This window comes from Haliotis cracherodii, unplaced genomic scaffold, assembly GCF_022045235.1.
Source record: "Haliotis cracherodii isolate W230 unplaced genomic scaffold, xgHalCrac1.p SCAF_8, whole genome shotgun sequence".
In the NCBI taxonomy this organism is placed as follows: Eukaryota; Metazoa; Mollusca; class Gastropoda; order Lepetellida; family Haliotidae; genus Haliotis; species Haliotis cracherodii.
The window spans coordinates 17,527,687-17,767,172 of record NW_027266341.1 but is presented as its reverse complement, the minus strand read 5'-3'; the positions used below and the strand labels follow the sequence as shown (position 1 = coordinate 17,767,172).

General features: G+C 40.8%; 7 protein-coding genes and 2 pseudogenes across 8 annotated transcripts; 5 read left to right on the top strand and 4 right to left on the bottom strand.

Moving 5' to 3' along the window:
- Window positions 1-1,132: 1,132 nt before the first annotated feature.
- On the bottom strand, window positions 1,133-8,259 carry LOC139449790 (carbohydrate sulfotransferase 11-like). The gene is made up of 4 exons (XM_071231319.1): window positions 8,076-8,259; window positions 5,226-5,415; window positions 3,793-3,845; window positions 1,133-3,206 (listed from the first exon to the last, which is right to left on the bottom strand). The coding sequence occupies exons 2-4, from the start codon at window positions 5,353-5,355 to the stop codon at window positions 2,349-2,351; spliced, it is 1,041 nt and encodes a 346-aa protein (XP_071087420.1). The 5' UTR covers window positions 5,356-5,415; window positions 8,076-8,259; the 3' UTR covers window positions 1,133-2,348.
- Window positions 8,260-29,655: 21,396 nt separating this feature from the next.
- LOC139450412 (uncharacterized) lies at window positions 29,656-36,755 on the bottom strand (annotated as a pseudogene).
- An 18,779-nt stretch (window positions 36,756-55,534) lies between these two features.
- LOC139449892 (sushi domain-containing protein 2-like) lies at window positions 55,535-92,681 on the top strand. 2 transcript variants are annotated; one of them, XM_071231480.1, is made up of 18 exons: window positions 55,535-55,658; window positions 65,357-65,499; window positions 66,029-66,376; window positions 72,016-72,114; window positions 72,800-72,959; window positions 73,706-73,966; window positions 75,203-75,369; window positions 76,504-76,673; window positions 77,470-77,772; window positions 80,155-80,426; window positions 81,185-81,322; window positions 82,160-82,345; window positions 84,012-84,160; window positions 84,804-84,930; window positions 85,803-86,048; window positions 87,746-87,931; window positions 89,210-89,345; window positions 90,244-92,681. In XM_071231480.1, exons 1-18 carry the CDS (start codon window positions 55,616-55,618, stop codon window positions 90,332-90,334), a joined length of 3,225 nt encoding a protein of 1,074 aa, XP_071087581.1. In that variant the 5' UTR covers window positions 55,535-55,615; the 3' UTR covers window positions 90,335-92,681. The 2 variants fall into 2 exon arrangements, with proteins under 2 accessions (XP_071087581.1, XP_071087582.1); XM_071231481.1 differs by having other exon boundaries at window positions 90,223-90,308.
- Window positions 92,682-107,836: 15,155 nt separating this feature from the next.
- Window positions 107,837-111,038, top strand: LOC139450103 (acid-sensing ion channel 3-like). The gene is made up of 3 exons (XM_071231750.1): window positions 107,837-107,918; window positions 108,704-108,805; window positions 110,962-111,038. The coding sequence occupies exons 1-3, from the start codon at window positions 107,837-107,839 to the stop codon at window positions 111,036-111,038; spliced, it is 261 nt and encodes an 86-aa protein (XP_071087851.1).
- Window positions 111,039-112,769: 1,731 nt separating this feature from the next.
- On the bottom strand, window positions 112,770-146,874 carry LOC139450113 (uncharacterized). The gene is made up of 33 exons (XM_071231765.1): window positions 146,742-146,874; window positions 143,787-143,905; window positions 142,119-142,454; window positions 141,350-141,448; window positions 140,657-140,816; window positions 140,012-140,275; window positions 139,278-139,441; window positions 137,319-137,488; window positions 135,827-136,117; window positions 133,875-134,146; window positions 133,225-133,362; window positions 132,908-133,090; window positions 132,520-132,668; window positions 132,025-132,151; window positions 131,152-131,388; window positions 130,596-130,784; window positions 129,393-129,514; window positions 128,676-129,008; window positions 128,274-128,372; window positions 125,694-125,853; window positions 125,122-125,379; window positions 124,397-124,572; window positions 123,532-123,701; window positions 122,565-122,852; window positions 121,631-121,902; window positions 120,613-120,750; window positions 120,324-120,506; window positions 119,831-119,979; window positions 117,706-117,832; window positions 117,297-117,542; window positions 116,110-116,328; window positions 114,015-114,158; window positions 112,770-113,705 (listed from the first exon to the last, which is right to left on the bottom strand). The coding sequence occupies exons 1-32, from the start codon at window positions 146,782-146,784 to the stop codon at window positions 114,016-114,018; spliced, it is 6,024 nt and encodes a 2,007-aa protein (XP_071087866.1). The 5' UTR covers window positions 146,785-146,874; the 3' UTR covers window positions 112,770-113,705; window position 114,015.
- An 8,042-nt stretch (window positions 146,875-154,916) lies between these two features.
- LOC139450832 (uncharacterized) lies at window positions 154,917-159,848 on the top strand. The gene is made up of 5 exons (XM_071232667.1): window positions 154,917-154,922; window positions 156,295-156,695; window positions 157,390-157,482; window positions 157,679-157,792; window positions 159,662-159,848. The coding sequence occupies exons 1-5, from the start codon at window positions 154,917-154,919 to the stop codon at window positions 159,846-159,848; spliced, it is 801 nt and encodes a 266-aa protein (XP_071088768.1).
- A 35,118-nt stretch (window positions 159,849-194,966) lies between these two features.
- On the top strand, window positions 194,967-195,751 carry LOC139450301 (uncharacterized). The gene is made up of 2 exons (XM_071231981.1): window positions 194,967-195,103; window positions 195,538-195,751. The coding sequence occupies exons 1-2, from the start codon at window positions 194,967-194,969 to the stop codon at window positions 195,749-195,751; spliced, it is 351 nt and encodes a 116-aa protein (XP_071088082.1).
- Window positions 195,752-199,989: 4,238 nt separating this feature from the next.
- Window positions 199,990-218,020, top strand: LOC139450831 (contactin-like; annotated as a pseudogene).
- An 8,217-nt stretch (window positions 218,021-226,237) lies between these two features.
- On the bottom strand, window positions 226,238-229,249 carry LOC139450030 (uncharacterized). Its single transcript, XM_071231657.1, has 4 exons — window positions 228,885-229,249; window positions 228,521-228,622; window positions 227,298-227,420; window positions 226,238-226,439 (listed from the first exon to the last, which is right to left on the bottom strand). Exons 1-4 carry the CDS (start codon window positions 229,247-229,249, stop codon window positions 226,238-226,240), a joined length of 792 nt encoding a protein of 263 aa, XP_071087758.1.
- Window positions 229,250-239,486: the final 10,237 nt, after the last annotated feature.

The following is a 239,486-nucleotide window of genomic DNA, read 5'->3' as shown; positions in this document are numbered from 1 at the left end:
CGGTGGCTTGCATTTAGGGCGACAAGTGGGAGTTATAGACATGACAACATCGGGTAGAAAAAGCAGGCATTCGATTTAGAAGTAACTATATCACGGTCTAGAATTTTAGCGTCCAAGGCGACGTCAAGGCTTTGTATAGAGATATGGTGATAGAGCTATGATTTACATTCTGAACATTCTATGTGGGAACAACCCATCCCACAGTCGGGTCGTGCTGACATTTACGTGGTGTATACGACTGGAAATAATTTCAGCACCTCTTTCTATGTACTTACATATGGAAATTCATAGTTGTTTTTAAATGGCATCCTTATTTTAACTTTAGGAAAAAACACATTTATTTTGTTCACGTGTGACATATTCATATTGAAATACAGCAACCGAAGTCAATAATCTAAGCTTGTTTTTTAACTGCCCCACAATAGTTTTTTACTTCTATTTTCCTTCTAACTATGATGAGACCTTGTACTTGCGACCATCTAGAGTAACAAAATGGTGATCTTGTACTAATTAATGTATTAAGGTGCATATCTACAAAAGGGGATAAGTCAGAGATGTACCCTTCTATTCGGCTATGAAACACTAGTTCATAACTAGTGATCATATTTGTAAATCGTGTATTTTTTAAATATACATGTAATGGAGTTATCGGCGGTCTGATAATAATCGAGTCTGGACCAGACAATCCAGTGATTGACGCCATGAGCATCGATCTACTCACAGTATAGGAGTCGGCTTCGGCTAAAGTCACCTTGTTTGTGCACGCAGTAATCTTCCATCTATATCATAACGGCCTTGTAATGATTGAATCTGGTCCAGGCAAAGCAGAGGTTGATAGTATGATAGAGTGGACAGCCTTTGGGGAAAAACGACACATAATCAGCCAAATCAGATCTCTACCATCCGATCTTCATTTAACTCGTCTCTTACGATCGCTATCAAGTCTTTAAAACAAACTAATAGACATATCTTACCACTGTGAACAATTTCGAATTAGTATAAAGACTAAATTAGTATACTGTCCACTACCACGAAGACTTTACACTGAGGTATAAAGATCAATGAAACTCAAATTCATTGGCAAAGTTATCAATTTATTACAATTGAAAGTCCCATTGATATTCAGACAAAATGGAATATCGTTGGAATTCAGATCATGTATAATATGATGGAAAAAAACCCGTTCAAATAAAGGTAATTGCAATACACCTTGTGATTGGAATGACCAAACCATGCAAAAGTCGATAATGCAAATAAATATATAACGTCAATGCAAGAGAAAAAACAAGTGATGACACCGGGTGGTCGCGAAAAGGGTTAGTTTGTCCTGCCCTACCGGTAGCACCCGTCACTTAATTTGCATTAAAAAATAAGTCAAAACTGGCATGATCAAATAAGTCCAAATAAGTCCATGGTCGGTTTGATCAAACCTTAACATGAAGTCAATACAACCCACGGCTGTTATGATCGAATTTGACATATCAAGACAGCCATCACATACATGCAAGTAGCGATACTATTTCCCAGACCTGTCCGGGGCCCTGTTGGCATCGGATTTAATATACCTCCATACTATTTAATAATACAGCTCCACCAGTTACTGGTACACCTCCATCGTAATACATCTTCACGAAGGGTATCCACTGTAATACATCTTCACGAACGGTACCCAGTACAATACACTTTCACGAACGGTAGCCATTGAAATATATCTTCACGAAGGGTTGTAGGCCAGTAAGAAGGGCCAGTTGCTTCACGAACGGTACCCCACACCTTCACGAATGGTAACCATCATAATATACGTCCGGGAAGAGTGCCCAATGTAATACATATCCACGAAGGGTATCCACGAAGGGTATCCACTGTAATACACCTTCACGAAGGGTACCCAATGCAATACACCTTCACGAACGGTAGCCATTGAAATACATCTTTAGTTGTAGGCCTGTCAGTTTGAAGAATGGTCAGTTGCTTAGCGAACGGTACCCATTGTAATACACCTCCACGAAGGGTACCCATTGTAATACACCTTCACGAAGGGTACCCATTGTAATAAACCTTCACGTAGTGTACCAACAGCAATACACCTTCACTAACGGTACCATAATCGTAATAGACCTTCACGAACGGTACCCATTATAATGAACCTTCACAAAGAGTACCTTTTGTAATACACCTTCACGAAGTGTATCAACTGCAATACACATTAACGAACGGTACCATAATCGTAATATCCATTGTAATACACCATAAGGAAGGATGTCCATTGCAATACACCATAAGGAAGGATGTCCATTGCAATACACCTTCACGATTGTCAAAGACTGTTGTGACCAGAGTCTATTGTCTCATAGCTTGACTTGCCAGTGTGTGAGATTCCGGAGACTGTTTGGAACCTTGTACCTGAACATGAGAAAGTCTGGATAATACACTTCCATGAGCTGATCCAACATGACTGGTGGGATCTGGCTGTAGTACTGACGGAGAAGCTCCTCAGTTCCTGCGTGCTTGTAGGACGCCGATCGTTTCGGGAATTGAAGGATCCTTGACGCTCCAATCTTATCAAGAAGACGCACCGAGTCCGTCTCTAGGTCATCATAGGAGCTTACAAGGTCATACTTTATAAGGCAAGGATGACAAAGCTCTGTCATTTTCTCCCAGTGTTCATTAAGAGGTTCCCTGCGTGTATAGTCGGTTAGATAATGAACATATTCATTAAATGACACATCTTTACCATCAGGCTTTGTGTTCCAGGAATTCACTCGGTACCTTCTGACGATGTTCTTCCCGTAGCGTTTGTGAAAGAAAGGATTGTTCCCTTTAAACTTGTTCCTGTAAGCTGATAATATTCTCTCAAAGGGTTCACGAGTGAACACAAACTTGTAATAGTTTTTCAGCCTGTATTTGATGTCATTAATTGGGAGGTCACTGAGGTAAGTCAAGTAGTCATCATAAGCGCCGTGGACTTCTGAGGCCTTCAGCTTCATTGGCTCCGTCGTGTTCATCTTCCCCGTGAGGATCAACATGACCCGTCTCCAGTTTGTGCAGGCGACCTTTGGTACTTGGCAATACAAAATCTTATATTTGTCGTTGACAATGATATGTTTAAACATCTCGGGCGTGATGACCGTGTTTCCTTTAGCTGCACAGAATTCTTGGCTATTACGGTACCTCACTGCCCTGCGGTTGTCGTGTTGCCTTGAGTCCTGGAACATATAAAACGCCATATGTCAAACTTACTCATACTTCATTCTCCACATAGCGACTCCAGAAACGTAACGTTACGTCAAAGAAGTAACGTTACGTTGATTGCCACTTGGTACAGTACACGTTATTAAAGTTCCACTTTGGTTATAAAACCGTTAATACAAACGATTAACCTGTCCATGCCGACAGTTGTTTTGATTACTTCCTTAGAAAACACATGCCTGAGTTATGGTTTGAATCGTTCGATCGACAATGCTTTATTGGATATGGAAAACGTTTTGTCGCTTCATTTAGAAAACAGAGTATGTTTCTTGTATTCCGTGTGTGTCACCATACACGCGAGAAACAATAGATTGTTCTGCCCACACCTGGAGGAATATTGCCATGAATCGCATCATCATTTTTGCATAGAAAAATTCCATCTGAAGTAGCAGTATAGGTATATAAATCTGGCTCCAGTGGAAGTGGTCCAGAACCCCCATTACCAATACTACTCCATGTGTATTTCTTCAGACATAGCAGACAATTGGTCCTTACTTTGCATCTTCATAACCATAATATATCAGTGATGCTAATCAAACTTACCGTCTCAGCTACAGATAACAGTTTCTTCAGTCGAGTCGCCTCAACAAAGACCCCTGAAATAAGCAAATATACATTATCATGCTTATCGTTAAGTTTGAGCCATGCAAGCAATATCATGACCACGATCATCATGATCATGACGGTGCAGTAGTATAGAGGATAATGATGAGCACAATGTGTGATATGGCTCGAATAATGCTACAATCGTCTCGAACTTGATCTCCCTTCAACCAAAGAAGTCGCTAAATTACCACAACAAGGCAAGAAGTATACATATGTTTGATAATTTATTATGAATGCAGTAAAATCATGAGATTGTGTGTGTATTTGTACCTCAGGCTATGTTGGAAATAAACATAAACAATATTAATCATTATAGTCGTTATTGACCCCATCTCAATGTCATATTCGCCACAACACATCTTCAACCATTCATTTGTTGATCATCTTACTCATCGGTTTGAGAAATTTCAGTGAAGCTCTTTGACGAATCACATGACATGACGTATGTTCCTATTGTAGGAATCGACATTGTTATTTTCTTGAAGAACACATGACAACTATTTATTACAACTATGGAGAAATTCAAAAGTAAAAAAGTTGTTAATGACCTGCACTGAATACATATATCGCTTAACGTTATATTCAGATCCGAGACGCACAGGTGGCCCAGTCGTCTAGGGAGCCGCAATTCGCTGTGCAGAGTTGCGTCCCTTAGCCGAGCCAGGATTCAATGATCGTAGGTGTGTTGCCCATGTTCACCCTTGTTATGTTTCTAGGTCAGCACCATACCGTGCACGTGGATTTCACCAAAGGGGTGCTAACAAAAATCACTGTTCTGACCGTGCTTCGTAAAATCAATTACAGTAAAATACGTTTATAACGAACACATTTTTAACAAACTTACTGATATTACGAACTTATTTCTTGGTTGCGGCCATTTGCTGCATATATTCTGTATATATATACTTATAACGAACAACGGTTATAACAAATTAAAATTAATGATCCCTTTGAGTTCGTTATAACCGCAGTTTACTGTATATAAACAAATGATTCTTTCAATCAAGCAAGCAGAGTTCATAGCGAGTGCTATCGGTAGAGCAGGACATGCTTACCCTTTGGACACCTGGTGTCACTGATTTTCAGTGATCCATTCATATAATTTTCTCCCCTAGTTCGCATTATGCACAATGGCATCTGTTTCGGCAGATAATCGAAGCGATTGTCTGGCGTTGACGTCTACATTTCCAAAACAACAATCGTGAGAACTTGACCATTTGGATCAGTGACAGACTGACGTTATTATGCATTAAGGTAATATAAGGTGCCAAGCTTACTTCAACAATGTTGACGGATGCATGGCATTATTATGCTTCGTGCAAATTGTCTTAATTATTCTCTCTTGGACCAAATGGGAATAATGATCTTACGTTGTATTGTGTCACTCGAGGTGTCAGCGCGGATGTTGGAGGTGAGGATCAGACTCGTTGGCAGAAGCACAGAGACCACGCCCACTACGATGAGAGCGCTCTTAACCCGGCCCATCAGCCTCGCCTTCATCTTGACAGACAGAACAGAACCTAGACTCAAGATGACAGCTGACCTGTTTGTTATTCCTACCTGTAACAAGACAAAAGAGATGGTTTTAAACGTGTCCATAGAAGGTTATTTGTTTTGACATTGCAGTGAGTAAACCACTGGATTCCATTTGCACGCTGTAGAAACATTACAACTCACATTACAACTCACATTACAACTCACATTACAACTTTATCTCAGCGACTTTACATATTTGTGTCTGGCTGAAGCAAACCAATGATTGATAGCATGAGCAATGACCCCTCGGGTTAATAGGGCACAATTAGCCAGGTCACACATAGCATTTGAACGGTTCATAACACAAACATCTCCATAACAAGTGTGTGTTTGTTGTTTAACGCTGCACTCAGCAATATTCCAGCTATATGACGCTGGTCTGTAAATAATCGAGTCTGGACCAGACAATCCAGTGATTGACATCCTAAGCATCGATCCACGCAATTGGGATCGATGACATGCATCAATCAAGTCAGCGAGTCTGACCACCCTATCCCGTTAGTCGCCTCTTACGACAAGCATAGTCACCTTTTACGGTAAGTATGGGTTCCTGAAAACCAGTTCTACCCCGGATCTTGACGGGTCTCATAAGAAGTGAATACTACTTCACCAACAAGTATAACTATATACTTCTAATCAAATCTTATATATCCTGCTTCATGCAAATTAAATAATATGTGGATAATTAATAAAATTCGGTTTACATCTGCTTTTCTAACATAATACCCTTTTTTCCAAAGGTAGTAATGATTGGTATGATTTAATTTAATAAAAAACGAAAATATTCTGTACATAATTACAACTCGTCGACAATATACGTTTTCCGGTAGACGAGGGTTCGTGTCAACGAGGTGCAGTCAGCATACAGGATGCTATCCAACTGAATAAATGAACTGCTTAAACTACGTGTATTTCCGTCACTTGTCTTTATATCTGATCCTCGAGCTGTCACATATCCTGTTTCAACATTTGCGTCGCGTCCTAATTTAGCCCTAAAGACAGGTTCACTGTGTATCGCTATGTTTACTTTAAGTTGTGAAATGAAGTGTACAGCTCCACATGTTTTGACATCAGTCAACGTCAAGCCAAGCCTAACAAGACAGGCCTTGTCGTCAATCACAACTCGTCTCGTGAACATCTTAGCTCACCTGGATATGTCGTCGTTATTAGTCACATAAATCAATGATTTAATTTAAAAACCACGTTATTGTTCAGAAGCCAGCATGTCCAGTGAACGATGTTGTAAAACATGATACAAAACGTCTTTCAGCATTTTTGGGAACATAATACAACAGCTAAATCCAGCGGAGTGAGCGAGTGTGGTTTTACGTCGCTTTTAGCAATACTCATTTATTAGTATACACATTTATCACGGCGGGCTTCACACATTGTACCCATGTCGGGAATCGAACCCGGGTCTTCGGCATGACGAGCGAACGCTTTAACCACTCGGCTACCCCATTCGAAAATGTACATTATAATAATTACGTACCAACGAAATTATCACGTGTTAAGGAAATATTATTGTTACATATTTGAGGAAAGCTTTCCCTGTTTTAACTAATACACAAATTACATTTTATTAGTTCCCAACAAGAGCTGTGAAAGGCTATGAATAACTCAATCTCTCAAATCTAGTTTTTTTAACATAATGAAATACCGTATTTGACGTAATAAGCGTCCAGGGCGCTCTCAAAATTAGAAATAGGGGGCTCTTATTGGATTATAATTTTGGTGAAAGGGTTGAGAGATCGTAAATTTCGTGGTTTATGCTGACAGCCTGAAATGCTACAAAAGAAACGTCTGTGCGTATTATACACGACAAATATATTTTCCAGAATTTAATTGCCCGTAATTAAGGGTGCATATAACACACGAGTGCGTATTATACACGAATAAGTAAGTCCTGTATACATTGATCAATCGGAAGGGTGCTAATTGGGATTGTGCACTAGCCAATATATTAGCAAATATCGCCGTTGGTGCTTATTACGTCGAATACGGTATTACTGGTAGGTGTTGATATTATACATATGCATAGCACAATATGTCCATGTATTGATAGAGTTGAAGTTACCATGTTGAAAACAACGAACAAAAGCGTGGTGACATAGTTTTGCACCATGGTAAATTATATGTTGTAAAGTCTGAAGCAGATTCGTTTCAGAAGTGGTGTCCTGTTTAAACATGAAAAATATGTCACCTCCAAATACGTGCTTATTGAATTAATATTGCAAAGCAGAAAAACATTTTTCTATGCATGTATCGTAACTTTATATTAGTAGTGCTGTATTATTATTTGTATGCACATTTCCAAGCTCCTCTTTGCACCTGCCGCAGCCGAACCCCATTTTAGACGACTGTTACAAACATGTTAACCCGGGTGCTTTTAACCTGATCTAAATTTGGAATATGTATCGAATGTATACAATAATCAACATTGATAAGGGTTGGCAAAATCAATATAATAACAATCATTGTTACTGTTCTTATTATCATTAATGTGTTCATCACGGTAATTTGAAGCAATAATAACGAAAAGTACGTTTCTCGCCCTACATCTGATGAATGTTGTGTGAACGAGACCTAATTCACAAAATGTCCGATTTGAATTAGAAAGATAAGGATAAATTCAAGGATTCTCAACTAACTATTTTGTATACAAACACAAAACACGAACGTACCTTGATGCTTTCATTCTAACTCTCCCAAATCCACAACATATCGAAATGAATGATCTCTCCTTGTCCAACTCAGGTGCTCGTGATCGCTGTGGCCTCCGCGTTTTAACACACTCGTCTATCAGGTCAAATGCGCCTGGCTTAAACGGGTAGCCGTCGCTACTGGCTGATCACACCCTGCTGTTCACTCTACCCACTCTGTATGGTCGATGGGAGTAACGCGGTCATGTGGTGGCTTGGCTTGCCGTTTAGCATTGTCTGGAAGACAACAGGTGATGTAATGTCAGTGAGGTGTTTTGATTGTGTGAATTGTTGGTTTTACGATTGTAAAACTTTGAGGAAACTGGAGTACAACCTGTCACGTGATTGTGAAACACCGGGAAGAGTAATACCACTAAACAAATACATGGGACTAAACGCACACGCATTAGTCAAAGTGATGGTGTCGTTGTACAAAACAACCTAAGCACTACGACAGTTGTAAGGTGAGCTGAAATGGCGTTTAACGTCGCGTCCAAGATTATTGTGCTAATATAGCGACGTGCATGCACGTGTATGTGTGTGTGTGGCTGCTTGTACTAGTCCGGACTGATGCCGAGTTATAGTGCTAGCACAATGAAATATCATGCAGTTTAACATGGATACCCCACTCAGACACAGTATACTGACTCCGAGCCGACTAGTCCTTGTTTTAGCCCTTTATTGCCGAGCGCCAGACAGGGTAACAACAAGTACCATCTTTCAACGTCTTTTGGTATGACGCGGCCGGGGATCGAACCCCGGACCTTCCACTCTCCGGGCGGACGCTCTACCACTAGACCACGGAGGCGGTCGACAGCCGTAAGTCTATGTTAAGGTATGGGAGTTACGATTACCTTAGCGCTATGATCGCTTTGTGCAACGGAACTCAGGCGTGTTTATTCGTTTTAACAAACTGTGTCTACGGGTAATACACAAGACTTGACCCAACCGTCTGGTGGTTACATGAATGTTATGCATAACGAAAAGCTTTAATACAATGTTGGAACCTGAGGACTTATCTCCGTGTAATCTGAGTAATAACTGCTAAATTGATGCAGAAAATAATGAAACCAAGCGGTGCTATTGAATTACATTTGCTGGGACTGGCAATTAACCCGAAGCTACACTACCTTTAAGAGATTATGGGTCACTGTCGGGTGCCCTGCTCAAGTGTCGACTTTGTAATTAATACCATATGTGAACCAGAGACATTGCGGTCATTGACTGATTTGTATGTACAAATAAGGTGAGGTGAAATGGGGTTTAACGTCGCGTCCAAGATTATTGCACTTATATAGCGACGTGCATGCACGTGTATGTGTGTGTGTGTGTGTGTGTGTGTGTGTGTGTGTGTGTGTGTGTGTGTGTGGCTGCTTGTACTAGTCCGGACTGATGCCGATTTATAGTGCTAGCACACTGAGATACCATGCAGCAGTTTAACATGAATACCCCACTCAGACACAGTATACTGACTCCGAGCCGACCAGTCCTTGTTTTAGCCCCTTAATGCCAAGCGTCAGACAGGTTAACAACAAGTACCATCTTTTAACGTCTTTTGGTATGACGCGGCCGGGGATCGAACCCCGGAGCTTCCGCTCTCCGGGCGGACGCTCTACCATTAGACCACGGTGGCGGTCTGTACAAACAAGGACGAAAAAAAAGACAATATGTCTATTGAGAGGTCACGTGCTGTTCAGGTACAATTGCAGACTTACAGAATATTTCACCCAAGTCTCCCCAAATATATACAGATAATACAATCATCGTACGTCATTAAATACATACAAGTCAATCTTTGGGGCTACGAAAGACTACATGTGCAGTTACAATTCTTGAAAAGTAAATATATATTAAAACCTCAGAGTTAAACATACCCAGTAAAACAGACAGTTTGTTATTCTTAATGGTAAAATAGAAACATACAAACATATATACTCGTTGATGCATAACCCACTTCCTAGTTTTTGAAACACCATTGCAGGTTTTGGCACTAAAAGAACACGTAGCGAGTTGGCTGTGGTAAGACACGTGTGATCCTCGTTGGGGAGAGTAGTACTAGAGAAGGCATAGCATTTGGTTACTGTAAGTCAAGCCACTCTCTGTCACTATAGCACACATCCCGGTCACTGTAAGTCACGCCACTCTCTGTCACTATGGCACACATGATGTTACAGTAAGTCAAGCCACTCTCTGTCACTATAGCACACATCCCGGTCACTGTAAGTCACGCCACTCTCTGTCACTATGACACACATCCCGGTCACTGTAAGTCACGCCACTCTCTGTCACTATGGCACACATGATGTTACAGTAAGTCAAGCCACTCTACTATGACACACGTCCCGGTCACTGTAAGTCACGCCACTCTCTGTCACTATGGCACACATGATGTTACTGTAAGTCATGCCTCTCTCTGTCACTATGGCACACATCCCTGTTACTGTAAGTCATGCCTCTCTCTGTCACTATGGCACACAACCCTGTTACTGTGAGTCATGCCTCTCTCTGTCACTATGACACACATGAAGTTACTGTAAGTCATGCCTCTCTCTGTCACTATGGCACCCATCCCTGTTACTGTAAGTCATGCCTTTCTCTGTCACTATAGCACACATCCCGGACACTGTAAGTCACGCCACTCTCTGTCACTATGGCACACATGATGTTACTGTTAGTCATGCCTCTCTCTGTCACTATGACACACGTCCCGGTCACTGTAAGTCACGTCACTCTCTGTCACTATGGCACACATGATGTTACTGTAAGTCACGCCACTCTCTGTCACTATGGCGCACATGATGTTATTGCAAGTCATGCCTCTCTCTGTCATTATGGCACACATGATGTTACTGTAAGTCATGCCTCTCTCTGTCACTATGGCGCACATCCCTGTTATTGCAAGTCATGCCTCTCTCTGTCACTATGGCGCACATCCCTGTTATTGCAAGTCATGCCTCTCTCTGTCACTATGGCACCCATCCCTGTTATTGCAAGTCATGCCTCTCTCTGTCACTATGGCGCACATCCCTGTTATTGCAAGTCATGCCTCTCTCTGTCACTATGGCGCACATCCCTGTTATTGCAAGTCATGCCTCTCTCTGTCACTATGGCACCCATCCCTGTTATTGCAAGTCATGCCTCTCTCTGTCACTATGGCACACAACCCTGTTACTGTTAGTCATGCCTCTCTCTGTCACTATGGCGCACATCCCTGTTATTGCAAGTCATGCCTCTCTGTCACTATGGCGCACATCCCTGTTATTGCAAGTCACGCCTCTCTATGTCACTATGGCGCACATCCCTTTTATTGCAAGTCATGCCTCTCTCTGTCACTATGACACACAACCCTGTTATTGCAAGTCATGCCTCTCTCTGTCACTATGACACACAACCCTGTTATTGCAAGTCATGCCTCTCTCTGTCACTATGGCGCACATCCCTGTTATTGCAAGTCATGCCTCTCTCTGTCACTATGGCACCCATCCCTGTTATTGCAAGTCATGCCTCTCTCTGTCATTATGGCACACATGATGTTATTGCAAGTCATGCCTCTCTCTGTCACTATGACACACATGATGATACTGCAAGTCATGCCTCTCTCTGTCATTATGGCACACATGATGTTATTGCAAGTCACGCCTCTCTCTGTCACTATGACACACATGATGTTACTGTAAGTCATGCCTCTCTCTGTCACTATGGCACACAACCCTGTTACTGTGAGTCATGCCTCTCTCTGTCACTATGGCACACAACCCTGTTACTGTGAGGCATGCCTCTCTCTGTCACTATGACACACATGATGTTACTGTAAGTCATGCCTCTCTCTGTCACTATGGCGCACATCCCTGTTATTGCAAGTCATGCCTCTCTCTGTCACTATGGCGCACATCCCTGTTATTGCAAGTCATGCCTCTCTCTATCACTATGGCACCCATCCCTGTTATTGCAAGTCATGCCTCTCTCTGTCACTATGGCACACATCCCTGTTACTGTAAGTCATGCCTCTCTCTGTCACTATGGCGCATATCCCTGTTATTGCAAGTCATGCCTCTCTCTGTCACTATGACACACAACCCTGTTATTGCAAGTCATGCCTCTCTCTGTCACTATGGCGCACATCCCTGTTATTGCAAGTCATGCCTCTCTGTCACTATGGCGCACATCCCTGTTATTGCAAGTCATGCCTCTCTCTGTCACTATGGCACACATCCCTGTTACTGTAAGTCATGCCTCTCTCTGTCACTATGGCGCATATCCCTGTTATTGCAAGTCATGCCTCTCTCTGTCACTATGACACACAACCCTGTTATTGCAAGTCATGCCTCTCTCTGTCACTATGGCGCACATCCCTGTTATTGCAAGTCATGCCTCTCTCTGTCACTATGACACACATCCCTGTTACTGTGAGTCATGCCTCTCTCTGTCACTATGGCACCCATCCCTGTTATTGCAAGTCATGCCTCTCTCTGTCACTATGACACACAACCCTGTTATTGCAAGTCATGCCTCTCTCTGTCACTATGGCGCACATCCCTGTTATTGCAAGTCATGCCTCTCTCTGTCACTATGGCTCACAACCCTGTTACTGTGAGTCATGCCTCTCTCTGTCACTATGGCACCCATCCCTGTTATTGCAAGTCATGCCTCTCTCTGTCATTATGGCACACATGATGTTATTGCAAGTCACGCCTCTCTCTGTCACTATGACACACATGATGTTACTGTAAGTCATGCCTCTCTCTGTCACTATGGCACACATCCCTGTTACTGTAAGTCATGCCTCTCTCTGTCACTATGGCACACAACCCTGTTACTGTAAGTCATGCCTCTCTCTGCCACTGTGACACACATGATGTTACTGTAAGTCATGCCTCTCTCTGTCACTATGGCACACAACCCTGTTACTGTGAGTCATGCCTCTCTCTGTCACTATGACACACATGATGTTACTGTAAGTCATGCCTCTCTCTGTCACTATGGCGCACATCCCTGTTATTGCAAGTCACGCCTCTCTCTGTCACTATGGCACACAACCCTGTTACTGTAAGTCATGCCTCTCTCTGTCACTATGGCGCACATCCCTGTTATTGCAAGTCATGCCTCTCTCTGTCACTATGGCACACAACCCTGTTATTGCAAGTCATGCCTCTCTCTGTCACTATGGCATGCATCCCTGTTACCGTAGGTCATGCCGCTCTCTGTCACTATGACACACATCCCTGTTACAGTAAGTCACGCCGCTCTCTGTCACTATGGCACACATCCCTGTTACAGTAAGTGACGCCGCTCTCTGTCACTATGGCATGCATCCCTGTTACCGTAGGTCATGCCGCTCTCTGTCACTATGGCACCCATCCCTGTTACTGTAAGTCATGCCTCTCTCTGTCAATATGGCGCATATCCCTGTTACTGTAAGTCATGCCTCTCTCTGTTACTATGGTACACATCCCTGTAACAGTAAGTGACGCCGCTCTCTGTCACTATGACACCCATCCCTGTTACAGTAAGTGAGGCCACTCTCTGTCACTATGGCATGCATCCCTGTTACCGTAGGTCATGCCGCTCTCTGTCACTATGGCATGCATCCCTGTTACCGTAGGTCATGCCTCTCTCTGTCACTATGACACCCATCCCTGTTACAGTAAGTGAGGCCACTCTCTGTCACTATGGCATGCATCCCTGTTACTGTAAGTCATGCCTCTCTCTGTCACTATGGCACACAGCCCTGTTACTGTACGTCACGCCACTCTCTGTCACTATGGCACACAGCCCTGTTGCTGTAAGTCACGCCACTCTCTGTCACGATTCGTATCAGTGGCCATACTCTATCATTAAACCAAGTTTACAGCCCAAGTTGATCAGTCATTAAAAACCCATGTGCCATTAACGTTATTTCACATCAATGTAGTTATTTCTGTCATTAAACTTTACATAGTCCCCGTTAATCTGGACACCCCGGCTACCGACCACCTACTGCTGGGATAATATGAAGTATATAGCTGAAGCTACATACCATGTTCTTTAGTTCTTTAATCCAAAGTTGGGATGGTACCGTCCGGATTCACGAGGTTTTTCTGTATAAAATGTGCTGCATGGATTTATGTGTCCGTCCTTACTTAATGGGTCATTCAAAAGATTGCCCAACTGACATTGCGGTTCTAATAAAAGCCGAGCTGATCGCAGATCGACCTATTTTTTTGTTATCATACAGAAACTGTCTAGTGTTAACTATATGAGATATATGACCTTATGTCCAGTATAAACATACTATTGGAAGCATCTGATGTCTGTGTACAAAACAGTCGGTATATATATGCCATAGTGACAGAGAGAGGCATGACTTACAGTAACAGGGCTGTGTGCCATAGTGACAGAGAGAGGCATGACTTACAGTAACATCATGTGTGTCATAGTGACAGAGAGAGGCATGACTTACAGTAACATCATGTGTGTCATAGTGACAGAGAGAGGCATAACTTACAGTAACAGGAATGGGTGTCATAGTGACAGAGAGAGGCATGACTTACAGTAACAGGGATGTGTGCCATAGTGACAGAGAGAGGCATGACTTACAGTAACATCATGTGTGTCATAGTGACAGAGAGAGGCATGACTTACAGTAACAGGGTTGTGTGCCATAGTGACAGAGAGTGGCATGACTTACAGTAACAGGGATGTGCGCCATAGTGACAGAGAGTGGCTTGACTTACAGTAACAGGGCTGTGTGCCATAGTGACAGAGAGAGGCATGACTTACAGTAACAGGGATGTGTGCCATATATATGTATATAGTTTACAATAAAATAACTAAATGCCGCAGTGACGGAAAGACTACTGTTACTGCTACTAATTCTATTGGGCGGAGGGGTAGCCGAGTGGATGAGGCGTTCGCTCGTCACCCCGAGGCCCGGGTTTGTTCCCCACAAGAGTACAATGTGTGAAGCCCATTTATGGTGTCCTGTGATATTCAGAGTAGATACAATGTATGGATAACAACTTCTTTACTGCTGCAAAAGCGATGTTTTGGTATAGATCCATATACCGTTGTCAAGCAAGACTGAATGAGGACCATTGCACAGAATATATATAGTAGGTGGAGGATTAACAGTAGAGGATTAACAGTAACAACAATTGCATACATGAGTGGGATACCATGAGTAGGTAATGACAACAGAAGGATGATACCGTCACAACACGATGGACAGAGAACACATAGGTGGAAGCCATAAGACATGAGTGAGTGAGTGAGTATGGTTTTACGCCGCTTTTTAAGCAATATTCCAGCAATATCACGGCGGGGGACACCACAAATGGGCTTCACACATTGTACCCATGTCGGGAATCGAACCCGGGTCTTCGGCGTGACGAGCGAACGCTTTAACCACTAGGCTACCCGACCGCCCCCATAAGACATGAAGCCAGTTAAACAGGATAAGTTCACATAGGTGTGGTGATTATTCCTTAATTAGTTCATAACAGGCGGATGGGATGAAATAGCCTTGGTCTCTGAGGATTGACGGCTTGTGGCGGCGAATGTGGACTGCTTCTGTTAGTTTTATACTATCCTGTATATATATGTGAGACAGGCAGAACAGAACCTTGACACAACATGACAGCTTATTTGATTGTTATTCCAACCTGTAACAAGATGACATTAAACGAGTCCAAGAATAGGTTATTTGTTTTGACATAACTGTGAGCGAACCACTGGATGTCATTTGCACGCCTACTAACATTCCTACTTCGGGAACACCTCACTGTGCCCTCACCTATTGTTATAGGGTACAGGTGTAGTCAGCCGTGGTTAAGTGGGTAACAATAGGGGGATTATCTATAGTCTGTTTCATGTCTATATAGACAGGCTGTAGTCTGGCTTTAGTCAGTCAGTGAAAGTGAAACAGTCTATAGTGTTAATCCCCATTGTTGTAGGGATTATCACGGGCTACTGATTTTAAAACTAGAACAATAGCTGCTGGCAAAGTGAGAACACCCCAAAAATTACTATCTGTCAGATTCATAAAATTTCATATACATTTCAACAGTACATTCACTATACAAAAGCATATTTTTCATAAAATTTCATATATTTCATATTGATAGATTACGTATTGCATAAATAAATATACATTATAAATTCACTTTACAGCTGAAATATTCAGTTCACAATCCAACATATTCAGCCACAGCGTCAGCATATTCAATTGGTGTCAGTCTGCCAGTCAACAAGTTGTCCTTCTCCATCAGGATGTTGTCGTCAATTTGGAGATATTTCCTTTTCTTTGGTGGCAGTCGTCCTCCGGCATGAATTTGCATCAATAATGTCTCTGAACGTGATTGTTCATTCTTGATAATGTCAATAAATTTAAAGATGTTTGGATGACTTGGGCCCGATTTCTTCAGCTTGGAGTGCCAGCCTTCTCAGTGATTGGTTGTCCTGGAACCCAGGGTCCCAAAATGGTTCCACGCGTCTCTCCTGTCGCCGGAACAGTCCTTCCTGCAGCAACGCCAATGTATGGTGGTGTTTCTTCTGTTCTCAATTCGGAATCTGTATTCGGAATGATTGAAAACATGAGCAATGAAACCCACCGCGAAATAATTTAGCACAATTTGCCAGGTCACACATAGCACTGCGAGATAATTTAGCACAATTTGCCAGGTCACACATAGCACTGCGAGATAATATAGCACAATTAGCCAGGTCACACATGGCACTGCGAGATAATATAGCACAATTAGCCAGGTCACACATGGCACTGCGAGATAATATAGCACAATTAGCCAGGTCACACATAGCACTGCGAGTAGACTAACATCTAGTCTCTGAAATGAACATATCGTACATAAAAAAAAAACAGTTGTTCAGTTATCTTAATAAAAATATAATAAAAAGGAACCCAGTGTATCTCTTCATTTTAGACTAACATCTAGTCTCTGAAATGAACGTATCGTACATAAAAAAACAGTTGTTCAGTTATCTTAATAAAAATATAATAAAATGGAGCCCAGTGACTCTCTTCATTTTCAGATACTGCGGTGATCTAGACTTGCCAAACATTATAGACGTTCATGGGCTGTATTTGATATATATTTGTATCAGGGTCTGTAAGACAGACTACACTGCGAGGTTCATAACACAAACATGGGGAACTTTGCCTGTCCTACCATTTCCATCCAACAAGTGAATACTAATTTTTTTTATATAGTATAGCTATATATCTATTTATATACTGCTTTGTGAAAATTAAAGAATATTTGGATAGATATTTAAAAAGATATCAGTTGCTAACATTTGCATTCCGACAGTAGATTGTATTGTTTCTAATGTTTCTAGTGTTATAGAAAAATAAATAATCGATAACTGTTCTTATTCAGTGCTTGTCAAAAACACACAGATTTCCTTAAATTGATTGGTATTTAGGAACTTAAGGTATTTTTTATTTAAGAGATCATATGGTTGTTGGAGAAAATCCGCACACCTAAATAGATAATGAAACTCATTTCCCACTGCAAGTAAATTACAGTGTTGACAGAGCCATCGACCAGTTTCAAAGGGTAATCTATGAGTAGTAGTCCTGAACTTTTGTATAGGACACAACATGGAATAAATGATTAATTTCTCAAATGAAGTTTGATACAATTGTTAAAAGTGTCTTAACTTTCTGTATGCAATGTTGGTATGGATCTCTGTCTGTTCCAAACAAAAACAAACGAAACAAAACAGCAGCAGAACTGTCGTTATGCCTTTTGATAATATTTCATTTGTGTATGATGGACAATGTGTTATCACATGAACAAAATCACCAATGAGCCAAGTCACAGCTTAATTTCAAATTATAAACTTTTACTATCGGGTTTTAAATTCCAAAAGTGACAAACAGAGCCAAAAAAGCCTTTACTCCAACCCGCCTTTCTCTTGTAAATCGTTGTTATAAAATCTGATTCATTGCTATTAATTTTTTTTTGTAAATGCTTGCGACACTGTTCATTTATCAGCGTAAATTAGAAGGTTTTTTCCTTTTAGTATTTTTATTTTACATAGTGCTTTGAAAACAGTTTTATTGCTCAGCATTGCTATGTCTTTGTAATGTTGTGTACTTGTGATTGTTTATATGTGTGTTTGCGCTGTGCGATGATTTGCTGTAATTTTATGTTCCCTGTGATTGTGTTTGTTTGTGTGTGTTTGTTTGTTTGTGTGTGTATGTGTGTGTGTGTGTGTGTGTGTGTGTGTGTGTGTGTGTGTGTGTGTGTGTGTGTGTGTGTGTGTGTGTGTGTGTGTGTGCTACGTATCGCTGTTATTTTATGCACCTGTGAACTGTTTGATGTAAGGGAAATACCCCCTTGGGTAATAAAGAATTATCTATCTATTTAGTTCCTATAATGAATAAAATATTCAATTGTGTTTTAAAGGTTTATTTTCCTAACAGCTGGTCTGCTGCTGTAATGGTACCGGTGATGAACCTGGTGATTGCAATTGTCATTGAATTCGTCTTATCAGTTGTGACATGTTACGAGTATCATTAATAGCAAGCTGCTTTTGACTTGGTCTGTAGAAAACAGTGATATTACAAATTCTCAGTTTGGATTGCACCCACATCTCAGCACTGTCGATGCTATATTCCCTTTACATTCGTTAATCCGTCATACACTACATACTACTATACATTAATAATGTGCATTTGTATACCTCAAATGTGCATTTGACCCCAATGAGGGGTATAAACTGTAGTATAAGTTAGCGGAGATAGGCATAAGAGGAAGTATATCAGAAATATATTCTGTACATCTTAATGTGTGATCATGGCACAAGTCATAAGAAACTTTATAATAAAACTAAATCTCAATCCTTGCAAGATAGAACATACTGCCAAAAAATAACTTTTTTCTTTAAAATGTATAACAACCAATTCCCAAACTATCTTTGTGATTTGATCCCAAACTTTGTCTCCGAAACTACAAACTATAATTTAAGAAACAGTTCTGAAAAACAAGGAATTTATAGCCGTACTTCCTTTTACGCCACAATACACTTATGGAATGCTCTACTAAAGTCCAAAGAGTCAAGTAGTCTGTCAGAATTTAAAAACCTAATTACGAAAACCGACAATAAGACTTATTTTGACCTTAGCTATGGCACTCGATTCTGTCAAATCGTTCACTGACGCCTCTGACTCGGTTGTAGCGACCTAAACGCCGATAAGTATTATAAGAGACATTTTATTGACAGTCCGTGTTGCTCCTGTGGTTATCAGAGTGAAAGGGCCCTACATTAGTTTTTACTTGCTGTAACTTTACTCAGATAAAGACTTAATATGCACTTTTACACTACCGGTTATAACCTGGATACTATTATGAACGGAAACAATGAACTTGCCCACTCTGAAAACCAGAAATTAGTTGAATCCGTCCACGATTTCATCATCAAGACAAAACGTTTCAGCTCTTCACAAATTAATAATTAAATTAACCGGACAATAACCTCATGATTGACTATTACTTTTGTTACAAACGACTTGTTAGACACACACAGGCTGTAACTTTCTATTTATGTTCACTTTGTATTTGTATTTGATATGTACAAACATATTATTTAAATAATGTCTATATCGATGACGTCACATCCTTCATTTCAATATGTAATATATGTTGTATGGGAGCGGTGTTAACATAAGCTGTAAAGCTTGTTCACCAATCCCAACTCATTTCAATGAATAAAAATATGTTTAAACCATGTGTGATCATGTGTGGATGTTAATGTTTTTAACAGCCAATATTTACCTAATCACTTATTACCCCTGTCAATGGACCCCAGTTACATATTTCGAACAAAACTCTCGCCCTTGAAGACTCCACATGTGATGCATGAATTTCAGAGTGGGGCAGGATCGAAGCCTTGAAACTCCAGGAGTCAAGCTGCCGAGAGCATTCAGACATCTATCAACTCTCCGTGATTGACGCTGCTTCACCTGATTTGTGCATTTCTTAATGCAGGAGAAGCCGTTGTCGCCGTATTGTTTTCTCTACATGTAAATGATCTTGAGATGGAGGGGCGGTCGGTTAGCCTTGTGGTTAAAGCGTTCGCTCGTCACGCCGAAGATCTGGGTTCGATTCCCGACATGGGTGTAATGTGTGAAGCCCATTTCTGGTGTCCCCCGCTGGATATTGCTGGAATATTACTAAAAGCGACATAAAACCATACTCACTCACTCACTCTTGAGATGGCATTCTAGGAAGATATTTGCAACCCTTAAAGGGTCTACGTCTCTTTCAGTGTGTTTATTCGTTAATACATGCTGATGACCTTATAATATTTTCTGAAAATGGGCTACACAAAATGCTCCTTATTTCATTACGTGGGGATAAGAAGTTAACATTTCTAAAACAAAACTAGTTGTCTTTAGAAAGGGTGGTTGTTTTTAGAAAGGGTGGTAAAGTCATATCGCGGGGGCAGAGGTATCAGAATGGAGATGTGGAGTGTTGTATATATTTGGAAATTGCCCTGTATCATAGTAATAAGTAAACAAGAGCTGAAATACAGGTGTCCAATCAGGGTAGGAAACGTCGTTTCTTTCTATTCAACAATGGCAGGACTTTCTGCTCAAATCTATTCTTTCCTTATTTGACTCTTATGTTGGTAGAGGGGGCACGGGTGCCCAATCGTCTAAGGCGCCGCGATTCGCTGTGCAGAGTTTCGTCCCTTGGGCACGCCAGAAACCTATGATTGTGGGTTCGAATCCCGGTTCATCCCGATTATGTTTCTAGGTTTGTCAGCACCATACCTGTGCTCGTGGGTTTCACCGAAGTGGTAAACGTCTGAGACCTGCATCAATTCGGGCTTTCCTCCCACATTAAGCTGACACGCAGCGATAAAACTGGAATACTGTTAAAAGCGTCGTTAAACCCAACTCACTCACTTATGCTGGTAGTGTTCTTTATTACGCTTCTGAGGTCTGGGGTTTCCATTGAGGAGATAATGTTGAAAGGCAGCGTTTAGATTTCTGTAAAAAGATAGCAAGAGTACAGAAATTTACTTGTAAATCTTGGTTCATACCCGATATTATATGAGAGACAATTCAATAGGATTACATACTGGGTAAACTGCTTGTGACTTAAATTGTATTTTTACGAGGATATGATCAACAATTGTATGGCGATGTGGAGACCCATGGTATTAAGAATTGGGCATGTCATGATCAGGTAAAGATGTTTTTGTCTAACTTTGGTTTCAATGAAATATGCAGTGACCTTATGTTTTACCTGTGATAAAGCAACAAATGTTGGATCACGCCTTTTAAGATATTAGAAGTCAGTTGTATAATATTGCAGATGTATATTAAACATGATAAATATTATTGATATTTGTACATTACAAAATTATGTACATATACTTATTCCATATATGTTTTGGAAATATTTGTCAAAGTTGCGTTTTAGATCACACAATATATAAATAGAAACTAACAGGTATGTAAATGTTATAGAAAGAAAACGTATAATTTGCAAAGATGTAGAGGAAAAATTCAATTTTATATTATTTATTAAAATATTTATTTCTTTTTCTCAGGACGCCTATGTTGTGAAGTAGGCAAGCGCCAGTCATCTGTCTGTGTCTAGTGTGTTGTGTATACTCAGTGATGCTTTGCTCCACTGAACATGCTGAATACAGCGGCTGTCAAGCAGCCTGGGTGGCTTGCTCATGTCTTCACGCGTACTGGTAAACCTTTCTGCTAATATACTAATATATGAAACTACAGCCTCGTTCACTGTTATGTGAGTGAGTGAGTTTGGTTTTACGCCGCTTTTAGCAATGTCCCAGCAATATCAAGGCGGGGGACACCAGAAATGGGCTTCACACATTGCACCCATGTCGGGAATCGAACCCGGGTCTTCGGCGTGACGAGCGAACGTTTTAACCACAAGGCTACCCGACCGCCCCTCACTGCCGTGTATGCGACATTTGGAATACATGGACCACAAAAGCAAACGGATGAGTTGTAGGGAATTTGGGAAGAGGGTAAGTATGTCTATATACTGCAGACCACACTGGGAACCAACACTGACAGAGCAAACGCGGAGACTGAGATGGCCAAGACGTTCCCGCGATGCCAAATGCTAAACTGGCGCTGGGTCTCTCTTTTCAGTTTAAAGACGATGTTTTGTGTACAGAGAGAATGGCAGACAACGTGTGCATGGTGTGAGTGCATGGCGCGGGAAGTCGAAGGTAAAGGTTGTGGTGTCGTGGTTTAGGGTGGAATATGTGGCCAAGAGAGGACCCACCCTGCTGGTTATTATTAATGGAAACGTGAATGCTAAGAGGTTAAGAGATGTCTCTTGTCCTTTTACCTCCCCCTTCCCATGTACCACAAGACACGTGGTACCCAATGACGCCAGTGAGTGAGTGAGTTGGGTTTAACGCCGCTTTTAACAATATTCCAGTTATATCACGGCGTGTCAGCTTAATGTGGGAGGAAAGCCCGAAGTGATGCATGTCTCAGACGTTTACCACTTCGGTGAAACCCACGAGCACGGGTATGGTGCTGACAAGCCTAGAAACATAATCGGGGTGAACCGGGATTCGAACCCACAATCATTGGTTTCTGGCGTGTCCAGGGGACGCCACTCTGCACAGCGAATCGCGGCGCCTTTGACGACTGGGCCACCCGTGCCCCCAATGACGCCAGAACCAACACATCACGTATTGGACTTTTCTTAACACTAACGACATCACAGTGTTACATTGGCCAGCATGGTCTCAGGTCATGTAGACCATTGAACATATCTGGGGTGATCTTGATCCACGTGCTTTACACAGACCACACCCACCGATCAATGTCTGTTTCAGGCTCTGAACGAAGGATGGCGACTCGTCTCGCCTGACGTTATAAATAGACTGCCAACCTCGATGCGACGTCAATTGAGTGTAATACTATACAATACAGGTCAAACGCTTTTAAGGCCTCATTTCCGTAGCGAGGATGCTCATACACTGTTCACTTACCGTAGCGTGTATGAAAATATGATGTGTGCACCCCAAAAGGTCATGTGCTCGCCCTGGCGTTATCAGTTCTCGGTTTGTTTGTTTTTACCATGGTTTGTATCCGAAATATACCAAGTGTTTTGTCTGATATATGTTTTGAGTTTGTGACATTCATACCTCTAGTAAAGTTTCTTTTTGGTGCAGTCTCATTGCCATCAAACAAAGGAGCTCACCCTGAGGGTATTCCGGGGCAAGCCATGTTGGCAATGCATCATGGGTCAATGTGAATGCGTCAGTGTGGTTCAACGTCTCTTTGGGCAGTATTTCGGTTATATCACGGCGTGTCAGCTTGATATGGGAAGATTCGGATTTCAGCGATATACTGTCAACAACACGGATATGGTGCCGAGAATATACACTTATGACCCATCTGACGCCCCACTCAGCAATATTGTAGCCATATGATGGCTCTCTGTAAATACTCGACCCGTTTGTTGTCTCTTACGACAAGCATGGGTTGCGGAAGACCAATTCTAACCCAAGTGTTCTCGGGTAGCAGTTTGCTGTTTAGAGTTACACCCTTAAGTATTGTCAAGGTCCAATGGTCGTAGGTTCGAATCCTAGATTCGCTCAGATTAGGGGGGCACGGGTGGCCCAGTCGTCCAAGGCGCCGCGATTCGCTGTGCAGAGTTCCGTCCCTTGGGCATGCCAGAAACCTATGATTGTGGGTTCGAATCCCGGTTCGCCCCGATTATGTTTTCGAGGTTTGTCAGCACCATACCCGTGCTCGTGGGTTTCACCGAAGTGGTAAACGTCTTAGACCTGCATCACTTCGGGCTTTCCTCCCACATTAAGCTGACACGCTGTGATATAACTGGAATACTGTTAAAAGCGGCGTTAAACCCAACTCACTCACTCACTCGCTCAGATTATGAGTCTTGGTTTGTCAGCATTTTATATTCGTGGTCGTGGGTTTCACCAAAACGTTCTACACAGGGGTCTTAGCGGTATGACTATAAAAAGGATAAAAATGGGGGATTATCAGAAATCACAATTGTACGATTCCGATCGTATGGTTTTGAATCACTATCGACCAGTGATGGCACTAGGTGTTCGCTGAAAGGTGAGCGTATCCTGCCCCACCGGTTGCAACCGCCCTAAACGCATGCAAAGGGAAGTCAATTGTTCACCTGCGAAAAGACGGGAACACGCATTACAATTCAAAATAGGGAATTGCATCGGACATATTTTTTGTCACTGATGTGTAAAATGTGGAAATGTCCCCCACATGTTTACTGAGGCCTTGAATGTTGCAACCCTGATTTAACAACTTTTGAGCAAGGGTCGTATGACGCTCTTTGAAATTTTCGCAGAAAGAGAACGATCAATTGTACCTTTAAAATGTGGAACGTAGATACCAAAGGGTGGAACTTCTGGAATATTGTTCGAAAGAAAAGGCTAGTTTGTCCTCACTCTGAATCGATATGCATAAACCTGATTATGCAAAAGATAAGGAGGTTTCGCAAGTTTGATTTATTCTAGTTCCAGAGGGTAAATCGGTGGAACGACATTGGCTATTTGATGGTCTTTGGACGATATCAGTTCAAATAATTTGATAGTGTACGAATTTCGATCGTCTCAGCGCTAAGATCTCTTTGTGGAACGGCCCTGGATGCTAAAGGTTTGATTACGTTATCACCTAGTCACGGGTATTCACGTGTATTCGTTTTACGGACCACCCACCTTTATCAGCGGTTCAACACAACGTACTTTAATTAATGTACAGGGTGATTATGGATGTTGTTTGAGAGTTTAATCTCATACCAGAGTTTGGAATAAGAGGAACGCTGTCTGGTTAGGAAGCTACAACATCTGGCCAGAGAGTCCAACAGCCCTGATGTGCGAGGGTTGATTGATGAGTCCTATGCCTCACATGCTCGCAGAAGGAAATGCGTCATAGTGAAATCTCCCATACTTTAACAGTGGTTTGACAGTCGTAGCGCTAAGATTGTTTGTGGGGCCCCGGACTACAAAATATGTCGCATTGGGTTTCAGTTGGGTGATTATAATATGAGTCTTGGTTGTTATAGATATGAGTATTTATAGAAATGTTGAGTCACTAAAGAACAACGATTAAGCTGATGTTATTGTGAGTCTACAGCATGTCTACAATCATTTGGATTGAAAGGCCCTTCTATATAATCACTTTAAGTGGTATTAAAAACCTCTGATGTCGCCACACAACAGTACATGTAACAGGAGGTTCATCTAAATGTCCAAGGTAAACTTCCAAGGTAGGCAATATCAACTATACCCGAGACCTGCTGAATACATTACAATTGTAATACCTAGGTTTTACAATTAACGTTTCGTTAACTTGACTCTTGATGTGAACACAATTGTGTTTGATTATTGGTTAAAAGTCACAGTTTTTTATCATGAAAAGTCCATGACGTGAATCGAACCAACAGCCTCGTGTTAACATGTGTAACCCAAGGTTTGTTTTTTTTGTTTTTGCTTTTTTTGTAACCCAAGGTTATCCCAGTGTTTTTCCACTGTGCGTTAAAGGGTTCGTGCGGCTTAATTTGATGAGATGGAGGTGGCGTTACGCCGCATTTGATACTGATGCTTATCGCGAGTGTCACTAGTGGACAAGCGGATATACGGACAAGTAGAAGGGGTTTGCATGGTCCCTTCCATGTCTGCATAACGAGTACACAGCAGTTTATAACAAAAAATTCAATTCATAATCATATATATGTTGTGTTCACCAAACAGGGATAAACCTGAGCCGCCCCTATACACACGAAAATAGGTAACAGATGTGTCACGCCCGGTTTCTCTATTAAAATTCGAACAATGGCACATTGTATGGAGGTTGATGTAGAGTAAGAATTTGTATGGCGTCACATAATAGGCGTGTCCATAGTAACTCTAATCGTGGAGGCGTACTTGTTGCTGTACTTATTCCGAGCTTTCCTTATCAAGCCCTTCAGTGTGTTTCGGCAGTCTTCACTTGGATCGACTCTGTACGGATTCCACAGAATCGCTATAGAGGCGACCAACGGGACCGGGTGGTCAGGCTCGCTGACTTGGTTGATGCATGTCATAGAATCCCAATTGCGTAGATCGATGCTCATGAATTGCAATGACAGGATTTTATGGTCCAAACTTCTCTCAGTTGGAATATATTCCTATGTAAGGGTATTGGTCTACAGCTCTCTGCCACAAATGTTTGGATCGAAAATGCATAATGGGGACATTGTTGTTATTTATTTTATATCTCAAATCAAAGTGTCGTAATGTACTATCTAAACTCCACCTTCCGCATTTCCCGCGACCGTTGCTGGCATGACATGCCACCGGTAGACACGAACGTGCAGAGCTGCTGGAATATTGCTTGACATACAGGGAAAGTTTGAAGGGGAAGTCATCTCTCTTGTCATACATTCTTTTGTCACATCGAAGAAAGGTTTGCATCTGGGAGAGTTTCGAAAGCCTGCTAGTTTGTCTGATGTTTAACACCACATTCAGTATTCCAGTTATATAACTTCGGTCTGTGTATAATCGAGTCTGGACCAGACAATTCACAAGGGATTTAACTCACTATGAAAGTCCAGTTTCCACCCTTGCCAAGCTAAGCTGGCATTTCTGGCTCGATCGTAGCGCCACCAGTGGTTATTACGAGTTGTGTCCCTCCTATGCCTCTCCTTTTGACCAATCAGATTCTGCCTCTTGTATCACATTTGCTTCAATCAAAATGGCGGCGCCCAGTCAAGATGATCTGATTAATAATCATGATCTATATTGTGATAAAACTGGTTTTACATCGCAAATGCATCAAATTACCAGAGCACATTAAAACATGAAAACATCTGGAAAATATCTGTTGACGCCGGGTTGGCGGTGCACATGCTTTGCAAAGACTGCAATCAACCGCAATCTGCACGATAGTTTACAAACCAGATTTCGATTTCGTTACGCGATTTTGATTGGAATAGGCATTGTCTCGTTAGTCCAGCCAAAATTTATATCCATAATGTCAGTTAACACACTTGCCTCGGGGAGATTGACAATCCAATGCCTGTACGTACACTAATATACATCGAATATGTGGTATAATCAAGATCAAGGGAACATCGAAAACGTCTAAGATCTGCATAACCTCGGGCTTTCACTCTCCCCTCTCATAACCTCGGGCTCTCACTCTCTCCTCTCATCACCTTGGGCTCTGAACCTCCCCTCTCATCACCTCGGGCTCTTACTCTCCCCTCTCATCACCTCGGGCTCTCACTCTCCCCTCTCATCACCTCGGGTTCTCACTCTCTCCTCTCATCACCTCGGGCTCTGAACCTCCCCTCTCATCACCTCGGGCTCTCACTCTCTCCTCTCATCACCTCGGGCTCTGAACCTCCCCTCTCATCACCTCGGGCTCTTACTCTCCCCTCTCATCACCTCGGGCTCTCACTCTCCCCTCTCATCACCTTGGGCTCTTACTCTCCCCTCTCATCACCTCGGGCTCTCACTCTCTCCTCTCATCACCTCGGGCTCTGAACCTCCCCTCTCATCACCTCGGGCTCTCACTCTCCCCTCTCATCACCTCGGGCTCTCACTCTCTCCTCTCATCACCTCGGGCTCTGAACCTCCCCTCTCATCACCTTGGGCTCTCACTCTCTCCTCTCATCACCTCGGGCTCTGAACCTCCCCTCTCATCACCTCGGGCTCTGAACCTCCCCTCTCATCACCTCGGGCTCTCAACCTCCCCTCTCATCACCTCGGGCTCTCACTCTCCCCTCTCATCACCTCGGGCTTTCACTCTCCCCTCTCATCACCTCGGGCTCTCACTCTCTCCTCTCATCACCTCGGGCTCTGAACCTCCCCTCTCATCACCTCCGGCTCTGAACCTCCCCTCTCATCACCTTGGGCTCTGAACCTCCCCTCTCATCACCTCGGGCTCTTACTCTCTCCTCTCATCACCTCGGGCTCTGAACCTCCCCTCTCATCACCTCGGGCTCTCACTCTCCCCTCTCATCACCTCGGGCCCTCACTCTCCCCTCTCATCACCTCGGGCTCTCTATCTCCCCTCTCATCACCTCGGGCTCTCACTCTCCCCTCTCATCACCTCGGGCTCTGAACCTCCCCTCTCATCACCTCGGGGTCTCACTCTCTCCTCTCATCACCTCGGGCTCTCACTCTCTCCTCTCATCACCTCGGGCTCTCTATCTCCCCTCTCATCACCTCGGGCTCTCACTCTCCCCTCTCGTCACCTCGGGCTCTGAACCTCCCCTCTCATCACCTCGGGCTCTCACTCTCCCCTCTCATCACCTTGGGCTCTCACTCTCTCCTCTCGTCACCTCGGGCTCTGAACCTCCCCTCTCATCACCTCGGGCTCTCACTCTCCCCTCTCATCACCTCGGGCTCTGAACCTCCCCTCTCATCACCTCGGGCTCTCACTCTCCCCTCTCATCACCTCGGGCTCTCACTCACTCCTCTCATCACCTCGGGCTCTCACTCTCCCCTCTCATCACCTCGGGCTCTGAACCTCCCCTCTCATCACCTCGGGCTCTGAACCTCCCCTCTCATCACCTCGGGCTCTGAACCTCCCCTCTCATCACCTTGGGCTCCCACTCTCCCCTCTCATCACCTCGGGCTCTCACTCTCCCCTCTCATCACCTCGGGCTCTCACTCTCCCCTCTCATCACCTTGGGCTCTCACTCTTCCTCTCATCACCTCGGGCTCTCACTCTCTCCTCTCATCACCTCGGGCTCTGAACCTCCCCTCTCATCACCTCGGGCTCTCACTCTCCCCTCTCATCACCTCGGGCTCTGAACCTCCCCTCTCATCACCTCGGGCTCTCACTCTCCCCTCTCATCACCTCGGGCTCTCACTCTCTCCTCTCGTCACCTCGGGCTCTCACTCTCCCCTCTCATCACCTCGGGCTCTCACTCTCCCCTCTCATCACCTCGGGCTCTGAACCTCCCCTCTCATCACCTCGGGCTCTCACTCTCCCCTCTCATCACCTCGGGCTCTCACTCTCCCCTCTCATCACCTCGGGCTCTCACTCTCCCCTCTCATCACCTCGGGCCCTCACTCTCCCCTCTCATCACCTCGGGCTCCCACTCTCCCCTCTCATCACCTCGGGCTCTCATTCTCCCCTCTCATCACCTCGGGCCCTCACTCTCCCCTCTCATTACTTAACTGAAATACTTGAACTACTGTTAACGTTCCAGACGGCGTTGATCCCAACTCACTCATGTATTGTATCTGGCGTGTTTGTTAGTATTTTCAAATGAACAATGGTAAAATATGTGTTGGCTTAACAGTCCGTTATTAATTTTAAGTATATATATTCCCCATAACCAAATCGGGCGGTTCCAGTTGTTACAGCGTTGGCGCGTCACGACGATGACGGGTTCGATTCCCCTTATGGGTACAAAACGGACATCCAGCTTCCGCAGTCGTGATGTGGCTGGGATTAGGCTGGGATCGCAAACTCACTCACAATACAAAACCTATCCAGACAGTGGTGTCTGAAGACGTTTTATGTTGAAATGTCATGGCAATAAGTAAACACTGGAATTCCTTTCATATTTTATTAAAAATATCCCACTGTGTAAATAAATACTTTATATTTCCATTTCTGTCCCTCGAACATTGCATAGCATGTCCACAAACACATCAAAACATATCACCACTCATAACAGCCATTTTCACTAATACCAACAGAAGGCAAGTCATTAACTCGAGTGCAAAAAAACATCTTCGACTTAGACTTCCGTCCGCTGTCAAAAAACAATATATACTGAACAAAAAACCGTTATGGATCATGATTTTGTTGAGTGCACTTGTGTGCTATATCATAAAAAACATCACCAAACATATTCAAAATCCCGAACTTATTTTTGTTCAATATGTATTTGATGAGACAATTTCATATCTAATATTCACACGGTTTACTATTACAATCACCATAACGGCCTGGTGCTTTGTTTTACCTATTCTTGTGCAATCTTTTCCTTGCTTCTAATAACTTTGTTTCCGAAAGTGGAAAATAATAATCACAAAAGAAGTCTTTTCCTTTCTTACTGTCCAAATCCTTACCCGCTTTGAAGGGGTGGATATAATGCGAGTCCACGTTTAAACGCTTCCAGGTTATTCGACCTGTTCTCCCTCCACAGGCTTTTCCCCTTGAGGTGAACAGTGTCTTTAAAGTTGACCAGACCAGCCTGCAACATCGGAATTGCGAGTGCAAGCAGGGTATTATGTTTCCTAAACATCTTCCCAAGTCTGATCAATTCTGCATTATACCGAGCAGGCGCATAAAACACATCAATCGATCGATGAACAGCCCTGTTAAGATGCACATTTTTACCATATTCCTTTAAATAATTATTCAAAATTGAATCATTGGGGTTCCTCTTCACGGAATCTTGAACATCATCCATGAACAGATTCACAGCTTTCCTTCCAATGGGTTTATTCCAATAGTACCACCAGTATTTGCTTGTCCGATTCCGTTCGACATAGCTTACAGGCATTGGCATCCAGAAAGTGTCTCGTGGGAGATCGATGACGTTCCAGTGGTTGAGGAGGAGGTCGTCTCCCACGTAGAGATAACCCTTCACATTAAGTCTCATATTCGCGGCATGGACGAGACACTTATATAGAAAGAACCACGAGTCTTTATCCACACCTTCAACGTATGTAATATGTTCCATATTCGTCTCTTTGAGAATTTTGTCAAACCCGGGATAGCTTGGACCACAATATAAAATATGTCTGAAATATCTCCTATGAGAAAATTCTAGGTACGCGAGATTTTTATGAAGGAATTCGTAATTGAATATCACCACTAACATGATGTCCGTTATTGGTGCGTTGAGCCAATCCGAGAGGGTGTTTTTCAGCTTAGGACACGTGTCGTATAGTTTCTTGAAAACGTGCTTTGAAATATGCTTTTGGGTTGAGTCGGTTCCTAACAAAATCTCTGCAGGGATGACCCTTGACGAAGCATATGTTAATTGCGGGTTCCACATGGTAGGATTGGAATCAACATCTGCAATGGTTCTTCTCGTTGGTTCTTTGTAGTTGAACTTCTTCAAGTCTGTGACCCATGCGTCGAACAAGGCTTTGTCTTTATTGGACAAAAACGAATGCTTCGCAAGGTGATCAACAAGGGATTTTGCACACGCAAACGCGCTGAAACTCGGAATGCATTTCCAGTTCTTCAACGAACTGATTAAATTTTCGGTGATCTTATCTGTTGACTGCTTACCAACCACAAATTTGTTGTTGCCGGTAGGGGGCGTTAGAGAATAAGCTGTTGAGGACAGGAAACCAGTGCTACCGCCTATTTCCGCTAAGAGTCTTTGCGCAAAGTATCCTCTCACCGTGCTACATGAACCTTTGCATTTGGTAGGCAGGAACATAGTCAGAAATGATTTGTATAGGAACACGGTGTTCATGGAGCCGATTGGTCCAAACCTATTGCCAGACAGACAGACAGGTGGAGAAGACCGGTCAAATGTGATGTTGTGGTCCTTGGTCAGTTTTAGATAAGAAACGTCTTGTTTTCCTAATATGAAATTCACTTGGCCTTGTTGAATGAGTGGAACCTCTATGTCCACTAAACGGTATCGATGAGGACCCTTGACATACAGCGCGCTCTCGGGGAAACCCCGGGGGAATAACATGGGGTATCCAAAATGACCATATGGATTAAAGATGGGGCCATCAGCGAATGCCAGGCTGGTAGTGTTGCCGGACATTACGAAGTCCACACGGTTGAATTTCGGGACAATGTGACACTCGGTGTCGTAGATGACATTGGCTCCGTTGGAGATGGCGTACAGGTAACCAATCATCTTCATGCTGTCTGAACTTCCCGGGAGGAGTTTGGAGATGGCATAGCCTAGGGATTTCACTTTACCAGAGTTGAGGTATGTACATCGAGAGGTGCTGGACGGCCTGTAATAACAAAATGAACAAAATAATTAATTCTAACGAGTAAAAGGTGGGTTTTGAACAGTATTTCAGCTATATCGCGGCGTATCAGCGTAATGTGGGAGGAAAGCCCAAAGTGTGCATCTCTGACGTTTATCATTTTGATGAAACCCACGAGCACGGGTATGGTGCTGACAAACTTAGAAACATAATCAGGGCGAACCGAGAGTCGAACCACAATCATAGGTTTCTGGCGTACCCAAGGGACGCAACACTGCATTTTTCGCATTCACTTAAAAATGCCATGTATGTCTTGATGACCTTTAGAAACTGCTACTTGTTGAGGTTCAATTGAATTAAATTCTGACAACAAAATCTAAAACAAACATAATAAGTCTTGACTACACACATCGATGTTCATAATTATAGTGTATTCAGGAAAAATAACTGATACTTACTTGCAGCCTTTCGGAGTCTTACCGACGACCACCACTTTCCATTCGGGTATTTTGTTGAAGTGCGTGACGTCACATCCGGTTGAAGAAAGCACAACTATCCAACTCTCAAGTTGTTTTGTCACAGAACTGCAAATGATGTTTTACAATATTGGTTAACAAACAATCTTATATTTTATATAAGATGCAAAACGTCATATATACAAACACACATACAACCTGTATTTATCTAAATTTCAAGAAATACATCCACTGCAATTGCAACTAAATATGTTTATTGTGATATGACTGTAATAGGGGTCTACCTCGTCCTGGGTGGTTGTGATTTAGTGTTGGTTTTGGAATCTTGAATTATTTGCTGTTGCCTGTTCTGCTGTTGTTGCGGATGGTGTTGTTGTGGTTGTACTTGATGTTTATCTGATGCGATAATCGGTTCCATTTGCTGGTAATCGCTGTAATATAGAACATATATATAATACATGTACTATACAAGTCAGCTCAACACGCGCTTACCGGTTTATGAAGAGACGTGAGTGAGTTGGGTTGGTTGTATGCCGCTATGGACAATGTTAAAGACTAAGTGGTGCAAGTATTAGACGTTAACCCGTGTAGTGAAGCCCTAAAGGACGGATCTTGTGCTGACAAACGTAATCGTGGCGAACCGGGAATCGAACCCACGCCTAAGGGACGTAACTCTGCACAGCCAATTGCAGCACCTTAGGCGAGTCAGTCACCTGTGACCCCTTGTTAACCAAAACCCCTAACAAACCAGTTGTGGGAGTTCCATAGAAAACGTATTAGCTTTCTTTCTCTTTTCGGTCTTTAGTCTATTTTCACATGATTTTATCAGTGTTACATTAATTGGTTTATACACATCCACGTTGACTAAATATACTTACATTTCTGCATCTTTTAACTTCTTTTGGTGTTGACTGTCCGAGTGTTGATGGCGCGGGTGTTGATGAGGATTGCTGTGTGGCTTGTGTGGGTGACTCGGGCGGTTCATGTCGGGGAGTGGGGGTGTGAAACAATACCAGGTATCCAGGAAGTAAGTTGCAAATATCATTACTATCAGCAACATCCATACCTTTTTCAAATCTGCAAATATATATCTTCATGTATGCAAGAAATGCGTATGCAAATATGCGTTTTAATATGTCATATACAGAAGAGCATATACATTGGCAAAACAATCAAATGTTCACCGAGGTGAATATGAAAAATAAATGAGAAATGTATTCACATGAGAAACTTAAGAGATAACTTTCATTACATTACGGAAGCATATTTCAATCATAATTGAAACTGAATTTAGAATTATACCGAAACATATTTTAATCACGATTGAAATTGGACCTTAATTTAGAAATTACTTTATTTTTTGGTTTCGTTTGTGTGCACACCTATTTTTATGGTGTCACCTCCATAAACGCAAATGTTATTGAGGTCAGTTAGTATAAACAAATAAAACCTGACGATTTATTTAATTGTTAACATAAAAAGACTGTAGCCAGGACGCCAGCGACAGCGCAATCATGCAACATGACCACGGAAGTAGTCCGCGGACGGACATGACCTATTTTATTAGGTTTATAGAAGTTTTAACGCAAAAAAATGTTTGGTTAAACAATCAAATGCCATGGAAATACTAGCAACTTATTTACATGTTGATAAACATACTCAAGTTCTTTGCTATGTAACAGGTAACCTAGTGGTTGATGGCATGAGCATTCTGTCGGGGTACGCTGACACACAGGACGGTCAGATGTTGACATAAACTTCATTTAAGTCGGTTTTCACGAAAATCATATGGTACTTTGTTTGTTGTTAATGCCCCACTCAACAATGTTACAGTAACATGAACTCGTAACGCATCATGTCTGGACCAGACAACCCAGTGATTGATCATAGGAGCAATGACCCATTTAGAATAATTTCCCGGGTAGCTGTCATACAATGATTGGCAGATGCACAACCCTTGGTGACATCTAGTCACTCCACTGCACACAGCTTACAGGTGGCGGTGACCTTGTGGAAGTCACCGAGGAGATCTGCGCACACAGATGCAATGTGAAACCTCGCCATATCTCATGATCTCATGTTCGGCCATACTTAGTCAGCTATTTGAATAAAAGCATAGGACAATCCAACCTTGAACAAGTGTGAATCTACGAGAACGGTATCCATACCCCATTTAAGGATATTGATATCCAACTACTTCCTCGTCTTGAGTTAGCGTGTGAAAGAAGATATACCGGTGTAATGTCTCTTTTGTGTTGTGGTGAAAATGTCGTCCTGTATTTGTGCCATTGATCAGGGTCCACTCGGTGTAATACCACACGAGGGGCAGTTTATTTTGGTTGCTGGTAGTGAGACGAGGAGGTCGGGGACAGCGTTGTGAGGGGTGGAGTTGCGGTGATTCAGGCTGAGTTCGAATCCTGATTGATGATGGACAGGATGATGGAAGTGGGGTGGTTGGGTGGTGTGTGTGTGTGTGGGGGGGGGGGGGGGGGGGGGGGATAACAGGATACGCCATAGACAGCAGACCTACAAAGATGGAGAAACAGAGAGAAGAAAGAGAGGTTGTAGTGATGATAAGAGGACGAGAATAATGTGTAAGTGTACGTGTTGATTTTTAATACTACATCTGCAACCAACTTGTCACCCTGTTTGATTATTTAGTTTGGGAAACAAGTGCTGAATGATTATTCAAAGCATTTCATCTAAATCCACGACGTATTTGAAGAAGTGTTTATGAATCCTGGTCGTTGTCTTAAGATGCTACACTATAGCGTCCAGGTCTGCCTTGAGATGTGGACATTTCAGACGGTCACCATCCAAGCTGTCCACAACAAGCAGCCATTGTGTCCATACGATCCCTATTGTGATCACATAATACAAGCGCGAAAACACATTATTGCCTAATAACATTCAGCAATTAAGGGCAGATCCCGATTTTTGGCATATGACACATCTATGTCTATCATGTCTATGTTATTCATTTATCTGTTCATGCAAAGCTTATCTAACATGTCTGTTAATTCTACAATTATTAAATGCACAGAATATTTTCTTGTAAACAAGCAAGACCTTTTTTGACTGTCAATGGTATCAAAACATCTGTAAGCTTCACATTTACGGATGCTCCTCAAGATTGTGTGCTCTCTCTTGTTTTATGTATTTTATACACAAATGACTGTATCAGTACTTTTAATAGTTGTTTAACCGTTACGTTTGCAGATGACGTAGCGCTGACCGGATTCATGAAATTGATCATAAGATCGATCTGTTCAATGAAATTAATCTAAAGTCACCTAACACACAATGTACTCGATGGGGCTTTTTGAGTCTAAGGTTAATGCTTATAACCAATCAGTGATGTGATGTCATCGAGAGTGACACCGATTGTATCAAAACAACGCCATGACATCGTTCACTCAATCAGTCAGAGACCAGTCGGTTACGCTATTGGGACCGAGACTACAACACTAACATTTAGGTACATTATGTGTATAAAATGCATTACTATGTATTTCTGATAGTTACATACTTATTCTAAAATACAAAACCGACCGTAGTTCGCTCAAAAATTTTTAGGCGAGTCGGGTCAAAATCTTTTTAGGCGTGTCCGATTTTAGGCGAGTCGGGTGTATCCCGGGGGTAGAGGTTGCCCACCTGCACCCCGTACTCTGAGTCCTTCTCTGACAAGGATAGTAACAACCACAACGATACTTTAAGATAACTGGTATATACGCTTTTGGCGCAATCGCTTCTATTACAAACAGTTACCTCTTTAAGTGAGCTTCAGTGTGCTCAATGCGTCGCGCAACAAATAAATGCCATGATACAAAATGGCGACGAGCATATATACTCACTCCTTCTGCGCATGTCGACAGGCCTGTAGCGCCTCAGACCACGTAAAGTTTTCGTTAACATCCTTATTCCATACATGAAGATTCTCCTCAGTGGTGACACTCGAAACTGGTTTTGTAGAAAATCCACACCGTGTCCCCGTTTCACATCAGCCGTCGTTATAACTGTCTTTTTGGCAATGTACAGTTGTACATTTCTTTACCAGCACATCAGAAATACAGGACTTTGCTATCAATTGTCTATTTCGTATACAGTCGTGGACCCGATGTTTTCCTGGTGTTTGTTTCACCCGGCGGACACACCCAACCTGTACCAGCTGCAAGCGATCTAAGCGACCTATACCACAACGGGTTTACCTTCAATACAGGTGTGTCTTGTGAAAACGGGTGATAATAACTACGCGTTGTCCTTTAACAAAACTGACTTGCTAACAGGGTCGTATTTTTCGTACTGGTATGTTTCGATGCGGATCAAGTACACACTGTTATATAACCGTCTTTGTTTCGTGTCGGCTGTCAGGACATCGAGAACACAAATACAATCAGCTAAGCTTATAACAATGGTTGATCCCACAAATAAGCTCATGTGCACAATAGGAGCGATCTAAGTGGTAAGCTATGATATAGCTTCCTTGTCACAAAACAATGTCAATAATTAGGAATGTCAATGTCAGCCCAATTAATTAGCGCAATCTGTTAGAACAACACGTGCATGTGTGAAATTCTCTTTAAAGACTGTCCCATACAAATTGAAGTTCAAACAATGTCTGCCACTGTAATTCGGTCAGTACACCCAGGGCGGTAGCCTGATTAGTCTACCAAGAAAGTCTTGTTTTAGGGATTTACATAATCTCGTTAACACCTAATAGTTTTTCAGAAGTGGATCTCTGTGTTCGGAAGAACACGCGAGTAATTTTACATGTTCCCGGGTGCTGTTGCTCTAAAAAAAATGATTGACGGAAATATTTTACATTAAAATGATACAATTACACATGCGAACATTAACGTTTATTCCATGAAAACATACTGTATAGACACGTACATTATCATTTCATTAACTCGGTATTTTAAATATTAAATTATATAAAGTTTTTAAAAATAATTACCAGATAGAATGAAACTGAAGTCTACCAGGTCTTGTAAATGAATCTTATCATTGTTTATAGGCATTACTTAGAAATTGATCACCAATTGATTGCCTTTATACCTAATATCTAAATTAGGTAGAAATTTTAATCTCAACGTTTTATATTTTTCACATATAAAAAGAACATGAAATTCGTCTTCATTCTCTTGGTAGTACAGTTAGAACATATACAATTGTCAAAATCACTATCCTTGGTTCTACGATATTTATTGACAAGGAAGTTATGGAGAGATATTCTAAATTCACAAAGAGCTCTCAATTGAGTTTTATCTTGTAATATGCTTAAATATTTTTCTGGTTGTAACAATGATTTAATAACAGCATAATGCTTGAGAAAGTGTGAAGAGGAAACTTGTTGGTCCCACATTTGCTGACATATTTCTAATAATCTTTGTTTAAATTTGAGCAAAAATAGTTTTTCATTACCACTGTCTTGTGAGATCCATACAAAGGAAAATCCAGTATTAAATAATTTGCTTCTAACACCAGCCACCCAATCCGTTTTCCCTTCACCATCTAATTGTTTTAGCATTTTGTAACATTGAAATGGGTACCTGTGAGCTTCCATTTTTAATAATTTTATCCAATATTTCACAACACGCAGCTGGCTATGTACGTATATACTACAGCAACCAGTTTCACCAAGTACTGCCTTATTTGAAGCATATTTACCAATGCATAATCACTGCTTAAAATACAAAGTGTGAACTTTCTTAATGGATTCAAAATATTAAATGCCCCTTAGTTCCGAGCCATATAAAGAAAATGGGTAGAATTTTACTATCAAATATCTAATTTGCTGTTGAAAATGATATATATTTTTTCCCTTGAATAATGTATAAACAGGAAACATTGCCTTAGATGCCTGCAGCGCTAATGTCTTACAAGTCTTGGACCAATTTAATCTTGAGGACATTAATAGTCCTAAATACTTATAATAACTTGCAACTTTTAAATGTTTAACACCATATATCCAATTTTCATGCTTCTATACAATTCCACCATTTCTATAAACAATAACATTGGTTTTCTCAAGGTTTACTTCTAAACAAAAGGACTGCAATACATTAAGCTGTTTCTGCAAGCCTACCACATAGTAGGACACCAGAGCAACATCATCCGCAAACAGCAGTAACATAATATCTATAATATCTTGTGTCACAAACACACCATGATGACATTCTTTGTAAATTTCAGAAACAAGTTCGTTTATAAAAAAAGATGAATAAGACTGGGCTCAAGATGCAACCTTGACGAACACCACTGGAAGTAGTAAAACAAGGAGTTGTACCCGAGTCAGTTTTATTACATGCTTTGACTGAGAAATACATTTTCTTAAGAACTATTGACAGTTTTCCACGACATCCTTTAGTTATCAATAGGTACAGCATTTTCTTTTCTATCAACGTAATCAAAAGCTTTGCGGAAATCAACAAAAGCGCAAAAGAAGTAAGTACTCATGAACAACAGATTGGTGTAATGAGTAGTGGCAATATTAGTATATTCGGGTTTTATAGTCTCATGTTAGTTTAAACCTTTTGGAATGAACTATGTAGGAATGTCCAGATTTCAAAATATCTAACTTCTTAGTCTTTGTCAAATTATTTTTAAAATTCAATATTATGTCAAGATCAACTCCCTCAGAGTAGAAGAATAGATAATTTCTTATATCATTATAAATGGGACAGGGAAATAATTAGTGTCATACATTTTCCTGCATATATTCACAAGAACGAGCTGCAGTACCAGGCATGTGTCTTTCATATCGATGGCAGTAAGATCACTACAACCAAGTCTGAAGTGAGAATGTACAGTCTGACAAAACAGACTTCCAAAATTTAGGTCAATATAGAAATTGGTACTTTTAATAATCTCCAAAATTCACCAACTGTTTCTGCATTAATAACATCATCAGGCAAATGGTTCCAGGGCTACGATTTAGTATATTACTTTGTCCTACATCTCATAATCTGTAAGTTTTGACTCTCATCACAGTCACAGAACATCTGGTATCTTCACTATCTGACAGCGATACATAAACACGTGCTAATGGTAAAGTCGGAATCGTCCAATGGACTGCTTTTAGCATGAAAATGGAAAGGGTTTTGTATTATAATCCTGTTTTCAGTACCAATTGTATTGCCTATCCATTACGCTCCCAATACGAACTCTTGACTAGTGATGCATCTCATGTGCAGGTATTAGGATATATGCATTCATTATCTGTACGAAAAGCAATTAATGAAGTATTTCATTGAATATTTGTGATCGGACCACTACTCTTAACATTATCTTCGTTATATCTTTTTTGCTCTAATTGGTACGTAGTTAGAATCTGTAGCATCAATGAAGACAGGGTTGACTTATAGATTTTAACTTAATTTTTCTTTCAATTCGACAGTTTATGAAGTTACAAGCACATGAAGTCAATCCTGTTTTCGTAGACCCTTGTTATATCAGCATTACCTTTCCGACCCATAAAATAATGTCTGACCTGTTATTACTCCGTAGAGAAGCAAGTGATCATAAATAATGCCTGTCACATATATTAATCACATAATTTTACTTTTTAAAAGCAGAAATAAAAAAATGGTGTTTTGAAATGTGTATAGCTGAATGATATTTTACGGACGCTTTCAACACTTTTCTATTGGGAGTTATTCAATGACGAGTATCCCGAAGTGAACGTGTTCATGAGTTGGTATCTCCATTGTGAGTGAGTGAGTGTGGTTTTACGCCGCTTTTAGCAAAGCCAAGTAAAACTACTCAGGACTTCCTCATCAGTGAAAGAGAGGTCAAGATCATCATATATTTCTGTGTGAGAATACACGCTGGATCCTCATCGTGTATATCTGTAATCATCACATATTTGTGTCAGACAAAGCTCGATCCTCATCATGTACATGTATATCTGTTATCAGCGTGTGAGTGAGTATGGTTTTACGCCACTTTTAGCAATTTTACATAACGGCGGGGGACACATTGTACCATCGTGGGAAACGAACCCGGGCCTTCGGCGTGACTAGCGAACGCTTTAACCACTAGGCTACCCCACCGGCCCTGCATCCCCATGGTATGGGCATGGGTGGATATCCAGTGGTTTAGAGACTGGGAGGTGTCCTCGTGGTAAGTACGATGTGGGTTGCATGTAGTTGTTGAGAGACTGAGTGGGTATTCCCGTGCTAATGGTGGGGATGGTATCCTGTGGTTTAGAGAGTGTGAGTGAGTGAGTATGGTTTTACCCCGCTTTTAGTAATATTTCTGCAATATAACGGCGGGGGACACCAGATATGGCTTCTCATATTGGCGTGACGAGCAAACGCTTTAATCACTAGAATACCCCATCGCTCCTTAGTGGCTGAGAGACTGAATGTGTATCCTGTGGTAAGGATGTGGTGGTATTCAGTGGTGTAGAGACTGAATGTGTATCCTTTGGTAAGGATGTGGTGGTATTCAGCGGTGTAGAGACTGAATGTGTATCCTGTGGTAAGGTTGTGTTGGTATTCAGTGGTGTAGAGACTGAATGTGTATCCTGTGGTAAGGATGTGGAAGTATTCAGTGGTGTAGAGACTGAATGTGTATCCTGTGGTAAGGATGTGGAAGTATTCAGTGGTGTAGAGACTGAATGTGTATCCTGTGGTAAGGATGTGGAAGTATTCAGCGGTGTAGAGACTGAATGTGTATCCTGTGGTAAGGATGTGGAAGTATTCAGTGGTGTAGGGACTGAATGTGTATCCAGTGGTAAGGATGTGGAAGTATTCAGTGGTGTAGAGACTGAATGTGTATCCTGTGGAAAGGATGTGGTGGTATTCAGTGGTGTAGAGACTGAATGTGTATCCTGTGGTAAGGATGTGGTGGTATTCAGTGGTGTAGAGACTGAATGTGTATCCTGTGGTAAGGATGTGGAAGTATTCAGTGGTGTAGAGATTGAAGGTGTATCCTGTGGTAAGGATGTGGTGGTATTCAGTGGTGTAGAGACTGAATGTGTATCCTGTGGTAAGGATGTAGTGGTATTCAGTGGTGTAGAGACTGAATGTGTATCCTGTGGTAAGGATGTGGTGGTATTCAGTGATGTAGAGACTGAATGTGTATCCTGTGGTAAGGATGTGGTGGTATTCAGTGGTGTAGAGACTGAATGTGTATCCTGTGGTAAGGATGTGGAAGTATTCAGTGGTGTAGAGGCTGAATGTGTATCCTGTGGTAAGGATGTGGTGGTATTCAGTGGTGTAGAGACTGAATGTGTATTCTGTGGTAAGGATGTGGAAGTATTCAGTGGTGTAGAGATTGAATGTGTATCCTGTGGTAAGGATGTGGAAGTATTCAGTGGTGTAGAGACTGAATGTGTATCCTGTGGTAAGGATGTGGTGGTATTCAGTGGTGTAGAGACTGAATGTGTATCCTGTGGTAAGGATGTGGAAGTATTCAGTGGTGTAGAGACTGAAAGTGTATCCTGTGGTAAGGATGTGGAAGTATTCAGTGGTTTAGAGGCTGAATGTGTATCCTGTGGTAAGGATGTGGAAGTATTCAGTGGTGTAGAGACTGAATGTGTATCCTGTGGTAAGGATGTGGAAGTATTCAGTGGTGTAGAGACTGAATGTGTATCCTGTGGTAAGGATGTGGAAGTATTCAGTGGTGTAGAGGCTGAATGTGTATCCTGTGGTAAGGATGTGGTGGTATTCAGTGGTGTAGAGACTGAATGTGTATTCTGTGGTAAGGATGTGGAAGTATTCAGTGGTGTAGAGACTGAATGTGTATCCTGTGGTAAGGATGTGGTGGTATTCAGTGGTGTAGAGACTGAATGTGTATCCTGTGGTAAGGATGTGGTGGTATTCAGTGGTGTAGAGACTGAATGTGTATCCTGTGGTAAGGATGTGGTGGTATTCAGTGATGTAGAGACTGAATGTGTATCCTGTGGTAAATGACGCTCTGTTTTTCCGCTCAAGTCGAAGACACGCCGTTCACATATATTTTTACCATTTGCGCAGATAATTCAATGACCACTTCTGATATGAGATACAGTTTCGTGAGTCAATCGGCTTTGAACAGTATTTAAATAATGTGACGGCTTGATGCAGTTAAACCCACTATAAAATCAAGAATCATGACCTGGGATCCCCTCACTCACTAGCGGTTCCTGGCACGACTAAGGCACGCAACTCTGCACAGCGAATTACGGCGCCTTAGAGCACAGCCTTCCTTCCGTACACACCTAGGAGGATACAAAACCTTGCTTTATTTATGGAATTAATTGACATTTTGGTACCCCAATCTGATAACCACCATTACGTAACTCAATATGATGTTAAACGACCCAGTGGCCATTCTGTTAAATATACAGAGCATGTTACACCCGCACCACTTCTACTTAATTCTACTTGCACTATTTCAGTTGTATCACAGCATGTCAGCATGCTGTGGGAGTAAAGTCCACAGCGGATCCTTTTGCAACTAAGGGAAGTAATCTTGGCACAAGAAATGTCAGCAGAATAGACTATTTGCTCATCCGTTTCTAGTTATGCTCTGAAATGTTTTGACCTTTAGTGTAAGGTTTCAAGAGTGACAAAGCCTCTCTCTTTCACATAGTAAATCAGACTAATTATTTTTGCGTCTCATTTCAATATCCTTTCGAGGCATACAGTAAACCCCACGTTGTTTATCGTGAGAGTATACTTTCTCTAACAATATGACAAACCAGCTGCAGTATATCCAAACTACATATAAGTCTGATTTTTCTAACAATATAGCAAACCAGAATGCGACATAAAATACACCTAATTCTGATTTCTCTAACAATATAGTAAACCAGTATACGTCATAAAATACAACTATATTTATATAGCTAATTCTGATTTCTCTAACAATATAGCAAACCAGTATACGATAGAAACTACATATGATTCTGATTCCCCTTACATTATAGCAAACCAATATACGACATAATTTTAGGTCTATCCTTAGAGAGACGAAGCAACCGTTTTCAGAAAGATATTAAGACATTTTCTAATAATTTTTTTTTCGATATTTCCCAAACTTCAACTCCGTAACATAAGATCGGAACGACAACAGACAAATATTGTATTGTTTCTTTTGATAGTGGTTGATGAATCTGATTGATTTGTTTGCTTGAGCTGTTACGGTACTAAAGGTCTTACTCCACGACAACGTAAGGGATGAAAGCTGTTCCTAAATAGTTATAAAAATTCACAACTTCAATTTGTCTCCTTTGAAATACCATCTTTTGTAGCTTTTCAATATTCCACCTCGTCGAAACATAACCATTTTTGTTTTGTTTAGATTTATTACCATTCTAGTGGATACACAGACATTTAAAAATACCCCATTTAATTTCTTTTGTATCTGTAAAGCACGGTCCCCAACAGACGACAATCGTATATCGTATAATATATGCAAATGGAGTGGTATCTCTCTACTAATAAATAAACCTTGACCACCATTTCTTTTCCAACAACACTTTGAGTTCATTAAGATAAGATAGTAAAAGGTTTTGGGTTCAAATCACATTCCTAACGGGAACCGAAATTACAGGTGAAATAGTCAGAAAGACCATCCTTCATTCAAACACATGATGATAGGTTAGAGTACACCGATGCTAGTAATCGTAGAAAGTTTTCTCAACTCTATTAAACTAAAGTTATATCCAAAGAATGTTGTGGTTTACTCTGTCGAAAGCCTTAGAAAATTCAATAAAGATGCAGTAAAATCTACCCTTGGTCTTTGAGATGTATTTGTGTACAGTAGCTTGAATATTTGGACTATGGTGGAGTATCCTGGCCCCACTTGCACAAAACGATCTTAGCGCTTAGACTATTGTATGCCTATGTTAAAGTATGGGAGTTACCACCATCTTAGCGCTAAGATCGCTTTGTGCAAGTGGGTCCTGGTCTAAAAACTGCTTGTGTTTCACTAAGATATTGTTATTGTCACACCAATACTAGGGGCGTCCCTCTAGAATGGAAGTCAATACCTTACTTAAAGTGAGTGAGTGAGTGAGTTGTGTTTAACGCCGCTTTTAACAGTATTCCAGTTATATCACGGCGTGTCAGCTTAATGTGGGAGGAAAGCCCGAAGTGATGCAGGTCTCAGACGTTTACCATTTCGGTGAAACCCACGAGCACGGGTATGGTGCTGACAAACCTAGAAACATAATCGGGGCGAACCGGGATTCGAACCCACAATCATAGGTTACTGGCGTGCCCAAGGGACGCAACCCTGCACAGCGAATCGCGGCGCCTTAGACGACTGGGCCACCCGTGCCCCCGCTTACTTAAAGTATCAATGAGACATATTCCCCTGTAATTATGGTGTTCATTCTTCCTACCTCCCTTGAACGTGGGGCAGATTATGCTCCGTCTCCATTCCTCTGGAAAACCTGCAGTGTGAAGGATTCTGTTGAACAATTATTTATTACAATAGGTGCACTATAATGTCTTGTTGATTCATAAACTCACTTTAGAACCTGCCAGACCCTGGAAATTTATTATTTTTTAAATTGTGCAAACTCCTAAGGACTTCCTTATTCATTGAAAGGCATGTTAAGACCATCACATATTTGTGTCAGACAAAGCTCGATCCTCATCATGTATATCTGTTATCAGCATGTGAGTGAGTATGGTTTTACGCCGCTTTTAGCAATATTACATCACGGCGGGGGACCCCTTTAACCCATGTGGGAATCGAACTCGGGTCTTCTGCGTGACCGAACGCTTTAACCACTAGGCTCCCCCACCGCCCTCTGTTATCAGAGAGTTATTATCACAATCAATGTGTTTCTCAATACTGTGAAGATTTTGAAAATGCGCAATCCACTGGTCTTGGTTAACAACATTCGATATTCCTGGGGCACATCTACATCTTGTAAAGGTTTTCCAAAATATCTTGATTATCGAGCCATCGTCTTGACTTGGCGCCGCCATTTTGTTTGAATCAAATGCAAGTGATATGAGAGATGGAATCTGATTGGTCAATAGGAGGAACATAGAAGGGACATAACTGGTAATAGCCACTGGTGGCGCTACGATCGAGGCCAGAACTTCCAGCCTAGTTCGGCAAGGGTGGAATCTGAATTTTTCTAGCCAGTTAACTCTCTTGCCTCGGAAAGATGGGTATATGACGGTGGTCTGTAAATAATCGAGTCTGGATTAGATGATCTGATTGATGATTGATCTGAACATCGATTTACGTAATTGTTTGTCAGATTTTAAGATATTTTTAATATTGAAAGGCCAATGTTGAATCAATGTCAGCTTTCAACATTTTTTCCAATAACGAAAGGCCAATATTGATACAATGGTTGTGAAGCTAGCAGCGACAGCTCAACCAAACTTGGTGTACGATGACACACAGTAAGACAAATCACAGAGCATTCAGGTTCTAGGCGGCAATTACGACATAGTCAAGCATGGGGTGTTTCTTACCTATACTGATCTGGAATCCACACAGGGTCTGTGGGTTTCTAATTCAGATTAATACTCTACGTGTTACTGCATACAACAAATACATCTTTGACTATTTCTTGACGTCCGTGTAGCTGTTTGTCAGGGAGTGCAGCTCGTGAATATGTTGCTCCAACATATGTTGCTTCATAACAATCTAAGCATTTGTTACATTGAGGTTTATGCACCCAACAGAAATTTTAAATTTTACCACCGCCGTAGAAGTAACATGGACGTGGCAGAGTGAGTGAGTGAGTGAGTGAGTTGGGTTTAACGCCGCTTTTAACAGTATTCCAGTCATATCACGTCGTGTCAGCTTAATGTGGGAGGAAAGCCCGAAGTGATGCAGGTCTCAGACGTTTACCGCTTCGGTGAAACCCACGAGCACGGGTATGGTGCTGACAAACCTAGAAACATAATCGGGGCGAACCGGGATTCGAACCCACAATCATAGGTTTCTGGCGGGCCCAGGGGACGCAACTCTGCACAAGCGAATTGCGGCGCCTTAGACAACTGGGCCACCCGTGCCCCCTAGGCGTGGCAGAGCAAGGGTGGATATAGCCTTTGTTATCTGCTCGTGACAGAAGCGACCCCTGATGGTCGAAAATGCATTGCACGAATGTACTTGAAACCCATGGTGAGATATTGGACATATATTATGTTGTCCGTGAAGATCCGGGGTAGAAAATAGGCCTTCAGCAACCCATGCTTGTCGTAAGAGACGACACACGGGGTCGTTTCAGCAATATTTCACCTGTACATGTTCAGCTGAAAACGGGTATATGTTTGCTTAACCTCTTGTTTTGCACTTTGAATGGTTTTTCGTTCCCCACCACAAACTAGACACACATAACAAACACACACTGTGTATCCCACTGTGTGATTTAATGTCTATAGCGATTACATTGTCTATCGTATTACATGAACCTTCTGGTCTCAATCGACAATGATCGTCTCAGGACACTTGCTCTGACGTCACGGTGACGTTGCATCTTTCTGTAAGATGTTTGGCGAAGAAACTCTCCCACGTCTGAAATAAGAATAAAATTAAAGCTGCTTGTTCTATGTATATATCACACATATGTACTCCATACAAGCACCCCTTATATACAAGTAACTTTATTTATAGTCATCAGTTTTGAACACAAAAAGAAAATAATATGCTTTCGGAGGTACGCTGACATTTCAAGAAATGAAGGGTGCACTCGTGGCCCATACGTCTAGGACACCGAAATTGGCTGTGCCGTTTTGTCTCTAAGAATATAGGGGCGGTCGGGTAGCCTAGTGGTTAAAGCCTTGGCTCGTCACGCCGAAGACCCGGGTTCGATTCCCGACATGGGTACAATGTGTGAAGCCCATTTCTGGTGTCCCCCGCCGTGATATTGCTGGAATATTGCTAAAAGTGGCGTAAAACCATACTCACTCACTCACTCTAAGAATATAGGTTATTATATCGCATATAATCTCATATACGTCGTGATCATAACTTCTTGGTTTGTCTGCTCTATACACACCCCCGTTTCGGGGGTCACCTGATGATACATGTTTAAAACCTGCATCGACTCGGGATTTCTCCCACATTGAGACGACATGACGTTATATAACTGAAATACTGTTCAAACACAACTCACTCACTCACTCAAAGGTATATCGTATACCATAAGCCTGACTTTTGCGCTGACGTGTAATCAGTGCGGTTCTTAGGTAGGAACTCACAATCATAGCATTCTGGCACGCCTAAGGGAGGCAACTCTGCACAGAGAAATTGCGGCGACTGAGACGAACAGACCTACCGCGGCCCCAACACACCGTTGTAAGACTGAAATACAAAGCTTCGTTTAAAACGTATTGACTCACTGTAACCGTAAACTGTATTAGGATATAACTACTCAAAAGGAGTTAAAGAACACCCGATTTTTTCACATGACTATAGGTGAGTATACGTAGTATACATTCTAAAGGTAAGGGAACTTTTGTGTCCAAGACGTCTATTCCCCTCAATTCCCTGTGCGGAGTTGCGTACTTAGAGTGTGCCAGAAACATATGATAGTAGGTTCGAATCCGATTCACCCTGATCTCTATGTATGTCAGCACCATGCGGTGCGGTCGGGTAGCCTCGTGACTAAAGCTTTTGCTCGTTACGGCAGAGACCCGGGTTCGGTTCCCGAAATGGGCACATTGTGTGAAGTCAATTTCTGGTGTCCCCCACCGTAATACTGCTGGAATATTGCTAAAAGCGGCGTAAAATCCCTCAGCACCATGCACTTAATAGCCACGTTAAACACTAATTCACCTGACCTACATAGTTAATTAAAAACTGAGATAATGGTCGATGTTCATGTAAGCACACACTATGTTTTAGTGGTTTGTCTGGTTAAGACTTGATTTAGCTCTGACATTGCTGACTGCTAATCAAAATATTCATCTAATCACTCCCACATTGCACCGAGGAAAATCCCGGGTGCGCCACTATCAGCCCAGTTGTATGTCGGTCGGCGAGTCCTTTAATATCGCCGTTATAGGAGGACTGGACCTTCAGCTTTGTTTAGACCCTGTAAAGCTTTGCTTTCAGTGCTCACAGATGTTATCTAACATTACAGACTTATCAGCGACGATGAATCATTGTCAGTGTGTAGGCTCACGCGGTATCAACTTGCTTCGTCTAATTTTAAAAAAACCCAGGTAAACAGTAGCAATTAGACAACACAAACAGATTATATGGGTCTGTGATTACACTGAGCTACGAAGAAGCCACCCACGCATGGTTAGACAACCCAGGCACAGTGAAGCTCTAAAAATTAGACGACCGGGGTTGTAATCTTGTGCATAGAACTTACTCTTCAGGGGCAAAGGGTAGCCTGTCTCTCAGTCTCTAGAGAATAAATGATAAAACTAATCCAATTCAAGACTACAATGATTTGACAAATCTAGTCTGAAATTAAGTTTTCTTCTGGGCTCGATTTAGATTTTATTATTTTAAGTACATATATATTTGTAAGAAACATAACCTATTTCTGGGACTAACTGTTAGTCTGGGGCCAAGGGGTATCAGACCTGTTCTTTATAAAGACAACTTGTGTTACTATTTCATTTCTGAAATACAGGCAGTTTTAGAAAAGGCTGTTCAGCAGTGGATAATGCATTTTTGCTGTTTGGTTTAATCGATTCATTGAAAGCTCGAAAGAAAAGAATATACTGTCGTGATTGCATTTTGGTAGAAAATTATAACGGATACCAATGATAACATGCTAACACAAATTATTTATATTAATCTTTATGAAAGTGGATAGATTTGATTCGTGATACATTTAATAACTGTGCTCTAAGTTTTGTTTGGATAAACCAGTGTTTATATTTGGAAATTGCCCTGTATCATAGTAATAAGTAAACAAGAGATGAAATACAGGTGTCCAATCAGGGTAGGAAACGTCGTTTCTTTCTATTCAACAATGGTAGGACTTTCTGCTCAAATCTATTCTTTCCTTATTTGACTCTTATGTTGGTAGAGGGGGCATGGGTGGCCCAGTCGTCTAAGGCGCGCGCCATTCGCTGTGCAGAGTTGCGTCCCTTGGGCACGCCAGAAACCTATGATTGTGGGTTCGAATCGATTATGTTTCTAGGGTTGTCAGCACCATACCCATGCTCGTGGGTTTCACCGAAGTGGTAAACGTCTGGGACCCGCATCACTTTGGGCTTTCCTCCCACATTAAGCTGACACGCCGTGATATAACTGGAATACTGTTAAAAGCGGCGTTAAACCCAACTCACTCACTCTATCGTAGAAAGTAGACTTCGAGACCAGTTTATTCAAGAATGACATCATCATGAAAGACTCGCATCTAAAGGGAAATTTATTCTTGTATAAAGACTGATTTTGGATTTGGAACTTATGTTTATAATGACTTTTCATGTATAAATGTTTTTAGTTAAATTCAGAACAAGCAATCTTTGATTACCCGTAGAGGTTGAACCTGGCAAAAAGAGATAAAACCTGTCCACTGTATAAAATCTCAGTAACAAATTTACAAAGACAAAGAAAAAGAGTTTTTCAACGTCTGAATACTTTATTACACACTAGTATTTAATACTATTTTCTATTGCCACTAAAATGAATATTTTGCACCCACAATGGCCATTAGGTGCGCACAGTGCTTGAAACTCTTGTCTTGTCCAGTTAAATAACTTTGATGCTACAAAAGATGCTTTGATTTCAAATACCATTTACCCACCACTGAATGTTGTCAAAGACTAACGAGAAGCTAGACTTTCCAATAAAAACTGTGTCCTTTAACACATCGTGTTAGCAACGAAGTCATCTCCTGGCCTCCAAGTTGAGTTTAGTTTTCTTTCATTTGTTTGTGGTTTAACGCCGCAATCGGCAATATTCCAGACATACATGTATGACGGTAGTCTGTACGTAATCGCGTCTTGACCAGACAATTGGAATACGATGACATGCATCAGCCAACTCAGCGAACCAGACCATCGGATACCGTTAGCCACACCTTACGGCAGGCACGGGTCGCTGTAGAGTAAGTTTAACGTGGTGAGTGGATGACAGTTATACCACGGTGTGTCAGCTTAATGTGGGAGGAGGAAAGCCAGAGTGGTACAGGTCTTATACGTTTACCACTTCGGTGAAACCCACGAGATCGGGTATGGTGTCGACAAACCTAGAACCGTAATCAGGGCGAACCGGGATTCGAACCAAAAAATAAGTTTCTGGCGTGTCCAGTGGACCCAATCCTGCACAGCAAATTGCGGCACCTTAGACGACTGGGTCATCCGTGCTACTGGTTGCTGAAAGACAGTTGTTACCCGGATCGGCACAGGGAACAATGGTACGTGGAGATACGGTAGGACGGAGTAATTGATACCATGTTTGATAGTGGAATTTCTTTTTGAGTAAAAATGAATCTGATTTTCATCACTGTAAATTTGACATAAACCTATAAACAATTCTGATATTATTATTAATATATTATCATAAACCTTCCTCTCTTTTATTAATGTTTATTACCTTGCCCTCAAATCGATGAAAAAAGCGGCGTTAAACCCAACTCACTCACTCACTCACTCAAATCGGTGATAGGATCTCAGTGTCGGCCAGGGTATGCTTTTCTCAGACATGACATCACCTTGCAGGCCTGAATACCTGCTTAGATCTCTCTGTGCTTAAAAAACAGTCTATCTCACTCCAAGGAATAAACAAAAAATGTTCAAGGAAAAATTCGAGAAAACATCCAGGAAACATCTGTGCCATCCAATGTCTCTCTCATATGATAAGCCATTTAGAGTTATCCGCCCTTGCTGTGTACAAAAAATGATACGACGCGACGTAAAGCATAAGACATACATTTGTATAACGTTGTAAAGACAATGTCTTGCAACAGTGCCTGACAATTTCCGGACATCAGCTCTTTATTAAAACCAATGCAAGTCATATTTCTTCATGCCCCCCCCCCCCCCAACACCCCCCCACACATCAATTGCATGAAACATTTGTCATGACCATCCTCCTAACACACACAAAATCAGAAACACAGACACACACACACAAACACACACACACTGAATCCAAATAAAACCTTTATTTAAAATACAATACTGTCCAAAAATATATTTTTTATTTGAAAACATCGAACTTAGCCCTTCTTCATGAACCCCCCCCCCCCCCCCTCCCACCCCCCTTTAATCTCAGTGACCCCTCTTCTCCCCACCCAAGTCCCTCCCTAACGTTATGGTAAAGCTGCGAGTCACAAGTTATGACGCATGTTCCTTGAAGGGTGAGATACCACGGCAAGGTTGAGATATGACAGTCCCTGCCCTCGTCCCGCCCCCTCATTCCTACATTCCACATCTATCAGCCCGTTGTTCCTGCTAGTCTGCACGACCGGGTGGACGGGTCACGTGATCACAGATACAAATCTAGTTACAAATGGACGGCTGTAACCCTGCATTGTTGTTTCGGTAACAGCTTAAATTTGAACACCATTTTATTTATGCTCATGTTATTACGAGACAGAATACCCGTGTGTTTTACATCGGATTCTGTTTTAATGCAGAGGCTAGTTAATGTGGCTCTAACGATATGGAAAGGCGCTGATAAGGGTCCTGTTCGGTTCTGAAATAATATGAGTTTCCATCAGTGTCTCAATTGAGCTATGTGCCCGGTGGTCTGTTGACAGTGGCGATACTGACGATATGGTTTCACACCGCTGTATCATTTCGTGGTTAAGGTGTTCGCTCGGTTGGAAAAGCAATGACCAGTATCCTACCAGCGTCATGGGTACAATGGTTAATCATTAATGTCCTAAGAAGGATTTTAATTAACGGTGGTAACCATAATTTGTTCCAAGCACCTACGGTATTCGGTAATAACATCAACAGTTTAAATCATAAGTCCCAAGCACGAGAATCTGATGGCACACAAGTTCAGTCGCGTGTATGGCCGCCATGTGCGTTGACAACTGCCACACAACTCCTCCACATGGCCCTTGAGATGCTTGTGAACACATGATTGGGAAGACGACGCGATTGTTGCTGCAAAATGGTGCCAAGATCTTGCAAATTCTGTGGTTGGTTCTGGAGAGTGCGCAGACTTCTGCCAAGAGCATCCCAGACGTGTTCGATGGAATTGAGGTCGGGAGACTTTGACGGCCAGTCCATGACGTTGACTCCCGCATTCTGAAGGAAAGTCCTTGTCAAAATTGCTGTGTGGGGTCTGTCATTGTCGTGTTGGAAGATCAAACCGGGTCCATGTGCTGCCATAAAAGGCAAAAGTTCTGGTGCCAGTACCTGGTCGCGGTAAGCAGCAGCGTTGAGGTTGCCACGGATGACAAGAAGCCTGGAACGTGCATTGCCACAGAAAGCACCCCGCACCATGACACTTCGCCTCGAAATCTGTCAACTTCCTGTACACAACACTGGGCGTAACGTTCATGACGGCGCCTCCACACCCTCACCCTACCATCCGAAAATCGAAGATTAAATCGGGATTCATCACTGAAGACGACTTGATTCCAATTCCTCTGCGTCCATCGTAAGTGTCGCTGTGCCCACAATTGACGTTGATGTCTGTGTAATTGAGTCAGAATCGGCCCGCAGTATGGCCGTCGTGCTTGAAGGTGAGCAGTTTTAGACGGTGTCGAACAGTTTGCGCACTCAGTCTGCCCCTAAACAGTTCATTTCTGGTTGATGTAGCCGTCAAAATTCGGTTACGGAGGTGACGTAAGACAATCTGACGATCCTCTGCATGTGACGTCACACGTGGTCGACCTGGCCGAGGGCGATCAGCGGTGGTACCCGTTTGCTCTAGACGCGTCTGTAAATCATAAACAGTCCGTCGACTACAACCCATCGTCCTTGCGACTTCAGCTACGGACGTTCCTGTCTGCAACATGCCGATGGCACGTTCACGTTGCACATTTGAAAGGCGTGGCATGAAAATGGCCGTAAAGACTTTTGTTTTCTTGTGTTTTTCTTTTTTTGTTAATGACTGCTAACACGTATGGTTGAAAACGCGTGCGGTATTATGGCCACGTGACCAGTTGCACGTGAAAAAACGCTTTTGCCACTATAGTGCTGTGCACATGATTTTGATCGATTGACCTGCACAAAAACGGGTGTTATCTGAAGACAATACGTGGCCCTTACTGTTTAAATACACAATAAGGGCCCACAATGATAACTGGTCAAAATGTTAAAATTTTAGGATTGTGAAGTAGTGAATTTGGTTCAGTATATATCGCCACCTTATCAGCAAGCTAAATGTCGGAAATTTTGCACCCTTTTTTTATTTTTTTAAAATAAATTTTTATTCGGTCATATACACAGGATACATATGCACTCGGAAAGCAATACAGCTATATGAATACAGGTTCTTCTCAAAAGGATATGGTACAGAAGAGGCCTAAGGCATAATCCACATCATGGTACAGATGAAGGCATAATCCACATCATGGTACAGATGAAGGCATAATCCACATCATGTTACAGATGAAGGCATATTTATGTATACAATTAAGAAGATGCGGTATTTATGGTACAACAAATTATGTTGCAAACATCAAGTGAATAAGTTATTTTACAGTTTGAGTAAACAAAGCCCATTTTCTATTAAAGGCAGAGAAGTCGTTATTCCTACGTGCAATATGATATTCAACGTCATATATACTTCTTATTGTGTTCTTAAAAGCAACAAAGTCAACCTTTTCATTCTTAATACACTGGACAAAGATAAATCTTTTAGCAGCTTCAATCAAATGGTTAATTAGTACATCAGAGGTACCAAAGAGGAGCTCGTTGTCAGTTATAAGGATTTTTCTATGCAAGATATCAGTCAAGTAAATACAGAAATCTGACCAGAAATTCTTAACAACATGACATTCAATATAAACATGAAAAACATTTTCTTTGTGAGTACGACACATAGAACACTCATCGTTATCAATAAGTTTCATTCTTAAAAACTCACGTTTAGTAAATATTACTTTATGAATAAATCTAAACTGGAAATCCCCGAGTTTTGTGTCCCTTAACCCATGGCAATATACACTGAATATTTGATTCCGTGGAAAAGAACATCCCAACTGATTTTCCCATTTCAAACAAGATTTAGGGAGAGGGAGGGAATTCCCTATCAGTTTATTATAAAACACTTTTGTTCCTTTAATAGAACGTGTAAGATCATAATTTTGCAACCTTACTATCACGATCTAACGCTCCCATTTCGTGACCCTACTGTCAAGATGCATATGGTATACATGTATATCACTACATCCCTATTTGAAACAAGTACTTGGGTTTCATTACGAGTCCCGACATGGGTACAATGTGTGAAGCCCATATCTGGTGTCCCCCGCCGTGATACTGCTGGAATAGTGTTGAAAGCGGCGTAAAACCATACTCACCCACTCACCCCGTTTCATATAGCGATCATACTTCCACAACCACAGTAAGTCTGTTGAAATATAGGACTTACGACAGTCGTCGCTTTTGGTGGCGCAGGACATGCTAACTCTTGTCTCCAACACCTGGTGTCATCACTTTCTGTGGTCCATGCCTATAATTTCACCACTATTTTGCCTCCTGAGCCCAGGGGAGTCCGTTTCGGCGGATGGTTAAGGCTGATTGTTTTCTGGTGTTGACAATACATATTTATTGCGAAACGGGTCCAAGATCTAAATTTAGATACCCAATGTTTGTTCACAGGTTGTTCTCCTTCTGCAACCTCAGCCATGGTCACTATTCCATCGATTCCCCCATAATCGCTAATCCTATTATCAAAACACGTACGCACTGCTTATATGTTGTTTTTGGTCGTTTTGGGGAAATTATAGGTCCTGCTTTTTAATTTGTCAGACAACACTAATACATGTATGTATATACATTAATGCTTTCGTCACTCATCAAATTGACACAACAAGCGCCGATTCACCCTTTTGGAAAAGGTGGGTGAGTTGTGATTGGACAATTTCTGTTTAGCGCATGAGTCAGATGTAGTAGCGTCATACCTGGGTCCACGAAATGACAACTTCCTTTGGTGGGCGATTAGGTGTGTTATCAGAAGCAAACACACCGCAGTAAACCCTTGTCCGTGTCACCGTCCACCGTTATCTGCGTCCTGGTCATACTGACAAATAACGCTAACGAACAAGCGTTGTTCGCCGCGACCATGAGTCGGATATTTGCATTATTATGCCTTTTACAATTCTCAGGTAAGTGAACATTCAACTTTAAAATATGTTTAGGTTTTGTCAACCTTCTGACGAGACAGCGCACACTACGTAATGAACCCTTCATGCTATGTATTTCATAGCCACATTTGACCGTTATTCAAATCAATGTTTTGTGGATGTCCCCTTCCCGTTGCCCAGACCTGTTTGACGTTACACAAGCAACATTAATCAAAATATCATATAATGACTGAATTACAAACCATCGCTTTGAATAACAAGGTCTTCAGTCTTATCTGGCCGGACGCACTGCACAAGCTTCTCGCTAACCTTAAAGTGGTTGCACAATGGCGGACAATCATTTCAAATTGAACTACTCCTTGTCAAGAATTATACACTTCGTTCAAAACTAACGTTGACGTATATTTGACATAAAATATGATAGGGTACATGGATAAGGTTCACATTAACAAAACAGTTGATAGATATAAAAAACCCATACATATTTATACAAAATCTCAGACCATCATATGACACCAACAGTTTCGATTTATAAGTCTATTCAAAAATATATTATGACAACCAAACATTTCCAAAAGTAAGCAAGATCGTATACAGTAATTATACATTCAAACTCCCATGTTTCTATGTCTACTGATGTTGTATTACTATTTTGATGATACTATTTATATAGTATCATAAATGTATTAGGCAGCCACGCCCTTGGGTAAATTATCATTGCTATAATTACCACATGGTTAAATATTGGTTGCACTGCACATTGCACATACTTGCACTTGTTTGGCATTGCTGTTATAAAGCGAACATGTATAAATTTCACTGATATGTTATTCCAGTAAGGAGTGAGTATGGTTTTATGCCGCATTTTAGCAATATTCCAGCAATATCACGGCGGGGGAAACCACAAATGGGCTTCACACATTGTACCCATCTCGGGAATCAAATTCGGGTCTTCGGCGTGACGAGCGAACGCTTTAACCACTAGGCTACCCAAACCGCCCCTCCAGTAAGATTATCACGTATGATTTTTTTTTGTTCAATCCTAATAATGCATGTTTAAAAAACTATTTCAAGGCATACATATTTAAACAAAACAGTTGGTGACAATTTTTGGAACGATGCAATGTTATTTTTTGGACCATGCGCGTTGCGTATCTATAATGTGGAGCAACTTTTATTGGCTGTGATTTAGCAAAGATTTCTTCTCACTATGTAAAGGGTTTTGTGGCTCGGTGTAGCTTGGCGTAGCTTGGTGTAGCTTGGTGTAGCTCGGTGTAGCTTGGCGTAGCTTGGTGTAGCTTGGTGTAGCTCGGTGTAGCTTGGGTAGCTTGATGTAGCTCGGACTATTTTGGAAATCAAATAGGAAGTGATATCCTTTACCTATGTCCTTTCTTTCTAACTACACTTCATTCATTTATCAGTTTCAATAACTGGAAAATATGCCAAATTAACCAATGTGGCAACTATTACAAGTGAACTCCATTCAGGACACTTGAGCAATGATGTAGTTTTAAATATCTGATTAACTGGACGGTTTCATCTGGCGGTAAGATAACTCTCTGCCATTATTCAAACAGAAACCAGCCCGCGAGGTGGTTGGCGGGAGACGTCATCCAAACATGGAGATTTTGGAATGTAGGTCAAAGGTCATTTCAACCAATGGATCGTGATTCATACAAAGGAGATATGAAAAACAAATTTTTCTTGTGACCAACAAGAAATTGATTTCGGTGACATTATATGTGCATTTTAGTTGTATTAATTTCATATTAAGTACCTTGTGCAAATTCACATTAATAATATGAGCTAATTGCCCATAAATTATATGTGCTGAATTTTCTATTTCTTTTTCGCGCAACATTAGTGCCATGCGAGGCACTTGTTACAATTCTGTGGTAAACCCGAAGCTGATAGTGGCCGTCTGACAAGTAGGAGAGCATTTTGTGAAAACTGGCCTTGACGACTTTTTCAGAGATCTGGTATTCGACCTTGAACATGTTCCCTTTGCTGATTCATATGCTAGGTCGTGACTTGTCAGAAATAAAACCACTACGACTATATGCTCAGATAACACGTAATGTGACATTAGAGATTAGTCTCCTATAGTACGTGTGGACATACAATAACAGCGCATCACACAGAGCACAACATAAACAGTATATATATGTTATAGATTGGACATCGCATATATATACAACATACAGTATATCGCATACAAAGCACAACATAAACAGTAGAGAGAGAGAGAGAGAGAGAGAGAGAGAGAGAGAGAGAGAGAGAGAGAGAGAGAGAGAGAGAGAGAGAGAGATACTATTATTTTCAAAGTTGGATGTCTAAGATAAATTGAATCTATAGGTTAAATCTTTTTGACAGAAATATGTCGTGAGGTGACTGAATAGGCATATTTGTGTACCACTCAGAAATCTACTACAAAACAAGGTAAAGAACACCCGATTCTTTCACATTACAGTAAAGTACGGTTATAACGAACTCAAAGGGACTACTAATTTTAGTTCGTTATAACCGTAGTTCGTTATAAGCATATATACAGCATAATACAGCTATTTATCGGGACCAAAAACGTAGTTCGTTTTATCCGTCAGTTCGTTAAAAGCGTGTTCGTTATAACCGCAGTTTACTGTACTATCGTTATTCTGGCATGACAGTTTTAGTAATGTGAAAGAATCGGGTGTTCTCTAACTTGTTTTGTGTAGCATACATCCCGTGTCATGGTCTTCACCTTAACACGTTTCTAAGGTGAAAAATGTGTTATGGAATAAACAGTCGTGTCTAATGTCCAGGTGCCGTATAGAGCCATGAATGGCACCTTCAAAATGGTGACCACAGTTGTCTCTGATGTACATCGTTCGTCTGTATTAGAGTCGGGGCGACAGTGGATTATTTGATTATACAAAAATACTTGCAGAACCAATAATTTGTAGTTATTTCTTTTTTTGTGTTATTTAAAATGTGAAATGTTGTCCGCGTTAATTTTGTATCTCGTAAAAACTAATAGCTGGAGCTGGTTATAAATGAAAGGTAAGAAGTTTAATGAACTTCTGACGGTTTGAAATGTGTCTTGGTTTCTAATCTTATATCTACTAATATTTGAGTGAGTGAGCGATTAGGACTTAACGCCTCATTGAACAGTATTTCAGTCAGCTTAATGTGGGAGGAAGCCCGAAGTGATGCAGGTCTCAGACGTTTACCACTCAGTGAAACCATAAGCATGGTGCTGACAAACCTAGAAAAATAATCAGTGCGAACTGGGATTCGAACCCACGGTCACAGGTTACTGGCGTGCCTAAGGGACGCAACTCTGCACATGAAATTGCGGTGGATTAGAAGACTGAGCAACCCTCATTCTATTTCACATGGACACCCAGGTGCAAGATGACTAACCGCTATGTTGCAATATAATAACGTACAGTCATGTTGAAACAATTTTATCTCATACGATTAGATAAGTGCATAGATAGAAGGGGATATGCTGCGTACACACATTCTCCCTGTACCTACATCAATGTATGGTCTTAAGATAAGTTATAATAATTATGAACAACCAAAAGTAAATATACAAGATGATTGTGATTGAGTAGGTAGGTGGTTGGGCGGTTGAGAATGTTAGACGTGAATGGGTAGATATGTGAGTGAGTGGGTAGTTTAGTGAGTAAGTGCGTGGGTGGGTGTATGAGTTTCCAGATGAAAGGATTCAGAACAAAATTTGCTGGTGCGGTAGTTTAGTGGTTAGAGGGTTCGCTCGTTGCCGATGATCCGGGTTCGATTCCCCACATGGGTACACTGTGTGAAACCTATTTATGGTATCCCAATATGTGATATTGCTGGGATATTGATTAAAACAACACTCAATCACCAACTCAGAGATGGCTAACTAAGGTCGGGATTTTAAGCACTGAATCACCAATCGAAGTAAAATGACTTAGCATACATTGTGACCAACAGATTGTCATTGTTATATCATTGTAAGACAATCTGGCCAACAAGTGATGTACCTGTTAACAGGATAGGACATCACGGAATGTGTCGGATGCATGCGTAGATAGTCTCCGCCAGTCTGTTACTATCTGCTACAAAGTAGGTTCAAGAATTCTGTATTGTAGAAGATAACAAGCCTGTTCTGATTGCGATGAGGTCATACTGCAACAACCTCCTAGCAAGCACCTGGTGGAAGGTGCATTATCATAGGAAAGAGATATGGGAGAGTGAGTGTAGGGTTTAACGCGGTTGGAACAGTATATACGTTATATGACCGGTGTCAGCTGGATGTGGGAGGTTATTTGGCTGACTTGACCGACAACATGGTTATCTCATTTACATATATTGACGCAGCTGTTGTTGCGAAAATAAATGTTTTGTCAGGTTACAAGACGCGTGAAACATATCATTGGACAACATTTTAAATGAAAATATTTGTAAATATGAAAGGTCAAAGCCAGGAAATAACCAGTCTCGTTTTCCCACGAAAACAGATTTCATTGGGCGTAAATGGCAAAATAGTGATGGAAATGGTATGAATGGATCACTGAAAATCAGTGATGACACCAGGTGTTCACGAAAAGGTTAAGCATGTCCTGTTACACCAATGTGTTTAGGCTACAGCACGTGCTGAAGGGTTGCACCACATTCTAAAGGATTGCGCCACATGGTAAAGGATTACACCACATGCAAATGGGTTGGATCCCACGCCGACGGGTTGCACCACATGGTACAAGGTTACACCAAATGGTGAAGGGTTGCTCCATATGCTGAAGGGTTGTGTCACATGATAAAGGGTTACAGCACATGCAAATAGGTTGCATCCCATGCCGACGGGTTGCACCACATGCTGAAGGGTTGTGGCACGTGCATAAGGGTCACACCACATGCTGAAGGGTTACATCACAAGCTAAAGGGTTACACCACATGATAAAGGGTTACACCACATGCTAAAGGGTTACAACACATGCTAAAAGGTTACACCATATGCTAAAGGGTTACACCACATGCTAAAGGGTTACAACACATGCTAGAGGGTAAGGGTTACACCATATGCTAAAGGGTTACACCACATGCTAGAGGGTTGCAACACTTGCTAGAGGGTTACACCACATGCTAAAGGGTTACACCACATGCTAGAGGGTTACAACACATGCTAGAGGGTTACACCACACGCTGAAGGGTTGAACCACATGCTAAAGGGTTACAGCACATGCTAAAGGGTTGTACCACATGCTGAAGGATTGTACAATATGCTGAAAGGTTACATCACAAGCTAAAGGGTTACACCACATGCTGAAGGGTTGCACCACATATTGAAGGGTTACACCACATGCAAATGGGTTGCACCACATAGTGGCGGCTTACAGCACATGGTGAAGGGTTGCACCACATGCTGAAGGGTTGTGGCACGTGCATAAGGGTCACACCACATGCAAATGGGTTACAACACATGCTAGAGGGTTACACCACATGCTAAAGGGTTACAACACATGCTAGAGGGTTACAACACATGCTAGAGGGTTACAACACACGCTGAAGGGTTGAACCACATGCTAAAGGGTTACAGCACATGCTAAAGGGTTGTACCACATGCTGGAGGATTGTACAATATGCTGAAAGGTTACATCACAAGCTAAAGGGTTACACCACATGCTGAAGGGTTGCACCACATATTGAAGGGTTACACCACATGCAAATGGGTTGCACCACATAGTGGCGGCTTACAGCACATGGTGAAGGGTTGCACCACATGCTAAAGGGTTGTGGCACGTGCATAAGGGTCACACCACATCCTGAAGGGTTACATCACAAGCTAAAGGGTAACACCACATGATAAAGGGTTACACCACATGCTAAAGGGTTACAACACATGCTAGAGGGTTACACCACATGCTAAAGGGTTACACCACATGCTAAAGGGTTACAACACATGCTAGAGGGTAAGGGTTACACCACATGCTAAAGGGTTACAACACATGCAAATGGGTTACACCACATGCTAGAGGGTTAAACCCCATGCTAAAGGGTTACAACACATGCTAGAGGGTTACACCACATGCTAAAGGGTTACACCACATGCAAATGGGTTGCAACACTTGCTAGAGCGTTACACCACATGCTAAAGGGTTACACCACATGCTAAAGGGTTACAACACATGCTAGAGGGTTACACCACATGCTAAAGGGTTACACCACATGCAAATGGGTTACACCACATGCTAGAGGGTTAAACCACATGCTAAAGGGTTACAACACATGCTAGAGGGTTACACCACATGCTAAAGGGTTACACCACATGCAAATGGGTTGCAACACTTGCTAGAGCGTTACACCACATGCTAAAGGGTTACAACATATGCTAGAGGGTTACAACAAATGCTAGAGGGTTACACCACATGCTAAAGGGTTACAACACATGCTAGAGGGTTACACCACATGCTAGAGGGTTACACCACATGCTAAAGGGTTACACCACATGCTAAAGGGTTACACCACATGCTAGAGGGTTACACCACATGCTAAAGGGTTACACCACATGCTAAAGGGTTACAACACATGCTAGAGGGTTACACCACATGCTAAAGGGTTACACCATATGCAAATGGGATACAACACTTGCTAGAGGGTTACACCACATGCTAAAGGGTTACACCACATGCTAGAGGGTTACAACACATGCTAGAGGGTTACACCACACGCTGAAGGGTTGAACCACATGCTAAAGGGTTACAGCACATGCTAAAGGGTTGTACCACATGCTGGAGGATTGTACAATATGCTGAAAGGTTACATCACAAGCTAAAGGGTTACACCACATGCTGAAGGGTTGCACCACATATTGAAGGGTTACACCACATGCAAATGGGTTGCACCACATAGTGGCGGCTTACAGCACATGGTGAAGGGTTGCACCACATGCTAAAGGGTTGTGGCACGTGCATAAGGGTCACACCACATGCTGAAGGGTTACATCACAAGCTAAAGGGTAACACCACATGCTAAAGGGTTACAACACATGCTAAAGGGTTACAACACATGCTAGAGGGTTACACCACATGCTAAAGGGTTACAACACATGCTAAAGGGTTACAACACATGCTAGAGGGTTACAACACATGCTAAAGGGTTACACCACATGCAAATGGGTTACACCACATGCTAGAGGGTTACACCACATGCTAAAAGGTTACAACACATGCTAGAGGGTTACACCACATGCTAAAGGGTTACACCACATGCAAATGGGTTACAACACATGCTAGAGGGTTACACCACATGCTAAAGGGTTACAACACATGCTAGAGGGTGACACCACATGCTAGAGGGTTACACCACATGCAAATGGGTTGCAACACTTGCTACAGGGTTACACCACATGCTAAAGGGTTACACCACATGCTAAAGGGTTACACCACATGCTAGAGGGTTACAACACATGCTAGAGGGTTACACCACACGCTGAAGGGTTGAACCACATGCTAAAGGGTTACAGCACATGCTAAAGGGTTGTACCACATGCTGGAGGATTGTACAATATGCTGAAAGGTTACATCACAAGCTAAAGGGTTACACCACATGCTGAAGGGTTGCACCACATATTGAAGGGTTACACCACATGCAAATGGGTTGCACCACATAGTGGCGGCTTACAGCACATGGTGAAGGGTTGCACCACATGCTAAAGGGTTGTGGCACGTGCATAAGGGTCACACCACATGCTGAAGGGTTACATCACAAGCTAAAGGGTAACACCACATGATAAAGGGTTACACCACATGCTAAAGGGTTACAACACATGCTACAGGGTTACACCACATGCTAAAGGGTTACACCACATGCTAAAGGGTTACAACACATGCTAGAGGGTTACACCACATGCTAGAGGGTTACACCACATGCAAATGGGTTACACCACATGCTAGAGGGTTAAACCACATGCTAAAGGGTTACAACACATGCTAGAGGGTTACACCACATGCTAAAGGGTTACACCACATGCAAATGGGTTGCAATACTTGCTAGAGCGTTACACCACATGCTAAAGGGTTACAACATATGCTAGAGGGTTACAACACATGCTAGAGGGTTACACCACATGCTAAAGGGTTACACCACATGCTAGAGGGTTACACCACATGCTAGAGGGTTACAACACATGCTAGAGGGTTACACCACATGCTAGAGGGTTACACCACATGCTAAAGGGTTACACAACATGCTAAAGGGTTACAACACATGCTAGAGGGTGACACCACATGCTAAAGGGTTACACCACATGCTAAAGGGTTACACCACATGCTAGAGGGTTACACCACATGCTAAAGGGTTACACCACATGCTAAAGGGTTACACCACATGCTGTTCTGGGCCAATGTGTGACCAGAATATGACACTTTCGAAGCTCACATGTTCGTACATATTTTGTGGGATTGAAATATGTGTAAATGTTTTTTCCTGCAGCTGTAATATACTGAGCAAAACATGTTAGGGACGATGTATGTTCTTTAATCACATCACAGTAACATCAATATTTTATCAGACCACCATTTGCTTCCAAACACAGTTTTATACGATTGGGCATACCTCCTATGAGGGAGGTTAGAGTCTCGTGTGTGAGAGAGTCCCAATATCGCACCACCTTGCTCTCCATGTCATCAACTTTTGTCAATCCCTTTTGGTTCACCGACTCCTTCATGAGTCCCCACACATTTTCTATAGGATTTAAGTCCGGGCTGTAGCTAGGCCAGTCCAAAACGGTCACATTGTTGTCCTCAACCACTGCTGCGCATGTCTTGCGGTGTGTTTGGGGTCATTATCCTGTTGCAAAATCCAGGTATTTCCCTAAAAACATCTGCATTTGGGATCAGGTGAGCTTCCAAAATGTCTGTATGCCTTTCACTGGTTAAATTACCCTCAAAGACACACATGGGCGTCGTTCCAAGTGAAGATATCCCTCCCCAAACATGAAACTTCGGACTGTACTTTGGTTTCTGGTACAATGGAACGGAATGACATTTAGTCTACATTTTAACATTGTTAGGATACACCCATACAGAGCTCTCATCTGTGAAAATAACACTGTTCCAGTCAAAGTTTTCATGCGCCCAACACAACTCTACACGTCTTTCCTTGTGTTCTTGTTTCAAGAGCGGAGAGGCAATTCCTTTCTTTTTTTCGTATCCAAGTTCAATCAAATTTCTTCTTACTGTAGATTTGGATACATTTACTGTCCCTCTATTTACCATTTCATGTTTGATATTTGAAATACTCGCCCTTCTGTTTTTAGAAGCCAAAATACCCAGTCTCACACAATCACCAAACACCAGTTTTCGAGGTCTCCCCACTCCTTTTCTGTGCTCAATTCCTGAACCATTCTCAATATTCTTCTTAACTCTATACACTGTAGAAAGAGGAGTATCTGTGCTCTTTGCTAATGTAGCAGCATCAGTGATGCCTACATCATGGAGCTGTAGAATCAACCTTCTTTTCTCCTCTGCACTCATTTCTGACATATATCAGGAAAAGTCGTCTGCTCCATAATCAAGGGAGATAACTCTAATTTGCAACTTCTAAGAAGTGAAGAAGTGTTGCTTCCCTTTGGCCATACCTATTTTTAAACACTTGTCAATATTGATATTTTATGTATGCTTCCTTGAATATGACATTAAAATTCCCAATAATTTTGAACCAGACTATATTTGAAACCCTCTTTCATCCAGCTGGTCAGACACCTAGCCCCAAGCTCCCTCTGTACCCATATGGGTCGGAGGCGGGGGATCAACTCTTGGAGACAGACAGCAACCTCCCACTCTACCTCGGTTACAACGTCAACTTCTATGGCAGGAAATACAACACCGCCTATGTGAGTACTTCAAAGGTTCCGGAAAACTGTAGGCTGTCATGCACATCTATAAGACGAATAATGCCAGCTTTCGCATGTTACTGAAAGAATGAAAATATGAGATTCTTACCGTGGTATATTGAGAAAATTGTTAACTTTGTAATTGGATAATATTTTTTGGAAACATTACCATAAGCATGGTGTGTACATCCTGCCAAAGAGCAAGTTACATTTGAGCAAAGATCACGCATGTAGGGAATCGAACCCGGATCGTCGGCGTGACGATGCGATGCTATAACCACTAGGCTACCCGACGTTTACGTTTATCATGCTCTCTTCATCCCCAGATATTATTAAAGCAGATGTGGCGGGTTAGCCTAATGGTTAAAGCGTTCACCCGTCACGACGAACACCCGGTTTCGATTCACATAATTACAATGTGTGCAGTTAATTTTTGTCGTTTCCCCCTTCTCCCCCTCACTCATTGCTATAACAACGGTCTAGATTTCATACCACATAAATCATACTGACATGTATTCTGTTTATGCAGGTAACAGAGGACGGCTTTGTCGGATTCGACGCCAACGTGAAATACGAACATTTTATTTTCAAAGAAGGAGCTCGTGACGTCAACCTGGATTTCCCTTTCCTTGCGCCATTTTACTTCGACGGAGAACACATCACGAACGAGTACCAGGGAAACATCTACTACAGATTGGTATTTACTAACTCGAGCCAGAGCTTCTTGACGGAACTACAGAACTACATGCTGAATGCTACAGTTGGCACCGGCAGCTTCGTACCTGACCTGGCTCTGGTTGTGACGTGGGAAAATGTCACGGATAAGTCACAAGTAGAAAACGGACCTTGTACTGGGATTAGAAGCAATCCTTGTAAGGTACGTATACATGTATTTGTCCTACACTGGTGAATATACATTCATTTATATAACACACACTGATGTACGTACAGTCATGTTATATCACACACTGATGTAAGTAGATGCGTTTCTGTATCACACAGTGGAGTACGTACATTCATTTATATATGCCACACTGGTGTACGTACAATCATTTATATACTCCCCACTGATGTACGTACACTCATTTATATATGCCACACTGGTGTACGTACAATCATTTATATTCTTCCCACTGATGTACGTACATTCATTTATATATGCCACACTGGTGTACGTACAATCATTTATATATGCCACACTGATGTACGTACATTCATTTATATACTTCCCACTGATGTACGTACACTCATTTATATATGCCACACTGGTGTACGTACAATCATTTATATACTTCCCACTGATGTACGTACAATCATTTATATATGCCACACTGATGTACGTACATTCATTTATATACTTCCCACTGATGTACGTACACTCATTTATATATGCCACACTGGTGTACGTACAATCATTTATATACTTCTCACTGATGTACGTACACTCATTTATATATGCCACACTGATGTACGTACAGTCATTTATATACTTCCCACTGATGTACGTACACTCATTTATTACCCACGTGGTGAAGATACAGGTGGTAAGATACTAAATCCGTACGTCACACGTGTGTCGTACAAGGTTGACCTTGTTTTATTCGTTTTGATTGGATAACCGTGACCTCTGTCACATCGGGACTACTTTTTTCATTCATAAAAAATCGCGAGACGTCATTCATTTTGCGATTACAAGGCAGAACTGAAGAAATTCATGAGAACGAGAGATATTTACAAACACTTTATTAAACCAAACAAGATAGTCACACGCATCAAATTCGGCTTGCATTCAATATAAGTTATGCATAGAGCTCCTACAGACGTATAATCGAGCTAGATCTATAAATCGATTTACAATGTACGACTGCCGATCGAGCGCGTCCCTTGAGCGTGACGCACCCGACCATTTTCGCAACTTTCAATTTGATTTAACGTAAAAGGATAAGCGTGGTGAAATGAAGTCTGTTTAAACTATCTGGACAGATATCTAGACTTACTTGGGATGATCCGGTTGTGCCATCGGTGTCCCCTTTGAAGCGTATTTTGTGGCGCTGTTTCGGTAGGTGTTGTTCATGAATGAACGAACACGACAGCACGACCAGATCACTTAAAGTTCACAGTTCCGATAAAAATCATTCGAAAACTCCGTGGAAGTGTGCCTGACTTCTGATTTTGTGGCCCCAAACATCCCAAATGTGAACAGTAACATTCCCTATCTCTAGCGTAAAACGCTGTGAGTGGATCGCGGTTGTCTTTTCTTATTCCGGTGGCGACCTTGCCCTTCGATCGTTCGAAGCTGTCACTGACATGCAAGCAGACTTGAGTTTGTTGATTTTCACGTCTTCAGTAAAGGGTGGTACAGTTAACATGAATGTCTTTGGCGAACAGTCTGAAATCCCTCTTCCAAAATGGTACGAACATGATATAAATTCAGCTGATAGATCAAGGAAACCGAACCATTTTGATTGCACAGACAGGACCCCGGCAGTGTGACCGACTGTTGGTCCGATATTCAAAGCGCGGCGCTAATGTGACATTTCAAATTTTCTTATCGGTGTCCTGCGTACTTACAACATGGCGCTTGAATTACCAAAAGTTGAAGACTTTCTTCCAAAAGGATCTTGAGCGTCGGTGCTGGTTTGTTTGCAAACAGAACAGCAGGCGCATGTTGTTAATGCGTATGCATAAACATGTCAACAATGCCCATATTTGGTCATATATCAATATTCATGCGCAACCAGATTTTGCAACCGGTTTCAGTTTGGTCTGTCAACGAACGAAAGTTGTTATGTATTTACACTTAAATATATATTTAACGTGGGTAATAAATAAAATACCACACTCATTCTCGTTAGATACAATTTTTACGAAACTCGTGAACTTTCTATGGTATCTGACCTCGCTTTCGCTCGGTCAGATACCATAGAAAGTCCACTCGTTTCGTAAAAATGGTATCTAACGAGAATGAGTGTAGTATTCTCTATTTATGTATGCCACACTGATGTACGTACATTCATTTATATACTTCCCACTGATGTACGTACACTCATTTATGTATGCCACACTGATGTACGTACATTCATTTATATATGCAACACTGATGTACATACATTCATTATATAACACACATAGAGGAACGTACAGTCATGCTATATCCCACACTGATGTACGTAGATGCGTTTCTGTATCACACAGTGGAGTACGTACAATCATTTATATATGCCACACTGGTGTACGTACAATGATTTATATACTTCCCACTGATGTACGTACACTCATTTATATATGCCACACTGATGTACGTACACTCATTTATATACTTCCCACTGATGTACGTACACTCATTTATATATGCCACACTGATGTACGTACACTCATTTATATATGCCACACTGATGTACGTACATTAATGTATCTACCTCCCACGTACATTCATTTATATATCCCACACTGATGTAAGTACATTCATTTATATATCTCACACTGATGTACGTACATGCATTTATATATCCCACACTGATGTACATACATTCATTTATATAACACACACTGATCTACGTACATTCATTTATATAACACACACTGATGTACGTACATGCATTTATATATCCCATACTGATGTACGTACATGCATTTATATATCCCATACTGATGTACGTACATGCATTTATATATCCCACACTGGTGTGCGTACATTCATTTTAATAACTCACACTGTGTGATGTTCGTACATTCATTTATATATCCCACACTGATGTAAGTACGTGCATTTATATATACCACACTGATGTACATGCATTCATTTATATAACACACACTGGTGTACATACATTCATTTATATAACACACACTGATGTACGTACAGTCATGCTATAACACACACTGATGTACGTACATTCATTTATATAACACACACTGATGCACGTACATTCATTTTAATAACACACACTGATGTAAGTACATGCATTTATACATCCAACATTGATGTACGTACATTCATTTATATAACACACACTGATGTACGTACATTCATTTATATAACACACACTGATGTACGTACAGTCATGCTATAACACACACTGATGTACGTACATTCATTCATATAACACACACTGATGTACGTACAGTCATGCTATAACACACACTGATGTACGTACATGCATTTATATAACACACACTGATGTACGTACATTCATTTATATAACACACACTGATGTACGTACATTCATTTATATAACACACACTGATGTACGTACAGTCATGCTATAACACACACCGATGTACGTACATGCATTTATATATCCCACACTGATGTACGTACATTCACTTACATATCCTCCCACACTGATGTAAGTACATTCATTATATATCCCACACTGATGTACGTACATGCATTTATATATCCCACACTGATATACATACATTCATTTGTATATCCTACACTAGAGTACATTAATACACAGACACTCTTTTCAGAGGTAGTCATGGTAAGATTATTTACGTGTATGCCATAAGCAATTTAAAACAATGTAGGGACGTCCATTATACCAACCTTTCGTTTTTGACCCAGACATAAATATTCGCGAAAAATGGCTGGACAATCGCTGACTGCGGTGCGAAACAAACAAAACATATAATTTAGGACGTGATTAGATAATTTAAGCATTTCTTTTTTGTTGATGAAACTTCGAACCGACTGACTGACCGCTCTGCCATTGGTGGTTTTGTGGAGGCTTATGGAATCTTTTCATGTTTAAGGAATGTTTTTGCGAAGTCCATTACAGCTACTTTTGTCTGCGTTGATACGCAAACATCAGATTAAACATCATCCCGAGGCAAGGGAGTTAATTTATTTAAAAGTCCTTTGATAGTCAGTTAACTTCCTTGACTCGGGAAGATGCATATTAAATGGACACCTGTATATTACTCGCACTGTTGGGGCTTTAAGTAAGTTTACCCGAAATTTGTGAATAAAACGTATAACTCTTTAATTCCTCATATACAACTTACATTCCTCACATATAACGTTACAAAACGTGGTGACCATAGATATAGTTTCATATCTATCTTCAGAAGTTCTGGACAATTTGTCAAAAATGAAAGCAAATGCCTTCTGGAGTTTACTGAGAAAACAACATGTACAATGTTTGATTTACTCATTGATAACATCTATGATGAGTTTGGGGGTAAGGCATCTAGGCAAGAAGTAATAAAAGCATCCCCATGGACACCAAGAAGTTAAGCTTAATCTTCACGTCTATCGATGATCTGATATCGTTCAATAAGCATCAACTTAATTACCTGATTTAACCATTTACCCATTTACCCTCCAGAACCAGAAAAATAAGGAGACCAGTGAGACCGCTTCATTTGTGTCATATTTAGATTCAGAGGGATAAATCAATCTCCACAGGAAGGCATAGAAAGAGGGATAACTTCAACTTTCCAATAGTCAACTTTTCCTTTATGTCGAGCAATATTCCTGCAGTACCAGCCCTTGGTGTTTACATTTCACAACTTTTAAGGTACAATCGAACATTACATCCAAGGCCTCAGTAAAGCTTTCAAAAAGTTTAATGGTAGACGCGTAGAGGACATTTCTCCCTGAAGCCCTGAATTGTACGTATGTTCCCGTCTTTTTTCAGATGAATAATTGACTTGCCTTTAAATGTGTCTGTGAAGGGTGCCACCGGTTTGGCAGGATTCACTTACCTTTTCGGGAACACCTCGTATCATCACTATTTGATAGTGATTCCTAAATACATGCTCATAATATAGTCGGAATCGTCAATTCGACTGTTTTGGGTAGATATTTATTATGAATGTGGAAAGGGTTTGCGGGTTTTATTTACGTTCCTCGTATTTGACTTACTCTCCTCGTATATAACCTACACTCCTCGTATATGACTTACACTCCTCGTATTTAACTTACTCTCCTCGTATATGACCTACACTCCTCGTATATCACTTACACTCCCCGTATATCACTTACTCTCCTCGTATATGACTTACACTCCCCGTATATGACTTACACTCCTCGTATATGACTTACACTCCTCGTATATAACTTACACTCCTCGTATATGACCTACCCTCCTCGTATATGACCTACACTCCTCGTATATGACCCACGCTCCTCGTATATGACTTACACTCCTCGTATATGACTAACAATCCTCGTATACAACTTACACTCCTCGTATATGACTTACACTCCTCGTATATGACTTACACTCCTCGTATATGACCTACACTCCTCGTATATAACTTACATTCCTCATAAACCACTTACAACCCTAATATCAAACTTACATTCACCATATATATTCCTCAACATCCGCTATCTCAACATTATTATGTATATATATATCTCATAATAATGTTGAGATAGCGGAACGTGTCTATGATTAGCGAATGCAAAATCAAATTGATAAACAATGAGCAGATGCCGTGCTCATACAATGAAATATACAATTTTGAAAATGAATACTTCACCTGTACCCTTATTCATTTCAGAGCGCCACATTCCAGTTAGTCTTGGTTGCCTGTCCGATGCACACATTTGTCATCTTCAACTATCTGTGGGAGGATGTTCCCTTTAAACCGTATTACCAAGTGAGTTGGAAGGGAGGTTACGGCACTCAACACATACGTAGACACATTACAACCTGACAAAATACCGCTATTTAGAGGATTCAGTGGCGCGAGTGACTGAGTGAGTGAATGAATGTGGAAGGACGGGAACGGGTTCATGATAAAAAATGATACCTGATGCAATTCCCTATTGTTCCATATGTTCCTGTTTTTGTTTCACGTGAATAAATGTTTTGCCCTTGCATGTGTTTGTGACGGGTGCCACCGGTTGGAAGGGATGGGCTCATCTTTTCGCGAACACCTGATATCATCTATTTGACAGTGATTCATAAACACGTGCTCATAAAATATAGTCGGAACAGTGCAACCGACTCTGCTTTTAACAATTATTTGGCATGATAATGGATTTTTGCGGCTCATATTTACGTCACGGCGTGGCACCCAATGTGGGAGGTGAGGACAAACTGATGCTGACCTTAGATCCTTACCATAATTCAACAAAGCTAACAAACGAACACACCGTCATAGGTGCCTGGCACAAGTAAGGGCCTCAACTCTGTACGTCGAGTTCGGGCGCCTTGAACGACTTGACCACCGGTGCCCAAGATGTGATGCCAAGAGGGATTGTGTTTTATTTTGTGTGGTTGATAGTGTGGTTTTACTGTTTTGACTTGTTTAAGACGCTACTGCACTCTTACTTCCCTAGGCTGGCATAAACGGAGGGCATGGCGTCGGGTGGACGCCAGTGTGTACCGGATGTAGTCCCCAAGACCTTCCCAGGAAAATAGGAAGTGACGTCACGGGAAGATTCATATTTAGGGTTTCAAAAGATACCATCGAACGAGGCGGATGTTCTGACAGTAGAAGTAAGACGTTGCCGCATCTTAGTTTATGACGTACTTAAACTTCATTGAAACTATACAAAGTCAAACGCAATGTAGTTGCTAGTTTTGATGTCAGTGACATTACGATTAATATTGTGTTTATCACATTTCAACTGCAATAAACTATTCTCACCCGTGAAAACAAAACCCCACAACGTTCAAACGGTGTTACTCAAAGAGCCCCGAATGAGAATATTTAGGGTTTCAAAATATACCATCGAAAGAGGTGGATGTTCTGACAGTAGAATTAGGTCGTTGCAGTATCTTAGGTTAAGATGTAACAAAACTCTCCAATGTTCAAACTGTGTTACTCAAAGGGACCCGAATTAGAATGGGTCACCACCACTCATGCTTGTCACGAGGGGCGACTCAATTTGAAAGTAGTGTCATGCTCGGGGACGTGATTACTTGTGTCATACCCCTGTAGTATGGGACGCTACTCATGATATTACCCACTTGTTGTATGTTCAGAACCATTTCCAGGCTGCCGATATATCGCTGAAAAATTGCTGCGTGTGGCGTTAGACAACAAACAAGTCAGGCTTAGACACGCCGGATATGGCCGGAATATGACCGACTTAAAACAACATTCACTCACTCACTTGTTTCGAATCCTGATGGTATGGGTCGGTAGTGGTCTTTATGCTTGAGGCACAGTCATGACATGTTTTCTAGAGACCACAACGTTTAGCTCCACCTCTCACCCTCTTTACTGCTCTCATTGTCAGGGAACTTGCAGATTCTTCCCACAGTTGTCGGGATGTTAGGGGGTGAGCTACTGGACATATCCGGTCCGTGTATGGACCCGGACGTGGCTGTCGTGTGTCGGTTCGGAAGCGGTGAGAGTGCAGTAACCTCCCAGGGGTTCAGGTTTAACTCCATGAGGTTGAAGTGTCCAGTGCCGAGACTGACACAGAGAGGGTCAGTGACGGTAGCAGTGTCCACAGACGGAGCTCACAGCTACAGGGGACAAGCGGACATTTACGTAGGTAAGTACCACGACGACAGGCCCTTCTCGTAAGTAATTGCGGGTGTGGGGTGCATATTTCGGAAATAATTACGTTTTTGAATAAATTCAGTAAATTATCGGATGAAAGTCGGGATTCTGTGTTAGGGGCTCTGAAAGGACTCTTCGTTGTGATAGATGTCGCGATTCGCTGTGATAAGTTGTGTCACTTAAAAGTGCCTGCTGGGTCTACTAATTATGGGGCAGTCGGGTGGCCTAGTGGTCAAAGCATTCGCTTCTCACACCGAAGGCCCAGGTTCTATTCTTCACACGGGTACAATGTGGGAAACCCTTTTCTGGTGTCCTACGCCGTGATATTGCTAAAAGTGGTATAACATACATACTCATTCACTCACTCACTAATTGTCAGTTCAAATACCAGATTATCTCTGCGTATTAGCCTTGGTTTAACAGTAAATTTCAGCGAAGACCTCACTCACTCATTCATTGAGATAGGACTTGTGTTCAAAGTGTACACTGCCTCGATGGTGTAGTGGATAGATCGTTTGCCCGGAGAGCGGAAGGTCTGTGGTTCGATCCCCGGTCGAGTCCTACCAAAAGGCATTAAACGATGGTTACTCTGCATGTCGATGGGCATTAAGGGTCTAAAACAATGAATGGTCGGCTCGGAGTCGGTATACTGTGTCTAAGTGGGTTATCCATGTTAAACAACCGCATGGGATCTCAGTGGACTACCTATATACAACCTGTATTGGGTCCCGACCTGTACAAGCAGCCACATACATACGCACTAATCACACGTGCATGCATTAATCTCGAACGCGACGATAAACTCATTTTAACTCACCTGACCTCAGTCAGACTTGGCTCCAGTACTTCATGCAAGTTGTAAAAGCTGACTTAAATCTCGACACGCATTGATATAACTGGAATACTGTTGGAAGCGACATTAAACGTAATTCACTCACTTATTGCTATTGGTGGCAAACCTTCTTCAGTGGCCCATGATAGTTAATATTACACAGGGGAATTGACGAATACGTTATTTGCCGTGAATTTACCGGATATTGGTTGAGGTGCGAGACGTGTTCAGTGACCATGACACCACCACTAGGTTCTTTGTAGGTACATTTGTGTCAAGGCACATTTTAGGCAAAATGTGCGGACAGCAGAATGTTGTACACATTAGTGAAATAATTGGTATGACATCTTATTGTTGCTGTCTTTAAAGTAATTTCTATGTTTTCGTTTGTTTCAGTGTTACCAGCGGTCCTCGGTAAAAGTTTGTCCCTACCGGACAATTGGTACTCTGTGACCGCTGACAGCCTCACCATGTCCTGGGACCCTGCAGCACTCAGTCTGTCAACTGACCCAGGGGTCAAGGTCGACATTCGACTTATAGGATACTCGGAAACAGACACAAATGTAGTTTCCCTTACCCATTTTTTGTTTAAAAAAGTTTATAAGAAACTCACTGTATCAGTATTCTTATTTGATATTGTCTTGGTAAATTACTATACTCGGTACACATAATGTTTTCAAGTAATCAAGTTGTCCACCTGATCTTAAAATGGATAATCGTCGATACAAATCAAATGCGCATATGGCATACTTATAGATAAAAAATGCATTTTGATTATCTTAAACCTTCAACAAAAAAACACGGGGTTGGACGTGCCATAAGTATTAACTTCGAACCGTTGTCGGTAATATAGCTAATGACAAATTATCGCATCATATTCAAAGCTTTACAATTATTGCTATAGTGAATATTGAATTATATAATTTTCTGGTTAATATGTTCACAATACATAGTTGAAATAGTCTTGACATTCATTTTACAAGCTGACAGAGCTGTTTTACAATACATTGTTTCCAGTTGTATGTTTGTTTCATATTTTATATTTCGTAAATGTAGGCCATCCGGCCTATTTACAAACAATTCATAAACTATACATTGATGAAAGGACCGCCTTTGTACATTCAATGCCTTAATGTCAGTATAAGTTATCAACAAATGCTATTAGTTCACATCATAGTGGCTTTCAATCTCTTGGTTTCTCAATTTGAAACCATGAAATATATATGCACCTAGTATCCATGCATGTCGGTTATTACAAAAGTTCATAATACTGGACTCGTGAAGATGCAGGATAGAATAGGTCTTCAGCAACCCATGCTTGCCGTAACAGGCGACTATGCTTGTCGTAAGAGGCGACCAACAGGATCGGGTGGTCATGCTCGCTGACTTGGTTGATGCATGTCATCGTATCCCATCTGCGTGGATCAATGCTCATGATGTCAATCACTGGATTGTCCCGTCCTGACTCGATTATTTACATACTGCCGTCATATAGCTGGAACATTGCTGAGTGCAGTGTTTAACAAACAAACATCATAATACTGATAACATAAGAATGTCCTTACATAACGCTGAAATACTGGCACTGACATATCAACAGAAAATCTGTCCAGTTAATTAGGCGTGATGGGCCTGTATGTCCCCTTTCTGAAACCTTTGACGGGACCTTTGAGGACACTGTTGTTCCTTCATTTCAGGTTAATTGGAAAGTTCTAACGACTTTTGCGACAGGGGCAGACAACTCTGGCACATATACTATCACGCCTTCTCAGTACCAGTGTTTTCCCTCTGACTGTGACGTCTTTGAAGCCGCTGTCGTTGAGGTTGAACTTCAGAAGGAATTCATGAGCCAGGCCAACAACAGAACGTAAAGACACGTTTATGTTAAGTCTGTCAATGACATTATTCATGTAGGTGTTATGTATCAAGTTGTTATTGATTCTTGTAGAATGAAGATCAGCACTTTGAGGTTATTGTACGGTATTTTTTTTATATCACACCACACGTCAACCAGGGACCTCCATATCAGGCGCAAGGCCCGCGGTCAATATGGGGGTCGAGGGTTGATATAGGGTATGATATAAAAACTGCCATACAATAACCTTTCATCATACACCATGACATCAGATTGGAAACTGTATCTTTTACAGATGTGATACAGGTATGGTTATTATACCCCTGTGATATGATCGTCTCTATGTTGGCATTAACGCACAGGCAAAATGCCTCATATCATTGATAGGTAACCTCTTACTATGCTCGTAAAGCTCATGTGGTTCTCTGTAATTGTGATACAGATAGTTACTTAAACGCACCCATGGCATTGGTGAGTTTTTGATTGATCTATACTGTAAATTCTCATCATATTATAAGTCATAAGTGTAACGAGTTGTGTGCCATTATGGCTTCTTTCAGACAGGTAACCACAATTCGTTCATCAGAGCTGCGTCCCTTAGGAGCCCCTGAAACATGGGATGATCGAATCCCAGATTATGTTTCTAGGGGGCGTCAGGATCCTACTAATACTCGATAGTTTCATCGAAGTGGTAAACGTCCCAGACCTGCATAACATCAGGCTTTTCGTCCCTATCAAGCTGATGGGTCGTGACATAACTGATATATTGTTCACACAGGATATAGAATTGATATGATTTCCTACACAGAGTGATGAATTCGGGACCTATCGCCACTGGGTGGTATATCAATAGCGACATGACCCGTCGTTATGGCGACGACTGGCCCCAACAACGCTGCATGCAGTGGTACAACGCTGACCGACAGTCCATGGACTGGCTTGACCGGCTGCTCCACTGTCCGTGCAACGTGGACCAAGCCCTAGCCGACTTCGGACGATTTCAAACCGATTTGTCTTGCAGCATGTTCTCCAAAAGTCCTACAAACTGTTACTACCATAGTGAAGCAGGTCAGCGCAGTGCGGCCCATTGCGTGCGGTCTATCCAACCCACGTAAGTACGATTCCATCCTCGATTATCCAGGGTTTTATATCTCCTTTCTGTTATGACTTATACCCAGGGCACATTCCCCACCATTGCGCCGTTGTGAGTCCGGTTCGATAAAATTACACGGTTCTTTGAAACAACCAGCGACATCACCAGTACTTGGCTCATCTTGCGTGCCGTCTCAACTAGGTGAGTCTCGCAGCAAAAGGGCTCACCTTGTCTTAATAGGGCCACAGGTGGACGAGACGCCTAGGGTGCCGCACTCGCTGTGCAGAGTTGCGTCCCCTGAGCACGCCAGAAATCTATGATTGAGGGTTCGAATCCAGATTTGTCTGATCATGTTTGTAGGTTTGTCAGCATTATACCCGTGCTCGTGGGTTTCACCATAGTGGTAAACATCTGAGACCTGCATCACTTCGGGCTTTCCTCCCACATTTAGCTGACACGTCGTGATGTAACTGGAATACTGTTCAAAACGGCGTAAGACCCAACTCAGTCACCCCCCCCCCCCCCCTCCCCTTGTCTTCAAAACATCTTAGTATTTTTATTCGAATCATCCTTCAAGGGTTCGCACGAACGAACTTTTTTCACGTGCTGAAGAAACATTTTGGATGGATGATTTTGAGCGAGAGAAATGCTGTGCCAGGTTGGAGATATGATGACCACACTTCCAAAAAGCTTTAGTTGCGAATGGCTCGAGGGCATTTATCACAATAGAAGCAGTACACTGGACAATCGACGATGGTATGATTCAATTCATCTTGTTTCTACTGAATTAAATATGGATGTTATATATGTCACCTAACCTGACCACCAAAAGTTATCACCCATCTTGCTATTATATCACGCATATCGTCTGGAGTTTGCGGTTATACCTTAAAGGGCTTGCTCGTCATGCCAAGGGAGCACGTGGAGCTACTCATTCTCCACATTGCGCACAGAAATCTATGCGTCCCCTCTAGTGGTAATATTACAATAAACACCACTCAAACTCACTGTATCGATGAATCGGAGAAGCTTGCTTTCCGGCTCTCTGGACTCATAGTGACATCCAGCAACAGGGAGCTCTGACGACATTGAATTAGAGTAGCCTCCCTTGGTTTAAGCAGACGATCAATAAGCTCCGCGATGTCACGGAAGTGGTAAGGTTCATATGCAGGTCTTTGTATAGTCTCCTTGGTTTATGCACTGCTTCAATCAGCCTGTAGGTTCCATTCCCGAAGGGTTTATTTTCATATTACATCCTCTTTAAACCCTCACATTATCATCATATTTTCCAACGTCTCAGACCCGTGAAGATCCGGGATAGAATAGGCCTTCAGCAACCCAATGCTTGCCGTAAAAGGCGACCATGCTTGTTGTAAGAGACGACTAACGGAATCGGGTCGTCAGGCTCCCTGACTTGGTTGATGCATGTCATCGTATCTCAATTGCGTGGATCGATGCTTATGATGTTAGTCACTGGATTGTCTGGTCCAGACTCGATTATTTACAGATCACCGTCATATAGCTGGAATATTGCTGAATGCAGCTTAAAACAACAAACACTCCGTCAATGAATATAACGCCTCATGTCATGGCACAATAACTACATTATAAATAATATGCCATGATATGCATCTTACTATTTTAATATCGTTTATATGAAAGGTCATAAATATTGCTTCCCATCAATAGAACCAGACAGGACAGACATCACCTTTGTATTGTATTATTTTACTGGTGTGTCTTGCCGAACACAGGCTCAACTACTTACATACCACCGTGTGATCGTGATATAAACTGCCCGGTGGCTAAAAATGAAGCAAACAAGGAAATCGATGGTGATATACTAGTATTTGACCCGATATTCCTAGTTTGTATTGGGCAGTTTTCAGCACAGTAACGTTTTGATAACGTTTGTATTTCTTGTCATATTCATTTTCCAAAGGTGCACCTTCGTTTGTCCGGCAGTTTATCTCGAATCTAGCTGACCTAATAACAGTCATTCATGTTTCACGTCTTTATGTAATTGTGTTATCAGTTTTGATATGACTACCATATATATTCTATACCAGTCATGTAGTGACATTGTGTTTTAGTTTGATAACATGATTTACCATCTCCAATCAGCTACCTGCACATCCTGAACATACAATTCTATGTTTATTTTAGAATGGGGGGTGGGTGGGTGGGGGGGTGGGGGGGGTGGGTGGGTGGGCAATTTGTGCAATGCCAATTAAGGACATGCCGCCCACCATGCATGGTGGTTGGGGTTAGGTTATTATATATCTATTGAAATTCTTATGACACTAACCTATTATTATCAACCTAATAATTAATTCTCAGATAGAGTCCACTGTGTTAATTGACCCATTTTCTACATTTCATAGTAATGTCTGTTGCCAGGTCTGAAGGGGCGGGCAATCAATGCTGCTACGATAAGGACGGTATTCTCATGAACGCTGCCGACACCTACCAAGGCAGCACCCCCGACCGCAGCCACGACTGGGGTGCCGCCCCCTACAACACACCCGGCCACGTCCCCTCTTTTTCCCACTGGATTAAGGACGTCGCCTCCTTCTATTATTGCTGTCTGTGGACGAAGTACAGCCACTGTAATTATTACATGGACCAGCGGGCTACCCGAGACTGTAACGGGTACAACCCTCCTAAAGCAGGTGAGGGAACCTTATTAAACCACACGGTACTGAAACGGGTACTGCGGTGTCCTCCAAAATAAGAACATATCAAAATGGTTGTCTCCTAACACGACCTACATACACTATTCGCTAATTTTCAAAAAAACACCTTGATGGGTCGGTGGTGGTGGGGGGTGGGGATGGGGTGGGTGGGGTTGGGGTTGGGGTTGGGGTTGGGGTTGGGGTTGGGGTTGGGGGTGGGCTGGGGTGGGGGTTGTGGTAGGGCACCGGTGCTGTAACGGGTACCGACCTCTTAAAGCAGATGAATCCTGAGGGTACAGAAGAAGATGATATGTCTAAAACTATAAGGGGCAATGCCATATCACGGGTTGGTGTGATTTGGTTCCACCCTGGATTGTAACGGGTATTGCCATCCTATAGGAAATGAGGGTGCTGTGTAAAGCCGATCCAGGATAGCGCCGCTCTGCAGCAGGGCAGTTCGCAGTGATGGACGAACAAATGCTTTGATGGAAAGGGTAAATTTCTTTCAATCTCTCTCGAACTCATTCTGACAGTGTTCGGGATGTTTCTTGTATTACACAGAGAAGGGATTTCGCTGGAAATGATCCCAGCAGTGAACGGTAATGACAATATGAATCTTTTAGCGCCCCGGCAACTTGGTGCATAGTATTGTTCATAATCGCTTTTGTGGCAATAGAGGGTTTTATTTCATTATCAAGGGAAATATTGCACATATTGAAACTACTGCAATGTCATGTATTCTGTGTTTTACTTAGCTATTGCTTACGGAGACCCCCACATCACGACATTTGACGGAAAGCTGTACAACTTTGGTGGCAAGGGAGACTACTACCTGGTGAAGTCGGACCAGTTTGCTCTTCAAGGGAAGTTCGACATGGGACAACAACTTCAGGGTATCTAGTACTGGTATTCATAAACCGATATTCTTATAAGTGTTATTCATAAACCGACATTCTTATAACTTATGTGTTCAACTCAGCCCAGTGATGTGTGTTCAACTCAGTCCATTGGGATGTGTTGAACCATTCTCGACTCCGTGTTGTGCAACTTAATCACACATGTGATAATCGACTGCCGAGTAGGTTTGACCAGCAGGTTGCCAACAAACAGGACCTTGAAGTGGCTCACTTCCTCGTGCTCCAGCTGTCGTTCTTTCTAGTGTTAACGCTTAGAGCTTCGACATACGTACATGAGCCTTGACTATACGCCTGATCTTTAGATCTGTGTAGAATTCGTAGTGTTTCAAATGTCATAACCCTTTCTTTAAGTATAGGAATATAAATACTAGAAATGAGAAGAACATGAAACAGAAACAATTTACTCTCGTAAAGCCACAACGGTGATGCAAAATAGAACGGAAAATGTATGAAAATCAAAGCAGATCAAAATGACAGTATCCCAATGATATGTCATTCCTTATATCGTCCTTAGTCTGAGAGTAAAGATATCAAATGAATTGAAGTGGTTTGGCCATGAACTTTACTACGGTGGCTTAAATCTGCAATGGCGAACTTTGGGCGAGATCGGCTGGTGGGTTATATGTGTTCCGTGCGATTCAGCTGTTGCAATCATTTTTTTCTATTTTAGTGTATACATTGCATTGTGTGTCTCGTCTCATAGACCACTGGTCTAATGTTGTTATATTGTACTGACATTGTTACTGTTTGTTCATATGACACGCGAACAGTTTCTTCTTCGTTTTCACTAAATCTTGTTTGTTTTAATTCTAGTTAATCGCACCTTCAACGCCACTGTGCTGACGTCGGTGGCAATGTCTGACTCGGTGTCATCTGGCACCAGAGTGGAGATACATCTCGCGCCGTCCGGTCTCAACAGTGGCAGGGGTCTCGATGTCTTTGTCAATGGAAAAATCAAACTGTTTAATCAACAAGGATTGTTTAAACAGGATTTTGAAGGTATTAACTACAGTATACGGGGTTGTCTGAAGTGCTGTACAGTAAACCCCGTCCTCAATGCTCTTGTATCCATCCATCCATCTCGTATCTCGATTTTCTGGATATTGTTGAATATTTTCATCATCTTCCCGATGCAAGGGCGTTAACTGACTCTGAAAGTCCAGTTTCTACCCTTGCCCGACTAGACTGGCATTTCCTGGCTGGATCGCAGCGCCACCAGTGGCTATTATGAGTAATGTCCCTTCCATGTCCTTCCTATTGACCAATCAGATTCACTCGCTCACATCACTTGCATTTGCTTCAAACAAAATGGCGGCACCCAGTCAAAATGGTCAGGTCGATAATCAAGATCCATATTGTAAAAAAACGGGAACTTTCCCCGCGAAGTGCTTCAAATAACTTGATGAAAAACACGAAAAGATTTGCAAAATATCTATCGACGCCCAGTTGGCGGTACACATGCTTTGCAAATCTTGCAGTAAACCGAAATGTGCACGTTGAAATCCATGTTGTTTACGAACAGGATGTCCAGTTTGTCACGTGAGTTTGATTGGACTATGCATAGACTCGTTATTCCAGCCAAATTGTAAATTCCATCCTACAGTCAAGTCCCGTTAATCCGACATTGTTGGTTGCATGTGATTATTTCGGATTAACGAGTTTGTCGGATAAACGAAATTATGTAGTATCAACGTTCGTGATCGAAAATTGGACAACTACACGATAGATAACGATATGAACAAGTAATTAAAAAAAGGAAATATTCATATTGTTGTGTTACATTGTTGGTTGACTATTTTTTTTCTAATCACGCAACCTCTAAAGTTAAACGGAAAACTACTGTTATGGACTGTATAACTGATTCAAAATACTTTTTAAAGCATAGTCTGGAATGGAAGTCGCCAGTTTGAAACTAGTGCCGCAGTTTTTATGATGAAAGATGCTTTCTTACGGGCTAATGTCGACTTCCTGTTAGTAATTTCATTGGTCGATCAAAGTTCGCGAGAGGTCGTTCTGACGTGACCTGTAACGGGATGTCATCAGCGGTCGCGAGAACTTGCATCCACCTTTTAATGAGATTGGGGTAATCTAGGCATGTGATTAATCCTGCTTTGTTTATTCAAAGCAGTAATTGTTTATTGTTAAGCAAGTTTATCTCTGCAGCCATTGAAATATGCAGCTACTCGCCGACACGTCTCGCATCAAAACATGGGCTGTGTATTCGCGGGCAGATGACCACTGTGTCGGATTAACGAGACTGATTAATGAGTGATTTCAGCAATTCGTTGCAAGTTAGGTGTGTCAGAGTCGGAGTGAGAGACTGTAGTTTGTCGGCAAGGGTGTAAAATTGGACTTTATATAGTCACCTAACGCCCTGGCCTCCTGAAGATATTTTCATGAACTTAAAAAACAACACACCACCTATTTCTCAGGTAAATTCGCTATTTTCTTCGGATATAAACTCCGTCCAGAAGACTGTGGAAACAACCTTTACTCTATTTTTGGACATCTGTTTCGGTTTGTTAAACGAAAGCATCCAGTAGACTCAAATACATTCTGGCTATTTCCCATGTCGAATACGCTCTTCCAGTAGACGATGTATATTTCTTATTGCGCCTCGAATACATAAGAATTGCTGTTGGAGTACTTCCAATGTGGTTTTCAGGGGGTGTCACTGTTGTCAACGTTGCCATCGACCCCGACGACAACCGTCACGACAACTTCACCGTCATCATGAAGTCCGGAGTAGGGGTGCAGGTAGCGGCGGCAAACAGACTCCTTCACGTCATCGTCAACATGCCGCCCAACGTTAAGGTGAGCTATAATACACACAGCCACAACACACGCGGACATAGACAGACACACACAAAGAGACACAGACAGACAGACACAGGCACACAGGCACATGTTGTTGGATTCTCACCTTACAAAAAATTCAATGTTCGAAGGAAGACGTAATACTAATGTACACAATATTGTAAGTTAAATTACCTGTTGTTATACAGTAGAGACATCTTTTTTTGTCATAAAATCTTGTACTTTTGGACTATAAACTGGACCATACATGGGCGCAACAAAATACAACACAGCTTCTGTGATAAGGTGTATGATTACAAAGACATGTTTGTAATCCCGACTCTTTGTATGTGTATGTGTATGTGATGACGAAATTAAATACACATGAAGACGGGTTTATATTTATGATCACGGATTAATGTAGGGGATCAATGATATATACATGTAGGTCGTGTTTGTATATTCGATCAGAAAATTATGTATGTCATCTCAGTACTGCATGCGTTATTTGATTACGCCGAAGCTACAGTTGTATATGTGATCACGAAGTTAGTAATATTGTCTATGAGCTATATATTGTCCATTGTTTATGTGCTATATGTACTACTTTAGATAACGATATGCCTCATCCTATTTATGGCTTTTGTACATCTGTGCTCAGAACAGGACCCAAGGGCTAATGGGGACGTGGAACGGCGTTGTCGAGGACGACTTCACCCCAAGGAGTGGAAACAACATCGACATTGCATCATCACAACAGATTGTGTACCAACAGTTTGCCAAGACATGTGTGTACAATTTTGTCTTACTGAGTATACAGAGCTCCATACATTCAGCAGGCACGATGTGAGTGATTATAGATTTACGCCGCTTGTAGCAACATCCCAGCAATGTCACGGCGGGGGACACCAGAAATGAGTTTCACATATTGTACCCGGGCCTTGTGCCTGACGAGCGAGCGCTTTAACAACTAAACAACCCTACCGCCCAGATGAGTACTAAAATAAACATGTAACATAACAGGACATGTGAACACTTTTCGGTATTACAAACAACAGTACCATTAAACAATACATGTCATCATCCATGATATGATTTCAAAATATGTTATATTATGTCTGAATTCAGTAAAAATACATAATATAATGTAAATTAACCAGATGTATACATATTCGAAACATGTGTGCGTGTGTTGTGAATGTTGGTGTTGGTGTGGATGTTGGTGTGCGTGTGCTGAATGTGTGGATGTTGGTGTTGTGGGTGTGGATGTTGGTGAGTGTGTGTTGATTGTGTTGATGTTGGTGTGGGTGTGGGTGTGGGTGTGGGTGTAGATGTTGGTGTGCGTGTATTGTGGATGTGTGTGTGGTTCGGATGTTGGTATGCTTATGTTGAAGGTGTGGGTGTAGATTCTGGTGTGCGTATGTTGTGGGTGAGGGTTTTGATGTTGGTGTGCGTGTGTGGTGTGTTGTGTTGTATTGTGGGTGTGGGTATGCTGTGGTTGTAAATGTTGGTGTCCTGTGTTGTGGATGTTAGTGTGCGTGTGTTGTGGGATTTCCAGAAACGAAAATATAATTGTTGCAGAATATTTCGTGTTGGTGTAGGTGTGCATGGTTGGACCACGTTTGGACACAAGGAACTATATTTCGACACACTGTTTCAGGGAAAGCACCAAACGTCGAATCAATGTTCAAAAATCCCACTGAGGCTGATGACAGTTTCGTTCCATCGTACAACCAACCCCAGATACCCAGCGGGGCGGGCTTCTCGAGAGTAGACCTTGACCACACATGTGGAGACAACGCACAATGCCGCTTCGACTACACGGTCACCGGAAATAGAGATATTGCAAATGCGACCAAAATGGCGGCCGGCTGGTTCTCGGAGTTACAGAGTTTTCAGAGACCAGGTAAGTGGACTGTGTGTTGACAGTGAGTGAGTGAGTTTAGTTTTACGTCGCTTTTAACAATATTCCAGCAATATCACGACGGGGGGGGGGGGGGGGGGGGGGGGGGGGCATCAGAAAGTGGACTTCACACATTGTACCAATGTCGGGAATCGAACCCGGGTCTTCAGCGTGACTAGAGAACGCTGTAACCACTAGTCCACCCGGCCGCGCCTTGTGTGCTGACAAGATAACTACTACTTAACTACTACTTTACTACTACCACTACTGCCGCTGCTGCTTAGAATCTATGCAATACTGCTTAGAATCTATGTAATACTGCTTAGAATCTATGTAATACTGCTTAGAATCTATGCAATACTGCTTAGAATCTATGCAATACTGCTTAGAATCTATGCAATACTGCTTAGAATCTATGTAATACTGCTTAGAATCTATGTAATACTGCTTACAATCTATGTAATACTGCTTAGAATCTATGCAATACTGCTTACAATCTATGTAATACTGCTTAGAATCTATGCAATACTGTTTACAATCTATGTAATACTGCTTAGAATCTATGCAATGCATATGTTTTCTTGTATCGTGTTGTAGAGTTATACGGTGAATGTATTTTAGTAGAGTTTGGTTTAAGGTCATCATTCAGTTTTAGTACATCTCTGTTAACAAACTTTGAATTTTATTGGTTACACAGACAAAACAGTACGTTCCAACACTGGTCTGACAATAGAAAACTGACCCTATTGGGCTTAGTTTAATGACGTTACTGTCACTTACGTCTAATATTGACTCGTCACATGATCAATATTGACTTTGTCAGCTGGAAAACAACATGGCGTCTGTGAGTGGCAATATTCCTTAAGATGATCAAGACTGAATTGTAATTGTAATTTAATACTTTGACTTCAAAAGAGGGCAAATTAATGGAATTTCCGTGGAGCAAAACGTTTGATTACGCTTGGCGAGGACCCGGGACTCGAACTCTGAGGCCGTTGCCAAAGTCCGTTCAGACTACCGAAGGTTTCGAACCCAAGTATTTATTTGTATATATAATATCACCGCGTGTCAGCTGGGTGTGTGGGGAAAGCTGATGCAGATCTTCGACATGTGCCACTTAGGTGAAACCCGCGAGTATGGGTACATAATCAAGCGAACTTTTTGCTGGAGTAGTACAGTCGGTACGTTTTCTTGATAGTATAATGTGTGAGCAATTGAATGTTGTTTCACGCCACGGTCAGTAAGCTTTATTACCGCGGCCTGTAACTAAGTGTGGACCAGGCTAATGTGAATGTAACCATAACCAACGCTTTACGGATCTCTACAGATGGCACACAACGAGGCAAATCACAGAGATTGAAAGCATGAGTGTACTGGCGAAAATATATGTACATATCCCAGAAGGTGACATTATCACAAAGCGATATTCTGTTATAGACACACTCTTGGATAATTTCAGTTACAGTTCTAATTTGCCATGATAATAACAAAAGGAATCTCTGGTAAAAGCAATCATTTTTCACGATTCCGACTATATCACGATCACGTGTTTCTGAATCATCGTCCAATAAGTAACTCCATGTACTTGCCACCGTGATTTGTTCAGAAGGACAATTGATACTGCTGTCATAATGGGAACCATGACGGGTAGGTCCTGTATCATTTTGTTTGTTTAATATTCTGTATGTTTCACATTCCAGTTTTGTCGTGTGGCCTGCTTGATGTGACACACTCCTCCAAAGACAACTATAACTACTCAGTCGGCAACTCCGTCACCCTCACCGGATGTCGTAACGGCGGCTCCCTCAGCGGCGACACAACCTACATTTGTTCCGCTGACTTCGGTGACCCCAAGTGGAAACCCACAGTGTCTGCGCAGTGTAGTGGTAAGTGCCAAAGATGTTTTGAAGTAACAGATCGTGTAACATAATTGTTGTGGTGGTGCGCTTGGTTTGCGGATGAACAGACATTAGATGGGATGGTTAACGTCAGTGAGTGAGTTAATGTGGTTAACGCGTTTTGAACAGTATTTCAGTTCTGGCACGTTCGGATTATTGAAGCTCTATTTCCCAGCTTGAAGTAACTGAAACTTGAAATATTTTATGTTGTTGCCACAAATATTATAGCCAAATAATGTTTTCTTCTCTTATTTATCAAACCTTTTCACGATCCGGTGATGAGGGTTGCAAAAGCCCCATACCTCCAATTTACATCTTCCCGATGCAAGTGAGTTAACTGACTATTAAAGTCCAGTTTCCATGTAGAAGTCAGTTAACTCTCTTGCCTCGGGAAGATGTCAATTTAAGGAATCGCCCTTCGCTTTTAGTTTAAAATTAGGAACTGCATAATTTTAGGGTAAGAAAGGGTAATAACATATACAGTTCATTGTCATTCTAAGACAAGCATGATATCTTGCCGTAGTATATAGTCTTGACAAAACAAATTGATATTAAACAGGGAGTGCAATTTTAAAAACAAGGTTGAACATTTTGTCATTGGGTGCTTTGATGTTATGGGTGCTCTGGATACTTGCTAAAAATGTTTGATCAGGGTTACATCATTCAAGGCCTCAGTAAAACTTTCACAGTATGTGTTGGTAGATATGTTAAGTACATTTGAAAATGGTACGCATCAATGACCAAAAATATGTCAAATGCAATTCCCTACTTTGTGCACTCCGGAGAAAGTTTGTCTTGCCTTTGAATGTGCTTGTGATGGGTGCCAAGGTAGGGCAGTATACCATCATCTTTTTGCGAACACCTGTAATCAAAACTACTTGATACTTGATACTTGAATGATCACCCAAACCCTCATTGCTACATTTACTGATTTTAATAATGATCATCACAATAATAATAATAATAATAATAATAATAATAATGCGAGTTGAAAGTGATTCGGTTTTCCGGGAATGCTATCCAGTATTGATATTAACTTACCAATGCTCAGTAAAACAACTAGCTGTAGGAACAAAACACCATTATCGTGTAAATATAGATGAGCAACGTTTTGAAGGGGATCTCTTTGATAAGGGCTTTAAATGATAATTTAGGTATTGGTTTCATACACTATGAAGTAAAAATATAGTGCCTTCGTCTTTTTGTCCATATGTTACTCATGCAGGTTTTACCGGTACTGTCACAGCTGGGACTGCTTTCTTTCAGCTGCCTCAGAAGATGCCGGGATTGGACTAATTATCGGTATTGTTGTTGGTGTTGTTGCCGCCATTGTCATCATAGTCATCATTGTCGTGGTAATCGTGAAGCGTCGAAAGAACACAGATCGTAAAGAAAGCAAAAAGTAAGTGAGGATTCAATGATGAGCAAACACGTTTTCATTTTTGAAATTCCAACATATGACGTTGACGCGGAAACATAGAAACAACCACTGCATCAATAGATTGCCATTGCCACTTAGGGACCGACCTGATTGACTGGGTGTGATATCTTGCAAAATGTGTGTGTGTGTGTGTGTGTGTGTGTGTGTGTGTGTAGCTGCTGTTTTACATTTTTACTAACAAACAAAAATAAGTTGACCTTAATGAAATATCTGGTTTTGCAGTTATAGCTGAAATAATGCCCAGTCTCCATACAGAACCCCAGCCAACTCTATCCACCCACGAATATCCTATGGTCGGTCCCTAAGCATGATCGTAGGTTTGAAATATGACTGGACAGGTAACATTACTGGGCATGAATGAATACAGCTTTTTAGGACTGTACACAGCATTTAAATGGCTGTTCGGTTTGTCATTGATTGTGTTTATGCCTGATAGTGTTCTCATTCCTGCATGCTTTTCCCCCGAACACCCCATCATCCCATCCATATGCATGCTGACAAACAAAAGAGAGTTATCTGCCCTTGGTATTCCCCATTTTTAAGGTCCAAGTTTCTGAAAGTACTGTTTCAATCCGTAATTTATACACATTACCGTAACAATTGTATTTCTAATACAAAATTATCATCACAGTGTGACTAAATGGGAACTTTTAGCAGATATCTTACATCATCCAAAGCCGAAATAAGGTTGGATAAGTAATTCATACATAAAACCCTTTAGAAAGGGTAAGGAATAATACAAATCAATATAAAACAACTACGTCTCCTTGAACCAGAGTAGATAACTCTCATACAGATATCACAAGGAGTATGACACAGTACATATGCTGGCTTTCAGTACAGTTGCGTGACGTTTCAGAGGAGAACCAGAGGTTGAAGAAGGCCAGAAGGACGCTATGATGAGTGACCTGAAGAAACGGGAGTCGAATGGTTCCGACAAGAATGAATAATGTACACGGGGGAGCTCCGAGTGTAGCGAACAAAGAAGGTGGACATTTTAATGCTTGAAAATATCCAAGTATGTTCTGAAGACAAGATGACACCAATTTATCCCCAGGCACAGAATTATTTTCATACATTTTGTGAACGTGATATGTTGAAAGGTGAAGCGTCAGGTTTTTGTATATTATATTTCATATGAGTTATATTTTACATAGGAAATAAGGCCCAAAACGTTAACATATTTTGCCCTTTTTGTACATACCAATGCATAGTTCGTTGAAAATACAATTTGGCTGAATTGAGGTTTAGCAGAATAGATTGCCTGTATGCATTTAAGCTGAAGAAAAGCAAAAACTATTTTCTAATATTCCAACTACACTTAGAACTAGGTAGGTTACGCCGAGCTTTAGGTAATATGTGAACACACGATGACGTCAATATTTGTGGCGCGGGTCAACAAATGAGGTTGACGTTAAACCTAAAAAAATCTATGAACACGAGTTCGTAGACGAACTATGTGCCTTTTAAAATAATATTCAAAAGTAAAGATCAAAGACACGAAATCATACAATATTTATCTTTCCCTTTCAGCATGCATAATTTTGGGTCCCTCATGTCCTTAGTGAAACGTCGAAATATTACTTGTTATAATTCGCAATAGTAACACGTTTGGTTTATGAAAGTACTTTCAATGTTTGAGATAACATCTATGAAGTCTCAGATTGAAAACAACAAAGCCTTTTTTTAAAATGATTTCAAACATAAAATGCAGTTCCTTTCTATCCTGGTTTTGTAATATGCTGAACTCGGAGTCACATATCAAATATATGCTGACAGATCACAGTGGCTCTGTGATAACTCCCCAAACAGCATGACAGTGCTTCCACCCTACAAATGGTCATGTGTACAAGTGTATATGTTGCGTGTGCATTATACCCCTTTTCAGAGGAGGCGGCGAACTTTCATTGTGTGTGAAGTAGCGTGAAAGAAAATATAACTGTAGTCCCTCGCCGTGAAATAAAATCGAAACAACAAAATATTAAGATTACCGTGAATTGAATGCTTTGAATAACGATCACATGTGCAATGTATTGTGGGGAGTTTTAAAAGAATTAAAGGAATTCTTGCTTGCATAGTTGAAGTAATACTAGTGTATAGACAGTTAAATGCTGTAAAAGACAGAGCTAGTGATAACAGTTTTTATTGTTTAATATTACTGTACACAATCGGTCAACGATTCCATATGATTATTGTAGCGATTAGTTAGTATACGTTTTGTATGTATTTGCTTTTTGAAATCTACGAATTGCATATTGTTTGAAACTTTATTCTTGTAAATGATTAATCACATGATCCAGAATTCAAATATGTTTATTCGTTTATTATGCTTTAAAATTCAACTTGATTTTCTTAATAATTTCAGTAATATCATTGCAAGTCGTGGAGTCCATGCCATGATTACATTTGTATCCCCATGGTTACATGTCACAACGCGTTTTGGCCTTCTTTGATCTCAAGTTTATATGCGTTACATATCAATCTCATTGTCATATAGTATGCAAGTTTCATGTCATTTTCTGTACTCTCCATGTGTCATTCAACATCCCATTTTTGTTATATCATACATGATAGCATTATGTACTTTAAAAAAAATACACGTGTTCACATCAGGTTTAGACATGTATGGTGTATATGACTCTGTGTAATTTGACACTATTCGGGACTAGGGAAGAATGTCGGATTAGACAGATGTCGGATTAGAGGTTTTACCCTCGTGATGCACGAAGCATGACATCTTTTTATATGGTAATATATTGGACTGCCAGGACCAAAACGTCTTATCTGAATGAATAGCCCACTGTTATGTTTGGTTATACATTTTAAACTCGAACGTAATTTGTCCGATTCTACGAATACTCATTCAAGAATCTATTATTATATGATCATTATAAGTACACTTTTAGTTTTTCTGAAGATATAACGACAGCGGATAATCAGTCTCGATTGTCCGACGAAATAGATTCCATTGGTCGTAAAAGGCTTAATAACTGTGAAAAGCATATGAATGGATCACTGAAAATCAGATATGACACCAGGTGTTCCCGTAAAGGGTAAGCAGTCCTGCCCTAGTGATGTGCACAGTACTGTAGATGTCTTGCTTTGTAGTATTCAAAATCGATATAAAATGTGTGGCGTGTTTCAGCAAGCAGTTAGACATAATGTCATGTTTCCAGTTTGTGTGAGTTTCGTTAGACAAACACAGTAGCTTCTACGTATTTATAAAAGAAATCACCCGTGCACTGTGATTAAATGAGCTTTAGATATCAATGATTGTTAGATGAATAAAAACTTTTACATCTACACTCTTGCGTGTTTATGTTTTCGAAGAAGTTGTTATGTACACGTCAGTATTCAACACAACGTATATTGACACCCTATGGATATACATACGTATAATACACGTTTGACGAGGATATTTAAGTATGATCAATGGTTAAAGCTGAAGGAAAAGATAATGCTTCGAACTGAAACAATATAAGTATGCTGTCTTTTTCCCGAAAATTGGGATTTCCATAGGAAAAGATGTATTGAAGACGTCCCGTGAAGGAATCTGCTTGATTGGTTGATCTAGTGTTGGCTTCAGTGTGTATGACCTGTTTTCCCTGTAAAACCCTTTTAGAGGGCGGTCAACATGAATGTCATTCAAACAGACCACGGCTTTATTCAGTTGTATGTCGACGGAACCATCGACGTTTATATTTCCGGATACACAATACTGACGATGTAACCATTTGCCAGTTGCAATCAACATTTGTTTGTCTGATTGTTTGTTGTTTAACGCCGCACTCAGCACACTTTCGGCATTATGACGGCGGTCTGTAAATAATCGAGTCTTGACCAGACAATCAAGTGATTGACATCATGAGCATCGATCCACGCAATTAGTATCGATGATATGCATCAACCGAGTCAGTGAGCCTGACCATACGAACCCGTTTGTCGCCTCTTACAAAAAGCATAGTCGCCTTTTACAACAAGCATGGGTTGCTGAAGACCTATTTTCTCCCGGATCTTAGAATCAATAAGACAAAATAGGTTACTCAATTATGGGATATTATTTCCAAGTAATAGTTCACTTGTATGATAAGAATGAACGAATTGGGAACATATTAAAACCGGTAGATAAGTATGACAGTAGTTGTTATTGCCACCAACGATCTTGAGGACGATAGGCGTAAGAGGGGAAATTTCTAGTTGACGTTTTGAATCGGTGGTTAGTTATTTAGCGCCACAATATGTCAAACATTGACTAATTTTGTCGAATCTCACAATGGCGATTTGAGGTAGTCTGTCCCACTCCTCTTGCAGTTCAGCCTACGTCGTCGGCGGCCTATGGCGTTTTGACGCACACATCTCCATATCATGTCCCAGAAGTGTTCAGTGAAAGAAAAGTCTGGCCGGACTCTTTGCTGTCCATGGATGTTGTGCTGCTGGAGGCGAGGATTAACGACTCGTGCACGGTGAACACGGGCGTCACCGTCCTGAAATACAAACGTCTTCTCATACACATCGCAAACAGGATAACAAAGGGTGTCAGTATATTGTCCTGATAGTACTGTCCTATGACCCTTGCTTGCACAATATAGAGTGGGGTTCGCTCAGTCATAGTGATGCCACCCACACCATAACCGATCCACCGACAAATGTGTCATGATGTCTCAGGTTGACGTTGGCTTGACGTTCATTTCGACATCGCCAGACAAGACCACGTCCATCACGGTAGTGGAACGTGAATCGGGACTCATCAGAAAACATGGCACGTGACCAGCAACGATAACCCCAGTTTTGACGTTGTGTACGAAACTATTGGCGATATTGGCTAAATCTAAATACAGACTATGAAACATAGAATATATTCGTCACGGCAAGTTTCCAGCATGCCAACAGCACGTAGACTAGTTCATAAACAACAATGAATGCAATCAAGTAAATCACATCTGTATGATAAGCAGAATCAGAAAGATTATCAGAGATAATGGTCCACAGAGATTAATCGACCTTCCTCGAAAGCTTCAAAATAAGAATGATACCCTACGCATGTGTGTGGCGCTACTGCATGAAGAACGTGCAAATTTTCGGATGTTTTTGGTGTATCGTTTTACAGAAATAAACGTTCTTGCGTGAGATATTTGTCGTCAACTCTTTACTGAGATTTCCAAAACGATTTGGATGCGAAATTCCTTGATCTATGTTATATAAACTAAAAGTGACTTTAGATGTATATTATATAAAATATGAAAAAATCAACACCTGGTAATCGATTGTCCAATATTGGCACATATCATTCACATTTGCCTAGGTTCCGTACGGCACACATGAAACAACCGATATTCAAGATGAAGGTCATCTGTTCTCAATATCTTGTATTACCACCATCAGAGTCCAAAAACAGACTGCCAGCGTCATCTCATGGAAGCAATCAAATCCTAAACTGTGGCCTGGCGAATGTTCACCCGCACTGCCTGCAGTGCTTGTACCAATTGTCGGAGGTTGTTGCAGTCGATGATCCAGTGCATCCCAATGTGGCCATACTCTTTGACCTTGACACCATTGACGTCGCAGTCGCAGTCCGTCAAAATAACTCCTCGAACTGGTCCTCTAGTTTCTCATTGCCTATGCTGATATCCGACGCCATTCTGGCATTGCCGTAGTTGTAGAGGTTGCCGTGGTGATTCTTTCAGGTAAGTGACGTAGCCGTATGAATCTCTCATGTGCTCTAATCGTGATACGTTGTCGACCAGATATGGGAAGATCACGTGTTGTCCCGTGTGTCCGATAAAGGTTGCACCGTCTTGTAATGGTGCTTAACATGTTTTCACTGTTCTCCTGTTGTAGGATTGTGATTGCATGCAAATGAAAACCCAACGATTTTATAGCCTAACAAATGATGTTGCACGTGCATGTCATATTGGTGTGTTTCGGCGCCAGGCTCTCGTATGGTTGTGTTTTTGCGATGTTTCCATCTTCTGCAGTTCCTCATTTTTTTCATCAAATCAATCTCATGGATCAATCCAGGCAGAAATGACCAATTCATTTTTGGTATTAATTTTGTATTGATATGGACAACACTCTGTACATGTCAGATATTTACGATTTATTACTTTTGCATTTATTTTTATATTTGCAGACTGAGTATATTACATATCAGTCAGTAATGTAAAATATCCTTCTTAAATTGAAAGAGATAATGTAATGTGACCTCATGATTCTTGCGGGGCGGTCGGGTAGCCTCGTGGTTAAAGCGTTCGCTCGTCACGCAGAAGACCCGGGTTCGATTCCCGACATGGGTACAATGTGTGAAGCCCATTTGTGGTGTCCCCCGCCGTGATATTGCTGGAATATTGCACAAAGCGGCGTAAAACCATACTCACTCACTCATGATTCTTGCGAAAATGTGGAAAAACGGCAAATCCTTTCCATAATCATAATAAATCACATTAGTTCACTGTGCGATTCCGACCAAATCATGTTTCTATGAATGTAAAGGCAAGTCAAATGATTAACCAGGAGAAAAAGGGTAAGGAACAGCACATGTCTAATAGGGATCTACATCGTACATAATTTTGATCACCGATGCGTCCAAGTTGGAAATGTCTTCCTTAAAACGTTTTGAAAGCCTTGAAAGAAGAAAGAAAAAATATCAGTATGTTTTGGGAAACATCTGCATGTTTATTGACTTTACAACTTGTGCCAAGTACCTGATTATTGGGGATGACAACGTTTGATGTGATCGACAATCGCGCTGTTTATAGGTCTGTTTCATGTTGATAGTGATGGAATCAGATAAAACAAAGCAAAGAACGCGTTGCAATATGTTTGCAAGAAGAGGTAAAATCATTTTATTGAATCCCCAAGATAAACTGTTCATAGAAAAATCCATACCATTGATTGGTCATGTAAATGTATGACTGCTATCAATTAACTAAGAATCCACCATGATTGGCAATTTGATCCTCTTTGAAAGAAGCCCAACTTACGATGAATGATGACAATTAGTAGTTGTCACCAATGGTAATAAGATGATTAAAGAGCAGACACAGCAGCCAGAATCAACCGTTCAATGATGGAATTAGATATAAGTGATAAGTACAGAAGAACACGTGCGACTGTTTGGGGACATTTGCCTGTGATGAAATATAATTCTATCAGGTGTTTTTATATTATATTTCATTGGACACCTGCACATTGCTGGGTATATCGATGGATGAACACGTATATAAGACGTGATTGGGGGCGTTTGACAGTGTCTGGGGCTGAAGGTACACCTTGAATGCACGTAAGTCATGTTAATATTCTGATGTATACACCTGGAAAATGGTAAGCGCCACTCATTCCTTATTTTCGTATGTCTCGAACGGCGTATGTTTTGAAAATAACTGCATTTGACATTTATCTCATTTGATTGAATATATAAGACCACTGTATGTTTCTCCAGATGGCCACAAGGGCGGAGTCATATCATATGTTGAAGCAATTCAAAGGGTAGACAATTAAGTTTTTCCAGTGAACATTTACAAATTGTGTAAATATTAAACGTCATTGGGCGTAAATGGCAAAGTAGCGATGAAAAGTATCTGATTGGGTCACTGAAAATCAGTTGGACAACATATTGTCAGTTGATCACATGATCGATTTCGATTTCTGTATATCAGTATGTGTATGTCACTGCATAAACAAAAGTGAATATGTTCACTCAGAAAATACATACAGGATGCGATTTTTGAAATGGCTATTTTAAAGAGGAATATATAAGACGTGGTGCCTAATATGTCCAGGTGTATCTGTGTGTTAGGATTACATGTCTTCTTCATGCTCTGTTGACGTTATATCACCTATAGAACTGTTCTTAAGGTTGCAGTGAACCATGCACAATTGTAACAGACACAATCCTTATTGATAAGGATCATGATTCTCTATAGCAATGCAGACTTTACATTTGTTCAAAATATAATTATGATCATTCATTAACCAATGCACCATAAGCGTGTGTTTGTGAATCATTAGAAGTGAAGATACAAGGTATTCCCGAAAAAGTGAGCATATCCTGCCCCACCGGTGGCACCAATCACAAAACGCATGCAAAGGCAAGTCAAGGGTTCACCCGAACAAAACCCACACGAGAAAACAGTTCAATTGTTTATAGCTAGAACTAAAGGATTTATGTATAAATATATCTATCTGTCATTATTTCTAATATGTAAAATATACTTGGAACAAGAGAAATATGTAAAGAAATAACGCCGTGGAATTCAATCTTCATAGTAATTTCGGTATCTGGTCCAGGGGCCATGGCTATCGATGCAGGCCACAATGAATATCAAACGCCGGATTGTTTCCCGTGGCAGTTCTTCGTGCACACCGCTGTGGCAAATTCTGGGAACATTGAGGTCGGTTGCGAACCTTTCGTCACAGAGCGTCTCAAAGGTGTTCAGACATGTCTGGCCACGACAATGTTACGACACCATGCTGCCTCTGACAGTCGATTGCAACACGAGCTCTGCGAGGACGTGCGTTGCCATCCTGGAACTCAATGGTCTGGCCTATGCGCTGGGCAAACGGGATTACCCCTGGGCGTACCATTTGGTCCACATAACGTTGCCCGGCCATGTTCCCTTGCATGATAAGAAGAACCACCTGCTGAGAACATGATGCTGCCACCATCGTACCTTTCACCACGCTGTCTCCAAAATCGTTGTCTACCATCTGCAAAACGTAAACGTAAATTTGATTCGTCAGAAAACATGTATCTCCAATGCCGACCTCGAAAATGCTGTGCCCAATGTTGTCTTAGGTGCCTGTGTGCCACAGTCAGACACATGCCTCTCGAAGGGCGCCTTGATATCAGACCCGCAGTGTCGAAAGTCTGATTCCCGTGGCAGCCCGAAAATTGTCCCTCAATTCTGGTGCAGATATGAATGTGTTCCTCAACGCAATGGTGCGTGCATATCGATTCTGCATGGGGATTGTCTTTCCAGGCCTTCCTCTACCACCCTAATCTTAACCCCACTCTCTTGCCGACATCTTCTCATGATTTTAGATCTACCAAAGTGTCTGGCAACTGCGCACAATTTTGCATTATTTGACCAATGAACCATGTGGTTGGGACGTGTATTTGGTTGACACATGCCAGTAACCAGGATGTGTTACTACCGACGGCATGTTTTGCATGTGCAATGTGCAAATTGTAAACGAATTTGCCATACGCGTTCAGTGACTGTGTCTCGAGCAACATAGATGGTCATTTCTTTCTTATAGCTGAAATAGCAGGGTTTGCTTAAACATTGTTCCTAGTATACTTAAAGTGCATTTTGGAGAGGGCGCTTTTAACGTCTAATAACTTGGAGTCGATCCATTGCTCATTGAATACATTGTTGTGCTTGATGTCAACTGCCACGCTTTTCCATTATGTGCGCACGTGTTTATTTACGCAACGTTTGATAAACCAACCTGACTCTTCTTTGTTTGTGGTTTAGTGAATAACAAAAGAATAGTATTCAATGCAAACAAAACAACGCATTTCAACGCTTCAAAAGTAACTTATGGATTCTTCTTATAACTACAATGTCTAGACTATGTCGTCTAGACTTGCAATCATGACAGGTTAAGTACTTCCTGATATATATGTTAATTTGTATTTCATTTAGGACTCTAGTTCAATCACCTTATATTTCTTTTAATCATGTTTGATTTGGTGTAACATATATACCACAAATATATACCATATTTATTAACATTTTTGTATAAAATTAACATAATGTATAAAATTAACATTTTCTATAAAATTACATAATATTTATTGAACATTTTCCAGTTCCAAGATGCAGCTAACCGGGAATATAGCCGAAATTGTCGGCATATCTGGAGTGAAACAGATATTTGAAAGAGACAGTGGAATAATAAGAAGGTAATTGCGTGAAGAACTTCTTGATTACTCCACAGTCGGATTTCTCAAACGACAGCTGTATTATGAAAATACACGCGACAAAACCCTCTTTATACTCACAGGAAATATCTGAGCAACAAACATCTGAACTTTGTCCAAATAAGAAAGGACTAGTTTATCGCTTCTTGTCAGTTCGATGTTCGAGATCGTAGACCTTTATAACCTTGTTCAAACCTATGAGCATCGGCATGGACCCATTTCTGGTGTCCCCCGCCGTGATATTGCTGGTATATTGCTTAAAGCGGCGTAAAACCATTCTCACTCACTCACTACAAACCAAGCATCAAAGTCAGGGCGAATCTGTGATTCGACACCACAATTATCAGCTTATTGCACAGCTGTTGGTATTGCAACGTCTAGGTCCATTGGGACATCAGTGCCCAGTGATTAGATGTGTCTTCATAAAGACAACGCAATCGTGACATGACATATACACATGCACAAAAGTTAAGCGCCACCCACCATATTTGTTAGATGTTACTTTTGGCACTTAATGATGACTATTATAACGAGATTAGGTTTGTTATAAGCCGTATATGTCAACCTCATGTGATGCAAAAGTTGTCCCAAAGCAAGTTTATCTTGTGTTCCAAAAGAATATGAGCAGAACGGAATTTTACCGAAGACCAGATATTGAAGGATTAGAAAACATTGAAAAACCTTTTTTTGTCATGTAACTGTCATGATATCAACAGACCTCAGGGAGTGCAGAGTCTATTGCAAGACAGAAACGTCAGTAACGTGTGTATGATCCACGGACATTGACCACAGCTTCAACCTTTGAATGCTTCTCTCACGCAAACGGATCCATTCTTCATGAAGCGCGGCTTCAAGTCCAGCAAGATTTTGAACTGGGGGATCACGATGTCTGATTTTCCGGCCAAGAATGTCCCAGAGATACTCAATCGGATAAAGATCCGGGCCGGCCAAGGAAGAGTGGCAATAGCTTCTTGACGCAAATAATCCAAACCTGCTCGAGATCTGTGTGGTCTAGCATTGTCGTCCATGTAAACAGGTCTTGTCTAAAGAGGATGTTTGCCAAAATGAGGGACTGCCACTGGACGATGAACGGCATCTTTGTATTGTTGGCCATTTAGGTTTCCACGAATTGTCACCAGCGGAAGTTTGCAGCCGAAGGAAACACAGCCCCATGACAGACCCCCCCCCCCCCCCGCCCCCCCATGCTAAGGTCTTCTGGATGTCCCTTGGTGTAAAACGACATTCGACACTCGTCAGACCAATGGACCCTTCTCCAGTTGGCCAAGTTCCATCGACTACGGGCACGACACCATATCAGACGATTCCGCATGTGCCTCTCATTCAGTTGAGGACGTTTTACTGGTCTTCTGGCGTTATAACCAACCGTTCTGAGGCGACGCCTTACAGTCACCGTCGAGAGTCTCTGATGGGTAATCCACTGCAGTCTTAAATCTGTTGAAGTGGCAAACTGACTATCCTGAAAAGACGTCTATCCTCTCTGTTGGAAGTCTTTCTTGGCCTACCAGACCCATGCCTGTCATTGACATCATTGGTTTGACCATGTTTGACAATCAAACGAGAGATAACACTGTGATGACGACCCATTTGTCTTTCAATGGCCCTGCTTGACATGCCAGTATTTTTCATGCCTATCACTTGCCATCTTTCAGCGTTCGTTAACTTTCTCCTCACCATGGCTGATTTTCAACCTCTATTGGAAGGGGAATCTCATACAGGAGCAAAATGCAACCGCGTGTCTGAAACTTGAATTTCACTATTCATAGCTAGGGTAGGAGAACTGCAGCAACACCTAAAGCATGCTTTCCTTGTGGCATCTGGACAAATTTGGGCTCATGAAACTATGGAAGCCTAATTCAGTCACACATCATCGTATTTCGTATTTCTGATTCCCACACGTGAAATCAAGAGACTATGAATATGGTGGCGCTTAGTTTTTGTGCATGTGTATATTGATTAATTCAGTCATTTGACAAAATCGAGTTTTCTTTAACGTTTTTGGAATTTACTATTACATTAGTATAAACTCATATGTGATTAATTCGTGTACCTGATCCAATTTAGGACCATCTGGTTGTTGTCGCTACTGTCTGTGACGGTCTGGCTGGCACTGCAACTCTACGACAACATCCACATGTATTTGATGTATCCGACAATAGTCAGCAGGAGGATTGTCTCCCCTGGCAGCATGGCATTTCCGGCCGTGACCTTGTGCAACATCAACCCACTGAGGTAGGTGGATTTTGTTCCCGTTTATAGCGATATTGCAGGAATGACACGAGAGAGGATCAATCAAACAATGATACCAGTATTCAAATACACGTAACTGACAGGCTCGTTGCAGTAAACTAATGGTATACATGGCTGTGCAGTGCAAAAATTTCGGAGTGTGTTCCAATCTAAATAGAAAGGTGACCATGGGATAATGTTATAAAATAACTGAGTGTCATCCCTAAGACTTAATATTTCAAACTACTTCTATTCTAATGTCCAAGGGAAACTCAAGATATAACAAAACATTTTTGTTTAATATTCCTAGCTTTTAAATTTCCAGGTACTTGATGTCAATCCATTGACACAGTTCTAATTCGGACCCGCGCATACAGTATTTTCAGTAACTGAATGTAGAAATATCTCAAAGTCCCAAGTGCCATGAAATATGTGTCTTCTTCAGAACACGCAGTTTGTTCGCCATGGAGGAAGGGGGTCATGCTTCTCCGACTGTATACGAAGCTATTACAGAATACTACAGGCTGATCAACCCTTCCCCCGACACCAGTGTTGGACAGACAGCCATTAGGACAGAGAGGTTTCTGGAAGTCTTGGGACCATACCTGGACAGGATCTCACCACGTGACCTCTACACGGAAGCGTCACACCAGGCGGAAGTGTTCATACATAGGTGAGAAGAAATCACCATCAAAACCAAGTTAAGTTTTCAAGGAACCGCATGGACTACAGAATGCTTTGGATGAATTAATTCATAATCATTAAATGTGGAAGGTAGATGAAATGTTAGACCTTAGAGATAAATCCCCATTATCTCACAGTAAGCACACCCATTATTCATTTCATTTGCATATGCAAGGAATAACACATTAACAAATAAAGTAATAAAATATAACTGGTTGAATGAGATGGTCAAAATTCAAGTTTATAATATTTTCATTGTTTTTAAACAAATCATGACATGTTGAGAAAAATATATAATATATTCACGTTTTGAATGTCGTGCATTTGTTACTAACTTGAAACAACGGGTATTTAGTATGCATACTTGTTTTGCCGTATATATTCTATATTTTGTTAGGATTTATCAGCATTTTTCAAACGTAGTTTCCCCGTTTTTATTTGCAATAAAGTGACGTTTGCTTTATGTATATTTCAGAATTGTTTATGTAAACATAGGATATATTTCAGAGCATAATGAGTTTTGGTATACTTGAAAGTGGTTTATTTTGTGTTTTTATAATGGTATATTTTGGATAAACATTGGTATGATCGAGATGTTGTATGGGTAAAATATAATATTGAAGATAGTAATGTGTAGTTGTATAATTGAGGATAGTATAGTTAGTATATTTGAGATGATGTATGTTTGAAATGGTGTAATGTGAATGTATCTTTCAGGTGATAACGTACAATTTTAACAAATATATTCAGCGTGTATATTTGAGGTTGTTTATTATTGTAGTATATTTAACAATGACATTTTCGGTATATTTGGCATTGCATATGTATGACGGTATCAACAGGTGCGAGTGGAGGAATGAGCGCTGTGGCCCGGATGACTTCACCCCTACCCTCACGGACGCTGGGTTGTGTTACATCTTCAACCAGAACGCGTCTCTCCACACGGATAGGTCAGGTCAGTCACACTATCCTAGATTCGTTTGGTGTTTGTTTGTTTGTGTTTTAACGCCATACTGAGCAATATCCCAGCTATAAATAATCGAGTCTGAGCCAGACAATCCAGTTATTGATATCATGAGCATCGGTCCACACAAATGTTCGTATGGGATTCGTTTTACGTTTTGCGTTGATTTGACTTAAATCGTGAAGATTATTTTCATACTATCGAATAGTTCGTATGCTATGAATGAAATTCCAATTTTAAAAAATATATAGTTTTCATCATGACGTCGACCCGGAGTAGAATAGGTCTTCGGCAATCCATGCTTGCCATAAAAGGCGACTGTGCTTGTCATAACGGGATCAGGTAGTCACACTTGCTGATTTGGTTGATGCACGTCGTCGTATCCCAATTGCGTAGATCGATGCTCATGATGTCAATCACTGGATTGTCTGGTCTATGCTCGACTATTTACAGACCGCCGTCATTCAGCTGGAATATTGCTGAGTGTGGCGTTAAACAACAAATAAATCGACAAACAAACGCTGATTTTTGTATCATCACCTTTTCTTCAGTCCCTGCAATGACTAACAGAAAGTCGGCACCAGCCAGTCAGAAAGTACCTTTTTTAATATTTACAGGACTAGTTCCATTTTAGACTAGGTTTTTAAAAAAGTAACTATTTTGAAAAAGTTCTCAGGTCAAAATTTGAAAACTGAACAAAGAAATTGTGGAATGTCAAACAGATGGCCGAGATTGATTGGCAATACTTCCCACGGGATATGGAAAATCTTTTCCCTTTCAAATGTTCGAGAGATACTTAATGATTTTGACGGAATCAGTCATACAGCCCGCAATTGTCGTTCGCAGTTCCTCGTGTTTACCTTTTCGAGGTTGCGTCATTAGAAAACACTTCCATTTTCGCGATCAATTTGGTCGGATAATAGGTCGATCTGTTTTGACCTGTCATTGGATTCCTCCGATCAATGTGTGGCCGTAGCGAGCGCTAAGATCTGAGATTGATTTTTCGCGATAGGGGTGAGTGAGTGAGTGAGTTAATATTTAACTTCGCATCGGCACTATTTCAGCCATATAGCGATTTTTGCTATGGGCAAAGCTGATAATGTACCTCATTATGAATGCCCATGATGTGTCAAAGTAAAATCATTTTTTAACCGTTTTGTAAATAATATCACCAAAACATACTTAAATAATGCGTAATAAACTGTTTTATTATTTTCATTTACACGTGACTGTGTATATCTGTACAGGAAGTGATGGTGGCCTGAGACTCGTCTTGTCACTCGAACCTTGGGACTACATTCGAGGACCACGTGGTACGATAGGCGCATTAATCTACATCCATGACCAGGCAGAGCTCCCGACACTGACAACTAGTCGCGGAGTTTCGGTTACATCTGGTACATGGACCTCTATAGGTTTAGAAGAAACACGGGTAAGCGACACTCACTGTTAGTATTGTACATTGTTGAAACAGCGGGAAAGTCACTCGCTCGATAAATATTTTAAGTTATTATTATCATTACAGGAATCGCGCCTTTCTGCTCCTCACGGAAACTGTGCGGACACTGATCTCAAAGAACTCCCTCTTGGTACCCTGTACACAACCACCAACTGCATGATTAACAATCTCTTTCGATACGTCCAGGAGACCTGTGGATGTCTACACTTCTTCATGCCAAGTGAGTTGTATATTCAAGGTTCTAACATTAAACGTCAACGCCAGAGATTAGTCAGTGTCTCTATTATCTGCCGAAACATGTTCTAAAGAGCGTAAAAAGCAAAATAGTGGTGAAAATAATACGAATGGATCACTGACACCAGGTATTCACAAAATTGGTAAGCACTGGTAGAACAGCGCTGAACATCGTCCCATGGCTGTCAGAATTAGAACATGGGATCAAAACCAAGAAGGCGTTAAATTGAGTCTCCCTCCCATCCTACTTTTGTTTAACATTAAGCTGACTCGTTCAGATATAAGTTGTGCAAATAACAGGGGCGATATTGCCCCACACGTTTTTACCAATGTGCGAATTGTTTTAGGTACATCAAATACAACCTACTGCACATTTTCAGAGCTGATCGGATGTGTGAAGAATCGATTAGGTAAGACACCCATAGTTTTAATTGTCTGCCTTGAGTAGAAAAAATTAAGAAAACAAACTTAGCATTCAGATACTACTCTAGTACATATTAGGCAAAACGTTACCAAATGTCGATATTCTTGCATTGTAATTCAGTGTTCTCATACACTTTTGTTTTCGTCTGGCTTTTCTCCCACATTTAGTTGACATGTCGTCATATATAATAAATATTTTTTCAAAGGGGCGTGAAATCCAGCTAACCCACTGGCATAGTGTTGTTTAACCTTTCAATTCAGTCACAAAAAGGATACTTGATTGTCATCATGTCTAAAAATGAAAGAAAAACTCCCATCTATACCGTCATTTTCTTTTGGCCTATAGTTTCGTTTTTTCTTGCTTTTTAAGTTATTGGTCTTTAAAAGGGGAATATCAAAACGTTTTTAGAAAAATATCAACCATGGATTATATTGTCTTCAGACAAGATGGATTATGCTACTCAGTTCTCAAACTGCACCACCCAGTGCAACGTGACCCGTTACAATCTTATCCTATCTGAAGTAGAGATGTCCAAGAGATTCATCATAACATCGCGTCTTGAAGACCAACGTGATGTCAGTAGCTGGCCGGATAACCCAGATGAGAACCCTCTCTACGTGCAATCCTGGGCGTTCCTAAATGAAATCGACCCCAATGTTACAGACAATGTCTCAGCTCTTGCAGATCTGCTTGAAAATATATATTACATTAGCAATGGCATCACCGTAGACTTCCCCATCTTTCAGGATGCCCTGAACACATCATCCGATCTGTACCGAACATACGATGACTTCCGGTTTGATCTAACATTACGAACAAATATTCAGATTGGTTCCAAATCTTGTAAAAATTCATCGAACTTAAATGGATGCCTGACAGCTTACATCGCGGCTGAGCAGGTTAATTATATAAAGAATGCTTTGAAGACATGTTCCATCACTGAAAGCTTCTTCCATGACATTGAAGAACATTTTGGACATTTTGAGGAAGCTATGTCTACGCTTTTGGAAGGAATCTCGTCCGAAACTGAAAAGAGGAATACGTCTTCATCGGCCCCGGATATAATGGCCAACGTGATGGTCAATAGGAGCGTAGATCTTGACCGGATCACTGACGACTTTGCCACATTGCGTGCCAATGTTTCAGCTCTTTTGGCCACGCATGATAAGATAGTATCCCAATGCAAGGCTTTCGAAGATGTCATCGAAGAGTATTGGGCGAAATCAGAGATAAACAAAGCTGGGATTGAGGACATGATCAGGTAAGGTGTTGTCCAATGACAGTCGCCGTTCATTTCTACAACAATAGTCAGAAGGGTAATTATTTTCTTCAAACCTTTCCTCGGACAGTTTTTCGTTTACGATAAAATGCCTCCTCCTTCACTAGAATATAAAAATTTGATAGATAAGACGGTTCCTCAGTATTCACGATGGTAGATGGTATAGCAAGAAAACGTTCGTGAGAAGAGAAGCTTCGTGTGTGTCGGGGAAAGTCTTACCAAACATGTACTTCTTCATAAGGTGGTACTTGTGGACCAATCATCTGAGGCGTTGTACAGATACGAGTACATACTTACTCTAGGCGTGTCAGGATTTTATGATCATGAGCTCAAATCTTTGATTGTGATTCATGGTTTGTCACCACCATACACGCGTCCTTGAACGTTTTAGGCCAGCATCACTTTGGACCCTCCTCACACATTAAGCTGACACCCCGTGATATCTCACCAAACAAATAACGTCACAGGTTTCCGTAATGCTACTGATCTAACGTTACCAAAAACGTTCTTGCAACATTCCTACAACATGACATTACTATATACTTTTATTCATGATTGACGTGCGTGTCATATATTCACATCACTTTGAGCGGCCTCACTCTACTAGAGGCCATGAGGCTGATGGGCTGATATTGACCTCTGTTTCTAATACCCTAATTAGTTTCTTTGTACATTTAAAGGGTATGCTTTAGGTTTGAAAACATATAATTTCTTACCCAGGACTGGATTTTTGTTTAAAAAAACAACAAGAAAAAGCAACAGATCTTACAATAGTTTCTTGTAATTTATATAGAGTCACAACGTTACTCAACGTCATGTTATGACGGGGGCACGGGGGGTCCAGTCGTCTTAGGGGCCGCGATTCGCTGTGCAGAGTTGCGTCCCTTAGGCACGCCAGAAACCTATGATTTCGGGTTCGAATCCCAGTTCGCCCCGATTATGTTTCTAGGTTTGTCAGCACCATATCCGTGCCCGTGGCTTTCACCAAAGTGGTAAACGTCTGAGACCTGCATCACTTCGGTCTTTCCTCCCACCTTAAGCTGCCGAGCCGTGATATTACTGGAATACTGTTAAAAGCGGCGTTAAACCCAACTCACTCACTCACTCACTCATGTTATAACGGATCATTCCCACAACGTATCCAAAATGTTGTGATAACAGAAATACAGTTCAAACGGCGTTTAACCAAACTACCCAGTCAGTATTTCTGCATTTAGGAACCCCGGGCCTAACCTGATGAAAGTTGACATCGGTCTGGTCGACATGACGTACACTGAAGTCAGGCAGGCGGAGGGCTACCCATGGATGTCTCTGATCGGTGAATTATAGAATAACATAGTGATTACAAAACGATGGTAACTTCGCGCAATGATAAAATTAGGTACAAGGAATGTAAACTGAGGGGCAAAAGAAATATCTTATATGTGACTGTACTGGCGCTCAGTCAGCACTCAAAGAGTACTAAAATTGATCTAATTTTTTATAAATTAAAAATAAAATACATTTCGCATAATAAACAACAATTTGTGGGTATCTCAGAATCTTATCTTTGAAAATCAATAAAAATATATTCTGGTGCAAATTTTCAACATTTCAAACATGGTAGGCACCATGGGATTCCAAATTCGTTTCTTACCCCAGTCTTCATGGAACCAATTTATTCTTACACAAGAATACTCAGTCACAGGTTACCTTTTACAAACTGTTGCAGGAATGAGTGATGGTTAAATAGACACAATCAAATTAACAACAGTTCTTTCAATTTTCAATTTCATAAAAACACAAATGCGGAATACTTTCTTTTGCCCCTATATATTGTATTAACACCTAATCCTGTTTTCAGCAATGTTTCAGGTCAATACTTGCACACTTATCAAACAAATAATAACTTCCATGATGTTTTCCTGCGGCAAAAGTGTACCATACAATCCTATTTGTAGTTTTGGTATTCACGGCGTTGCACGTTAAGACAATAACATCATTATCTATTAGTTCTTTTCTTAAATAATAAGTGTTTAATATTCATCATGCTGCAGTATTCAAGGCAAAACAAAGTATTCTGAAATCTCCTGTGTAATGTACATAACACTATTCTCATTCAAGGCGACATCGGCGGAACTCTTGGTTTGTGCCTAGGTGGCAGTGTGTTAACATTGGTGGAAATTGTTGACGTCATCCTCACGTGGGTTTTCTTCAGAGATAAAGGTAAAGTCAGATTGTTTTCAATGAAACATTTTCTCGTTTAATGTTTTTGGTCATTGGCAGGAAAATGAAGGCTCATAAGGAGCCCCGTTTGCACATTTGTGATTTCCGTGAAAAACAAACAAATTACTCTTTCAAATTTTAAAACAGCGTCATTAATACACCCAGGACCCAACACACAATTTCTCGTCGTCTTCATACGTTTCGTCTCACTTGGTTAGGTCAGCCGAAGAGCATGACAGCCATGATTTTTGTCAAGTTTAAAGGATAAACAAAAAATAGATTTATCACATTCTTATATCACTATTACACATATTCTCCAAGATTCTAAACCTAAAAAAACATTATATAAAACAGTATTTCGCACTCGTATGTCTCCTGAGGAACGTATTGACCAAAATGTCTGGTGGAAAACGAATAATGTTCCTTATTATATACTTCGGCGTGATTTTTCACAATTTGAGAAAAGTTGTAGGTTCATTGCAGTGCACATGACACTTGATATTTCATTTCAGTGAACGTAACACTTTGACGGAACTATTGTCATACAAAAGTTACCTACCCGCAAATTGTCTCCTTTTATTGTAATTGTCTGGTCCTTACACAAACTGTTGACTTTCTTTTTACGTTAGTTCCACTTCGGCAAGGCAAAATAATGATAGGTGGTCATTTATGGAGTTGGTATCGTTTCTTGTCGTTTGTTATTCTCTTGCAAATAATTCGTTATAAACTGTAAATTTACCATTTAAATCTTCAATCGAGACATTTTGTTTCGCAAAGCGCCATTTTTGTTACTTCACCAGCGTGTATTCCTTCGCTTCCAACAGGGGTCTCGTAGGTTTTGTAGGAGTTGTTTTTGTATATCATCATATCCAAATGTATGATAAAGAATTTTAGTGACCTTATGTATGTTTTGTTAATTTTGTTTATATTCTCATACGATGTTGCATACTCAGAACTACTTTATAAGTTGCAATTACTGGTTTATGTTTCAAGGTTTTACATTTGTAATGAGACAAATTAATTTCCGGTAGACAACTACACAAAAAGCATAAAACAAATAGGATATTCCGTGTGTTTTGAGAAATATCATGTTCCTCACATCTCGTGACACGGGAAATGAGATATTTTCTCTCGTGGCTACGCCACTCGTGACAATAGCTCCTTTCCCCCCGTCACTTGAGACACACGGAATATCCTCTATAACTGTCATATACCGGAACTTAGACATATCCTGGTTCTATTTTGGAGCAAAATATCGATGCAAATAAAAGGAACTAACCCCATTCCAAATTCGTAAGAAATGTCTAAAAATATTACTTTCTAAAACCTACGTTGTATGGACTTATACATACCATCATATTAGTTGCTCTCTGCTGGGTTCTATGTACGAAGTGAACCCGTCATCTACAGCCCTGGACATGCAGGATCATGACATGACTGTCTAGCTGTGCTAGGGTCAGCCACGTCCTTCGTTCCATACATAAAAACGCGAAATCCCTTTCCATAATCACAAGAAATATCTTCTGAAAGCAGATTCCATTGTACGTCTCCTATTATGTCATGACCACGTGGTTATGGATCAGTTAGTGATGGTACCAGGTATTCACGAAAAGGTGGGCGTATCCTGTCCAAAGGTGCCACCCATAACGAACACATGCAAAAAGGCAAGTCAAGTGTTCACCCGAAACAAAAACCACGGAAAATCATCGGGCATAATTATGGCCACCTGCGCGTCAAATTTGTCCATCCACATGTCAAGAGAAACCTTTGAGCAAGAGTTGTATGAAATTTTCTCAGCACGAAAATGCTCGATTGTGAATTATTCAAACATTGTTATATGATGTTAATAGGTGATTACCATAATTCAACAGTAAAAAGACTCCAGTCTTATCAGTAAGTGAGCTAATGGTGTTTTACTCCTGTATGCAATCAAGTCAAACCAATGGTTGACTGACGGTGCAACAGCCGACCGTGAGATGATTATGACACATGGCCAGCCAGTCACACCTTGTACCCACCTGATACTCGTTCAATCAAGTCTGTCCCCGAATCGCCGCGTGGAGACGAGTTATGTGAAAAAACAATATTAAGATATGAACCTGAAATGCGATCTAAATATTTATTAAAATCATACTAAAGGATATTTTTTGTTCCAGATAAATGTCATCTCGAAACCGAATTGAAGAAGGCACCAGACAAGGGCACTGATGAACGGACACAGTGCCCATTATAGATCTCCCTGTGGTGGAAATGAACACATGATTATTTGGACTTGAAATGAAGCTGAAAATACGTCAGTTCCTCGGCAGTGTCTAATAAACCTTTCAATATATTCAGCGACAACATCTCCAAGCAAAAAGTCACATTCAAACTATGTCTCGCTACGAATGAACAGTGTCAAAGCATACTTTAGAAGTTTGTTTGTTTTTAAACGCTACAATTGTACAGCTACCTTGTCAAATCTTGACCAGACAATCTAGCATCGATCTACGCAATTGTGATACGATAATATGCAGCCACCAAGAGAGCGCCTGACCACGCGATCCCGTTAGTCCCCTCTCACGACAAGTATGGGAGGCAGAAGACCAATTCTAACCCGGATCTTCACAAGGCACATTTGAAGTCATCTTGTTGCATTTGACATACAAAAACCCTTTCCATTGCCACAAGAAATCTCTCCTAAAAGCATAGTCGATTTTACTATAGCATGAGCATGTGTTCATGAACCACTGTCAAATAGTGATGGCACCAGGTGTTCGCTAAAAGGTGAGCGTATCATGTCCCAGCGGTTGCATCCGTCACAAACACATGCACAATCAAGTTAAGTGTTCACCTGAAAAATACGGAAGATGGAATATAAAACATGCCATTGAATCGAACACGACACGTCTACCATAAAATTTTTTGAGAGCTGTACTAATGCCTTGATTGTTTATGCCACATAATGAGTTCTATGTTTTGCACTGTTCTATAGCTGCATAAAAACACTGACTTTGTCGCGGCGATTGACGGAGATTATACTCGTTGCCAGATGTAGCTTACATAATTGACAAAACCATGGTTCCATTATCATAAAAAGGTACGATTCTGACTATATCATGAATTTCATGTTTATAAATCACCGTGAAAGAGTATGACACCAGGTGTTCACATGTTATATGGGACCACACACCTATAGCAAGGGGGTCATGGTGTCCTAGTCGCAATTCGCTGTACAGAGTTGCCACCCTTTGGTGTGCCAGAAAACCAATGATCGTAGATTCGTCCTAAAATGTGTTTCTAGGTTTGTCAGCATATTACCCATGCTCGTCGAATTCACCAATGTGGTTTATTTGTTGTTTAACGCAGCACTTGCAGCAATATTCCAGCTATATGACGGCGGTCTGTACATAATCGACTCTCGGTAGGACAACCCAATGATTGACATCATGAGCATCGATCTACGCAATTGGTATACAATGGCGTGCATCAACCAACTTAGCGTGCCTAAAAGTTAGTCGCCTGTTACAAGCGTGGGTTGTTGAAGACCAATTCTAATCCGGATCTTAACGGTCCAGCAAAGTGGTAAACGTCTAAGCCATGCATCGCTTTGGACTTTCTTCCCACATGAAGCTGACACCGTGGTATTACTGAAATAAAGTTTAAAGCGGCGTTAAACTAACTCATTCATACGTTCACTATACGTCTGTAGTCATGCCGTCACGTTCACCGTTTTTGAACGTGTTGTTTTAAATCTTTAAGTTAACACTGAGTGCGGGAAGGTTGTCTAACGCCACAGTCAGAATACTCCATCCATGTCATGACGACCCGTAAATAGTCGAATCTTTGCCAGATTGATGTCCCACGCCGCTAAACAGTTCACCGAACCTGGCCACCCGATCTGTTTGGGCGCCTTTTCGCATATAGGTTGACAAATCGGACATAACACCGAACCAATCGTTTTGAGTATGTATTTTCCCAACAATAAAACAAATATATATAAAACATTTTTTAATATCTGATTAACAATGAGGGTGTGCAATTTATGATGAAGCAATCATAATATCATTCGCATACACATTATGATGAAGGTTAAAAGAGCTACATGAAAACATTCCACATGTCCTTACTGTAAGGCTGAAATGATATCACAGGCTTTGCATGCGACAAATTCTTTATATATTCGTTCTGGTATAAGTGTTTAAGAATTATATCTCAAATCTAGAATAATTAAAAAAGTAGTTAAATGGTGTCACAGCCATTACAAGGCACACGAACGGTGTTTACAAAACATTACAGCGATACAAATAGCTAAAAGTTTTTTCTGTAAGACAGATAACTTACAACGACCAGTACGTGCCCAAATAGAGGTCCTGCTTTAGTTTTTAGTAATTATTTATTATTTACGCAATCTTCTTTATACGAATTCCCACCAGATTAAGGACAAAGAGTCGAGAAGAGGTTCTGTTTAAGTACATGTACGAATGTAGTTGTGTGTTAAAACGGAAAATCAAATTGTGTCTTCATTACACTATTTTTTAATCTGTTATTAAAAGAGGGACTGGGTTTCGTATAGTGACTTAACGTTCCGATACTGTTCCTAATATTACCCCATTGTAGTGCAATGTACATGTTTATGCATTTTTGTAATCACATAGGATGTAATTGAGCAGAGGCAGTCGACCCAAAAGTCTTAGTTTTCTGGTGTTCTCATAAATGACAGTAAAAAACAACAACATTTCAATGTTCTGTGAAAACACAGCAATTCGGGGTCAATTCATGCCCCATCTCGGGTGATTTGAATATTGTGTGGAGACAGTATTCCTGTAAACAATCAACACAGATGTATTTTTACTCCGCGCATACTTGGTTCCATGAAGTTTGTCGTGCCGCCTGTCTACCTTCAAACCAGGACACGGTTCTGTAAACAAGACAGAATAACGTAAATAATCGTAAACTTCAGGTCTTCTGGTGATTAACAAGAAGCCCATGAATGAAATAATGAGAAATAAACCCGAATCGTTCGTTTAAATGAAATAACAAACTTGATCCGTCACTGAGCGTATTCATGATCAAGTTTGAATAGTATGTTAAAGTACAACTAGAAGTATTGTTATAAGTGACCGGAAATACTTAACGGGTGCGTACTGACGATCTAATATATACATCAAGCCAGACTCGTCTTCTTACTCCCCACCCCCTTTAAATTAAGATACCGCTTTCAACTTACTTCACAGTTTTAGTTTATGTTGTTTCAAAAGACCCTGTCGTATATATTTCCGACGTTTGCGTACAACCACTACTACGATGATGATGATGGCGGCAAGAGAACCGCCAACGATGATGCCAACAGTCGCCCCGACATTGTCTGGACCTAGAAGAAATTCGTATTTTTAGATTTAGATTCAATTGTATTTCACATGCTTGTTAAGATGCGTCAATATTTACATTCAGTTGTATTTCACATGCTTGTTAAGATGCGTCAATATTTACATTCAGTTGTATTTCACATGCTTGTTAAGATGCGTCAATATTTACATCCAGTTGTATTTCACATGCTTGTTAAGATGCGTCAATATTTACATTCAGTTGTATTTCACATGCTTGATAAGATGCGTCAATATTTACATTCAGTTGTATTTCACATGCTTGTTAAGATGCATCAATATTTACATTCAGTTGTATTTCACATGCTTGTTAAGATGCGTCAATATTTACATTCAGTTGTATTTCACATGCTTGTTAAGATGCATCAATATTTACATTCAGTTGTATTTTACATGCTTGTTAAGATGCGTGAATATTTACATTCAGTTGTATTTCACATGCTTGATAAGATGCGTCAATATTTACATGCATTTGTATTTCACATTCTTGTTAAGATGCGTCAATATTTACATGCAGTTGTATTTCACATGCTTGTTAAGATGCATCAAGATTTACATTCAGTTGTATTTCACGAGCAGATTAGGATGCATCTAGACAACGTAGACGTATCCGTCTTCAGTCAAGCTGTATAGGGGTGTGGGGGTGTGTGGGGTGTGTGGGGTAGTCTAGTGGTTAAAGCATTAAACTTTTATTTTGACATTTAAAGACTTTATGACCCTTCCGCGACGGCCAGAAGATTTTATGTTGGTTGTTTGTTTGTTGTTTAACGTCGCACTCAGCAATATTCCAGCAATATGACGACGGTCTGTAAATAATCTAGATAAGACAATCTAGTGATCGATATTATGAGCAATGCTTCACGCCGTTTGGTACGATGACACGGAATCAACCAAGTCATCGAGCCTGACCACCGGATCCATTTGGTCTCCTCTTACTACAAGCATTGGGGGCGGTGGTTTAGCCTAGTGGATAAAGCGCTCGCTCGTCACGCCGAAGACCCGGGTTTGATTCCCCACATTGGTACAATGTGTGAAGCCCATTTCTGGTGTCCCCCGCTGTGATTTTGCAAGAATATTACTAAAAGCGGCGTTAAACCATACTCATACAATCATTGACTGGGGCAGAAGATTTAAAACACACAAAGGTGAGGGAGTGGGTTGGGCTTTGACGCCATTTGTTATAGTATATATGTCTGTCAGCGTACATCTTCCCGCGGCAAAGGTGTTAACTGACTTTATAAGAAAGTCCAGTTTCCACCCTTGCCGAACTAGGCTGGTATTATGGAGTTTTGGCTGCGCAACGGAATCGAAATCTAGTTCGTAAACTGTCGTGCAGATTTCGGTCGAATGCAGGATTTGCAAAGCATGTGCACCGCCAACTCGTTGTCAAGAGATATTTTCCAATTTTTTTCATGTTTTTAATGAAGGTGCTCACGTGATTTGATGTATTTTGCGACGTAAAACCCGTTTTATCACAATATAGATCTTGATTATCGTTTTGATCGTCTGGACTGGGCGCCGCCATTTTATTTGAAGCAAATGCAAGTGATACGACAGGTGGAATCTGATTGGTCCATAGGAGAGGCTTGGAAAGGACATAACTCATAATAGCCACTGGTGGCGCTACGATCGAGCCCAGGAATTCCAGCATAGTTCGGCAAGGGTGGAAACTGGACTTTTATAGTCAGTTAACTCTCTTGCCTCGGGAAGATGGTCAGTGTAATGTGGGAAGAAAGACAAACGTAACGCAGTTTGTAAACGCATTGGTGAAACCTACCTGTACCAAACCCACTATCGGTATCTTTAAGCTAAAACCACTGAATCATCTGTGCCCCAGTTAAGTTATTTAGTAATATTTGGTAATAAGATTCAAAAGAGCTTCGACAAGCATTGCATGATTGAAAGGCGGCTCTGAAATTGTTGACCATTAATAGGTACCGTTGTATTCCGGCTTCTTGTCCTCTATTACAAGACACTCTGCCGACACGTCTGGCATCCAACTGAGCTCGTTGTTGGTGCCCTTGGAACACTGGTAGGTTGTCTCCCCTTTCACTGTGCCCTTGTTACGGCAGCCGGTGATTGAAACGGTACTTCCAAATGTGTAGTTACGGCTGGATTTTGTAGCAAACGGTACGTCAAGTAGACCACAGGATTGTGCTGAAACGAAACCAACAATGTGTGAGTGCCATATGAAGTCACGGGATTATGATTCGGACGAGAGGTGCACACAGACCATCAGCTCGTAAACTCCCGTTCGCCTTGATATTGACACAATTTATCATTATTAGTTTGGAAGAGATCTATTTTCGGTGAAATGTGTTTCTGTGACAATTCAACCCATCTGACCTGGCGACCAACGGGATCGGGTGGTCAGGTTCGCTAACTTGGTTGATGCATGTCATTGTATCATAATTGCGTGGTTCGAAGCTCATGATATCAATCACTGGATTATCTGGTCCAGACTCGAGAATTTACAGACCGACGTCATGTAGCTGGAATGTTGCTGAATGCGGAGTTAAGCAACAAACAAAATCAAGTGCTACGACTGTCGTAATTCCTGTAGTGTAGCTTCCTGGGTCCGTCCTACACCGCCGTCTTAGCGCTCTGATTGTAGAACGCATGTGTCAAAGTTCGGGAGTTACGGTCGTCTTAGCGTTTAGACCGCTTTGTGGAACGGGCCCAGATAGTTAACATTGACTTGCAATAGTCGTAGTGATATGCTTGCTTTGTGAAACGGGTTCCTGGCATATCATGGAACCACGGCAGGCCTGTTACGATGCGTATTAGAATGATGAAATAAAGTGAGTGAGTAGGTTCTACGCTGGTTTCGGCAACATTCCAGCTACATCACGACAGGGGACACCATTGTACCTATGTAGAGAACCAAAGCAGGACCCCTGTACTCACTATTCCACACATGTATAGTGAGTGAGTAGGTTCTACGCTGGTTTCAGCAATATTCCAGCTACATCACGACAGGGGATACCATTGTACCTATGTAGAGAACCAAAGCAGGACCTTAAACCACTGTGCTACCCCAACCCACAGAACCCCTGTACTCACTATTCCACACATGTTCATGTTAATAACCCGTGTCAGGTCAGAGTGATATTAATAATACGTACTGGATAGCTGGAAGCTTTTAATCTCAGTAAACCATCCGGCCGCCAGCCTGGAAGCATTCGCCACTTCTGCATTGCCTGTTACGGCATAGTCGAACCGACATTGAACGTTGCTCCCGCAAACGCTGTCAAGGTCGGCGTTGGTGATACCCGACCCTGCAGGTATCTGGGAAGCATCGTAGATGGGGATGAAGTTCATGTCAGCGGCGTCGTGATGCTTGAACAAAGACTCACTTTGCAGCACGTTCCCTGAAAAAAAGTCAACAACAAATATTCTTTGAATCATGTATATATATCAGTGGAACCATGGGTGGCAAAGTTATTTGAGATGCCAAAATCCGTTGTGCCAGGAGCATGTTTGTCTGATGCATTTGAGTGCATTAAATATTAAACCAAGACTAGAAGTACCTACATGTTTTGCCAAATGTTTGATAGACGTCTTCATTCGAGGCCCCGATGTCAACGACATCTCCACTCTTCGTGGTGAAGTCGTCAGCTTCCATGTCGTTCCAGGTGCCCATCAAACCAGAAGTCGTGTTCTTGTAAATCAAAATATATAATACTTCATCTTTGTAGTAGTGCTAATAGTGGGTATTCCTGCCTAGATTGTGATCATTGGTTTGAGAACTTTTTGCCTGTCTAAGACCCGAAACACAGCTGACTTGCGATATCCCTGCAAAACTGTGCTTCTGTTCGATTTCAAAATCTTGTACGACTCTGGTATAACTGTTAAAATGTAAAAAAATGCTTCCAAAAACATTCAAAAATTGTAACAAATCCAACTTTATAAATGATGGTTATCATCAGGATGGCTTTAATGTTGGCAATGTCTTATCAAAAGAAAAGGCTCGAGTAAATGCAAACATAAAAAGGCCTCGATTGAGAAATGACATTTCCCTTTTCTCATCGTGATTTTTTCGATGCAGAATCAAAACACGGTGATAACAGAGTAATTGATCAAGAGTTCACGGTAGTTTTCCGATTACAAACAAACATGAGTTGATGCTCTGATATAGTTTTTAACGAATCAAAATGAAATATCAAGACAGTATGAAAGGCAGGTCAGGCTCAAACACTCTAAGAAGATACCTTTAACACTAGCAGAGTAGTGCGAGCTCTTAGGTTGACCGAGGCAAATCGCCATCTCTCGGTTTACCCACTCTGCCAAGTGCCTACCCTGTCTTGTTTAGTAGTTGCATTTCCTTTGTATTTTGAGCGATGTACTGAAGCTGAAACTTATGTGAGTATCATTCATGTGTTGCATTCATCTATGTATGTGTATGTGCTGGTACATGGATGCTTATGGGGATAGTTCATTAGTGGCTATTGAGGAGATGTACCTACTGTGTTTAGAAATTTGAGAGACGATACTTATTATTTTAATTTGGGACCGATGGCTTTTGCTCTGACAAGTTACACGAAGCCAGATGACAACCCTGATGATGATGTGATTCAACACTAACGTGTGGATTTACTGAGAATAAGCCTGCTGGTACAACGTGATTGCCAATGGAACAGTATGACTTCCGATAGTGTTCATTTGATTTACTGAACTCACACAATGACCATGGCTCGTGTATGTTTTGCTTAGTTGTGCCGTGCTTATCTATTTTATAATTCTTAGCTCTAGTGAATGTACTATTTCTGCTATTTCAGTCAATCCTACCAAAACAATAACATTGCATACATGTTTGAATGTGTGAAACGACCTTTGATCTTGCAAATGTGAAAAATAAAAATGATAATTAACAATCGGTAACTAGCGTATTATCACTGACATCCTGTCATGGTAATAAACCATCAGCTACCGTCAGTTCTGTTCCACACAATGAATGTCTGTCAGGGATTAATCCCCTGAGCAAACAACTGAAAGCATTTTCAGTGTTGTTACTGAAGGGCATAAGGTGACGTAAGTTGTGGATACGCTAATCAAATGGATGAGCAGACAAAAAAAGCCATAAAAATGAATTTGAAAAAAATCAAGGTGGAAACAGGCCGACGTGTTGCTGTAACTAACTTGATGCAACGTTACAGACAGACCGGGCAGACATCAGACAGGCAAAGAACAGGAAGACCAAGGGTAAGTACGCCCTATGAAGACCGGTACTTGCGTACTTTGCATCTCCGGAATCGATTAGGGCATAGGTTAGTCGACAGACAATGGCCAGGCGATTCAGGGCTGAGGGAACTAGGGCTTGCAGATGAAAGTTATGGACGGCGCAACATGTTCGTCAGAAATTGAGATGGGCCCGGTCTGTACGTCGTTGGCAGCGACGTGACTGGCAGAGGATCGTCTTCAGTGATGAAAGCCGTTTCTCTTTATTCACAGCTGAAGTAAGACCGCGTGTTTACCGCCGAAGGGGAGAACGAACGGCGCGCACTGCGTTCATGATTAAACCTAACTCACTCACCCACTATACAATATCCATCGCTGGGTTAATGTATATTTTTGAGTTCCTGAAACTCTATGGATTCGTACATGTACAACACTATATTTCATTTTTTAGGGCTGTTCAGAGTGTGAAAATAGCTCCCACCTTGAAGTCTGGCGGCATGTTGACGATGACGTGGAGGAGTCGGTTTGCTGCCGATACTTGCACCCCTACTCCGGACTTCATGATGATGGTGAAGTTGTCGTGACGGTTGTCGTTGGAATCAGTTGCAACGTTGATCACAGTGACACCCCCTGAACATTATAACATGATATTCTTAACTAACATGATTTCTTGGTTTAATGATATTATGATATATGTAAATAATCAAATTTTGACCAGACAATCCAGTGCTTCATATTTTGAGCAACGATCCACGCTGTTCCCTAAGAGTATACAAAAACAACCAAGTCACCGTCCTGGCCACCCTATGCGTTAGATCGCCTCTTACTACCAACTTGGGGACGTATTCTAACCCGGAATCCCCACGGGGTGATCCATATTAGTATTTTTTCCCCTTGATTTTGGAAGATTTTCAAATATTCTTATTTGACCAACTGAAGCATCATCTACTGAAAGGCCAGTTAATACTTGTTACCACTAAACTCTTGCTTAAAGATGACCGAAGCATCAAACAGCTTGATTTTTCCATCGACAAGGACATCGAGACGCCTGTCACTGTTGAGCCCGGGGGAAGCGAGACGTATCTCCACCCTGGAACCAGAGTCACCCGACATGGCCACTGACGTCAACACGGTGGCGTTGGAGCGGTTACCGTCAGCTGAAAAATACATCTATTGTTTATAAACGTCGGAACCAGTTTCAATAGCAACAACAACAAAACAACAATACTAAAACAGAAATAAATGTCCATAATGTCATCTTACGATGGTTTTGTTGTCCCAAGTCGAACTTCCCCTGAAGAGAAAACTGGTCCGACTTCACCAGGAAGTAGTCTCCCTTGCCACCAAAGTTGTACAGCTTTCCGTCAAATGTCGTGATGTGGGGGTCTCCGTACGCGAATGCTAGAAATGAACAATATCGTCAATATCAATAATTGCTGTTGCTTTTTCTGGTAACATTACTTATTTTTAGTGGCCTTTTATAATTATGCCATATGTAGGTGTGTAGAAATATCAGATTTATGAACTTACTAAAAGTTTTTAGTAAATTGACCAACATTTTGTTATCTCAAAATCGGTATTTACTGCTTTAGGTTTTCATCGATTTTGATGAATCAGTTTGTGTATCCCTGTTGTATTTCTCATCACAAAAAAATGAAATGATCCATTTCTAGGCCAAAATGAAAAAAACGCCAAACATTTTGAGCAGCCATGGGGACATGCTATGACTTCTTACAATATTTTACACAATTAGCTAAATTACACTCTGATAAACCAATCAAAAAGCGTGTCCTAAAAGTGTAACCGAAATCAGAACAAGGAAGTAAACAACACAAACTTGTGACTTTGATTGATCATACATGCCAAATGTAACACTCGATTCGAATATCTAAAGTTACTAAAGGTCTTCTAAATATTGGGGTTGTCTGCGGGAAACTGAAGCTGATGATGTTTGGTGCTTTGTTTGTCTGGTGATCTCACGTAGCGAGCCGGTCTTGATTTCCCACACCCCTGCCCCGATGGAACTGGCAGATATTCGATACTGACTATTCTCTGAGACTATTCTTTTCGATTATATTCATTCCGCCGTGATATTGCGATTGTTATGGTAACCTGATTTAGGAGGCGGTTCCCCATGGCCCTTCATCTGCTTAAGGAGGGAGGTACCCTTCTTTAGGAGGGTGGCACCCATAACAGCCCAGACTGACCCAACATGGCACCCTCCCCTGCTTTAGGAGTGGTACACGTTACAGCCCCAGGTGGTCCAATATGGTTCCCTCACCTGCTTTAGGAGGGTTGTACCCGTTACAGTCCCGGGTAGCCCGCTGGTCCATGTAATAATTACAGTGGCTGTACTCCGTCCACAAACAGCAATAATAGAAGGTGACAACATCCTCTATCCAGTGAGATAATGAGGGGACGTGTCCGGGTTTGTTGTAGGGGGCGGCGCCCCAGTCGTGGCTGCGGTCGGGGGTGCTGCCTTGGTAGGTGTCGGCAGCGTAGATAAGTAGGCCGTCTTTACCGTAGCAGCACTGATTTCCTGCTCCTGTAGATCTGAAAATTACATTTCTATGCAATACTTTTGGAAAGTAATAAAGATAAAACAGTAACGTGGTGTAAAAGTTGTGCTCTCTATGGGGTGTGTTCGAACACAGGTTGTTCCGGTTATAATCCATGTCAGAGGTCTGTGACCTGCATGCGGCACTTGAGGATTTCCCCTCACATTAACCTCACGCACCATCATATAGAATTGACGTATTCCTAGCAGCGGCGTTACATCACGAGTTATTCACTAACCACAATTGCATACTCAATGGTGAGTGAGTGAGTATGGTTTTACGGCGCTTTTAGCAATATTCCCACAATATCACGGCGGGGGGATACCAGAAATGGGCTTCACACTTTGTACACATTTCGGGAATCGAAACCGGGCCTTCGGTGTTACGAACGAACGCTTTAACCACAAGGCTACCCGACTGCCGCTGCATACTCAATAAGTGCATTCTATATAAAAAATTATTACACATGAGTCAGTGAGTTTGGTTTAACGCCGCTTTTAAAAGTATTCCAGTTATATCGCGGCGTGTAACTAGCATGAGCATGAACTGGGAATTGTTTAATTCCAATTTGGGAATTTTTTACTGATATATGTTCCAGAGTTGGGGCCGAATATCAGCCTCTGACCATGAGCTGGTTTAGAGTCCCTGCATACGTACGATGGTTGGAGGGACCGGACGCAGTGTATTGCCTCTTTATGGTAGAAGCAGTTGTCGGGGCTAGACGAGAACATGCTGCACCCAGACTGCGTCTGCCAGCGGCCGAAGTCGGACAGTCCCTGGGCGAGGTTACATGGACAATACAACAACTTATCCATCCACGACATGTCGACCTTGTCCTTGTTGTACCAGGTCATGCACACCTTAGGAGCCCAGTTGGAGCCATGGAGCCTGCTCATAGCATCATTAACGAACCACCCGAAAGGCGTTACTTCTGATTTTACTGCTCTGGAATAGATTGAAAATGTTTTCATAATATCATGCAGATTTAGTGGTTCTATTTGTATCGATTTTTAATCTCTAAATTTATCATTCATTTTCGATATAAAGCCCTTTCGCTGATGTTGTAACTGGATAATATAAGTACATAAACGATATTTAATAATGATAGCAGGCTGTAAGTAGTGTAATGCTTTCAGAAAATAAACATAAATGCTAATTATGACTCTTTTCAATTGGTAATGACGTCATAATGGCGTAATTGTCGTTGACGTCACACGAAATGACGGTCGTTGACAAGAGTCACTCTGACTGAAAGTAACGTCAACTAACTGATATTCCCCTTGCGTGAAATTTACCATGTTGCCCTTTCAGCGAAATGCACCAACCATATTCTGGTGATAAAGAATCACATATAACACAAACACATGCAAGGGCAGGTCAACTATTCACCTGAGAAAACACGGGAACACATGGTAAGTAAAACTAGGGAATTGCATCGGATCTCTTTTTTGTCACTAATGCGTCAAATTTGGAAATGTCCGCGCGAAACATGTCACCTCTTGAAAGCCTATCTGTAATCCTGATCAACAGAGTCTTATGAAGTTCTTTGAAATCTTAGAAAGAGCATTCTCGATTGTAACTCAAAAGTTGTGAAATGTAGACACCAACCAAAGGCTGGACTTACATCTTAGTGTTGGCCCGTGTGCGGAAATTGCTCTTTAGCTCCACTTCCATATAGCCGACCTCAAACACGCCACAATCTTCCGGCCGACACTGGTGGTCCGAGGGAGTGAAGCTGAACTCGCCTGTGTTGGCTGCTTCAGGGGAGATGATGCGTAGAATCTTCCAGATGATCTTATGTGAAACATCGCACGCCATATTGATGATGTAAACTTAAGAATTTCACTGACAATAATCATTCATACAATTTGTGGAAGAGAAACACATGTCTCGATGCCTTTAAGTTGTCCAGACTCCACAATCAACTGAGATCAGGTAACGCAGTACCTGTCGTCACCGTTAGTCTCCAGTTGCCATTGTTCCCACTCTCGTAATATTACAATATACAGTTATGTATCATTTACCAGATGGTTCGTAATTGACGAAAACATCTTAAACACATTAAACCAGATCTTAATGAGTGAGTGAGTGAGTCAGTATGGTTTTACGCCGCTTTTAGCAATATTCCAGCAATAACACGGCGGGGGGACACCAGAAATGGGCTTCACACATCGTACCCATGTCGGGAATCGAACCCGGGTCTTCGGCGTGACGAGCGAACGCTTTAACCACTAGGCTACCCGACCGCCCCACCAGATCTTAATGACTAATGCCGCCGATAAAATGCTGATGCTTCGTTAAGCAATATTAAAAGACATCATTACAACAAAATACTTAATGTCAATGAATCCAAGATTAGCAACAGGTGGCAATTTTGGCATTGGTTATTCGGACGCCCGTTTCTACTGATGACGGTAACGTTAACTTGCCAAACCTGTGAAGGACCTAGGTTATCATTATGTTCATTTCCCATCCCCTTGCCTCCTTACCTGGTCTCCATCCTCTCTGTAGCCAACTAATCGGATCTCCACTAGAACCGCCTCGTCCTTTGACAGTGAATCTGGGTCCCATCTCATGGTGAGGCTTGGCGGGTTGACCTCTCTCCAGGGGTTACCTCCGCCCGTCGCAACCAGCTCTAATCTTTGGCTCACTGCATTCACCATGACTGATAATTCATAAAACAAACTGTCATGCTAACGTTGAACCAACGACATGGGGATGGTGCAAGTTTTTGTTGCTACTGTATAGCAACACTTCTATGACATTACGTAAGGTAAACAACAAAATATTTTCCTTTTATGTAATTCTCTCTATGTGAGGCTGAGAACTTATCAATCAACCCTCATAAATCAAAGTGTTTGAAGGCTGTTTACAAAATAATTCATCTAACAAACAAATTTAAAATAAATGGTCACACGATGTGACCCCCTGAGCCAATATTTCTTTGGCATTTATCACAAACATCAAGTGCTTGGACATACACCAAACCAAGAACTTCACATGACAGTTCACATGTTACAGGCCAGAGACTCGTTCCACAAAGCGATCGTAGGACTAAGACGATCGTATACGTAGCTCCCCTACTTTAACATAGACTTACGACAATCGTAGCTCTACGATTGATTTGTTGAACGATGTCCTAGCTGTTAAGGCAAGATGCCTTTTCCCGAGTTAACATACGTGAAGTTTATAGTCATGTCACTTTGAGACCTACCAATATAAATCTCTGTACTCCCAACATAGTTAATGCCACCATCTACAGACACCGATACCGGGACAAAACCTTTCTGGGATAGTCTCGGCACTGGACACTTCAACCTCATGGAGTTAAACCTGAACCCCTGAGAGGTTACTGAACTCTCGCCACTCCCGAACCGACACACAACATCCACGTTGTCGTCCAGACACGGACCGGAAATGTCCAGAAGCTCCCCTCCGAACATTCCGGCTACCTTTGGAAGAATCTGTAAATCTGAAAAGTTTCAATAATTTATGTTTCAAAGCATCCATTACTATATGTAGGAGAGGATACAGGATCTCCAGGGACAAAAGGTGTCGAAAATATACTTAAGGATAGAAATCGACCTATTTGGTATATAAATAGTATATTTTATATATATAGATAATGATGTTATGTTCTATCTCATGCGGTGCTGCTACGCACATTACGATAAGTTTCACCACGGACCATGAAGGCAGACATTCTAAACAATTGACAGAACATGCTTTATCGTGTGTACGAAGATACATGATGATATATAATCATGAAGATTACAAGTGATTTACCTCTGTCTCCTGCGCAACCACCGATCGCAATTGAATCTTTCGATATGCGGTATATGAATCTTCCAACGACGTCACTTCCTCTTGTGTTGGGAAGGTCAGGGAAGCTACATCCGGTACATACGCTCGTCCATCCAACGCCGTGACCTCCATTAATACCAGCCTGGAATGAGATCACTCAAACAGTTGAACTGCTTGTACGACACTGTCAATACAGTCATTTGTCATTTATCATCCGCGCACAAGGTTCATCAACAAAGTTTTAAACGCCTAAAACCTGCATAATGTTTGGCTTTCCTCCAACATCAAATTGTCATCCAGTGCAATAACTGAAATATGATTCAAAGCGACATAAAACCAACCCACTCACAAATCCCCTTGACAATACAAGGCAGTGTAGGTCACCAGGAACCCTACATGAGTGATAATGGTAGTCGCGTGGTTACAACGTGTATGTGTGTGATGAGTGTCATCATATGTTTGGCACAAATCTTTGCTCATGATATCAACAACTAGTTCACTTACATCCGCTCTCTACTCTCACCATTACAAGGACAAAACACTGTGAACAATACAAACCATGAATACACGTGCCAACATTGGTAAACAACCTCTTGAAATATTTATCTATTTTGGATACCATGTCAATACACATACGTGTCATCGTATCCCAGTTACGTGGATCGATGCTCATATCAATCACTGTATTGTCTGGTGTAGGCTCGATTATTTACAGACCGCCATCGTATAGCTGGAATATTGCTGATTGCGGCGGTACACACCAAACAAACAGACGGCGTGGATTTGCTCATAATATCAACCACTGGTTTATTTCATCCAATGACGTGATAAACACAGGCCACCATAACATATTTAGAATATAGTTGACTGCAGCGTTAAAGGTATCCATCAAGCGATCTTTCCAAGCGCTGCTTAATCCCAGTCATCGTGCGCTTTTACCCGTCCTAGGTGTTTCTACACATATATCATGTGAAGTGTTTATTAACAGTAACAACGGCATCATACGTAAACAGGGAAATCCACCGCGTCCAGGTCCATCTATTTTAGGTTGTCCAGCCTTGATCTCCCCTTAAGCAACAACAACTCCCACACATACACATGTGAACTCAGGGCAGGGCCACATCTGCACTGAAAACTTTAATCCATACCCGAATTCGTTCGTATTGATGCTGGTCATTGGAGCAGGTAACTGGCAATACAACGAAGCACATCACATATAAGACTTTCCATAAGGACCTCATCTTGCAATACGACATATCTGGAGAAAAGACATAACCTCGACACAGGCCACACACGTGTTGGACGTACACCAGCTCCTCTGAATGCTGACACGATATGAAGACCTACAGCATGCTTAATAATTGACTACAATCAGCCACACATCGCCGAGGTGGGTTCAAGGTCGGTCGATGTTCAGACAGTCAGTTATACGGTCAATGCGGCTCCTGCAGCAACCGAGCGAGACTGAGGTCAAAGGAATAGGCCGGCTGGAACGCGGATCTATTTTTACTCTTATTTGTTTAGCGAGCAATCTCGGTGTGTACTGTGCTTTTGAACACAACCAACACGCTTGTTTTGCAACGGTTCATTCGAGGTCTTTCAAATTTCTGCTAAGTGATATTGGGCCTCAAGAGTTGTTAACGAGGCATGTAATGCATGTATCTAACTACAACAGATGAGGTAGCGAATAGAGTGTTTGCTTGATAGAAGTACTGGAGTGGTACACCAGCTATAGCATATTAGTTAAAAGGTAGTTGAAACCGACTTGCGGTTTATATATAACATACTTGGTAGAATTGCTGGAGTGGTACATCAGTTATAGCATATTCGTTAAGAGGTAGTTGAAATCGACTTGCGGTTTATATATTACATACTTGGTAGAATTGCTGGAGTGGTACATCAGTTATAGCATATTCGTTAAGAGGTAGTTGAAATCGACTTGCGGTTTATATATTACATACTTGGTAGAATTGCTGTAGTGGTACACCAGTTATAGCATATTCATTGAGAGGTAGTTGAAATCGACTTTCGGTTAATTACATACTTGGTAGAATTGCTGTAGTGGTACACCAGTTATAGCATATTCATTGAGAGGTAGTTGAAAGTGACTTGCGGTTTATATATTACATACTTGGTAGAATTGCTGTAGTGGTACATCAGTTATAGCATATTCATTGAGAGGTAGTTGAAAGTGACTTGCGGTTTATATATTACATACTTGGTAGAATTGCTGTAGTGGTACATCAGTTATAGCATATTCATTGAGAGGTAGTTGAAAGTGACTTGGGGTTTATATATTACATACTTGGTAGAATTGCTGTAGTGGTACATCAGTTATAGCATATTCATTGAGAGGTAGTTGAAAGTGACTTGCGGCTTATATATTACATACTTGGTAGAATTGCTGTAGTGGTACACCAGTTATAGCATATTCATTGAGAGGTAGTTGAAAGCGACTTGCGGTTAATTACATACTTAGTAGAATTCCTGAAGTGGTACACCAGTTATAGCATACTCATTTAAAGGTAGTTGAAAGCGACTTGCAGTTTATATATTACATACTTGGTAGAATTGCTGGACCGGAATATTCATTGTGAGGTAGTTGAAGACGACGAACGTGTGCATCTCGCAGGCAACTAGGACCATCTGGAATGTGGCGGTCTGAAATAGATGTTGACCTAGCTAACATCAGCATCTGAATAATATCAAGAACTATTACTATTACAATATTAGTACAACGACTACTACTACCACTTATGCTACTACAACTACTACTACTGCTAAGTACTATCACTACTCTCCCTGACTACAACATTCCTCCAATTACGACTACTAGTACTACTCCAGCTAACTTTAACTTCAACGACGACAATTACCAATACTGCGTCTCGCGACCACAGTTCCTGTCAATGACTCTAGTACCACAACGGCCATTGATTACAATCATGGCCATCCATTCTCTACCTTGCAGGTATTTGTTGCTTTGCATCCCATCTGGGCGTCGTCTACAGCGCCATACCACGTGACAACCAGCGCCACCACCGGTTCAAATGGGGCCCAGCCAATGTTGGCATCCAGCATGTACGTTTGCAGTTCTTTGAGAAAGTCCCCGCTTGTATTGGTGAACGCTAATCTGTAATAAACCTTTCCTTCGTCTTCACTTAGGATACTTCTCCCAGAGAAATGGAAAGGAGAGGCAAAGGGTAAGTCCATGCCCGGATCACGTGCACTGTCATTGAAGTGAGTCTCCTCATATCCGACCCGTGAATCAAATCCTACAATTCCATCTTTATTTACCTGAAACAATGAAAATGAATTGGTCACTACGATTTGTTCAGATTGTACGAAATACCTTTTAGTTTTTTAGTTTTTCAAATTTTTAATTTGTTTGTTAGTTATTCAACGCCACCACCAGCTGTCTTGCGTCTATACGACGGTGGCACGTAAATAATCGAATCTGGGCCAGACAATCCAGTGATCGATATTATGAGCAATGATCCACGCCGTCGAGGCATGATGATATCTATTCGTCCACGAACCTGACCACCCGATCCATTTTGTCGCCACGGGGTTTGAAATAACTTCTACGCATTCCGAATATATTGAATCATATACGCACACATGTTTGAAACCTCAGCATGCTTGAAATGTGTTTTGAAAGACTATACACAATGTACTCACGTAGACAGTGTCGTACTTTCTGCCGAAGACGTTGATGTCGTACCCAAGGTATATTGGGAGGTTGCCGTCTGTCTGTAGGGTCATATCTCCAGCCTTAGGGCCGAATAGGTAGAGACTCCCAGCTAAAAACACATCGAATATCAGGTAAAACCAAAACCGCGGAAAACAGTCTGAAACCTCGTTAATCTGGACCCTGTTAGCTCTGAAGGCTTGACTTTTTATGAACTTGTTCGGAACGTTTATACATATTTACAGCAAGGAAACTCTGTACTATTGATTCTTAAAAATATAATCATTAATCCAAACAATTACACTAGGAACCGTATAGTCCGGATTAACGAGTTTTCACTCTACAGCTTGTCTAGTGTGGCAATAGGCTTCCTGAGAAATTGCAGTGTTTTCAATCAGATCTTGATGCCAATCATTGGGCTGGTAATTATTTAAGCCTGCAACGTTCAACCGATTGTGCAAAGTTACTTAATCTCCTGATTTGGATGATCCTATTGATGCTGATCTGAATCTCAAATAACGCACATGGCCGCCTTCACGTTCTGCCAGTTAAAACATCTCTGTTGAGTTCCCAGACCTAATCGTATCCATGTGTGCACTACTGTCATGTATTGACATTATAATTGACGTTACGCAGCAACAATTACCCATACTATGTTGCAAGACGCTACAAGGGTAGCGAAATTATTCCGGCTCTCATATTGCGTATAGGCATATGTGGGTACATTCAACCGGGAATAATTTCTCTCAGATATCTGAGAATGTAATTGCGAATCACACGGGTGGCCCAGTCGTCTAAGGCGCCGCAAGAGTTGCGACGCTTGTGTACGCCAGAAACAAATGAGCGTTGGTTCAAATCCCGATTCATCCCGATTGTGTTTCTAGGTTTGTCAGCACCTACCCTTGCCCATGGGTTTCACCAGAGTGATAATGTCTGAGATCTGCATCACTTCGGTCTTTTTCCTCGCATCAAGATGCCATGATGTAACTGAAATACTGTTAAAAGCGGCGTTAAACCAAACTCACCCACTCACTCCTCAAGCGATACTTTTCCCGAACGACGTCCCCAACAATAAACACCCAGAAGGCAGAATGTTCCCTTTAACAGTGTCCGGACTAAAAAACTGTTTGTGTACGTACATATTCATGACAACCATGGTAAATAAGTGTCGACAATGACGGAGCTCGACTTACTGCTACACTCGGCGGTGATGTCAGGGCTCCATCCTAGTCCTCCAGTACCGCCTCTGGTACACGTGTAGGTGGTCTCACCACGGAGCACGCCCATGTTGCTACAATCGGTGATGGTGACGGTGTTGTTGAGGTTGTAGTTGTAGTTATCTTTCATGGAGTACTGTACGTCTAAGTGGCCGCAAGACTCGCCTATGGTAAGGGAGGTGATTTGAATAATTGACATTAACTAAAATCACTTACTTAATATGAACCAAATCGATGTGGATAATTTGCGTTCACATTTGATGAGCACGACATGACTTTGACACATAGGAGGTCATTATGGCATATTTTCCCGTTCGATATGAATTAAGATTTCAACTAATTATTTTTGAAAGAGCGTTATTAACCAAATCATATTTACTAATACCTTGGTGATGTTAAAGAAAGAGATCAAACACGATGTAAGTCTTCAGTTATTGTCACGTCTATACGAAGATATGAAGTAATAATTTGATTTAATAATTTTGAGTTTTTGTAATTGTCGGCAATGAGGTTTTAATATAAGAGTGCGCACTGGTTTGTTGGAAGCTCTGCAGCTCAGTGAACCAGTCGGCCGCCATTTTGGAAGCATTCGCAATGTCAGCATTTCCAGTAACAAGGTAGTCAAAGCGACACTGGGCATTTTCCCCACAAGTTGTGTTGAGGTTTTCTTCCGTGATACTGGAGCCCTGGGGAGCGGCAAAAACGGGCATGAACAGCATGTCGGCGATGTCGTGATGCGAGAATAAGGACTCCCTTTCTGGCACTTCCCCTTAAAAGAGAATGATACAACTTGAACTGTCTGAAAGTTTAGTAAGTCGTTATCTCCACATTCGTCTCTACCATTCAGAGATTGAAGTATGCGACCTGGCTGAGTGGGTATCGTATCGAGACAACGTTGATCGTTGTTCCTGACATCAACCACTTGTCTATTTGACTCAAATTTGTGCAGCTGTAAAAAAGTCAAGTGCGTCGAAACACAACATTCACTCGCTCATAGTGTTTGTTTAACACCGTACGCAACAATTGTCTAGCGATATGACGGCGGCCTGTAAACAATCGAATCGAGTCTGGACCAGACAATCCAGTGACTGATGTCATGAGCGTCGTACCACGCCTTTGGGTAACGCTGACACACAATGCTCTAGTCAGTCTAACACCCAGTTCCATGAGGTCGCCCCTAATTAAGGCCAGCATAGTTTGCCAGGGACCAATAATCCGGGATACACATGCTCTCCTAATCCTTCTTGTTTCAGACGTTGAATATAATTATATGCATTGTCCTTTCCTCGTCGATGTAGCAATTTTCTAAAAATTCGTTATTCACATTTTGAATTATGTTCAGTTTTACTCTTATGTAAAATGTAAATTCGTTATTATCCAAACTGACAGGACTGTCGATACTTACATGTTTTCCCGAATGTTTGGTAAACGTTCTCTGCTGATGATGTAACATTTATGACCTCTCCGTTCACATCTGTAAAGTCATCATACATGTCGCCATCCCATGTCCCCATCAGGCCTGACGTCATGTTCTGTTGAGTGAGTGAATCAGGTTAAAACGCTGCATTGACCAGTATTTAAAATATATTATTACTAGGTGACATCGAGGAGTGAGTATGGTTTAACGCCGCCTTTGGCAATATTCCAGCAACATCACGGCGGGGGACACTAGAAATAGGCTTCACACATTGTACCCATGTGGGAAATCGAACCCGGGTCTTCGCGTGACGAGCGAACGCTTTAACCATTAGGCTACCTCACTGCCCCACTTAATGAAGGAGGAAAGCCCATGTGGTGCAGTGATGAAGTAATTGTTGCAGGTTGTTGAATGTATGTCTTATAACAGAGACAGGAAACAAATTTTTCTCTAAAGAAATAAATTATTTCTGCTTATGATCACCTGGAAGTTGGGCGGCATGTTGACGATGACGTGGAGGAGTCTGTTCACAGCCGCTACCTGCACCCCTACTCCGGACTTCATGATAACGGTGAAGTTGTCGTGACGGTTGTCGTTGGGGTCGACAGCAATGTTGATGACAGATACACCACCTATATGTATTGAGCAAAATCAATATAATGTTCAAGATGTTTTAGGCCTAACAAAATGTTTAGATGCTGTCATTGCGATTTCCAAAACACAATTAAGTGTCTTACGTGGTTATTAACGCTGTGTCTGAAATGGTTAGAACAAACACTATTTCAAATGATAAATGGTTACATGAGCACGTGTCGTTTTGACCTTCTGAAGACATCAGTTGCAAGGACAACTGACACAATTAAGGTTTTACCGGTGAACTCTTGCTTAAAGATGGCAGCAGCATCAAACAGCTTGAATTTTCCATCGACAAAGACATCGAGACGCCTGCCAGTGTTGAGTCCGGGGGGAGCGAGACGTATCTCCACCCTGGAACCAGTGATCCCCGACATGGCCACTGACGTCAACACGGTGGCGTTGAAGCTAGTACCGTCAGCTAAAACAAACGTACATATCATATATTATGACATTCATATAAATATCGGCATACTCAGTCAATGGTCAAGTCAGTGATCTACATGGCATATACAAGTACTTTAAACGTTAATATCTTCCATAATTCCATATTACCATGGGCTTGTTGTCCCATGTCGAACTTCCCTTGAAGAGAAAACTGGTCCGACTTCACCAGGTAGTAGTCTCCCTTGCCACCAAAGTTGTACAGATTTCCGTCAAATGTCATGATGTGCGGGTCTCCGTAAGCCATGGCTGTCGCAAGAAGCATATTGAAATTCTTAATAGAAACAGAGAACTCAAAACTGCGATATTCAGTACAAGTCAATGTATTTCAAGGGATTGTACACCTTACAGCACCGGGAGGCTCAATATAGTTCCCTCACCTGCTTTAGGAGGGCGGTGCCCGTTACAGCACCGGGTGGTACAATATAGTTCCCTCACCTGCTTTAGGAGGGCGGTACCCGTTACATCACCGGGTGGCACAATATAGTTCCCTCAATTGCTTTAGGAGGGCGGCACCTGTTGGTACAATATGATACCCTCACCTGCTTTAGGAGGGCGGTACCCGTTACAGCACCGGGTGGTACAATATAGTTCCCTCACCTGCTTTAGGAGGGCGGTACCCGTTACATCACCGGGTGGCTCAACAAGTTCCCTCAATTGCTTTAGGAGGGCGGCACCTGTTGGTACAATATGATACCCTCACCTGCTTTAGGAGGGCGGTACCCGTTACAGCACCGGGTGGTACAATATAGTTCCCTCACCTGCTTTAGGAGGGCGGTACCCGTTACAGTCCCGTGTGGCCCGACGTTCCATGTAGTAGTCGCAGTGACTGTTTCCGACCCACAGACAGCAGTAGTAGAAGGTGACGACGTCCTGTATCCAGTGGGATAAAGAGGGCACAAACCCGGGCTTGTTGTAGGGGGCGGCGCCCCAGTCGTGGCTGCGGTCGGGGGTGCTGCCTTGGTAGGTGTCGGCAGCATATTTCAGCACCCCATCACTGCCGTAGCAGCACTGGTTGCCTGCACCTGTAGACCTGAAGGTAAAGACTGTGACTTGACCAACAATGTGTCGACATATGTTGCTCGATCCATTATGTGCGGACACGAGTGGACCAGTCGTCTAAAGCGCACAATTCGCTATGCAGTTAGGCTTGCCTAAACCTATGATCATGGGTTGTAAACAGATCACCCTAATCAAGATGCCGCCTTGAAAAAAGATGTAATATTTCTGACATTCATTCACTCAGTCATTATAGTATCAACTTGGCACAACTACAACACTACTACTTCTACTGAAATACGGCTCGCTTTGGTAATGTTTTAGGTTGGCCGCCACCATACCTGTGCTCGTGGAAAGTGTCTCGGACCATCATCATTTCTGAGACTCCCATACCACGCTGACACACCCTGAATGAACTGAAACGCTTTTCGGAGCTGCGTTTAAACCTAACACACTCACGCACAATTTAATCAGACAGACCCATGCCAGCTGTTTTAACGTGATCCTTTGGGAATATAAGGCCCAGTTTCTATGGATAAAGGTACAACACTGGAGTTTGTGTTTGTTAACAGGGCAATGGTGAAACCCTAGTGTTTCAATGTTCAATCGTCCCGCTTGATGCCGAGTTCCTGCAGTCTCACGGGCAAGTAGTGTGACACGAATTTTGGTATCTCGGATATTGCTTGAATTTTACCCAAAGCCACATAAAACGAAAGCTAATTACTCGACTCTCCGTCAACAACATCCATATCTCTCTTTTACGTTTTGACTTCATCCCAAAATCTCGAAATAACTTCATACCAGTAAAATAGGTGACCAACCATGAGATAAGGGACCTGTGGGTGAAACATCACATTCTGACTTCTCATTTTATATATATTAAAAAATACAATATCATAGGAACACAAAAATACGATTCACAAGCTTCATTTATATGTATTACAGAGATACATGGCATCAAACATTTGGACTCATTTTCTGCAAAGTCCCATTATCGGACTCATAACTGTTTATGTAATAATTGCAGTTTTTAGATATAATGCCTGATTAATTGAACGTAGACATGTATGCTGAAATATTTTGAAATAATGTTTTATAACACTACCAACTAACGAGAGATAAAAGATATGTTTGTACATCCTGCACACATGGCCAATTTTAGGGATGAAAGTTGACGTCAAACATCTTTCTTTATGACGCCACAGTACAATTGTATCCCAGCACCAATAAGATCCCTTTTCTACACCTAAACGCAAATACTGTTACAGTAACAATTAACACACCCTTTTATTAGCCATATATGGTAATGATTGTTGTGATGCAAAGACCATTCTTGACGTCAAGTGTTGATATATTTAATAAAGATAGCCGCTTGCCCTACCGTCTCGTTCTAGTTGAAATTAAATGGTACGAGGGTCTATGATCTCACTATAGTCTTCATTCGTAGTAATACCATGTACATAATAACATAATAAATAACCTTCAACAAGCAAACACAACATCAAACAAATTAGTTGTTCCAAAACAGTGACTTTTAAAGGTCGAGAGACTGTTATACATTTGGAACACTCAAAAGAAGAGGAAAAGTATATTTCGGGTTTTCTCATCAGAACTTTTAAAAAATACATGTTGGACAAATGGATTGCTCCTTATCTAGTAACCCACTGTTCAAAGCATCTCTTTGTCCCGGGTAGTTTTAATTGTTGATACTTACGATGGTTGAAATGACCGGATGCAATGGACAGCCCCCTTGTGATAGAAGCAGTTGGATGAACTGGATGACCATATGTTACAGCCTAGGTCAGGCTGCCAGCGGCCGAAATCCGTCAGGGCTTGACCAAGATTACATGGACAATACAAGAGCTTGTCCATCCAGGACGTGTCCATCTTGTCCTTGTCTGACCAACGTGTACAGAGTTGTGATGGCCAGTTGGATCCGTACTGCGTGGTCATTGCATTGTTTACGAACCAGCCAAAGGGAAGAGGGTCTTCAGGGCACATAACTCTGAAACAACGTAACGGTTTATATTACGTTATATTACGTACAACGTTCAATAAGTGAGTTTGTAACTTTAGTTTAAAGCCGTGTGAACAATATTTCAGTTATATTAGGATGAATTAGCTTATATGAAAAGGAAATCGAATGTGATGAAGTCACGTTTGTGATGAAAGCCTTGGTATAACTGAAATAGTTTTCCATGCAACGTCAAACCGAACTCGTTGACAACATACGAGTAACGGAAGTGGGGTAGCACAATGATGTTTGTTTGTTTGTTTGTTTGTTTGTCGTATAACACCACACTCTGCAACATTCGAGCTACCTGTATATGACGTAAATGATCGAGTCTGGACAAGACAATGAAGTCAACGTCATTGTGAGCAACGATCCATGCTGTCGGGGTAAGATGACAAATCATCAACCAAGTCACCGAGCCTGACCATCCGATTTATTTGGCTACCTCTGCCGACCAGTCGGGTTCCTGGGGTCTAATCCAAACCGGAACCCCATTGGGGGAGCATAGTGATGTAGTTTTCAGAATTACTTGATACTTTTAGAAATAGTATTCGGTCACTTTCTCCTATTGTGAAACTCGGTAATGATACCTTATACGTTTGCACTGACCATAAGGGTTGTATATTCCCATCGCATGTATGTACTAGTAATAAAATGAAACACGGATGTTTGTGAGAATTCTTTACAAGAACATGTTGTGTTAGTTTGTTTGTTGTTTAACGACACACTCAGCAATATATATAATTGAGTCTGGACAAGATATTCCAGTGATTGACATCATGAGCATCGATCTAAGCAACTGGGATGTGACGACATGCATGAACCAAGTCATCGAGATCTATTATCCCGGATCCTCACGGGTCTGAAGACCATGTCTGTATCCATAGTCATTATGGATCGTTAGGTGCTTGGTAAGCCTTGTGATAGAAGCATATACCCTTTGAAATTGCTGTACTATTTAAAAGAAATAGATTACACAACGCACTCGTATCGGATCATTAAACGTAAACAAACACAAATAGACAGTTAAAATGTTATTACCGTGCACCTCTAATTCAATATAATTACACGACTTTTTCGCACAGGTAAGATACGTAAAGCTTCTCCGTGATGTCTTCCACCTTTGTCATTATTGCAATAAACAGTGGTGTACAAATGTGATCTACTCCATATAGTAGCGACAAGGACCTACACTCTTGACGTGGCCACGGCGTAATAAGGAGTCTGCAGCTGTACCTCCACGATGCCCACCTCGAACAGCTGGCAGTCAACTGGTTGGCACTGGTGGTCTGCGGGGCGGAAGCTGAAGTTTCCTGTGTTGGCGACAGAAGAGGCTAAGACGCTCAAGGTCTTCCAGATGATCTGAGGGGGAATAGTGAGGGGTTTGCATACATTATACTGCATTTCAATTTGCGGGAAGAAACTCATAATTTACGCATATCATGGACGTTCGCCACTTCGGTGCTGGATAAGGTGGATAAGGTCCTGGCATACCAAGGTTCATAATCAGGGCGAATCCGGGCTCACCGGATCCTGTCATTTGAAAGGGATAAAACACTGCTTTCCAGTCTTAGACCATTTGGCCATCCGTAAAAAAATACACATGCGGGAGAGAGACACACCCGAGGTCCAGAGGTCCAAGGGTTTGTCCCAACCCCGAGTGTTTAAATCTTCAACCAAACCGGAGGGAGAGTGTGTTAAATGTGTTCTAAGTGGAAAGAATAATCTGAAACAACACTTATCAACAACTGTATGTTTCCATCACACTTTCCATGAACCTTGGGATACGGACGTAAATATCTCTTGCTGTCGTACATTGTCAGTGCCTCCGAAAGATTCTGTTTGAGTCTGATTTGGATTTTGGCAAAGCGTCACGATGTGGCTCCGTGATGATGTAGCTCACCAGGGACAGCTTACAGATATAGGAATTCTATGACCATTGTTAGCAAGAGTTAGTTACTTAGTACAAGAAACATGCATGCCCTCGCAGCTTAAAGTCTTTTCAATAACTTGGTCTATCTGGCATTGTTCACTTCTAAACACCATTTTGAAGTCACATTTCGACCATGGTCATAAGTTTTGAGTGATTGAGTGAGTAGTATTCTACGAGGGTACTTTTACACAATTCGAGTTTGATGGTTATGTAACAAATAACACACTTGAAGGGTGTGCATGAAACTGACTTTAGTTCAGGTATGCGTTAATAACGCTGACAATTTTAATATGCTAATCATTTCAATGCATCTTTCTTTGCCATCAACACTTTTTATCCAGAAAGAACCGACTCGGTTTAAGGTGGAAAGTGAGTCACATACCCGAACAAACAGTGAACAACTTTCGACAGGGAAAAGGACAGATGTAAGCATTATCTCGATTAATGAAAGCAATCATTACGAAATGTTATCTAAATTGACAGAATGCAATCGAAAAATTATAAGAGATGATACCTAGATGATTACTGTCAAAACACCACTGCAGTCAACACAACTTTCACATCAAGAACTACAATGAGACTGTCAATATGAACATGTAATATTTCTGTTCATGATACGTTCCATCGTGGGATATAAAGAAAATATAGATTTTTCCCATACAACTTTGGTATGTTTACCAACACTCTTAAGTTATACGCTATATGCATCTGAACTGCCGGGCAGAAGAAAGTTTACATTTAAAATTGAAATTGACCAAACAATTACGAACGCTATCAAAACGCTACTAGGCTGAAACCACTGTAAACATAAGGCCCAAAATACAGCTATGATACCCTCATAAAGTATACAACCACCGAGTAACCATTTCTCGTTTGTTTCATTTGTAGCCACCATTGAACATGGGTGTATATTTTCTTTGGCCGAGCAGTGTATATCCTGACTGTGACTGGTCGATGGCTTACTGTAATTCTTAGTTAACCTAACTGCACTGCCAGAGATATTTTCGTAGAATTACATCTTAGTAGGGGCTTTCTACAGAATTGTCCCTATGTCCCAGGGGTAGTCCATAGAATGTCCCTCGTTAAAACGTGTTGTGTGGAGTACATGTAGTACACGTTTGAGAGAATAACAAAGTAAATCTGGCATCGTAGTACGCATCCTCAACATGCATGCTTTAGTATCAGCCTTCACTTTCTCCATGATTTTCAAGTTCTCACCTCTGTCTCCGTCTCCCTGTAACCAACCAGCTTAATGTCCACCCTCGCGTCTGGGTGAGAGGTCATGGTTTCTGGGTCCCATGTCATATTCAGTTCTGGGGGTGTCACCTCGAACCACGCCGGGTTCAGTACTAGACTTGATTTAGGCAGACGTAGTGGCATAACTAGAAAACGTAGACATCAGTACCGGAACACAGATCACCATTGTCAACCATTATTTTCGTTTTATTGCAGGGGAAAGGAAATGTGGTTGAAATGTCACCCATAAGGTTTGAAAACTGGATGTGATACCTTTCCGATATATGCACACGTGATTATCAATAGCTGATTGGTCAGGTTTAGCAATATGGCGTCATTTTGATAACGTTACAATGTGACGTCATCAAGTGTCCACGACGTCACATAGTGATAGAGATAACGTTAAAACAAGAACAATTAGTTTATACATATATAATTCAATGTGAAATTTCCTTAATCTGACGTATTACACACACCAATAAGTTCTTGTTACGAACAATAGAACTGCAGTAAAATATGTCCAAATTATGAGAAAAGGTATAATTTGCTTTCAACATAATTGTGCGTAGAACATTTTCAAATTTGTTTATAGTTATGACTTTCTAAGAGGACAGGAAAATACACAAGAATTTCAATGAAGCAGAAAGAACATTAATACGTGATATGAAATTATAAAAGTAATCGTTGAATACTGCAGCTGTCACACAAGAGCATACCAACGTTGATAGTTCCTTCTCCAGTAAACGTGATCCAACCATCCACCGACACAGCTACCGTCACTGACCCTCTCTGTGTCAGTCTCGGCACTGGGCACTTCAACCTCATGGAGTTAAACCTGAACCCCTGGGAGGCTACTTCACTCTCGCCACTTCCGAACCGACACATGACGTTCACGTTGACATCGTCCATACACGGACCGGAAATGTCCAGAAGTTCCCCTCCAAACATTCCGGTATATTTTGGGAAAATTTGTAGCGTACCTAAAAGAAGTGAGAGGGTTATTTGTGTTTGAAGACGCTTTAAAATATTTCATTTATATCACGGTGTTTGAACTTTAGCTTGAAAGAGAGCCTTCAAATGAACACCGTTTGATCCATGAATCCAAAGATTGCGGGTTCGTTTCAGACCGACCAAGGATCTACCAATCAATAATGCAATCCTACAATCATCGGATCAGGGCTAGATGATGCAGTTCTGCACGGGAAAAACCTGTGCCATCAACCACTGCATCCGTGCACGGTATTAAAGTAAAGTTAAGCAAAAGAAATACGATCCGACGTGAACATCTATCAAGACCCATGGGATGCTGGATGAGGTTAATATGGCCATATTATAATTAGACAAACAACTGTAGTGCATACTTCCATCGATAGTGCAGCCTGAACGTTCAAGTTGATCATTAGACACTCGGAAAATGAATCTGCCAGCGACGTCACTTCCTCTTCTAGAAGGCAGGTCGGAAAGGTTACATCCGGTACATACGTTCGTCCACCCAACGCCATGACCTCCATTTATACCCGCCTTCAGAACACACAAAGCTACAGCAGGATTGTTATCATAAAGATACACTGAAAATATACTAGATAATATATAACACGCTGTAATTACAACATATACTCGACCGTTGACCATTGACCAATTCATTTTCATTTTTGTTATGACCACAAACATTATATAAATCACATAGATATCGCGTATCGTCAAAGTATCATATCTCATGTAGTTATAATATTTGAGTTCGTCTATCCGAAAAACGGAGAATGAATACAGAGTAACACCGTGGCTGTAAAATGCAGGGCAAAAGAAATAAATGAAAAATTAGATTACTCATTACTGTGTCCTGTGAAACTACGACGACGACCATGTTCCTGGAGACGTTTTGTGCTCGTCAGCTCATCTGGGGTAGTCATTGGCATGACGCATGGAATATCGCCGATGTTACCCGCATCAAATATATCACAATCGAATAAACCATTTCTTGTATGTTTCATTTTTAGCCACCATCAAACATGGGTGTATACTTTCTTTTGCCCGACAATGTATGTTGAAAGTACCTGGTAATAGTACTGTACGGGCAAAGGCATGTCGTTGTAGTTGAAGATAATGAACGTATTTAGTGCGCAGGCAACAAGGACCATTTGGAATGTGGCTCTCTGAAAGCAATAAAGGACACTGTTATATTTATGTTTATTAACTATAACGTAAATTTATTTCATTACTCTAATAAATGTCTAGCGCGCTGCAACAAACTTACCTTGGGTGTATCAGGATTCTGTGCTGATGGACGGTTCAAATCTCTCATTTATCCTCATATAACCATTGTCAGCAACTTAAAAGATGTTACGCAGTGATACACGTGTACATGTATCACTGAATTACGTCAAAGATCCTTTAAACACAAGTCACTAACTTACTTTGTGAATTTTATTACTGTGGGAATGTGTGTTGCAATCTGAGTATCTGATAAACCTTGTCAAATGGGAAGCAATATTCTTGACTTCATACTGCGTGTGAAATACTTAATAATAAGTATTTTTCTAAGTTCCAAATTTTAATGTCGTGGGGAGACGAATCACGTATTCTTTGTATATTGTATACAAGCTTCACTTCAGTTAATCTCTCTCCTCTATGCACACAATGCAGTTCAGGTTACCATTAAAAGATGACGTCATTCATTGTATCATTACGTCACTGTATTTTGAAGTGCGAAATTTAATTGAAACGCCATTGATAGAATTACATTTAAAGTCAAATTAATAAATACCAGCCTCATGAATGGTGAAAGCTCTGAATGACGCGGAACATGGCGATGTCATGTATTACCTGACACGCTCCCTCTGCACACGGCTCCTGTGACGCGGCTGTGACGTTTTCCCACGTGACCACGAGAGCTATAGTCGGTTCGAACGGAAAGGTACCAACTGTAGCATTCAGCATGTAGTACTGTAGCTCCATCAGGAAGTTTTGGTCTTCACTAGCGTTGTTGAAATGAAGTCTGTAGTAGATCTTCCCCTCCGAATCACTTGTGATGTTGTTTCCATCAAAATGGAACGGTGCCAGAAAGGGAAGATCAAGGTCGGGGTCACGGTCGCCATTTTGAAAACGGACTTCTTCGTACCTGACGTCAGGGTCAAGGCCCACAACACCATCTTTGCTGACCTTATTAATAGACAAACAGCACGGGTTAGTAGTTTCTGCAAGTAGTGTTGTGAGTTTATTGTTGTTGTTGGTTAGTTGTTTAACGCCGCACTCAGCAATATTCAAGCTATTTGACGGCGGTCTGTAAATAATCGAGTCTGGACCTGACAATCCAGTGACTAATGCCATGAGTATCGATCCACGCATTTGGATCGATGACATGCATCAACCTAGTCAGCGAGCCTGACCACCCGATCCCTTTAGTCGCCTTTTACGACAAGCATATAGTCAAGCATATACCTTTTATGGCAAGCATGGGTTGCTGAAGACCTTTTCTACCCCGGATCTTCACGGGTCGTGAGTTTACTGAAACATCGTGACTGAATTTGTTTGTTTGTTTGCTGTTTAATGCCGCAATATTCCAGCTAATTCATGGCGGCCTGTAAATAATCGAGTCTGGACCAGTGATTGATGTCATGAACAATTGTCCCCGAAACTGTCCAGGAAATTCGATGATATCCAAACATTGAAGTCACCAAGCCTGACCACCCGATCAACTTGGTCACTGCCTATGGCCTGCATAAGTTGCTGGGGACCTATAGCTATATGAGTCATGTATTATATCCCGGGATGCTAACGGGGCGACAGACGACCAGCTCACAGACGACCGTGAACATGCGTTTATAGGTGCCAGGTATATGATACTCTTCGCCTACGCTTATTTTCACCAAATACAGAGAATCAAAAGAGTTTATTATGGAACGCTATAGGATATTGAGACACTGACATGTTGCGACGTTTTCCAGAGAAGCATTGCGACCTTTCACGAACGAGACCTATATTTTACGTACGCATCATGACAAGAACAATTACGAAAGCTATTGAGCACCCAGTTTCACTTCTGTGAAGATAAATTGCGTAGATGTGAGCAGGCAACAAATACGTACAATGACTACTTCCAATGACTACTTCCAATGTGTGTTTCTTCCAATTCGGAAATGACGACAGGGTCTGCTTTAAAAGGCCAATTACAATTACAGAAATGTCACGCGAAAATGGTGCCAATTGAGTATCGCGATATGAATCGTATCTTGAATCAAATATCGTTTTACGTATCGTGACTCAAGTATCCCGATATCTATCGTTACGTGATGTAAACGTATCGTCCCATCCCTAAATTGCCTGTTACATGCAAGCGAGCTTCAACCAAATGTGGCAAGCAGGACCTAGCTACGGAAAGCAGAGCCAATCAACAGTTTTTCGGGCATCAAAGATGTGACAGAAACGTGATACACTTCTATAAAGGAACATGCTACCTGTGACATCGTAAGACAGTCCCTCAGCTGTACTCACGTAAACGGTGTCGAACTTCCTGCCGTAGTAGTTGTAGCTGTTGCCAAGGTTGACGGGTGCGTTGTTTGTGAGCAGGGCCACGTCTCCTACCCCGGGACCAAACGGGTACAGGCTGCAGTCTGTAACACAGATCAGTGATGGCTTGCTGAACGCTTGAGAAATGATTTACTCGATTATAAAGCATGTCTTATTTAAACAAATGCTTCTTCTTCTACTTCTTCTTCTTAGTCTACTTCTTCTTCTACTACTTCTTCTACTTCGTCGTCTTCTTCTACTTCTTCTTCCTCTTCTTCTATCTCTACTTCTTCTTCTACTTCTTCTACTTCTTCCACCCATACTTCTTCTTTTCGTCGTCTTCTTCTACTTCTACTACTTCTTCTGCTGCTTCTATTTCTTCTTATTCGTCTCCTTCTTCTACTTCTACTTCTGCTTTTTCTTCTATTTCTTCTTCTACTACTACTTCTTCTTCTTCTACTTCTATTCTTCTTCTTCTTCTACTACTACTACCACTTTTTCTTCTACTTCTTCTTCTTCTACTTCCTATTATTCCCTTTCTTCTTCTCCTTCTTCTTCTTATTATTATCATCATACATTTATATACCGCAGGTATCAAGGTACTAATATCTGATCAAATGCGGTTTCATTTGTTCCCCGACCAGTGGATCCAGTTGCATTCTCAACTCCATGGGCAGTATACAACCAAAGCTGCCTAGGGTCGCTAGAAGGTTTTCACTTTCACCTCAAATATCGGTTCCCATTCCATACGTGGAACAGAGGCACATTTGAACTAAGTCACTTGTCCAGGGTTGCACCACAACACTTGTGTTTCTGGTGTATGTACGTATTCGTGTTTACACCATCTGGTCATCTACCATCGGACGAGTGGATTCTTTTGAGTGCACATGGTGTATGTATTGTTGGTCCCAAGGCTGAATAACAACCTGGTCACCGTATAATCCCCTCTTATGGTTTATCGACTATTTAACATATTTATAAACATAAGGACCACAATTCAGTATTCCAGCAACATCGCAATTGTGGATAAATAGTTAATTTAACGATAAACGCTACGAATAATCAGGTCAATGCGTATTGTCTTCAAACTATGTCACTGTAAGGGGAGCTTACTCTGGAGGCCGTGATGGTGAACATGCTCAAGATTAGTCTATAATTCCATAAGACTTAAGCACTCTTTTCACAACCTTCTGTTTGGACCTGCAGGTGGTACATTTCAACACCAACGTTAACATGTCAATAAAAGAACCGATTTGCAATCAACAATATTTGGCTTCTAATATGGGTTGGAGTCAACTTCAGATGCCTTCAACCGCCTATCTTGTAAATCACGCGAGGGTCCTGCAAGTGTACACAACACTCATCTCAGTGTCTCAGCCCGATATGCCGGCCTAACCAAACAGGACCTCTAGCTGACACAGGCCCGAGGCCCCTGCTACATATATTACCACGTGGTATACTCTGGCAGCTACAGTGTAGGGTTTCTTCACTAAGGCGAGCTGTAAATATGACGGACGTTGAATGTTTGCCGTCAGGATAAAGTTTAAAACACATGACATGAAAATAACCCTCCCATTCTTATCTTTGACATGAATAAAATATTGAAATATAATCCGCGGTTCTGTCGTAGAAATATATGTATATACATCTAAAAGTGCTCCCGTTCTGAGAGAATAGTGGATCAGGCCAACAAAATCATGTACATTTATATATAAACACAAGCACACACACGTCCGCGCGCACGCACTCTCAGACACGCAAGTACATTTATTTTTATTTGTGCATACACAAGTGAAATGATAATCAATATTGTTGCATAAACCGCGTGACGTCAACACACGGTGTCTTATGTTCCGTTGTCTTGATCATGAAATATGTCATTTTGATCTATTCTTTAATCTCTACATAATTTAATTAAAGTCTTTGATAGTCTTTCAGTAGCAATGAGATTCACCTGATGAAGGAGCAAGAAGTACCTCTGAAACGTCGTACAAAGAATAAAAAAAGTTGCTATCCATAAAAAATGTCATGTATTCACAGTTTAATCAGGTGACTATCTGAAATACAAAGTAGTTATGATGTGAACAGAATGAAAGTATTTGTAAACCAATCAGCTCAAACTTGCAAAGTCTTTCCAGTTGAATATCAGTTAACCAATACGTTACTATTGTCCTCACTATGTTCACTACTACTGGTATTCCTTCTACAGTGAGTGGCAATGAGTGGGTTTGGTCTAACGCTGTTTTGAACTTATTTCAGTTATATCACGACCTGGCACCTTGATGAAAGAGGAAAGCCGGTTTTAGACGTTTACCACTTTGGTGGTGGGTGGGTGGGTGAGTTTGATTTTACGCCGCTTTCAGCAATATTCCAGCAATATCACGGCGGGGGACACCAGAAATGGGCTTCACACATCGTACCCATGTCGGGAATCGAACCCGGGTCTTCGGCGTGACGAGCGAACGCTTTAACCACTAGGCTACCCGACCGCCCCTACCACTTTGGTGAAACCGACGGGTGTGGTGCTGGTCGCCATACCATGGAACATAATGAGAATGAATCTAAGAATCGAAACCAAGAGATGATCATGATCACAGAGAGGCAGCCCTGCCCCGCGACAGACTATAGGGTCACCTGTGACCCTCCCCGTACATTAAATTGACAAGTACACAATATATAAGGTGTTGCGCTGACAAACCAAGTAGAAAACTGAGAATTAATATTTACGACAAGCGGCATATCTAGCACAGCGATAGAGAATATCGACGCCTTAATCCACATGTCCGTTTGCCATCATGTGTTAAAATATATTACCGTTAAACGTAAAGCAAAACGTATTAATTTTTTAAATAATTAATTTACAAGCGTTAGGGTTATTAATACATAGTATTGCCCATTGCATTAATCATATTGTCACCTTGTGTGGCATATATTTCTTACCTGAATATGTGACAAGACAAAGCACAGATAATAACCGCAACATCGTTGTGTTGAAAATAGCGATGACTTTAAACCCTTGCTTGAAGATTGTACCCTCTCGGCAGCGCCCCACGTTGTCGCGCCCGGTGAGGAATGGGCGTGGCTGTGTCTCAAGAACGGAACCTCAAGCACATGCATGCACAGATCCGGCCATGTGAGCCCCAACTCAGAACGAGGCCAGCTCGGTCGTCTAGCAAACACACTCAAAAGGGCACACACCCCATGAGCTGAATTCTGGGTCAAATATGCCCACGTCTGAGGGTATTGTACAGTGGTTATGTAAAATGTATAGCTGTGATGCATCTAAACGACGTATGCCAATGTATAGTGTGACTCTAAAAACAGTGGGTATGAAGAAGGGTTTCTATTACTAACATGTTTCTTGTGTTAAAATGTGCAGTACTTTCTGCAAGAGCGTTTTGAATGACGTGAATTGTAGTTGAAAAAGCTCTTGGATGTATGAAACTGAGGTCTAGCGTGTTAAATTTCGACATGACATGACTTTGTATTCTCGCGGTGTAGTTCAGTGGAAGAATTGCGACGCAATTACAGGAGTGGGAGAATAACTAGGTCAGGACATTTATGTGGAGAGTCATTGTGATGTCATGTCATTGTCACGTCTTTTTCTTTACTTATAAGCAGTAGAATCTCTGCACTTGTATACGGCAGACGAAGTTTAAAATTAAGATAACAATATTTTTTATTATATTCAACAAAATCACTTGATTGCCTTGTTTGTTTACAGGCCCCCGTCGTATGGCACGAGTACTGCTGTGCAGCGTCAGGCAATAAATACTTACTTTTTTTGCAAATTGTGTGAATGGCCGGTGCTACCGTTAGTGCAAGATACGTTTGCCCTCTTCGCCTAATGATTTTCAATGAATTTCAGTTGTCAATTTATATATTTTCACAGCTTTTTGCCAAATGGAATCTGTTTCGGCGGATAATGTAGACTGGTTATTCTCATGCATTGATATTTTTATCTACATGTACATGGCTTTGCTTGACATTGTTTCTTGTGCTAAGATGGCATCGTGTTTATTGCGCTGACGCATTGTGTTAATTGTGTAGATGACATTGTGTCTTCTGCACTGATGTCATTGGGTAAATTGTGTTCATGACATTGTGTCTATTGCGCTGTCGCATTTTGTTAATCGTGTTTATGACATTGTGTCTTTTGCACTGATGTCATTGTGTTAATTGTGTTGATGCAAACGAATAAAGCGACAAAACCCTTTCCATATCCAATAGAAATCTCTGCATAAAGCAGAGTCGATTGTACGATTCCGACAATATCATTAGCATGTGTTATGAATCACTAAGAAAAGTATTAATACCAGGTGTTCGCCTTTATGATGCCCGACCAGTTGGTCCGTCTGAATTCCAGTTGCCATTCTCAACTCACAACCAAAGCTGCCCAGAGGCTCTTGAAGCTGTTTTACATCCGTCTCACATATCGGGTACCCATTCTCTGCTGGGTGAACACAGGCACACTTGAACGAAGCTACTTGTCCAGGTTGACACCACAAGTTTTGACAATTGTGTTTCTGGTGTATGTACGTATTCGTGTTTCCACCATCTGGTCATCTAAAATCGGATAGTGGGTTGTTTTGAGTGCTCAGGGTGTATGTACTGTATGTATGATATTGTGTCAGTTGTGTTGGTGACATTGTGTCTGTTATGCTTTTGACATTATTTGAATTGTGCTGATGACATTGTGTCATTTGTCCTGGTGACATTTTTGTTCTAATCCACTCATGTACAACACATGTAATATATAAACAAATAAAATAACAAATGAACTATTCACCAAATGGCTTGGACCAAAAACACAGTTCGTTATGCGCGTCAGTTCGTTATAACCGTGTTCGTTACAAACATAGACAACTGTTTTTGTATAGTACTGATGTCATTGCGACAAATGTAATGTATATCAATATTTAAGATAATATAATCATACTATGATGCTGAATAGTGATGAATTAGTACACGTGGTGTACTGTAATGTTGCATGTCACTGTACATAATACATATTTATGATGCTGTAATCATGGCAATTAAATATAGTGCGGAATAGTGATGAATCGGTCCACGAACATGGTGTAGTTTAATGGTGTTTGCCTCTGTGTAGGAATATTTAAGGAGATGTAATATATCATAATGCTGAATAGTGATGAATTACATAGATACTCGAAACAAGCTGGTGTTGTGGTGTTGCTCTGCCTGGATCATTTTGGAAAGGGGTTAGCCATGCAGTCATCCCCGTCCTACGTATATGTATTTTCAGGTATGGGACAAATGGCATGTGTGACGAGTGGGAGGATACCGATGCCTGTTACATTCTCGAAGATATTGACTTTGCCATGTATGTAACCAACTACAGAAGGAATTGTGTATTAGTGAAATCTTTCTCATGGACTTTACGTGATGTCATCAACAATAATCTGCAAGTAATTGATTGATCCTCGTAGATACCTTTAACAAATATCCTGTTCTATGTAGAACTCCGTGGAAATTCCGGTTTTGGAATGGTCCCGGGCGTCCTATGCTAGTCTTAAGAGGTGACATAATGGGTCTCAATGGTGATCATGGGGTGACATGGTGTTTATTGTGCATATGCGCGTGTGTGTATGGGATACTCGGACATATAAATTAAAATTTCCAAAATTGTTCGAAATATAAGTTTCTATTAATAGTTGTATGATAATAATGAACGAATTTGGAACACATTATAACCGGAAGTGAAGTATGGGAGTGGATGTTATGACCGCCAACGATCTTGAAAAACGATAGGGGTAAGATGGGAAATCTCAAAGTTGACGTTTTTGATTCAGTGGTGCGAAATACCCGCTACGATTTGTCAAACATTCACTCCATCGACGAGGCATACTGCGTATGAGTCTCCCAATGCCGATTTTGGGGAAATCCGCCCCTCTCCTCTAGCAGCTACTGGCCAAGTTCAGCCAACGTGGTCGGCGGCCTATGATGCTGACGTACACGTCTCCCAATCATGCCCCAGACGTGTTCGATAGGGGAATTGTCTGGGTTCACTGCTGACCCAGGCATTCTATGGATGCTGTGCCGTTTGAGATGAGCATTGACGATTCGTGTACGGTGAGCATGTGACCCACACGCCTAGCAAACGCCTAGCATACGGGACAAAGGGTGTCAGTATGTTGTCCCGATAGTACTGTCCAGTTACTCTTCCTTGAACAATATGGAGCAGGGTTCGCTCAGTCATAGTGATACAACCTCACACCATAATCGATACACTACAAACTCTTACATGAGGTATCAGGTTGACTTTGGCTTGATGTTCATTCTGACGTCGCCAGATAGCCTATAAAAGAAGTACAAAGTGTATCAGAACTCATGACATGTTACCAGAAACGATTAATCGAGTTTCGACGTGTACACCATTGACGTATGTTGGCAATATGACAAATGTAAATGTCTGTAAGGAGCCCCACATCACGTGTCCCTCGAGGATGGGGATGTGCTGCATGTAGACGATTCTAATCGTCCGACCAGTAACTCGTACTCCAGAATCATGGTGATAGTTTGCAGTAATTTGATTCACCGTTTGATCTCGATTTCGTTGGGCCTGGTTTCGGATCAAACGATGGTCGTTGACCTTGGACGCCCTGAACTGGGTCGATTTTGGGTTTGTTGGTACCTGTTTCATAGCCCGCTAATCACAGAAGACCCGTGAAGATCCGAGTTATAATAGCTCTTCAGCAACCAATGCTTGTCGTAAGAGGCGACTAACGTGATTGGGTGGTCAGGCTCGCTGACTTGGTCGATGCCTGTCATCGTATCCCAAAAGCGTGTATCGATGCTCATGATGTCAATCAATGGATTGTCTGGCCCAAAGTCGATTATTTACAGACCACCGTCATAGAGCTGGAACATTTTCGAGTGCGGCGTTAAACAACAAACAAACAAACAAGCTAAAAACAGACTGTGAACATTGAACGTATTGGCCACTGCACGCTGGCTTCTGCCAGTTTCGAGCATGACAATAGCCCGTAGACGCTCCGTGCGTTGCATACGCCGCATCTCTAGTTTATACACAAACAATGAATGAAACCAAGTAAATCACAACTGTTTGACAAGCAGAATCCATAAGTTTCTTGAAAGTGTCAAAATCAGAAATGACACCCTGTGCTCGTGTGAACCGCTACAGCATGAGGCATGTGCAAACTATAGGATGTGTTTTGGTGTTTTATAGACATAAACTTGCTTGCATAAGATGTTTGTCGTTATCGTTATCCTAATACTAGGTATTGACATTTATATGTCACCATGCCCTACTTTATAGACTACATAGAGTGGATACCCTACTTAGACAGGGGAGGGGGGGGGGGGGGGGGGGGGGTGTCGGGTAGCCTAGTGGTACCCGACATGGGTACAATGTGTGAAGAGACCGCCTCCGTGGTCTCGTGGTAGAGCGTCCGCCCGGAGTGAGGAAGGTGCGGGGTTCGATCCCCAGCCGCGTCATACCAAAAGACGTTAAAAGATGGTACTTGTTGTTACCCTGTCTGGCGCTCGGTATTAAGGGGCTAAAACAAGGACTGGTCGGCTCGGAGTCAGTATACTGTGTCTGAGTGGGGTATTCATGTTAAACTGCGGCATGGTATCTCAGTGAGCTAGCACTATAAATCGGCATCAGTCCGGACTAGTACAAGCAGCCACACAAACACACACACGTACATGCACGTCGCTATATAAGTGCAATAATCTTGGACGCGACGTTAAACCCCATTTCACCTCGCCTCACCTCACAATGTGTGAAGCCCATTGATATTGCTGGAATATGGCTAAAAGCGGCGTAAAACCGTACTCACTCACTCACTCACTTGGACACAGTGTACTGACTCCAAACGGATCAGTCCTGTTATTCCCGTAATGCCGAGCGCCAGGCAGGGAATCAAAAGTACTATCTTTTAACGTCTATTGGTAATACGTGGCCGAGGATCCAACCACCTGCCTTCCACTGTGCATACGTGGTGTTTGAAATATATCGACACAATGATCACTTCCATGCAGGCACGACAATGTTGACCCGTGAAGATCCGGGGTAGAATCGTTCATCGGCAACCCATGCTTGTTGTAAAAGGCGATTATGCTTGTCGTAAGTGGCGACTAACGGGATCGGGTGGTCAGGTTCGCTGGCTCGGTTGATGCATGTCATCGTATCACAATTGCTGCGGATCGAGACTCGATTATTTACAGAACGCCGTCATATAGCTGGAATATTGCTAAATGCGGCGTTAAACACCAAACAATCAAATAAGCAATATCGAGCAGTCAATCTTGAATCAATGTGGAACACAATGTCAGATCTCAACATATTTTCAATATCGAACAACAATGTTGAAACAGCGTTGAAAACAATATGTCGATAAAAAAGACCTGGGAAAAGCAGGAAAAGGTATGTGTGTGGGTAGACCTGGCCACCTGCTCCAATCGGCTTGATATTACTGGAATACATACTAGAAGATGTGAACGCTGTTCATACGCGCTGCTTCCCATCCAAAGAAGCAGTTGCAAACAAGACACGGTCAACAGGAATAGATTCAGGATGTTGTCCCACCTGATGAATGATTAACGTGATGTTCAGGTACACAGGCGTGTGTGTTATATGTTGCAGCACACGGACAGGTAATGCGACACTGGCTGATTTGTCCTGCGTCAACCGGCTGCTAGAGCGACAACAATCTGTCAGCACTAACAGGTCACTGAGACCGTACTAAGTGACGTCTCACTGAAATGTATTGCTTTATGTGGCGAAGCGACAGGTGCATGTCTTACATGGGAAAAGCGTGCATATATTAATATAACCAAGTTGTTGACATATCGCTAGCGGGCTCCAATTGCTTGTGTTTTCAAATGTGGATAAGACCACAAAATAAATATAAAACGTCAACGCCCGAGTCGATCATCTGCCGAAACAGATATCATTTCATTTGCAAAAACATTATAGGTGAGGTGAAATGGGGTTTTACGTCGCGTCCAAGATTACTGCACTTACATAACGACGTGCATGTACGTGTGTGTGTTTGTGTGGCTGCATGTACCAGTCCGGACTGATGCCGATTTATAGTGCTAGCTCACTGAGATACCATGCCGCAGTTTAACATGAATACCCAACTCAGACACAGTATACTGACTCCGAGCTGACCATTCCTTGTTTTAGCCCCATAATGCCGAGCGTCAGACAGGGTAACAACAAGTACCATCCTTTAACGTCTTTTGGTATGACGCGGTCGGGGATCGAACCCCGGACCAAAAACATTATATGATTGGATTACTGAAAATCAGTGATGACACCAGGTGTTCGCGAAATTGGTAATCGTGAACAGCCTTGTTTGATATCACTTTAAAAATTGGTTGGCAGGTAGACTTACAAACCAGCCTACATTCACTCTTGCATCAACACCCTCCAGACTGTTTTCAACGGGTGAGGGTTGCATAAAAAGGGATGAAAAATTACTCGGAAAATAAATGCCGAATGAAATTAAATACTTCGCAAAAGGACATTAGGGCCGAGTTGAATTTTAGATTCGGTCAGTGGTGAGAAATAAGAATTAAATTTTGTATTTGGCCTAATATAAAGTTTGCGCAGAATAAAACGATTTCAGTCGTAAAGTTGACATACATCATGCACGGCTAATAAATCATAACCGCAGTCTAAATTTACTTAACATGACTTTTGCACCAGCGAAATATGAGATATCTACTACTGATATTGAATGCATATGGGAGATGTTTTGTTCAAACCTAAATTCTGATACTAAACGTTTTATGAGAACACACTGTAAGACATACAATACATTATGCCTTATTCCTGACTTCCTTTCCCGTTATAAAATTACAGAAAAAAAGACGGACTGAGAGCATTATAAACCAAGGGACCATCCATGTGAATTGTACGGAGAGGATAAGGAGGTTAAAACAATTTATTTTTTCCCAGCAGTATCCAACATACTATTTATTTACTGCGTATCATCAATCAAATATTGACAACAAAACAACATATTCATTTTTTCACCACCGCCAACAAACTATTCATTTTGGGTATATTTCAGAACAACATATTCATTTAAAAATCTCGCCACTCCCCTATAGAAAGACAAAGGATACTCCGTTACACGTGTTCATAAAAGCAACAAAACACTTTCCAAAATCAGTAGAAATCTCTGCTAAAAGCGTAGTCGGTTGTTGGATTCCAACGATGCCATGAGCATGCTTTCATGAATCACCATCAAATAGTGATGATACCAGGTATTCGCTGAAGGATGAGCGTATCCTGTCCCACCGATGGCACCCGTCATAAACACATGCAAAGATAAGTCAAGTGTTCACTTGAAATAAATATTAACTCAATTATGCGTTTCTCTGAGATAGATGGTGAGTGAGAATAATGTTATGGCGCTTCCTCCAACTTTCCGGCCATATGGACAAACAATCTATTGCTTACTAATCGATCATTAGAACAAGGAAACATATGAACACAGCGGGCAATAATGAAATAATATAAAACTTTTAATCAACACTAACTGAATACACATTGCAACGGTGAAATAATATTTCTTCAGTTTTTAAAGTTTGATATCATAACATTTACATTTATACCTGTATGTTCTTTCGATAAAACAACATTCTATAAACGTTATGAAGAAAAGCAACGATTCGAATATGCCACAAATGACGTACATGTAAGGGGTGGTTTACAAGAAGAAATACGCTGCCCTGGATTAAAGCATCTCTTTATGCGTACGCTTCACCCGTTAGTTAAGGGTTTATTGCTCATATTTAAGAAATAAAATTCTATACTCGCTTCCTAAGAAAATTAATCTAATCCGAACATCACGCTTATGGAGGGATCCCTGCCGTGAAAACAGATTCGTGAAAAGGCTGTAAAACTGACCGGTACTTGTGACCAACTCCGAGCCAGCCATCACGAGCGTCTTGCTAAGTCCATAAGCTTTTTATTTGAAGGAAAATGTGCTAGTTGGATTACATCAAGGTGTGACTTTGTTGATGGGTTTTTCAAAAATGGTTTAAATAGAGATCGAAGGCGTACCTCTCTACTCGTGTTCAACTTGGTTGGTGGAAGGTCACAATTGCAAGATGAAGGTAAGCTGTGGTACATTTTATTTTAGATTCAGTCTTGTTATGGTTTTCTCAGCAGATTGATCAAACTATTTTATTTTGAAAATGCCCTTTTATCATAATAGTAATTCAATTTATGAATAACGGAGTCCCTTGGAGAATTTTCATACATGTACGAGTATGTCTGAGAACTGTTTCGTCCCAAAATTTGCGTATTTGTGACTTTAACCGATAGGTGCCTAGAAGGGTGGTTTTAGAAGTTTTTAAAGGTCCTAGACGTGCGCTTGTTAGATATTCAACCGGATTTCCGATCTTGATAACGTCAAAATCACAAAAGTGCAATTTATAGAAAAGGCAAAAGACCTGTCGTGACTTTATCATAATGGTTAAATCTCAAAGAATTGCAACACTATATGCACGGAAATTAGAGCCATACATCGACGATGTATTTATTTTAGATTTTGTATGTTGAAATATTGAAATATGTTTTATATTGTTCACGTGAAGGTGTACAAACCATATGCTTTGAAAACGTGAAATTTTGAAAACTTTATAAAACATATAGCATATAGCCTTATAGCAAAGACAATAATCACTACAAATCGGCATCGTTTGTATAGTGTTATCTGTTGTTAGCACAAGTGTTAATCCCAATCACTTTTGTCTGAAATACGTCAAGCAATGTTCTGAACGCTTATATCCCCAACAAACAAAATATGCCGGTTGTGAATTCTAGTCCAAGGTACATCACTCAAGACAAAATAAAGCCTCAAGAAGCGAACTTAAAATATTTAGCTGGTTTCGGGTCACCTGGCCCGATATAACTGACTCAATTTGAACCAATTCCATTGAGTTGAGTAGGATTAATTTGCATGTTTGTGTATCGTAAACAAAAATAAAACAATAAAATTGTTTGGTTAGAATCAAGTAAGCAAAATAACCTCCAAGAACCTGTAGTTGGTTCACACATGCATGGTAACACGCCCCAGCGAGTAATAGTTCAAGAGCGCACGTAAAATACCCGAAAATATATGTAAGGCGAGCGCTGATTTAAAATTCACAGGCATGATGTAACCTGATGTTGATCCTGGACGTAATGATGGTAACAGTTTTTGTTTTTGTTTGTTGTTTAACGCCGCACTCAGCAATATTCCAGCTATATGACGGCGGGCTGTAAATAATCACTGGCAATCCAGTGATTGACATCATGAACATAGATCTACGCAATTGGGATACGATGACATGCATCAACCAAGTCAGCGAGCCTGACCACCCGGCCCCGTTAGTCGCCTCTTCCGACAAGCATTAGTTGCTGAAGATCTATTCTAACCCGGAACATCACAGGTAGATGATAACATTAATACAATTAATTAATAACATACTTGCTTCATTTCAGGTTTTAATTATATTAGCATGTGTAACATACACACTGGCGGCGTCGGTGAAGCAGCATTCCCTAAGCAAACGCCAGGCTGAATATACGCCTCCCCTCCTCTCCAACGTCGCCGACATATTCGGCAAAAACTTCCGCTTCCAAAACAGCGTCGGCCTCAACAACCAAGACCCACTCCTTCCTTCTGTCGGCAACACACCCTTCAACCCCTTCGGTCCGAACTTCCCATTTGGAAATCCTGCACAACAGAACGTTCCTTACAGCAGCGGCTATACCAATCACAACAACGATTTCTACAACCACCTCGACACCCACTTTCCCAACGCCAACAGCAAATGTGTCAAGGCGTACAACATTGAAGATGATCTCGGCGTTCTCTCTGACAGCACGGAAGGATACCCTATGTAAATTGTCCTCACTTTATAATGAGACACTAACGCTTGTTGTGTATGTGTTGTGTATACTATTAGCTCCATATGTGAGGAAAGGTAAAATGGTGTTTTACGTCGCGTCCAAGATTATTGCACTACTTCAGCAACGTCTCTCTCTCTCTCTGCTTGTACTAGTGCTAGCCCACTGGGACTGAGATACCATGCCGTAGTTTAACATGAATACCCCCACTCAGACACAATATACTGACTCCGAGCCGACCAGTCCTTGTTTTAGCCCCTTAATGCCGTTTTCTACATGTACTTTGCTTTAATGGGAAAATGGAATCCAACAATCTGAATATTATAATACACCGATATTTATTTAAATTTGTATATATTTCGTTTAATGATAATTATTTATCATATTAGGCTCTTGCTTATTATGTATAAGCCATTTTTTGTGAAACGGACATTGTAAAAATTGATTCAGGTGTAATTTTTATACTGGTTTCAGAGAATTGTGATTTGCTGCAAGAAATATTTCAATGCATTTTAAAATGCAAAATACAATAGAAAAACACCAAATTTCCCCATGTGAGATATTGACGCAATGTCTGTAGATAATTTGTCAAAAGTGTTAAAAAGTCGATTCATATCGAACCTTGGACTGCGATTTTAAATTCATGATCACGTTACCATGACAATCTATGTCTTTATTGTGTTTCAGTGATGCCATTAACATTGAAAGATCACAGCGTCAGGACCTGCCCATCTACCTACCCCCAGTCCTCGCTGAAACCACCAGCGGCGTGTTTGACGTGTACGTATGATACAAGATAAACAATACAACAAATGTTTGTTTACTTCAAACAGATGATGTGTAATGAAACTAAATAAAATCATTTAAATAGATTTAACGATAATGAACAAAACAAGGACAGCTGGAAAGCTGGAAACTGGTTATGATATCAATAAATCTTTATGATATTGAGCCGATAATGTATCACTGATTCCAGAGACTACTCCTATTCGTGCCCAACTATCAAGAAGCGACTGAGGAGCTTCGACAGGTACGGCGGTCGTTGTTGGGTGCTGTCTGACCTGCAGGAGGTGGACTACGGATATTGCGCGTAAGTCACACGAGGTTCATACGGTTTTCTATATTATATACAATGTACACCAGTCTTACATGGGTGAGTGAGTGAGTGAGTTGGGTTTAACGCCGCTTTTAACAGTATTCCAGTTATATCGCGGCGTGTCAGCTTAATGTGGGAGGAAAGCCCGAAGTGATGCAGGTCTCAGACGTTTACCACTTCGCAGTCTTACATGAACCTAAACAAATACCAAGTGAACATCCGTAATTCATTATAAAAGTCAGTATTTGAAATTCAGATTCTAAGTATTACAATGTGCATTGTATATTTATTTATAGTCTTGAACGAATCCGAGGTAACTGAATTAAAGTATATGACATTATGTTTCCAAACGAGCTGACTATATTTATGTTATATTGAAATATAATGTTATTTTATATATATATATATATATATATATATATATATTGGCCTGATTGCCTGAACATTATAAAGCAGTGAATTTGAAAAAAAAAATATTGAAAAGACAATCTATGAAAGAGAAAAGGAAAACATTTGACTGATAGTGTATATGAACATAATGGATGAGGTGCATTTTGTAACAAAACCTCGAGTTAAGGAAAATAATGAATATATGAAGGTACCAAAAACCCATTTACGCATAATTGTTTTAAAAATAAAGTATAAAGTAGTAACTGAGTCATAACAAATCACAAATATTCGACAAGGAAAACACTTTCCTATCCCTGACAAGTGGGAACAATCTGGCATATGGCAGGGGTTTTTGCCTGTATTACTCGGACGCGATCAAAGGATTAAGGATAATCCCCCTGACTTAAACCCTCAGGGGGACATCATCACGCCAAGCCAAATGTTCTGTACCCTGTTGCTTTGTATTCTTTTATCAACCTGCTTGAATGTGTTTTTGTCGATATAAGGATTTATCAAGCCATTCATAGATTCTTTTATTATTTTTAGTCGCGTCTTTGTTGAGTTTTTAAAACAAAACGTACAAATATTGTGGGAATTGCTCGTCTGATCGGTTTAATGTCTTTGTCATGCTTGTGCCGGTGTATATGGTAGAACGCACACAACCTGTTGAATATCAGACACAAACTTCACCAACATTGTTCTTCAGTTGTAATTGTGTAAATCAACCCCTTGGGGGTACAGGTCAGACTTTGTAGCTTGGCGTGGATGGTTAATAAATTAAATTTTGCCTGGTACTGACTCGATTATGTACAGACAGGTATGATATAGCTGGAGTACTGTTGTCAATGCGCTAAACACGTTCACCCAAATATGTGAACAATACGTTTTCTCAAAAGTTATGACTAATATTGTAAGTTTGGAAAGCATAGTTACACCTTGATGCGTTTAATAATATTAGATCTATGTATGTTTTTATATAAGTTTACACGTATGAAAATAACAAAACAAATTCATGCTGCAATTCGAATAATATAAGACCACGTATGACTTGGTGTCATTGATCGTTAGCCATAAGCAAGTACTTGGTGACATTGATCGTAGGCTATAAACAAGTACTTGTTGTCATTGATCGTTAGCCATAAGCAAGTACTTGGTGACGTTGATCGTTAGCCATAAGCAAGTACTTGGTGACATTGATCGTTAACCATAAGCAAGTACTTGGTGTCATTGACAGTTAGCCATAAGCAAGTACTTCGTGACATTGATCGTTAGCCATAAACAAGTACTTGGTGACATTGATTCTTCGCCATAAGAAAGTACTTGGTGACAGTGATCGTTAGTCACAAGCAAGTACTCCATACAAACAAACGTTGAGCCCTTTTCAGAACATTAACAATTTCAATGGCAATAGGATGATAATAGTTTCATGGAGTACCAATGTCATGCATAAATGACCTGTTTTAACTGTTTCAGCTACAACTACTGTAACAGCCACCACCACGGAAACGCCTTCCAGTCCCGCAACATGTGCATTGAGTCTTACGACATCGTGTACGTCTGGGCCTACTGTGACAATTACGAAATCGCGGCGGTGAGGATCAGAGAGGAAGCCATCCGTGTCCCCAAATACTGCTCCTGTAAAAATGTCAGATGTGCCTGAGAATCCAGGTGTACCAACAATCAAAGTAGTAATAGAACCCCTGTGCAATCTTCTCAAGCAATTGTTTTATAATATTTTCTAATGAATAAAGTTTTGAATGAGAAAATGGATTGTGATTCTTTTATATATCACGTGGTTCGATTCCCGGTTTCCCGGGTTTCCCGGGTTTCCCGGTTTCACCACACCATACCATTATTAAGATGTTAAAAGATGGTTCTTTTTGTTACCCTGCCTGGCCCTCGTCATTAATTCTTGGCTAAAGGACTTCCGGCTCAGAAGCTGTGTTTGAGTGGCTGTATCCATGTTAAACTGCGGCATTGTGTCTCAGTGGGCTAGCACTATACAACCGACATTAGACCGGGCTAATACAAACGCATACGCACACACACAGACATGCATACACGCACACATATACCCACACGCGCTCTATATATAAGTGCCATAACCTACATCCCGAGTCCCCGGAAAGAAGGACACAAACGCCAATACTGCAGAGATACCTCATATGCAGCCACATTCACTTCCTCTGAACGAACAAGTGTACTGTAAATAATGACATTCGGGTATTCGCGAAATGGGGAATATAATTACATCTACCGATATCTTGACGCTCACGTTCAAAATCTTTAACATATCAACAGAAATGATTCCATTTTATAGGCTGTCGACCAATATAACTTTGATGAAAACATTCAAGCAAGTATTCATGATAAGTTTCATTTAACCAGGATCCAAATAATATCCAGTGTTTCGTTTTTGATATCATGTCACCATTTCTGAAATACTGTAGTGTTAAGAGCATGACCCCATTTGCAAGAATTTGCAATTTTTTTTGCAAACCACTCATAATACAACAAGTAAAAAACATTGTCATGATCATCGGCATATAATAACATCATATTTTTAGTTTACATTATCTTTTATGGTATATGCAAACCCGTTTACCAAAAAGATAATTATGAATATATTGGGGCTAAGGATACAACCTTGTCCCACACCAGTGTTAAATTTACCATGAAAATATGGAAAACTGTATGTGGCACCTGCCGCCCCAAAACCAAAATGATTTGATGAATATTTGCAATCTAGGATAAGAACCAAGTCCAATTATATTAGTTAGAACATATGATTTTTCAACTTTTCTAGACCACTATCTCACACGAAAATCTTCATTTGCCGGTAAAGGTTGAGGACAGGTTAAATTTGTCAATAATGAAAGCAAATGTCATTTGAAGTTACAGGGAAAACTATATGTGATATGCTGGAAATTGGGGGATATGACAGTGACAAGAAGAAGGCATCCCATTGGCATCGGTTTACCCTCACTTTGCCAGCAGCTTGATGTTTACAGAAGGGATAAGTGGTTACACCTGACTGAGCGTGCAGGTCCAAATTATTACATAAAAAACAATCGACAGAGTAATCACTAAACTCCAAACAGGACACACCAACCTAAATAACCATCTAATTTTAAAAAAAAAACATAATACAGGTAACTGCCCACACTGCAAACAACTAGAAACCCCAGAACACGCACTCATCCACTGCACACACTACCTAACACATCGAACCGCATTACAAACCACCCTCAATCTAAACAAGGCTCTCACTCTAGAAGCAATACTAAAGCCACAAAATAAACTAGAAAACTTCAAGGCCTTAGGCGTATTCTTAATCAAAACGGAACTAATAAAACGCATCTAAAAGCACTATAATCTACCAAATCAAAATTACATAAACAAACATCCACCATACCCAGCTCCCTTAGTTCTCCTCCCCAACCCCATCAGCACCTATTCCAAATCTCAAAATTCCCAAATTCTATATAAGCAACCCCTAAAGCCCCCTCTTGGGTTGCACACACCACTTTCGCCCCTTTCGGAAACACATTAAATGGCCTGGCCGGGCCCGTGTGCGAAATACGCATCAGTCGGAAAGCGCAAGTTAAATCTCCAAAGTAAGTAAGTAAGTGAACATTTCATGCACAATCATGGCAGGTTTGCAGCAGGATGAGTTCATTACCAGTCAAAGAGGTACTCTCCAGGTCCCCTTTCAGGGATATCTCCACTACAAGAACAAAGTAAGACAAACTGGTACTCACTGGCGATGTACCGTTAAGACCTGCATTGGCAAATGTTTAACAGTTGGAAATTTTGTCAGAAATTTCACTGTACACAACCACCCACCAGCAGAAACCAGTTCCTTGGCAGCTTAAGGAAGAGAGCAAGAGAAGAACCAACCACTCCTATGCCAGCCCTCTACAACGACGAGGTCTTGAGACATGATCCGGAGGCTGCAGCTATATTTCCCTCCTTCAGCTCAGTCGGCAGCGCCATGTACAGACACCGCACACACCATCCTGAAACTCCCTAAAACCAGAGCTGAAGTCGACATTGCAGCACCCTGAAGAGAGACCCATGATGGTGAGCGGTTTCTGCTTTTTGCCGACGGTGAAGAAGACAAGATGCTGGTATTTGCCCTCCGGACAGAGTTTCAAGGTTCAGACATCAAGGGGTGTTTCTTCCACTTTACCCAGGCTATTTGGCGGAAAACACAGGAGCTTGGTCTTGCTGTTGGATACAGAGATAACCCCCTTGTGGAACAGTGGATCCGACGAGCTGCTGCCTCTTCAACAGGTTCAGGATGCATGGATTGACTCCATGAACCAGTCTCCCGATGTACCGAATGCTGACGAATTCAACGACTATATAGTCACAAACTGGGTGGATTATGAAGCCAGATTCCCTCTTTCACTGTGGAACCATCACCAGACATTCGGCCCAAGTACCAACAACAACCTGGAGGGTTTTCACAGTCGCCTCATTGCATCACTGAATCATCGTCATCCTAATCTCTACAGGTTCATCGAGATCATCAAGAAGATTGAGAAATCTGAGAAGACCAAGCTATCTCAGTTAGACCTAGGCGCAGCTCCACCAGCAAGAAAGCGTGTGTACAAGGAGATTGACAATCGACTTTCCAGACTGAAGGATCAGCTATCCCAGGGTGTCAAGACACCACTCCAGTTCTTGGATGCTGTTGGCAAACTTCTGAAGATGGATTAAGGTTGTGTCAGTGTGCCAACCTCGATGTGAACTATGATGTGAACTGTGAAATTAACTTTAACTGAACTCTAAGTGGCGAATATTTTAAAACAATGGATTTAAGGGATGGATGAATTAAAATGTTGAATGAAATAAAGTAAAAGAGGGTATCAAGCATCTTGAGTCATTTCTTTTGTCTATAATAAGACAAGTCCATTTTCATGATAGGGGTTAATTACCTGATTAACATGTGCAACCAGGTATGACATTGTTGTTTTCAGGTGTCTCACAACTGGGCTGTCTTACTAATGGGAGGAGACCACTGTGCTCCCCTCAGTGCTAATCTGTTTCTTTATGCATACGAGTCAGGGTTACTTTCTGTTCGGATTGGCAATATTAAAACAATGGAATTTGGAACTAAGATATATGCATAAAAATTCAGTGACCAAAAACTATCCCCAAAAGTTGATTTATCAACGTTTCAACACTCACGGCCTTAGTAAGACTTATGATAGACATGTGAAGGACATATCCAAATTTGCCGGATCAGTGAAAAATATGATACCAGATGCAATTTCCTACTTTTGATTTGTTCATATGTTTCACAAGTGAACAAGTGACTTGCCTTTGCATGTGGTCATGACGGGTGTCGCCGGTGGGACAGGATACGCTCACCTTTTAGTTTCTGTATTTTGTGTCTTTAATCCTATATTTACTATCATATAAAGGTGGTTAAACCTTACGACGATAGAGGGTTGCATACACCAGAACAAGCCATGTAAATATCTCGTAATTTGTCCATTGCCTTGTTATTCGAAAACTAAAAGACAGAAGCAGAGTTGATTGTACGATTAGGACTATATCATGAGAATGAGATTATGAACCACAATGAAATAGTGAAGTTTAAAGCATGAGTTAAACGACCTTTTGAGATGTTGCAAATATTTTGTTTCCGGATTAAAGGTTGGTTGTTTTTTTGTTTAAACGCCGCACTCAAAATAGCTCAAGCTGTATGTCGGCGGTCTGTAAATAATCGAGTCCGGACCAGACAATCCAGGGACTGCTATCATGAGCATCGATCCACGCAGTTGGGATCGATGACATGCATCAACCAAGTCAACGAGCCTGACCACAACCCGTTAGTCGCCTTTTACGGAAGGAATGGGTTGCTGAAGACCTATTCTATCCCGGATCTTCACGGGTCGGAGGTACAATTCCAGGTTAAACTTCAGTGGAGTGAATAACCACAGTGACCGAAAGGGCACATGAAGGGCACACGAGCCGATTCTTCCCATGGAATAATCTTCAAATCATCCGCCATAGAAAATATGAGACTTAAAAAAAAATATATGGTGCTGCACCTGAGTTGGAGACAAATGTGTAGTTGCACAGGACACTCATGTAGCCTGACTATTTCCGATGAGAATTAGGAATGTTTCACGAATGTCGATTAACGTTCTTTAATAACTGTTTTCAAATTATGGACACAATTTCATCACATAAAGGTCTTAACTTACAACTAGTGTCCGATACATCTAGCTTGGACTACTTTTAATGAGCTCAACATGTCGACGTCGATGCTTACTTGCTGGATAACACCTATTTGATAACGCTTTCAATAAGTGTAGAGCTTGGTTTCCCGACGATTAAGTGATTCTGTTGACAAACATAATTTGACACGATATGTTTAAAATAAATGTGACGGTTCACTCACGCGATTCATACTTATTACATATGGGAATTGATATACATAATAAACTTCTCGTTTTTAAGAATGACGTATGATAAAAATATTATTACCCTTGTGTGTTTTCTTATCGTCAAATGTTACATAAATAATTCATTTTAATCCCTAATACATGATATTTACCAAACAGAAACACAATCGGCTTGTAGTTATATTTGTCAATTACTTGTATACCATATACACTGAGCACAATATCAAAGGAAGTTCTTTTTGCATAGATGTGTAAGTTTTTGTTCTGATTTCCAGGCAGATTTGACAATTCAGTTGCCATCCCTACGTCGTGTGGGAATCAGGTATAGTATTAGTCACCTGTCAACTCCGGCTGCTGTGATCAACTAATCCATGATATCGTCCAGTAAGCCAGACTAATCCTGACATCAATGTCACGCCGAAGGCTAGTACACTAGCTGAATAACTGCAGCTGGCCACCCGCGACTTGCATCTCATCAGTCCAGGGGCAGGGGCTGGTCAAATCCACTGACCAGTCAAGGGTATCCTTCAACACGCACCGTCTTCTGGCTACCTTGCATTAATGACCATTGTGACTGATACCGCTAAAGGGCATGTTACTGGATAACACCTTTTAACAAGTGAAATAATGTTTCCTTTAGATGTTGTTAATCTTGAGATATTACACACAATGACTAAGACTAATTTGTGAATGCTAATACATTCAATATATCATTGTTAACGATAGTCCCAGTGTGTACATAAACATGGGATTCTGTCCCATGTCATCGCTGCTTCCTAGGTAATAATTATGATGGGAAGTGATACACAGATACCTCAACAGTTTGTTTTCTTGATTCTGTGGTAGTATGAAGAAACAGCTGTCATATGATAACATAATGAGCATTGAGGAAAGAGGTAGGTGCTCCGGTGAGAATCGTCTTACTATTCGTATCTATTAGACTCTATACGACAGCGTTCAGAGCTGCGTCCTTTATTCGCCAGGATCTGCTTATCTAGCGGACGAAACCAAGACTCGACCTGAGTGTAGTGTGTCAGCATCATACACACATTTACCCATGCAACTGTTTTTGTTGTTGTTGTTGCAAACTTAAACTCTTCTAATACCTTGTCAGTTTAAGCCTTCCCCCCAAAATAAGCTGGCGTTGTAATGTAAATATAGTAGTATTGCCTTTAACGTCATATTCTTTCCTATCATAAATGGTTTTTTTCCATTTTCAGTCCCGTCTGATCCTGGTCGTTTGTGTGTTCTGTATAATGGAATGTCAGAATATTATGCAAGGACAGGGTGTGGCAATTCCAGGTATACCCCTCCCTTTCTCAGCCTCGGTGGAGGCTGAAACCAGGATTTAATAATGGTATATGTACAACTTAGTGGATCTGTATCAATTGGCAAATGCGGATGCCAAATATATTTGAATTACATCAAAGTATTAAAGTATTAAAATACAGCACTCTTTTCATAATAACTTTTTTTTCACGGCACTTTGTCTTCCTGCTACCTAATGCTAAAAGTGGTCTGAAAGTGGAAATCGTACTCTTTTAAGTTCCTTTTTATATATGATTAAATATTTTATGATATATACCGGTTTAAATAACGGTTTGGGTTGAAATCAGGTTCACGCTGAACGGTATGAATCTATTATTGATAGGGGTCTATGATACCCTTCAAACATTAATTCAAAACGGCATTTTACCTCATTCACTCACTCACTCACTCACGCACGTACGCACGCACGCACGCACGCACGCACGCACGCACGCACGTACGCACGCACTCACTCACTCACTCACTCACTCACTCACTCACGAAACAATGCTGTGCTTAACAGTTGACAATTCCTTATTATAACATGACATTTGATGTCTGATATACTCTGTATGCTTTAGGACCCGCCAATGCACGTCGTTAGAGAACAACCAGGGGTTCGGCGTATCCCCAAACCAGTGTATCAAGGAGTACCAGTATGTGTCGATGTGGGCCTTTTGTCAAGGCCTTGCCCCCAAGAACAGATCTGGCTGAAGCGGCAACAGGCTCCGATGTGACGCTAATGGCGGACACCACTAGATATATGTCTATGTACAAATGTATGGCCGCAATGAAGGGGTCAGAGGTCGTGCGGTCAAGTTCTTCAAACTGAATTGTTGTCATATCAATGGATATCTACGAATTGAAAAAATGATCTTTATTCAACTCAACTCAAGGTACACTCAAAGACAAAAAGCCTGTCTATTGCATGTTATAACATAACTACATAAACTTCACATAACAGTACAGCTATTTGGGGCAGATACAACAAACAAGAAAACATGTATATGGACACAATCCAGTTCATGTTGTGTTTTTAAGAAATGAAAAATGATGTCCTTTAACACTTAAATACATTCAGCAAAAACACTGATATATGAAATAAACGATCATCATCTACTGTTGAATATTCAGGTTGATGATGCTAGCTAGCAGATTGATACTTTAGTTAATTATCTACATCAACAGGTATTCAAGCGCATGTGCCGTGTATATCTTATAGTAGGTTAGTTCGAATAATAAGTGGACTATTTCTTTCTATATTAGTTTTCATTTTGTTACAGTTATGATAATGCTAATCTTGAACAGAACATGTAACCTGTAACATGTAACCTCCTTTCCTGTTTTGAATTTCAGTTTTTGATAAAAGATATAATTATTATCTATTGGTATCACGTGACTTGTCAAATAGCAGTCAGTCGCCATCGTGTGATATGAAACCGTCAAGAGTAAGAACGTTGAAAATGAAGAATGAAAACTATTCGTTGCATGTTTGTCATCGTCCGGCAAACCAGGGATTGTGATCATCAACACCCCTACCAGACGGCGTGCAATGACACAGAATCAGCTTTGTCATGAACCCCATTATAGTGGGAGGTTGTAGTCGGGGATTCTTTCACTGGTGACTGTGTAGAACGTCCCATCGTTAATCATTAAGAGTGAGACTTCCCAATTGAAAATTATGCAGACTTTCCTAACAATAAATATGTAGACATTACCATCTTTAATCATGTAGCCTAAGACATTTCCATTGAAAATCATGTAGACTTACTCAAAGATAATCGTGCGAACTTCCCCATCGATAATCAAGTAGATTTCCTCGGCGATAATCAAGTAGACTTCCTCGGCGATAATCATGTAGACTTCCCATTCGATATTCATACTGACTTCCCCGTCGATAATCGTGTAGTCTTTCTCATCGATATTCCTGTGGACCTACCAATAGATAATCATGCAGACTTTCCCTTAGATAATCATGTAGACTTCACCATCGATAATCGTGTAGACTTCCCCAGCAATATCGTGAAAAACTTTCCGATCGATAATCGTGTAGACTTTCCCATGAATAATGACGTAGACTCTCCCATCGATATTCATGTGGACGTTATCACCAGTATTATGTAGATTTTCGCATTGGTAATCCCGTAGACTTTCGCATCATTAATCATCAGGAAGTTGATGTTTTGTGATTAACGAAATCACACTTTAGTTCATCATCTCCAAAGTTCGTTATGCAAACGTTTTAGCCTGTGGTATTACTTCTCACACCCAACTCACTTCCTAGAATCTTAAAAGAAAAGAACGTGTATTTGGCATGAATTTTGATTACTTTGCTAATTACCATCAACAAATAATAAAGTATCATATGTGTTTATTTATAATACTGAGAGGGCATAGGCCTATAGTACATGTTATATAGTATTTGGGGTATTTACATTTATACGGTAACACATTTGGAGCACATAATGTAAAATACTAACCAGGTCAGCGAGACTGACAACCCGATACCGTTAGTTGCCTTCCTAGGACAAACATGGGTTGCTGAAGACCAACTCTAAGCTGGATCTACACGGGTCAACTGTAGCATCAAGATTTTGTACCCCCGGAAAATCACCGTCGTATGAAGAACGTTCAAAACATGGCGGTTTGGGCGTTCGGTTTCATTGCGCTTTGGGATCAATGTACACGCGAACAATTAGGAGCCATCGCAACAAGGTCATTTTTATAACTTCAAGTGCAGGTGACCTTGTGTCAAGGTTAGATGATTGGTACGCCTTGAACGTACACAACACAGTTGCTGACCATGACATGATTGACAGTCTTGTCATGCCATCGACTTAAAGTGGCAGGTGCATTGTATTTGTGTCACAGATCGCATCTATAGCCAGAAATACGTCCATTGGTATGCTTCACATACTCCACAAATGCAATTTTACAAAAACGTAAATCGGTTATTTATAACAAAGTGTGATATTTCTTTACTATTTTTATACATATTTGCTGTACATAATTTTAAACGTTTTAGTCTCTCATAACTCTGTATTGAGTGGCGTAAGTAATAATGTTATGTTGTTTTATATACATATATATTTTAATATGTTTGTATATTTTATTCTGTATTACTGGTGTGAGACTCAAATAACCAGTTGTCTGTCTTATCTGTCTGCAAACGCGGATACAGCTTTTGTGGGATTGGATGCTCAGTCTTTAGGAAAGGGGGCGTGAGGTGCACTTTGAATGGAAAAACAACGGATATCATATGCTTTAGAAAACAATTTATGTTTGTCATCCAGAAATATTTAAATAATTGATATTTTGTTGTTTTTCATGTTTGCGAATGTTTCAGCTACGAGGTTCACCCCTGCAACATTGAGCAGGGTTACAACGTGTACATTCAAGGCCGTAGTAAAGCTTTCAGAACGTTTGATGGTACACATGTGGGAGCCTTTTCCACATTGGACGCATCAGGGACAAAAAGCATATTCAGTGCAATTCCATATTTTGACTTATACCACATGTTCACGTGATGATCATGTTTTCGGTGAACACTTCACCTGCCGTTTGAAAATGGAGCCACCGCAGGAAGCACTCATCTCATAAAATCGTACAAGCGTATGATTATGATTTTTGTAGAATTTATTCATATGCATAAACCAAGCGTTTCTTTCGATTATCTCCATAGCCGCGAATAGCTGGAATATTGCTGTTGGGGCTTAAAACAACACTTACTCGCTCATTAGATTATGTACATGTCGTTATATTTGCAGGTAAATTGCATTAAACAAACAAACAAAACACAATTAAACATCAAAAGAGAACCGAGGTCAAACAAAATAGAAATTACCAATTCAAGAACCACACACCAATTACAGTAAAAGCTGCAAAGATGACCCGTTATGCAATGTAGATGAAGGTCAAGGCACCTATTCTGACAGGAAATCCCACAAGTACTATCAGATATGATTAAGACATTATTGGTTATTGCTTGATGTATTCAGATATTTAAAAGTAATTGTTATTTATGTTCAAACTTGTCTACCACTTTGTACTGTGCATAGTTTTTAAAGGATAGTTTAAAGGATATCTGTTGAATCAAAATGTTTTTTAACATCCTAAATAATCATACAAAGTTCATAATTACTTTCATATATGATTTCATTTTTATCTACAAAGCAACAAACAACTGCCTAGATCCCTCGACCAGCATGTATGCATATCGAAATCCAGGCTGCAGGCCGAGCTGTAGATGTAACGTTCACTTTTAAACCACATGCGACTTGTATTCCGATTTCAGATATGAGTTTTGGAAACATATTTTGAATATTGATCCACTATTTATACAGCTTCCACCAGTTGACCAGTTTATTTATCTAAGGAAAATTTGTGATAGTTATTCATGTAAAATCCTAGCTGCCCTAAGATATAAAATGTTTCAGCGTCGTAAATTCTGAGTTCACATTAATATTTAATAAGAGGTTTTAAAATATTTTATCAATTATTTAACTACATGCACTTTGTGCATTTTTATTGCTATTTTAGTGACAAGAGTGTCTCGTAGGCATCTCTGGCCAATATGAAAAAAATAAATTTATCTGCTTAAGTACAACATGTGACACTTTAATAAAATATCATTCTTCTTCTTCTTTTCCTATTCTTCTACTTCTTCTTCTTCTTCTTCTGTAACTTCACAGTACAAATGCGCCTGCCATTTCCCTTTGTTCAGTGTTTAAATCTACATGACAATGAAGTGCTTTTCCGTTATTCTCGGCGACTTGAAGACGGGAAATGGGGTATTGTTTTTCGTGGGGTGTAGTCGTTCATCAAACAATATACCAAGTGGTTATTTCTTCAAATTTTTCAAGCGAAAAAGTGAAAAATGATTTTAGATGACCCAAAAGAAAAAATAAACGCGAAATCATTCTCACGCGTCTACTGACATAAATATTTCACTCGGTTCTGACAAGAAATAGAAGCTTCTATCATCATGACTTGACAGAAATACCGAGACTCGAAAAATAAATTGCATGGCATAGAATATGTACCTGCTACTTGTGCTACGTATAATTGATTTGTTCTAGTCATTCAGTTGGAGACATTCAGACCCCTGTGAAGACACCAGGGCCCACTTGCACAAAACGATCTTAGCGCTAAGACTGTTGTAAGCCTATGTTAAAGTATGGGAGTTAAGATCATCTTAGCGCTAAGATCGCTTTGTGCAAGTGGGCCCAGGTCAGAAAAATCCCTGCAACCTACATTGTGGGTGTTGTAAGAGGCGAATTTATGGATGTGGAGGTCAGACGCAGTAATGACGTGTCATCATATGTGTATTAGACAGTTTCTCATGATATTAATCACTGGTTTGTGACCCGTGAAGATCCGGGGTAGAAGAGGTCTTCATCAGCCCATGCCTGTCGTAAAAGGCGACCATGCTTGTCGTAAGAGGTGACTAACGGGATCGGGCGGTCAGGTTTGCTGACTTGGTTGATGCATGTCATCGATCCCAATGGCGTGAATCGATGCTCATGATGACAATCCCTGGATTGTCTGGTCCGGATCGATTATTTACAGCGGCATTAAACAACAAACAAACACTGGTTTGACTTCGCCAGGCCGACGTCGTATAGCTGGGCGAATACTGAGTGTGGCGTTACATAACAGAGACACAAATACACACTTGAAGAGAAAGGAAACTGGAAATATATTCACACGACGACCCTGTATATTTAATTTCTTTCTTGACAATCGTGACAGATATGGTACAGTTGAAGAATATGCTCATACGATGTCAATTGATATAATTGTTGACTGAATTTACATAACAATACTTTACTCGTCACATACAAGGATTTTGTAAAAGACTTCCAACCGATTCGTCTATTTCTAACTTTGGGATGTGGTCAATGAATGGCTACATTGATAAATGCAGACTACAATTATTAGGAAGGCCCCGCAATAACGATTGTAATTCAATAACAAAAGATCTATTTTGTGATCACATTGCTACCAACGCTATTGTCAATATTAGCCGTCCAGTAAGCATATGCAACATCTCTATATACTGCTAAAAATACCATTTAGATAACTATATAAAGGCATATACTGATAGCGCTTCATTCCTAAACAAAATCGGCTTGGCGAGCTCTTGTAATCAGACGTCTATCAGAGAATGAACAGTACATCTGGAGAGAGACCCGTACAGAGACCAAAATTCATAAACGGCGGCTTTGCTTGTCGTAAGAAGCGACTAACGGGATGGGATGGTCAGACTCGATGACTTTGTTGATGCATGTCATCGGTCCCAATTGCGTGGATCGATGCTCATAATATTAATCACTGGATTGTCCGGACCGCCGACGTATAGCTGTAATATTGCTGAGTGCGGCGTTAAACAACAAACCAACCAACCGACATGTATCATATCAAGGGTAACATTTACATGTACAGATTCGCCCTGATGATGTGTCTATGTTTATAGTAACATACACGTACTCGTGGGCTTCACGATAGTTGTAAACGCTTTAAATCTGCATCCCGTCTGGTTTTGCCAACACATTAAGCCGACACACTGTGAAATAACTGAAACACTGTTAAAAGCGTCGATTTCCAAATTCACTTGCTTTAACCGTACGCACTGTTACAAAAAAAGTGTGAAAATATGCTCACCATCAAAAGAAAGGCGAACCATAGAAACATATAGAGAATCATGTATGTTCAGATGACATGTTTCCAATGTGTACCACTTAATGACAAAACTAACCATCAGTCAAGTGTTACCACAGTGTCTTTATTCTTGTCACGATATGCTGCGCATGATTTCCAAACTTCACACGCTAATCCTGCACGAGACAAATGGTGCATCTCGAGTCATGGATCTATGACGTCACATATGATGCGTTCACACAACATACTAATATGTTCGTTTGTACATCAATATAATAGCTCTTGAATAGGAGTACTGTGAGTGTACATACAAGACATGTTTAGATCATACTATGTACAGGAATGTGTTTAAATCATAAACGGAATAAACATTTTGTATGATCTATAACGTACAGGGTCTAAACACATGGAATGAGCTATCTTCTCAAAACCCTAAACACGACGTAAAGGTAACATTCCCTAATCTAAACATGTTGAAACATGTTTACGGCAAATGGATATACTTTTGTATTATCCTAATAATCTAAACTTGTTTATTAAAGTGCACGTCATTGGGCATTAACCCAAATATGTATACGATGTAAAATATGTATTGAAATTAGATGTACAAAGCAGATTCAGATGCACTCGCATAACACATATACCACCAGGAGCCACACTTGGTAGAATATTAACATTAAAATGTACAAACAATAATAATAATAATAATAATAATAATAATAATAATAATAATAATAATAATAATAATTATTATTATTAGATTTTTGGTGACTAGGAAACTTTATCAAAATTTGTGACAACACACCCCGCAGTATAGGCGTTAGGGTGAAGTCAAGAGGTTGACGGTACTTATCCCGGTACTTTAAAAGTGTTGTATTCCTCAATGTGTTTGTTGCTGTATGACGAGTAGTATTTCTGTCATACAGGAAAGTTTGTTTTGTTTGTTTGTTTGCTGTTTAACGCCACACTCAGCAATATTCAAGCTTTTTATCGGCAGTCTGTAAATAATCGAGTCTGGACCAGAAAATCCAGTGATTGATATAATGAACATCGATCCACGCAATTGAGATACGACGACATACATCAATCCCGATCCCGGTAGTCGCCTTTTACGACAAGCTTAGTTGCAACAATGGTTTGCTGAAGACCTATTCTACCCCGGATCGTCACGGGTCTCATACAGGAAAGGGAAGCAATGAAAGTATATCTGATTACTACGACATACCCTAAAGATTTTAATTACCCCCATACATCTATATCTACATTATATGCTTTAAAAACAGACACTTAGTAAGCGCCTTCTTTAAAATTACCTACTATCAATTTCAAGGGGGGGGGGGGGGGGGAAGAGACACACAAGTGTTTCTCATTTTGGGGCAAGGACCGTGTTAAGCTTTGTGTTTAGGATGGAAACACAATTTTAAAGTGCATGCACCATTTAAATCATGCATTCAAATAAGTCATTTCAAAGCAAAGTGTGCAATAAGAAAATGAAGATAAATAAAATGCTTAATCTTGCATTTTATCATGAAAATACAAGTAGAAAAGCTCACGTGTTCCAATATACACACCCATGTTAATGCTTCTACGTGGCAAATGATAACAATGATTACGAAATCCACAGGGTACCAGGCACCTTTTTTCCATACAACCTCATACGAGATGATTAGTCTTAAACAGCTTTATCTTCTACATACAAATTTCAAAGTGAAATAGACCCAATCGGCTATTTGATTAACTCAAACAACCTTGACTGATACATCATTGCTTGTACTATCATTACGTTAAGCCTATATAAGTAGAGATGGGCAGCGTCACGGCCGGAGTCTCTACCCTTTAGTGACCATGTAAAGACTGCACGGTAGTGGGCTATGGTCAAAGTAATTCCTGCCCGTTACCAATGTAATAACGATTAGAGGAGAAATAGGTGCTTGTTTGTACCTAACTAGCGGCCAAATCCATCTCTATTATGTACCCTAAACACTCCTTTTCGTCACATGTAGGCAGTGTTTACTTGACATTCTTAATGGTTGTTATGACCATGGGGGTGGGTTTATTGCCCTTGTGTTTCTGGTATATAAGGACCATAGTTTGGTGTGTTTAGCATCAATCAGTTGGAGAGTCATCTACAGCAATCAGTTACACGGTCTTGTTCAGAAGCCCACAGCAACATGATGGTAAGTCGCAATGTTTCCATAATTTTCGACAATAATGTTCTCAATGATATATCAGTAATGTCCAAGCATGTGTTGAATTTATATCAATATATATTTATGTATTTTGTGGTTTTCTGGTGGTTAGATCCTTAAAACGTAATTCACGGCAGCAATGAATGGAGATAGTAATGCAATGTCAAGAATATTTCCAGTTCATCACGAGTGTAGGTTTTGATTTGGTAGCTATAATGCTTCTGTATGGGTTTACGTTCAGGATTTGATAGCAACCATGCAACCATGCGAAGCGATTTAATGAATCAGATGGTCAGGATTGGTGACTTGGTTGATTGCGTGTCATCGTACCCCGACGGCGCGGAGCAACGAGCATGATAATCAAACACTGGTTTATGTGCTCCAGCCCCGATCCAGATCCGATCAACAACCGGCTGCCGTGAACCAACATGATTACAGCGTTAAACACAATATTTCTACTCGCTTTGCTTATACTGTACAAGAGATACGATTTCTATTACTCTAAATGAATTGACGTTTTATAATATATATTTCTTTCGACTTTTTTCACGAGATGTCAACAAAATAACGAAACAGATCGTTTTAACTTAGGTACAAATTAATAAAGAAATATATTTCTGACGTTCGTATAAAATGTAGTTAAATTCTAAAACGTTTTGTTCATAATTGAGTTTCATAATTTCAGATGTACATATTATTGGTGACTCTGTCTCTACCTGCGATGGCATCAGGGCAGTTTATCGGTGGTGGGGGCGGAGTAGCCCTCCCTGGCACAGCTGTCACTCCGCCGCCGCCGGTCACAGTCAACGTTGCTGCTGCAACTGCTCCAGCTGCTAGCGGCGTCAGCGGCAACAACGACATCGCAAATAACAACCAATACTTCAACAACGGATTTTTCCATAGCAATAATTTCAATACCGGATACGGCTTCAACACCAACACACATTTCAGCACCGACAACTGTCCCAATCAGACCGACTTCTCAGCTGATCTCCTTCTGTCTAGCGATCCTACCGGGTACCCAATGTAAGTACGCCTTGATGAAATCACTTTTGCCAGACGAAAATATGGCACCATACCATGTCGAAGTGTATTTCATTTCGCGAACATCACTGTCATCACTGATGTTCAGTGATCCATTCAGATAATTTCCCCCGCTATTTTGTCTTTTACGCCCAATGGTATTTGTTTCGTCGGATAATCTAGACTTGGTATTCTATGTTGTTGACCTTTAATATGTATCGATACATTTTAGATCATTTCTTAAGATACAACATCTGTTGTTTGAACTCGTGAAGGTCCGGGTTAGAATTGATCTTCATCAACGCATGTTTGTCGTAAGAGGCGACTAATTATAACGGGATGAGGTGGTCAGGCTCGGTAACTCTGTTGATACACCATCGTGGTATTGCGTGAACGGCTGGTCCAGACACGATTATTTACATACCGACGTCGTGTAGCTGGAATATTGTCGAGTGTGGCGTTAAGCAACAAAATTCGATACTTGTCAACATACAAAAATGATCATTATTCTTTTCATTACCTCCACAGAGATGCCATCAACCTTGAACTGGTAAATAGACCCGACCTTCTCAACTGCTTAGCGAGAGAGGTTGTCCTCCCAACCGCACCTAAAGTACCCGCAGATCCTGTGTAAGTACATAGAATGTAGCGTTCGAACTCTCAAAATGATCATTTTATTTAATTATTAAAAAAGAAATATATATATTTAAACCAGTGAAACATTGGTTTCGTGGATAATGTAGAAAACTAATGGTAGCAACTTGTTGACAAATATAGTGAGTTGATAATAAACCTGAGCTCAAAGCACAATCACGCATGATACACACATAGTTTGCATTTCTATAATGATCTGATGTACTGTCACTTGTCATATCTATGCATTCTGTGTTGTATAATCTCATTTCAGTCTGACGGATTGCTTATCGTTCCAGGCTTACAGTCGTGAAGCAAACCTGCCCCTCGGCTAACCCCATGCTTTGGAGTTTCTTCCGTTACAATGCAAGATGTTGGATAATACAGAATGTCCAAGAAATGATCAACTTTACTGTGTGCGGGTAGGATTTGTTTGCATATCTACCTTCCTATTACGACAATAGAACAACAATAACAACAACTTTGTCTTTGTCATTTAAAATTGAAAATAATGCATAGTGTTCCAACACAAGGCCGAAGATATAATTATTAATCATATATGCCAATCATTTGTCACAAGGAGCTTTGAGAAGCTATCTTAAGAACGATGACAAGTGAAGCGGTCATGGTTTAATTCACACTCGTTGGTGATTGGTGTTAACTGTGCCATGAATATACCGATTAACCTTGAATGTGAAGTGGGCAGGGCTGGTCCTGTCATATAAGACTCCTATGTTCCTAAGTTCGAATCTCAGACAATTACGTGTTAAAGCTGAAATGCCACTGTTAAGCGCCGTTCAACCAAACTCACTCATGAATGAATCTGTATTCTAACTGCATACAAATTGAAAATTATACTCGTGCACAATTCTGCACCATTGGAAGGTCTGATATCACCACCAAATTATGAAAACGATGATTTATTATGCATTTGACTTTCTTTCAGTTCTGTTCGCTGCCAGAACTGTGACCACTTCTTCTCAAGTAGCGGCAGCCAGTCTAGGTGTATCCGCCAGTTCCAGTACTTCTCCGTGTGGGCCTTCTGTGAAGGTCTCCCAGCACTTACTCAGATCTCCAGGGAGAGAATCATCCTTCCGTATGCCTGCAATTGTCAGAAGATTCGCTGCTACGCCAATGATTACTTTTGGCGGAAGAGGAAATAGAGTGGGATCAAGATGATCCTACTTGCGCCCTCTTGTATAGCAAGTCAACCTCAGGCGTGTTACTTTAAATGTAGTTTTGTCACTTTTTAGTATATCGCTTATATAGATCTTGTAGTTAGTATGTGATATTGTGTATTGTGCGTGCGATTATTCCCATATATTACAAAATATAGTGTTTGTATAATTGTTCTTCGAAATTCGACTTGTTAAAGAGGCACTTTTTTATTGTTCCCATTTTATTATGATCGTGTGTGGTAATTTGTGATTGTACCCATTTTGTTTATGTTTACAATTATTCACTTCAATAAATATTGTATGGTTTGAATTATAGGTTTTGATATTATTTGTTACATTAAACATATTCCCATTCTTATGCCAAATGGGGACCGCCTCCGTGGTCTAATGGTAGAGCGTCCGTCTGGAGAGCGGAAGGTCCGGGGTTCGATCCCCAGCCGCGTCATACCAAAAGACGTTAAGAGATGGTTGTTACTCGGCATTAAGGGGCTAAAACAAGGACAGTAATCTGTGTCTGAGTTGGGTATTCATGTTTAACTGCAGCATGGTATCACAGTGTGCTAGCACTATTAATCGGCATCAGTCCAGACTAGTACAAACAGCAATACACACACACATACACGTGCATGCACGTCGCTATAAAAGTGCAAGAATCTTGGACGCGACGTTAAACCCCATTTCACCTCACCTCACCTCACCTATCCCAAAAGGAACTGATGTAACATTCGGAGCAAAACCATTTATTCCACAATGACTTTTGGGATGTTTTTAGGATGCTTTTGGGAGTTATATAAACTTATAAACGTTATTGATCGTTACTAGACTGGAAACTGTCGCTACAACACTGCAAACCTTATGATCCAAAACATTACAATAATATCTGACAGGTATATTATCTCACCATCGAATAACCATTTCTTATCGGTTTCATTTTTAGCCACCAACAAACATTGATGTATGCTTTCTTTTTCCCAGCAGTGTAGTTTCTGTTGGGACAGAAAGATATATCGTTGATGTGAGAATACCTCAAACTATCCCCGCACAGACATATAACATGAAGCTAAGTACTTTAAACTGAAAGTTGCAATGTATGTATTATACCTTACTGTAGCTTAACCTTGTCCAGTCAGCTTGGTATGTTAATATGTTTGCCAAAACACAAATCTCCTATTTGTCAACACAGCAGTGAGATAGAATTTGACTTTTTTGACTTGCAAGGAACACTAGTGAAGTAAGTTAGGATAAGATGTATGGATGAACAACTTCTTTATTACAATTAGGAGCGACGTTTCGGTGTAGGTTCTAACACCGTTATCAAGCAAGTGAACGTGTGAGAACCATACATATATCTTATCCATACTTACTACTCCAACTTCTACATGCCTCTCAAAGAAGTTACACGTGAATTGTGTACTATGTCTTTAAGTATTTGCACACGTGTCTGGCTCGTGGTGGCTCCATCTGAAGTTGAAATTAAAAACTAATGAACGTAAAAAACTATTACATACTTATTGCTCATTTAGCGTTCTTGGTCTTGGCCAACAAACTCACCGTAGCTTTACAACTTTGAGTTAATGGACAAACGTTTATGTTTACTTTCATATGTCCATAGTTTAGACGAGAACAATCTCATCTAACGCAGATATCATATAAGTATTATTCAATCAGAGTCATCAGTCATCATCAAAGAACATCAAACGACCCATACAATGTTTAATACTGAAGTACACCCCGATATTAAGATGACATAATGTTCTACAGCAAATGACGTCATTGTATGTGATGCTGTGATATAATAACAGTAATATTACTAAATTTGACAATACATTCTCGTATGTCGTTCATCGAGTGTTTCGCTTCAGATATATTGCAACTGTTGTTTTGAATAATTTAGGAAGAGCAACATGGTATTCAGTAACATTTCTGAAATAGGATCTGTAATGAAATTGCCTACCGGGAGGATATGCGAAAGCAGTGCGAATACTGTCTATATATATTTTTTCTCTCTTGAGGATCGGTCATCAGCTAAGTCGTAATCTTACGTTGATTCGATACCGCTGGTTGACCGTTCAGAATGCAGGGCTCTAACCTGCCATGTCAGAATCATTTTCAGGAGCTTCATGTGGTGATACTCACTCCAAGGGAACATGAGGTTAGTTGTTGGACCATTGACACAAAGTAGAGGCTAGTATGGCAGTTTGAGATGTATTGAACGTTTTGCCTCAGACAACAATTCATCAATTTATATCAAGGGCTCGAATTTCGCTATAGATGATGACGGCAATGGCAATGTACAATGTATTATGTTACAGTCAATGTATATAATCAGGCAATATGTGTATTGACTAAACTGTTCAGTCATTATACATATTGCCTGATTATAGTCCTTGACTGTAACATGTATACGTGTACATATGTTATAGCTAGATACACAGCTGCTAACAAATGTATTTACATGTATAAACATACGTACCTGTCATTAATACAGCGGGCTTTAGTGCCCGTGACCAGACATTGTACCATCGTATACTCGTTTAGTGTCTAATTATTACAGTGAGTGAGTGAGTGAGTTGGGTTTAACGCCTCTTTTAACAGTATTCCAGTTATATCACAGCGTGTCAGCTTAATGTGGGATGAAAGCCCGAAGTGATGCAGGTCTGAGACGTTTACCACTTCGGTGAAACCCACGAGTACAGGTATGGTGCTGGCAAACCTAGAAACATAATCGGGGTGAACCGGGATTCGAACCAACAATCATGGGTTTCTCGCGTGCCTAAGGGACGCAACTCTGCACAGCGAATCGCGGCGCCTTAGACGACTAGGCCACCCGTGCCCCCCTATTATTACAGAAACCTCTGCTAATTGTCGAACGTATTACGGCACACGTCAACTTGGTGCAAGTCAACTTACTGTATCCGATAAGTTTCACGTTTCACAGTCAGTGATTAACAGACTGTGGCACACATTTGGCAGACACAAAACGTTGATCAGGACAGGATCGACACCAGTCGCCAGGAATCGAGGCGCAGACAACTCAGGCACTGCGGGGATATAGATGATGGTCACGTGTGATGTTATCAGACGGATCCAGATTCACCCTTCTGTTACTAGCGTGGTCGTGTGTGGAGACGCGTCCATCAACGTAACGTCGACGTCAGTGTTCGCCATCATGACAGTTACAATGTATTGTGGTTGTTCAGTGATCATATGGGCTCGGATCAAAATTCTGCGTGTAATATGTCTTGAAAGTATCGTCATACACATTCAATACACGAATCGTCATACATGAACAATACGTCAGCTCAAGCAACCTGACTCAATATGCAAGGCATGTTAATAATATACATCGTTCTCTAAAATCCGCAGTACATTTAGAACAATATTTAAAGATCAATGTGCCTTGAAGTGAACTTGTCTGAATGTATGAATTCTGAACAAATATAACAATATATTTTATAAACAAATGATTTAGAAACGATTTACACTTTGCAGTACTTGTTATCTACACTGTCAACCTGAAGACAACAGGTATTACTGTCAGCCAAAAAAGGTATACACCTTGCCGAAACAGTGCAAACGTAAGGTCCAAAACACACAAAATACATCACCACCGCTATTTCTTGTTTAATTCATTTTTATCTACCATCAAACATGGGTGTATACTTTCTTTTGCCCGGCGGCTAAGTTCTCGAAACAATGATATAAAATATAATACTTTTATAACAATGTCAGGCGTGTAAGAAACCACTAATCTAATCGTGGGTTCGAATCCCGGTTCGATTATATTTCTAGGTTTGTCAGCACCATACTCGTGCTCGTGTGTTTCTCCAAAGTGTTAAACGTCTGAGGCCTGCATCCCTGAGGGTTCCCTACTACATAAAGATGACACGGCGTTATATAACTGGAATACTGTTCAAAGCGGTGTTAAATCCAACCCTGCATTAGATGACCGGGCCACCCGATCTATGACGTCACATGTGATGCATTCACACAACATACTAATATATTCGTTTGTACATCAATATAATAGCTCTTGAATAGGAGTACTGTGATTATACATACAAGACATGTTTAGATCTTACCATGTTCAGGAATGTGTTTAAATCGTAAACGGAACAACCATTTTGTGTGATCTATAACGTTCAGGGTCTAAACACATGGAATGAGTTATCTTCTCAAAACCGTAAAAACGACGTAAAGGTAACATTCCCTTATCTAAACATGTTCAGAGTTGAAACATGTTTACGACAAATGGATATACTTTTGTATTATCCTAATAATCTAAACATCTTTATCAAAGTGCACGTCATTGGGCATTAACCCAAATATGTATACGATGTAAAATATGTATTGAAATTAGATGTACAAATCAGATTCAGATGCACTCGCATAACACATATACCACCAGGAGCCACACTTGGTAGAATATTAACATTAAAATGTACAAATAATAATATATTATTATTATTATCATCATTATTATTATTATTATTATTATTATTATTATTATTATTATTATTATTATTATTATTATTGTGGTGACTAGGAACATAATAACATTTGTGACAACACACTCCGCAGCACAGGTGAAGGACTACAAATCAAGAGGTTGCAGGTACTTATCCCGGTACTTTAAAAGTGTTGTATTCCTATGTGTTGGTAGTAGTATTTCTGTCATACAGAAAAGTTGGTTTTGTTTGTTTGTTTGCTGTTTAACGCCGCACTCAGCAATATTCCAACTCTTTAACGGCGGTCTTTAAATGATCAAGTTTGAACCAGACAATCCAGTGTTTGATATAATGAGCATCGATCCACGCAATTCGGATACGACGACATATATCAATCCCGATCCCGTTACTCGCCTTTTACGACAAGCATAGTCGCAACAATGGGTTGCTGAAGACCTCTTCTACCCCGGATCTTCACGGGTTTCATACAGGAAAGGGAAGCTGGCATTGAAAGACGGAGAGACACGGGTCTTTCTCACTTTGGGACAAGGGTCATGTTAAGCTTTGTGTTTAGGATGGAAACACAATTTTAAATTGCATGCACCATTTAAATCATGCATTTAAATAAGTAATTTCAAAGCAAAGTGTTCAATAAGAAAATAAAGATAATTTAAATGCATAATCTTGCATTTAATCATGAAAATACAAGTAGAAATGCACACGTGTTCCAATATACACACCCATGTTAATGCTTCTATGTGGCAAATGATAACAATGATTAAGAAATCCACAGGGTACCAGGCACCTATTTTCCATACAACCACATACGAGATGATTAGTCTTAAACAGCTTTATCTTCTACATACAAATTTCAAACTGAAATAGACCCAATCGGCTATTTGATTAACTCAAACAACCTTGACTGATATATCATTGCTTGTACTATCATTACGTTAAGCCTATATGAGTAGAGATGGGCAGCGTCACGGCCGGAGTCTCTACCCTTTAGTGACCATGTAAAGACTGCACGGTAGTGGGCGATGGTCAAAGTAATTCCTGCCCGTTACCAATGTAATAACGATTAGAGGAGAAATAGGTGCTTGTTTGTACCTAACTAGCGGCCAAATCCATCTCTATTATGTACCCTAAACACTCCTTTTCGTCACATGTAGGCAGTGTTTACTTGACATTCTTAATGGTTGTTATGCCCATGGGGGTGGGTTTATTGCCCTTGTGTTTCTGGTATATAAGGACCATAGTTTGGTGTGTTTAGCATCAATCAGTTGGAGAGTCATCTACAGCAATCAGTTACACGGTCTTGTTCAGTAGACTACAGCAACATGATGGTTAGTCGCAATGTTTCCATAATTTTCGACAATAATGTTCTCAATGATATATCAGTAATGTCCAAGCATGTGTTAAATTTATATCAATATATATTTATGTATTTTGTAGTTTTCTGGTGGTTAAATACTTAAAACGTAATTCACGGCAGCAATGAATGGAGATAGTAATGCAATATCAAGAATATTTCCAGTTCATCACGAGTGTAGGTTTTGATTTGGTAGCTATAATGCTTCTGTATGGGTTTACGTTCAGGATATGATAGCAACCACCGCTTGTCATGCGAAGCGATTTAATGAATCAGATGGTCAGGATTGGTGACTTGGTTGATTGCGTGCATCGTACCCCGACGGTGCGGAGCAACGAGCATGATAATCAACCACTGGTTTATGTGCTCCAGACCCGATCCAGATCCGATCAACAACAGGCCAACATGATTGCAGCGTTAACCACAATATTTCTACTCGCTATGCTTATACTGTACAAGAGATACGATTTCTGTTACTCTAAATGAATTGACGTTTTATAATATATATTTCTTTCGACTTTTTTCACGACATGTCAACAAAATAACGAAACAGATCGTTTTAACTTAGGTACAAATTAATAAAGAAATATATTTCTGACGTTCGTATAAAATGTAGTTAAATTCTAAAACGTTTCGTTCATAATTGAGTTTCATAATTTCAGATGTACATGTTATTGGTGACTCTGTCTCTACCTGCGATGGCATCAGGGCAGTTTATCGGTGGTGGGGGCGGAGTAGCCCTCCCTGGCACAGCTGTCACTCCGCCGCCGCCGGTCACAATCAACGTTGCTGCTGCAACTGCACCAGCTGCTAGCGGCGTCAGCGGCAACAACGACATCGCAAATAACAACCAATACTTCAACAACGGATTTTTCCATAGCAATAATTTCAATACCGGATACGGTTTCAACACCAACACACATGTCAGCACCGACAACTGTCCCAATCAGACCGACTTCTCAGCTGATCTCCTTCTGTCTAGCGATCCTACCGGGTACCCAATGTAAGTACGCCTTGATGAAATCACTTTGCCAGACGAAAATATGGCACCATAGCATGTCGAAGTGTATTTCATTTCGCGAACATCACTGTCATCACTGATGTTCAGTGATCCATTCAGATAATTTCCCCCGCTATTTTGTCTTTTACGCCAAATAGTATATGTTTCGTCGGATAATCTAGACTTGGTATTCTATGTTGTTGACCTTTAATATGTATCGCTACATTTTAGATCATTTCTTAAGATACAACATCTGTTGTTTGAACTCGTGAAGGTCCGGGTTAGAATTGATCTTCATCAACGCATGTTTGTCGTAAGAGGCGACTAATTATAACGGGATGATGTGGTCAGGCTCGGTAACTCTGTTGATACACAATCGTGGTATTGCGTGGACGGCTGGTCCAGACACGATTATTTACATACCGACGTCGTGTAGCTGGAATATTGTCGAGTCTGGCGTTAAGTAACAAAATTCGATACTTGTCAACATACAAAAATGATCATTATTCTTTTCATTACCTCCACAGAGATGCCATCAACCTTGAACTGGTAAATAGACCCGACCTTCTCAACTGCTTAGCGAGAGAGGTTGTCCTCCCAACCGCACCTAAAGTACCCGCAGATCCTGTGTAAGTACATAGAATGTAGCGTTCGAACTCTCAAAATGCTCATTTTATTTAATTATTAAAAAAGAAATATATATATTTAAACCAGTGAAACATTGGTTTCGTGGATAATGTAGAAAACTAATGGTAGCAACTTGTTGACAAATATAGTGAGTTAATAATAAACCTGAGCTCAAAGCACAATCACGTATGCTACACACATAGTTTGCATTTCTATAATGATCTGATGCACTGTCACTTGTCATATCTATGCATTCTGAGTTGTATAATCTCAATTCAGTCTGACGTATTGCTTATCGTTCCAGGCTTACAGTCGTCAAGCAAACCTGCCCCTCGGCTAACCCCATGCTTTGGAGTTTCTTCCGTTACAATGCAAGATGTTGGATAATACAGAATGTCCAAGAAATGGTCAACTTTACTGTGTGCGGGTAGGATTTGTTTGCATATCTACCTTCCTATTACGACAATAGAACAACAATAACAACAACTTTGTCTTTGTCATTTCAATTGAAAATAATGCATAGTGTTCCAACACAAGGCCGAAGATATAATTATTAATCATATATGCCAATCATTTGTCACAAGGAGCTTTGAGAAGCTATCTTAAGAACGATGACAAGTGAAGTAGTCATGGTTTAATTAACACTCGTTGGTGATTGGTGTTAACTGTGCCATGAATATACCGATTAACCTTGAATGTGAAGTGGGCAGGGGTGGTCCTGTCATATAAGACTCCTATGTTCCTAAGTTCGAATCTCAGACAATTACGTGTTAAAGCTGAAATGCCACTGTTAAGCGCCGTTCAACCAAACTCACTCATGAATGAATCTGTATTCTAACTGCATACAAATTGAAAATTATACTCGTTCACAATTCTGCACCATTGGAAGGTCTGATATCACCACCAAATTATGAAAAGGATGATTTATTATGCATTTGACTTTCTTTCAGTTCTGTTCTCTGTCAGAACTGTGACCACTTCTTCTCAAGTAGCGGCAGCCAGTCTAGGTGTATCCGCCAGTTCCAGTACTTCTCCGTGTGGGCCTTCTGTGAAGGTCTCCCAGCACTTACTCAGATCTCCAGGGAGAGAATCATCCTTCCGTATGCCTGCAATTGTCAGAAGATTCGCTGCTACGCCAATGATTACTTTTGGCGGAAGAGGAAATAGAGTGGGATCAAGATGATCCTACTTGCGCCCTCTTGTACAGCAAGTCAACCTCAGGCGTGTTACTTTAAATGTAGTTTTGTCACTTTGTCCACTTTTGTATTTAGTATATCGCTTATATAGATCTTGTAGTTAGTATGTGATATACAGTGTATTGTGCGTGCGAATATTCCCATATATTACAAAATATAGTGTTTGTATAATTGCTCTACGAAATTCGACTTGTTAAAGTGACACTTTTTTATTGTTCCCATTTTATTATGATCGTGTGTGGTAATTTGTGATTGTACCCATTTTGTTTATGTTTACAATCAGTCACTTCAATAAAATATTGTATGGTTTGAATTATAGGTTTTGATATTATTTGTTACATTAAACATATTCCCATTCTTATCCCAAAAGGGGACCGCCTCCGTGGTCTAATGGTAGAGCGTCCGTCTGGAAAGAGCAAAAGGTCCGGGTTTCGATCCCCAGGTGCGTCATACAAAAAGACGTTAAAAGATGGTACTTGTTGTTACTCGGCATTAAGGTGCTAAAACAAGGACAGTAATCTGTGTCTGAGTTGGGTATTCATGTTAAACTGCGGCATGGTATCACAGTGTGCTAGCACTATTAATCAGCATCAGTCCAGACTAGTACAAGCAGCCACACACACACACATACACGTGCATGCACGTCGCTATAAAAAATGCAATAATCTTGGACGCGACGTTAAACCCCATTTCACCTCACCTCACCTCACCTATCCCAAAAGGAACTGATGTAACATTCGGAGCAAAACCATTTATTCCACAATGACTTTTGGGATGCTTTTGGGATGCTTTTGGGAGTTGTCCACAAACTTATAAACGTTATTGATCGTTACTAGACTGGAAACTGTCGCTACAACACTGCAAACTTATGATCCAAAACATAACAATAATATATGACAGGTATATTATCTCACCATCGAATAACCATTTCTTATCGGTTTCATTTTTAGCCACCACCAAACATTGATGTATGCTTTCTTTTTCCCAGCAGTGTAGTTTCTGTTGGGACAGAAAGATATATCGTTGATGTGAGAATACCTCAAACTATCCCCGCACAGACATATAACATGAAGCTAAGTACTTTAAACTGAAAGTTGCAATGTATGTATTATACCTTACTGTAGCTTAACCTTGTCCAGTCAGCTTGGTATGTTAATATGTTTGCCAAAACACAAATCTCCTATTCGTCAACACAGCAGTGAGATAGAATTTTACTTTTTTGTACTTTCGACATTATGCAAGGAACACTAGTGAAGTAAGTTAGGATAAGATGTATGGATGAACAACTTCTTTATTACAATTAGGAGCGACGTTTCGGTGTAGGTTCTAACACCGTTATCAAGCAAGTGAACGTGTGAGAACCTTACACGCATGTTATCCATACTTAGTACTCCAACTTCTACATGCCTCTCAAAGAAGTTACACGTGAATTGTGTACTATGTCTTTAAGTATTTGCACACATGTCTGGCTCGTGGTGGCTCCTTCTGAAGTTGAAATTAAAAACTAATGAACGTAAAAAACTATTACATACTAATTGCTCATTTAGCGTTCTTGGTCTTGGCCTACAAACTCACCGTAGCTTTACAACTTTGAGTTAATGGACAAACGTTTATGTTTACTTTCATATGTCCATAGTTTAGACGAGAACCATCTCATCTAACGCAGATATCATATAAGTATTATTCAATCAGAGTCATCAGTCATCATCAGAGAACATCAAACGACCCATACAATGTTTAGTACTGAAGTACACCCCGATATTAAGATGACATAATGTTCTACGGCAAATGACGTCATTGTATGTGATGCTGTGATATAATAACAGTAATATTACTACATTTGACAATACATTCTGGTAGTCGTTCATCGAGTGTTTCGCTTCAGATATATTGCAACTGTTGTTTTGAATAATTTAGGAAGAGCAACATGGTATTCAGCAACATTTCTGAAATAGGATCTGTAATGAAATTGCCTACCGGGAGGATATGCGAAAGCAGTTCGAAAACTGACTATATATATTTTTTTCTCTTGAGGATCGGTCATCAGCTAAGTCGTAATCTTACGTTGATTCGATACCGCTGGTTGACCGTTCAGAATGCAGGGCTCTAACCTGCCATGTCAGAATCATTTTCAAGACCTTAATGTGGTGATACTCACTCCGAGGGAACATGAGATTAGTTGTTGGACCATTGACACAAAGTAGAGGCTAGTATAGCAGTTTGAGATGTATTTAACGTTTTGCCTCAGACAACAATTCATCAATTTATATCCAGGGCTCGAATTTCGCTATAGATGATGACGGCAATGGCAATGTACAATGTATTATGTTACAGTCAATGTATATAATCAGGCAATATGTGTATTGACTAAACTGTTCAGTCATTATACATATTGACTGATTATAGTCCTTGACTGTAACATGTATACGTACATATGTTATAGCTAGATACACAGCTGCTAACAAATGTATTTACATGTATAAACATACGTACCTGTCATTAATACAGCGGGCTTTAGTGCCCGTGACCAGACACTGTACCATCGTATACTCGTTTAGTGTCTAATTATTACAGTGAGTGAGTGAGTGAGATGGGTTTAACGCCTCTTTTAACAGTATTCCAGTTATATCACAGCGTGTCAGCTTAATGTGGGAGGAAAGCCCGAAGTGATGCAGGTCTCAGACGTTTACCACTTCGGTGAAACCCACGAGTACGGGTAGGGTGCTGACAAACCTAGAAACATAATCGGGGTGAACCGGGATTCGAACCAACAATCATAGGTTTCTGGCGTGCCCAAGGGACGCAACTCTGCACAGCGAATCGCGGCGCCTTAGAGGACTAGGCCACCCGTGCCCCCCTATTATTACAGAAACCTCTGTAAACTGTCGAACGTATTACGGCACACGTCAACTTGGTGCAAGTCAGCGTACTGTATCCGATAAGTTTCACGTTTCACAATCAGTGATAAACACACTGTGGCACACATTTGGCAGACAGAAAACGTTGATCAGGACAGGATCGACACCAATCGCCAGGAATCGAGGCGCAGACAACTCAGCCACTGTGGGGATATAGATGATGGCCACGTGTGGTGTCATCAGACGGATCCAGATTCACCCTTCTGTTACTTGCGTTGTCGTGTTTGGAGACGTGTCCATCAACGTAACGTCGACGTCAGTGTTCGCCATCATGACAGGTTCAATGTATTTTGGTTGTTCAGTGATCATATGGGCTCGGATAAAAATTCTGCGTGTAATATGTCTTGAAAGTATCGTCATACACATCCAATACACGAATCGTCATACACGAACCATACGTCAGCTCAAGCCACCTGACTCAATATGCAAGGCATGCTAATAATATACATCGTTCTCTAAAATCCGCAGTACATTTAGAACAATATTTAAAGATCAATGTGCCTTGAAGTGAACTTGTCTGAATGTATGAATTCTGAACAAATATAACAATATATTTCATAAACAAATGATTTAGAAACGATTTACACTTTGCAGTACTTGTTATCTACACTGTCAACCTGAAGACAACAGGTATTACTGTCATGGAAAAAAAGGTATACACTTAAAAACATCACAACGTTATCAACACGTTACTAGGCTGAAACTGTTGCCGAAACATGGCCACCACCACCGCCATATCTTGTTTAATTCATTTTTATCTACCATCAAACATGGGTGTATACTTTCTTTTGCCCGGCGGCTAAGTTCTCGAAACAATGATATAAAATATAATACTTGAATAACAAACTCGGGTAAGTAAGAAACATCTAATCTATTCGTGGGTTCGAATCCCGGTTCGATTATATTTCTAGGTTTGTCAGCACCATACTCGTCTGAGGCCTGCATCCCGGAGGGTTCCCTACTACATAAAGATGACACGGCGTTATATAACTGGAATACTGTTCAAAGCGGTGTTACATCCAACCCTGCATTAGGTGACCGGGCCACCCATAGCGCAAGAGGGGTAGGGATTATGTCTGTGTGCATACGTATATATGCAGACAATGTATCGCTGGAAACTTTCCTATCAATCCTTTCATAGATTACTTTATCTATACTAATGACCGGTGGTCTGCCGACTTTCAATACGTATTTACGCTATCACTTCATCTTCCAAGTAACCTTTCCCCGGCCGCGTCATACCAAAAGACGTTAAAAGATGGTACTTGTTGTTACCCTGTCTGGAGCTCGGCATGAAGGGGCTAAAACAAGGACTGGTCGGCTCGGAGTCAGTATACTGTGTCTGAGTTGGGTATTCATGTTAAACTGCGGCATGGTATCTCAGTGTGCTAGCACTATAAATCGGCATCAGTCCGGACTAGTACAAGCAGACAGACACACACGTACATGCACGTCGCTGTATAAGTGCAATAATCTTGGACGTGACATTAAACCCCATTTCACCTCACCTCACTTCCAATTAACCTTTACTTTTTGATATTTATAAAATACATGTAATTAAAATGTATTTCTGTGCCATTGGAATTCAAATTTCAATACATATATATGGACAGTTGCATATGCACTTCATAAACATACTTTATTACTCATATACATTTCCTTTAAAGTACATGTGCGTTTCGCTTTGTGTACGTAAAGTTGTGCGTAATGACTTGTCTGCAGTTTGTTATTACAACTCAAATAAATAATTACCCATGTCTTCAGAATCATAGGTTCTGGCATGCCTACGCGACGCAACAGCACAGCGAATCGCGGCGCCTTAGACGACTGGGCCACCCATGCCCCCACTTGCATTAAAAGAACACAGTTCGTTTACCAAGAAAACACGTGTAGGACATACTCGGATGACACCTACAACAGTTTTTCCCCTTGTGTTTCCCCAAGAACCCGTTGAAGTACCGATCAAGTCTTTCATTGTTATGATCCACTAATTACCAATATATCTGCATATATTTCACATCTGTTGTCATTTATCAATAACATCTATAGTATACAGTAAACTACGGTTATAACGAACACACTTATAACGAACTGACGGATATAACGAACTTACTTTTTTGGTCCCGACTATTTGCTGTAGTTATGATGTATAAATGCTTACAACGGATTACGGTTATAAAGAACTTAAATTAGTAGTTCCTTTGAGTTCGTTATAACCGTAGTTTACTGTATAATGAATTCGGCTCTGGTAAATATCTAATCATTTATCAAACATATATCATCATGTTTGTTTTCTAATACTGGATATTAAAGGGAGTCTAATTTGATTTGAATACATTCATTTCTGTCCTCTCACTGATTTGAATATGTTTTGTTACAGAAGATTTAGTTTCGCATATACTAGCAGGAAATGTTCCGAATGGGTTCTTAAGTTATAATGGGAAATAAACATATTTTCAGACATTAATTGAGATATTGACACAAAAGTCTATGTTATTCAACTTTTGAAAGTAACCGCTTCTTGTTGAGAGATAGAGGATTCGAAATTCATGCACATAGAAGGGGTCTAAGAGGTTGTATAGTGATTAAAGCGTTTGCTGATCACGCACAGATTCGATTCCCCATGTGGCTTCAATGCAAAACCCATTTCTCTTGACACCCGCAAGGATATTGCTGGAATATTGCTAAAAGCGGCGTAAAACCACACACACTCACTCACATACTCACTCACTAACCCATCCATCTACATGATGTTTAAATGTAATACATCTTACATGTTGCCGCTTTTATTTATCTGATAAAATGTAATTTTGATAGACATAGGTCTCGGATGCATACATCCTTATGCGAGACGGATGTAAGCACACGAGAAACTGATTACGTAATTTGTTCAGATATAAATATAAAATATAGCTGATGAACTTCCCTTAATAAGTTTGGTTGCTTTGATGTAAAGTAAGAGAATCTCGATCGTAATTCGACTAAGGGTTCCTGCGATGAGTTATGCAGAATAAATTATGCAAAAATTCGTTTTTGCAACTTACCAATGATCACTTCTTGGTCACTGGGGCGTTGACAAGTCCATACTCGTGTCCAGTCACATTAACCCTAATGAGTGACGGTAGAGAAGATCCGCTGTCTGACGACGGGCGTCCATGCCATGTTTGCCACTAATGACCACGAGCAAGATTAACTGTAATCCTAACAGGCCATCATTTTCATACTGGAAACTGAACATCATACGAATTGAAATGAAACGAGTTGAATTTTAACAGGGATGTCCTCGTTTTGAGTGTTTTGTCAGAGAGTGATTGATGCAATAGTTTGGAAATGTGAATCTAGGATCTAACTAATGATGGTTTCTCAGTTTGGTATTTCATAATAGGATATATCAGTGTTGTATATAAGGGTTGGAGTTTTAGCTGTAGAGGTACACTTTCACCGTAAGCTTGAACAAGACAACAAGGTCGTCAATGATGAAGGTAAGGAACTTGTTTTCGGAACATAAGACACTAGCCATGTAATTGTAGTATACTCACATTTATACTTATCTTTATTATGCATTTTTTTATATCAAACAATCGTTGTTGAATTAAAATAGAGAATTTAGCATGTTTATTGTTTATTTTTATCGTCATGTACTGATATGCGTAATATGTAATGTAAAATGACCAGATCAGGTAATCCAATAAGGTCATATAATTATCATGATTATTGTTTCCTCTTAACCGCCAGACCGCTTCCATGGTCTAGTGGAAATGCGCCTGCCAGGAGAGCTGAAGGTCTGGGGTTCGTTCCCCGGGCGCGTCATACCAAAAGACGTTAAAAGATGGAACTTGTTGTTTTCCTGCCTGACGATCTCTTCCCTCTCAAAACCAGTTTCGTTGTTTGTTCGTTTGTTTTTCGTTAACAATATCGCTACTTAACAGCCTGCTTTGATGAAATATACAGGAAACAAATGTATTGGAATTTCCATGTTCTAGCGCTTGATTGGTTATAGTTTACCATATAGGCATAATGTTAGAGAGGTGGGTTCCGAAGGATTGTATATTTTGATAAGATTCAAATACAATCCTTAACCAACATTTATGTTTGCACAAGAACCACTTTCACTGTATGTCTGAGCATATATTCCTTTATAATTGAAAATTTTCTTTGCATTTTCTGGAAGCGTTATTTTTTGGATGAACAATTGTTTGTCGTTCAGGTCCAAGTCCTCCTCGCAGTATTGGCACTGACCCAAAGTACAGCTGGTCAGTCACCCCCATCCCCTGCGCCGTCTGTACCACACATGGATCCTGGTTCTCCCGGAACCAATGCTGCTTATACAGGCGTTGCCAGGACAGACACCTTCCACAACAGCGGCAGCTCATCCTACTCCAACAGCGGCAGCTCCAGCTACAGCTCCTACAGCCACAACAGCAACAGCAACTGCCCGCAACAAACTGACTTCTCTGCTGACCTACAACTGTCAAACGATCCAACTGGCTATCCAACGTAAGTTTGGCTGAGGGTGGGATTGGGTAAGATGGCGAATCACAAAGCAACGTTTTCAAGTGAAAATGTTTGATTATAACCAAATGAAAATCATTGTACTAACTGATACAGGAAGTTAAGGTTCTTGGATGTGAGTACAGTAAACTACGGTTATAACGAACTCAAAGGGACCACTAATCTTAGTTCGTTATAACCGTAGTTCGTTATAAGCATATATACAGCATATATGCAACAAATGGCAGGGAATAAAAAATAAGTTCGTTATATCTGTCACTTCGTTATAAGCGAGTTCGTTATAAACGTAGTTTACTGTACATTTATTTGTTAAAACAGTTGTTTCATTAGATCACCGTATATGTTTCATGATCTATAAAGGACATCTCAGTCTTAGTATATACCTGTAAGCTTATGTGAGTATTTGTTCATGGTGGAAATATTCACATCAGCATGTCAGTGAGCAATCACCTTGTTATATATTGACTCAAGAAATACAAATTGACAGAGAACAAAGATCTTATTCGTGCATATACTTCACTAAAACAATGACTCATGTCACTTACAGAGACGCTATCAATACTGAACTAACTGCACGGCAGGACCTGTTAAACTGTCTGGCTAGAGAAGTCGTGCTCCCTACAGCCCCCCAGGTCCCTACAGATCCAATGTGAGTACAACCAAGCGTAAAATCTTATATGTGTTTCCATCATCAACTAAGTGTCTCTATGTTACCACAGCTGTTGGTCATTCAGAAAGCAAGTCAGAGCTACTGATTGACTTTGACTTTGATTGCTTTATTGATAGTTTGTTTTGGGTGATTTACTACATAAGATATCAATTCGGAATATGATATTTAGCTTTATGATATATTCATGTGACTTAAACAATTCATAGGTTGGTGTGTGCAATATGTCCTCACTGTCCTGACATGATTTCGGCCTATACACCCGGAAGGAACCTGGAAAGCTTACTCTAAACGTATATGTTTCATTATTCTTACTGAAGCATGTAGTATACCAGGGGCGGTCGGGTAGCCTAGTGGTTAAAGCGTTCGCTCGTCACGCCAAAGACCCGGGTTCGATTCCCGACATGGGTGAAGTCCATTTGTGGTTTCCCCCGCCGTGATATTGCTGGAATATTGCTAAAAGCGGCGTAAAACCAAACTCACTCACTTACTCACTGTAGTATACCATTATGTACATGTGTATACCTCGTTTGAAGTGGATCGGCGAAACATATATTTGTACATTAGCATTGTATGGAAGATGTTAGACAACTGAATCTGGAACTGCTGCAGAACATGAATTCACATGCTTGATTACAGGATCGCTCAAGCCCAGGACACATGCCCTTCAATAAAACCAGAACTATGGAGTTTTGTCCGTTACACCGGAAAATGCTGGATTATCAGGAATGTCCAGGAGGTGCTCAACTTTACCATTTGCGGGTAAGAGGCCATGTGGCGGTCCGTCAGTTGTTTGATTTAGATGTTTGTTCTGTCCCGTCTATCACCAATATGTCATATATTTTACTACTACTACTACTACTACTACTACTACTACTACTACTACTACTACTACTTCTACGACAACTACTACTACTACTTAGAATCTATGCAATACTACTTAGAATCTATGCAATACTTATGTTTTCTTTTATCGTGTTGTAGAGTTATACAGTGAATGTATTTTAGTATTTTAGTAGAGTTTGGTTTAACGATATCATTCAGTTTTAGTTCATCTCTGTTAACAATCTTTGAATTTTATTGGTTAAACAGACAGAACACATCACAGTTTGTACTGTATACATGTAGCAAAATGGATGGTTTGAGGTAAAACCAAAAACAGCCAAGGTCTAAAGAGCTCAATCATTTGATTCCAGATTTACGCATTGTCAGTCGTGTAACGACTTCTTCTCCGCCAGTAGTGGCACCAGCAAGAAATGTGTCCGCGAGTTCCAGTACTTCTCCGTGTGGGCTTTTTGTGAAGGTCTCCCTGCCCAGAACCAGATCTCTAGGGAGAGGATCATCCTGCCAGTGTCTTGCAGCTGTAAGACCATCCACTGCTACGCCAACGATTGGTGGTGGAGGAGATAGACCCAAAGTGTATAGCTCAGTGTATTATATTTGTCAAATTCATATAGTCGGTAGTTTTAGTTTCGAATATTTTGTGAACTATTTTCTGTGAAACGTTTTCATATATAATATAAAAAATGTCATGTCATAAATAAAGAATTGTTAATAAGCACATTATTGTTTGGTGTCTCCTGTGATTGATTGATTCAGTGAGTGATTGAGTGAGTGAGTGAGTGAGTTACACTATATCGCGACGTGTTAGATTAATGTACGAGGCAAGTCCAAAGTGACTCATCATAGCCCCGGCAATCTAGGCCATTTTTGCACTCAACTTGGAACCAATTGCAACAGAATTTATTTCACCACAATGCATTTTTACAAGGTCCCGGAAACAACATACTAAAAGTCCCAAGCAATCCCAGTTTGGGAAATATGTCTAATTTGCATAATCCAATATTCAATGTATCTTTCATATTCAGACGCGGTTTGATGGTAAGGTGAGGTGAAATGGGGTCGTCCAAGAGTATTTCACTTATATGGCGACGTGCATGCACGTGTGTGTGTGTGTGTGTGTGTGTGTGTGTGTGTGTGTGTGTGTGTGGCTGCTTGTACTAGTCCGGACTGATGCCGATTTATAGTGCTAGCACACTGAGATACCATGCCGCAGTTTAACATGAATACCCAACTCATACACAGTATACTGACTCCGAGCCGACCAGTCCTTGTTTTAGCCCATTTCGCCCATTAATGTACCGCGCCACGGGTTGGTGCCTTCAACATGTATCCGGATTGACGGATTGCTTCATGGAATGTCTTGGCGATGCGCACAGGGGTACTGTAAAAAACAAACAAACGATTGAACACATAGCCCCACTTTCTATTTTTCAAGTGATTTACTCCGAATTACTTAATTATGGTGCACGTTTTGGGTTGGTGATTGTTCAGTAGTGTCATGTGTGTATGTTGCATCAATAATATGTAGGTATGATCGCCGATAATGAAGTAATTAGCCAAAAACACTTTGGCCCGTCTTGGCCCAGCCCGGCCCGACTTTTAGGCAACGCCACGATTGAACAATTGTTTTTACCCCTGATTTTCGGGAGCAGGTTATCATTTAGGGTCGAGCGTTGCACTTGTTGAATTCGTATCAACCTACCTGAACCCGATGTATGTACATCAACTGTTCAATCACAATACATACCTGACAACCTTTTTGTATGCCGCCCTTTGCTTTTATGCATCGTATGATGTGACGATGTATTGCGAATGAGTGAGTGAGTTTGAACAGCGGCTCAAGTGTATCACGGCTCGTCAGCTTGATGTGGGAGGAAAGCCCAAAGTAATGAAGATCAATGATGATAACCACTGTAGTGAAACGCACGGGTATGTTGCTGACACACCTGCACATAACCAGAGCGAATCTGGCGCTCGAACTCACGGACTTTGGTTTCTGGCACCCTCTTGGCCTGGAGCGACAGGTCTGCACAGCGCATTGCGACGCCTGAAACGACTGAGCTACCAAGCCTCTCAACAGATATCTGTACATCCTCTATAATCCGGTGTATTAAATTTCCATTCTTATATGATAAATACTATTTGATATACATGCTTCTGGTATGATCGGAATCGTACAATGCACTCAACAGAAACTTCTCATGATGATTAAGGAGACTGGTTTGCCACTTTCATTTAGAGGCTATTCGGCCCAAGGTCCACGTCACTGTAGTCATTTTAATGTCCGCCAAGGAGTCCTAGCCCTAGTTCCAATATGTCAGGAATGAATAAAATGGAGAGGACATGGTATGCTAGGAACCTTTATCTCAGGACACTAGTTACAATGGACAGGTTACACCGGGTCCCTGCGGACTGTTGATGGGGTGTTAAGCAGTACCCATACCAAACCTTCACATTCACTACGGGCCAAACATACGTATTACAAATGTACTTAAGTCTAGTATTCGTTCTGTAACAGTAGATGAGCCGTAGTGATAACACAACGGGGAGTACACACATTGCGGATGGTAAGGGTCTATTTCCTGATCGTGCTGGATCGTGATCTAAATTGGGATAAACATTTTGTGTTGTCAAGGGTATTTCAATTTGTCTCGGACATATATATTAATAATATATACTTCCTGGTTGTATTCACTGACATGTGATTTGACATCTAACATTTTGTACACAATGCCCCAGGGCGGACACATGGTCTCCGAAATAACGTCGTGTATAGGTTTAATATAAGCAACTCATTGTTCTACAACGGAAACCATGAGTATTAAAGAAACAAAACGCTTTACTTCAACAGTGAGTGAGGGAGGAATGGGGGTGAATATATATGCTATGTGGTCTGTAAGAGTGCCACGATACGCCCAGGCTTGGTTGTATGGTTTCTTTTTCATATCCATGAGGGTTCATGTTTTTTATGGCCAGGAAGTATTATGACGTCTTAATTGTAAATAAAGCAATCGCTGTGCAAATTTGCGTGCCAGAATTATCTCGTGGTTGGTTCGATTCCCATATTCGTCATGAGTATGGTTCTTGGTTTGTCAGCATCATGCACATACTGGCGGGTTCCATCAATGAGTCTTATACTACAAGCTGCATTACATCAAGCTGACACACCCTGAAAACTATAAGTGAAATAATGTGAACGGAAATTACACAGCGGGGTTTATACATCAACGATTCAATATATGTATGTGTGTCATCTTCTGTATCATTATTTTCAATTTCTATCTCTCAGATGTTGGATTCGATATCAACATGTATAGAACAATTGGGTACGTCAGTGGGTCAAAGGGGAGATAATTCGCAATGTGGTGATCCGGCTGTATCAGTGTTTGATGTGGCGTGCACAGCCTAAGAACGGCGTCGTTAGTTACGGACGTTGTTGCAAAGGTAATAGCATTATGTAATGCCACTCCATACATCCCATGCCATGTGACCATACAATTCAGTTGTGGAATGTTCCAGCTGTATGAGGGGCGGTCGGGTAGCCTAGTGGTTAAAGTGCTCGCTCGTCACGATGCAGGCCCGGGTTCGATACCCGACATGGGCACAATGTGTGAAGCCCATTTCTGGTGTCCCTCGCCGTGATGTTGCTGGAATATTGCTAAAAGCGGCGTAAAACCATACTCACTCACTCCAGCTGTATGAGGGGCGGTCGGGTAGCCTAGTGGTTAAAGTGCTCGCTCGTCACGATGCAGGCCCGGGTTCGATACCCGACATGGGCACAATGTGTGAAGCCCATTTCTGGTGTCCCGCGCCGTGATGTTGCTGGAATATTGCTAAAAGCGGCGTAAAACCATACTCACTCACTCCAGCTGTATGACGGCGGCCTCACAAACCAGTGGCCCACGCCGTCGGGTTAATTGACACATAATCAAAGAAATATCCGAGTCCAATCAGATCCATTTAGTCGCCTTCTGTGACTTGGGGGGACCTTTTCTAACCCCAAAATCCCCCTGAGAGTGTGAAGGTGGGGATAAATTACATTATATATCTTTGTTGAAAAAGTGAAATCAATTATCAATTCAACAAAGGGATATTGGAAGCGTTCCGTGTGTCAAATTATGTTAATGCACATAAAATATAACTTGGGTGAAAATGTCTGTAAAATGATCCGTTTGAAAAAGAATTTAACGAGGACCTAAGCCCCGAAATGGCAACCGATATGAACACTAATTGTTTTCAATGAAGCTACCGAATTAGCCAGATAAAACTACACGCACGCCCTTGTTATTGTGAGGAAACATGTCATGTTCATATTGTTAAGATTCCAACTGGCAATGCAGCTTTTCTAATCGATATCAATGAAAAAACATATGTAAGATTATACATACATAAATACAAAAAAATGTTTAAGTGAACACTAATGTAAATATCAATTTTCTATTTTTCTTCTTCCTGTAATTTAATGTATTAATTAGAAATGTGCAGATTTGTAAATGTATTGGGGCAACTTAAGCTGTGATAAATTATGCCCTACCCTTTACATGAGATATCTTACAACGAAAGCAAATGTAGAGAGAGAGAGAGCGAGAGAGAGAGAGAGAGAGAGAGAGAGAGAGAGAGAGAGAGAGAGAGAGAATAGTGACGGAAAGTGGGCGTGAGACATAAGTAGCAAGATTGAAATATACAAGGAAGTACTTGGGTAGAGACAAATATGAATATTAATATATCTCTCACATGAAAGAACATCACACATCAGTGGTAGGTTTACTGTGAATGCCAGGGATACCATTACAGCTGATTCCAAGATGGGGACCGCTTGGTTCGTGTCTGTCAGTGTGGTGTTCCTTCTTTTTATTGGACACTGTCATGGTGTTGTGGGTAAGTCATTGCGTCCGCTCATAACAGAAACATTATTTCAGTGATTACCATGACTGTCGACATCTCCAATAGCAAGCATACCGTGTTGCTTAAAAATTCCTCAAACAAACGGTCATTGGTACTAGTATCACGATGATTATGATGATGATGATGATGATGATGATTATGTAAGGAATAAGTAATCTCATAAAGGGATGAAAGCAGGTTTCACCTGATTCACCTAGCTGGAGGTTCAGATTGCTGCATCTCCATATCTATATACTAGTAAATATTGAGATTCAGCTAAGCTGTAAACAAAATGCTTGCTTTTGTGATAACCCCCTCTTTAAGCCCCTATAGGCGTAATAAGCGCCCAGGGCGCTCTCAAATTTAGACATAGGGGGCTCTCATTAGAATATTATTTTGTGTGGAAAAAACAGAGTTGAAAGATAAATTTCATGGTTTATGCCGACAGCCTGAAATGTTATATACGACACATATATCTTTCCAGAATTTAATTGCCCATAATTAAGGGTGCATATTACACACGAATGCGTATTATACGAGAATAAATAAGTCTTGTGTACATTGATCAATCGGAAGGGGTGCTAATTGGGATTGTTCACTAGCCAATATATTAGCTAATATCACTGTGGGTGCTTCTTAGAGCGGGGTGCTTATTACGTCGAATACGGAATACGGTATTTTATATTCAATATAACATGTCATTTTCCCAGGATGAATGAGGAAATGGCTGTGTCGCTGTTATTTCATACCCCAAAAATAATGTTCAAAATGAAGGGGGAAACAGGACACTGAGGAGCTATGACACAGTGTAGAGACGAAGAATTTGAAGTAAATGCCCCCTCATAACGTAAAATATATCGAATACTAAACTCACTCCCGTATAGTACCAACTTTATGAAACGAGTGAATAGTTCTCTTATCTGTCGAGGGAAATGAGTCTGATACCAGAACAATTAACGAGTTTCATAAATTGTTATTGCGCGGCAGCGAGTTTAGTATTTTATTTATTACTTGCCGTTAATAACTATTTAAACGTTGGGCGGGTGAAGCATAATTTGTGAAATTCTGTTGCTTGATACACCGGCGAAACATTGCCATGTGACGTCAGCCTAACAACTGGGTTGCTGGGGTCATCTAGTGTACATAAGCTCCTCTCAGTGATCTGTAACCTTTACACGCAAGGTCATTAAATAAGCCCAGGGATGTTGAGAGTTTTCAATATATGTCAACAAAACTATTTCCGGCACTACATAAGCACGCGCTTTGGCATTATCCCGAGCTGCCCCAATGTTTGGCTAATCAAAAAGTGTAATTTCTCAACTGTTAGGCAAGTAGAGACAACTGGTTGGTGTTGCAATGAGGCTGTGGCGTGGCAGGCCTAAAAACGACACCTAGACAAAATCGTCTCTTTTCATTATTTGCACTACGCAATAGATTCAAAACTGCCCCTGTTATCAATATAGAATTCCGTATAATACCGTTAAAAACCAGCTCTATGCAACCCGCCCGAAATCAAGACGCGTGACCCTAACATCTTACCATATGCGGCGAAGATTGGGGTAGGCTAGGCAACACCAGTGACTGGCTGTGCACCAATGGCGTGTCCATGATAACAAATGAATCAAGGCTTTGCCACCGATTCACAGATGACAGAAAATGTTGTTGGCGACGTAGCGGCGAGCAGTATGCCAGAGCAACAAGTCTTGATCGTGATCGGTATGGGGGTGGTAGTGTCATGGTGTGGGGCGGTATCACACATGAACTGGTTATAGAATGAACACTTGACTGGCCAGCGATTACGTTGACGAACCCCCGTGAAGATTCCGGGGTAGAATAGGTCATCAACAACCCATGCTTGCCGTAAAAGGCGACTATGCTTGTCGTAAGAGGCGACTAACTGGATCGGGTGGTCAGGCTCTCTGACTTGGTTGATGCATGTCATCGATCCAAATTGCGTGGATCGATGCTCATGATATTAATCACTCGATTGTCTGGTCCAGACGCGAATATTTACATATCGCCGTCATATACATGTAGCTGTAATATTGCTGAGTGCGGCGTTAAACAACAAACCAACAACCAAAGTTGATGAAATGTCGCGTCCTGTCATCGTTCCATGCGCTGGAACTATCGGCAGAAATGTTGAACTGAAATATGGCAATGCCAGGCCACATCGTGCCCAACGTGTACCAGCTTGGGGTAACTGTTCAGGCGGATTGACAGGCAATATTAGGCAACCGTACACAACTCTATCACCAGTATGCCAGCAGGGGAGGTGGTGAAATGCACTTATATAGCGACGTGCATGTACGTGTGTGTATTTGTGTGACTGCTTGTACTAGTCCGGACTGATGCCGATTTATAGTGCTAGCTCACTGAGATACCATGCCGCAGTTTAACATCAATACCCCACTCAGACACAGTATACTGACTCCGAGCCGACCAGTCCTTGTTTTAACCCTTTAATGCCGAGCGCCAGACAGGGTAACAACAAGTACCCTATTTAAACGTCTTTTGGTATGACGCGGCCGGGGATCGAACCACGGACCTTCCACTCTCTGGGCAGACGCTCTACCACTAGACCACGGAGGCGGTCAGTATACAGACAATTATTGTCCTTCTACCTTCACTATCATTTCATCAGTACGTATTACCTCAGGCTGTGGTGGTATATAATGTGCAGCTGTGTCCACCAGCCACAACGTCTTTCCAATTTTGCTATATATTGTCAATAATATTTATGCTTTCCCTTAAGGCCGTTTCGGCATGTAGTCTGGCAACGCAGGCCTTTGGAATGTAAAACTGTGTCTACCAACCTCAACGTCTTGACAGTGTTGCGATATATTGTCAAGCCTCTTTTCCTTCTTTTTGTGGTGGCATGTGGTCTGACAACGCAAGCCTTTGGAATGTAAAGCTGTGTCTACCAACCGCAACGTCTTGACAGTGTTGCTATGTATTGTCAAGCCTCTTTTCCCTTTCTATTTTGGCGGCATGTGGTCTGACAACGCAAGCCTTTGGAATGTAAAGCTGTGTCTACCAACCACAACGTCTTGACAGTGTTGCTATGTATTGTCAAGCCTCTTTTCCCTTTCTATTTTGGTGGCATGTAGTCTGGCAACACAGGCCTTTGGAATGTGAAGCTGTGTCTACCAACCACAACGTCTTGACAGCGTTGCTATATATTGTAAAGCCTCTTCTCCTCCATATTTTGGTGGCATGTAGTCTGGCAACGCAGACCTTTTGAGTATGAAGCTATGTCTACCAACCGCAACGTCTTGACAGTATTTCTATATATTGTCAATTCAATTCAGTTTATTCATATATAAACTGTAAGGCCGCGGGCACATAGTACTGGATACATGACAATGTAGAAGCGGTTGAAAATGTTACAAAGATTCATTTCTTAATAACATGGCATGATATATGAATAGAGATAGATTTCGTATAGACGTTTTGCTCACATGTGATATTAAAGAGATAAACCTGTATTTATTAAGTTGTACATAGTATTTTTGTTTAATATATATTTTCCTTAAATTACCATATCTACAACATCCAAGTAAAAAGTGAAATTCATCTTCGACGACATTTAAGGAACATTGTCTACATAATCTTAAACATTATGGTATTTTTTGTGCCTGCCAACTTCAACCATTAACCTGTGTGAGCCGCATCTAAATTGTGTTAAAGATATTCTGAATTTTCTTATATTTACATCAGTTGAATAATTTTCTGGGCATATTTACATTTTAAAATATCTATAATAATATATATTGTCAATATGCCTTCTTTGTTCAGGCTATGAGTGGCATCTAGGCTGACAACAGAGGCCTTCGGTAGCAGCTGTCTACAAACCACAACGTAATGAGAGTGGAGCTATATATTGTCGATATGCGTTTTTTCTTCAGACTGTGGTGTCATCTAGGCTGGCAGAGTAGGCCCTTGGAATGTGACACGGTGTCTACCAACCACAACGTCTTCATAATATTGTTATGTTTTGTCAATATGTCTTATTTTTCTTTAGGTTGTGGTGGCACATACACAGACACATCGGGGTCGTTCACCTCTCCAGGCTACCCTGATAATTATGGCAATGGGATAACATGCACGTACACTATTAACACTGGTTCTACCCCAGTCAGTCTTACATTCAAAGACTTCGTTACAGAGAAGAGATGTGATTATGTTAAGGTGAGTGAATTCACAACAAATGTTAGTGTGATCATTGTCTTATTCCATTGTTTGTGAATTTAGAGACATCTAGGTCAAAACTAGTAGTACGTTCTGTATCCTTGAGGATTTCAAGTGTGCTGGTGTGTAATTGAGCTGAAGATAGACACCAAAAGCTCAACAAATATTTTGATTATTTTCACGATAGTTAAATGTCTGATTATTTTCATTAACCCGAGGGGCGGTCGGGTAGCCAAGTCAGTGGTTAAAGTGTTCGCTCGTCACGCCGAATACCCGGGTTCGATTCCCGACATGGGTACAAAGTGTGAAGCAGCCCCCCTCTGGTGTCCACCGCCTTGATATTGCTGGAATATTGTTCAAAGCGGCGTAAACACAAACTCACTCATTAACCCGAGATATTCCGCCGTTTGAATCGACTAATTATGCTTTCCTGTTTACCCCATATACTACATCCATTCAAATTGATCAGTCATGACAAGTGGTTTTATTTTCTGAGCACTAAGAATTCTGATCAACCTGTAAATTAAAGCGACCGAACCATTTGTATAATGATAAGAAATATTCATAGTTCTATTCCAACTATATCATATGTTTATGAATCCCAGTCAAATAGTGAGGATATCAGGTGTTCGGCATATCCTGCACCTTCGGTGGCACCCATCACAAACACATGCAAAGGCAAATTAATTGTATATATAAACAATGTACAATAACATATGTAAAGCTCGTTTAGTAATATATGATGATATGCAAACAACACAATAACACATGTTCTGTTAACACAGATATATGACGCCAACAGCACCCTCAGGACGACTCTGACAGGCTCATTCAAAGGTTTCATCGTACAGCCATCATCGAACTTGCGTGTGGTCTTCACCACAGATGGATCAGGATGCTACAAGGGATTTAAAGCTGCGTGGATACAATGTAATACGTGTTTGACACTTTACAGTGAACTGCCTTGTTTGACAAAAACATATACTAAAGCAAGTGGGCATGTTATTTCAATGTTGGTGTAAAACTAAAATATCGCTCATAACGCTGCAGTAGAAATTACAAAAGTACCTATGTTACTTGGCGATTTCCTAATGGTTATGGAAACAAAGTGTGGACATTCATTGTTCATGATGTAAGTTTCCTTATTTTTTTAAGATTATTGTTTAAGTTCCCACAGTGTATTATGCATATTACATATATTTATCCCACCTCATCTCATCCTTTCATTATATATGGCACCGCTTCTTTGCAGCAACACTTGCTCTTTCGATACTCCCATACTCCTTACAAGTAAAAGAGTCTTCCGACCTCAGGGTGGACTGTAGTAATTATACGATGTCGGACCAGTCTTCAGCAGCTACCTACAAGTGGACCCACGGCGGGGCTAATGTGAGTACTGAAGCTGTACTGACGAGGAGAAACATTTCCAGGAATCAGACAGGACAGTACACATGCACAGCCAGCAACACAAAAGGATCCGCCTCTGTCACCGTCAGTGTTGATGTACAGTGTGAGTAGAAGAATGGCACACATGCTTATATTTTTGTATGTGAAGTTTACATGATATATGTCGTTCCCACTGGATGAGAGACCGGTCACATGACAGAAATAATGACGTTCATTATCGCATTGTTGACACAATTTGAAGTATTTCAGGAAATTGTATGATCGAAATGTTGCAAACTTTGACGGAGTACCATCATTTTGTGAACATTGCCTCTTTACTAAAACTATTCTTTAAACAAAGCACAATAATAGATGCACCTTCAATCGATGGAATGTCTGCATGTGAAGTTACTGAGTTATCTCTACTCGAGAAAGACTGCAGTACCTATACCACACCAGGCAACCCTTCAAAAAACAAACTACATGTGGACGTACGGTGGTTCTACTGACAGTTATGGGCCTATTCTTCATAGAAGCAGCATCAGAAAAAGTTGTGGAATTTCGTTGCAAGCTCCATCAGCGAAACTATGCCTAGTGTCGCCAGCCTAGCAACAGGGTTGCTTGGGTCATCGAGAGTGCATAAGCTCCCCTAAGTGATCTATCATCTCCACACGCAATGTCTTTGAAAAAGCCAAGGGATGTTGAGAGCTTTCCATATTTGTTCGTGAAACGTGTTCCCGTAGTACATAGGCAGGCGCTTTGGTATAAGACAAGTGTAATACAGCTGTATGATTATTAAACGGGTAATCTCGTCACGGGCAAGTAATAAATGTAACAGTGCGCCACTTACATCATTACAGATAGACCGACCATTGCTAGACTCCCGTCGATATACAAAGTGAAAGAAGAGTCTAGACTCAGGATAGACTGTAGTACTTACACCACACCAGGCAACCCTTCCACAACAAGGTACAGGTGGACGTACGGTGGTTCTACTGTCAGCTATTGGCCTACACTTTATAGGAGCAGCATGAGAAGGAGTCAGGGGGGACAGTATACCTGTACTGCCAGAAACACACAGGGTTCAGCATCTTCATCAGTCGCTGTGGATATACAGTGTAAGTAAAGGTTGTAAACAGATTTGTTGAAATAAAAAGTATATCGTTCCTTTTCAGCAAGTTCCGTGAAGATTCCGGGGTAGAATAGGTCTTCAGGAACCCATGCTTGCCGTAAAAGGTGACCATGCTTGTCGTAAAAGGCGACTAACGGGATCGAGTGGTCAGGTTCGCTGACTTGGTTGATCCATGTCATCGATCCCAATTGCGAGGCTCGATGCTCATGATATTAATCACTTGATTGTCTGGTTCAGACTCGATTTTTTACTGACCGCCGTCATATAGCTGGAATATTGCTGAGTGCGGCGTAAAACAACAAACCAACCAACCAACCAACCTTTTCAGCAACACACACTCAGATAATATAATGTAATGTTCCGCCACTTAATACAGATGGACCTACGATTGTCGGACTCCCGTTAATACGCAAAGTGAAAGAAAGGACTCGTCTGAGGATAAACTGTGGTACTTACACAACACTGGGCAACCCTTCCACAACAAGCTACGGATGGACGTACGGTGGTTCTACTGTCAGTACCGGGGCAGTACTTGATAGAAGAAGCATCAGAAGGAGACAGGCAGGACTGTACACCTGTACTGCCAGCAACACCCTGACACCAAGTGGAACGTCTCAACAACAAGAGAGCACATCAGCACAGGTTAATGTGGATGTCCAGTGTGAGTAGCTTGTGATTCGTATATGCATTGTTGCTTCATGTGCATATATATGTGTGCATATATATGTGTGCATGTACCGGGGATAGAATATAAACCCGATTTCAAAGGCTGAGTTATATTCGAATAGATTCATAAAAGGATATTAAAACTTAAATACACGCAGTTAATGGTTAACTAGGTTTGCTACGATGACAGGGAGTCTGAATTTTACTTTACAAATTAGAATCTCTCTTCACAAAATCCTTCATAAAATCATCTTCAAACAGATCATGTTCAGTAAACCATTTGGGCTCTATACGCTCTATGGCGCTCAGACAAACTTATTCCGAATGCTTCGCTCACTCGTTCGTACCGAGGATTAAGAAGTCTCCACGATGACACCATGCACGACATCACAATCACACATTGGTGTTGATGTGTTGGTGTGCTTGAACTTGCCCGGACTTTTCAGTAGCAATATCACTGAACTATCGGCAACAGAAGCTTCTTGTCAGTGTTAACACTATTTTATCATATCAGTATAAAGAATTAGTATACTGACATTTGATAAATATGATGGAATGGAGACAAAACAATCACCCTGTCCTGTAATGTTGCCATCAAGGGGTTCATGCCAAGGCAACATGTAATGTGATGAGAACCCGAAAAGAAAACTGATTACATTACCTTGGTTATTGCAGACATAGACACACCTCGACTGACTTTTGAGGAGTATGAAGTTCAAGAGAACGATACAGTCACCCTGTCGTGTAATGTTTCCAGCAACCCTATTGTGACAATGACGGTAAGAAGACCTACCCGTGGCACTGTGCTGGTGGCGAAACGCGTCAATTCTCTCTCCCATACCATACAAAGGTCTCGGTGTTTAGATACTGGAACATACACTTGTTCAGCTTTAAATACAGCTGGATATAACATCGCTACAAAGAAGCTAAATGTATTATGTGAGTATACATCATAAGGTCATCTTGTACAAAAATGTTCATTGCCAATTGAGGATTCAATTTATCCCGCGACTGTGATTACACTCATACCAATTGCAAAAGGACAGGTTGGGATAAGTGCCCTTTCTGACCATCTAGCAGTGGATTTGGAAGAAGGTTAAATAAGATCAGCGTTACCATTTTCATAAGAAATCTCTACGCAAAGCAGAATGGATTGTTCGTCTAAATCATAAGCATGTGTTTACGAATCACTATCAAATAGCGATGATATTAGGTGTCTTCGAAAAGGTTGGCCAACCCTGCCCCAAAGGTGGCACAAACATATGCAATGGCAAGTCCATTGTTCACTTGAAAAATAAACACGGGACATCTTTGTTGTCTCGTGTGCGCCAACTTTGGAAATGTTCTCAACATGTCTACAATAAAACTGTTTGAAATCCTTACCTTGAATGTTGTAACCCTGATCAAACAACTTTTGAGAAAGAGTCGTCTGACGCTCTTTGAAATCTCTGTTGTACCCTTAAAGGTTGTGAGAAATAAGTCCTACATTTCTCTGCCATGGTCCATTTGACTGACAGCAAAAATTCTGTTCGTTCTAACAATTGTACATATTTCAAAAATGGAGAGTTTCAACATGAGCAACTTGATCCAAGCTGATATATTTAGGAGATATAGTTAAGAATAGTGAAGATATTTGGTGACAATTTCATCTTTGTTCTTAGCCATAACTCTGTATATAATGTTGTTAATACATATTTTACAAGTCCAAGTTGTCAGTCACTTAACCAATTGAGATACATTTCATAGATTTCTCCAACTTTAAAATGTCAACCGTAGTTGGCCCCAAAGGATCCTTGCAATACCTCATCCTTCATAATGTATCAAGGGGCGGTCGGCTAGCCTAGTGGTTAAAGCGTTCGCTCGTCACGTCGAAGACCCGGGTTCGATTCCCGACATGGGTACAATGTGTGAAGCCCATTTTAGGTGTCCCCTGCCGTGATATCGCGGGAATAGAATTTGCTAAAAGCGGCGCTAAACCATACTCACTCACTCACTCATAATCAACTTTTACCATTAATGATGATCTAGGGGACTAGTGGAGAACTGTTGTTGGTTTCTGCAGGTCCTCCTCGCCACGACTACAGGAAGCAGCTGGACAGTGTGGTGATCAGTAACAAACAACGAGCAGCTTCTCTCGTGGCAGACATCATAGCCAACCCCAGGCCAAGCTTCACCTGGCACAGGTATGATGGGCAGGTGATGTCCTCTGTCAGTAGTGGAGCAGGCGCAGTCACCAGTACGGGCCTACAGTCAGCGTTGCAGATCAACATCACCTCGGATGACGACTATGGAGATTACACTGTAGATGTAGAAAACAGTAAAGGCAGAGCGAGACTTACATACACTCTATCTGCTGCATGTGAGTTTATATCTTGGCATTGATTTTTGTATGTGCGTCAACAGTATTCTAGCTATTTGACGGCGACCTGAAAATAATCGAGTCTGGACCAGAAAATCCAGTGCTAGCCATCGGGGCATGTTGACACGCCATCAACTTAGTCACCTGACCTTCCGAACCATTAAGTCGGAACTTACGACCATTGTAGGGATCAATTCTAACTCGGAATCCTCACGGTTATCCTTTATTTGCAACAGAATATTCATAAAAATCGCCAAATACATGTATGCTTTGATCTGAAAATGTCTTATCTTTGTATAGCTACATTTCGACGCTCAGGGGCCGACCATTTTATATTTCGGGGCATAGGGCATGTTCTTTGGTTTTTACATTAAAAATGTTTCCCTGGACATGCTAGTCGCTACGGGAAATAATATCTTAGCGTTATTATTTGTCTTCGAGCAATGACCGAAGACATTGTCTGTCTAAAACAAACTTCCCAGAGACACCCCTACCCACTCCCCCCAAAACCCAGGGTGTAATAAATGGGCAGTCCCTGACACAAGTACCTGCATACACAATAGCATACATACCACTCCAACTTTGACATGGATATGAATATTTTCTTTCCATGATACACAAAATTGCTTCTCATGACCTCAAACGTCAAATTCTCATTCAACACATTTTGCTTGAGTATATGTTGATTTTGCAGGTATCAGGCAACGTTTTTATGATATAATGTTCATACCTTCTATCCGCCTCAATATAAAAAGTAGAGAACAATTTAGACAGGGAATTCTTTTTTACCATTGAAAGTGATATTTGACTTAGATTGTAGTGATTTTCACTTTTATTGCTCATATGGTAATATGGTAAGACAAAAGACCACCGAGAATACCTGTAAGATTGCTGATGCGGCGTTAAACAGTTATCACTCACTCACTCACTCAATGACATCTGATTATCCAAAGGTTGAGTAGTATATATAGCACTGTTTACAGTGTACTGAAATGAAGACGAGTCGATGCAATGTTTCATTTCATTCACCAATACATTCACCAAAAACTGTTTTCGTTTATTCATTGATACATGAATACATTTATACATCTATACATTAAAAAAGATACCAAGAACCCAACTACTTATAATTTGTACAGTTGAAATGAACACTTTCTGTCCACCGCATCAATACGACAGCATGGAACGACGTCATATCCAGGATAAAAAGGTTTTCATTGTTGTCTGTATTATGTTCACAGCACCACCCTCTGCACCTTCACAAGTCCAAGCGTTAGCAGTGGGGGACACATCGGTGTCACTGCAGTGGGTCTCAGGCTACAATGGTGGGGCAAACCAAACATTCACGATGCTGTACAAGTCAGATCTACACTACCATTGGGCAATATGGAGAGATGACATCACAGACCCAGGAAGAGGAACACAGGTCAAGGAAGCCATCCTTTTGCTGACACCGACCTTGGCCTACCAGTTCCATCTATACGGCGTCAATGTCTACGGTGAAGGGGAAGGCGTCATCATAAATACAACTACATTATGTATGTAATGTTAAAACCTTCAAGTTCTAAGGCAGGGCAGCGGGATAGTCACGCTGAAAACTTTGGGGCGATTAACTCTTCAAGTTCTATGGTGTGTTATTTTTGGGAGGGTCAGTGGGATAATCTGGTCAATGTGTTGGCTCGTCACGCGGAAGACCCGGATTCGATTAATTCTTCAAGTTCTAACGAGGGGCAGTGGGATAGTATGGTGGTTAAAGGGATGGTTCGTCACGCTTAAGACCCGGTTTCGATTGTCGAAATGGGTACAATGTGTGAAGCCATTTCTGGTTTCCCCGCCACGATATTAATGGAATATTGCTGCAAGCGGTGCAAACACCCATTTCAGCCAAGTTCAGTTATCAATATTTATGAATATGTCACAAGTACAGATCTAAACTCTAGTGGTACACTTGTATATCTGAGTGATTAATAGACGTTTGTCAGGTATGTTCAACGTGAAATGTATTGATGGACCACGTGCTAGTACTTAGATGAGTGGTAACTGTCAGTAACAGGTACTGCCACTGAATTGATAGAGGTGGTATAAACTGTTTTATTATTCATTCGTTGGAGATATCACTGTTTAATAAACACACAGCTGTATTACATTGTGTATAAGTCACGTGCGGGCGGGATTATTCTTGGTCATCAGCTGATCATTCAAATTGAGGCGTCGGTATCACATTGCAACCAGACGGATAATCTACTCTCGATAGAATGTTGTATTTTTCAACATAGAATTGAGATAATGTGGAAAGTTTAAGTGACTAGCAACATAATTACTGTACTCTTCTATCGCTTGATAGTAAATTGATTGATACGTTCTGGACCTCACATAAAAGGAATTGTGTAATAATAAAATCTTTTGTTATGAACAGTACATGATATCACAGAAGCAGGTCCAATCTTGATTCAACTGAGCAATCAGATTTACTGTAAAAGTTCAGTAAAATAAGTAGGGGTCTATGACCTTTGGAACATAGAAAAACTTGGGGAACGTTCAGTGATCAGGTACTTGCAGAAAAAGGGTTTAACATCACTAACCAGCCATAGGGCGGGGGGAAGCCTTGTGATTAAAGCGTTGGCTCATCAAGGCGAAGGCCCAGGTTCGATTCCCCAATTTGGTACAAAGTGTGATGCCCATTTCTGGTGTTCCCAGCCATGCTGTTACCTGACTACTGCTATAACGACGTTAAACCTCACTCATGTTCTTTCTTACTCATCCTGGGTGGCCTTCTAGCTTTGGAGCTGATCCAGAACGATTTTGTGCAACGATTTATGAGTGGGTTCACCACTTCAAAACAGTGATAGTATTTGACATAACCACTACCACCAAAGACTGTCCCATCTATTTCAAAGGTTATGGCCTCTGCTTTCTGGGATGCTGAGGGTGGCACCACGGTGGACCATCTTCCAAAATGCCAGACATTAAACGGAGTATATTATGCTGCACATTTGAAGCAATTATAGGATGAGACATGGGAAGTTGGGAAAAGGTGTGCTGTTCCTTCAGGACAATGCTTCCGTGCTTAAATCAGTCATTCCCAATGGTTACAATCCACGAGTATGCCTTTGAACTCATTCACCACCATCAGCACTCATCTGGCTCCGTCCGACTTGCTTCCATCTGTTGGCACACATGAAGAAAGCTCTAGCCATTTCGACTTGAACGATGACATTATATTAGATCTGGAGAACGTTTTGGACAGTCAAGAGAAGGACTTCTAAGACACTACGATAAAATCCCTCCAACATCGTGTGCAAAAAAATATCAATGTGGAACAGGATTATGTAGAAAAATAAACCATGTTTAGGTCACCTATTTCGATATGAGGCCAGAACATATTAATCACCCCTCGTAAATTTGAAACGCACTCGTAATAGAATGGTATGTAATGGGGCCTTTAGTAATCTATATTTTTTTTATTGGATGAACTATAGAACTATATGGTTCTGTTCTTCAGGTAATCCTCTCCTTTGTTAAATATAGTTTCAACAGAATTAGCACATTGCGATTTCGGTGTCAGTAATGGTCAACAAGTAAGGATCTTATGGTTTCAACGTATGCCATGGTTCATTATCTGTTATGGCACACTGACAGCATAGATCACTTCTCGTGCTGTCAACCACTGGTATACCCTCCTTGGCTCCAGTATTCAATAGTCACCATGTAATTGATGTAATATTGCTGACTTCAGCCTAATACGACATTCAATAATGCACTGGACACAGCAGCACCAGAACATTTGCTACCAATTTCATGTTTTAGCATCCGGTAAATATGAATTAGCAGTTGGCCTTGGAACTTCAAATGGAGCCTTCATGGTCATCACCATTCTGGTCATTGGTTACTTCGTACGAAAACGGACTTCAGGTACTTCAATACTTTGTTTCATATTCTCAAAAAACTACTGAATGTCGATAAAACTGACGGTACCTGTATCTACATGAAAAGGATACTTTCCCCCTTATAACCAGTCAGAACAACACGTGACGATTCACCGTATCCCAGTTATGTGGATCGATGTACATGATGGCAATCAAATGATTATCTGTTCAAGACTCGATTATTTAGAGACTGCCGTCATGAAGCAAGAATGATAATATGTGGTGTAAAACGGCAAAGAAAGCAAATCTCTATGAAAGGCAAGATATCCAATTCCTTCCGACGTCAAGAAAAACTCCACCTTTGATCCTTTTCATGAGATTTCACAATGCCAAGTCTGAGGTACTCCATGTGGCACTAATGGCGACGTGATCAATAGAACTACCATGTCCCCATAGTGAACGCCAAGGTGACAACATCTCAAGTATTTTCTAAAGGTTGATTAACCAATGTGTTTTGACTTTTTTATTTTACTTTTCATGGGAAAAGGTGAGAGTACCAACACACATGCTGACGAAGTATGTGGCAATGTGTACACAGATCCAGTTGCACAGATGCATTGTCAGGTTACTGGTAAGAATATTTTCGTCACCCATTTCCATGTGTACTTGGAACCAGAGAGAGATGTAATCGTGTTTGAAATACCTCTTGATTCTCAAACCTGTAGAGATGTCCATTCCTCTTTTGTATCTGGTTTAATCTCCATAAACATAGTGCAGATAAACCATTATCCTTGATACAATCTAGGAAACCAAACCCTTTTTACATCCAAGAAAGGCTTTTCTTTATATTCACAGAAGGTATTGTGACAAGTGGAATCAATACCACGTGGGTCTCAAAAACTCAAAGAACTTTTTTTATCTGTATCTTTATGCATGAGAATCAGACAGTTTCTCCACACTTTGTCAAAATCAAAACGTGAAGCCCATTTCTTACCAAACCAGCCACCCCCTCCCTCCTCCAAGATTTTGTTTGAGAATTGGTAAAAGCAGCATAAAACCACACTCATTCACTCAAAATCAATACAACGGAATATGGGAAAGGTTTGATCTGGTATCGTCGAATTATAATCAAATGGCCAGCAGGTTGTATTCTTAGGGACTGAGATTTTTTTCTTCTTAAAAGAGTGCTGAGTTTTATTTATGGCACATTTGAAATTCAAAAGGGACCAAATGTTAAACTGTTCTCACTGTTCACTAAAGTATAATAACTGTTCAGATGTAGGTGATTTTAAAACAGAACAATGAAAATAGCAGTATAATGAAGCATTTATATATAATTGACATTTATAGATAGCCCTTGGGGAATGAGGGTCCTACCCAAAGGGTACTTATGGTAGTTTGCACTATAACAATACCCCTGAACGTCGTGGAACTTTTGCCCTCAAAAGCGTTTTAAAAAAAGTGACAATATTGAAAGCACAAGTATACAGTAAAATGCATTTCCCCAATCACAAAGATCAGTACTCACATCATCACAAAATAGTAACAGGTGACGCAAAAGCAAAAAGCCATTAGTAAAGAAAGTTCCAGACAGGTGCAAGAAATGTTAAACCGATATCATTGAGCCTAGTTCTTCTGAATGGCACTCTCCCGTTGTCATGGTTAAAAAACGGGATAGCTCTTACCGCTTTCCCGTAGATCATAGACGCCTTAATGCATTTACCAAGCGAATATTTCCCTTCTACCACGTTTTGAAAATGTTTTGATAAGGATGGCCATATTGCAGTCAAGACTTTTAATTGAGGCTGAGTTGTTTTTTTCCAGCAGATGGAGTTTTATATTTACATCACCCCATGACTTAAACGTGCTGTTCTCTTTTGGCAAACAAATCTAAAAATATTATGCAATTTTATGGTCATATTGACAGGGGGACAATTAACTATATATCATGTCAGCGATTGTGTTATATTTGCCACTTTTTAACATTTGCAGAATTGGGATGTGTATATGAACCAGTTGAAACTGAGAGAATGCAATCAGCGGAGTCTGCAGAAGAAGAGTTGTATTGCAACACAGCTGAACTGTTCAAAGGTAAATCATGCCCCCTGTGTCATGTATTAATGCGATCACGAGAATCGACAAAATATTCATCGATTTGATCCTAAAATGGAGTTCGTGGATTTATTTCACTTCAACCAATAATGTGTATTTATGGGTTTGAACTTATTTATGAACTTCTCCATGAAACGCAATCACTCACGTGTGGCTGATATTAAGTCTTTTTTCAAGATGTATATTCGGGATACATGATTGCTCCAAATACTCTCAGTAAAGAGCCCATGGGGATTCTGGTTAAAAATATACATCCCCACCAACAAATACTTGTGACAGGCGACTGAACGAATCGAGTGGTAAGACTCGGTGACTTACTTGATTGCATGTCATCTAAAATCCGTGTATCAATGCTCATGATGTCCATCACTGAATTGTCTGGTACAGACTCGATTGTTTATACAGATCGACATCATATATCTGGAATATATGTCAAACATGCTCCAAATAGTAATTATACAGTGTGTTTCGCTTTTTCAATCATTTTCAAATTTATTTTTCTTGTGAAAGGTGAGAAAACCAACACACATCCTGACGAAGTATGTAACAGTGGGTACACAGATCGAGCTACACATCATCAGGTTTCTGGTAAGATTGTTTTCATCACCCACTGACATGTGTCTTTGGCAAAACCACAGAGATTTGTAATAGTGTTTGAAAAAGTAAGAAATACCCTTTGTAATGTGTAAAGGACCCGTGAAGACCTGGGGTAGAATAGCTCTTCAGCAACCCATGCTCACTGTGAAAGGCGACTATGATTGTCGTAAGCTTAAGAGGCGACTAACGGGATCGGGTGATCAGGCTCGCTGACTTGGTTGATGCATGTCATCGGTCCCAATTGCGTGGATCGATGCGCATGATAACAATAACTGGATTGTCTGGTCCAGACTCGATTATTTACAGACAACCGTCATATAACTGGAATATTGCTGAGTTCGGCGTTAAATAAAACAAACAACCATATAATATTTAACGGAAGCCTCAAGATGAAAGCTGAACGAACCGATGAGTGGTTGAGTGCGAATAAAGCCGGTTTCAACGTATATTCAGTTATAACTCTGCGCGCCAGGTTAATTTTGGAAGTAGTTTAAAAAGTAGGTGTTCGAAAAGAAAAACGATAATAGTTATAATTTTGACCACGTTATATTTGTCTCTTTTTAACATTTGCAGAATTGGAGCGTGTCTATGTCCAATTTGAAATGGGGAGAATGCAGTCGGCGGAGGATGCAGAAGAAGAGGTGTATTGCAACACAGCTGAACTGAACAATGGTAACTATATTATTATAGAATGGATATCTGTATCTATGCAATAATGTTGTTGGCACCAAACTACTTTTGATAAATTCCTCATTGCGGTGCATACCTGATGAATACAATAATGCCTGAGGCTCAACAATGGCTACATATAAAATAAACAACGTGGTGCCATCAGAGTTGATGACCGTTGGGTAATCCCTGCATGCAGCTGGTAATGATATACGTTGTTGCCTAAGTTTTGTTGCTGGCAATCGCCCTGCAAATGTACTCACTCAAGTCCCTAAGAACACACTCGTAGCCATACATACATTATCAAGGGCTGGGTTATGAAATTCGTGTTTTGGATCTTCAAATCAAATGTCAGTTTTCAGGAAGAGTGCACGCTTTGTTTACGGTGACACTATCAATATAACGTTAATCAAGTTACAATATCTCGTCTTAAGTGCAGGCTTACAGGTCTTCGGTTCTGCTAGCGATATACATGTAGTTTTCACTACATGACAGACGTTGACTATTGCAAGCTAGGACACTAGCAGTGTCTCGAAAATGTGTTGCGCTGTTCAGTTAAAGTACTGAATGCAATTTTTATCATATGGTACATGTACATGCTATGATTTTGTAAGGTAAACAATAATAATAAATTCGCTTTCTGCTCCTGGCTGATCAAATACTTACCAAACATATATGGCTGTTTACTGCAGTGAAACGTAAAAATAATGTATTCATATAAAGTTTCACACAGCCACTCCTGTCAGTGAAAATACGACTTTGAATTCAAATATTCTAAGTGTAATGATGAGATTATAATATGACATGTTATGCCAAAGAGATCATTTTACTTCGTGCCTTTCCGTTCCATAAATATCACACAGAAGGACTAAAATCACAAAGAGACTCGCGAAGTACCATTTGTTAAAGATATTTACCTTTTTCTTCTTTTCTTTACAGAATCCCTTTACATGAACACACTGTGAAAAAACAACCTACAGAATACTGATCATAGAGGATGCTAATTTCGTCAGATTTATTTTGCATGAACTTCTAAAAAAGATATTCTATGTGCTTTTATATATTCCCCTTCTTATGAAGCTGTTGATACTATGGCATTTAGAATATATATAGTTAAAGATGTTGAATTATACGTTATCATGGCGATGTTATATGCTTTACTCATATCTACGGCACATTCAATGACATTCGGCAGGCACTTTGTTCTGATGTGAGTACTACGTACAAGACATTTTGAAGGACAATGCACGCACCACAAAAACACAGCATCTGAACAAAAAAACGTGAAAATATATCACTTTGACAGTCTTGAGATTGTAACTCCTGGACACATCCTGGGTGAACTCAGGCTACAAAACGTCCTGCTTGCCTGCACCACTGCACAATACCTTCCTGGGCTTCCAGTGTACTACTGCAACACTTTATTTCCGGGTGTTGATTAAGGAGGTATTATGTGTTTTCGGATTTGCCGGTGTTATTGAGTATTCAATGCCTGGATGACTGAGTATTCCATCTTGCCACTGATTCTGTAGATCGGTAAATCTTTATCTAGAAGAATGACTGTTCGGCTAAATACTGGTTGTTAATTTCAATGATACTGATATGTTTTACTTCCTGTTTCTGATACAACTGAGTTTGAAGGCTATCAGCATGAAGGGTGTCAATGTTTGCGTTCGAGGTTACTGAACAATGCTCCTATGCAGTACTCACGAAATCAGTATTTCAAAGCTCGAGGGACAGAGCCATGTATGGTTCTGGACAATTCAATCGGGTCTGTGAGGTTTCTCGAGTTGCCCCGACACAGTACCCGGAAAAGCCAGTGGGTCAAAGTCAATGTTGTAGTGGCAGTCAGTAAAGCTATACTCATAAGCAAAAGCTCGTGGATTGTGGTCTGATTTATCTTACTGGGATATTTTAAAAACACAACCTTCAACAGAAACACAATCACACGGCCTTGGACAAAAAGTTGACTTAAAGGGCTACGGCTCAACATACAACAAATTTACTTACTCTGGACAGATAGTCCTGAAGTTTTCATGTATCTACGAAATAATACTATTGTTAGTCACACAACTCATGATCAACATACAGTCAACCCGATTCTACGTTTATAACCACCAGTCAGACACTATGTGCACATCATTGTGTAGCAGTTTAATTATCTTATTATTCTCACTGATCATTGTACTCGATAAGGTCATAAATGTATGTAATATATCTGTGCATGTTCAATAAAAGTGATAAACCCTTTTCATATTCATTAGAAATCTCTTTCAAACTCAGAATGAATTGTTCGATTCCGACTATATCATGAACAATTGTTTATGAATCACTATCAAACAGTGATGATACCAGGTGAGACACGTTTTCTTCTCATTCCAATATCATATCCTATGTATATACTTACAACGATATTATCTTGTAACGTCCGCTACGCCCATTCGTCTACTCTTCAGCTTCCGTTGGTTGGTTTGTTGTTTTACGCCACACTCAGCAATTTTCCAGTTATATGACGGCGGTCTGTAGATAATCGAGTCGGGACCAGACAATTCAGTGATTGATATCATGAGCATCGAGCACGCAATTGGGATCGATGACATGCATCAACCAAGTCAGCGAGCCTGACCACCCGATCCTGTTAGTCGCCTCTTACGACAAGCAAAGTCGCCTTTTACGGCAAGCATGGGTTGCTGAAGACCTATTCCAGCCCGGAACGTCAGCTTCCGGGGGCGAGCGGGTCGCCTAGTGGTTAAAGTGTTCGCTCGTCATGCCGAAGACCCGGGTTCGATTCCCGACATAGGTTCAATATGTGAAGCCTATTTTTGGTGTCCCCCACCGTGAAATTACTGGATTAATGCTAAAAACGGCGTAAAACCATACTCACTCACTCACTTCAGCTTCAGTCGTTCTTGGATGTCAGTCCATGTTCTTAAAATCCAATAGATTGGAAAGTCAAGTACTGCCGATACCACTGTCAACTTGTAAATCAGGAATATAAATGTCAGGTAAAATTATGTATTTGGTGATTTGAATCGCAAAAGTAAGAGCATATTTCTGTATTTTCCTTTCTCGATGTGTGTAAATCTCCCGCATGCATCGTTAAACATTTCTCTCCATTGCATTGTGACGATGCTCGTCTGAGAATATTATGACCACTGACATTTGACAGATCACAGAAACCAGGACAGCAATGTGTCAATTCCTGAGCCAACTTTCCAAAAAGGCTCCCATTGCTTCACCAGGCGCAATTTGAATTCCTGTACGACTCTTCGGTCTTTGCATCTCCAACTGGAACATGATGCTCCTAGTCTTTCAAGGTGATCATGTAATACCAAACGGATGCATGTTTCGTAATATGCGGACTACTCACACAGCTAAAGGGAACTGCCACATGTATATGTATCCATTTGTCGTTCTGGTGCGGCAGTTTCTGTTGTAGCGTCTTCGCTACCATCTTCTGCTTTGTCCACTGACCTCCGTCTTGCGCTCACATCCTCGACAGCCTCAATAGGTTGAAGCGTTGTTTTATAGTCTAAGCCATAAGGACCTACCTTTAGAACAATAAGTATGCCTTTACTCATGAGAAGTCAACGGACTCCACAGAAGCAGTATCTAATTGGCTAGTGGATGTTGCCCTGCTTAACACATTGGGGCATTTAGTTTGAACGTTTCCTTCGTAAGATGAGTGAGTTAGTTTGTTTATATGCCGCTTTAAGCAATATTCCAGCAATATCACGGCGGGGTACCCCAGAAATGGGCTTCACACATTGTATCCATAACGTGAATCGAACCCGGGTCTTTGGCGTGACGAGCGAAAGCTTTCACTACAAGGCTACCTGACCGCCACTTCCTAAGATGAACCCGTGTCCTACTCTCAAATTCATATATTTCAGACATAATCGCCTTTCTTCATCAACAGCTTCTACATCGTCTTCAGACTTTAAATGAATTTAAAACGATATTTATTGAAAACGTCAATACCAGAAATGAATCGGCTAAAACAGAAGGCGTTAAATGCAAAATAGGGAAGATTATCGTGGATCGATGCGCATGATGTGAACTACTGGATTGTCTGGTCCAGATTCGATTATTTACAGACCGCCGTCTTTTGCTGGAATATTGCTGAGTGCGGCTTTAAGCAAATGCCAACAAACCAACCAACCAGCCAACCAGCTCAATATGGTGGACGTTGAGCATGATGAGGGGAAACCAGAGATTCGAATTCTGCCAATTACAGAACAGAAACTGGAAACGGGTACTCTGACGAAAGTCGATTCCAGGTCTTCAGTCCTGATAGCAGAGTGGGGCGAGCGAACTGCACGTTGTTGTATTCAGGAGGTGTCATTCGGTAATGGTAGCGTCATGGTTAGGTGCTGTATGTGAGGACAACAGAAGTCGGGTCTTGAAGTCTCACGACACAAGGCTACATGACTTAGGTAATTCGCCCAGTCGTTGTGTACCTGCTACAGAACCATCGGACTATATTCCAGACCACACATACCTCTAATCAACATGAACCTTCTCAATGACAACAATTTGAACGCTTGACATGTCTCCAATTGAACATGCGTGACAGATATTGACAAAACTTGTGACAATCATGCCACCATGACAGTCGACCTTAAACGGTTACTTGACGCATTGTTAAATACAGTAAACTACGTTTATAACGAACACGCTTATAACGAACTGTATTTTGGCCACGTCCATTTGCTGTATATATGCTGTATATGTGCTTATAACGAACTACTGTTATTTCGAACTAAATTTAGTGGTCCTTTTAAGTTCGTTATAACAATAGTTTACTGAAATAGAATACCGTGCCGGATATTTATATACATTCTCAACTATCTTGTCTCTTCTTGTCATGATCGTCATGTCTTTCATCGTATAGTCTTTTTTGCCCGTGAGTGTATAGTCTATAAAGGTAGCATATAACTGATGACATATGGAACATAATCTTTCAGTGGTTTTAAATCATTCTTGAATCTGTATATTATTAATACACGTACAAATTGGGCAAAACCTGAGCAAATTGTCGATAGTATGTACAACATGATGTCACAATGTCAACTAAACATCACAACATGCAAAACGACAATACGGGTCTGTAGTAGCAAATTATGATTATTCTTGACATCGTACTTCAAAAACAGATACAGGTACGCCTGAAGAACGCAGATATGTTCAGTGAGTTAAAACATTGGTGGGGCGGTCGGGTAGCCTAGTGGTTAAAGCGTTCGCGCGTCACGCCCAAGACCCGGGTTCGATTCCCGACATGGGTACAATGTGTGAAGCCAATTTTCTGGGGTCCCCCGCCGTGATATTTCTGGAATATTGCTTAAAGCGGCGTAAAACCGTACTCACTCACTCACTAAAACATTGGTCCTTTCGTTACCCTCAAAAGACAAAGCCTTGTCAACACGTTGCTGACAAATCGAGTGCATGTTCTCAGAATATACCCAGCATTAAAGTGTAACTTTATCTAACTTCAAAAAGAATTCTTCTTTGGTTATCAGCAATGTGTTGGCATCAAATATGTTTTCTTTCAACAGTTCCTCACGACAACTAGCTTGCATAGTGTCTGCCATCTGTTAGGGACCCCCAAGTTGATATTCTGGAGGGGCCCAGGATTATTATTTCGAAAAAGAACTGCCCCTGAAAATTCTTGAAAATTTAGCTTCAGACTGTTGAAATAAACAAATTGCCTGCCACAAACGTTACATAGTTGCAAGGTGAGGTGAGGCGACGTGCCTGCACATTTGTGTGTGTGTGAATCAGTTTTTGAGGGTCTCCAAAAAGGGCCCTCGGCTTTGATTTCAGCTATACGAAAGCAGTTGTTGCAGTTGCCAAGTAAACAAATAGGTGTCAAATGTCAAGCTTCAGTCAGAATAGACCAAAACTACGTATGTATGAATAAACTGGAACAGTCAGTTACCAAAATACAGACAATCATTTTGTTACCATTGTCACCGACGAAACAATGACCTGTGACATCAGGGGTCATCGAGTGTGCATAAGCTCCTCCCAGTGATCTATGATCTCTATACGCAATGTCATTTAATACGCCCAACGATGTTGAGAGTTTTGAATATTTGTTTACTAAATTTAGCCTGCGGCGGCGCATTTTATAACAAGCGCTAGTTTATGAAAGCGCTTTTATTTTCAATATGTATTTTTTATTTCGTTTTTTTTCGCAATTCAAGTGGCTAAAATTGTTATTATTGGGAACTAATATACAGATATACGGTTTATTAACTTTCATTATTATGCACAAGAATGCAGTTTATTAGGTATATTGTATTGGCGCTGAACACATCCAAATGTCACCGGTGTTAGGGTAGGTTACCCCGATCTCTGTCCTTAGCCCTTGGATCCCCTTTACGATCAGTCACCCCATTACGAACATTAGGGTTAGGTACCCGTTTAGTGGCTATTACATTACCCGGACTGTATCCTTAGCCCCTGGATCCCCTTTACGATCATTAAGGTTAGGTGCCCGTTAAGATGCTATTATAGATTCTATAGCGGCTCCTAATATTATTCACACAAAACGTCGAGTAAAAAGGACGAAGTGGTTTTGTGTCGAAACTTTTGGCTACTGGAAACTGTCCTGGAATATTCACATAAGCTACTTTCATCCGCTACATTTTTTTCAGTACTGATTCAAATGCGAACTCACCCCTGTGTCGTCACAAGCCATGCTTATGCCTCCCTCGTTCCTTACTATTAACCACATCATCCTTACAGTGTTCCCTGACACAACTTTCTGTCACAAAAATCACCCGACGAATTATCAAATACCATGTCATTCATGCGTACTCGCGAGTTCGACGTCTGACGTCTAACGCCTGGAGCCGTTTTCAGTTCGGGCCATATCAGCTCATTCTTCACCACTCGGTATCTGTAGATTACGGAATGGGACGAGTGTGCCAAATGACATCGGAATCATTCGTAAGTGTCCGGAACCTATTCGACCCTTTTCGTTCAGTTCCGTAACGTCGTAGGCATGATTTGGTAAATTTGCACTTAGTTTCACAGTGTGGACGCTGCTCAGTTGGTAAGCTGTCGGGCTCACAATCGCGAGTGTGCGTCCGACATATTCTCACAAAAACTGGTTGCTTGTCTTTGAGACATGTAACCTACGGCAGAGATCATCCTCAAAAGAACTTGTGGTTCTGTATTCTATTATTTTTCATAATAATTTGGTTGTAAGGGATTAATTATAACCTAACCGGTACCTCAAGATGTATAGCACTTATTTAATTTTGGATACAATAATGTTTTCCCGTTTTGACAACATAAGCTCCCAAATAAAAATATTTTACAAAGTAAAAAAAGGCTTGTATTGGTGCCAAGGTCAAGGTCATAGAAGTGAGATAATGTTTTCTTGAAAACATATTATTAATACGTGTATGTCAAAGACCTTTTGATGAAAATATATTGTTATAGATTAAAATATTAACAGTTTACTGCAAAGTGACTAATTTAATTATCATTGATAATGGAACGTCAAAATTAATGAATGCAATAATTATAAGGAGATATTTCTCTTCTTTAGAGGTTATTGTATATGTTTGAAGTGTAGATGTAAATCTATGAGATAGAACTTGATAAAACACAAGACATGTACAAAAAGCACACACATTATAAACTATGTTTAATTTATTTATCTTATATTGACATTTTAAATTAAATATGATTATGTCAATGTGACTATAATTGAATTAAAGTGATAATTTGTCTACGTGCATTAAGTAAGATATGCATTTCTTAGACAATTGGCTTAAAGTTAAATTTGCCGTGTCAAAATATGCTTAATATGAAATATTTTTTTTTACTTAACTCTTATTTTCTTTATTTTATTTTCTATATTTGAAAAAAGAAATATTGTATGTTCTATTTGTCACTGTAGTGCAACATATGTGAAAATAAGAATGGTATTGTCTATTAGCCCGATAAATTGATGTAGATGTTTCTATCTGTCTTACACACTTGATTAATACAAGACATAACAACCAGCATTAAAACTGTAATTAAAAATACATTCGTGTCTCAAAATTTTCACTTGTATCAAGATATATATCTTGCTATGTCAAAATATGTTTAAATAAAATATTGTGACGAACTCTTGCTATGTCAAAGTGACTACAGTCTATTTAATCATTGGTTTATGATATATGAAACAGTACTAGTGTTTTATAAACCTAGGCTTCCTTTCAAGTGAGTGAATCGAGATTTTAATGCCCTTTTGACACGAACATCTATGCACCGGCTTCCTTGATCGCCGTTGATCAAGAGTCAGATGTAGCGTAGGTGAGGTGAAATGAGGATTGACGTCGCGTTCAAGACTGTAGCACATATATTGCGACGTGCATGCACGTCTGTGTGTGCGTTTGTGTGTGTGGCTGCTTCTACTAGTCCGGACTAATGGCAATTTTATAGTGCTAGCCAACTGAGATATCATGCCGCAGTTAAACATAAATACCCCACTCAGACTCAGAAAATTGACTCCGAGCCGACCAGTTCTTGCTTCAGCGCAAGACAGGTACAACCAGTACCATCTTTTAAGATCTGTTGGTATGAAGCGACCCGGGATCGAACCCCCGAGCTATCGTGCTCAGGGCGGACGCTCTACCACGAGACAACGGAGGCGGGCAGGTGTTACGTACAAATGTACCATATAAAAAAAGAATGCAAATGACAGATATGAAAATTTATTAACAAAATAACTACACACTTCTTTATACCAAAGACATAGTCACGGTATGACGTACATGTAACGTTACGTTGTTGGATCAGCAGATTACGTGCCATAATTTCCATGAAATGTATATGATAAATGTGATTAATAAATGGCGCTGAATGTAAGCTCAATGTGTGTTTTTACATCGTCAGTTATAACAGGGCGTGTCAGTGTAAGTCTTATATAACGACATCGGTCTTTGACATAACCACCAAGAATCGACCATAGTCCTGGCTGCTGAGGAACACAACTGTTCTGTGCTTTTGGTCAACTGTATCATAGGCCCATGCACACACACACTATACTCGTAGACAAAAGAAACAGCATTGTAAGTAAACACAAAATGTATTTTACATACATACTGACCACGTTAACATAATATATTGTTCTAACTAATGGTTAATGGTCGGTGTATTGTCAGTTGGTTGAATCGGGATTGGTCAATCTACTTCTTCCAGTACCTGCTACACTTGACCGTCTGACAGCTGCAGGTGTGGGGTGTGATGATTCTCTCGCGTACAATACGTTGATTGATGGGAAGGGCCTCACAGTACGCCCACACCGATACGTATTTGTAACCACGGAGACATCGGTTTTCGTAGTTGGAGAAAGGCCAGAATTCGTCACAGTTGGCGCATTGTTTGCTTCTAGAGAAATAAAGTGAGTGAGTAGCGTTAATATTCCCGCTATATCATTGTACGGCATCAGAAAAAGGACTCACACATCGCACCTATGTCGGTATTGGAACCCACATCAACCACCAGACTATCCCACCAACCCTTTGACAAATAACCCCTCCGTGGTCTAGTGGGTCCGGGGTTCGATCCCCGGCCGCATCATAAGTAAGGATAAGATATATGGATGGACAACTTCTTTATATCAGTAAGGAGCGGCCAGTCGTCTAAGGCGCGTCAAAACGCTGTGCAGAGTTGCGTCCCTTGGTCACACCAGATACCTATGATCTTTGGTTCAAATCCCGGTTCTCCCCGAATATGTTTCTAGTTTTGTCTGCACCATATCCGTGCTTTCACCAAATTAGTAAACGTCTAAGACCTGCATCACGTCGGGTTTTCTTCTCTCATCAAGCTGCCACGCCATGATATAACTGGAACACTTTCAGTGATATAACTCACTCACTCCAAATGTGACACATCAGTGATGAAATTCCCTATTTTCACTTGCACCATATGTTCCCGTGACTTTTCAAGTGAACAATTGACTTTGCATGTTATTTGTGACCAGTGCCACCGATAGAGGGGATACGCCCACCTTTAGACCTGGTGTCATCACTATTTGATAGTGATTAATAAGTTTTATCGCAGCAATATATCAACAACCCAGAACCCTCAACAAAAAAGAAAATAAGAAAAGAAAAGCAACAACCTCAAGCAAGCCACATAACAAACAAAAACCAACCCAACAAAATATAACAAATATATTTAACAAATACAAATAAATCCCAAAAATAAATAAAGAAACATTGAATATATGTACGAGTTACTCACAGGCACGTCACAAACGTGACAACCTCCTGGAAGTTTTGAAGTATCCAACAACGACCGCCATACCTTGCGAAGCGCCAGAGTTTGGTCTCCAGGAACTCACATGTCGCATTTGCATTCGCTAAACTGTAACAATGAGAATTTTTTGGCTGAAATGTTCCCATTTACTTGGTGTTTATTACTGACATATATAAAACATTATCTCATCCTTTCTTCTCAGGGGGCGGTCGGGTAGCCTAGTGGTTAAAGCGTTCGCTCGTCACGCCGAAGACCCGGGTTCGATTCCCGACATGGGTACAATGTGTGAAGCCCATTTCTGGTGTCCCCCGCCGTGATATTGGTGGAATATTGCTAAAAGCGGCGTAAAACCAAACTCACTCACTCACTTTCTTCTCAGTGGTTGAAATGTCATATATACTTAAGTTATATATAGCACAACATGGTCCTTTTCAGCTTTTGTACTTGTAAGTTCAAACATATTACAGATGTGATCATGAGAATGAATTGAATAAATGATTATTCGTACAAAGAAGTGTCCATATACTCTTCGAAGAAATAATTATCTGTGATTTACTGTGTACGGTTTAAGCCGCTTTTAGCATTATTCATATTTTGATGGGGAACACCCAGAATAGGCTTTGAAATTGTAGACGATCTAGAGAACGCTGAAACCACTAGATTACTCTACTCTCACCAATAGGGTGCAATATGAAGCCATCATATGAATGAAATGGTTATAATGCCGCCTTTATCAGTATTCCAGTTATATCACGGCGTGTCAGCCTAATGTGGGAGAAATGCCCGGGTATGGTGCTGACAAACCTAGAAACATAATCGGGGCGAACGGAAATTCTAACCTACGATCATAGGTCCAAGGGACGCAGAGCGAAATGTGGCACCTGGACGACTTTGCCAACCTGTCCCGCCTGTCATATGAGTCCGTACGGTGATACCATTATGAACCTCCAGGTCGGAATACAACGCTAAGTCACAGGTATCTTAAAATCTGAATAACATAGGTCTGGGATATTCAGACACTGTGACAAGCTGATAACTGGTAATGGTACCCAATTGTATTCATGGCACGTGTATTGCCATTAGTTTGTCCTGCCAAAACTTGATTTTGCTCAGTGGGAGCAGAGCTGGAATTGTTCTTACTGCGATGGAAAACAACATTCACTCGTTCACGCCTGGCAGTATTACAATATTTGCTATGTAATACTCACACTGGATCTGTAGGAATTGTCGGAGCAGTTGGTAGCACGACTTCAGGTGTCAGGCAACCCAGAAGAACAGGGTTATTTAACAGTGCCGCCGTTATTTCATTGCTGAAAAATATCAAAGTATCGTAAACAGCAGAACAAACGGTGATTATAATAATTCTTGTGCGGGTATGCATAGTCAGACCAAATTATATGAGTATCCATTTACTATGCGACACATTTATTTCTTACATGTAGCGTTTTTCGTAAAATTTATAACTGAGCACGGACAGTAAATTCTGAATTATAAGAATGATTACGTAATTGTATTTCCTGTAAAGGTGTTCAATTTCAGAGTCTAACTTTATAATAATACACGTTCACTTACACTGGGTACCCGGTTGGGTTGCCGGAGAAGGTTGCCACATCCGGGTACTCGGCTTGCTTGGGACAGATACGTTGGTTAAAACCGAAAATATCCGTGTTGAAGTTGTTGTTGAAAAACTGGGAGGGGTTTGCGTAGTTAGTGACGCCATTGCTGCTGTATGTATTGGTTGCTGAATATGGTATATTTGGGAAGCCCATTCGGACAATGGTGTCGATGTTTGGAAGTTGTGGGAGCGGCAGTGGCGGTAGGGGAGGGGCGTTGGTCACAGGTAGGTTGAAGGTCGGCAGGGGTATCCCTGCTCCTGTCACTTGAACAACAGCACCGCAGCCGACGCTCCACGACGCCAAGATCAAAACGGACAGCATCTTGCAAATCAAATAGCAGTAGAAAATATGAAGAAACATAAATTATATCGAGTACAGGTATTAATCTACCCATTGTTTGGTTCAATGTTTTGTGTTAGATATTCCACACAAAATGCCTCTGAACACTTTATCACCCGATCCTGTTAGTCGCCTATTACGACAAGCATAGTCACCTTTTATGGCAAGCATGGGTTGCTGAAGACCTATTCTACCCCGGATCTTCACGGGTCTCCGACAAGCATAGGTTGCTGAAGACCTATTCTACCCCGGATCTTCACGGGTCTACGACAAGCACGGGTTGCTGAAGACCTATTCTACCCCGGATCTTCACGGGTCTACAACAAGCATGGGTTGCTGAAGACCTATTCTACCCCGGATCTTCACGGGTCTACGACAAGCATGGGTTGCTGAAGACCTATTCTACCCCGGATCTTCACGGGTCTACGACAAGCATAGGTTGCTGAAGACCTATTCCACCCCGGATCTTCACGGGTCTCATCCTTTTGTAACATGTTGGAATGGCGACTTGAATATCAAGTTAGACTTGCCCAAGGATTACAAAACACATGTCTACGTGTATGTCTTTGTGTTCATTGGTCAGTTCTAAGATGTCATTTCGTCGTGTCGTATATTGGGAGTGTTTTCTCATCTGCTGTCAATCGTCAGTATGATGTGGTTCAGCCGAAAACCATTGCCTTAAAGTAAATTGAAGAGCTTAGAGCCATAAGATCTGATATCATGTGGAGTCAGTTTTGAGAAAAGTAATGAAACCCATAAACCTTATGCCTGCATTTAATAAAGGAAATAAACTTAGGTTTTCAATTTGTGTAAGGGCGGAAAGGGCAAATGTTTGTATTTGCGACATTTTTTACCCTCAGGCATTTGCATGGGATTTTACATGTGAGTTTGATAAAACTACTGCTGAAAGTATAAACACATGCTATTGAAGCTCTTTTAAATGTTTGAAACTAATGCCAACTTTGTTGAAATAGTTGAAACATAATAATAATGTTTCCAAACTTTCAAAATCTCTTGAACAACCAGTATCAACAATACACGGAAGTTCTAACCCGGATCGCGTATATCGTCACGGGTCAACTACTCAGTTATAACACAGAAAATATAACCAAGGAAGGTATAATTTACATATAATCTCCAGTGGTATTTATACAAAGGAATATTCAACAAGTTACTAGGTAGGCTCCTGGATTCGTGTGTGCAAGGAAATACATTTTGTTCATTATTCATAGGTTTAACGAAAATCCGATGAATTGTTTGAAGCAAGTAGTATTTTGATAATGGCAATGTGCATATCACACTTTGGAACCGAAACAGAATAATACATATATATATATCGTAATGAAAGAGCAAATGTTCAGAACGGGGATGACAAGCAGGAAAGCAGAAAAAGAGTTAACACATCCTTACCTTAATCCAAAACGATGTCCAAGTGCGGCAACAACGATGATATCGTGATTGATTGACATTTGAGAAGTTGCATTTTATAAGGACAGATCTCTATAAAATTATTTCTGGCTGACTTCATATGACCCCGACCAACCATATCGCAGATGTGTTTTGGTCATGATGGGCAATGAAAAGCCGAGAAAGGATAATATAAGATAACGAAATGGCTTTATATGAGGTCATTATGATGGACGGACATGACCTCTCACCAGGAGCGGTCAGCTGAGAGATTAGAGCTCGTGGAGAGCGTGATGCTTTATGGAATAATTTCCAATTGACAATATATCATAGTCTGAATCTCACATTCATACGCTTTGTATTTCATTTGAGAAAGAAATGTGAATAAACCGCCGGGCAAAATAAAGCATATATCAAGTTTAATGGTGGCTAAAAGAGAGACAAAAAAAGAAATGGTGTGTCGACGTTGATGTATTTGTTACGCATATAATAGTTGTGTTTGCAGCGTTCTGGCGACTGGTCTCAAACGTGTCACGTTTCGATACACTTTGAAATCCAATTTGCAAGTGTATTCTTTCTTTTGCCTGGCGATTTATGTTTAACGAAGGGCAATGTAAAATAAAAGTCGTGTTTTGTCTTGTCAAATTGACAAATTTAGAATTGAAGAATTTCATACCTTTAGCAAATGTTACAAAAATAATATGTATGTGACTTAAAAGTACACATTATGTATGTTTAAAGCTCAAATGAGTTTGCCTTATGTAGATGTAAGAACTACATCGCGTCACAATGAACGAATTTAGACCTAATCATATTTTTCTACTGACCGTGGGTAGTTTGATAAAGCAACCATATGAATTCACCTAATGTTACTGACTGAGTCACAATAATCTTTGCAATAAGTATAACCATAACAAGTTGATCATGTTATAAGACATACGACTTGGTGTCATTTTTTGGGGTAAATACTGTTCGGTACATTGAAACAATTATACATTTGGCCTTTAAGTGTTTTTGACTGGTAATTACTGTAGATATTTTATCAAGGGGAGATTGATTGAGATAAGATTATTCGTCTCTGTTCAACATGATGCACGATGCAATCCCATGCTATGACCTTTACATACCTCCTTACACACTTGCATAAACACGACAAGTGTGTAGTGGTGGGGCAATCGGCAGAGCAGGGCAAGCCTTCCCTTTTCTCGAACACCTGATGTCATCACTGAATTTCAGTTATCTATTCATATCATATTCATCTCTATTTTGTGTTTCGGCAGATATTCGTGACTTGTATCAATCGTCAGGAAAGCTTAAAAAAACATGGTAGACATGTTCTCGTGATTCTTCAGCTGAAAAATTGACTTGCCCTTGCATGTGTTTGAAATAGTTGCCATTGTTGGGTCAGGAAATGCACACTTTTCGCGAACACCAGGTATCATCAGTATTTAATAGGGATTTAAAAACACATGCTCATGACATGAGTTGAATCGAAATTGACACAGATTTTAGCAGAGATTTTAAACAAATATGGAAATGATTTTATTCATATTTTCTTTTTCACGTCGATCTAAGATCACAAGCACAGACTAAACAGCTCTATATGTATAGATACTTCAGTGAAAACGGCTTCAGCAATCACCATTATTAGGCAGGCTCAACGGACGAGTTTATTGTATCGATCTAACAGTCAATCCGTCATAAAGAATTTTCCAAGAACGGAAAAGCGTGTATTCGTCACAAATACTATTTTCACGAATACACGATTTTGAGGTCATCTTTTAACACGAATAATTCAACGCTGACGAGAAGTCAACGCGCAAACACACCCAACAACACCTGTGTCGAAATGTTACAGGCGGTTGCACGTGCAGTTCGATATGTCGCTGGTACAAAACGGAATAATTCATGTTGGTAGGGCGTTCCACCTTTGGCTGAAATTGTTCGTGGGAAATAACACACCATTAGGACAATTGAATGACGTCACAAGAATTCTGGACATGCCCACAGGACTGTGGAACAAAGGTCTATTTTATAAGGAATATATGTACAAGCAGGAAGGCACCGAAGCATGCTGCCATGATCCATCCCATCTCATCCCCCTACTCAACCCTACAAATACCTCCACGACATAAGCCAATAAGCATGCGGTAGCCGTACATGTATCTCTGTCCTGCTCCTTAGCTTATAAACGATTTTGATATTGACTTGTCGCCATCGCATCTAACCTGATGTGTGGGTACATGGTTATGTAACTACATGTCATTCATTGTTGACAGATATTGCAAACAATTTAAATGTAAGCAACACCAGATTGTACAAAATGGCAATATTGTCTCTACATGTCATTCACTGTTGACAGATATTGCAACACCAGATTGTAAATAATGGTAATATTTATCTCAAACAAACAAAGGCATTACTCGTGGTGAAAACGAACATGTCTAGATATACTCATGGATAATGTTAGCTGAAAACGATTTATTAGAGCCCTTATCAAGAATCGGCTTATTGTGATCCAACAGGTACTCTCTTGTTGAAGATTAATAATAGAATACCTACACTCAGAACCTCGGGAGAATTGATGTTTGCGACAAGACCTTCAACAGCGAGATAGTTGAGGAAAACATGGACTGCTGCCCGTCAGTATGTATTGTCTATATTATTTTGTTGATTATTCGTATAATAATTAATTCCAGCTGCTTCGAAGAAATGTTCTGTTTCGTGAGAAAGTGAGTCCAGATAACCCTATACACATGTTCCGGGAAGATTTAAATATACTTTTACACAATTGTCCTGATTGTGTGCTGATATTGTTCAACAATAATCTAAATCTTTATAAAAATCGACATATTGAGTAGTACAGAGTACAAAGAACTCGTATATATTTTTGATTAGGGGTTACACAAACGTATTGAATACAATTGTAAGGTATACAGTAAAGACGTTTTTTTTTAGAACTGTCACTCCTTTTATTTAATTTATTTTTAATTAAAATGCTGTTGGTAATTATATGGTCAAGCATAACCTTTACAAATAATATGGCCTAATGTCTGCCCTCGATGCGTCTCGAACCGGGGACATCTTGGTTCCTGAGTCTTTAGCTTATTCCTGGTTCTGTTTCCAAAAAGAACCCGTCAAGATCCGGGGTAGAATAGGTCTTCAGCAACCCACGTTTGCCGTAAAAGGCGACGATGCTTGTCGTAAGAGGCGACTAACAGGACCGGGTGGTCAGCCTCGGTGACTTGGTTGACGCATGTCATTGATCCCAATTCCGTAGATCAATGCCCATGATGTCAATCCCCGTATTGTCTGGTCCAGACTCGATTATTTACAGACCGCTGTCAGCTGGTAAATTGCTGAGTGCCGCGTTAAACAACAAACAAACAACGTTAGAATTAGCATAGAACCACCAATAGTCTGGCTATCTCCAGACTTGGCATATGAATGAAAGCAAAAGGAGGAAACTACATGAGGTTTATTGTGTTTGTTTTCAACAATTTTTATTTCGACATCTATTCAGCACAACCTCTACAAGGAGCTTCGAATACTTATGCATGAAGTAATCCTGAGTATCCATATCATTGAAAGACACGTGCTTTAGGTTGCGGTAGTGGTGTTGCCGATGTTGAAGAGGTGGCCGTGGTGGTTCTTTCGCGTAAGTGACGTAGCCGTGCGAATCTGTCCCGTGCTCTAATAGGGATACGTGAACGAAGAGATCTGGGAAGTTCACATGTTGTCCCGTGTGTTTAATAACAGTTCTATAGTCTTGAAATGGTGCTTGGTGCTACGTGGTAAAACCTGGCTATAGCTGAAGATGATTCTCCTGTTCACTTGCTGTAAGAGTGTGATGGCATGCAAATTACACCCAAAGTGTTTATAGCCCAACAAGTGATGTTGCACGTTATGTTGGTGTGTTTCGGCGCCAGGCACAAATCAATCCCAATCCATGCAGAAATGACCACTTAAGTTTTGGTAATAAGTTTGTTTGGAAGTCGGCAACACTCTGTCAGATATTTACGATTTTACTACTTTTGCGTTTCTTTTTGGCAGAGTATACAGTAAACCTGTACCGCAGAAAATTGTCACTAGTTTTGTGATGCCCAAGGGTAGTGCAAGTTGGCCATCGGTTTAATTAATAAAGTTTTAACTTATTTGTAAAAAAATATATTATTTAAATCGTTCATAATGGTTTTTACGTTTTATTGTGTGTACGTTTGTGTTTGTAAAGATATAAATAATAAGAGTTGTTGTGGAAGAAGTACTATATTTGAAAGTAACTTTAACTACGTGATGGTATGTTGTGGTTTTGTGGTGTATATTATACATGTACGCACTGGCTAGTGCTCAGTTCTAGAGTAGGGTCGTACCCTTATATAGATGAAAAAGTTTATCAACTGAAATTGATTCAGTTCAGTAAGTGTGTCAAATATTCACACGTGAATGAGTTTTAAGTGAAGTTATAGAGGATATTTCATGTGTCGAGTGAAATATCATGATGGTTCTCTCATCGAGTGACGGGGGGAAATACGCCACTCGTAAAAATATCTCCTCTCCCCACGTCACGAAATGAGAGACACATGATATTTCACTCAACACATGAAATATCCTCTATAACTTCACTTAAAACTCATTCACGTGTGAATATTTGACACACTTACTGAACTGAATCAACTTCAGTTGATAAACTTTTTCACGAGACGCATAAACAATCCTGAGTATTTATTTATACTTTTTGGGTAGTTTAAGATTAAATTATTTCATTACAAATGTAAAACCTTCAAGCCTAAATTCTCCCTACATAACACACATGGACGGTTTACCACCCCCTGTAAGTACGACTTAAAATGTAGTTAAATCTGAGATAATCTTCAAGGACCGGTGGCTCAATCTCTTCTATAGCCCTAACATCACCTTCCTGCGCCAAGAACTGCTTTAAAAGATTCAGGTCGTACAAGTTTGTTTTTTCTTTGTGTTTTCATTTGCATGTTCTTCAAGATATGTATCTACATCACCAGTACTTATTTTTGAAAATCTGTGAGCCTTATTTTGCTGGACATACTGGATAGGTTCAATTTGTTAATGGATAGATTTTGTTTGTTGCTGGATAAGTTCTGTTTGTTCAAGAAATCTAAAGTCCCAATCTGCCAGGAGTGTGTGTTTGAGTGTGTCCATGTTTTATTAGCAGAAGACACTTGCGATTAAGGGGAGATAATTTTCAGGGGAGGTAACTCTTGTAAGAAAATAGTTCCGTCAACGTGTTATGTTCACTGCAGTGAAATATCAAGTGTTATGTTCACTGCAGTGAAATATCAAGTGTTATGTTCACTGCAAGGAAAATATCACTTTTCTCAGAAAACTCAGTCCTTCACACTGAAGTATGTAATAAAATATATTTTGTTTATTTTGTAGAAGCAGGAATAATATATTTACAATTCTTTACATGTGAATATGGTTCTTTTAGTATGAGTTGATTAAGCTAAGCTGCTATACAACAAAACGTTCGACACACACAAACACACACGTGCTAAAAAAACCTGATTCTAGATCATGAAATCGCTCAGCGCGTTTAACACCGGGAAGGGAAATCCCCTCGGTGACGGATTCTTTCGTTCGGGGGACAACTTCGCCTGTAAGTGTTTGTTGTCTGTTTTACCCTGTTTACATTTTTCAAGCTTAAGTTTTATCAAGGATTTGTGATAATTATGCCCTAAAGTTTTTAAATCGACAGTTGCTATGTTGAGTTAACTTGCCCTTTAAACACTGCATAAAAAGTAACTGGATTTGCAATCAATGGATTTAACCATGCATATTGCCCCCCCAAAATGAGTACATAATACTACATGAACATGACCAGTTCTTGACACATTGTTTTTACATTCGTAAAATGAAATATTAAATGCTGGCGCTAATCTTGTCAATATTGTCTCTTTTTCACCACACTGCAGGGAACCTACAGTTATCCATATTTAAGATGTGTGTGCATGTAGAACGCATTTACAGTATGCACACTAGAGTATAAAAGTTAAAAACACAGACGGGGGCACGGGTGGCTCAGTCGTCTACGGCGCCGCGATTCGCTGTGCAGAGTTGCGTCCCTTGGTCACGCCAGAAACCTATGGTTGTGGGTTCGAATCCCGGTTCTTTCCGATTATGTTTCTAGGTTTGTCAGCACCATACCCGTGCTCGTGGGTTTCACCGAAGTGGTAAACGTCTGAGACCTGCATCACTTCGGGCTTTCCTCCCACATTAAGCTGACACGCCGCGATATAACTGGAATACTGTTAAAAGCGGCGTTAAACCCCAACTCACTCACTCACTCACTCACTAAAAACACAGACTGTGGCGAAGAAGACCCGATCGTTGAAAGTGTGCAGAGCGTCAAACACCGGGATTACGTTTTAACGCTAGCGAGAGTTTCGTTTGGGGGACGATTTCGCCTGTCCTTTTCCAACAGTCTCTTTTACCCTATTCCCGTTTTTCTACGTTAAGATTGGCTTGGAATGCCTTCGAAATATGTGGTGAAAGCCTGGATATCCAATTGCAAGGAAACAAAAAATTCATTTGGGGGTTTCACTTTCTTCAACGTTTTGCTATTATTACATCCTTAATCTGAGATACTGTACAAAGTGAAATTGAAACCAATCTTAATGTAAAATTAGACAGTTGTAATATGTCAATACCTCTCAATATATGTGTCGTTAGGAATGAATAATTCGGCGAAGAAGACCCGATCGTTGAAAGTGTGCAGAGCGTCAAACACCGGGATTACGTTTTAACGCTAGCGAGAGTTTCGTTTGGGGGACGATTTCGCCTGTCCTTTTCCAACAGTCTCTTTTACCCTATTCCCGTTTTTCTACGTTAAGATTGGCTTGGAATGCCTTCGAAATATGTGGTGAAAGCCTGGATATCCAATTGCAAGGAAACAAAAAATTCATTTGGGGGTTTCACTTTCTTCAACGTTTTGCTATTATTACATCCTTAATCTGAGATACTGTCCTTTTCCAACAGTCTCTTTTACCCTATTCCCGTTTTTCTACGTTAAGATTGGCTTGGAATGCCTTCGAAATATGTGGTGAAAGCCTGGATATCCAATTGCAAGGAAACAAAAAATTCATTTGGGGGTTTCACTTTCTTCAACGTTTTGCTATTATTACATCCTTAATCTGAGATACTGTACAAAGTGAAATTGAAACCAATCTTAATGTAAAATTAGACAGTTGTAATATGTCAATACCTCTCAATATATGTGTCGTTAGGAATGAATAATTCGGCGAAGAAGACCCGATCGTTGAAAGTGTGCAGAGCGTCAAACACCGGGATTACGTTTTAACGCTAGCGAGAGTTTCGTTTGGGGGACGATTTCGCCTGTCCTTTTCCAACAGTCTCTTTTACCCTATTCCCGTTTTTCTACGTTAAGATTGGCTTGGAATGCCTTCGAAATATGTGGTGAAAGCCTGGATATCCAATTGCAAGGAAACAAAAAATTCATTTGGGGGTTTCACTTTCTTCAACGTTTTGCTATTATTACATCCTTAATCTGAGATACTGTACAAAGTGAAATTGAAACCAATCTTAATGTAAAATTAGACAGTTGTAATATGTCAATACCTCTCAATATATGTGTCGTTAGGAATGAATAATTCATGCACGTGTATCTATATGAACATATTTTGACTAAACGCAGTGGCCAGCAACAGATGGGCTTGTATCATGATAGCAAAGTGGTAATCGTGTGGTCAATAGAAAAAATACCAGCAATGACTATGCTTGAGATTTGACAAACATTCGTGAAGCAGTTGATAGATGTAACCACGGCTTTAAATAATCATCATGTCCGTGGATCAAAGAAACGTAACTCTGGGATCTATTGAATAGGCGACGAATAAAGGAGGCATCAATAAACCAACGATCAGTATAACTAGTAACTTGGTTGTGAGTGAAGACATGCTAACATCAGACGAGGATGAATCACCTGAATAGGTCCCTTGTGAAGAAAAGTTCACTGTTAAAAACCTCTCAAATTGCAAAATCTGCATTCATATTATGAAGCCACATAATCTGCCAGATCTTAACGCCCGGTTGCGTGGGCATCTGATTGTTCTTGACTGTGTCATAAATTGTAATTATGTATTTAAAATGACATTCTTTCATCAAGCTCATATAGTTCATGTACTTGTCTAGACATGGTATCATCGCTGATTTCCAGTGATCCATTCATGTATTTATGACTGCTTATTATATAAAAACCATTTGAAACGTTTTTGTGAACGTATTGTGTATTGCTTCAAACTTGATAAACGTTCTAAAGATATCACTCATTCGTGCAAGAACAGAACACGATCACCCTTCTGGTGCATACGTGGTAGGGGGATCCGGATTGTAGAAGTACTCAAGCTAGACATTTCGCTTCGCTCCAGTTGAGACTCCTTTGTGAAATATGTACATGCATTCACACCCCTTTGAGTACGTTGCGTGGGTTTCTTTGTCGTTGATATATATCTTCACAGGCAGAGCATTTCCGGTCGAGTTCCAATTTATATTTGCTGATGGGTATTTAATGGTGATGCTACACTTGTTGGTATTACTTAACCTCCCACGTGCATGCACCTAGGAGAATAATTATGTTTGGGCAGATAATTGAGACTGATAATTATCTAGCGCTTACTTTTTAGAATGAACGAACGAACGAACGAACGAACGAACGAATGAATGAATGAATGAATGAAAAAAACAGATACTAGATAAATCGTGTATTTACATTAATTTATGTCAGTTCTTTATCTGGGATGGAGATTCATATAGAAACGTA

Coding starts and splice junctions, on each gene's coding strand:
- LOC139449790 (XM_071231319.1), bottom strand. CDS start 5,355: ATGAAGGCGAGGCTGATGGGCCGGGTTAAGAGCGCTCTCATCGTAGTG. Junction 3,846..5,225: donor CTCGAGTGACACAATACAAC/GTAAGATCATTA, acceptor TGCTTATTTCAG/GGGTCTTTGTTGAGGCGACT. Junction 3,207..3,792: donor TGTTATCTGTAGCTGAGACG/GTAAGTTTGATT, acceptor TATATGTTCCAG/GACTCAAGGCAACACGACAA.
- LOC139449892 (XM_071231480.1), top strand. CDS start 55,616: ATGAGTCGGATATTTGCATTATTATGCCTTTTACAATTCTCAG. Junction 72,115..72,799: donor CCTTTAAACCGTATTACCAA/GTGAGTTGGAAG, acceptor TTACTTCCCTAG/GCTGGCATAAACGGAGGGCA. Junction 77,773..80,154: donor GTGCGGTCTATCCAACCCAC/GTAAGTACGATT, acceptor GTCTGTTGCCAG/GTCTGAAGGGGCGGGCAATC.
- LOC139450103 (XM_071231750.1), top strand. CDS start 107,837: ATGAAAGTTGACATCGGTCTGGTCGACATGACGTACACTGAAGTCAGG. Junction 107,919..108,703: donor CCCATGGATGTCTCTGATCG/GTGAATTATAGA, acceptor TTCTCATTCAAG/GCGACATCGGCGGAACTCTT. Junction 108,806..110,961: donor GGTTTTCTTCAGAGATAAAG/GTAAAGTCAGAT, acceptor TTTTTGTTCCAG/ATAAATGTCATCTCGAAACC.
- LOC139450113 (XM_071231765.1), bottom strand. CDS start 146,784: ATGTTGCGGTTATTATCTGTGCTTTGTCTTGTCACATATTCAG. Junction 134,147..135,826: donor ATCCGGTCATTTCAACCATC/GTAAGTATCAAC, acceptor CTTTACCTTCAG/GTCTACAGGTGCAGGCAACC. Junction 132,152..132,519: donor ACATGCCGCCCAACTTCCAG/GTGATCATAAGC, acceptor CTCACTCAACAG/AACATGACGTCAGGCCTGAT.
- LOC139450832 (XM_071232667.1), top strand. Junction 157,483..157,678: donor ACCAGCGGCGTGTTTGACGT/GTACGTATGATA, acceptor CACTGATTCCAG/AGACTACTCCTATTCGTGCC. Junction 157,793..159,661: donor GTGGACTACGGATATTGCGC/GTAAGTCACACG, acceptor TAACTGTTTCAG/CTACAACTACTGTAACAGCC.
- LOC139450301 (XM_071231981.1), top strand. CDS start 194,967: ATGCTTGATTACAGGATCGCTCAAGCCCAGGACACATGCCCTTCAATA. Junction 195,104..195,537: donor CTCAACTTTACCATTTGCGG/GTAAGAGGCCAT, acceptor ATTTGATTCCAG/ATTTACGCATTGTCAGTCGT.
- LOC139450030 (XM_071231657.1), bottom strand. CDS start 229,249: ATGCTGTCCGTTTTGATCTTGGCGTCGTGGAGCGTCGGCTGCGGTGCT. Junction 228,623..228,884: donor AACCCAACCGGGTACCCAGT/GTAAGTGAACGT, acceptor GATATTTTTCAG/CAATGAAATAACGGCGGCAC. Junction 226,440..227,297: donor GTCACGTTTGTGACGTGCCT/GTGAGTAACTCG, acceptor TTATTTCTCTAG/AAGCAAACAATGCGCCAACT.